Here is a 242,678-nt window from a genome sequence, read left to right as displayed (position 1 = left end):
TTAGGGCTCTTTCACACGGGCGGAGCATTCAGATCCACCTGTAAGTTTTTTAGACGGACCTGAACGGACAGTCCATACAGTTCTATGGAGCGACAGATGTCAGCAGTGACATGTCCACTGACATCCGATCCGCTAAATCCAGGCGGATGGAAACCCCATTTTCCATCCACGTGGCGGATCAGATGAGAACGGACAGGCGGATCTGTTTTCATCCGATCCCCAATAGAGGAGAGCGGAGCTCTGACTGGTCCATCCCTGCACAGTGAGCGGAGACGGACCTGTCATCCACCGGCTCAGCGGGGATCAATGGACAGCCCCGTGTGAAAGAGCCCTAACAAGCCAGGACAGTACAAATACCCCCCAAATGATACCTATTTAGAAAGTAGACAGTCCAAGGTATTTAGTAAGAGGCATAGTGAGTTTTTTGAAGTTGTAATTTTTTACCATAATTCTTTGCAAAATGAAGATATTCTTTTTCTTTTTTCACAAACTTGTCATATTAACAAGTTATTTCTCCCACACAGCATATGCATATCACAAATTACACCCCAAAACACATTCTGCTACTCCTCCTGAGTATGGCAATACCACAAATGTGAGCTTTTTACACAGCCTGGCCACATACAGAGGCCCAGCATGCAGGGAGCACCGTCAGGCGTTCTAGGAGCATAAATTACACATATAATTTTTAGATTACCTCTTACAATTTTGAAGGCCCTGGAGCACCAGGACAATGAAAACGCCTAAAAAAATACCCCATTTTGCAAAGTAAACACCCCAACGTATATTCTATGAGGCATGATGAGTCTTCTGAACATGTCATTTTTTTCCACAAGTTTTTGGAAAATGTGGAAAGAAAATGAAAACGCTTTTTTTTTTTTTTTTTTTTACACAAAGTTGTCAATTTATAAGATATTTCTAACACAGCATGTACATAGCAAAAATTACACCCCAAAACATATTCTGCTACTTCTCCTGAGTATGGCGATACCATGTGTGAGACTTTTACACAGCCTGGCCAAATACAGAGGCCCAACATGCAGGGAGCACAGTCAGGTATTCTAGGAGCATAAATTACACATCTAATTTTACCCATTGCCAGGCACTGATGGGCACTGTAGTGGCATTGATGCGGTACGGATGAGCAATGATGTGGCATGGATGTGGCACAGATGAGCCATGGATGGATGAGCCATGGCTGGGCACAGATTAGCACTGTAGTAACTTTAGATACAGCCCACAGCGCTGCTGCACCCGGCTCCCCCCACTCTCACACGCTGTACCGATCAGCGGGAGGAGCTGAACCGGACATGCTCCGGTTTGTTTACAAGTGATCACCTCGTCATTGAACGGCATGATCACGTGGTAAAGGGCCGCTGTCATTGGCCCTTTACCCCGATCCGTGATATGCCAGGTCTGGGAGACCCGACGGTCATAGACATTCCAAGGGGGCGCGTGATTCTGGGAGGCCATCATATGACGGCCTCCCAGAGTTATCTGACCACGTTGTAGCTGTCATTTGGCTATGGCCCAGTCGGCAACTGGTTAAGGGGGTGCACCCTTATGCAACCATATTATTTTAGTTTTTTATTTTTACTTATCTCCACCTAAAAGATTTCAGTTTGCTGTTCAACTGAGTTGTACAGTTTATAGGTCACATTAAAAGGTGGAAAAATTTCTTAAATGATCGATCTTTGTCTCATTTTTTTTTACACCACAGAAACCAGACATTTTACCAGGGATATGTAGACTTTTTATATCCACTGTATGTGTAAGGTGCCCTTTATAGGCAGCTATTGCTGTCCAGGCCTTTAGCTATAGGATGCTGTGCATATGAATGAAGATGTTAGACATTCTGGATATTTGTTTCATGACGTGTTCAGGGCATCTACACAAAAAAGCAGAGCAGGAGGCAATTGTTGAAATTGCACTGCAACAGGATGATCCAAAAATACTGGGCCAGTTAGCTGAAGTTTGACAGAAAAGGCTGCAAGATTTGGTTACAAGGCTGAGGCTAAAGAGAGCATTTAACATCTCAAATTTTCTTTGAGCAAATGTGCAGAAAATGTTCAGCAGAATGAAACGAGGAACATCTTCAATAGGTACAGAGATGTTTGTTTAGAGCAGAGACAGCAGAATCAACCACAGAAATAGCCCATTTTTTTTTACAAACTCTTTTACCACTGGATACATTTTACCAAAGATTGTTGGGGGAGTGAAAGTCCTTTCAGTAGGGCCTTAGTTACCATAGATGGAATATTCTGTTTATGAACAGGGAATGTTTTGCACATTTTTGTAGGTCTCTTGTTCCCCAAAGAGGCATGGAGAGACAGTGGAGAGCCAATTTTCACAATGCCAAGGCTTTTGCAGACAGAGGTAATAAGCTTTTCAATACGAGCAAGTGGGCCTTGTTAAGTTATGCTTTAGAGATTCCATTTCTCTTTGGATATACACGTAGGGTTCTCCCTTAGGGCCAGTTCACACCATAGAAACGCAGTCCAGATGCGTTCCGGATGCTTTTCTGCATGTGTGTTCCAGTGCATTTTTGATGTAGTCCAGTAAATCACCCCCCCCCCCCTTTTTTTTAACCTAAAATAAGGATATGTGCGTTCCAGTGCATTTTACTGCATTCCAGTACAGTTCAGTTCAGTGCAGAAAAAATGCAGCATGTTCTACTTTTTTTTTCTGGAACTGGACCTGCAAGCACTGGTGTGAACTATGCCACTGAAAACCATATAACCTACTTTCTATGCATTTTTGATGCAGAAAAAAAAACACACTGGCCTGCATGTGGTGTGAACTGGCCCTTAAAGTTTCTATTCTTCAGCTGCATTCTCATGAAAAAAAAATAGGATTTTTTCGTCATACTTACCTGTAAAATCCTTTACTTTAAATACATCATGGTACAGAGAGTGAGGCTGTTATACCTTACTTACTGGGGCATCCCAGAGCAATAGCCTTGAGGGGAAGACACCCTGCCAAAACCAAAGCCATCAAACCTATACAGCAGCCTGCAGTACACTGCGGCCAAAAGCAGAATCCTCGGCTGCTCGAATGTCCACTTGATAAAATTTTGTGAACGTATGCACTGAAGACCAGGTGGCGGCCTTACAAATCTAAGCCACAGATACCCGATGGCAAAAAGCTCAAGAGGTTCCTACACCCCTGGTACAATGAGCTCTCACCCTGAAGGGAGGAGCCTTATGTTTCAGACCGTAGGCCTGAATGACCAATGGGCAATGGAAGCCTTGGAAGTTGCCTACCCCTTCTGGTAAAACAAAAAACGAGTCTGATCCTCGGATCACTGCAGATCTAGACAAATAAACTGACTGCTCGCACTACATCCAAGGAGTGCAGTCGTTTCTCTTCCGCCAAACGAGGCTGAGAGAAAAAAAGGAAGGCAAAACAATGTTCCGATTCAAATGAAAGGCCGGTTCGGGTGTAGGGACCATTCCCCCGTGCAGATCTGCTGATGACTGAGATAATCTGCCTTCCAGTTCTCTACTCCCAGGATATGGACTGCCAATAGAACCGGCACATTTACCTCTGCCCAGGGTAATATGTGGTTCACCTTCTCCTGAGTTGAACAGCTCCTGGTACCACCCTGGTGGTTGATACAGGCAACTGCAGTGGCATTGTCTGACTGAACCCTGATGGGGCAGTCCTGAAGCTACATTTTCCAGGACCGTAGGGCCAGACGTACCGCCCGTAACTTCAGGATGTTGATGGCCAGGCTCTGCTCTGCCCTTGACCATCTCCCCTGAGCTGTGAGCCCCTCTAGGGTCGCTCCCTAGCCCGAGAGACTAGCGTCTGTGGTCAGGACTCTCCAAGGCACTGGGAGGATCTTCCCTTTTGCAGGTTCTGATCCTGCAACCACCAGCTTAGGCGTTCCTGGAGAGATAAGGACATGGGGTAATCCAGGGCTTCTGCTCTCCTGTTCCAAGCCGACAAGATGTTTTGTTGTATTGGCCTGGAATGGAACTGGGCTTAGGGAACTGCCTCGAAGGAGGACATCATCTTTCCCAGAAGACTCATACAGACCCAAATAGAGGGTTGCCTGGTGCCCCTTACCTGACGCACCTGATCCTTCAGGGCACAGATCTTTACGGGTGGCAGAAATACCTTTGCCTGGACCGTATCCAGGATCAGACCTAGATACTTGAGACTCTGAGCTGGTCTCAAGGCTGAATTTTTGGTATTTATGATAGAGCCCTGGTTTTCTAAATACTGCACTGTGCAGGCTACACTGTGTTCCAGGGCCTGTAGTGAGTGATCTCTGAGCAAGAGGTTGTCCAAGTATCCAAGCACCAAGATCCCCTGGGCCCTTAAAAGACCCAGTACAGGGCGTGGCCTGGACATGGCTGAGTGAAGCTGCTTTTTCTTGGAGCTCCCGGCCTGTCCCGAAAACCCCGGCTACATACGCTTTATCAGAGGCATGATACCGTCCAAAAGGCACAGGACAAGAGCATCTACCCGTTGGCAGGAGCCCTGGAGAGATCCGCCACTATTTCCAGCAGCTACAAGGTTCATCTCCGGGAGCCACAGTAGCGGCGCCGCGAGGCCTTCCACGTGGTGAGAGACACAGAGCCTCCGTACAGAGCGATACTCCCGTTTCACTCTGCCCCAGCGGGGTCAATAACAACTCCCTAGGAACCAACGGAAGTCCAAAGAGGGTCACAATGGCATCCCCGCAACCACCTGTACCCCTTATGCTCGACCAGGACATTCGGGCCCTACTCCAGGCCCTCCCCACCTGATCAGACATCGAAGCGCTCATCCTCAGGCTGGAGGAGACGCATCGACGAGACATGCAAGAGATACGCGGGGAAGTAGCCACTCTAGCGGATCGCATGGACACGGGTGAAGCATCGGTCACCTCTCTGGAGGGAAGAGTAGCAGCACTTGAACAAGCTAGGGACCTACACAGAGATTCCACCATTGCCTTACAATTACACCTGGAAGATATCGAAGACCGGAGTCGCAGGAACAATCTGCGGCTCCGAGGAATTCCGGAGGACACAGCAGTGGAGAACCTGGGGGAGACGGTGAAAGCAATGTTCCGCACTGTGCTTGAAGACCCAGACCTTAACATTGAACTAGACAGAGTTCATAGAGCTCTTGGCCCCCGATCTGAAGATCCGAGCAGACCACGGGACGTAGTATGCAGACTACATCGATACACCCAGAAGGAAAGCATCCTGCGCCGAGCCTGGGAATATGGTGATGTGGAAGTAGGAGGCAAGCAAGCTAAAATACTACCAGACCTATCGAGAGCAACGCTGAGGCGCAGAGCCCTACTGCGTCCTCTCCTAGAACTTGCCAAGCAAAAAGGATTAACATACAGGTGGGGATACCCACTCTCTGTGTTGTTCCGTAAAGATACAAGCTCCTTCTCCTTGCAAAGAACAGAAGACCTCCCGGCGCTATTCAGGTTCATGGATACGGAACCAATACAGGTACCTGACTGGCTGCAGTTCCTACCGCGACCACAAGGAAGATCGGGCCCCCAGAGGATGCATGGACCCCTTCCTCCTCGTCACTTCAGGAACAGAAGGAGACGCAGGACGGCCTCGGAGGGAGAGCCACGTGAGTAGGCCTTGGGCCATCCATCCCCATTCATTATCACACGCCCAGGATAGAACGAGAGGTTGCCAACCCCCGTACACAGGGAAATGTAACAGGGCCATCATTGCATGCCAGCGGGGAGGATGTTCGGATAAACTCTGGCTCCACTCCCTCCCGCCCAACCTCCCCCCCCCCCCTTTCCCTCCACTCCTCGGGACATTTGCTGGGCACACTTTCAGACAGCACTGAGAACTGGAGGCCTCTGGAGAGCTGGAGAAAACCCATAGACCAAATACCTAACAATACCCGCCCCAATACCGGACATAAGTCATACCAGACTTCACAGAATCAGGGGCTCGGAACCTGCAATTTCCCATTCATCAGTTAATACACAATTAAGAGGCCCAGAGCCATCTCCTCCGTAATGGCCCGGAATCATACATGCAATGCGGATGCAGGAGGCCGAGTGGCTTAAAAACAAGGGGGGACGAGACTCGAAAGACACTCAATATCCCTGGCCCTGCACGTCAAGGAAAACTCGCCACGGACCCAAGAATGCAACAGGAACCATGACAAGTGTTACGAACAGGTCACCATAGATGGTTAAAGATACTTACCATACCGCATATGTACCAGCGGGGAACTATACGCAAGCGCTCTGGGAGGGGGGGGGGGGTGGAAGGGACTCCCCGTTTGCTGGTGTAAAGTGTTTAATGTCCAGGTCCACGATAGATCTTGATCACTTCCACACAGCTTGAGGCGGGACTGAACACTGTTGGACCTGAGGCTGGGCCCTGTGCAGAGACCAGCTAGGTCAGGGGTTGGCTATGAGCCTCATCTTACAGTCCATTTTCAGGCCACTTTAATGGGCTTATCTGATGGGTATGTCGATGGATGGGGAGGGAAATGAGATCTACTTTATTGCAATCGCTGTGTTCCTCTGCTTACGCAGATGGGTTCCTTGGGTTCTAGTTATGAGAACTCTATTTCAGTTTATCGCATTACATGTTATGTTAATTTATGCCTTTTATTTTTTGTTGGTCATGTCTTAGGCCGCTAATACATCTGTAACGTTGCAACCCACGAGTCTGCTATATTACTGCTTTAGACACACCGCATGCACAAACAGAAGCCATAGATGGCCGGGGGTGGAGGGAGAGGCTCGGGAGCTCACTTCCTGGCCCTGTCTATCCACAATCCCACATAGGACAGCGCTCCATTCCCAGTATAGTGACTGGGGAGCGTAATAGCCTATTTGGCTAACTTAGCACTTACATTTAGCTGCACTATCTAGTGGCAGCTTCTATTATATCTCTCTTTCTCTGTTCTGATCTTGCTCTCCTCTCCCCTACTGATCTTGTCTGACACCCCCTCTCCCCCCCCACTTCTCCCTTACCTTCCCTCCCCCCTTCCTCGGCTCCCTTCCCTTCCCCCCTCTCTTACCCACCTACCGATTATTAATACACCCACCATTCCAGACCATGGCTCCCTTAAACATAGTTTCTCTTAACGTGAGAGGCCTAAACACACCAGAAAAAAGACGTATGCTGACTAATGACATGAGACGCATGGGAGCAGACATTGTTTTCCTGCAGGAAACCCATTTTAGGGAAGGCTCTTTGCCGACACTTCAGAACAGATTTTTCCCATTGGTTTACCACTCCAGATACACAGAAGCCAAATCCAGGGGAGTCTCCATCTTAATTTCGTCCAAAATCTCATGGACACTCACAGACGTAAAGTATGATAAGGAAGGCAGATTCCTTTTTCTAAAGGGGATGATTGGGAACTCCAAAGTAACCTTAGCTAACCTGTACGCTCCCAATACACATCAAGACATATTCCTCAAACGTCATCTAGACCTACTATCACACTTCACCGACGGAAACTTGATCGTGGGAGGTGACCTTAATGTCCCCCTTGCACCTACGGAGGATACTTCCACTGGAAGTTCCTCAACCTCACGAGACTTGCGTAAACGCATCGGAACAACACTACACAATTTCCAACTGATCGATGCGTGGTGTCTCCTCCACCCAGGGGAAAGAGATTATACCTTCTTCTCTAAACCACACCAGACGTACTCCAGAATCGATTATTTCCTGATCCCCCACAGAGACTTGCATGCGATTAAAGAGACTAACATAGGTTCAATTACATGGTCGGACCATGCCCCGATTACACTACGATACACCCTTCCAGACCTACGGTCGACACAGAAACCACCGTGGAGACTAAACGAGGGACTTCTGAAAGACCCAGAAATTTTAGCTGAGGTAACCAAGGAAATCGGCCACTATTTCACCTCCAACACCACCCCTGACTGTGACACTGGGCTAGTATGGGAAGCACACAAAACCGTAATTAGGGGAATACTGATCAAGCACGGCTCACGACTCAAACAGCAAAGAACTGCACAACTGAACACCTTGCTGAAGAAATTAGACACATTAGAAGAGAGACATAAACAGACACCCACCAAACAACTAGAAGCAGAGCTAAACTTGGTCCGGACACAGATCAATGACCTTTTACGATATAAAGCGAAAGCGGCCATACAAATTTGCAAAAGGAAAAATTATGAATCTGGTAACAAATGCGGAAGACTATTAGCCCAATCACTACGAGAACAAAAAATGGCTTCATACATACCCCACATTATGACCCCTACGGGCCGGAAAGCCTCTTTGCCCCAGCACATTGTGCAGGAGTTTAGTTCATTTTACTCCTCTCTATACAACTTAAAAGAGACACAAGTTCCCACTGAAAACACGGCAGAATACATAACATCCTCCCTCATGCCGACCCTCCCAGACGATGCAAAATCCATATTAGAAGAACCCATCACGTTGACCGAACTGCAAATCGCACTAAAACATACTAAATCAGGGAAAGCACTAGGTCCGGACGGGCTTACAATCCCCTATTATAAGACCCTACTCCCCTCCCTAGGCCAGCACCTGGTTGAACTTTATAATACTCTAGGCTCAGGGGGAAAGTTTCATAAGTCCACGCTACAGGCACAAATTTCTGTTATACCAAAAGAAGGTAAAGACCCGGGCCAATGTGGGTCCTACCGCCCGATTTCCCTGTTAAACACAGACCTCAAACTTTTCACAAAGATCATTGCCACCAGATTACAACAACACCTCACCTCACTTATACACCTCGACCAAGTGGGTTTCGTCCCAACGAGGGAAGCTAGGGATAATACGATTAAAGTTCTAAACCTACTGCATATCGCTAATAGCACCAAATCCCCATGCATCCTACTTGGAACTGATGCAGAAAAAGCGTTTGATCGAGTAAGCTGGAGGTTTATGTTCGCGACGCTGAAACACATAGGTTTGGGAGACAAAATGATACATTGGATTTCCGCAATATACTCAGACCCAACAGCCAGGGTAAGGGCAAATGGGGTATTCTCAGAAGCTTTCCCAATTACTAATGGAACCCGTCAAGGGTGTCCCCTATCACCCCTGCTCTTTGCACTGTCCCTGGAACCTTTCCTATGTCACATTAGACAGAACCCAGACATTACAGGGATAGAAATAAACAACAAACAATTTAAAGTTTCTGCATACGCCGACGACTTAATGTTTTCACTCACAAACCCAACCATTTCTCTCCCCAACCTCATGAAAGAATTTCACACATATGGTAAATTGGCTAATCTGAAAATCAACTTCAGCAAATCTGAAGCGATGGGTCTGGGAATTCCACAACCACAACTCACACAACTTCAAAATAGTTTCCACCTGAAATGGACTACTACAGCTCTGAAGTATTTAGGCACATTTATACCCCCAACATTTCCCCATCTGTTCAAACTAAACTTTCCTCCCCTTTTAAAAAAAGTCCAACAAATGCTAGATAAATGGAACGTAGGACTCCACTCATGGTTTGGACGTTGCAATATCCTCAACATGACAATCCTACCCAAATTCCTGTATCTCCTACAGACCATCCCCATACATATACCAGCAAGCTTCTTCAACCAAATACGCTCACTATTCAACAAATTCCTTTGGGCAGGGAAAAAACCGCGACTAAATAGGAAAACCCTTTCTCTACCCAAACGTTACGGAGGACTGGCAATGCCTGAACTCCAGACCTACTACAGGGCAACACATCTAGGCAGGCTCATCGACTGGTGCCGGCACACAGCCACCAAACTATGGACGCAACTCGAACAAGCACAAAGCGTGACTCCTATACACAGAATCCCCTGGTGCTACGCTAATCTCCCAACAGATCTCAAACATCATCCGTTAATAGGTAACACAGCTCGTGTGTGCGCTCATCTGGTTGACTCATCTCCCCTCTTTTCTCGCGAGTCACCACTTAAGCCCATACTAGGAAACCCTGCATTTGAGCCGGGAGTGGGAGACGGGAGGTTTAGGGAGCTGAGGGAAGAGGGAATATACCAAGCCTCACATTTCAGCAACAGGGGTAGGTGGAAGACTATCACAGAGTTGTCTGACCCGGAGGGTTGTTTCCGCCTGGACTTCTTGAGAGCACTACAACTTCACCACTTCCTCAGCAGCATGACACCACCTAGCACTACCGAACAAACCCTCACATCAATGGAGGAACTGTGCTCGGGAACGGGGCCCATACTACACGCTCTCTCTCTAACCTATAGTATGCTAATCACCCCATCAGAGGATCATAAGATACAGGGCCTCACCAAATGGGAAAAAGAACTAAAAAGTACATTTACCACCAAGAAAAAACAACACATTCTGCAGTTCACTCACAAGTCTTCTTTATGCACCAAGATCCAAGAAACAAACTATAAAATCCTTACTCATTGGTACAGAACCCCAGCATTGCTTAACACGATATTCCCCGCGTCTTCAGAGTTATGCTGGAGATGTCAAGAAGGGAAAGGCACACTCCTCCATATTTTCTGGACCTGTTCTCGGATCCAGACCTTTTGGAGAGAAGTCCGCCAGTTAACGCAAAAATTCACAGACCGGGCTGTACCAGATGACCCGGCATACTTCCTTCTTCACGCTAACGACATCCCCCAAAAGATTTACAAAAAATCAGTTATACGGCATTTATTAGATGCAGCAAAAACCTGCATTCCACTCTTGTGGAAGTCCACTCAAACACCAACCATAGCTCTTTGGCTCCAAAAGGTAGAAGAAATAAACCAAATGGAGGACTTAATCCTCACAAGCCAAAACAGACAAGAAACATACACCAAGACTTGGCAATTATGGAAAATGTTCAAGTATTCAGAGGAGGGACAGGCACTCCAAGGTTGTTGAGGTTAGAATATAACCTATGTCTAGAAATATTCGCAGACAGACGTACGTAAACGCACGTACCCGTGCACCACTAGCTGTACCCCCAACCCCCCCCCCCCCATACCCATCCCTTCCTTTTTCTCTAACTCTGTCTATATCTATCCCACCTACCATTCTGTACTTTCTCTCGCTAGATTTCCTTCTTCTCTCTTAAAATGATAAAATAAATAGGGAACCGTTCAAACTGGGTTTATGTTCCCCTCCAATTCTGCATTCACATACAAAGCACACTGACAACACAAGCATACAGAAAATTAGACGCCATGCTCCTCATATTATATCTGAGTGCAACACATATATTGTCACTATAACCTATGTATGTACTGTTATTGAATGCAATTACATTATTGATGTATGTCCCGGTGAACCGGTTTTCTGATATAAATAAATAATTAAAAAAAAAAAAAAAAAAAAAAAAAAGACCCAGTACAGGTGCTAGGATCTTTATAAACATCTGAGGTGCTGTGGCAAGCCCGAATGGCAGTGCCACAAACTGGAAATTACGTTCCTCCACTGCAAATCGCAGGAACCTCTGATGAGACTGAAAGATAGGTACGTGTAAATATGCGTCCTTGATATCGATGGAGGCTAAAAATGGGATTTTTATAACAGCTTACCTGAAAAATCCTTTTCTTTGTAGTACATCACAGGACACAGAGCCAAAGTAGTTACTATGTGGGTTATAGGTCACCTTCAGGTGATGGACACTGGCACGCCCTAAGACAAAAAGTGCACTCCCTATATAACCCCTCCCACTACTGGGAGTACCTCAGTTTTGTGGCAAAGCAATACACGTGTATACCAAAGAAGGGAGGGACCTCTGTGTCTTGTGATGTACTTCAAAGAAAAGGATTTTACAGGTAAGCTGTTATAAAAATCCCATTTTCTTATCGTACATCACGGGACACAGAGTCATAGTAGTTACTATGTGGTCCCATAGCAATGCCAACTGAAGGGAGGGAGACACAACAAAAGTAGGGCACCAAGAGACTAGAGGACTTATACTGCAGCCTGCAGTACACTGTGCCCAAAGGCGATATCCTCATGACCTTTTACATCTACTTGATAGAATCTGGTAAAATGTATGGACTGAAGACCAAGTTGCGGCCTTGCAGATCTGAGCCATGGAGGCTTGGTGATGCACTGCCCAAGAAGCACTAACAGCCCTGGTGGAGTGCGCTTTAATATGTAAAGGAGGAATTTTCTTCTTTAAACCATAAGCTTGAACAATCACTTGACGAATCCATGTAGAAATAGTAGATTTCAACGCTGCCTGTCCTGTTTTAGAGAAAGAATAGGCCCCAAGGATAATATGGACACAGAGGAAACGCAAATTAGGGTACACTCAAATTGTATATAAAAAAATATGTTCACTTTATTAATACAAAGTAGAAAAATATGACAATGGAAATATACAAAAAATATAAAAACAATAAGACATCTCAATTGGAGATAGGAGTAGCTGCTAGACTTAAATCACCGACATGTTTCGGAAGCCAAAAAGAAATGTTTTTGACATATGTATATCCTTCTTCAAGGTTAATAGAAAAGCAGACTATTCCATATTCTATCGAGAGAAAAGGAAAAAGGGAGGGAGTATTATATCAGTATTGTAAGTAAGTAATTTACAAACAATTGGTTTAAGCAATTATGGCACATGTAAAACTTAAACAAAAAATGTCTATTCGTACTTACAGATGTATGTTCAAATCTTAGAAACATGCACACCAGTAGATGAAACGTCAGGCCAAGGGTGTTCATTCAGCTGTACCTCAAAGCTCAATTCATATGATTTAAAATAAACTAAGAGATAGATCCCATGTATAGTGGAGTAGATCCCATGTGTCAGATACAAGCTTAGATAGACTATGGCTGAGATAAATGGGGGCAGGTATAATGCTTGTCCTGAAGCAGTCCAACAATGCTCGCAAGGATACCCCAGAAAGGAGGGGGGAGACGGGTGTCTAAAAGTGTAATAGGATATAGGTATAAGAACAACAAGCATAATAGTATATAGAGCGGCAAAAAATTGCCAAAAAACATGGCAAAAGTTAAAAATTTGTACCATGTTTGTATTACCTGGGATGCAGTGATCCAAGCTTGCTCACAAGAGTCTCTGGCGTTTCCTGGCTGTGCAGCAATAGGTGCTGTTCCCAGTCGGATTATATACGTCCAGAGGCCAGGTGAATACAATCAAAGCAATTGGTAGTGTGTATTGTTCAATGGGAAGGGGCGGAGACAGGTGCTGTGGAGCGTCAGCTGACCGCTCCCTCGAACACCCGTCACATCATCCCGGTCTCTGCATCCATCTCTTATAGGCATCCCCCGGCCGATGCAGCGTCCGGCGTCACCGCGGTCACATCAGACGTCGACACGGCCGCCGCCACGGAGGTGGGCGGATATAATGGGCGATGGAGGTGCCCGGTGCGCATGTGAAGGAGACTACTGTCCGCACAGAGGCGTACGCCGATGCAACCCTGAATAGGGAGCTGCCCCAAGGGTGGCAGAAGTTGCCACCAAAGGGGCCCTACATGTCGGGGAGCCTCGGTGGACCACCAAGGACAGTCAAGCCTGCCCAAATTACCTAAGAAGTAACAAAAATATAGGCACAGCTTAGATGTTGACCCAGGCCATTGGTTACCATCCATACAAATAGGTTTGTTGTTTGTACAGTATCTGTAACAGAAAAAAATAATGATATGCAATTAGTACAGTATAACATTTGCTTATAGCAATGATGGGTAGAAGAACTTTTTAACAATAAAAAACAAAAAAAAGGTTCATGTGCTCATTAATCAACAAACGCATACTGTCAAGATAAACAGAAAAGGGGGGAAAACAAAGGAAAAAAAAAAGGAACCAAAAATAGGGTTACATGTCTTTATCAAACAAGCCTGAAGTAAAGCCTGGTAAAAAAGACCTAAAGCTAGAGGCCTCGTTGAGGCCAGGGGACGAGGTGGCATTAAGATGGAATATCCACCTGAGCTCCCGTTGGAGGAGGAGTTTATCAAGATCTCCTCCACGGGTGCCCGGGTGTACTCGATCCAATACCAATACTCTGATAGTGGGGCAAATGCCGTTGTGGATTTGTGACACGTCTTTCTAGAGGTACATCAGGGTTGCTGGTTTGCATAGCCCTGATGTGACGATACAATCTTTGCCACAACTTCTGTATAGTCTTGCCCAAGTAGAAACAATTGCAACTGCACATCAAAAGATAAACAACTGCAGTTGTTTGGTAGTTGGAAAAGTGTCTGGGCATATAGCGCATTCCATTAGGTAAGTATATATTCCTTCTAGAGTCCATATATTTACAATATGCACATGAGCCGCAAGGAAAAGTTCCCCACGTCTTACATGGGTCTCCTCTCCCCGAACCCTGAAACTCACTTTTAACTAAAAGGTCACCCAAAGATGGCACGTCTGTATGTTAAGTTGGGAGCCGGAGGTACATATGGTCCCACAGTGGGATCCGACGTGAGGAGATGCCAGTATTTACTGCAAATTTGTCTGATAGATGAATGGTCATTGGAATAAGTAGTAATGATGCGGCTATGGGTTTCAGGTGTTTTGTTTTTGGCACTTAATAATTTGTGTCTATTGATGTTCTCTGCCCGCTTAAAGGCCCTCTTGAGATTTTTATGGCTGTATCCTCTGTCTAAGAGGCGCCTTTTAAGGTTGTTGGCTTCTCGTTTGAAATCTGAGTAATTGGAGCAATTGCACTTAATCCTAAATAATTGTCCATAAGGAACGGATTGGATCTCTCTATGTACCTGTGCCACATTGTTATCTATCGGGGGAGAAGAGCCTTGGTGAGAGAGGTAAAGAAGAACCCAAAGATCACTGTGGCTGAGCTCCAAAGATGCAGTCGGGAGGTGGGAGAAAGTTGTACAAAGTCAACCATCACTCCACCTCCACCAGTTCGGACTTTATGGCAGAGTGGCCTGACGGAAGCCTCTCCTCAGTGCAAGACACATGAGAGCCCGCATGGAGTTTGCTAAAAAAAAACACCTGAAGGACTCCAAGATGGTGAGAAATAAGATTCTCTGGTCTGTTGAGACCAAGATAGAACTTTTTGGCCTTAATTCTAAGCGGTATGTGTGGAGAAAACCAGGCACTGCTCATCACCTGTCCAATACAGTCCCAACAGTGAAGCATGGTGGTGGCAACATCATGCTGTGGGGGTGTTTTTCAGCTGCAGGGACAGGACGACTGGTTGCAATCGAGGAAAAGATGAATGCGGCCAAGTACAGGGATATCCTGGATGAAAACCTTCTCCAGAGTGCTCAGGACCTCAGACTGGGCCAAAGGTTTACCTTCCAACAAGACAATGACCCTAAGCACACAGCTAAAATAATGAAGGAGTGGCTTCACAACAATTCTGTGACTGTTCTTGAATGGCCCAGCCAGAGCCCTGACTTAAACCCAACTGAGCATCTCTGGAGAGATCTAAAAATGGCTGTCCGGGGGTGTGACCAAGATGGCGCTGTGAGCGGCGGCTTTTTTAGAGAGCTCCGCTCATTCGAACTCTAAATCCGGATCCATCGACACTAATTACCTTCAAACTTCACCCCAGTTGATTGGGGGGGACCCAGGCACTCCCTGTCAAGTGAGGAGCGAGGAGGATTTTTGTTCCCGGGCTGTGATCGGCACCGCTGTGCGCTCCCGCTCGACTAGGCTGAAGCCGCGGCCTTTCCTGACGGGCCGCGCGGCGAGCCGGGAGTCCCCTGGCGCAATCGCCCCTGCTGTTGCATGTAACCGGCTGCCGTGGACTGCGGATGGGGGCGGGTGAGCTGACCCTGGACTGCAAATAGGCCGTGCTCTGGGCCTGGTCTCTCCTTCCCCCCCACGTGTAACTAGGCCGCAATCACGGCCTTCCCATAAGGTCCGGACCCGTCGGACTGACTGGGGGAGACCCTGATCCTGGTGGCCTGGAGGAAGAGGCCCTGAGACGGTTGGGGACATCTGCCTGTGCAGAGGAACAATTTCTGGAGCACCTTCACCCCCTGTCCTCCCGATTGTGGGGGGAACCAGCTGGGCTGAATACTCTGATAAGCCTGTGGAGGCCTGAAGTGGACAGCTTCTACATTATATAACTGCAGGTGAGAGGAAAGACTGTTAAAGGGACACACACTGCACCATACCTACTGCTTGACTACCCCTGACCCTGCAGACAGGCTCCCACAGTCAGTTGCTGACTACTGCCCGGCTTGGGCCCCCTAACACCTGAATGAGATGCAGGAACTCCAGCGCAAAATATAGTAAAGGGGGTAAGAGGTTGACTTTTCCACCACAGTTGGACTCCCCTCAGACGTCCGCCTGCCCCTCTCCGGAGGATCTTACTACGCGCAGTGCCCACAGAGCCTCGCAGACGACCACTATGGAGTCGGACGACTCTCGGCACCCCTGGCTGGCGGACGTCATGGTGGCCATCGCCACTTGCCAATCCACGTTAACAACAAAAATTGAAGCTGTCCAGCTGGATATGGGTTTAATCCGCCAAGATATAGATAAAATCAGATCGCAAGTCACTGAGACAGAGCAAAGACTGAGTACCACCGAAGACAACATTGCGGAACATGGGGTATCACTCCGTACGCTTCAAACCAAAGTAAAGGCCCTTGAAAACAGAGCCGAGGACGCGGAGAACAGGAACCAGCGTAATAATCTTCGCATTGTTGGTTTACCAGAGGGGGTGGAGGGGAATAATCCTACCTCCTTCATAGAGGGCCTGTTGCGTGACCTGTTACCTGAGGCCCGCTGGTTAACTTATTACACGGTGGAGAGGGCGCACCGCATCCCGCCTAAGCCGGGGCCTCCTGGATCCCCTCCCCGCACCTTCATTCTCCGTCTCCTCAACTTCAGAGACAGAGACGAAGTTCTCCGCGCTTCTAGAAATGTCGGAGACCTCAGATTCCAGAACACCAAGCTGATGATCTTCCCGGACTATTCGGTAGAGACCCAGAAACTCAGGAAATCTTTTGACCAAGTTAAAGCGGCTTTGCGATCACGCAGTATTCGCTACAGTGTACTCTTCCCTGCTCGCCTCAGAGTCCAGGACGGCGAGACAACTCGTTTCTTTACTGCACCGAGAGAGGCCTCTGCCTGGCTGGACTCCCTACCACAGATTCGATGAGGGTCTATCTGGTATGTGTTGTATGACCCTTTTCACCATTTACCCACCATAACCTGGGCCCAGGTCTGAGTTACCACACGAACTACCACATTGATGATTTAGTTTTGTTGCACAGGTTATGCCCAGTTCAATCTATGCTGTGTGCGGATTTGAGGGGGGATGCTCACTATCCCTACCAGGGAAACTTTAAGTTAATGCCCCTGCCAAAGAACTTGGTCAGGAGACCGTTAAGATATGCAGTTCCTGTACACTTGCTGGTTCCATTGAGGACTGTTGGAGTTTTTGTTCTGTATATCCTCTTAAAGACGGATCGACTTTACTGTGAGGCCGCATTATGGGCTAATCCCCTTCGTCTAACTTTCTAGGTCCTCACAGCCTGCTGTATCACAAGCGGAGATCTCATGTGTGGAAAGCCGCTTGAACTGCTGCTTCCTCCCCCCGTGTGAAGCCTGGGGGGGGGTGGGCTCGCCTCTTCCACAGACCCCCTGTTGCAGCTGGCGAGCTGAATAAGTTTGGGGTTGAAACCCGCCCCAGTTTTGGGGGGTTGGGTGGGGTGGGGGGTGGGGAAAGTTCCCCTAATGGGGCAAGTTTTATCTACTTTAGATATTGGTATCCTCTTCCTGTTTTTTTTAGTTTGGTTTTGTTTTTGTTTGATAATTGTACCAAAATACTTGACTTATCAGCATTGCACTGTTTCCAGATGTGTCCGTTTCGGGTCCCGGGGTCCAGTTCAGGAGCCGTGACCAGCATTACTCCTATCACTCTTATTATTCTTGGTAGACATGTCCTCCCTTAACATCATCTCCTGGAACACCAGGGGACTGAACTCCCCGGTCAAGCGTTCCCTGGTGTTTCAATTCATTAAAACTTATAACCCACATATATGTGTGCTCCAAGAGACACACCTAACAGGACGTAGGGTTCTGGCCCTAAAAAAAACCATGGGTGGGCCACCATTACCACTCTACGCACTCCACTTTCTCTAGGGGTGTTACTATTCTGGTATTGAAATCACTTCCTTTTCGGCTTCTGGACTTGGCCCTGGACCCTGGCGGTCGGTATGTTATTATTCATGCTAAAATATATTCTCTAACGTGGACTATTGTGGGCTTATATTTGCCTCCTCCGGCTTCCTTGCTGGTGCTCAGATCACCGGCAAGATTGCTGAATTTGCATCTGACAATAATGTTATATTGGGTGATTTTAATCTGGTCCCTGACCCGGACTTTGACAGGCTAACTCCTGCGGGACATCATTGCCCTGGGTTGGCTGAGTGGGCGGATACCTATGGCCTGACGGATGCCTTTAATGAGGAAAAAAATGAACTCAAATGATTTTAGCAAATGGCTGCAATATAACAAAGCGTGAAAACCTACCTAATGGAATGCGCTATATGCCCAGACACTTTTCCAACTGCCAAACAACTGCAGTTGTTTATCTTTTGATGCGCAGTTGCAATTGTTTCTACATGGGCAAGACTATACAGAAGTTGTGGCAAAGATTGTATCGTCACATCAGGGCTATGCAAACCAGCAACCCTTATGTACCTCTAGGAAGACATGTGTCACAAATCCACAACGGCATTTGCCCCACTATCAGAGTATTGGTATTGGATCGAGTACACCCGGGCACCCGTGGAGGAGATCTTGATAAACTCCTCCTCCAACGGGAGCTCAGGTGGATATTCCATCTTAATGCCACCTCGCCCCCTGGCCTCAACGAGGCCTTTAGCTTTAGGTCTTTTTTTACCAGGCTTTACTTCAGGCTCGTTTGATAAAGACATGTAACCCTATTTTTGGTTCCTTTTTTTTTTTTTTTTTCCCCTTTGTTTTCCCCCCTTTTCTGTTTATCTTGACAGTATGCGTTTGTTGATTAATGAGCACATGAACCTTTTTTTTGTTTTTTATTGTTAAAAAGTTCTTCTACCCATCATTGCTATAAGCAAATGTTATACTGTACTAAGTGCAAATCATTATTTTTTTCTGTTACAGATACTGTACAAGCAACAAACCTATTTGTGCGGATGGTAACCAATGGCCTGGGTCAACACTAAGCTGTGCCTATATTTTTGTTACTTCTTAGGTAATTTGGGCAGGCTTGACTGTCCTTGGTGGTCCACCGAGGCTCCCCGACATGTGGGGCCCCTTTGGTGGCAACTTCTGCCACCCTTGGGGCAGCTCCCTATTCAGGGTTGCATCGGCAGACGCCTCTGTGCGGACAGTAGCCTCTTGCACATGCGCACTGGGCACCTCCATCGCCCATTATATCCGCCCACCTCCGTGTCGGCGGCCGTGTCGACACATCACGTCACCGCGCTAGACGAGGTGACGCCACATCGGCCGGGGAATGCCTATGGGAGATGGATGCAGAGACCGGGACGATGTGACGAGCGTTCGAGGGAGCGGTCAGCTGACGCGCCACAGCACCTGTCTTCGCCCCTTCCTCCCCCTTCCCATTGAACAATACACACCACCAATTGCTTTTATTGTATTCACCTGGCCTCTGGGCGTATATATATTCCGGCTGGGAACAGCACCTATTGCTGCACAGCCAGAAAACACCAGAGACTCTTGTGAGCAAGCTTGGATCACTGCATCCCAGGTAATACAAACATGGTACAAATGTTTAACTTTGCCATGTTTTTTGGCAATTTTTTGCCGCTCTATATACTATTATGCTTGTTGTTCTTATACCTATATCCTATTACACTTTTAGGCACCCGTCTCCCCCTCCTTTCTGGGGCATCCTTGCGAGCATTGTTGGACTGCTTCAGGACAAGCATTATACCTGCCCCCATTGATTTCAGCCATAGTCTATCTAAGCTTGTATCTGACACATGGGATCTACTCCACTATACATGAGATCTATCTCTTAGTTCATTTTAAATCATATGAATTGAGCTTTGAGGTACAGCTGAATGAACACCCTTGGCCTGACGTTTCATCTACTGGTGTGCATGTTTCTAAGATTTGAACATACATCTGTAAGTACGAATAGACATTTTTTGTTTAAGTTTTACATGTGCCATAACTGCTTAAACCAATTGTTTGTAAATTACTTACTTACAATACTGATATAATACTCCCTCCCCTTTTCCTTTTCTCTCGATAGAATATGGAATAGTCTGCTTTTCTATTAACCTTGAAGAAGGATATACATATGTCAAAAACATTTCTTTTTGGCTTCCGAAACATGTCGGTGATTTAAGTCTAGCAGCTACTCCTATCTCCAATTGAGATGTCTTATTGTTTTTATATTTTTTGTATATTTCCATTGTCATATTTTTCTACTTTGTATTAATAAAGTGAATATTTTTTTTATATACAATTTGGGTGTACCCTAATTTGCATTTCATCTGTGTCTGTACTATCCTTGGGGCCAATCTTTCTCTATTTATATTTTTGGGATGTGACACAGAGTCTGGGGTTCCCCTATCACTGGTTGGCTTTCATATCTCTCTTCTTCATTTTCCTGTCCTGTTTTAGGACCGTTTGGCAACACAAACAAAACAGCTGTTTTACGAATCTGAGCGGTCACTTTCAAATAGACCTTGACCGCTTTCACCACATCAAGAGAATGTAGTGACCTCTCTTCCACAGAACGAGGTTCTGGAAAAAATGAAGGCAGAACAATATCCTGGTTTAAATGAAAACCTGACACTACCTTTGGTAGGAATTTAGGATGAGGCCGCAATACAACCTTATCCTTATTAATAATCAAATATGGCTCTTTACAGGAAAGAGTAGCCAATTCTGATACTCTTTTTGCAGAAGATATGGCAACCAAGAAAATTATTTTCCTCGTCAAGAGGACTAAGGGAATATCTCGTATTGGCTCAAAAGGCTGTTTTTGTAATGCCGACAGGACTAAACCTAAGTCCCAAGGGCTCAGGGGTGACCTAACTGGAGGATTAATTCATGTTATCCCCTGAATATCAGAGAGTGTGAAGCAAGTGGTCGTTGAAAAAACACAGATAAGGCCGAAACCTGGCCTTTGATAGTACCCAAGGCCAGCTTCATTTCTAATCCCATCTGTAGGAATTCAAGGATCCTACCTATGACATATTTCCTGGGGTGCAAACCCCTGGATTCGCACCAGGAGACATATGCCTTCCAGACTCTATAGTATGACTCTGGAGGCTGGCTTCCTAGTAGAAACTACTGAAGCTGACAGCCCATGGTGTTTCAGAATGTTGGTCTCAATAGCCAACCCATTCAATTTAGCATTTGTAAGGTAGGATGAAATACCGGACCTTATGAGAGAAGGTCTGGCCACAGTGGTAGGGTCCAAGGGTCCCCTACTGCCATCTTTATGATCTTGGCAAACCAAGATCTCCTGGGCCACAGGCTGGGGCCACAAGAAGCACCTCCTTCCCTTCTTGCTTGATCCTGCGAAGAAGGCGCAGAAGCAGCAGAACAGGAGGGAATGCATAGATCAGTGAAAACTGATCCCATGGAAAAACCAAGGCATCTGTTCCGTATGCCAACGGATCCCTTGTCCTTGACACAAAGTTGTTGATCTTGTCGAACCTGGATGCAAACAGATCCACGTTCGGAACTCCTCATCTTTGACATATTGACAGAAAAATGTCGGGGTGAAGGGACCATTCTCCTGGGAACAATTGTTGGCGACTTAAGTAGTCCGCCTGCCAATTCTCTATTCCTGGAATGAAAATTGCTGATAGGCAAGGAATATTGTTTTCTGCCCAAGATCAAATATGATTCACCTCTCTCTGGGCCGCACGACTTCTCGTGCCCCCTTGGTGATTGTTATAGGCCACTGCTGTGGCACTGTCGGATTGGATCCTGACAGGACAATTCCGTAGTCTGCGCGTCCAGGCCTCTAGGGCCAGGCGTACTGCCCGAATCTCTAGAATATTGATGGGCAAGGTCCTCTCTGATTTGGACCATTTCCCTTGGACAGACGCTTTTTCCAGGACTGCTCCCCAGCCCAGAAGGCTGGCATCTGTTGTTACCACCTTCCAAGTGACTGGTAGAAAGGATTTTTCTTTTTGAAGATTACTGGTTATCAACCACCAATTGAGGCTCTGACGCACTTCAGGGGATAAACGCATTGGGAAGTCCAGAGCTTGGACCTTCTTGTTCCAAGTTGACAGGATACTGTTTTGCAGACGTCTTGAATGAAACTGCGCATAAGGAACGGCCACGAAAGAAGCCACCATCTTTCCCAATAACTTCATGCAAAGTCGAATAGAAGGATTCTTCTATGTTTTGACCAACTGCGTCAGTTCCTTTATGGAACCGATCCTTTCCTGGGGCAAAAACACCTTCTTCTGAACTGTATCTATGATCAGCCCCAAGTACTGCAATCTCCTTGATGGTTTTAAGGAGGATTTCTCTAGATTGGGAATCCAACCTAGGTATTCCTGGTAGCTGACTGCGGTGACCAAACTTTGGTTTAAGCATGCTACCGACAGATCTATCAAGAGTAGATCATCTAAGTAGGCTAGTATTGTTATACCTTGAGCCTTTAACCTGGCTAAAGGAGGAGCCAGGACCTTTGTAAACACTTGAGGGTGCAGTAGCTAGACCGAAAGGCAGAGCTGAAAATGAAGATTTACAAAAAGATTACAAACTGAAAATGAAGATTTTCTACCTCTAAGCGTAGAAATTTCTGGTGAGCGGGGAAAATTGGCACATGGAGATAAGCATCCTTGATGTCGATTGACGCCAGAAATTCTCCCCCTTGTAGGATGGAAACTACTGATTGGATTGACTCTATGCGAAAGGAACGGATATTCAAAAACTGGTTTAGATCTTTGAGATCTAAAATGGGTCTGACATCCCCATTTGGTTTTGGAACCGTGAAAAGGTTTGAATAAAAAAGCTAATCCTTGCTCTTCCAAGGGGACCACCGATATCACTCTTTGAGACAAGAGATGATCCAAAGCTAGAAAGAGACTTCTTTTTCACTGGATCTCTGGGAACGTTTGATCTGAGAAAATGAGGAGAGGGGAACTCTCAGAACTCTAGTTTGTAACCTAGAGAAATTGAGAAAGCCACCCATCTGTCTTGACATTGTTCCTGAAAGGACTCTTGAAAACTGTAGAAGCCTTCCCCCCACTCGAGCGAGCGGGAGTGTCCCCTCATAAGGAGGCTTTAGTATTATGTTTTGTGGGTTTCCTCCCTCCAGGTCCTCTTTTGGCCCTGGAACTGACAATGAGGTTTACCTCTTGATCCTGATGGTGGAGGCCGTCGTGACTGCCTGGAGGCTGATGCCCCTGGCACTGGAGATGAAGCACGTTTAAAAGAAAAATGCTTAAACTTCTTCTTAACCAATAAAAGAGAACTTTTCCCATTAGAAATTCTTTGGATATACTTATCCAGATCGTCTCCAAATAACCATTCACCATGAAATGGGAAACTGGCCAAGAGTTTTTTGCATGGCACTTCGGCTGACCAATTTTTCAACCATAGGATTCTACGCACATGTACCAGCCCTAGCATGAGCCGTGGGGCCTGGAGAATAGAATCTTTCATAGCGTCTACTGTAAAACACAACACTTCTGATATCCCGGCCAAATCCTGAGCCTGCTGAACCTTCTTGTTCCAAGTTGACAGGATACTGTTTTGCAGACGTCTTGAATGAAACTGCGCATAAGGAACGGCTACGAAAGAAGCCACCATCTTTCCCAATAACTTCATGCAAAGTCGAATAGAAGGATTCTTCTATGTTTTGACCAACTGAGTCAGTTCCTTTATGGAACCGATCCTTTCCTGGGGCAAAAACACCTTCTTCTGAACTGTATCTATGATCAGCCCCAAGTACTGCAATCTCCTTGATGGTTTTAAGGAGGATTTCTCTAGATTGAGAATCCAACCTAGGTATTCCTGGTAGCTGACTGCGGTGACCAAACTTTGGTTTAAGCATGCTACCGACAGATCTATCAAGAGTAGATCATCTAAGTAGGCTAGTATTGTTATACCTTGAGCCTTTAACCTGGCTAAAGGAGGAGCCAGGACCTTTGTAAACACTCGAGGGTGCAGTAGCTAGACCGAAAGGCAGAGCTGAAAGGCACACCTCTATAAACTGGTCCTTTAAGGACTGAGATACACTGATCGCTGCCAGCACAGGCTGAACGACTGAACCTGCGAGCAAAATATAGTTTTTAAAAAGGAATTCCATCTTCTTATCTGTTGGATCCTTTAGCATTGTCTACTGGACAAGTCAGGTTTTCGTTTACAGAGGATATAACAGCGTCAATTTCTGGAATTTCCCATTACTTACAGAACTCTTCCTCCATAGGATAAAGTATTGAAAACGTTTTCGGAGGAAAAAACTGTTCATCTGGGGGCTCCTATTCAGAATATATAAGCTTTTTTAGCCATGAATGGATGGGAAAAGCATGAACAGATTGGTGAGGCTTTAGTGAACCCAAACTAGAAGTGGGCTGATCGACTGCGTTATTGGCAGTAAAAATGTGGAGCGGACCAATTCAGTGAGAGACCGTACCAACAACCTTTCCTGCATACCTGATCCTTCCGTATTAGGTCATCAGCCTCTTCCTGGTCCCTTGAGAGAAATTCGTCATCTCTTGCCCCTTGTTCCTCAGCATGAGGGTCCTGAGCAATGGACGGGGACCTGCTACGCTTAGTCACACTCTGGGATGCAATTAAAGCATCAATTTTTTGCTCCAAACTTAAAATGGTTGAAGAAAAAAACCTCCTTAGTAATATACACAGGGGCTGCAGTGTTAAGAGCAGCTGCAACACTTGCCCCTCCTGATGGCTCACTCTGACCTGCCATATTACTCTTAGGGGAGGATGCCATCCTTTTTGAGATGGTTCTAGACTTCTGTGTGACTATAGTTTTTCTGGAGCCCTTTTTTGAGGTGTTTTTAACCCCCCTTCCGACCATAGCCCGATGCACAAAGCAGAGGTACTACCAGAAGGAATGCATCCACTGCTTGAGCAATAGTCCAGCTCTGCTGCGGCTATTAATGCTCAGCTTGATGCAGTAGTAAATGTGTCAAAAGGTATGCCTGTGTCACCAAACCTTTTATATGCCACCTTTGCTCTTGTGTCCCTCCGCAGAACGCAACAGCAATAATGGTGCCTTTTAAAACACTCCTTCCCGCGCTGCACGTTGGAGGAAGCCAACACCGCGCTAAGCCCTGCCCCCCCCCCCATCGTCTACAGCCCTTACTCTTTCCTTCAAAAAAGAGCTTTTCCTGCGCGAGCTCCAATCCTATGGGATTGCAGAGAGTGGGGAAGACATGGCGAAGGGGGGCCTGGAAGCTGCTGAGCGGCATGCCGTTTGTGCCCCCTTTTTTTTTTTTTTTGAAGCGCTCCTTCCTCAAGAAGAGGGGAAGAAAAAGAAGCACAGGGGGGGCGTCTGGTGGGGTGGAACCCCCCCCCCCAGACTTACCGGACTTCTGCTGCCGGCGGAAGAAAAACTGCAATTTCACAGTGTTTGCTTGCACAGATAGATGAATTTATAGAAGTTTTTTTATATATTTCTTGGTTTATACATCAGCACTATAGCACTTTAAGTTTTTGCACATGCTGCTATGCATGCATGAAGATTGACTGCGTGTGTTCCCTGCATGCTTAGTATTGCCACAGTTGATACATGTTGATGAGTAGAGCATGGGTTAGTGTTTTATAGATTACACACTGTGTGTATTTTTTTAAATAGATACGACGTATGAGTTTTTACTATTGTTTATTCACACATAACCCCTCAGTTCCTATATATTGACATTACACTGTTATTATATCAGGTCAGCGCAGCACCCACTTCTTATACTTTTACCGCCTATGGGCTTTGTTTGATCCCATTCGGTGTCTGCAGTTGTCCATGTGTATACCTTTTTCCAAGGTAGCGCAGGAATAATTTACACTTTTTGATTCCACTATATAGGGGATCACTTACTTTGGTATACCAGTGTCCATTCACCTGGAGATGGAGTATAATCCAGTAAAGAATAATGGCTTCACCGTTTCCCGTGTTGTATGATAAAGAAACAGAAGATAACATTTTGTATTTCTAGGCATAATTTAATTTAAAAGTATACTAAGGCATAAAACTGTATTGTTCCATGCAACTGACACCAGATTTAACCTAATCTCTTAACTGTACTAAAGCTGTTGTAAGTTATTGAATAGACAAGAGAACTTTCTTGCAACCATTTTGGAAGCGTGTTTTCTGTTCCTGTGTACACAGTACAGGCTTCTTTATATTTTGGGTATATTTTTAAGTCAGTATACAGCAGACAACTTCTGACTTTAACAAATGTTAGCAAGTTGCATGAAGTTCCCTCTTCAATATAGTGACCATGTGGGGAAGAGAAATCTTCTTCAGCTTCCTCCAACACTATCCACAACAGCCTCTTCATTCCCTTCTGATTCTGCATCCTCTAGGACCAGCATATCTGGGTATGTTGTATTAAGGACAATCCAATCTGTCCAATAAATTGTGACAGATGCAGAAAATGTTGCTTCTGTCAAGGAGGTGGCTTCTTGCTTGCCTGAAATAAAGCTAGAATTGTATGCTGGGACCAGTGTTAAAACTGGGTCCTGCTCCACTGCGAGGGATCCATCATCACTCTGATGAGAGTTGTAGAGGCCTTTGGCAAAGCGAATATTCACCTGCTATCTTGAACGGGCTCTCTTTTGCCTGGTTTCCCACATAGCTACAAGTGAGGAAATTACTCTATGGCAGGGGTAGGCAACCTTAAAGAGGTGGAGATCTACCTGAACAACATGGGAGAAGTCAAAGATCACCGGGCACAGAGTCGCCTCCTCACACCTGATTTACACCATAGCTGCTGACTTTTAATAAACAGACACTCACCTGTCCCACGGTCCAGTGATGCGGGTGCCCGGAGCCTCACTCCTCTCCCCCTGATCTCAGCGGCGCTGTCATTGCAACTGTGGGCACCCAGCCGTGAGAGCTCATGGCTTCACGGCCGGGCGCGGGTTGCACTGCGCTCTGCTATTAGCCAGGAAATCTTCTGGGACCTGTGACGTGTACCACAAAATTGCTGGCAGGGAGGGGCCACCTAGGGAGAGAGGAGGAGTTGCCTAGGCGGCCAAGAAGGGGAAGGAGGAAGTGGGACAAGAAGTCCCAGTAAAAAGGTGGTACACCCCCCTCAAAAAAAATTACATGCCAATTGTGGCATGTCAGGGGGCGAAAAGTGCTTAAAGCGGAAGTGCCACTTTTGGGTGGAACTCCACTTTAAATCAGGTGGTGAGGAGGCAACATATTACGTCCTCACCACCTGTCAAACACACTTTGATCACTTTTCAGGGGAGCAGCGCCTGCTGAACTTGTGAATGAGCCTTTAGTTGCATTTGGCAGCAACAGCCTTAGTGCTCGTTCTCACGTATAGTTGGGGGTGGTAAAACCCCCTATAAGACTGCTTTCACACTGATGTGCTGCAGTTGACCTGCACCGTGGGTGCAGCGCAGTGCATCTGCGACCTTCCTGGGTTAGCTGCGCTTTGCCATAGACTTCTATGTCCTGCAGGTGTAGTGCTCTTTCAGAGATTGCACCAAACCCACAGAATATAATAGAAGACCTTGGCTAAGTACAGCAAGCCCACAGGAAAGCTGCAGGTACACTGCACCCGCCGTATGAAAGCAGCCCTATACTATTATGCGTCACACTGACCTGAAGATCTCTTCTTCCTGCTGCTGGCACCACTCTGGAGACTGCTAGCTAGAATAAGAGGTGGAGTGCAGTTGGTATCACTCCACATGGGACAGGAGCCAGCAATACAGATGAGGCATCAGCTTATGCGGTTCTTGCTCCCTGCAACAGTTCCAACTTGATAAGTAGTTTCTCTGCATTGCATATTGTTTGATGCTCTAGGATGGCAGGTAAGCCCAGACCATGATCTACCAGTCACCTGACTGATCTACTACTGGTTGCTGACCCCCGCTCTACTTGTGAATGGGAGATAGGGTAAACATGTATGGAAGTCATACGCAATATCACAAGTGTATAATCCTGTGACGAATCCTTGTGGGGCAAGGGCGGGAGGAAGAACCTATTTTATAAGGGCTCTAAGTGGAAGTCTTGTTAAAGTGCGCAACCAGTGATGTGATGTAACACTTGGTCATCCACCTGAGACTGGGTTGTTGAATTTTAGTGCCAAGTTTGAAAAGTTTGCACTGTGAAGTGAATACATTCCAAACATAGCCCTGTTTATACCAGAGATATGAAGTGACCCTGACTTATGCTAGACTGCACAGAAAGCCCAGGCTTTGCTCATCAAAGTGGGCATACCCCTGAAGGGGTTTTCAGGAACTGAATTTCCTAGCAATGGACCACAGCCCTGGACGTGTATAGGACCCTGCGGCTAACTCAACATGTTGCACCAAGTGCCAAGGTGAGCACTCCACACAGTATCCAATGCAAGAGCATTCACAAGGTTTTTACAGAGGATGCATTGATCTAGATCAGTGTTTCTCAACTCCAGTCCTCAAGGCGCACCAACAGGTCATGTTTTCAGGATTTCCCTCAGATGAAACAGCTGTGGTAATTACTAAGGCAGTGAAACTGATCAAATCACCTGTGCAAAATAATGGTAAGCCTAAAAACATGACCTGTTGGGGCGCCTTGAGGACTGGAGTTGAGAAACACTGATCTAGATACACTACTGTGTAGGAATGAGAAGACAGTGAGGGTTGATTGAAGAATTCTAAAAAAAATACAAGGAAATAAAAATAGTAAACTAGTACCGCTAATTTACCCACCTTCAGACACTAGCAAAAAACGTATCTCACAGAACGGGGTAGGGATATAGAGGAGCACTGTGCAGGGTGAGTGTCAGTTTACTGGAGACCTGGACTGCTGTGCAGGCTGAGATAAGCGATCTGGATCTCCACTGCGCTGCATACACAAGTTAGCTTTTACAGTTCATAATCCATATCTGGAGCTTCATCTGGGCTTTAAGTAAAATTGTAAGTCAAATAGAATTTTAATACTTGAGCACAAATTTTATCACCTGTACCCACAACTCAGTGCTGTCATACAAATTGGCTAACAATGAAACAACCATGACCTAGTAGAATGGCAGTGATTTGTTCTGAATGCTCAAAAGCAGTTTAGTGTCACTGCATTGCTCTTCACGACAGCCAAAATCCTTAAAGCAGCCCTCAAACTTTACACCCGAATGCTCGCCATTTGGCGATGGGAAATAAGCTAAGGGCGAGTGGAGCTGCATCGGAGGGGGGACCTGGCACACCTGCCAGGAAGAAAGATGGAGGTGGATACCAGTTTCTAGAGCCGACCCCGGGATACTGAGCTGATCCCAAAGAAACGTCACTTCCGGGAGAGGGATGAGGAGATTTCCATTTGGGGTCAAAGCGGAGGAGGAGGCGGTGAGTGCACTGCTGTCCCCCCAACTAATCAAGAGAAGGGAACACATAATAGGACACTAGAGGGGGAGGAGGGCAAGTCACTGGATTAAAGAGCGCTGGAGAATGGACAGTATATTGCGGGGGAGAGAGGACGCAACACTGGGGGGACAAAATACTGGAGTGGAGAAAAGGGTGCAGGATACTTGGGAGAGATTACAGGACACTGGAGGGTGGTGGGACACTGGAGGAGAGGGGATGACAGCACACTAGGGGGTGAGCATGGAGGGTACAACAGGAAACAAGGGTGGAATAGGACATTATGGGGGGAAGGGGTTACAGCATAATGAAAGGGGTTGGAGTGCAGGGTACTGCAGTGAGGATGTGAGGGGTCCATGAGGGACAGCATGGAGTGTACAGAACACTGACAAGGGGATGGGGACATAATGGGCAATATGTGAAGGGGGCAATACTGAAGAACCAGGAGATTGAAAGGGTACACGGGAGGGTATTGTTTGGAGGGGAGAATGACTGACTGCAGGGAGGAGGGCATTGCTGGAGAAGATGGGAGGAGGGGGGCCAAGTATGGAGGACGGAGGAGGGGGCCAAGTATGGAGGACGGCCCCAAGTATGGAGGACGATGGAGTGGGGGGTCAGTATGGAGGATGGTGAAGAGGGGGCCATTATGGAGGATGGTGGAGAGGGGGCCATTATGGAGGACGGTTGAGGGGGAGGCAGTATGGAGGACAGTTGGGGGTGGCAGTATGGAGGACGGTTGAGGGGGGGCAGGATGGAGGACGGTTGAGGGGGGGCAGGATGGAGGACGGTTGAGGGGGGGCAGGATGGAGGACGGTTGAGGGGGGGCAGGATGGAGGACGGTTGAGGGGGGGCAGGATGGAGGACGGTTGAGGGGGGGCAGGATGGAGGACGGTTGAGGGGGGGCAGGATGGAGGACGGTTGAGGGGGGGCAGGATGGAGGACGGTTGAGGGGGGCAGGATGGAGGACGGTTGAGGGGGGGCAGGATGGAGGACGGTTGAGAGGGGGCAGGATGGAGGTCGGTTGAGAGGGGGCAGGATGGAGGTCGGTTGAGAGGGGGCAGGATGGAGGTCGGTTGAGAGGGGGCAGGATGGAGGTCGGTTGAGGGGGGGCAGGATGGAGGTCAGTCGAGGGGGGGCAGTATGGAGGACGGTCGAGGGGGAGGCAGTATGGAGGACGGTCGAGGGGGGGGGGGGGGGGCAGTATGGAGGATGGTGCCTAAGTAGCCAATCATATTTTATCCTCATTTTATCACAGTCAGAACAATGAATTATTTGCTGGTATTGGTTATTTTTTTTTTTTTCCTTATTCGTAATCATTATATGGAATAAGGGAAAAAAAACAACCACCAATATCAGCAATCAGCTGGTATTTGTATATAAAATATGATAATTAATGAGGGCATGTTTAGTGCGGAATTAGGGGCAGGGTAGGGGTTGGGTGGGCAATTGGTGGCAAGTAACTCTTAAGGCCTGGTTAGTAGCTCAGGACTTGAAATTTTGAGCCCTGCTTAAGGGGGGGTAGTTTAAAAGCAAAAAAAAAAAAAAAAACCCAAAACAGCTACGACTAAAGGTAAATAATGCCCTTGCCATAGGTATAGGCCCTTATACGTAACTCCCAAAACGTGATCGAAAAAAGCTCCCAGAGATGGCATCATCCTGTCCTGCCTTGTTGCAAGGGTGTTGCTAAGATACAAGATAATTATTAAAAAAAACTGAACTTGCACACTGATCCATTTGCAAATATTTTTTAATAAACAAAATAATGAAAAAAAAAAAAACACACTGGAATTGGCGCATGTAATACAAATAACACTAACTGAAATGTAACAATCAAATCACGTTTAACAAAAATACATAATGTGTACACATACAATAGAATACAGGACATAGTATTAAAGAGATCAAATAAACATACAAAAATACTGACAATCTAAAGAACCAGTGAATTTGCTTTCACAAACATGACTTAACATATTCAGAATGTTATTTCCAAAATGTGGATTACTTAGCTGCTGTAAAATTTAAACAGTACATCAAACAGCTCAGATACCCCAAATTGCTATAAATGTAAGTTCAGTTTCTTAAGAAATACAAAAAAAAAAAAAAAAAGAGAGAGAGAAGACAGCAGTTCACAATCCTTTTAAATCAGTATAAAAATCACTGCCTTGAAAACGTAATTAGAAAGAGAAAAAAAAAAAAAAAGACTCTCTTCATTAAAGACCAAGAGATGCTTTTAGTAAAGTCGCCATATCTAGAGGAATGGATCCTTCATCTCCTGAAACAAAGACAAAAGGATTATCATCTATGAATGGTTGGAAGTACACAAGTTGAGTGTATATTTATCATGAACTGGAAGCATATTGACAGTACCGAGTACTCATCTACACTTCAGATATTGACAATGCAGACTAACTAAAGCCCCATACACACTATAAGATTTTCTGCAGATTTTCGTCTTCCGAATTAACAAAACCATGTAGTACAAGGGCCTGCCTGATTGCATACAAATGGAAACTCTTAAGGTTAGACCTCATATTATATGGTTTTGGTAAATCTGAAGACAAAAATCTGCAGAAAATCTAATAGCGTGTATGGGGTCTTAAGGCCCGTACACACGATCAGAAAATCTGAAGATAAATTTTGTCTGATGAATGATCTGCCGATTTTCTGATCGTTATTATGCTGTTTTTGACAGCAGATTATTGCCCCGTACACAGGGTCGGATTTTCCGATGGAAAATGTCCGATCGGAGCGTGTTGTCGGAAATTCCAACCGTGTGTGGGCTCCATCGGATTTTCCAACACACAAAGTTGGAGAGCAGGAGATAAAATTTTCCGACAACAAAATCCGTTGTCGGAAATTCCGATCGTGTGTACACAAATCCGACGGACAAAGTGCCACGCATGCTCAGAATAAATAAAGAGATGAAAGCTATTGGCCACTGCCCCGTTTATAGTCCCGACGTACGTGTTTTACGTCACCGCGTTTTAAACGATCAGGTTTTCCGACAACTTTGTGTGACTGTGTGTATGCAAGACAAGTTTGAGCCAACATCCGTCGGAAAAAATCCTAGGATTTTGTTGTCGGAATGTCCGAACAAAGTCCGACCGTGTGTACGGGGCATTAGAATTTTCAGCAGACAAAAACTGGATGTGCAGGCTTGAGAATTTTTGTCTGATGTGACCACAATGTCCGATTTTCTTTTCATTAGTACGGTTTTCTGACAAAAAGAATCTGAAGAGCAAGATTAGACATGCCCAGAAATGAAAGAACACATACAAAACTATTCAACACATTACGTCACTTCTGACGTTGAATTCTGTCGTCACAAAATTTTCTGATGGTGAGTACGCTTCTTCACTTTCGATTTGAGACTAGCATCCAACAAAAAACTGACAAAAATTTGTCCAATAATCTGACCCTGTGTACAAGGCTTTAGGCTGAACTGATCTTAGGGTTCCTGTGAGGAGGGTGTGGGAGTGTGGCTTACTGGTGCTGTGGGTCTATAGACACGCATAGCCAAGCTCAGGAGCACGCGTCCACTGGTGTTACCTAGGCACCTGGCTTGCTAAGGAAGCACTCGGAGCAGGGGGAAGCAGACAGCACTGGCAGAGGACTGCCAGAGAGTTAGTAAGGGACCGCACAATAGCATTTCATAGAGAAGGCATGTGTAGTATCTTTTTTTATTTTAAGACAAAAAAAAAAAAAAAAAATCCTTTAACTACTTGCTGACCGCCGCACGTTGATGTACGTTCCTTTTTTGGGGACGGATATCGTTGTTATGGCAGTAGCTAGCTGCCATAACCCCAGTATCACCGTGTTCGGCCGGCTACAAGATAAAAGTGGTCTCTGTGGCGGATTCGCCGCGAGATCACTTTTATCGGTGGCGGGAGAGGCCCCCCCCCCCCCCCTGTGGTCTGGTGTCCACTGATTACCGGAGCCGTCGGTGAGGCGATCGCATCTGTCCCCTTGCTGGGTATGGAGATGGGTGAGGGGAAGATGGCCCCCACCCGTCTCCATACCATAGCAGGGCAGAAGCGACGTCAAAACGTCAATTCCGTCCATACGTCTTAAAGGCACATTTTTTCAAATTACAAATTTTTTTTTTTATTGCATTTAAGTCCAAATATGAGATCTGAGGACTTTTTGACCCCAGATCTCATATTTAAGAGGACCTGTCACACTTTTTTCTATTACAAGGTTTACATTCCTTTCATTCCTTGTAATAGGAAAAAAAGTGACCCAATTTTTTTTTAAAATGGTGTAAAAATAAATAAAATCAAGTAAAATAAATAAGAAAAAAAAAAAAAAAAAAAAAGCCCCGACGAGCTCGCGCGCAGAAGCGAATGCATACGCGAGTAGCGCCCGTATATGAAAACAGTGGTCAAACCACACATGTGAGGTATCGCCGAGATCGGTAGAGCGAGAGCAATAATTCTAGCCCTAGACCTCCTCTGTAACGCAAAACATGCAACCTGTAGAATTTTTTATGTAAACGTCGTCTATGAGGGTAAAAGTTTGACGCCATTCCACGACCGGGCGCAATTTTGAAGTGTGGCATGTTGGGTATCAATTTACTTGGCGTAACATTATCTTTCACAATATAAGAAAAAAATTGGGCTAACTTTACTGTTGTCTTATTTTTTTATTCAAAAAAGTTAATTTTTTTCCGAAAAAATTGCGCTTGTAAAACCACTGCGCAAATACGGTGTGAAAAAAGCATTGCAATGACCGCCATTTTATTTTCTAGGGTGTTAGAAAAAAACAATATATAATGTTTGGGGGTTCTAAGTAATTTTCTATAAAAAAAAAAAAAAAAAAAAAAAAAAAAAAAAAAACAGTTTTAAACATGTAAACACCAAAATCTCAAAACGAGACTGGTCTTTAAGTGGTTAATACCGCTTTAAGTCTGTGTCCAATGCTGTGGTAGCAGACATTAGACATATAGGCATTGATTTACTAAAACTGGAGTGTGCAAAATCTGGTGCAGTTCTGCATAGAAACTAATCAGCTTCCATTTTTATTCCCCGTCAAAGCTCAACTAAACAAGCTGAAGTTAGAAGCTGATTGGCTACCATGCACAGCTGCACCAGATTTTGCACTCTCCAGTTTTAGTAAATAAACCCAATAGACTCATACAGGAACCATTCTGTCCAATCTAAGTGATGGAGGGACTTGATGTACTAAGCGCGTACAGCATATTCACTTTCAAAGTGAATGAGATTTAACAAACTGAGAAATAAAAAATAAAAACACAATTTCTTGCACAGTATTGGAAGATTAAAGCAGAACTTCACCCAAAAGGGAAAGTTTCAATTATCCTCCCATTGCATAATTGAAATATATTTAACTTTTTTTTGGGGGGGTGGGGGTTGGGGGGTACCTTCTTCCCTTGCGGTCTCTCTTCGGACATGTCACAGGTCCCAGGAAACCTGGGACAAGTTGTCCGATTATTGTTTTGATTACCGGACAATAACCTTAGCAAAAGTGTGGTGTATAATTTAGTTAATATGTAAAGTTTAAAATAAAAGGCAATTTATTCTTAAATATCTATATGCAGTGGTAAATATAAATAACCAACTATATGGTTAGGGAGCAAGATCTCGAATCCACTCTGAGAATAACGGACAGAAGAAATAAAATCTATCAGAAATGCCTAAACTGTCCAGGTGTCAAGAGGTGCCACATCCCAATGACAAATTGAAAAAAAAAAAAAAAACAGAGTTGAGAAGGGACTTTAAAGGCACCAATATGAACACAAGATTATATCAAATGTAGAAAAGTTTATTTATACATAAAGTTAAAATCAAACAAGGAATATACATGTTACATATGAAGAACAAGGAATTATAAAAGGATTCCATTCTCTAAAAGAGCATTGCAACCCAAAGGGACCCCTACGTGTTTCAACTCGCTGAGTCTTCTTCAGGGGGTTCTTTATTTTGGAGTGTAGTGAATGAACTCTTTTAGTATATAGATCGAAAGATAAGTATATGCAGACACCGAGTAGGTTCCAAAAAGTCCACGAGCCAATTCAAGAGAAAAAGCCTTAGTGATTCAGATAGCTCTTATATATCCAAATGTTTTGGACCATATGTTGCCAGTGAGTGAAGGATCCAGATAATAAAAAGAAACTGGGGCAGAAGACTCAAAAACGCTCCACTGCCTATGGTTGTTGGATTGATGGATTAGAAGGAAGTGCAGCGTGACATTGTGGGCACCTCTCCCGCCACCGATAAGTGATCTCATGGTGAATCCCCCACGGAGACCACTTATCTTAAAGAGAAACACACGGCGTTCCCGTAAATACCAGGGTTATGGCAGCTAGCTAGCCTCAGCTTTTTAAGCAAGCAATATTGCAGTGACATAAATGGAGAAGGATCTGTGTCCTGTGATGTACTCCAGGAAAGGTATTTTTACAGGCAAGTCGAAAATCCTTTTCCCTTAATTGTACGCCACACGACAAAGGAGAGTGAATTCTTTGCCCACTAAGATGTCTAAAAGCAATCTCATGAGGGGCAAGCAAAACAAAGGAAATCCCCCAAACGAAAAGAGGAACAAAGAAGGCCCCTAGTGGGTTACTTGGAGGAATTTCCAACCAAGGTCAGCATCCGCCAAGGCTTTAACAACCACCTGGTAAAACTTGGGAAAAATGCACAGACCAAGTGACAGCCTTACAAGCCTGGGAAACCAAAGCCTGATGCTGAAAAGCCCACAAAGTATCAACACTTCTGGTGGAGTGAGCTTTTACAGGAAAGGGGAGAACCTTCAGATTGGCATCGGTCATCAGTACCTTTTACACCATTGAAAAAAGGATTCCCCAAATTACAGTGCCAGGCAGGATAACTACCAGTGCAAGACTAACTAGGTTTTGTTGCTCAGACATATGCAGTGATCCAGGGACAGAGTCCGCTTGTCCCATGCTATCAGGATGTTTAGTTTCAGTGTTTATTGAAACTGATGTTACAGGATTGCCTCAAGTGGTCTACCATCAACCCCAGCATCCTAATTCAAAAAATGATAGAGGGTTGTTCCAGGGAATCTATCTTGGACAGGAGGGTCCAAAGTTTTTCCTGAGGAAAAAAAAAAAAAAGTGTGTCAGGGCCATGCCCAGGATGAGGCCTAGATATTTCAGCAGGTGCAACAGCTCCAGGGTTGACTTTTTTGAGATTATGGACCCAGCCAATGTCTTGTAGGACTTGCACCATTTGTTACATATTAACCTTGAGGGCGTTCACCAATTTCTCCCACAGAAGAGGTCCAAAATACCCCCATAATAGGGATACCTGGGCCCGCACCTTTGCAAACAGTTGTGGTGCTGTGGCCAGGACAAAGGGCAAAGCCACAACTACAGTTGTTCCCACATCACAAAACGCATATAGCGCTTATGAAGCAGAAAAAATGGGGATGTGGAGGTAGGTATCTGAATTTCACTGAGACCAGAAAGTCCCCTTGATGTTAGAAAGCAATCATTGATCTTACAGATTCCATACAGAACTTCAGAACCTAAAGCGCTTGAACAAGTTTTAGTATGTTCAGAACGGGCTGCACATTGCCATTTGGCAAAGGCACTGTCAAAAGTTAGGAATAGCAACCGTCTAGCCTTACTGGTTCTGGAACAGGAACAATAACCCCTTGAAAGCACAGCAGTTCCAGTGCAGCAAATAGGGTTGTACATTTGTTGAGTGAAGCAAGTACATTTGGCAGCATAAAACATGGGGGTAGCCAGATGCAAAACTCTGGTTTAAAGCCATTGGACAAAATGATTTGAACACAGGCATTGGCGATATCCAGGGTCCAAAGACTGCGAGCCAGGCCCTCACTTGGTGGCGACCCTTCATTGGAAAGGTTTGTTGACAGTCTTGGCAGGCTCAGGGTACCAGATTTTCTTTAAGAAAGGAAGCCTTCTGCATAGTCTGAGTTCTGATAGGAACCTTTATTGCATTGGTCCCAGGCACAGATAGTTTCTCCTCCAAAAGGCTTCTGCCACCTCATCAAGGTAAGAGTGCTCTTTCTTCCTGTGATCTTATGGATTAATGTAAATAGGATATTACCAAAAAAAGGCATTCACCCTCAAATGGCATATAACAGTTTCTTTCAGGGAGTTCTGCTAACCAGTCTTTCAGCCAGAGAACTCACCTCATGTTAAACATAAGTCCCAGGAGAGAGATTTGTTGGAGAGAATCTCCCAGCTCATCCACATAGAACTAACTGTTCCAGAAAGAGCTCCAAGTGCTGTCTACCTGAGAAATTGGTCTTTAATGCCCCAGATTCTTTTGTCATGTGCTGTGCCCAAACCAACGAACCCCCATAGAAGCAATGGTGGATCACACAGACGAAGTTGCCAAGGAAAAGAACACCGTAAAAGAGGGACTTAAATTCCTTGTCCGCAGTGGCCTTAAAAGGGGTTGTAAAGGTTTGTTTTTTCACCTTAATGCATCCTATGCATTAAGGTGAAAAAACATCTGTCAGTGACCCCTCAGCCCCCCATTTTACTTACCTGAACCCTCAAACTTGTCCCATGGGGACACACCGTCTCTCTGCTAGGGGATTCTCAGCTGTTGATTGGATAGATTGATAGCAGGGCAGCCATCGGCTCCCACTGCTGTCAATCAAATCCAATGACGCAGCCCCCGGGGCCGAGTCCTGCATTCGGCATCTATGGACGTCGAATGCTGGACTTGTTAGCGAGCCCGCAAGGTAACCACCCGGGAGAGCGCTTCTCCCAGGGGGTTATCTGATGCAGGGAGGAGCCGAGAGAGCTGTCGAGGGACCCCAGAAGAGCAGGTTTGGGGCCACTCTGTGCAAAAAGAGCTGCACAGTGGAGGTATGTTTGTTATTTAAAAAAAAAAAAATGAACCTTTAGTGTCACTTTAACCACATCAGCCCCAGAAGAATTTCCCCCCTTCCTGACCAGAATTTTTTTTGCGATTCGGCACTGCGTCGCTTTAACTGACAATTGCGTGGTCGTGTGACGTTGTACCCAAACAAAATTGACGTCCTTTTTTCCCCACATTTAGTGCTTTCTTTTGGTGGTATTTGATCGCCTCAGCGGTTTTTATTTTTTGCGCTATAAAACAAAAAATTTTGAAAAAAAGCAATATTTTTTACTTTTTGCTATATTAAATATCCCCAACCACTGTGGTCGAAAATGAACATCGATTTGACCCCACTAACGATTAGAAAATCAAACGAATGTTTTTAAAACAAAATTTTTTAAACTAAAATCTATACACGTATGACCAGCATAAGTCCGTATGACTACAGACTGATTTATTCTGAGTGAAAGTCAAGTGCCTGGGAAGCAGTAGGCTGTTCCAGGACAAGTAGTTAGGTTCCTGTGTAAGCAGTTAGATGCCCAACATGGCAAGGATATATTTTTTGTTTTTGTTTTATTTTGCGGTTTTGATACGTGCACTTTGTGAACACAGACTTGGTAAAACACAAGTGTATTTTTTTTACAAAGTCTTGCTGTGCCTTTTTCAATGTGCTGCGACACATCCAGGGAGTCATGCACAACCCACTACTGAGCTAATTCCTCACACTTATTACAACCAGCAAACAAAGGTTGATCATTACTAGACAGTACACACATGAGAAGACTATTCCTTACTAGTTACAGGCCACAGACTTTAGGCAGAAAAGGGAAGCACCGCTTGCTTGTAACTGTATTGCCGTGCCCTCATGGTATAGAGCGTTGCGCAAACTGTTGGCACTAAGTAAATCCTGTATAACATAATACGTTTGCCTGCAATCTTGTAAGCTGATAAATTCCTGTGCTCTCTGCGTATAATAAAGGGATATGGAGATGGGGAGGAGGGGATGGAGGATGTGGAGAGGTCTGTGTGCTTTGTAATACATCAGAGATGAAGTAGGCAGGGCTGACATTACAGGTAATTCAGAGCTGTGTTGGCATGCCAAAGAAGGCGGTAGGGGCATCAATAGTTTTTTTTTCTTTTATTCCTGTGCTTGCAGCTTGTTTAAAAGATAAGACGTGGGGAAAAGTGCATGTATTCCAGAGATGTAAAACTTTTTATTTTTTGCCTTGACCTAAATTTAACAGAAGATGAACCAGGCTTACATGTCCCACTGTTCTAGGGTATTTGCTATGAATGACTGGTGATTCCAGAAAAAAATACAATGCAGTGTGAGAGAACTGAACCATAGTAACTGTCTGGTTCGATTCAATGATCTTCAGTTTAATTTTTAAGGCCAGGAGGTGAATGGTCAAAAAAGATAGTGTCCTGTTTATTAACATTGGCTGTGTTAACAGAATTTGCAAGCCTTATAATTCAAACATATATATTTTTTTGGGGGGGGCTGGCAACTATGATTGCTTATTTACTAGGTTTCCCAAGCAGACATACCTGTATCTGTGGTCGTCATATCTTGTTCTAATCTTAATTTTTGTTGACTGATTTTTAACATTGACTCTTCGATTGTTTCTTTACCAATTAACTTGATAACATTCACTTCCCTTAGAAAAAAAACAAACAAAAATAAACACGAGTTATTATTCTCCTACCAAATTTGACCATCATGAAGGATGCGGCATCTTCATATAGAAAAAAAAAAAAAGCCAGTGCTCTTACTACACCTTAAACCAGTGTTTCTCAACTCCAGTTCTCAAGGCGCCCCAACAGGTCATGTTTTCAGGCTTTCCATTATTTTGCACAGGTGATTTGATTAGTTTCGCTGCCTTCACAATTACCACAGCTGTTTCAGGGAGATCCTGAAAACCTGTTGGGGCACCTTGAGGACTGGAGTTAAGAAACATCGCCTTAAACAACAGAGGATCTATTTTGGGATGGAGGTTCTATCTTTCAGAGGGCAGAAGAGATTTATTTACTTTTTTTTTTTTAGTCAAACATGGGCATGTTCTTGAGAAACAGACTGTATTTTCTCAATACTCCTATTTCTCTGCTGAGCTGCATGCCACTTAGGAGTCCTCTATTTCAGGCCACTTATAGTACTATGATACATTTTTACTCTGGATCTCGAGGTAGTGTTACAATGTGATCTAAATTCTAAGTGTTTATAATTATAAATTATAAAGTGTTTTCAACTGAATATGGTTTTACCAATAACCAATAAAGCTGGCCATATACAGTTTTGCGCCTCTTTAAGAATTAATAGCACTTGTGCGTTTGCTAAATAGCAGTATGCTTTGGAAAGAGATGACAGGCAGGGAGGGGAGGGGGGAGGACGACAGAGGTGACAGAGCAGGGCTGCAGCTGACGGAGACACGTAAACTGACCACGGTATCAGGGCTCAGCAGCCATGATATGCCGGAGTAAGTTTACAGGGGAGAGGGCAGAAACTGGCAGGAAACTGGCAGGATCGGCCAGGTATTACAGGTGATACAGGGGGTCAAATTACACAGCACAAGCACTGTGCTGTATAACATGCTCTAAAGGAGCAGGATCTTTTTTTTTTTTTTTTTTTTTTAGGGTAACAAATGCTTTAAGTTTAAATCTATGGGTAGGCATAGCCAGCCAGGTATGTTTTTTTTTTGCTTGTCTACAAGCTAAACTTTTTTACAATAGGGCAATATTTAGCCAGGAGATTTGCTTAGGGGTTATTACTTAAGCCTGGAAATTGGAATGTTTTATGATGGTTACTAAAACACCAGATATTCCCTTAATTGCATCGGGCCTGTAATTGGGCTGTTATGATGGGCTAAATCAAAAGGCTATTTGCTGAGTAATGTTACAGCAAAATGGTTAATGACCATTCCTAAGTTGAAATAGCAGGTTTAAGTTTCCAGATTTGAGAAACGTTTATTCAAGTTAAATTGATCCAGTGTCTAAAGCAAAAATTACAGGCCGGCCCCACTATTGTGGGGTCCGAGTACAGATCCCAAGATGTACACAAAGGGTAACTGATCCAGAAATTGCTAGTGAATCATGAGGTAACAAGCAGTCTTCCCCAGCATAAGAAGGGGTCCATCACATATGGATGTACTGACCCAGCAAAGCTTTTGTAAGTTTAATCACCTAAAGGTAGCACATAATAAAAATGGTATAAGAATCAATTCCTGTGTCCCGTACAGAATGTATACGGTAGATCAATTACCCCTAGTTTTAAAAACGGCCCATATTTTCCTGCATTTAGAGTCTGCCAGCAAGTCAAATAAAAGTAAAAAGGTAAATGGAAATCATTCTGGAGTGACACAGGCTGTCTATTTTACTCAGATTAGGAAATCATATTACAATAGTATAATGCATCATATCATTAAAAGCACAAGAAAACCACAATGTTGAATATAAAACTTAACCGTCTTTTTTTTTTTTCTTCCAAAAATGACAAATGTAAGACTATTGCCATATTTCCTACTACAGCTAACCATTAATGATGGATGTTTGTATACCTTGCACTTGTACTTTGGAATAAAAGCTTGCATAGAACTTGTACTTTGGAATAAAAGCTTGCATAGAGTTAACCATTGGCATACGTATTCTGATATCTTAGGAATTGGCTTGTGTAAACATATTACTTAAACTGTGAATAAGCAATTGTTCTTTAGCCCTACAATTACTAAGCATCTAGAATAAAGTGGGTGTATTTGGAATTGCTGCAATCAAGGCTACTTGAAAGCTAGGGTGGTGAACTAAATTAATAAAACAAACATTGTCAAGAAGTGAAAAGGGGTTTTCATTTACAGACATATCCAAGATTAAAATTTAGGCTTGCAACAGAGTCAAATTACTCTCAAGTCAAGCAGAGAAAATAATTGCACATCATTTCAGCCTAAACAGTAAATGGTGCTTGGTTTACACTGCTTTTCTGCTGATAAAGTAGGGAACTGGACATCTTTTTACTGCTATCTGGGAAATTCATCTTCTCTCCATTAGTTCTGTAAATGGCTGTGACCAGGAAAGTAAAGAAGGTGAAGTTTATAGTAACTTTTTTCTCCTGGGAAAGGATAGCAGGGTGAAATCTCTTACAGGCAGCACAAAAAAGCCGACATGAAATTCTCCCCCATAGCGAGCCTATTAAAACCAGAAGAGAAAAAAAAAAAAGTGTTTGACTAAAGATGCACGCTTTTTATAGCAAAATTAAAACTTTACTTGGTTTGGCCCACTCTATGGCAGCGATCTTCAGCTTGCTTGTCATTGTAAGGATTACAGTCTATATCATGGAGGATTACAACATTTGCTGAGGTAAGATTTATCCCAAGTCCACCTGCTTTAGTAGATAGAAGGAATATAAATATATCCATGTCGCTATTGAATTCATCTATAAGATGTATCCTACAAAAAAATAAGCAAAAATAAAAAGTAAATATGGACAGGTACTTCAGCAAACTCACAAGTTATGAAATAATGCACACTCTCAACCAAGACAACCAGAGCACGTAGAAGCAAATTAGTTTCTATTCACGTTATAAGCTAGGCAGTCACATTTCTATCTTTGTAAACCATTGTTATTACAAATCTGGTGTCGCATAAAACACTTTACAAGGATGCAGAACAGGGATGGGCAGATCTCAAGAGCAAGGCAAGCAATGCACCTAAGGCCTCATGCACACTGGACATTTTCTCATCTCTTCTGAAATGCCTTTCCTCCTGGCAACAGTGTTTTGGCAGAAAAAACACTTGACGCCTGTAAACGCATTTCGGCGCATCAAGTGCTTGGATGTTAATTCATTTCATTGACCAGAATAATTTTTTCTGGCCACAGAAGTAAATTAATGCTCAAGTACTAAATGTGCCTAGCGCTTAGGTGCATTCCGGCGCATTTACATGCATAAATCGTTTTTTCTGGACGCGCTGGCAGTGGGTTTCTTTTTCTGCCTCTAAACGCATATATGTGCATGGACACAGGCTAACATGCAGGGGCGTTTAGAGGGGAAAAACAAAAAAAAAAAAAGCAGATTCATCTAGGAGCCGCAGAAAAACCGTAGTGTGCGTGCATGAGGCCTACAATTACAGCTGTGTTTTTTTTTTTGTCTTTTGCTGCCAAAGAAGGTGGCCCTTGAATTGTGCATAAGGTGTCCATTCCTGAAGTGGAATACCATACCCAGTGACCCAGCTTTACAAGATAGCATTTGCTAAGAATGGATATAAAGAAAAATAACAGGTAGGCAAACATTCATAAACAGACTTTAATATGCAAACTAGCATGAACACATTGCATGTTCTACTTTCAAAGACACACCTGTCTGATATCTGCGTCTTCCCATCTAGTCGGAGATAACGATGCTGGTGGTGCTGAAGAAAGACCTCTAATACGTCTAACATCATAGTGAACTGGCTGAAAAGTACAACTCTGTCACCCTGCACAGAAATAAATGCAAAATCATCATAAAAAGAGTTTGTGGTCGATTTTGTGCCGTTTTTGTTACATGTCAATGTCTATTATTAAGTTTCTCCTTCTTGGTTTTAAAGGAAATCAACTTTTAGCAAAGAAAAATAATCAGGTGTTATACATTATAATACCGGGGGGGTATCACCTTGTTCAATTAACCTTTGACATGAAAACATAGAAGCTGATTGGTTTCTAAGCAGAGCGGCACCAGATTTTGTACATCCCAGTTTTAGTAAATCAACCCCCACGGTGTCATAGAGGCTACTATTCAATTAGTGTGGCTGCTAAGGAAAGTTTTCTCTAGCAGGTCACCCTAAGCTCAAATCATATGAAGAATAATAAAAAATAAATAAATACATTTAATTAGCTTATCAATTCATTCAAAATCATAAGATTTACTGCAGTGTCATAGAATTGTAAAAGGAGTTTAGCCTTTTGATTAAGAAGCAAGTCTATATTTCTGAAAATCTCACAATGATGTCTTAATTGTAGAGACCAATCAAGCAATAACTGCTTTTCATTTTTGCCACACCATTTAACTGATAATATAGTTGTTTTCTCACATTTTTTTAAAGACTAAGTTCACCTGTTCAGGCAGAATGTCACTTTTCACACTAAATAGAAGCCTTTTCTAATGTCTTTTCTGCCCTAGCCATCCCAATATGTGGTCCAAATACATAAGCGGTCCATATAGTGAACTTGGTGTTGAGTTATTCACTTTAAAGTCATTACAGAGGACAAGGGGGCACTCTTTACGTCTAGAGGAAAAAAAAGATTTAATCTCCAAATACGGAAAGGTTTCTTCACAGTAAGAGCTGTGAATATGTGGTATAGACTCCCTTCCAGGTGGTTCTAGCAAGCTCAGTAGATTGCTTTAAAAAAGGCCTGGATTCTTTTCTAAAATGTACACAATATAACTGGGTACTAACATTTATAGGTAGAGTTGATCCAGGGAAAATCCAGTTGCCTCTCGGGGGATCAGGAAGAATTTTTTTTCCCCCTGCTGTAGCATATTGGAGTATGCTTTGCTGGGTTTTTCACCTTCCTCTGGATCAACTGTGGGTGAAGGATTGTGTATATGAGATTGTATTTTTTTTTTTTTTTTGGTTGAACTAGATGTCTTTTTTTTCAACCAACTATGTAAACATGTAATATGATTTGTCTATTTCAATTTGTATATGAAGTAAAGCATGCTTGTTATACTCACTGTGGAAACTAAGGGGTTAATCCTGTCTTCTCTGTCCACAGTCCACAATCCCTCTCATGAAAAGAGCTTTTGGAAGCACTCTGTACATGTTCAGTTTGGTGTGTATTGCTAGAGTGTGTTTTCTTTTCTTAGAAGGGTGCATGTGATTAGCACAGGGCCAATCAGCACTGTCCAGAGGATCAGGGGTCCTGCAGTCTCATAGGACAGTCAGAGGAGAATAAAAACTCCTTCTATAAGCTTTAACCAGACACTGATAGAAGTCACAAGACTGCTCTAATTGCTGATGAGAAAAGGTATTTAGAAGTTTATATTTACTATTCCATGCTCGGTGTACTGTGGGAGACCAGATATAGTGAATGAAGGGTCCTGGGTTTAGTAACACTTTAAGGTGGCCATACACTGTACAATTTGATTGTACCATCTCCTTTGGATCTACCATCAACTATGTAGTGCAAGGGCCTGCCTGATAGGATACAAATTAAATGGATTGTTCAGGTAGATTATTCTATTCCATAGTTCTGGTAGATCTTAAGTAAATTGGAACAGAGATTGTACAATCAGACTGCATAGTGTATGGCCACCTTTATACAAGTACACAGGAGGGAGCCATTCAGCTGTCAAATGTTCTTATGATCCAGCTCAGGGAGGGGGCAGGGTGTTAACACACTAATTTCACTTTCAGGCCCCATTAACACTGCGTAGTGGAAGCATGTTTTTGACACACTTTTTGCATGACATGCATAGGGTTGCCCATTGATTTCAATAAGCTGCTCTATATGTGACAAACGCAGAAAAGTAGCTTATGGGGCATTTTAGTGCGTTGCGGTTTGCACAATTTGTTACCGCGTTTGTCGCACATTATTGCATTCAATAATACAGGTTTGCTTCAGCGTTTAGGGTGCCGTTAACGGTACCCAAAGTGCAACTAGTTCATTTTAGGCGTATATACTGTAGGTGGCCATACACTGTAAAATCCGATTGTACAATCTCCCTAAATTCACCAAAACTATACAATAGGAGGACACACCTATCTATCCAATCACTCTGTATCCAATCAGGTAGGCCATTACATTACATAGCTGATGGTAGATCTAAAAAGGAGGTTGCACAGATTGTATAATTTATGGTGAGTTTTACAGACTTCCAGGGACACACTTCTGCTGTTTTCAGTGCTACAGCTTGGCTTCACGTAGGCTTTTATGTGATCGCTCAGCTCCCCTACACTCTGCCAAATGAACAATCTATGCAAGAAGGTGGTAAGCTACAAAACAATTGAACGCAGAGAAAGACAATGGCTGGGTATTTAGTGAGAATGGTGCTCACTGACAGTGTCTGCATGTAACTACAGAGGTGGTTGGGAGCAATCTCCTGGAGTGGGAGAGCAAGTACAAGGTGTGTGTTAATTAGGTCAGCTGCTGAACTACTTCCTTCTAACGGTTTTCCTGTCCCAAATAACAGGACGAATACCAGGAAGTAATCGAGGAGTTTTCTATAGGAGACACTGGAGGCTGAGGTATTGACTGTCCTAGAATATGCAGAAATATTTTTTCTTCTGTAGCAGAGGTACATTAATGGTATATAAATATACATAGGGAAGCTGGAATTTAGAAAGAAAAAAAGTGAACTTAGCCTTTAATTCTTGTCTGAATTCTTGTCACTCAGTCTATATCTTGGAGCTTCAGAAAACTGGTTCTTTCTATAAATCACCGGAAACATCTGATCTGGATCCAGTTGGGACAATGCAACAGTGCTTGGGGGGGGGGGGCTCACCCATCAAGAAGGAACAGGAGTTTTTGAGATGGTGAGAGGTAATTCAGATCCTGACCTGAATGGAACGTCATGTTCTAGTCCTGTTTGCTGTGTTTTTCTGAGGGTAATGGAGGCCAGACTTCCCCCAAGTGGTTACATCTGGACTTGGAGAAGCGGTCCATAAACTCAAATGTGCCTCTGGTGGGAGCAGGGAATGCTCTGGGAAGTTACCATTTACTATACCCTATTTGTCCCTTGTAATTCTGCGGGATCTAAACTTTCTTTGTTTTTTTCAAGAACCACCGTTTTAACTCCTTGGAGGTAATTCTACTCTATTTCATCCTCAGGGAACACATGCCCATTAAATGCCTCTGAGTGTCTACCTTGACAGTGTATCACAACATGGAACCCCAAGTTTTTTTGGAACTGGGATCAGGTTAAGTTGACCACTTTCTGACCTAGTTCAGTTCTGATCTTCCTCCAACCAGGACGTTGCTTTTATATTGTTAATTTCGAGCCTGACAGAGATCCCTTGCTCTCTTGCCCACCCATCAGTTAAACTGCATTTGAAAGTCTTGAAGGTGAAAGACTGTGTGTGTTAACCAATAGACTAGAATAAAAAATAAATAGTTTTTTTGTATTTATCGTGAAATCCTTTTCTTGCAGTCAACTCTCTCTTGGTACTGTTTTTATACAAAACTGAGAAATACTGATAGTAGGATTGGGTTATTCTGGCTGTCCTACAGTTTACCAATGCTCAATCATCCTGTTGGCAGCAGTATACCCCAAAGGTTAAAGATTTTCAGTGTTTCTCAGTGGACTTCAAGAAAATAATTATATGGGAAGTACAAAATTCCTACTTGTAAAAAAATGGAAAAGAAAATTACCTTCTTCTTCAGGTCAGATAGTAAGTTCTCCAGCACCTCAAATTTCCCAGAATCTAAAAGGAGCTGCTTTTCAAGTGTAAATGTGGATAGGCTTGAGAATTCATTGCAAAGCCTGTGCAGTTCAAAATCTGTCATAACCTCCATATCTTCAAAGATGAGATCAGGATTGGCTTCACAATGTGTAGGTTCCTTTAAAAATATATTACAAAAAAATGCATAGTTCATCAAACCTTTTACTTTAATTCATAAATAATATATTGACACTTTAAACAGTTATATGGGAATAGATCAAAGACTTCAGAGACTATAAGAGACAACCTGATATGTTGTTCTCCATCTAACTATTACATTTATACCCACCCAACACCCCTTTTAAACTGGAAATGTAATTTAAATGTCAACATCAGGAATAATGCATTGATAAAGCCACCACTAATGCAATTTTTGAAATCACATGTTCAGGTTATGAAAAAGTGCTCACATACCTGCCAGGCTAACTAGAGAAAACACTGTTAAGATGATTTCTATTATCATTGCCCTTGACATGAAAGCAGAAACTACTGAGTCATGAAAGGCTAGGACATTTACAGGTGCCATTATGTAAATGATTCACCTAGAAAGCTGCAGACAAGGAGCAACTACTTGCTAAACAGCAAAGGTAATAGACCACATAGTACATAGAGTGACAGTGACATTTATATGAGTGAGGGAGGTGTCCTAAATGATACCCGATAAGAAAATATGGAGCGCCACAACATATTGTATACTTTTATCCTCATGTATAACTTTCACTGTCTAGTGTCAAATTCTTCATAAATCCAGCAGTGTTGTAGTGAACGATATGGAGAACATTGGAGCTTGTGAATATATCAATAAGGCAATGAATTTTATAAGGATTTGTGTAATTATTGTTAAATCACTCCTACCAAGCCAGAAAGATTTGACTACAGTTATAATGTGCCAGAAGTCTGCTACTTTAGGAATTACATTTCCTTAGAAATAAAGTGAACATAGAATACGCGCAGCCCTGGATAAAGCTCTGCACTTAGGAAATATATAAAATGGTACACTAAATAAATATACGTTTAGGATGAAAGAAAATCCGACGCATTCTGCTATTTTCTTAGAATTTAGCAAAGAAGCCTCATCCTTCAACTAATGCGATCATCACAGATCTCCCTTAGCTGTATGCAAACCAGCAGTTTAACAAGAAAAAGGTGATCCTCACAAAAAAAAAACCTCTCAGATCAGCTGTATGATCTACTTTGTTAGGGTTCATTCACACTTGTGCAGCGGTTTTCTGCACTTGAAAAATGTTAGTCTGCACAAGGTCACACAGAATTGTTTTTTTATGTTCCCTGTTCACACTGGAGCGCATGCAGTCTCTATGCATTGTAGCTGAGAAGTGGGGCATAGAAATAAATTAAATATCATTTTGTGACATTTTTAATAAAGTGAACAAAAAATAAAAAAAGGGAAACGGTGCCTTGCATTGCACTACCCCCCAAAGCCCATCCACCATGGACACCGTTCACACAGAAAAACAATTGATATCGCAAAAAATAATGGTACCCAAAAATCTCCATAGACAACACTTTTAAAGCCTTTACTCATCAGTTTAAAGTTAACTGGGAGCTCTGACGCTAGAACTATTGTTCTCATGCTGGTGCTCGAGGCGATACCTCACATGTGTGGTGCAGTCATCGTTTATATGCACACCTACCTTGGGCACACCTTTGCATTTGCAGGTGTGTAAAGGGGCAGCAAGGACTTTATTTTTTTTAAACACATTGTATTATGATTTTTTTTTTAATTTCAACTTCATTAGGTCTCATGTACACTGCTGCTGCTAAACGTATGTCAAGGCTTAACGTACACGTGACGTTTTTACAACCTCTCCTTAACGATTTAACTTAACAGATAGTAACCCACGTTTAAACCGTCTATTTTGCTGCGTTTACATGCCGCGTTTACGTTTAGAAGCGTTTGGAAAAAAAAAAAATTTTTTTTCTCAAAATAGCCAAAAATGAAAAACGTCTGTAAACGAAACGTGGCTAAATGTGAGTTACTGCTTTTGGCTCTTGAAATGCCTCTAAACTCAGTGTCTGAACTCATTTTTTTGCTTTCCAAAAAAAGGCCTCTAAACTCAACTGCCTAAAAACGACATTAAATGAACCTGTGTACATGTACTGATAAGATAACATTGAATGAGTTCAGGGGCAGCTGAAAAAAGCAGTCAACTGCCTCAGAACGTCCCGTTTATCAGCAGCAGTGTACATGAAGCCTTAGCCCTCGGTTCACACAGGGGCGAGGCGACCTGCACACGACTTCCACGGCGACTTGCAAAACGACTTGGGGATGAGGCCCAGGTCGCCTCAACATGGTGACAAATTCTCTCTTCTTGTCAGTGGCCTGGTCTGGTTCACGGAGGGGAAATTAGGGGTTCACAAGCTGGCTGCTCTTTCCTTCCTGGCCACTCAGGATGCATGCCTGAATATGGCTCTGAAATGAATTGTAAGGGGGCCACAGGCTGTTTTATTTTTTCTAACACTAGCTGGCCAGGGATCTGTCATTTTGTGGCAGTAGTGCTACCACTGCAAAATGACAGGTCCCCAACTGATATTTGTTTGCAATCATCAGCTGGCGTTCAAACAGACTAAATATATGTTTACCCATTTGCCTAAATGTGAACAGGTTGGTTTTCAAGTGGAACTCCCGCTCAACCTGAGCCTCATCCATATTTTCCAGATTCTCTCAAACTCTAAAAGTGTACGTTTTGGGTGTAACGACCCTTTAGGTTCTTCAAAATAAATACACTACACTACACTGTTTGTACACTACACAAATCGAAAAGGTGTCAGCTCCCTCTAGTGGCTATACCCCGACACCGGCTCAGGAGTTCAGATGTAGCAGAAAGTGAAATCCATATAAGGCAAAAATTTAAATAACATACATTTAACTATGGCAACAGACCAACAACAAAAGGACTAAAAACAGTCGCAAGGACAGCAGAATAAAATAATTTTAGGTGAGTACAAAATAAAGAAATCTCTTTACATGTGGGGTGTCCAAATCAGTCCCAAAGTCAGTCAGAGATTCAACAAGGCCAATTTTTATTTTTTTTACCAGATTCTCTATGTGCTTTTTTTGCCATCCCCTCTCTCCTTTCTAGTATTACAGACCTGATCTTGTGAAACCTATCCAAGTCAATAAAAACTCATTGCTGCACTTAGAGCAAAATTGCAAAACTCTGCACCTTGGCAAGATTTAAAGAAAAGAAAAGTATGTAAAAAGAAGAAACCAGATAGCAATGAATACTAATAACGCTAACAAACAATATACTAATTACTTTGCTAACACACTATGTTGTCATTCCTTTTCCTTATTCACATACTCATTTACTCACTCATTGAACAAAAAAAATAAATTGTACACGATCAAGTCCTCCCATTGGATGCTATAGTTTCCTGCTATTTTCAGTTTGAAAATAGATTGAAAAGACTGGCAAGATTATAGGGAGGGCAAATTAGGGTAAGTATGGTGAAGAGGCAATTTGATACAGATTTTAGTCACTGCAGAAAGCAGCTGTCATCTACAGTGATGTAGACTTGGACTTGTGGCTGTACAATTTGGCTACATTATGTAAAATTCAATCTTGTATCCCATACACTCAAAAGATTTTGTTGATTATATTTTGAGGTTAATGCCAGGGGTTGTACTAATTACTTTTTCACAGAACAAGGGAGAAAAGCTGTGGTCCTCAAATAGTTAAAAAGAAACTATATAGCTGAAAATAAAGTACCGACAACAAACCATTTTTTTTTTTGTTTTTGTTTTTTTAAGGTAGAGTGGGAATGCTCAGTACCACTCAGGTTTATCTGCTGTCTGTGGTCAATGGTTAGATTTTCTGGTGACAATTCTGTGACTTGAGACAGGGAGTAATAGGGAATCTCAAGACCACAACATAAAGCTGAAGAACATTCCAAAAAGTGTATTTGAATGCCGTTTTGTCTAGAAGATATTTCCTACTGCACATCCTGAATCATTAACCGTTAAAGAGACAGGAAGAAAGAAGGAAATAGACCAAAAATCCCAATTTCCGAACTGTCACAAGACACAGAGGACTTCATATTAATGACTACTTGGCATGTCTCAAAGCACTGAATATGAGGGGTGGCCAACAAAGCAATAACCCCAAACCCAATGGGCTGATGAATGCACCAAGAAATAGTGGCTTAAGAGGCAGCCTCTCTCTTGCGAGGACCCTCAGGCAAAACAAACAGGGAATCAGATTGTTGAAAAGAAGCGGCTGACTTCAGATAAATTTTATCATCCAAAGAGTAAAGCATCTTCTCCTTAGGACATTTTGTTACTATCCTTTTGTCCCAATCCTGTGTCCCAAACCACCTTGCTTTAAAAAAACAAAAACGACCGAAATTTCAACACCATCTTAACTGGTGAAGACTACTTGCAGGAGAGCAGAGCCAACTTCGAGATCCTAAGATCTAAGATAAGGCCAATCAAAATGACAACCTTGTCTGTAACAAGCAACAAGAACATCTCTTGAAGAGGCTCAAATGAAATCTGCAAAACAAAACCAAGTTAAGGTTCCCACAGAGTCAAAGGGGGATGCACAATGAAAACAATCTGTTTGACACCCTGTACAAAATCTTTTACCAAGGAAAATGGTGACTAACAGTCACTGCTTTCTGTTTCAAGCAGACCGAGAGCTGAGTGATCAGTCATTTGATCGCTCAGTTCTTGGTCTTAGAGCCAAGATGGGACATCACCGTTTTCCATCCCATGCAGACAGAGAGCCGAGGGATCAGTGGTCATTTAAACTTTCAGTTCTTTGTATTAGAGCCGATGTGGGACAGCTGCAGCATCACACAGGTAAGTATATATCTTTGTTTTTTTCATATCCCATACTCCTTCATTCTAGACAGCCTCCTCCTCTTCCTCATTTTGAGGATGTTCCTCCAACACATCATCCTCCCAGAAGAATGTCTACGTTTGCATTCCAGGTGTTTCAACACATTGAAAACCCCTGGGAGCTGATCTTAGACCATAATGGCTACTCCCTTGATACAAAGGAAGCAGGGGATTGTGCCCCTGAGACAGTAGACATACCAGATAAGGGCAGAGCTAATCTGACCTTTTCGGGAGCCATTGCAAGGAAAACTGTGCAGGTGGGCCTTTCTCCCCAGTAGGGATTTGGGAGTCTACCTCATCATCCTTCCCCTCCACCTCTCTGCCTGCCCATGGCACGCTGAGAGCTTGTAGGTCTTTTATACCCTGAGGGGAGCAGTCTCCCAGCTGAGAGAAGTGTGAGCAGGAGCCAAAACACCTAAGTGGTAGTCACTCCCTGTGAACAAGTCCCCAGATACTTGCCGTGCCCTTGTGCTGAAGTTGCTGTGTCAGATGAACCACTGGGCATACTAATCAGCAGTATCCTGTAAAACACGTGTTGCTGCACCCAAGAGTACCAGAAAAACTGTGCCTGTGCATATGCTCACAATGACGCCATCATGCGTGGCGCTGGTCTGCCTCTTCTGTACAGCGCTAATATTTTGTAGAGCTCTGCCTGAAAAAAACAGCCCACATACACACTTTAGGGGAATGTTGCCACCTGCTCCACTTGGACCCAAGGCGCTCACCAGTCCCAACTGCAGGTCCAATCTTCACTCATTATGGCAGGACCTTCAGGGACTCGTTAAACCCCCCACCCATCATCCCCTGGGGGATCATTGGCCTGCCAGGTCCTGCAGAGCACCCTACTAGCAAAGTCTCATGGTAAAGCGCACGCTGGAGTTCACCACAATTGTGGACCTTCTCTACTCTTGCAAGCGGGATTCAGATACAGTCATACTTGGCCTACTGGCCACAGCAATGTAGCTGGATGAAACCCTCCCCTGCCCCCTAAAGGTTGTTAGGAAAATGCCAGAAAGTATAGCACTAAAGCTCACACATTAAAATCCTCAGAGGCATAAACTAAAAATAATTGGTGCACTAATATCACACTATGATGAAGCATTGTGCCACCTAATTACACGTGAAAATTGTGACAATGTGTCAAAAAGTAAAAAACCAAACTGTCAGTCACATATAAATTCAGTGCAAAAATATAAATGCAATACAAAATACAATGTGGATCTTCTGTAACAGAAGCTAAAAATCCAATAGTAATAATCTCCTGTGCACTACCCATTCACCCAAACTAGGCATAAAAAGTCTCCGGCAGATGTATGCAAGAAATCCAGACACTTTTTGTGCCTAGTTTGTTGGGTGAATGGGTGTCACAATTTTCACGTGTAATTAGGTGGCACTGTGCTTCATCATAGTGTGATATTAGCGCACCAATTATTTTTAGTTTATGTACTGTATTAGTGTGAGATCACTTTATTGGTTGCAGCTGTTATCTTTTTAAAAAATTTTTTTCACTTTTCAGTTTTAAATCATACCAGCGCTTTAGTACTTATTATCACATATGTAGGCATATCCATTACCTAAGAACATTAGCTAAAAAGTTAGCTGAGCTGGGGAGGATTATGCCTGAGCGAGAATCCCTGCCTTTTAGTGGCAAATGTCCATTCAAAGTTCTTTGTGTCTTGTAAAGTACAATTATGAAGCTTTTTTATATTATTCAAATAAAACATCTTTGTTCTACATCATTTTACTGAGAAAAGGCATCTAACAACTGCATTGGTGATTTCAAAAGAATTATTGTCATCTTCATGGTAGGGCTGACTGATGCAAACTGTGTACAAAATAAATCTATAGTGAAGCTGAACATCATATCATTGGTGGCTAGAGGGCCAGTTCACACCCATGCGATGAGTTTTGACAGCCCATTCATTGGAAAAGGCACTGAACGGCACAAAAAGTAGTACTTACCCCACTTTTAAAAATGCACCACACCAAAACACATGGCACTACAGTATCAGGCAAATTGATCTGAATTTGATTTACGGTGCGCTGTTAATACACTGGCATTTGCATGCAGATCGCAAGAGCAGCGCGTCAACCTGAGGTACGGGAAATATGCACGGAGCGCTCCTTTCCCCAACTTCGTTTCCTTTGAATTATCAGATGACCACAGCATTTATTATAAGCCATAAATAATTGTTAAGGTCATTAGGGGGAATTTACTTAAACTGGAGCAGACAGCATCTGGAGCAGCAGTGCATGGCAAACAATCACCTTCTAACCTCAGCTTGTTCAGTTAGTCTTTGGACATAAAAGCTTAAAGCTGATTGGTTGCCATGCACAGCTGCTCAAGTGTTAATTGCTCTCACTGTATTTTCCTACAAATGGCACAGACTATCAAAACATACTATTCTACCATCTAGTGGACATCAGGTAGTACTACTACTCTGCATTGTCATGTTTCATTCATTCGTTTATAAGTGGCTACTGTACAGTAATCATCAAATACCCCCCCAGGGGTAAATATGTGCTAATGCGTGAGAACAAGTACACTAGACTGTGAATTCACATAATACAGTTTAGTTATGTGAAAACCATGGGTCTGTGTAGTCAGGCTTTGAGGGGAAATGCAATTTGTTTTTTACATCAATTTGAGACTCTTCTGAGATCATTAAGACCTTATTGCAGGCGCAATTGACCTGTGCAATTGACCTGTGTCTGCATTCTCATAGACTTGTATGTAGAGAGAAGTTCTGAAGTGAACTTTTTAGACTGTCAACACTGTCCCCTTCACAACAGCTGTAAAAGTCTATACTAACTTATTCCAATAACATTTAGTATAGATGAAAGCCATGTTGAGATCGCATAGCATAGCAATATTCTGTTAAACTAATCAACAAGAGCATGTCAAGCACACAACAGATTATCAACCCAGCATAAAACACGGCAACAGAAAATGATACCACTTAGTAAGAGCATAATGAACCATAATATTTCTCCTTCTGAAAAAATTTTTTTAGTATGCAGTCTAAGGCAGGCAATACACGGAGCGAATTTCTTTCCTGCAGGAGAAGATAATTAATCATAAGAAAATCCGGCAGGCTGGTCGTACCCGAGCTGAACGATGAATCAACTAGGTACATTCACCCTGCCCATTAACCACTTCAGCCCCAGAAGGATTTACCCCCTTCCTGACCAGAGCACTTTTTACAATTTGGCACTGCGTCGCTTTAACTGCTAATTGCGCGGCCATGCAATGCTGTACCCAAACGAAATTTGCATCCTTTTCTTCCCACAAATAGAGCTTTCTTTTGATGGTATTTGATCACCTCTGCCGTTTTTATTTTTTGCGCTATAAAACGGAAAAAGACAGATAATTTTGAAAAAAAATGATATTTTCTACTTTTTGTTATAAAAAAAATCCAATAAACTCAATTTTAGTCATACATTTAGGCCAAAATGTATCCGGCCACATGTCTTTGGTAAAAAAAAAAGTCAATAAGTGTATATTTATTGGTTTGCGCAAAAGTTATAGCGTCTACAAGCTAGGGTACATTTTCTGGAATTGACACAGCTATTAGTTTATGACTGCCTATGTCATTTCTTGAGGTGCTAAAATGGCAGGGCAGTACAAAACCCCCCCAAATGACCCCATTTTGGAAAGTAGACACCCCAAGGAAATTGCTGAGAGGCATGTTGAGCCCATTGAATATTATTTTTTTTTTGTCCAAAATGATTGAATAATGACAAAAAAAAAAAAATTACAAAAAGTTTTCACTAAATGATATATTGCTCACACAGGCCATGGGCATATGTGGAATTGCATCCCAAAATACATTCAGCTGCTTCTCTTGAGTACGGGGATACCACATGTGTGGGAATTTTTGGGAGCCTAGCCGCGTACGGGACCCCGAAAACCAATCACCGCCTTCAGGATTTCTAAGGGCGTAAATTTTTGATTTCACTCCTCACTACCTATCACAGTTTTGAAGGCCATAAAATGCCCAGATGGCACAACCCCCCCACCCCCAAATGACCCCATTTTGGAAAGTAGACACCCCAAGCTATTTGCTGAGAGGCATGTTGAGTCCATGGAATATTTTATATTTTGACACAAGTTGTGGGAAAGTGACAAATTTTTTTTTTTTTGCACAAAGTTGTCACTAAATGATATATTGCTCACATAGGCCATGGGCTATGTGGAATTGCACCCCAAAATACATTTAGCTGCTTCTCCCGAGTATGGGGATACCACATGTGTGGGACTTTTTGGGAGCCTAGCCGCGTACAGGGCCCCGAAAACCAATCTCTGCCTTCAGGATTTCTAAGGGTGTAAATTTTTTATTTCACTCTTCACTGCCTCTATCACAGTTTCAGAGGCCATGGAATGCCCAGGTGGCACAACGCCCCCCCCAATGACCCGATTTTGGAAAGTAGACACCCCAAGCTATTTGCTGAGAGGCATGGTGAGTATTTTGCAGCTCTCATTTGTTTTTGAAAATGAAGACAGACAAGAAAAAACATTTTTTTTTCTTTTTTCAATTTTCAAAACTTTGTGACAAAAAGTGAGGTTTGCAAAATACTTACTATACCTCTCAGCAAATAGATTGGGGTGTCTACTTTCCAAAATAGGGTCATTTGGGGGGGGGGGGCTGTGCCACCTGGGCATTCCATGGCCTCCGAAACTGTGATAGGCAGTGAAGAGTGAAATAAAAAATTTACGCCCTTAGAAAGCCTGAAGGCGGTGCTTAGTTTTCGGGGTCCCGTACGCGGCTAGGCTCCCAAAAAGTCTCACACATGTGGTATCCCCGTACTCAGGAGAAGCAACAGAATGTATTTTGGGGTGTAATTTCACATATTCCCATGGCATGTTTGAGCAATATATCATTTAGTGACAACTTTGTGCAAAAAAAAAAATAAAAAAATAAATTGTCTCTTTCCCGCAACTTGTGTCACAATATAAAATATTCCAAGGACTCGACATGCCTCTCAGCAAATAGCTTGGCGTGTCTACTTTCCAAAATGGGGTCATTTGGGGGGGTTTTGAACTGTCCTGGCATTTTATGCACAACATTTAGAAGCTTATGTCACACATCACTCATTCTTCTAACCACTTGAAGACAAAGCCCTTTCTGACACTTTTTGTTTACATGAAAAAATTATTTTTTTTTGCAAGAAAATTACTTTGAACCCCCAAACATTATATATTTTTTTTAAAGCAAATGCCCTACAGATTAAAATGGTGGGTGTTTCATTTTTTTTTTTTTCCACACAGTATTTGCGCAGCGCATTTTTTGGGGAAAAAACACACTTTTTAAAATTTTAATGCACTAAAACACACTATATTGCCCAAAGGTTTGATAAAATAAAAAAGATGATCTTAGGCCGAGTACATGGATACCAAACATGACATGCTTTAAAATTGTGCACAAACGTGCAGTGGCAACAAAATAAATACATTTTTAAAAGCCTTTACAGGTTACCACTTTAGATTTACAGAGGAGGTCTACTGCTAAAATTACTGCCCTCGATCTGACCTTCGTGGTGATACCTCACATGCATGGTGCAATTGCTGTTTACATTTGACGCCAAACCAAAGCTTGCCTTAGTGCAAGAGCAGGGGGGGACAGGGGTGCTTTTTTTTTTTTTTCTTTATTATTTTTTTTGCTTTTTTATCTTATTTTTAAACTGTTCCTTTCATTTTTTTTTAATCATTTTTATTGTTATCTCAGGGAATGTAAATATCCCCTATGATAGCAATAGGTAGTGACAGGTACTCTTTTTTTTTTGAAAAAATTGGGGTCTATTAGACCTTAGATCTCTCCTCTGCCCTCAAAGCACCTGACCACACCAAGATCGGTGTGATAAAATGTTTTCCCAATTTCCCAATGGCGCTGTTTACATCCGGCGAAATCTAAGTCATGAAATGCTAGTAGCTTCCGGTTTCTTAGGCCATAGAGATGTTTGGGGCCACTCTGGTCTCTGATCAGCTCTATGGTCAGCTGGTTGAATAACCGGCTGCATTCTCAGGTTCCCTGTTGAGACAGGAGAGCCAGAGAAAAACACAGAAGACGGTGGGGGGGGGGGGGGGGGGGGGGGGGTGGCATTCCCTCCCACTGCATGTAAAAGCAGTCTAGAGGCTAATTAGCCGCTAGGATTACTTTTACATGAAAGCCGACCGCTGGCTGAAAAGAATGATACCAAGATGATACCTAAACCTGCAGGCATCATTCTGGTATAACCACTCAAAGTCGTGAATGGCGTACCTGAAGGCATAAACATGGTTAACAATAAAACACAGTAAACGGTAAAGTATAAAAAATTGCATACCTGAAAAGCAAACATGATAAAACATAATAACAATAAAACATTGCAGAATAGAATACAGTAAAAAAGAGCAGAACGATAGAGAGAGAATAGAGAGAGAACAATAAAACGACAACTATTTTTTTTTTTATTTTATATATATATATATTTTTTTTTACACTTTTTTTTTGTAACTAACTTTTATAAAACTGTAACCGGTTCCAGGTTCGGGTCTCTCAAAATGCGATGGCATCTTGGGAGACCCTGTGAAAGTGTGCCTAGTCTGTGCAATGCTGTACCCTACGCTAATACTCAACTAGTGCATGGTAGCGTTCAAAACATTCACCAATGCAAAGACCAGGATTGTCAGGACAGGAGGGACAATAATAGCGGGTGTCACGCCTATATCCGCGCTTGCTGCAAACACAACATCTTTTTTGGGGGGTTCGTTGGGTAGGGGTACTCGGGAGGACATAAAGAAAATGCCTCTCATGCAGCCGACTGCATTTGGTTGGGGATGTGAATGGGGGAAGTACGGGCGCTGCAGAAGTGGTGGGTTGGCGAATGCTGCAGGAAGGGCACTATGGGCACGACGGGCCTGTGTTTGTCTTCTTCTTGGTGGCAGCGGGAAACTACTTGTGCTTGCCACCTCACCAGCTTGAACTGCACTTATGGGACCCGCCACGTCACCAAGTGTTACTGCAGTGCTGGTTTGACTACGACCGGGGTGTACTAGGCCACTGGTGCTTGCCAGTTCACCAAAATGCTACCAAAAAAACTGTTAGCGATCGCAGGGATCAGGCCTGACTCTTTGCGAATGCTGCAGTTATGCATTTAGTGTTTTGTAAGTGACAGTGATTGATCGATACTGCACTTGGGTGGGCTGGGCCGGGTGGAGGGGCAAAACGCAGGTGCTAGCAGGTATCTGGGCTGATCCCGCTAACACTGCGTTTTTGGGAACCCTATACTGCTGGGGACGCTAGTACAGATCTGATCGGATCAGATATTGATCAGATACTATACCACTAAGGGAGGCGTATGCTGCGTGCGTGGGTGTTAGCGGTACTGGCGCTAATCTGACGCTGACTGGGGCGACGCATATCACCGCCGGGCGATCAGGGGGCTAAACCTTTATTCGGTAATAAACGGCGGGTGCCCTGACACTATAAAAAAAATAAACGAACTAACCAGCGTCACCTGTAACAGTTATACGGTGATCAGTGGTGAAAGGGTTAACTAGGGGGCAATCAAGGGGTTAAAACCTTTATTAGGTAGTATATGGGGGTCCCTGACGCTATAAAACGCTGACGGCGAACCTAAATATTTACCTCCCTAACTAGCGTAACCAGTGACACTAATACAGAGATCAGAAAAATTATTGCTTAGCGACACTGGTGATGGGGGGTGATCAAGGGGTTAAAACTTTATTAGGGGGGGTTAGGGTGGTACCCTAGACCTAAAGGGGGCTAACCCTAACTGCCCTAAACACACTGTCACAAACTGACACCATGCAGTAATCAGAAAAAATGGATGGCCTCCCCATCACCACCGATCGCGCCGAGGATTTGCCGGGGGGGGGGGGGGGGGGGGGGGGCGGGGGAGGTCCGATCGGACCAGGCAAGGATGTACCTGTAAGTCCTTTTTCCTGCCCGTGCCATTCTGCCGACGTACATCGTCGTGCGGTGGTCGGCAACTGGTTAAAGGTTCGAATCTCGGCCGGTTCTTGGTGAACCGACCGAGATATGAACTGTGTATGGCTGGTCTAAGTTCCCCAGTATGATACAAAACGCGTCTGTTGCCGTGACGACACATTTCGCATGCATGCGCTTTGTCATAGTCCTATGACTTACACCTCCCATCATCCAGACCCGCCCGCCCCTCTTACGACTTGGCTCTCCTGGTTCCGGCTCTGGTTGTTTGGCCGTCTGATCTTTCCCATCACAATGGGCACGTAACAAGGCCGCATTTCTAGCCTCCTGCAGGGCTCCTGGTGACAACATACCATTCCACGGTATCGTCCCCCTCCACACCAGCCCGTACCTCTGCCTCTGGCCCGTGGGCCCCTTCTTTCTGGACCAGGACTCCATTCTAAACAGCATGAATATTGGCACCCCCCCTGCTCCACAGTCTGGTATTCTAGATGATGTTAAGGCCTCAACGCCCTTGGGGCCTTTAGCGGTATTGTAGGCTCAACTCATTATTTTATCTTTTTAGTCAACAATTTGTTTATTGAAAAAATAAAAACATTGTTTTTATTTTATGGCTACATCTCATTGTCCTGATATCCAACCCATTGAGCGCTGTCCACCAATATCTCTTTTCCATACCACATCTCCATATGTTCAGGTCAGCTGCACTGGGTTTGGTTATATTATTACACATCAAGCTTTGATGGTATATGACCCAGTTTTTGCAGTTTAATTTGAATGCCATTCCTGTAGGCATTTTGTGGCACTCCTTAAGCCTGTCTGAAAAACTTCCATAAAAAGGATGCAAAATATAGAGCAAATTGCATGTTGTGTCAAAAGCTGGAATTTTGACACAGTTGCCATGGATTCCAAAACTAAGGCAGAGACAACTATCCAGGTGTCAAGAGGATAAATCCAGATGTATAGGTAGTTGGACAAATGTATTCATCATTTAACATTTGTTGCAAACTTTTTGGAGGATCCAGTAAAGTATTGGTAATTTCATAAAGGTCTTTAGTTTCCATTGTTGCTCTCAATAGTCCTAGGGGCCAGGGAAAAGAAAGGTTTTCTTCTTTGCAGCATTTTTCTTTCACCATATGGAGCAAACTTATTGTTTATTTTAGGATGACATTGCCTCCATAAAAATATCTTCATACCTCACAGAACTGCAGGCTTTCCTTCTTAAAGAACAATGCCAAGTTCAAATCCAACATGGGATGAGGCACCACAAAAAAAACTTTGTTTTATATAAACAGTATCTCACAATAATAAGTACACCCCTCACATTTTTTGTAAATATTTTATTACATCTTTTCATGTGACAAAGAAATTACACTTTGCTACAATGTAAAGTAGTGAGTGTACAGCTCGTATAACAGTGTCAATTTGCTGTCCCCTCAAAATAACTCAACACAGCCATTAATGTCCAAACAGCTAGCAACAAAAGTGAGTACACCCTTAAGTGAAAATGTCCAAATTGGGCCCAATTAGCGATTTTCCCTCCCTTGTGTTATGTGACACGTTAGTGTGACAAGATCTCAGGTGTGAATGGGGAGCAGGTGTGTTAAATTTGGTGTTATTGCTCTCACTCGTCACTGGAAGTTCAACATGGCACCTCATGGCAAAGAACTCTCTGAAGATCTAAAAAAAAAAAATGAATTGTTGCTCTAAATAAGGATGACCTAGGCTATAAGAAGATTGCCAAGACCCTGAAACGGAGCTGGAGCATGGTGGCCAAGACCATACAGTGGTTTAATCGGACAGGTTCCACTCAGAACAGGCCTCGCCATGGTCAACCAAAGAAGTTGAGCGCACATGCTCAGCGTCATATCCAGAGGTTGTCTTTGGGAAATAGATGTATGAGTGCTGCCAGCATTGCTGCAGAGGTTGAAGGGGTGGGGGGGTCAGCCTGTCAATGCTCAAACCATATGCTGCACTAAGGATGAGCTCCGGCGTGTTTGCATGCTGCACGTGCCGAGCCCGCCAGGCACGGCGCAGCGCAGATCACAAGCAGTGAGACATTTCCCGATGTCCCGATGCACACTGCATCAAATTGGTCTGCATAGCTGTTATCCCAGAAGGAAGCCCCTTTTAAAGATGATGCACAAGAAATCCCACAAATCGCTTGCTGAAGACAAGCAGACTAAGGACATGGATTACTGGAACCATGTCCTGTGGTCTGATGAGAATTAGATAAACTTATTTGGTTCAGATGGTGTCAATCGTGTGTAGCGGCAACCAGGTGAGGAGTACAAAGACAAGTGTGTCTTCCCTGCAGTCAAACATGGTGGTGGGAGTGTCATGGTCTGGGGCTGCATGAGTGCTGCCGGCACTGGGGAGCTACAGTTCATTGAGGGAACCATGAATGCCAACATGTACTGTGACATACTGAAGCAGAGCATGATCCCCTCCCTTTGGAGAATGGGCCGCAGGGCAGTATTCCAACATGATAACGACCCCAAACACACCTCCACGAAGACCACTGTCTTGCTAAAGAAGCTGAGGGTAAAGGTGATGGACAGGTTAAGCATGTCCCCAGACATTGAGCATCTGTGGGGCATCCTTAAATGGAAGATGGAGGAGCGCAAGGTCTCGAACATCCACCAGCTCTGTGATGTCATCATGGAGGAGTGGAAGAGGGCTGCAGTGGCAACCTGTGAAGCTCTGGTGAACTCCATGCCAAAGAGGGTTAAGGCAGTGCTGGAAAATAATGGTGGCCACACAAAATATTGACACTTTTGGACCAATTTGGACATTTTTACTTAGGGGTGTACTTACTTTTGTTGCCAGTGGTTTAGACATTATTGGCTGTGTGTTGAGTTATTTTGAGGGGACAGCAAATTTACACTGTTATACAAGCTGTACACTCACTGTAGCAGTGTCACTTCTTCAGTGTTGTCACATGAAAAGATATATTCAAACATTTACAAAAATGTGAGGGGTGTACTCACTTTTGTGAGCTACTGTAGATTCCTTCAAGACATACACGAATCAATTTAAACAACCGTTCTGGGGGGCGTGGCCAGGCAGCGCATGTAGCAGGACGCACTTCTCCTCAGCTCCGCCGAAAATCCTGGTAATCATCCTTTGGATCACCCATCCAGCCCGCTGATACTTCCGATCGGAACCGCACGCTATCTGGGCCTCAGCAGACCAGTTCACCCGACCGATTTGCGGCCACAAAACATGCCAAAACGGGGCAAGGATGGTGGCGGCCCGCCCGCAGCACAGGCCCAAGATGGCGCTCTGCCACAGCGATCACAAAAGGAAAAATATAAAGGAGGCTGCCCAGAAACTCCTGTTTGGCAATAAATCATCAAAAGAACCACCATCACCCACATCTGACCTCAGTGAAGAAGAAGGAAGCCAGCTGGAGATGGATAATACTATTCCACTGGAGGATGGCGCTGGATCCCCTGCTGACTGGGCCGCAGTGAGTACAGTATCACATTCCTATCAGGGCACTCAGACACCAATCATGCCCCTGGATAATGCTGAACCCACTCTCAGAGACATTCTCTCTGCAGTGACTATATGTAACAGATCCATCTCAACCCTGACTGATGAAGTGAAAGGTGTTAAGGCTGAGATATCCTTTGTGAGACAGGATATGCAAAAGCTAAGAGAGCGCACAGCTGCAGTGGAGAGCAGGGTCAGTGTAATTGAAGATGATTTAGTACCCATGCAGAGAGATTTAAAAGTATAACTGCCATCTTGCAGATCAGCATGCAGCGCGCTTAGATGATTTGGAAAATCGCATGCGCCGCAACAATGTACGCGCCTTAGGATTCCCAGAAAGGATAGAGGGTAAAGACCCGGTCACTTTCATCGAACAATGGCTCCTCACTACATTTGGAAAAGAAGCTTTCTCTCCACTATTTGCTGTGGAGAGAGCGCATAGAGTGCCATCTCGTCCACTACCCCCTCGCAATCACCCTCGTGCTTTTCTGTTTAAGCTCTTAAACTACAAAGACAGAGATGCCATCCTTGCTAAAGCCAGAACCATGGGAGGTAAGCTGAATATTGAAAACTCCAAAATTTCCCTGTTTCCGGATTTTTCGGCTGAACTCCAGAAGCAGCGAGCAAAGTTTATGGATGTCAAACGAAGATTAAGAGACCTTAACTTGCCATATGCGATGCTATATCCTGCCCGCCTTCGTGTGGTCGCACTCGGAGAAACCCGCTTTTTTGAACGCCCGGACGTGGCGGCTCAATGGCTAGATCGTGAGGATAGGGCCCTTAAAGCTGCCAGACCACAAAGAGATGTCCCTGCTTAAGCGATAAGTACTAGACATGCAATAACCTGGCAAGACCCGGTCTATTTTTGCTGGGATAGATTCCTGGGCCATGAGGAGGCCTCAAGATTCAAGATTGTTGTTTAAGGAGGACAGTTCCTACTCTCATATCCGATGTTCAGGCGGTCGAGGAGAACTATTTGTTTGTTTCACCCTCCCCCCCACTTTTTTTTTTGTTTCTTCTGCCCCCTTTTTTTTCCCACATTTTTGTCTGCAACTAATGAAGTAATACGTGCCTACCGTAGCTGTGAAACCCCTACGGGAACTAACCTACTGGTTAACTAGGAGTTTTCAAGGCTTCTACCCCCCCCCCCCCCCACACCTGTTGTGTGGGAAAAGTTAACACTGCAGCCATGTGGCTGTGCGAACTGCTGACCTTTAGATTCTTGCCATACAGAGGAACATGCATTAAGTCAACAATTTACGTCTTCTGTACTTATACACTAACCTGCTAGTATATTTCTCTTTGCCTTGCAACATGATTCCATGTCTACAGATACCTAAATGTTCTCTGAAAGGAGAAACCAAGCATGATTTGGGGAGTGGGGGCTCACCCCCCCTTCCAGATAATATGTTATTGTATAACCTAGGAGGTCTGATAAGAGTTATGCTGGCCTGGTCAGTGCTCTTGAAACAAGATGGGGATGGCTAAATTGACCATTGTGACTTGGAATGTCAGAGGACTGGGAAATCCAGTTAAAAGAGTGGCGGACCTTAGACATCTCAAGTCGCTGAATGCGGGGGTGGTTTGCCTACAGGAGACCCATTTCTCTGCGGACCCTCCCCCCAGCCTTAGTCCACGATTGTATACTAACCAGTTTCATGCGACCCACTCCACTTACTCAAGGGGAGCAAGTATACTGTTCAGAAAAGATATTCAATTCAATTGCATTAGAAAACGCATTGACCCGGCTGGCAGATATGTCTTTCTTCTATGCTCAATTACAGGCCTCAGATGTATTCTTGCTAGCATCTATATACCCCCACCGTATAACTCAGAGGTTATCAGACACCTGGCAGGTTTTATGGCCCAATACCCAGAAGTACCCTTACTGGCAATGGGGGACTACAATAATTTTTTAAATCCTCTCAAGGATAAATTTCCTGTACCTACTGCTAACACATCTCAGGTGAAAGGTAGTACCCCCTTTGCCAGAATACTTGAAGAAGCGGGGCTGATAGATGTCTGGAGATCCAGACATCCAAACGATAAAAAATACTCCTGCCACTCAGCCTCACATGACGGGTTATCCAGAATAGATTTGGGCCTTGGGAATGACAAGATGCTACACTTAATAGAGGAATCTGGTTATGCAGACAGGCATATATCTGACCACTCGGCACTTTGGGTGACCATTTCATTACCAAGTAGATACAAACGGCCAATATGGAAACTTAATCCCTTCTGGCTCTCGCTGTTTGCCGAACCAGACCCCATAGGCAGAGCACTTACACTGTTTCTACAGGATAATATTGGTACGGCTAAGCTGGGGGTGGTCTGGGATGCAGCGAAGGCCTTTTTGAGAGGACAACTTATCAAAACAATATCACGGATTAAAACTGACACCAAGGCTTGGGAACTATTGGTACGAAATAGAGTCACCGAGACTGAAAACGATTATATTAATGACCCCACAGGAGACATTAAGAGGGCATGGTTGAGTGCACAGACAATGTCTGGGCAACTGGCGTTGCAGCTGGCGGAGAACAAATGTTTTTTCCTGCAACAATCACATTTTGAGGAGGGGGAGACGACTGGTCATATGCTTGCAGTAATGGCACGGTCTCAACAATCGTCCTCTCTCATCTCCGCCATCTGCGTCGCACAGGGCGCTCTGAAGTGCTCTACTCCTGACATCCTGACGGTCTTTGGTGATTTCTATGCTGATCTCTATACTTCTAAAGTTACACCCACTGACAGTGCAATAACAGACTTCTTAGGTAGCTGTGAACTCCCCAGTCTGCCAATAGAAGATAGGATCATGCTTAATGCCCCTTTAACTGCAGAAGAACTAGATATCGCCCTATCTCAAACTAAAAACAATAAAGCACCAGGTATAGACGGTCTCCCATCAGAGATATACAAACGCTATGCTGACTCCATGCTCCCCACACTACTGAAAGTTTACAATGAGGTATTAAAGGAGGGTTCACTGCCAAGCTCGATGAATGAGGCGATCATTATTGTTATATTAAAACCGGGTAAAGATGCGAATTCCCCTGGATCCTATAGACCCATATCATTGCTCACATCCGATATCAAGTTGCTGGCTCGGATGTTAGCAAACAGATTGGCCAAAGTAATTAATAAAATAGTACATAGAGACCAATCCGGGTTCATCCCCACGAGATCCACGGCCCAAAATATAAGACGATTATTCCTGAACTTACAGCTCCCAGTGGACAATACAGGCAATAGAGCAATTTTCTCACTGGACGCAGCTAAGGCCTTCGACAGTGTCGAGTGGCCTTACCTGTGGAAAACGCTGCAGAACATGGGACTGGGAGATACATTTATTCGATGGGTACAGCTTTTGTATGCTGCGCCCACAGCCAGGATACGGATTAATGGGGAACTTTCAGAACCTTTTCCTTTATTTAGAGGCACCAGACAGGGGTGCCCATTGTCACCCCTGCTGTTTGCCTTGGCTCTGGAACCTCTGGGAGCAAAAATTAGAGGTGACTCTGGAATAGCGGGATTCCAAAGAGGTATGAATAAAGACGTAGTGTCCATGTACGCAGATGATACCCTGCTCTATTTAGGAGACAGAAAAGATACACTACAAACAGTCATGTCCCTCATTAAGGACTTTGGGGAATTATCGGGCTTCTCCATTAACTGGGATAAGTCAGTGCTGATGTCGCTCGACCCCCTGAACACCCCATTACCACCAGGTGCAGAGATGATACAACAAGTAAGCTCATTCCGCTACCTAGGGATCCAGGTGACCCCTAACCCAGCCACTTATGTTGAACAGAACCTAACACCCTTGTTAGCTAAATTCCGTGAAAAAAGCAGGGCCTGGTGTAAACTACCCCTGTCTGTTGTTGGTAGAATTAACCTTATTAAAATGGTCTGGGCACCACAACTGCTCTATATTTTTAACAATTCCCCGGTATGGATATCTAAAAAATGGTTCGATAGAATAGAGACCCAATTCACAGAACTCATATGGAGAAAAAAAATAGCGAGGATAAAACTATCAACATTACAATATGGCAAAGAGGAGGGGGGACTTGCAGTCCCTCATCCCAGGATGTATTATCTCGCCTCCCAGCTACAACAACTAGGAGGATGGGGCTTGCTGGATCCGAAAGACCCGATTCGTAGACTTGTAATACTAAAAGACAATAACTATTCAGCACTGGCAAATTTGGAGGCGGGATTCCTGCACTTAGACCCGGAAGCTCCTACGGTTAAATTATTGATTTCACTTTGGGCCTATGTCAAAAAACTAATAGGCATCACGGGCTTTCTGTCCAGCACGCCTCTCTGGCGAAATAGACAACTGAAAGAAATACAAAAACTAAAAGGCTTCAAGAGCTGGGAGGACGCAGGCATCAAATATATCTCACAATTATACCAAGATAACACTCTTAAATCATTCCAGCAGATTCAAACAGAGTTTGGGATCCCACGCAATAATTTTTATAAATACCTCTAACTGCGACATGCCTTACAAACCCAGAATAGAACTGTCAGGACCCAACAAACAGAACATCCGATTATACAGGATGTATTTATGGATGAAGTTAAAAAGGGCATGATATCTAGATGCTATAATACACTTATAGCACGAATACAAGATCCCTCTAGACTACCATGCAGGCAGCGGTGGGAGGAGGATATAGGAGAAATGGATGGAGACAGTTGGGATGTATGCCTTATGAATGCCCCCCTGGTATCAATTTCTGCATCCCAGAAACTTTCACACCTCTACCTACTACATAGGGCGTATAGAACCCCCCTTCAACTTTATAAGTGGGGAATTAGGGACTCACCCCTGTGCCCAAAATGTGAACAGGATCATGGAGACTTACTCCACATGATCTGGAAATGCCCCAAGCTATTCAGATATTGGAAGGAAGTACTGGACACGATTTCAGAAGTATATATGATACCTCTTGAGAGAACTCCAGTGGTCTGTGTACTGGGAGGAATAGATGAAGAGCTAGCACCTCCATCTACACGTATAGCGCTTATTAGTTTACTATACATAGCGATGAAACTAATTGCACAGTGGTGGATTACCCCGCGAGTTCCCACCAGAAGGCAATGGATAGACAGCGTGAACAGGCTCCTAACCTTACCAACATAGGAAGGCTCCACAAAAATTCCTCTCCATATGGCAAGCGTGGTTAGACGTTCCTGCTTTGGCCCCGCACCAATTAATTAAAGATAGGTTACTCTTGGGTTGAGGTAGACTTGACTACTGTATAGAAACTGTACGCATGCAAGGAAGTGTGAATTATAAAAAGAGACAGCCCCTATGAGATATATTACAGTATATATGATGAGGCACTGTATGGCAAGGTTTTGCTCTGCTTTGTTCCCATCTTTCTTTTTCTTTCTCTCCTTTTCTCTAATTCTTCTTTCTTTCTCTTCTATTTTATTCTTCTTTGCACCGATGAATATTATATTGAACTAAACATAACGAATTTAGACAAGGTTGTCGGAATTAAAATGTAGTAGAGTTGATTTTGATACTACTGTTAAATGAACAACGGGTTCTCTATTTTTATACTCTAAGATGATCAGAGTTCACTAGAGCTTTCAGCATATAAGGGTAACATTATTATAGCTGGTACTTGCTTAAATTGTACTTTATTTGCAGTCATATTCCTTGCGAATTATATTACATGTTAGATCTATTATAATTAAAAGATAAGGGTACGATAGGTGATATTCCTGATAGGATATAATCGAAACTGTCTTACAATAATCTTAAGTAGCTGATAAATGTTCCCATAAAATGCTCTGAGAGAATTCCGAAATATGTATATGTTATGCACATTTATCTGTATGCTATATGTATTTGTTTTTTATGCAAAATAAAAACTTTTCTAATTCAAAAAAAAAACAACCGTTCTGGACATCCATGCCTTTTCTCAAGTTGTCACATTTTGATTAAACAGTCCAGAGGGGTTGCATTGGGTTCCAATATTGGTACGTCATTTGCAGGGGCATTTATGGATCATCTTGAGACGAGATTCACATATTCCATTGACACATTCACCAGACATTGTTGCAACTGGTGGCATTTTATTGATGACTTTGCATTGTGGTGCCGTGACATTGGACCCTAATGTCCTTCAATGATAAAATTAAGTTTTCATATGTGTAAAAAATTTTATGTGGATTATGACAAGAATACATTTCTAGACGCATATTGACATTTGCACCAAACCAACTGATAAGAATCAACTACTACTATTTGATAGTTTTCACCCGACACACACATTTCGGTCTATCACGTCAATTGATGACAGCACACTGAATTGTGAGCGAGGAGACAGGTATATGTTTTTTCTTTGTAGATTATGAAGAATTGCTCATGCCTTGTGTATTCGGCAAGCCCATTCATACCGGAAGTAGATGGAAGTGATTACGATGTAGCTTGTTTCGGCAGTAAGATTTTGTTATCAGTTAATTGGTAACAGGGTGGTTACATGTTTACTCTTCTAAACTTATTTTTAATGATGGTTTAGGCCTGTTGGTACACATTTTTCAAAGTGCTTGTGAACTCGAGGACAGGGACGAATGAAACGGTAATTCAAATTGTTCCATAAATGTCTTGAAGGAATTGAGATTCAAATGAGGTTTATTTGTGGTACCTCATCTACTTTGGATTTGATATGATAGGAGTGATGTTGGAAAGCATGCGGAACGAATGTGTATAGATTTAAAAGAAAAGGGTAGACGTGCAGCTCACTATTTTGATTATATATCTTAGACACACACACACACACACAGTATATACAAACAGCAATTTCTCTCAAAAATAATTAGACGCTGTGTAAAATCTACATAAAAACAGAAAACATCAAATTTTTAAAGTTGGGGCAGGGCAACAAAAAGCTGGCAAACTATTATATAGCTGTAATGTAGTAGTTTAATATGGTTCATCCAGATACCACATAGTACTTACCTTAAGCATCAGTTTGGACATACTTCTCAACTTCTCTGCAGTATAGTACTGCCTGTGTAGTAAAGGGTGATTGGCCATTTTTCTTAAGTGCATCATTACATTGCATAGTTCAGTATTTTTCTCTAGAATACAAAAGAAAATTCAGCAAGATCTACTAGCATGGTCTTTTCTGGTAAATCACTCTAGTGCTCCTGACAGAAGACCTTTTCACCAGGAATTGACAGGAAGCTAGCAAAAATCAATACAATCCGTAAAACAAATTAGGTAGGAGCAGTAACCTGAAGGACTTTTTTTTTTTTTTTTTTTTTTTTTTTTTTTAAGAAAAGCATTTAGTGGATAAAACATTGCATCAATAATAAAAAAGACCTATATAATAATTTACTTTTTGCGAAAACTAGAGTGGTGGGGAGGGGGGAGGGTGTGTTTCCTTAAGGTTTTTTAAATAAATGGAAATACAAATTGAAATAAAGTCATGAGTGTAGGATGGCCAGAATACAAGGCACAGAAGAGCCTGTGTTCACACAGGCAAAAAAAAATGGGACAGCCTCAAAGGAGGCCACTTAGAGACCCCAAAGTTGATCTCCAGTCACAAATGTGAGTTCTGAGTGCGCAGTTTTTGCGCTGGAAGAAAGGCTTTTTGCTTGGGCTGTGTCTAGAATCAGGCCTAAGTATTCCAGGCAAAGAGAAGGTTGGAAACCAGATTTTTGGATCATTCAACTGAAAGTCCAAAGCATCTGAATTGTCCTGTGGACATTTGCAGATAGCTAGAAGGGAGAAGAGTTCTTTCGACGGTAATCTAGATAACCTGTGACCAGGATGCCCTCAGTTCTAAGAAGGGCAATGAGAGGTGCAAGAAGCTTTATGAGTAATTTGGGAGCAGAGGATAGCTTAAATGGCAGTGCAGCAAACTGGAAGTTTTACCCTACTGCAGTGTAGAAAGCGCTGATAAGCTGGATAAATGGGAATATGCAGGTAGGCATCTTGGATGCCAAGTATCCCCTTGTCTCAGAGAGGCAATAACTGACTTTGCATATTTCATGCAAAATTTGGGAAGCTGTAGGCATTTGTTTAGAGATGGGACATACAGGACAGGATGAGCATCATAAACAGGTTTAAAGTGAATCCTTTTAAATTGTTCTCTAGAGGTACTGGCAAAACTACTCCCTGGGAGAACAGATGGTTTAGGGCATTTTGCAAATCTGACTGTCCTTAAAAAACAGATTTAGGCTAATTTGAGAGAAGAAAGCAGCGAGGGGTAGAATTTTGAAATACGGAAATTAGTCTGTTTTGATGCTTGTATTAAAGTATAACTAAAAACAAAACTTTTTTCTAGGTTTTGGATAGAGTTGAGAACTAGAACGCTTGTGAAGAACAATCTTTCTTCCTGATAGAAAGCAGACCCTCTTGTTTAGCCTTCAGAGCTAAAGTCCTTAGATGTGTATAAAATTGCCCTATGTTTCTGCTGTACTTTTCAACCTGTGGGCATATAGTCGCTGAAAAGTGTGGTAGGTTTCTTTTTCTTTCGTGAAAAGTGTGGTAGAAGTGTACTTTTTGCCCTGTCAAGTCCAAGGGGGTCATTTCACAGAGATGCTGTTCTGGAAAGCTAGAAAATGGATTTCACCTACTCATACTAAGCTAAGGAGTACTCTCTACATCTTAAGCTGAGCACAGACTATTTTTTTTTTTTCTTCACCTAGTGGGCTGAAGAAAAAAGAATTAGCGGATTAGTCCATTCACACAAATGAGGTGGATGAAGAAATCTCATCCTTGGGACATTGTATCCTGACAGCAGGACTCTCGCCTGTCAGAATACATTGATTAGTGGAAACAGCCGACTGATCGAAACTTGGCCTATTGCTGCTGAACCGGTCGAAGTTTGATCCATCTATGGCCAGTTTTATCTGATATAGATTACCTGTGCCTTCAACGGAGCGCTTTAGTTTATTCATTAGATCATTGTACATCTGCTGTTGCTTCTTGGACAATGGGCAAAACTTAATATGATCTTGCTTTGGAGGTAGTTGCTTGAGGACCTGAAAAAAACATGATATGTTAATACTATCAGTAAACAGAAGAAGAAAGACTTCCGCAACTGTTTGCAAGTAATATGTACAGATTGGTCAAATTTTACCATACTGTATTTGTAAAAAACATACCTCACTTTTAACTCTTCTGAGAATAAATGGCCTCATGATTCGTTTAGCATGAGCAATTCTTCCTTTTTCAAAAATGCTTTGTTCATCAGTAGATTTCTAAAAAAAAACAAATCAGCATTAAAATGTAATCAGGACACTACTATTGTAAAGCAAAAAAAGAGGAATTTTTATTTACAGTTGTGCTCATAAGTGTACATACCCTGGCAGAATTTATGATTTCTTGCCCCTTTTTTCAGAGAATATGAATGATAACACAAACACTTTTCTTCCACTCATGGTTAGTGTTTGGCTGAAGCCATTTATTATCAAATCAACTGAATTTACCCTTTTTAAATCATAATGGCAACACAAAACTACCTAAATGACCCTGAAAAAAGTTTACATACCCCAGTTCTTAATATCGTGTATTGCCCCCTTTAACATCAATGACAGCTTGAAGTCTTTTGTGGTATTTGTGGATAAGGCTCTTCATCTTCTCAGATGGTAAAGCTGCCCATTCCTCTTGGCAAAAAGCCTCCAGTTCCTGTAAATTCTTGGGCTGTCTTGCATTAACAGCATGTCTGAGATCTCCCCAGAGCGGCTCAATGATATTGAGGTCAGGAGACAGATGGCCACTCCAGAACCTTAACTTTAGTCTGCTGTAGCCAATGACAGGTCGAATTGGCCTTGTGTTTTGGATCCTTATGTTGGAATGTCCAAGTACAGCCCATGCACAGCTTCCTGACTGACAAATTCAAATGTTCCTCCAGTATTTTTTGATAACATACTGCATTCATCTTGCCAATTTTGACCAAATTTCCTGTGGCTTTGTAGATCACACAACCCCAAAACATCAGCGACCTACCTCCTTACCGTTCGTCATAGGCCTTGTTGACTCCTCTCCATGTAGAGTATATGGTTGTGGCCAAAAAGCTCAATTTTGGTCTCATCACTGCAAATGACTTTGTGCTAGAAGGTTCAAGGCTTGTCTCTGTGCTGTTTGTCGTATTGTAAGCAGAATACTTTGTGACATTTGCGAAGTAATGGCTTTCTTCTGGCGACTTGACCATGCAGCCCATTTTCTTCAAGTGCCTCCTTATTGTGCATCTTGAAACAGCCACACCACATGTTTTCAGAGAGTCCTGTATTTCACCTGAAGTTATTTGTGTATTTTTTTTTTTTTTTACATCCCGAACTATTTTCCTGGCAGTTGTGGCTGAAATTTTAGTTGGTCTACCTGACCGTGGTTTGGTTTCAACAGAACCCCTCATTTTCCACTTCTTGATTAGGGTTTAAAGACTGCTGATTGCCATTCTCAATTCCTTGGATATCTTTTTATATCCCTTTCCTGTTTTATACAGTTCAACTACCTTTTCCCGCTGATCCTTTAACAGTTCTTTTACTTTCCCCATGACTCAGAATCCAAAAACGTCAGTGCAGCAGGAGTCCAGAAATGCATTGACCTTTTATACACACACACACTAATTACAAGCAAACAGATTATGGGTGAGGATGGTTACCTTTAATAGCCATTCAAACCCCTTTGTGTCAACTTGTATGCATGTTATATTATCAGGCCAAAATCGACAGGGTATGTAAACTTTTGATCAGGGTCATTTGGGTAGTTTCTGTTGCCATTATGATTTAAAAAGAGTAAACACAGTTGACTGATAATAAATGGCTTCAGCCAAACACTAACCATGAGTGAAAAATGTTTGTGTTATCATTCATATTCTCTGAAAAATGGCCAAGAAATTATAAATTATGCCCGGGTATGTAAACTTATGAGCACAACTGTAACTGTAAACTCCACATCTTGGAGTACAGCACATAAATTGTAGACCATGGATTATTTGCAGCCACCTTCATCTGATTGGACCTTGGCAAAAGCTTTGTTGAGTCCGCCCCCAGGGTATAATCCTGACCACACTGTAAGACTCCAATCAGACCAGCAATAAAAGATAAAAAGGAGTGACTTGTGTCCTGTACTGTACTTCAAGGTACAGAATTTACAGGTACGTCAAAATTCTTCATCTTTATCATGCAGTGCAGGACACAATTTATAGACCAAGGGATGTTCCCAAGCAATAATCGAGGGGTGGGCAACAAAACAGCTAAGCAGCAGCAAGAGACCTATTCCCAGAAGGCAGAAACCCTTAAAAAAAAGTCGGTCAAAAGCGACCACATAGGTCGGCTGGAAATGGAGAGAGGAAGCCCCAGGGAACTTCCCTGAAAAGAACGAATGAATACTAAATAATTAAAAAAATAAATAAAAGTACCACTGCTGGTGGAAATAAGACACAGGAGAAGGACCCACAGAAGGGGAAATCCTTTACTTCCAAAGGGTAGAGCTTGGCTAGGTTACAAGGGCTTGCAGGAATCCCTACATGAAACCTGGAAGAATAAATTATCAGTATAAAGTGCCCTGATGGTGCATGCGCTTAAGAGAGGAGGAGAGAATCTATTAGGCTGGACCTACGGGTACAAGTTGGCACATAGTAAGCTGGATCAGGCAGATAATTTGAATAATATAATGAAAAATTTAAATTTTGGATCACTAGGTGAAAATAGCTTAGCAGGAACTACAGAGCAGGAAAACATAACCTGCATGAAAGAGGGCCTTTGGGAGGGGTGGGTGGTTTACAGTAGAGGAAGAGGTAGGAAAAGGCACAACAGACTGAGACAGTCTTGAGGGCTGATACTAAGGGAGGATATGCTCAATTTCAATCTAACAGTAGGGGCTATGTCAGAGGCGACCTCTTCTGAGGCCAGATGCTGAAAGAGATGCAGGAAGAGAACCTTGGCTTGAAGACACATGCAGCTTCAAGAGGGTTTCCTACGTGGGAGATAAAAATCCTTTTACTCCCTTCAAGAAAGGAGATAAACACCATGGGATTAGGGAAATATTGTTCTTACCTAGCATAGAGTAGGAAAGGATAGAAGCAAGAGAGCGGTGGTGGACAACAAATGAATATTATCATGTATCTACACCAGAAAACAGAATGAAAGAAAAGTTTCAGACTTCTTGTTTTAAAATTACTGGCAAGTGTCAGACGGCTATCCCTTCACCTCAGACATGGCGGGGCAATCTTTTTAATGTAAGGAAGACTTTTTGGAAGGTGGGTTTATGGGGAAGAAGGTTTACCGCGATCGTAAGGGCTCGCAGTAGCTCATGGTGCCGAACGGATCTAATCCAGAAGGTAGGGAAGATCCATTTCAAAGGTAATTGTGATCTTGGATAATGGGGTCTGAAACTGCTATGGTCAGTAGTTATCTTGATGCATTTATTACGACCATTACCAAAGAGAAGTTTGCCATCAAAGGGCATGCTTTAAAAGGCATCTTTCTCATGTCCGATTCAGTTTCCCTGACTTTGAGCCAAAAAGTTCTGTGTATGTATGCAGAAAGTAAAGATGTTCAAGAGGTCCGACAGATCATATTCCCCAAGGCATCTACACAAGACAGTAGGGCTAAGGGCACAAGCTGCATCTTGGAAGAAAGTTAATGATCATCTATAGTAGGAGAGAGTACAGCATGGGTTTCTCCAGCCCATTTAGCCAAAGCTTTGCTAATAGCTAAGGAGGCTATGGATGGCTGTAGAATATGGCCTATCAGCCAAAGGAGGTTCTCAGAAGTAGCCCGTTGCTAATGTTTAGCTGTTTTGTTGCCCAATCCTTGATTATTCATTTGGGACATCCCTTGGTCTATGAATGGAGTCCTGTACTGTACAAAAAAGACAAGAGGACTTTTGACATGTGTAAATTCCGTATCTTGAAGTACAGTACAGGACAGTGGTCCATTTCCTTTATCATCTCTTCATTGCTTTCTAACAAAACTGGAGTCTCACAGCATATGGATACACTGGAGTGGACCCTGTCTTACCTTGGGCATATTGACAGTCCCATTCAGGGGTCCAGGCTTTGACCTTCATGATGGGCATCAGTGGTCTGGGTGCCAAAATAGTGGACTATAGCCCTGCACCTGTACAGCACCCTGCAGCTAACTACACACATTGCATAATGTGCTGAGGTGAGCACCCATTCAGGATTCAGTGCCTGAAGCAAACAATACAAGCCAGCCCCAGCTGCCAAGGGATCCACGTATGGTTGCTAAGGTCAGTGCCGGGACAAGGTCATTCAGTGCCCAGGGCGAAGATGACAAACTGCACCCCCCCATCACTGAAGCACTGAGTTCTGGAGGAGGCAGAGCGGGCATCTTAGGCGCTCAATGGCTGAGCCGGGTGTCAGTCCAGCCACCTGCCGGATCCAGGCTCCCATTGTCAGGGTGGCGCGGTGCCTGGACTGACATCTGTGAGGTCAGCAGAGAGTGGGCTTCAGCCCGCTCGCTGGTGAAAACGGGTCACAGGAGTGCAAAACTAATTGCACTCCTGTGATCCATAGAAGTACAGTCAAACGAGCTTTGGCTGCACTTCTCCTTTAAATAACATTGGTCCTTAAACCTCCCCTCAGCCTCCTCCCCTCCCCCAATCAAGCCAGCTCATTTATTAATCTGAGATGCAATCAAAAATATCTGCTATTCTGCTTATTTGCAAAGTATACACATTGTGTACACTCCAGCTAGAGCCAGGTTATAGCGCTGGAAGCAGCTCCTCCCACCCCGCCTTCAGCCGTGACGTCATGCCCCTGGACTACGATGAGCCTACATAGGGGTAGTGAAGCGCAGCACACTGACCAGGGGCATATCATGAAATGAGTGGGCCTGTGTGCAAGATAAAAAGTGGGCACCAGGCATTGATTAAAAAAAAAAAGTGGGTATGCCTTAAATTGCATGAAATATTGGGCATGGCTTAAAGTGGTGTGGTTTAATAAAGTCTGAGATGACTTACATAGTGCAGAATGTTGTAATGTTAAACAGGGAATGTACAGTGCAGAGTGCACAGCAGTGGATAGTATGTGCAGGAGAGGGGTGTGGAGTGTATGGACTGTGGGGCAATTGGGACTGTGGAGAGTGTCGGTAGGGCGGGGGGTAATGTCAGTTTTTCATTTTATTAAATTTTTTTTACCCAATTTTATTTTTTTATCACTTTTTAACAATTTAATTTTGTAATATTGCTTTTTTTTATCAGCCCTGTTGGTGGGCTTTGGTGAGATATCAGGGGTCTAAACGGACCTCTGACATTTCCCCTTTGAGACAGAGACAGACTGAGGACACAGATTCCCCAGTCCAGTTCTCAGCAGCTTCAGCATTGAAAAGTAATGGACAGGAGACAGAGGCTCCTGTTCATTCATAAACTGAAGCAGAGCAAACAGTTTACTCTGCTCAGTTATTACAGAACACAGGAGTGATCACTCACTGTATCCAATTCAGAAAAGGAAGACGACGGTAAATTGCATATTTACCGCCACCTTCCTCCGATTTCCATCCTGACATATTCCCCCCAGCAGCCAGCGGGAGAGGAAGGAAGCTGGCTGTGGTGGGACAAGGAGGAGCACACAGAGGGCTGGAGGAGGACATGGCGGGAGGATTGGTGCGGTGGGGGAAAAGGTGCAAGCACCGATCTCCCTGTATGGCATTTTAGCTGACAGTCGCAGAAGGGAGAGGAGGAGAAGCGTCTGTCTGAAAAGCCATGCAGGGAGATTGGTGCTTGCAACTGTCTCCCTGCTGCACCGATCATCCCTGGCTGTCAAGGGACAATCTTCCATGTGTGCAGGGTGGGTCACAGTGCACCCATGGATGATACGCCACTGGCGCTGACAGAGAAGGAAGGTGAAGGGCTTGTGCTGGGTTTTACAGGTACAGCAGCGCCGGCTAGTGTGTATAGTGACACAGAGTTGTGACGCACACTGCCGGCACTTCACCTGCTCCCTCTTCCTCCAGCAAATTGTACTGCCTAGGGAGTCTCGAAGGCAGTTAGATATAGACAACATACATTAAATAGGTAGGAAAATCTTCTCCAAGGGCAGAAGGCATCCGCCATCTACGAACACTAGTATAAAAAAAAAAAAAAAAAGTCGAGTCGTTGCATTGACGGGGTTATATAGATACACTAGGAGATAGACCCAATAAAGCTTTTGCCAGCGTCCAATCACCTGAAGGTAACATATAACCCATGGTTTATGAATCGGTTCCTGTGTCCTGTACCATATGATAAAGTTATATGATTTAAAACTAAAAACACATGCAGAGGTTTGATTTCACAGTTGTGTTCGTGCAGTGAAAATCTGTTAACCAAACAAACTTTAATAAAATTTACTGCTTTCTGACTTGTACATTACAAATTGTATTACAGAATTACCACCTATATACACAGACTTCAGTCACATACGGTCCTGTATGTTAGTGCAGCAGGTTCTCCCAAAAAATTCTTCTGCTTTAAAAAAAATAAATACAAAACTTTCATTTACATTCAGAGCGTACCACTGTCAACTGGGATTTAGACAAAGGTTTCAAATAGACAGCTGTAAGGCTCCAAAACTAGCCTTATAACATTAAAGTGGCTAATCTGACTTTACCGCTTTGGACGAGAACATTCTTTTGAGTTCACTGGTGCTGCTGCTGAACATGTGTGGCATGACGAAATTCAGGAGTGACATCAGCTCTAGTAAGTTATTCTGAACTGGAGTTCCAGTCAGTAGGAGGCGATGTTTGGCCTGTAAGTACAAAGTAAGGAAAGTAATGTTGACAGTTCTTAATACCTAGCACCAAAGAGCTTCTCAAATGATGTGAAGCCTCAGCTTTCTGTAAACAGTAAAGAGAGACATGAAGTGGGGGTTAAGAGTACAGAAATGTCCTTAAATGATAATGAGGCATAACTATTGTGATGTAGAAGTATTTAACATAAACTTTCATTCAATCCAGGTGTCCACCAAAAAAGGAGTCAAAAAGTAAAACTGACAAAATGAAGTTCATAATACCGACTCGAGTGTTAGCCTAGGGTGACAAATGCGCAGCTACTGTAAGAGGAAAAGAGGGTCAACAATGCCCATTTGCAGCCACACTGTGCCCATTTGCATGCCTCACTGTGCCCACTTGCAGCCATAGGTCCCCCAAACTTCAAACTCTGTAGTTAAGGGTTCCTACATGCCTCCTAGCTGCAGCCAAAATTTGGGGTCTCTGGACTCAAAGGGTCCCGAAATGACATTGCTGCAGATGGACACAATTGACTGAGCTTGGGGCCCCGTATCTCGGGGTCACTTAGTGCTAGCAACCCCAAATTTGGTGTGCAAACCCAGTGGAGTGCACCGCAATATATCCAAAGCTGGGGTTCCTAGCACCAAGTGGCCCCGACATACAGGGCCCCTAACACCGGTTCAGAAAATGTCAAGCACTTCTGCAGCAGAGAATGACATTTTCCGAACCAACTTTGGGGCCCCATATCTCAGGGCCACTTGGTGCTAGGAACCCTTCGTTTGGTGTGCAAACCCAGTGGATCTAGCACTATAACATATCCAAAGCTGAGGTTCCTAAAACCAAGTGGCTCCGAGATACGGGGCCCTAAAGTCGGTTCAGAAAATGTCAAGCACTTTTCTGCAGCAGAGAATGACATTTTCCGAACCGACTTTGGAGCCCGTATCTCGGGGCTACTTGGTGCTAGGAACCCCAGCTTTGGATATGTTGTGGTACTAGTTCTACTGGGTTTGCACACTAAATTTGGGGTTCCTAGCACCAAGTGGCCCCGAGATACGGGGCCCCAAATCAGTTCGGAAAATGAAATTTTTTGCTGCAGAAAAGTGCTTGACTCGAGTATAAGCCAAGGGGGGTACTATCAGCACAAAAACACTTACATTTAAAATTAGCACTTGGACTATTTTTTTCACTTGGATTTCATCTGTGATTTTTTGGATTCACTATGTTTTGCAATTTGTGTTTATATTTATGATATCATGTTTTTATCAAATTTTAGTTAATTGAGCAAGTGTACCATTTCTTTTATATTACCAATAAACTTACATTTAAAGTCATAAGGTGCTGATAGCGAATGGCACTCATGTTCTTCAGCATGTGTCCTTCATCAAACACAGCATAATCTAGCTTCAAGCGTCGGAACAAACTGCGATCCTCAGCGTTGCTAATTGCACAGTTGTATCTGCCATATGTATGAAAGAAATGATCAGTAATATAAAAGATCTCATAGAAATTTAATTTGTGAAACCATACATAAGTTTTCTTGCAACATAAACAAAGAATTACTGGTTTTCTGCCAACATTCAAAGACTGAAGCAAAAGTTTTGTTTGTTTTTTCTTATTGTGAATATGCATAGCAATTATTGTGGATATGCAATTTCCAATGATCCCACAAGATGTCATCAGAGTCTGCTTTTACAGTAACTAAACTTTACTCCAGCAATTTAAAGCCAAACTTCCACTTCTCAGGTATAGGAGATATGTAAAGTTTTACTGTATAAAATTTTTTGCATTTCTGATCTATGATTTTAGGGCTGATAAGGCTTTATAGTTGCAACACATTTGGATATAAGCACTTTGCAGGTTTTAAGAAATCATTTAGGCTGCACTATCACTTTATTTATGCAATAACACAACTTGGTAAAGGCCAGAATCAATGCTTCCCTCTCAATTGAGAGATTTTTTTTCACCTTTTACAATATTGCTGCATACACACACGTGCACAGTGCAGCACTAAGAAGGAGTTTCGGATCTGAACCCAACGGCACTGGTACAGCAAGAACATTGCACAGCTCTGCATAACTGACATTTCACATAGAAAAAAAGTATGCTTTCTGGGGACCTGAGACTTAATGGAAGACAGGGCATATTTTTTTGTTTCCTTTTTCAATTCAGTTGTATGCACTACACTAGCATTGTGTGAGTGTATGTAGTTTTATCCACTTTAGTTTACAGTTTATGTAGATTTTTAATTTGTTTTCTGTGTTGAAAGCCACTGCATTTAGCATTGTAAAGCGACCCCTCCTAATTACGTGTCATATATTCATATCACCACATTATGTCAAATTGCTGATAGAAGACCACATGTAGATCCCAATACGTTTCAATTATAATAATCTTCCTCAGGGGTAGAGCACTAAGAATGTATCATATTATGTGTGAGCAAATACGTACATATAGCATCAGCCTATATTTAAAAACAAATGGTCTAGAGGTGAACGCTGACCCCACCAAGTCACCCAGAGGGAGAACATACAAGGATCACCAGAACTTCCCCACGAGACCAAAACACAGGATTATGGGATCACCATCACAGTTAATCTGTAGCAAAGTATTTTCATTACTAGTCAAGGAAAATCGGGGGGGGGGGGGGGGGGGGAGAAAAAAAAAGAAGGAATGGACAGAATTTAAAACTTTTTATCTTTATTATTATAGCAAAAAATCTACAAGCAGCGGCCACCAGGGCCTGACAAGAATATGGTAACATATGGATAGGATGTGAACAGGGTACACTTATAAGAGCAACCTAATATACATAGGTAGAGGGGGCACCTACATACAATGTGAAAATGTATACACATTGTAAGTAGGTGCCCCCCACTAACTATATACATTATTAAGTTCATCTCATAGGTGTAGCCTGTTCACTTCCTATCCACGTTACCATATCCTTGTAGATTGCACCCCCATATCTGCCTTATATGACCTGCATGGCTCCTTGATATCTCCACATCCGTTCAACTGCTCTGCTTTACTGGCACTATGCATTATTGCTACTACTATTGTAAGAAAATGAATTGAGCATACTCGTATACACCTCTATGTATATTCTTCTTCTTCGTTCTGTATTTTTATTTATTAGATGTGATTATCTCCTGAAGAAGCACGTTATTGCGTGAAACTTGTCAAGCATAGACTGAACAATTAAATAGAATGTGGTGCTGCGCTAATCCTATTGAGATAGGCGTGTAATGACTCTGTGATGGTGAGTATCTCCCAGTACAACTCAAATGAATATTTACAACTGTAAAAGAACAGTGGAAAGGTAACCTAATGTGACAGTTGTGTAGTTGTGTACTGGTGGTATGTATGACCAAATACTAATAATACAGGTACTCAACTGGTGCTAATATATAAAGCATGCAAAGTGATCAGTGCTTAAACATCATGATTACAAAACATAAGTATATATAAATGGATAAATAAAGAGTATATAGCAGCTGGCTTATACCATCGCCAGTCACCGGCTGGCTTAACATATATCTGATATAAATCAACGCGCTCTCAGGTGCATGTATAAACAAAGTAGAGAGTGCTTAAAGTGCATACAGTGACAATTAAATGTGGCTAGGTGCTAGAAAGTTCATTTATATGCATGCAAATCATGCGTGCAAAATAGTATAAGGTGTAATGCTCCGTTCGGCAATAAACAGTTAATCAAAGTCCATAAAAAATAAGTGATCCCTTCAGTGCTAAAAAATGGGTGACAATGGTGATCAATCTTCATGCAGCAACGTGCACACTGGTGGGCAGTGGCCCCTTACCTGAAGGTAATGGGGTAATCGCATTTAGCCACTTTGAGGCATGGCAGCCTTTGTAGAGATCGTGGATGTAACCAGTAGAGATATGGTCCTATCCTGGTGATCCCCTGAAGAAGTCACGTGACCGTGACGTCACGCGCAGGGACGGGACAGGCACTCTATGACAGCTATTGTATTACGAGCTCGCCGCTCGTCGGATCTCCACCCGGTTTTAACGTTTTTATGTGAGTACATATGTTTATGCTTTAATAAAAGTGGTACGTTTTCCATACAATACTACACTATTGTGGGCTTCCTTTTTAATTTATCTGGGTGACCCCGGGACACTACTTGAAAGGACCAGACGCCCCCACAAGAGAAGTGACCAGGATAGGACCATATCTCTACTATCCCTCACAGTTGGTTGGTCCACGATCTCTACAAAGGCTGCCATGCCTCAAAGTGGCTAAATGCGATTACCCCATTACCTTCAGGTAAGGGGCCACTGCCCACCAGTGTGCACGTTGCTGCATGAAGATTGATCACCATTGTCACCCATTTTTTAGCACTGAAGGGATCACTTATTTTTTATGGACTTTGATTAACTGTTTATTGCCGAACGGAGCATTACACCTTATACTATTTTGCACGCATGATTTGCATGCATATAAATGAACTTTCTAGCACCTAGCCACATTTAATTGTCACTGTATGCACTTTAAGCACTCTCTACTTTGTTTATACATGCACCTGAGAGCGCGTTGATTTATATCAGATATATGTTAAGCCAGCCGGTGACTGGCGATGGTATAAGCCAGCTGCTATATACTCTTTATTTATCCATTTATATATACTTATGTTTTGTAATCATGATGTTTAAGCACTGATCACTTTGCATGCTTTATATATTAGCACCAGTTGAGTACCTGTATTATTAGTATTTGGTCATACATACCACCAGTACACAACTACACAACTGTCACATTAGGTTACCTTTCCACTGTTCTTTTACAGTTGTAAATATTCATTTGAGTTGTACTGGGAGATACTCACCATCACAGAGTCATTACACGCCTATCTCAATAGGATTAGCGCAGCACCACATTCTATTTAATTTCTCTTTAGCCGGGGACAGGCTGTACCCCATTCGATGTAGGCTGCTTTTCCTATCTCAATAGGATTAGCGCAGCACCACATTCTATTTAATTTCTCTTTAGCCGGGGACAGGCTGTACCCCATTCGGTGTAGGCTGCTTTTCCTTGTTTCACTGAGATTTGGTTCCCCTCCTCCTTTCTCCCTTACCCCGTTTACGATAGCACAGGAATACCCCATAACCATTTGATAGACTGAACAATACTGAGCAGAATCGACATACCCCGAGTTGGCTTTGTTGACCCCCACAAACACTTTCCAGTATAGTCTCAGTTCAGGTCTACTGTGTTACTATATTGGGGTACTTACAAGTCTTAGGAATGTTATGACCTTATATAGCTCAGTTATATTTTCACTGAGGATTGACCACCAGATGGTCAGCAACATTTTTAGCTCACAATTTATGGTGTATGTTTTTAGTTTTTTTTTTAATTTATCAATATTTTTTGCCATAATAAAGTTTATATATAAAGCGTTTTTAATTATGCCTAAAAAGTCAATTTCTTCTTTATTTCCAAATTTCCTTGACAAATACTAGGACTTGGCATAGTGCATTTGTATGTTGTCCACAGTACCACCCTCTGAGGACATCATTATTTTGTCCATTTATTACTAGTCCTCAACAACATGACTCGCCCCAGATGGAAAGGCTTGAGAAGACCTAAAGATGACCATACACTCCCCCTTCAGCAAAAGTATAGGTGTTGCCATGTCATGTTATAATGGAGCACCATAGGGGTCAAGTAAGTCAAGTTCTATTTAAAGGTTTTTGGATTTGCTATATTTTTGAGGGATGTGACACCTTATATATATGAAGCACAAATGGACCAATATCTTAGTTCTCGCATCTAGTTGTAATCAGGTGCATTTGAAAGTGTGAATGTACCCTTAGGCAGAAGGAATTATGTGGCTTCAAAACCACCTTGCTGTTGTGAAGCACAAGAAAAGGCTCCTTACAGGAGAAAGTCACAGATGGCCCAATTGAGGTGACAGCTATAAGAAAGGCAATTGTGCATGATAGAGAGCAAAATATCCCAAATAGGTTCAATCTGTGGTCTCTATAGGACCAACCGCATCATGGCGTTAGCGGGGAGTGTACCACTGGAACAATGTGGGACACCCCTTAAAAAAGATTCTGATTAAAAAATGGGAAGCCTGCAGTGTCTGGAGGGGTACCACCACCTTATATTATTCTTAGGACTAAGAACTAGTCCAGTTATGACTGAAGGAAAGGATTTGACGTGGGAACACATTGGATGCCTTCAGCTGTCACTGTGCTCTTGCTCAGCGTCTAATGTGTCCCTGTACCTTTAAGGATGAGTGGGATTCTTCCAGGCAAAATGCCCTTAATTTATCCACTGCTATACTCTGAGCTTTGGGACATTTATTGGCCTCCAAGCTTGATTTGAAGACCATGTCCTTTGGGCTGACAGAATCCAGTATTGCCCCTTAGCCTGACAGGCTGCCATCAGGACTTTCCCCACCTAGGGGGAGGAAAGGATTTCACCAGCTCTAGTTCTGTGTGCGTTTCGTTTGTTAAGAGACCAAAGTAATCCTGGTTAACTGTTATAGGACCATATACACCGTATATAGTGACATAATTTGAAGGAGTTTGGCTATGTTAGCCCATCTGATTTTTGTGAGGTCACACTCCTTAGGTAGCACTTGACAGCATAATTCTTTTATAAATCAATAGAAGGACATCGGTTTAATGACCTTTTGCATGCCCAGCCAACATAGAAACAAAGTCCTCCTGATATAGGCAAGTCTCTTGAAGGAAAGCAATGTTCATGCATATGCTTTTTTAGGTAACTAATGACTTTCATTTGTTAGGCAAGCGTAGTCCTTTGACATGCCAAGTCACCATTTTCATGAAAGGTCATATGTATGTCGAGGCTCCAGATATATGAGAAAAGTCTATGGTGGGGATGAGGATGGGTGTACAGGCAAAGTTTCTCCTCCCCAAATCTCGAACTAGTAGGTCCCATAGTAGTGTTGAGTAAGCATCAAATGCATATCCATATACACAATTATTCACTTAAAGTCCCATTGTATACTTTTTTTCTGATGTGGCTGGAAGAGTGATGCATTAGTTAAATGCAAGGGATGCATAAAATGTAGCCTGTTGTAGATGTAAGATAAATGAGCCATGTTCTATAGAGCCTGGGCCAGTCAGTATCTTGTGGGGTGGCGTGGTTACGCTTATTCATCTTGGTTGTGCGTGCTTCTGCTTCTCCATAGCTGGGTAAATGGAAATCCACTGACTGCTGGTCTGTTATTGGCACACCAGATCTAGGTGAACAGTTGGCTGGCCAGAGCTCATCTATTTAGCTTCTAGTAACATTAGGTGCACGAACCTGAACTATGCTTTTATATAATTAAAAATACTAAGCTCTCTTATGTGAGGTATTGGAATAACGTTAAGCTCTTATCACAAATTAACCATAAAAAGCAGGAGAACACCTTGCGTAAAGCATACCCAGGCAGGTTCAGACACACAGCCATTTACCACAGTAGTATAATTCTTTTATTTTTAATGGAACCTGTCAGGACAGAAAAAGAACTGCCATTGCCAACTTGTTTTTAAAGCAGCAGGTTCCATGAATGCATCCAGGAAAAATTCAGTGCATGCCAGGTCTCCTAATAATTGCTACAAATTATTTCGTAAAGGAAGGATAAAAAATGAAAGCTCTGGAAAATATGCTGCAAAAAAGAAAAGAAAAAAATCTGAAAAGGCAACTTTTCTATCCTGGCAGCTTCCTTTTAAATGTACACTCTAGTGCTTGAGTGAGAACAACATGCTGAACCATATCTAGTGATTTTACCATAGGGCATCATTAGCCTGTCGGCATTTCTGCTGCAGTATAGTAGTCAATTCTCTTTCACTAAACAATGGAGAGAATCCGTGGCCTCTAAACAGTAGCCTCCTTCTCACAGTGCCCATTTGCTACCTTTTAGCAGGTTACTCTACAAATTCTTCTCTATGACACACATCAAATTTAAAAACAGTTATCAAAGACCTTACTGGCAAACGACAAAACAGATAGGCCACTTACCGGCCCAAATACCCAAACTTTGTATGCGCCTGCCGCATAGCCTGCATGTTTACTGTATTAAAAGCCTGTGTGCTTTAAGTACTAGCATTCTGGGTTTTCACTCCGTCAGAAACTGAACTGAGCAACTGGCCTATGGAAATGCACATGGCCCAAATCCAGTGGTGATCGGCGAATGTATGCCATCTCAAGCCCTGAGTGTTGGATAACCAGGTAAACTTTGCATTGTGTCATACTGGGAAATGGGTGGACAGGGTCGTATGGAACTGGAAGAGATGGGTTCTATCTGTAGAGAAATTCTAAGTATAACATGTGTACCTATCCTTCTAGAATACTCACGTTGTGACAATTACATTCAATTCTATCACTTTATTAAGTATGTCATAGCGTAAGTGCTTTCGATCTTCCTGAGAACCTGAAAAGAGAGAAGTATATTTGTGCTTGAAAGACATATACACGTTTTAATGCAGAAACAAAAAAACATACTGTGTTCTTACCATAGTATAGTAAGATATTCATGTCTGGACACCACTGATTAAATTCTCGTATCCAGTTATCTGTGGAATCATATCAATATTTTAAAAAGGTCAATTAAAAGACATCTGCTATATTATTCAAGCTGAATAAATAACATTATGAACATGCAGAAGTCATGTTTTCATTAAATATTACTAAAGCTGGCCATAAAGGGGTTGTTTTTTTTCGTTCAGCAAGTGAACTGAAGAAACGGATTCCTCCACCCACACAAGCAAGGTGGATGGAAGAATCCCCCAGCTGAGGCATTGTATTCTGACTGCAGGACTCTTTTTTTTTTTAACAGTAAGACTGCAGGACTCCTTAACTGTCAAAACACACTAATAAGCGACTGCAGCTGATGATTGACAAAAGTGTTTTTAAAATTCCCATTCAACAGAAGTCGATCTAATGATAGACTTCTGTCGAACAACAAATGCTACATTATAAAATAAATGCAGTGCTAAATAATCCAAACTAATGAGTGAAAAAATATATATAAAGCATATGCAAAAAAGAAGAAAAAAAAAGTCCAGTAAGAAAAATATCCGTGCAATCATAAAATCAATGTGATCCAAATTCGTATGTGATCCGATTTCACTATAATAAGATGCACTCTTACCAGGATGATAGGACTCTATTACAGAGCCATAAACACCCAGTGTAATGTTTGTATAAGCCAGCCCATATCATCCAAACACAGGAATCAAGGATTCGGCAGATTCAATGACAGCTTGGAAAGTATACAAGGATGTATTTCCATCATGGATATGCAATAAAATAAAGCATCCACATAGCGTGAATTCGTGTAAAACACTTGAACACTGGGATTAATTTACTAAATGCAAATCCCCTCTGCACTCCAAGTGCACTTTTAAGTGCAGTCGCTGTAAATCTGAGGGGAAGCCCTGCTGATTTTATCATCCAATCATGTACAGCAAAAATGCTGTTTATTTTCGTTGCATGTTCCCCTTGGATCTACAGTGCCTGCACTTCCAAGTGCACTTGTAGTGCAAAGTGGATTTGCCTTAAGTAAATAAACCCCTTTAATTAGAAAAGGGGTTAAAAGTACTCACAATGTCACTGAATTAACAGGCATGTCAAATCAATCCAAAGCAACGAAAACCATGTAAGTAAAACAGCTCATGTACACAGCAGGACAAGCGTTGCGATGGCACATATGAAGACTCCGCCCTACATGCTTCGTCGCAGCTGATGTCATCGGGGGCATGCAACAACTGCTACACATGGATTGAAATCCAGCTGATCCCTGCTGAACCCAGACAAAATTTAATCTATCCATGGCCAGCTTTAGCCTACTAGAAAGTCTTGCTTCGCACATAGCCCCCAGTGAAGATTTCTACAGGTATATTATACTTCGTATAAACCACTAACCTAAAGTTGAAGCAGGTACTACCACAAGGTGCGGGCCCTTATTTTCCGACATGTAAAGATGCGCAAGGAATGCTATAGCTTGAACAGTTTTGCCCAAACCCTGTAAAAAAAAACACAAAATAAATAATTTCATTATGCTCAATGGTTTTCCATGGAAGCAAAGAACTTTTCCAACGCACACTTTAATCCTATTAGTATCTCACTGGATATATAGTGATTTGAACAGGCAATGGGCAGAGATTCGCTCTCAGCCAGAAAATGACCCTCAGAACAGAGCAAAAACAAAACTTGCAGCTGAAATTCCACAATGTGCGGAATCAAAAGGTGAATATTTATGCAACCAAAAATGTCTGTTTTGTTTAACTACTGGGTCACAATATATTTTGCACCCTAATATAATAGTTATGTTGTCAAACTCAAACTGTTAAAATCGCAAATCTCAATGTCCAAAGGGGTGAATACTTAAGCAAGACACATTAATTTTTTCTGGGTTACATCTGCCAAAAGCAAAGTCTTTTTTTTTTTTTTTTCTTTTACATGTTTTAAATGGCAATTCAGGAAGTATAGTAAAAGATTCAGGTACAGAACAACTCACCATCTCATCTGCCAAAATTCCATTGACATTATGTTTGTGAAGCAAAGCTAGCCAATTCAAACCAATCTTCTGGTAAGGCTTGAGCTCTAGACTTTAAAAATAAAAGCATTGTCAACAAACACTTGTGATGGCAGGAACTAGAGGGTGTTTAAGACAAAGGATGATTAAATCGGAAAAAGAATAAATGAATGCCAACAATATAAGGCTAAAAATAATAAAAAAGTATAAGTAGATTTAAAAGAGTACATTTGTTTTGACATTATAATCTGCTTGTTAGCGGTGTCATTTTTCTCACATCATTTACAACCAACTGCCACAACTGTAAGCAGAGATAACCAAAAGGATCACAGTAAGTAGCGGCACATGGGCTTATACCTCTCAAAACACCAACATCAGAATCACTCAAGCTACCCCGACGCTACGCTGGGCTTTCACGCCTGCTGACATTATATACATTTTCTTTACTATCACAACAGCAACAGTTGGAATCAAACCACCTTAGACTTAACAGTGTCTACAGTGGGAGCATAAAGAGCTTGCCACTGCAGCTGGATCCAGATGGATGATAAAATAAAGTTTTTATATTATCCTTAAAATAAATTAACATTACAAGACACATGATGGTATTTCAGAGACGCAGGGTTATACTGCCTTTAGGAGATTTTGACATTGGCAAGACAGAAATTCTACTTTTTTGTTTTTTTTAACACAACCAGGGGGTAGTTGGGGATGCTAAATACGTATGTTATATTCATTATTCCGGAAATGGACCATGAGCTTATAATTCCACCTTGCATACAGTGAAGCACGTATCACATACTTTCCCCTTCCCTCAGCCATTCACAAAAAGCCTTGTATAATTTTCACTGAATACAAGGCTTAATGTAAATATGTAGGGATATTTCGTGGTTTACCTGCCCCTCCCACAGAAAGCTTGTATTCAGTTGAAAGAATACAAAGCTTTTGTGAATGGCTGGATAAACTTGTTCAGAACTGTACCAAAGAGGTATTCCCCCATCACAGGGCATACTTAACCACTTAAGGACCGCCTAACGCCGATTTACGTCGGCAAGGCGGCACGGGCAGGCAAAATCACGTACATGTACGTGATTTGCCTCTCGCGGGTGGGGGGTCCGATCGGACCCCCCCCCGGTGCCCGAAGCGGTCCCGTTCTGTTCCCCGGCGATCCGAGATGAGGGGGAGGCCATCCGTTCGTGGCCCCCCCCTCGCGATCGCCGCCGGCCAATGGGAACACTCCTTTGCTGCTGTATGCTAAACAGCAGCAAAGGAAATGATGTCATCTCCCCTCGGCTCGGTAGTTTCCGTTCCAGCGCCGAGGGGAGAAGACATCAATGTGAGTGAAAACACACTACACAACACAGTAGAACATGCCAGGCATACAAAACACCCCGATCCCCCCCCCGATCGCCCCCCGATCCCCCCCCAATCACCCCCCCCCCCCCTGTCACAAACTGACACCAGCAGGTTTTTTTTTTTTTTTCTGATTACTGCATAGTGTCAGTTTGTGACAGTTACAGTGTTGGGACAGTGAGTATTACCCCCCTTTAGGTCTAGGGTACCCCCCTAACCCCCCCTAATAAAGTTTTAACCCCTTGATCACCCCCTGTCACCAGTGTTGCTAAGCGATCATTTTTCTGATCGCTGTATTAGTGTCGCTGGTGACGCTAGTTAGTGAGGTAAATATTTAGGTTCGCCGTCAGCGTTTTATAGTGACAGGGACCCCCATATACTACCTAATAAATGTTTTAACCCCTTGATTGCCCCCTAGTTAACCCTTTCACCACTGATCACCGTATAACCGTTACGGGTGACGCAGGTTAGTTCGTTTATTTTTTATAGTGTCAGGGCACCCGCCGTTTATTACCTAATAAAGGTTTAGCCCCCTGATCGCCCGGCGGTGATATGCGTCGCCCCAGGCAGCGTCAGATTAGCGCCAGTACCGCTAACACCCACGCACGCAGCATGCGCCTCCCTTAGTGGTATAGTATCTGATCGGATCAATATCTGATCTGATCAGATCTATACTAGCGTCCCCAGCAGTTTAGGGTTCCCAAAAACACAGTGTTAGCGGGATCAGCCCAGATACCCGCTAGCACCTGCGTTTTGCCCCTCCGCCCAGCCCACCCAAGTGCAGTATCGATCGATCACTGTCACTTACAAAACACTAAACGCATAACTGCAGCGTTCGCAGAGTCAGGCCTGATCCCTGCGATCGCTAACAGTTTTTTTGGTAGCATTTTGGTGAACTGGCAAGCAAGCACCAGGCAGCGTCAGGTTAGCGCCAGTACCGCTAACACCCACGCACGCACCGTACACCTCCCTTAGTGGTATAGTATCTGATCGGATCAATATCTGATCCGATCAGATCTATACTAGCGTCCCCAGCAGTTTAGGGTTCCCAAAAACGCAGTGTTAGCGGGATCAGCCCAGATACCTGCTAGCACCTGCGTTGTGCCCCTCCGCCCGGCCCAGCCCAGCCCACCCAAGTGCAGTATCGATCGATCACTGACACTTACAAGGCACTAAACGCATAACTGCAGCGTTCGCAGAGTCAGGCCTGATCCCTGCGATCGCTAACAGTTTTTTTGGAAGCTTTTTATTGAACTGGCAAGCACCAGCGGCCTAGTACACCCCGGTCGTAGTCAAACCAGCACTGCAGTAACACTTGGTGACGTGGCGAGTCCCATAAGTGCAGTTCAAGCTGGTGAGGTGGCAAGCACAAGTAGTGTCCCGCTGCCACCAAAAAGACAAACACAGGCCCGTCGTGCCCATAGTGCCCTTCCTGCTGCATTCGCCAATCCTAATTGGGAACCCACCACTTCTGCAGCGCCCGTACTTCCCCCATTCACATCCCCCAACGAAATGCAGTCGGCTGCATGAGAGGCATTTTTATGTGCTCCCGAGTACCCCTACCCAACGAACCCCCCCCAAAAAGATGTTGTGTCTGCAGCAAACGCGGATATAGGCGTGACACCCGCTATTATTGTCCCTCCTGTCCTGACAATCCTGGTCTTTGCATTGGTGAATGTTTTGAACGCTACCATACACTAGTTGAGTATTAGCGTAGGGTACAGCATTGCACAGACTAGGCACACTTTCACAGGGTCTCCCAAGATGCCATCGCATTTTGAGAGACCCGAACCTGGAACCGGTTACAGTTATAAAAGTTAGTTACAAAAAAAGTGTAAAAAAAAAAAAAAATATATATAAAATAAAAAAAAATAGTTGTCGTTTTATTGTTCTCTCTCTCTATTCTCTCTCTCTATTGTTCTGCTCTTTTTTTACTGTATTCTATTCTGCAGTGTTTTATTGTTATTGTTATTGTTATTATGTTTTATCATGTTTGTTTTTCAGGTATGTAATTATTTATACTTTATTGTTTACTGTGCTTTATTGTTAACCATTTTTTTGTCTTCAGGTACGCCATTCACAACTTTGAGTGGTTATACCAGAATGATGCCTGCAGGTTTAGGTATCATCTTGGTATCATTCTTTTCAGCCAGCGGTCGGCTTTCATGTAAAAGCAATCCTAGCGGCTAATTAGCCTCTAGACTGCCTTTACAAGCCGTGGGAGGGAATGCCCCCCCCCCCCCCCCACCGTCTTCCGTGTTTTTCTCTGGCTCTCCTGTCTCAACAGGGAACCTGAGAATGCAGCCGGTGATTCAGCCAGCTGACCATAGAGCTGATCAGAGACCAGAGTGGCTCCAAACATCTCTATGGCCTAAGAAACCGGAAGCTACGAGCATTTTATGACTTAGATTTCGCCGGATGTAAATAGCGCCATTGGGAAATTGGGGAAGCATTTTATCACACCGATCTTGGTGTGGTCAGATGCTTTGAGGGCAGAGGAGAGATCTAGGGTCTAATAGACCCCAATTTTTTCAAAAAAGAGTACCTGTCACTACCTATTGCTATCATAGGGGATATTTACATTCCCCGAGATAACAATAAAAATGATTTAAAAAAAAAAAAAATGAAAGGAACAGTTTAAAAATAAGATAAAAAAGCAAAAAAATAATAAAGAAAAAAAAAAAAAAAAAAAAAAGCACCCCTGTCGCCCCCTGCTCTTGCGCTAAGGCGAACGCAAGCGGCGGTCTGTCGTCAAACGTAAACAGCAATTGCACCATGCATGTGAGGTATCGCCGCGAAGGTCAGATCGAGGGCAGTAATTTTTGCAGTAGACCTCCTCTGTAGATCTAAAGTGGTAACCTGTAAAGGCTTTTAAAGGCTTTTAAAAATGTATTTATTTTGTTGCCACTGCACGTTTGTGCGCAATTGTAAAGCATGTCATGTTTGGTATCCATGTACTCGGTCTAAGATCATCTTTTTTATTTCATCAAACATTTGGGCAATATAGTGTGTTTTAGTGCATTAAAATTTAAAAAAGTGTGTTTTTTCCCCAAAAAATGCGTTTGAAAAATCGCTGCGCAAATACTGTGTGAAAAAAAAAAATGAAACACCCACCATTTTAATCTGTAGGGCATTTGCTTTAAAAAAATATATAATGTTTGGGGGTTCAAAGTAATTTTCTTGCAAAAAAAAAAAACTTTTTCATGTAAAAAATAAGTGTCAGAAAGGGCTTTGTCTTCAAGTGGTTAGAAGAGTGGGTGATGTGTGACATAAGCTTCTAAATGTTGTGCATAAAATGCCAGGACAGTTCAAAACCCCCCCAAATGACCCCATTTTGGAAAGTAGACATCCCAAGCTATTTGCTGAGAGGCATGTCGAGTCCATGGAATATTTTATATTGCGACACAAGTTGCGGGAAAGAGACAAATTTTTTTTTTTTTTTTTTTTTTTTTTGCACAAAGTTGTCACTAAATGATATATTGCTCAAACATGCCATGGGAATATGTGAAATTACACCCCAAAATACATTCTGCTGCTTCTCCTGAGTACGGGGATACCATATGTGTGAGACTTTTTGGGAGCCTAGCCGTGTACGGGACCCCGAAAACCAAGCACCGCCTTCAGGCTTTCTAAGGGGCGTGAATTTTTGATTTCACTCTTCACTGCCTATCACAGTTTCGGAGGCCATGGAATGCCCAGGTGGCACAAAACCCCCCCAAATGACCCCATTTTGGAAAGTAGACACCCCAAGCTATTTGCTGAGAGGTATAGTGAGTATTTTGCAGACCTCACTTTTTGTCACAAAGTTTTGAAATTTGAAAAAAGAAAAAAAAAAAAAGTTTTTTCTTGTCTTTCTTCATTTTCAAAAACAAATGAGAGCTGCAAAATACTCACCATGCCTCTCAGCAAATAGCTTGGGGTGTCTACTTTCCAAAATGGGGTCATTTGGGGGGGTTTTGTGCCACCTGGGCATTCCATGGCCTCCGAAACGGTGTTAGGCAGTGAAGAGTAAAATCAAAAATTCACGCCCTTAAAAACGCTGAAGGCGGTGATTGGTTTTCGGGGCCCCGTACGCGGCTAGGCTCCCAAAAAGTCCCACACATGTGGTATCCCTATACTCAGGAGAAGCAGCTAAATGTATTTTGGGGTGCAATTCCACATAGGCCCATGGCCTGTGTGAGCAATATATCATTTAGTGACAACTTTGTGCAAAAAAAAAAAAAAAAAAAAAAAAAGTGTCACTTTCCCGCAACTTGTGTCAAAATATAAAATATTCCATGGACTCAATATGCCTCTCAGCAAATAGCTTGGGGTGTCTACTTTCCAAAATGGGGTCATTTGGGGGGGGTTGTGCCACCTGGGCATTCCATGGCCTCCGAAACTGTGATAGGCAGTGAAGAGTGAAATCAAAAAGTTACACCCTTAGAAATCCTGAAGGCGGTGATTGGTTTTCGGGGTCCCATACGCGGCTAGGCTCCCAAAAAGTCCCACACATGTGGTATCCCCGTACTCAGGAGAAGTAGCTGAATATATTTTGGGGTGCAATTCCACATAGGCCCATGGCCTGTGTGAGCAATATATCATTTAGTGACAACTTTTTGTAAATATTTTTTTTTTTTTTTGTCATTATTCAATCACTTGGGACAAAAAAAATAAATATTCAATGGGTTCAACATGCCTATCAGCAATTTCCTTGGGGTGTCTACTTTCCAAAATGGGGTCATTTGGGGGGGTTTTGTACTGCCCTGCCATTTTAGCACCTCAAGAAATGACATAGGCAGTCATAAACTAAAAGCTGTGTAAATTCCAGAAAATGTACCCTAGTTTGTAGACGCTATAACTTTTGCGCAAACCAATAAATATACGCTTATTGACATTTTTTTTACCAAAGACATGTGGCCGAATACATTTTGGCCTAAATGTATGACTAAAATTGAGTTTATTGGATTTTTTTTATAACAAAAAGTAGAAAATATCATTTTTTTTCAAAATTTTCGGTCTTTTTCCGTTTATAGCGCAAAAAATAAAAACTGCAGAAGTGATCAAATACCATCAAAAGAAAGCTCTATTTGTGGGAAGAAAAGGACGCAAATTTCGTTTGGGTACAGCATTGCATAACCGCGCAATTAGCAGTTAAAGCGACGCAGTGCAAAAATTGGAAAAAGACCTCTGGTCCTTAGGCAGCATAATGGTCCGGGGCTCAAGTGGTTATCTGGTATTTTTTTGCAATGATTTTCTGCAGACCAACACACATAGCAATAGCGGGTTGCATGCAGGTCCTAGAAAGGAAAAGGGGTTTGGAAAAGTATCTGATTGCATACAAATTGAAACTCTTAAGGTTTGACCTCATATTATATGGTTTTGGTAAATCTAAAGGAAAACAATCTACAGAAAATTGTATAGTGTGTATCCAGCTTTAGTTCCGCACTGGGACGAAAGTCTTGTTAAGACAAGCAAATGCTGGATTTACCGAGGGGGCAGTCCATTATGTTAGGAACGCGCACAGGGTATTGGGAAAAACGTGGAGGAAAGACTTTGTTCAGCTTAAGTAAATTACTATATAAAACATGCCATATTTTAAGTGAACCCAGACCAGCAACTGTAGGCAAAACTGACGCTGGTCGTTCCAGGTCTACATATGTGCAAACTCTGTCAATTAAACTGGTCCTACATGATTTTTTTTTTTTTTTTGCTCAACAAGCAGGTTTAACTAAAAAAAACAAAACAGATTTCCCCATCCACACAATCTAGGTGGATGGGAGAATCACTCCCGCTGTGGTATTGTATTCCGTCAGTGGGGAACCTACCCTGCCATCAGAATACAATGATTAGGGGTGCAGTCTATAGCCGGTGGCACTGATTGTTTGGTAAAAACCCAATAAGCTAGTTGTACACAAGTCGATCGTGGTCTGCTAGACCAGCCAAATTTGGATCCATGTATGGCCGGCTTACGAGTTGCAATAGGGTCCACAATCTGTGGCTACAATATATGCTTTTATTTTATATTATTTCAATATTTCTTTATTAGTATTTTCAGTAAAATGAAAGGAAAGTCAATTCCATTGAGATGTAACCAAACTTATAAAATGTAGATTAAACAGAGGTAATATATGCAAACCTTGTTGACTCCAGATGGGGGGGGGGGGGGGGGGTTGGACCAGCTAGGTAAGCAGTAGTGCTGTATAATAGTAGGAGGGAGGATTGGAAGAGAGGAGATATGGAAACAGGAAGAATTTGTGGCATAAGGAGAGCTTCGGGTAGTTACAGTACATTTTGGGGCGTAAGAACCAAGATGACCATTGGTACAGAAACTTTTCCATACTTACGTTTTTTTCTAGCAACTAGTCTCACCATTTCATACTGAAGGTTCAGATCTGCAATTGTACTGGCGATGGATTGGGGGGGCTCTGTCGTTTTACAGAGTTTGGTGATATTTAATTTTGCCTCAAGTAGTAGGTGTATCACCACCACCCGTGATCTGGGGAGGAATGTCTCTATCCCAAAATGTAGCATTGCTAGCGAAGGGTTAGGGACAGTTGCAGACTGATATTGTAGAGATCAGAGCAAATGTTTGTTTCCAGTATGAAATTCTTGGATTTACAAAACCACAGGCTATGTGCTATGGTACTAGTACTTCCACAGGACCTCCAACAAGTAGTGGGATGTCTTGGGAAGAATTTGGAGAGCCAGTAGGGTGTCAGATACCACCTGTGTATTGTTTTTTGGTATGATTCCCAGTGGTTGGAGCAGTGGGAAGCTATAAAAGGTGAGTTTGAAGGTTCGTAACCACGTCACGGGTGCCACTAATATTTAGCTCCTCGACCCATTTTGAGAAGGTGGTGAGTTGGGAGTAGGGACAACTGTCCCTACTGAGTACATTGTGAAGATACCCTGTTTTGGGTACAAAGTACGGGTGTGGAAGTTGTAAAGTAGTTCAGGTATCTTGGCCACAGCAGGAATTTTAGATGTTTTAAGAAAGTGGGATATGCTTATAAATGTAAAGGCATCGGTTTGAGGCAGGCTGTATTCAGTTTGGAAAGCTGCAAAGATTTTTAGATTGCATTTATTGTAGAGGTCTGATATGCTACTAAAGCTTGTGTTTCTGCCAGTGTTGTACTTTAAGATTTGACAAGTGTATTGTTAGCATTTTGAGAGGGAACTGTAGAGTATGAGATGGGTGAGCTATTGCTGTTGCCTGGGTGAATTTCTTCCAGGCTGTCAGTGAGGCTGCAATTGGTGGGGAAGTAGTCACTGTTTTGGGGGAAGAACTCGCAGAAGTAAGCAGGAGGCTGTCACGCATGTTGTTAGGTAGGTTGGACGATTCCATGATAGACCAGGTTTTATTTGGATAATTAAATACATGCGTTTGAGCTAGAAAAATTATGATAATAAAAGTGAGAATCTGTATGTGAAAAATCAAAATACCAATATATCTAAAACAATATTCGTAAATAACAATCTGTGATAAATGAATTAGTGATAAAATAATTAAAGTGCAGCGTGCATATATAATGTTGAGAATCCAAGTGCAAACTTAGGTAAAAAAAAGTGCTCACCCTTTCCATAGAGTAATTAATAAAGTTCATAAATGATGAATACAAAGTGCACAAATACAGTGTCTATCAATAGTGACATCCATCATGCTCATCCAAGGAGTGTGAAAAAAATCATGCTCCTGTGTGCTGTGAACAAGGCTTATCGCTGAAAAGCGGCTGCCGCTGACAGTACTCACTGTGAAGGCTTTACAATAAATACGCTTGATGCTATGGAGCTGCTGGCTGCTTCTTTTTCCTGATGACTACATTGTCTATTGGTGTATGGGAGGACACCTCAGCTTGGGCACCCTGACTGCAACTTCCAAATTGGAGGTCAGCACCTGCATACCATTTAGAGCCCAGGAGTGGCTCCAAAGCGTGATTTGACAGTTTGGTTACCGTGTCACACGCTCTGAGGTGAGCGTATATGCTTTTGGGGGTCACTGGAGAGCACTGGAGCGTGATTTTTTTCACACTCCTTGTATGAGCATGATGGATGTCACTATTGATGGACACTGTATTTGTGCACTTTGTATTCATCATTTATGAACTTTATTAATCACTCTATGGAAAGAGTGAGCACTTTTTTTTACCTAAGTTTGCACTTGGATTTTCAACATTATATATACACGCTGCACTTTGTTAATTATTTTATCACTAATTTATCACAGATTGTTATTTACAAAATATTGTTTTAGATATATTGGTATTTAGATTTTTCACATACAGATTCTCACTTTTATTATCATAATTTTTCTAGCGCAAACGCATTTATTTAATTATCTTGCTATTTACACGGTTATGAAACGTGATTAGTGTTTGCAGCTGGCTATTACCATCGATTTATTTTGTAGGCATTAACCCATCTGTGGCTCACAAGACCTTTCTATATTTCTAGGTTTTATTTGGAGTTGGATGCTACCAGTAGTATAACTGGTCATGGATATAAGCGTAATAGTAGGTTTGGATGTGAAGGAGACTCATTCACTCCTTGTTTATGGTGCCTAGTTAAGATGTGGTGGGCACATCTAGGTAGTTTAGTGTCCCAGACATATCTTTAAATTTGCTTTTGTATTGAGGTAAAGAATGAATGGGATAACGGGATCTTTACTGTGCAAAATAAGTAGAGGAGTTTGGGAAGGATCAGCATCTTAAAAGGAGACAATCTTTCCTATTTTAGATAGGCCAGTTGTGCACATTTGACTTAGTAGTTGGGGGGGGGGGTATTTTTTGGAAGGCACAGTAGTTAAGGTCATAGAGGTATTGCAGTTAGGGGGTCAATTTTATCCCTAGGTATGGGATAGATTGACTCGTCCAAGTATAGGGAAGAGACCCTTCCAGGAGGGACTTTTGCCTATTTGTGAGATTTAGTGGAAGACCAGGGAAGGATTTAGATGAATTGAGTTTATAAAAGGAGGCTAAGCTAAATTGGTTGAGTATGTTCTGGATCGCTGGCATAAAATGGACTGGATTAGTGATCAAAAGTATGACATCAGCAAAGAGACTTATTTTATGCTCCATGTAGTTGTGCACAATGCCTGAGATGCGCTTATCCACCCTGATCCTTGCTGCTAGGGGTTCCATTAGTAGAGCAAAAATGAGGGGAGAGCGGGCATCCTTGGTACCATTTGAGATCCCAAAAGGTTTTGCTAGGGTTCCATCAGTCAACACTCTAGCTGAGGGGGATTCAGTATATAGAGTATTACAGATTGAAACCAGCCTGTGATTGCAAATTTAGAGAGTACAGCTTTCAGGAATCCCCAGTGCACCCTGTCAAACTGCTTCTCTGCATCAAGGGATAAACGCAAAGTAGGCGTTCGTGACTGGCTGACTTGATGAATTAAATTGATGACTCTCCCCTAGTTGCATCCAGTGCTTGTCTGGCAAAAAAACAGACTTGGTTCGGGTGCACTAACGAGGGGAGACATTTCAGCAATCTAGATGCAATGACTGTAGCAAATATTTTTACATCCGTGTTAAGAAGCGATATGGGCCTATAATAAGTCAGAGGTAGGATCTCTCTCTGGTTTAGGGATGGTAGTGATAATCGATCATAGCATGTCAAATCAGCAGAGAACCAGAGGTGGCAGCAGAATTGAAGCGTGTAGTGAGGTGGGGGGGTGACTAGGTTGGCAAATTTCTTGTAGAATTCGATGGTGTAGCCATTTTCTCCAGGTGATTTTTAGAGAGGGAGAGTTTTGATGGTTTTTGGAATTTCATCGTCTGAGAATGGTTGGGAGATTTAAGCCGATTGGATAAGGGTAATAGTTGGGAGGTCAATTGAGGATAGGAAGTTTTGTATACTTGGGTCTGTTGGTTGAAGAGTAGCTTTGTCGCTAGTGAGGTTGTAGAGAGGAATAGTAATCGTTAAATACAACTCTGTGGATTAGTGAGGATTTGTTTTGTGGTAGGGTGACCTGTCAGATAATAAGGTTGGAGGCCTATTAGCCCAAGGCATAGTATTTGGCTTTAGTAAATTTAAGGTTGTTTTCAAAGTTGTAGAGTAAAAGTGAGCAGAGATTTTGCCTCCGGTCAAGGAGCTTGGTGGCTAGTTTGTGGGAAGAGGCCTGTTTGTTTTGGTTTCCCAGCAATCTGGGAAAGGACCTCTTCAACGTACCCAGACCTCTGGTTCTTAGCGTTATTGTGGAGTTTAATTAGGATACCATGCATGTAGGCTTTATATGCCGACCAAAGTACAAACCTATCGGTACCTGGGTTGTCATTCAATTCAAAATAGGAGTGATGTTCAGTGGTGAGTTTTTGAATGTTATTAGGGTCTGTGATGAGAGAAGTGTTGAGTCTCCATAGACTAGGTATTCTTGGTCCAAAATTCCCCACAGTTGTGGAGACAGGTGCGTGGTCAAACCATGTGATGGATCCGATCTCGGAATCAGTCACGTCCTGAAGGGTGATTTTGTCAACAAGGAAGAAGTCAATACGGAATATGAAAGTATAAAGGAGGAGAACTAGGAGAAATCTCGTTAATTTCCGTGTTGGCATCTCCAGGGGTCGATGAGATCATTTGTTTATAGAAAGGGATTTAGGGCATGTCGATGGTGTCCATAGCTGGGTCTCCAATTATGTTGAAGTCACCTCCAAGGAGAACTGTACCTTTTTAGATGCGCTTTATCTTTTTGTAGTCGTTTATAGAATTGTAATAGTTGCTTGTTTGGACCATATATGTTAACCAATATGTAAGTGACTTGGTTAATGTCGCATATGAGGATTAGGTAGCGGCCTTGAGGGTTTGTAATGGATTGGTGAAGCTTGAATTGCAAAGAGGTATATAGCAGTGAGGATTAAGGTTTTTTTATTTAGGCCTGATGCTAAGAAGATCTGGTTGTAGTTTTTCAAGGTGAACTTGGGAGTTTTAGCAATTGCAAAGTGGGTTTCTTGCACTAAGAGGACATCAGCTTTTTGGCTGTTGGCTTCTCTGACTAGTGTGGATCTTTTCTGTGGAGAGTTTAAGCCCCTGGCATTTAATGAGACTATTTTGAAGGCCATTTTGAGGAAGGAGAGATTGTCTCCAGGTAAGAGTGGTATTTGATAGGTGTAGGTATGCGGTTTGTTAGCTCTTCTCTATATAATCTGGGGTATGTGGTTAGTCACTTGTGAAATGCGTTTGAGATCAATCAGGAAGCGGTTCGGTGGTAGGAGGTTAGCTGGTGCTGGGTTTAGATGGGGAGTCTTATTTTTTTTTTTAATTAAAAAGAGCCCTGGAACAAAGGAGATACCTGCTTAATGTGCAGAAACTGCTGCAAACAAGCGGGGGGGAAGCAGTTCATTGGGTGGATCAGGAACAACTTAAAGGCAGGCAGGTTCTGAATAATAGTGCTGCAGGTTTCCAGCTTTTTGGTGGGGGTGAGTGCAGAGAAGGTTTTTCTATGATTCTTCAGGGATCTTGATAAGCCCCTCCGGTTACCATGACAGTTGGTCAGAAGAAGCTTCGTCTAGAATGATGCGCCAGGTCCTCGGAAATTTAAGTCCCGCAAGGAGTGTCCTCACTGCATGAGTTTTGTTTATCGAGCAGTTTGGTGGGGAAGCCCCATTTATAGGGAGTTTTATGATTTTGAAGAGCTTTGGTTATAGTCGCCAGCTGTCTGCGATTTTCCATGGTTGCCTTGGATAAATCAGCATAAAGAGCAACCGTAGCGAAAGGATCAGGTAGTCTCGCTGTATGTTTTGCTGCGTACATGACCCTCTCTAACTGTGAAAAAAGTGGATACAGGCCAGTACATCCCTAGGTGTGAAAGCTGGGAAGAACGAAAAGTTTATGGAGCCTGTGTGCCTTGTCGATTTCCATGTCATGGTTTGTTAAGTCAGGCAGCAATGTGCACATAAGGGACTGTAGGTACTGTTCTGCTTGTTAGATCGATTCTGGGACATTACGGAACTTGATATTGTTTTGCCTGGAGCGATCCTCCAGGTCTGGCAGCTTAAGGTTAATGCGTTGGAGTTCATCTTCATGATCTGCAAATCCATCAACCAGCTCATTATGTGCAGAGAATAGATCTGCCATTTTAGTTTCTATAAACCTAATTCTTTGGTCATGCTAAGTAACAGTTGTAGATAGTGATGAGAATACAGTAGATAGGTCAGTGTATAATGTCTGCCTCAGTGAGAGCAGCATGCTCTTCATTGTATTTTCAGACAGAGGCTGATCTGAGGCAGGAAATGCATCCAGCACTGAGGACTGCTGTGGCGGAGGGAGAGAGAACAGACAGGGGGCTGTGACAGACTGTGTCTGCTCAAGCTCTTCCGTTTTGAGCCTGGATTTGGCAGGGCTGGAGGTGGTGGGTGAGTTGGGTAGAGAACACTCACCAGTCGGTTCAAGAGACACATCTCATCCCTGTTGATGTGTGAGGCTCTGACTAGAGGGAGCTGAGGAGAGCCGCGCTGACATTCCACGGCCACCGCCATCTTAGCTGCTTACCAAACCTGACGGGGTGAAGAAAGCAGTAAGCTTTTTCGGGGGCTGTTTTTTCCTCTGTTTGAACATGGTGGTCCCGGGCTTTTGGGTTGTCTGAGCTACTCGGTGGGCAGGTAATACCTTTTCTGGAGCCACTGTGGTGTTGCTGAAGCTGGGTTTACTGCGGAGCTGTGGATCTAAGCAGCCATCTGCTCGAGCCGTCAAGCCACTCCCCCCTATACACTTTCACTTTAAGACATCAGCACCGTAACCGCAATACATACAATTGTTGTTTTGATAATTCAACATAAGAATATGGCTGGCCATCTCTCTCAGCTTCCTAGATTCTCTTAATGCTTTGCAGCTTTCAAAGTGTAAAGACTACATATCCAATGGTACCTTGCTGCCTGAAAGATGCGATTACTGTACAGGCCCACCTATGTAGTTCAGAAGGCAGACAAATTCTGACACACCAATGCCTATCAACACGGCATAGTGAACATGTGTCACAGAATTCAAGAAATTATGTGGGCATCTTCACAAACTAAACTTACAAACTTCAAAATCATTCAGAGTAATAGGAGTAGGTTAGAAATAAATTCTGTATACGGTTTTAAATTTTGATCATAGATATGCTTTAGGCAAATTAGACAATTTTCCCACCAACTAAAAAATGGTTTTGCACTACACTGTTGTACTGCGACAAAAAGTGTTGCAGCCAGTCAATCTTTGTTAACCCCTTGGGGGAAAAAAGGAGAGGATAGGCACGCACCCATGGCTTCCCAATATTATTATACACGATTTTTACAGCACCAACAGTTTACGCAGTGCTTTACAATGTAGATGGGGACAGCTCAATACAGAAGGAACAGAAGGGCCCTGCTCGTAGAGTTTACATTCTAAAGGGAGGGGGTGGTGGTACAAAAGGTAATAGATGCGGGGAAAGATTTGATGGGGTTGTTGTGGGTGTGGGATAAGCTTCCCTGAATAAGTGAGTTTTCAGGGATCTCCTAAAGGTGGACAGGTTAGGGGCTGATTGGATATACCAGGGCAGGGAGTTCCAGAGGATGGGAGAGGGTCTGGAGAAGTCCTGAAGGCGAGCATGAGAGGAGGTAACAAGTGAGCTAGAGAGCAGGAGACACTGGGAGGAGCGGAGGAGATGATTTGGGCGATATCTGCAGATGAGGTTGGTGATGTAGCTGGGGGCGATGTTGTGGATGGCCTTGTATGTTGTGGTTAGCATTTTGAATTTCATATGGTGGGGTAGGGGGAAGCCAGTGAAGGGATTGGCAGAGAGGGGACAGCAGTCATGGATCGATTAGTGAGGTGTATTAGTCTAGCAGCAGCATTTATAATAGACTGAAGGGGGGATAGCCTGCATAAGGGTAGGCCATTAAGGAGAGCGTTGCAGTAGTCAAGGTGGGAAATAATCAAGGAGTGAATAAGTTGCTTTGTGGTGTCATTAGTCAGGAAGGGTCGAATTCTGGAGATGTTGCAGAGGTTAAGGTGGCAGGATTTAACCAGTTATTGGATGTGGGGGTTGAAGGAGAGGTCAGAGTCAAGGATGACACCCAGCACCCTGGCATGTGTGGAGGGACAAATGGTTGTGCTGTTGATCTTAATGGCAAAGTCAGCGGAGCCTTGGGGTACCCCAACAGAGAGAGGAAGAGGAGCGTAGGAGATGGAGTTGTGACACTGGAAGTACGCTGAGATAGGTAGGAGGAGAACCAGGATAAAGCAAAATCACAGAGGCCAAGGCAGTGTAGTTTGCGGAGAAGGAGCAGGTGGTCAAATGTGTCAAAGGCAGCAGAGAGTTCTAAGAGTATGAGTATGGAGTAATGGCCATTGGTTTTAGCAGTTAGTAGGTCATTGGTGAGTTTTAGTAGGGCAGTTTCAGTGGAATGTTGTGGACAGAAGCCGGACTGTAGGGGGTTGAGAAGGTTGTTGTCCGTGAGGTAGCGATGCATTCGGTCATGGACAAGGCGTTCAATGAGCTTGGAGGCAAAGGGGAGCAGGGAGATGGGTCAATAAGTGGAGTCTAGTAAGGGTTTTTTTTTTTTTTTTTTTTTTTTTTTTTAAGTATGAGGGTAACCAGTGCATGTTTGAGGGGAGAGGTGGTGAGGTGGGCCATGTACAAGCACTCGGCAGCTTTCACATGTGTTTTACCCAAGTCTCCATTCACACCAATGTGTTTTTCCCTTTTGCAGAAATGCAGGACATTGTTTTTAACATAGTATCCTATGGAACATGTTCACATCAATGCAGTTTTGTGCCTTAGCATTTTTGGAAAGGGTCAGGGTCTTTTTTAAAACACAAAAACGTTGATTTTTTTTTAAAAAGTTTTAACTTCTGGAATTCTGCATCAATAGCGTCTGGAATTCTGTATCGACATTTATTGCTTCCCCAACGGGTAACCTACTCAAACTCACTCCAGCAATAGCCCTTCTAAATATTAAATTTAGACACCTTCCCCACCACAATACAAAATAATAATAGCCAACATCCTCATAGCCGCAAGACTTACAATAAACAAATTGTGGAAATCAATAGAAGCTCCCAATCTCGCCGACGTTTTTGCGAGACTGAATAAACAAGCTCATTACAAATTAACACTAGCCATTAAAAAATATAATACAAATGTGTAAGAAATATTATTGGATCATCCATCCAAAAGCTTCTAATCTACTATAAAAAAAACTTATCTACACTCTTAGGTACTAGTAATATCCTCTTTCCTCTTCTTTCCAAAAATGTTACTATAAACTAACTTCTTCCTATACACAGGTTATTCACTTCCTAAGTAGGAATGATATGATACATGTTCTCTACTTCTATAGGCCTTGTTTACAGTTTGATCCCATTGGGGTAAATAGGGCACTATTAGTCATATGTCACACCAAATCGAGAAACATGACTAAACCTCGCTGGTCTTTATCGGTTATTTGCTATTATAACCATAATACAAATACTGTATGTGCATTAAGTGTGACATCTATTATGAGAGCATGTGGTGTGTTTTTTTTTCTTTATTATATTCTGTATCCTCTTTAAACCAATAAAAAATTTTGAAAGAAAAAAAAAATGCTGATTTTTTTGGTTCAATATACTTCAATTGAGAAGCAGCAGAAAAGCATGTGGTGTGTTTTTGCTGCGATTTGTGTTTTTAAATCTGCCCAACGACAAATTTCTAAAACAAAAAAAAAGGCATAAAAAAAAACCAATGTTCAGTGTGCAAAGACTCATTACAGGAGGCCCAACCTGCTTCTTCCTCCCAGTGGGGAATGGGGATGGCCTCCAAGGTTATGCCAAGGATCAACCGATTCAGAAAGCTTGCTAAAAGAAATATAATCTTGATAAAAAACGGTCTGCTTCTCTCAGAGTAGAGCAAAGACATCCATCTCCTAAGGACACCAGCAAAAAGGTAGGCATGCTGGATGTGGGTGGGTTATACTGGGCTGTTTTACAGCTATTGTGCTAGTATCCAAATCTCCTAAAGATGGCCGCATAACCCCAGGTCTCTGGATAGCGCCTTGCATTGTACAATTAACAAACCATTCAAAACGAAAGCATTAGCTCTATATGAACTTATCACCTAAATGGGCCTGAATGCAAGGGGAAAAAGTGAAAAATTATCATCTTACAGGAAACACAGAGCAAAGTTATTAATAAGTACCCTGAAAAAAGCAAACTTTTGTCTTGTATTCCATTCTTGTACTTTAAAGCCCCATAGCTGTATGCAGTGGGAGGTTAATAATAGCACCGACCACTGATCTCATGAAATGTGGTGCTGTCACTGCTGTGCTGCTCACTGTTCATTTGCTGAAGAGAAAGCTGCAGTACAAGCATCTCCCTGCTTCATTCTTTCTGTGGATATGTGATTTGTGCAACTCCCCTGCTGCTTATTGACTATACCCTTGATCTGGGGTGCAGCTTTGATATAAAACAATAGCTTACCTTCACCAAGATGGTTGCCACTACACGGATAACCGTGCAAAACAAGGTATAGCAAGTCAGTAACAGGGTTAAGATAAGCTGCAGCGACCCAAGAGGCAATACTGGTGACCAATCTTTTGTTTGCCTTTTTCATACACAGCTTCCACAGAAAAATGACCATCATAGATTTGTTTTGGAATCCGTTTGCCTAGAAATGCTTAGTTATTGATCAAGTGATAAAAAAAAAAAAAAAAAAAACATATCACATTAGCCATGCTCATCTCACTTTCGAGATGAACAAAAGTACTTAACACCATCTCACTTGCATTCTGATTTTAAGATGGCTATCAATTTCTTTATTTACTCATGGTCCGGTGGGTCCCCACTTAACTAAGATAAAACCTACACCTAACTTAAAGTGGTGGAATGTTACTGACATTGCTAAAATAAAAACCCTGTCAAGTCTCAACATACCTCTTAGACAGCATAGATGGTTGCTTCACATTCCACCCACTTTCTCCATCTTCAGTGATATGTGTCACCTGCTTCACCAATTTCTGGGAAATCTCCTCACATCTGTTCATAAGTTTTAAAACCACTTCTCTTTCCTTGATCAGTATTTTACAGTTCCAAACAATGTCTAACGAAAGAGTATTCACTTTGTTTATTTTGTTAAGCTGCAAAGAGAAAAAAAAAATGTTATAGCTGCCGCACAAGAAGAAGTCACACAATTGTATTTCCATGAACAAAGCAGGCAACTTCTTCCTTTAAAAAAAAAAAAAAAAAAGATATTTATTTGAACCATTACCCTATTGCACATTTTCATACACGGATAAGTTTACTGTCTAGATCAGGGGTCTCCAAACAAAGGGCCAGCTTACTGTCCTTTCAGCTTTAGGAGGGCCAGATTGGCCAGTGTGAGTAGAAAATGTCCAGTCAGTGGGAAGAATAGTGCCCTTTCATTGGTGGCAGTGGGAGGAATAATGCCCCATCATTGGTGTCAATGGAAAGAATGGTGCCCCATCATTGGTGTCAGGAGGAATAGTGCCCTATTGATGGTATCAGTGGGAGGAATAGTGCCCCATCATTGGTGTCAATGGGAGGAATAGTGCTTCATTATTGGTGTCAATGTGAGGAAGAGTGCCTCAAGGGCCAGAAATAGAAAAGCAAAAGGTCCACATACGGCCCCGGGCCATAGTTTGAAGACCAGTGTCTAGATTAAAGTTTACAAAATGGGGTTCAGAATTACTTCTACTATCTCAAATTTTGTTTTTGAATCCTGAGTCACAATGAGCCTTGAAGCTGTCTTAGAATTACTCCCAAATCAAGAGTCTTGAGAAATCAGTTTAAAATTACTTTCAGCCCTGGTTAACGCTGCAAGCAATTCGCACAGGAATCACACCACTTTCCTGTGCAAATCACATGCAATTCTGTGCGGTGTGATTTGCACTGGAAGAGGATGTAAACACCCATGCGTTCCGGTTCAGGCAAACACAATGCATTTTGCGCACTGCTTGACATCCTGCAGCAGATCGCATAAACACACATGCAATTGCTATGAATTATGGGAAACGCACAGGAATCGCTGCGTTTCCTGCACCTCATTAGTGTGAACCAGGGTTCAGACTTCTCAGGTTATAGTCCTGCTGTTGCTGCTTTACAGTTTTTATGCAAATATCCAAATGCAACAGACTATCTGCTAAATAATTCGGCAATTCCTTCCACACAGCAATATAGTTTAGAACAGCCGATTGCAACCAGGGTACTGCGGCACCCTTGGGTGCGGTGGCAAAATGCCTAAATGTTGCCTCAAATTAGCCTACAAATTGTGGATTGTGCCTTATTTTTTGTTTTGGTTTTTATTGGGCAGAACTATATTCGTGGGCCAGCCACCGGCATGCTAACGACTCAGGAGGTCATCAATAGATAAGGAGCACATCTAGTTCCTGCACAGTGTCCTAGTTTGTTTAGGTGGAAAAAAAAAGCTGGTCCAAACAAACTATTTCCTTCACTAACATGTGCAGTGGCTGTCAGCGCTGTATGTAACCTCAGACAGAGTATACAGCGATGACTTACCATGCTGCTCCTGGAACAAAATCGAGTTTGCTCAGCCATTCACAGGAAGCTTTGAATTTTCTGAATACAAGGCTGCCTATGAGTGACTGATGAAGGGAAGCAGGCAGATGATATCACAATCTCACAGAATTGAGGCTAAATACAGTTCATAAAGTGCTAACAGCCACTGCATGTCCTAGTGAAGGAAAAAGCTTTAATGACTGTTTAATGATTGTACGATGCACCTGCACTGCCTGGATGGAGGAAACAACTGAAATGTCTCAGGCAGCCCATGAGCAATAGCCTGTAATCTTTAATAAATGTATGACCTAATTGATAAAAGCTTTTTGATTTTACTGCCATCACCTTATTTCCTCCTGTAAAGGAGTCAGTGTTTAGGGAGATTACAGGTAGGTATACTACATTTATGGACCTTGCTCGATTGACAGGATGCTTAAAGGATTTAGGGAACAGCTAAGCTAACTCAAATGAAAATGTTTGACGTTATTTGCTCCAAGCCGTAATTTTCTCAGACTTATTTCTTACTTATTTAACTTAATACCAGCACAAAAGTAAAACTAGAAATAGATATAGATCTGGTTACAAAACAATTAAAATAAAGCCTACTCCTCCTCAGTTTATACATACACACATTTTTATGATATACAGTATCTCACAAAAGTGAGTACACCCCTCACATTTTTGTAAATATTTTATTCTATCTTTTCATGTGACAACACTGAAGAAATTACACTTTGCTACAATGTAAAGTAGTGAGTGTACAGCTTGTATAACAGTGTAAATTTGCTTTCCTCTCAAAATAACCTAACACACAGCCATTAATGTCTAAACTGCTGGCAACAAAGGTGAGTACACTCCTAAGTGGAAATGTCCAAATTGGGCCCAATTAGCCATTTTCCCTCTCCGATGTCATGTGACTCGTTTGTGTCTCAGGTGTGAATGGGGAGCAGGTGTGTTAAATTTGGTGTTATCACTCTCACTCTTTCATACTGGTCCCTGGAAGTTCAACATGGCAAAGAACTCTCTGAGGATCGGAAAAAAAAAGAATCGTTGCTCTACATAAAGATGGCCTAAGCTATAGGAAGATTACCATGACCCTGACACTGAGCTGCACAAAGGTGGCCAAAATCACACAGCGGTTTACCAGGACAGGTTCCACTCAGAACATGCCTCGCCATGGTCGACCAAAGAAGTTTAGTGCACGTGCTCGGCATCATATCCAGAGGTTGTCTTTGGGAAATGGACGTATGAGTGCTGCCAGCATTGCTGCAGAGGTTGAAGGGGTGGAGGGCCAGCCTGTCAATGCTCAGATCATGCGCCGCACACTGCATCAAATTGGTCTGCATGGCTGTCCTCCCAGAAGGAAACCTCTTCTAAAGATGATGCACAAAAAAGCCTGCAAACAGTTTGCTGAAGACAAGCAGACTAAGGACACGGATTACTGGGAACCATGTCCCTGTAGTCTGATGAGACCAAGATAAACTTATTTGGTTCAGATGGTGTCAAGCCTGTGTGGCGGCAACCAGGTGAGGTGTACAAAGACAAGTGCGTCTTGCCTACAGTCAAGCATGGTGGTGGGAGTGTCATGGTCTGGGGCTGCATGAGTAGTGCCGGCACTGGGGAGCTACAGTTCATTGAGGGAACCATGAATGCCAACATGTACTGTGACATACTGAAGCAGAGCATGATCCGCTCCCTTCGGCGACTGGGCCACAGGACAGTATTCCAACATGATAACGACCCCAAACACACCTCCAAGACGACCACTGCCTTGCTAAAGAAGCTAAGGGTAAAGGTGATGGACTAGCCAAGCATGTCTCCAAATCTAACCCCTATTGAGCATCTGTGGGGCATCCTCAAATGGAAGGTGGAGGAGCGTAAGGTCTCTAACATCCACCAGCTCTGTGATGTTGTCATGGAGGAGTTAAAGAGGACTCCAGTGGCAACCTGTGAAGCTCTGGTGAACTCCACGCCCAAGAGGGTTAAGGCAGTGCTGGAAAATAATGGTGGCCACACAAAATAGACACTTTGGGCCCAATTTGGACATTAATCTGCGAGAGCTTTTATTAAAAAAAGTTTAATACATGCATATCAAATTTCGAGGTAAATTCCTATTTTACTGTTTGACTCCAGTAACTACTGTAGAAAGCAGAAAAGAATTATAGCTTAGGAGAAAAATGCAGCTGAAAGATAGTTAAAGGAACTAAAATGTGTATAATTTCACAGGCGAGGTAAAAACATATGTAACACTCAACTGATAAATGCACACAAAGTTATAAACCTCTCAAAAAAGAAAAAGTGGTTAAGTTTCACTAGGTACTTCAAGGTAATCAAGACAAAATGTATTTTCACCTTAAGAGTTATAATTTGAACATTGTTGAAACTTGCAAAATGCATATTTATCCAGCACAAACAGATGGCACATAATAACATGGGTTTAACATCAATCACTTCCACAAAAATCATCGTTATCAAGCCCAGTTACTTGGAAGAGCTGTACTTTTGCAATAAGAACCATTATGAATCAGAGGATCACATATGTCCCCCTACAGGTACAAACAAGCAGCTGTACAATATGCACAAACCTGTTTTACATTGTAATATGCCACTATACTACATACCACTTCACACTGCCAGAGAAAAACAATTCGTAGTTTATAAGCAGATTGTTATAAAATGACCCAAACTCCAAATGGGTCATGTCTTATAAGCTGGCCACAAATGGCTCTGTTTTTTGTTTTTTCTTCTTCTTCTTCATTCAGTCAGTGAGCGAATCGAAAAAAAAAAAAAAAACTGAACCGATACTTACATACACGAGTTTAAGGTGGATGGGGGAATCCTCCCTGCTGCACTACTGTATTCTGACAGCGGGGAGATCTCCTCCTCCCAGATTAATACAGATCAGCCCTGCAGCCATTGGCGGCAGCCACTGAGCGGCTTTTATCCTGCAGGGTGGCTGAATAAAAGTCAGTAAGTGGAAGGACTGCAGTGGCCACACATGGATTGAAATTTTCGCTTCATGTATGGGCAGCTTTAGACAAGCATGAAGAGACCCCGCAGGCATATTTATAAAGAAGTGACACGTGACATTCACCAAATATTTACTGCAAGTGAATGATGGTAAAAATTGACGGTAAAGCTCCGCTAAAAATAGCGGCGCTTTACCGCCGATGCCGCCCCAGTGTGAAAGGGGCCTAACTACTTAAGGACAGGCCTATTTTTCAAACTTGTTGTTTACAAGTTAAAATCATTTTTTTTTTGCTAGAAAATTACTTGGAAAAAAATCTATAATGTTGGGAGGTTCCAACATCCTAGAGAATAAAATGGCGGCCGTTGCAATACTTTGTCACACCGTATTTGCGCAGCGGTCTTACAAGCGCACTTTTTTTTGGTAAAAATACACTTTTTTGAATTCAAAAATAAAACAGTAAAGTTAGCCCATTTTTTTTTTTATATTGTGAAAGATGTTATGTCGAGTAAACCGATAACCAACATGTCACGCTTCAAAATTGTGCCCACTCGTGGAATGACAAACTTTTACCTTTAAAAATCTCCATAGGCTACGTTTTAATGTAGCCAACGATAGTCCACTTCAAAGAGCAGCCGTATAAGGACGTCGGGACGTCCGGAAGTGGTTAAGACCTGAAATTAACGCAACTTAAAGCAACGCCTGTGAAATCTTGACGTCTATGGGCCTCAAGTCGCATTAAAGTCATACCAAATTAGTGTAGGGAAGTCGCTACGACTTGTAGTCGCAGAGATATGAATGGTACTCATTGGAAATCATATGGTACAACTTGTTGTGCGACATTTGCAGTCCCAAGCCGCAGGACAAGTCGCACAAGTGTGAAAGGGGCCTAACTTCTTTATAACGAAAGGACCAGAATTTCAGTGCAAAGCAACAGGACTGTTTTAATTCCACTCTCCCCAGCTACACATACCTTTTACTTCACTCCCCCCAATGATCCATTTAGCCACACAAAGCAAAGAAAATACAAGCATGTTACTCAGTCTAATATCTCTCTCGTGTGACAGCTGTGGTTCCTGGTCAAGCTCTATCATATGAAGAGGCTCTGACTAGTGAAACTTGGGGCTTACGCAGAGCTGTTCTTGCTGGCTTGTGGAGGATGCTGGGGAGGTCAGCACAAGAGGGAGCCTGTTTACCCTGCATGGGGACAAAAGTGAATATTATTATAAATAAAAACTTCTGCAATAAAAAAAAAAGTCTGTGCTCTAATCATGTGCCTGCATAGTTTATGTTCATGTATACCGCAGGGATAGTAGCCCTATAATGAGAGAAATAATGTTGCCACCACTGCTGACTATCTAAAATTGCTGGTTGCCAGGCTGTTATACTGCAAGGGCTTCAATCTTTTCTATGTAGCCAACCAGGAACAAGCTTGCAGATCAAGAAAGTTTGGAAAGTAGTTGGGCATTGTTTCTTTCAAGTCAGCACCTAAAAAAATGAAACCAAGGGGGTAAGACAGGCAGGGAAGTAGCATTATCGAAAATGGAGGCAACAGCGGCAGCCCCCACAATTCTCTTATATTAAGTTTGCTTTAACTAAGCTTTTTTTTTACTGAAAACAACTGTAAAAGGATGCCTAGCTATACAGATCCAATCAATAGGACAAATCCTTTAGTGTTTTTGCACACTAGGGCAATTTTTGATGCGACTTGAGTCTCCTAGAATTGCACAAGAAGATAAACTACATTATATTCACGCAGCATGGTGCGATTTTGGAAAAGGTTCCTGTGCTACTTTGGTGCTATTTAAAGTGCCACTTGGCTCAATAGAATTGCAAAAGTGCAGCCAAGTTACATCAACGTTGCACTACATAATTGCATCGTGGCAATAATGCCAAAATCGCATTTCACAGTACTGTGACCCAAGAATTAGGGTCAGTTCACACCATGAATCGCACAGGAACGCGATGCGAGTCACATGCGATCCGGATGCAGTCCAATTTTAGCCAATTTTTTTGAATGGGCTGAAATCATGTTGGACCGCACCAAAAAGTAGTACATGCACTACTTTAGAAAATGCACCACCACTGGATCACACGGTACTGCATGTGCAACCTGCGTTTGGGGTGTCATTAGGTCAACACTCACAACTGCTGCAGATCCCAAGTGCAGTGCATTTTTAACATGGTGCGGAACTAAACTTTTTTTTTATTTAATGGGCTTCCAGGAAGTTTAAGCCATAATTTATGCACCCCATATTAACACATTATGACAGACTTACATGTGAAAAAGCTATCCAGAGCTGCACTATCACTGCTCCAGCAGGTCCCGGATGCTTCCATCTTCACCCAGCCTTCCTTCCCGAGTTTGCGCTCTCAAGCCATTTGATGGCTGGGTTGTGATGACGTAACTGCTATGATGAAGTGACTCCTGTGCATGCAATGCATCACAGAGTCGCAAATGTCATCTGAGCAAGCCGAGCTCAGATTACATTACTGCTGACAGGCCGGGAGAGGCATTTATGAAAGAAGAGACCATTAGGCTCTCTTTGGTTATAAAAACCTTGCCTGTCAGTGGTTTTCCATTTTTTTACTTTAATACTGCTTTAAGGTGGTCAGCATTGGCATATTTTCCTTGTGACAGATTTATTACAAAAAAGGTTCTATAGCAGCATTCGAGAAAGTACAATCCCAAAAGGGAAAAGCAACAAGTGCAAAAAATAGTGCCAACCATAACACTCTAATATGCAAATGTGATTAGTCCTTTGCACTGGAGCTCTTTTGTTTTCTATGAAGCACTTTATGTTGAAGAAATAGCACCAATGATGAACTACTTAAGAATGTGGGACTAATCACATTTGCATGTTATTAGTTTGTATATATTTATGCTTTTGGTTACTTAGAGATATATGCACTGATTGTGAATGTCTTGTAATGGTCCAGAATAGCGCTGTGGATTAACTATTTCATGTGTGACAAGCACCCGATTTATGGTTATTTGGTGAACAGCAGCAGTCCTACACAAAACATTAGCATAGTTGACGTCCGCTTAATAGTTTGGATTATTCATTCTGGTTTATTTTTGAGTGACAGTGCTGTGTGCAAAATACTACAATCTATAACACTGCAAACATTTTAAATCACTTTAAAGACAATCTTTACCGTCTATAAACAGTAAAAAAGAGAAGGCATGGGCCCAGAACATCACATGACCACAGATTTAGAGGAGTATAAGACTCATTAGGGTAGCCCCCCATCCTAAGTTAGATGAGTGTGTGGGGGATCCGGAGATCATCTTTAATATTTAACGCATATAATTAAATGTCAGAGACTCCCCATAATACCGACTATAATTCAGCAGCATTTCACTGCAAAGCAATATATATATATATATATATATATATATATATATATATATATATATATATATATATATATATATATATATATATTCAAACTGAAACTGCACTTAGAGTATCCTGTGAAGATAGAGGGCTTCTTTATGAAAACTATGGTCAAGGTAATCAGCTGGCAAAGCAACCGTGCTCTTTTTCCAACAGCTTACAAAGTTAATGGCCCTCAGCAATCTGCCACAAGCAAACTCATGACCACAACAGCATCGGAAAACAAGCAGTGTCATTTAAAAAGGCACTTCTTCTAGTTGCCCGAAACATGAAAAAGACTGGAAACGTAGGTGCAGACTGCTGTAGACCCAACATATATATGTGATGATGTACAAGTCTATTATGTATGCATTCAATCAAAGCCAGAAGAAAAGCTTCCAAAATTGCCTGAGGTTCACTAGGTATATGGACAGCAAATGCACATTTATCACATTGTAAAAAAGCATACTAACACATGATTGATTATTAGCTACAAGTGATAGGTTTCTGCTGCTTCCAGAGAACTTGAAAAAAAAAAAATAAAATCAAACTCATCTTTGTCTAGCACAATTGTATCACATTGCAATTTTAACAACCATAATGGGCTCTTTTAGGCTCCATTCACACTTGCGTGACTACAAAGTCATGCAATTTCCGTTGCGCCTTGGATGTGACTTTTGCACAACTGTCACATTGATAACATTAAGATACAACTTTCATGCAACGTTTCATCACAGTCTATGGCACATCAAAGTAGTGCAGGAACCTTTTTAAAGTCGCTGCAGTTCACGGCGCTCAAGTCACATCAAAGTAGTGCAGGAACCCATGTTAAGTCGCATAAATTTGAATGGCTTCCATTGAAGTACATGGTCTGCAACTTGTCATGTGACTTTATGTGCCCAAAGTCCCATGACGAGTTGCGCAAGCGTGAATGGAGCCTCAATATTTGGGCAATAAAATAAACGTATATACTAGGATTTAAACGTGACATGCTGTAGGAAAAATTAGGGCTTGCAATATGTAAACATCTAGAGAAACTCAACCACACTGTAAAATTGTGTTCTGTAGCAAACAAATCAATTTACCAAGTTAATGTGTACATCTGCACAGGAAATAAGTTGCGAACATCAAATGTTAAAAGAAAATTTAGACAGAATTAAGTAAACGTTATTCACATTTTGGCAACATGAAGCCATTAGAAGGAATAAGAATTCTGTGTGCATTAGCAACATCTCTGGGCATGTAGTTACAACAGCCAAATAACATAAGGGCGTTGGTTCTTTGAAAGACATGTTTAATCAAATAAAAGGAAAGAAAAAAAAAGCCTTTCAATTCACTGCAGGTCAGTACAGCGTTTACAACATTATCTTTTTTTTCTTTCACTTTTGCCAAAGGGGGTAAAAACTGAAGAGACATCTGAAGCAAAGACAGCCCTTTAGCAAATAGTTTTACAAAGAATTAGCGAAGGCGAAGCCCGACAAGTTCAGCTGCAAGATGCCTATCAGACAGATGTTGTCAGGCCAGCCAAAAGCTCCAGGCAAAACGATCTTTCCCTGTGCAAAGTGCGGCTTGTGAATCTGCACTGCAGCTTTAGCAATTACCTTTCTCCGTCCTCTTTTGTAAAACAAAGGAGGAAAAAGAAAAAAAAAAAAAGTTTCTGTTTTTGTGAAGGAATAGCTAAAAAGTGGCCCTGATAACCATTATACCTAGAAACCATACCCACTTTAGTACATCACATGGTGAGCCATCAAAATACAAGCACCTTCTGAAATTACGCTACGTTTTAAGAGAGATTTGCAAGTCACAACGCATTATACCCACCGAGGCCTGCAAATGTGCACTTTAATAATTAGTACTTGCACAAAAGGAAAAAAAAACAAAAAAAACAAAAAAAAAAAAAAAAAACACAAGATATATGGAGAAAAAATATTATAAAAAATCTTACCGGCACAGAGAAATGACATGAATTACTAAAAACAAAGAAACGTGCAGAAAAATTGTTCGATGTACTTACCAAGTCAGTGTGACACATTTCCCTTTTCCAAAATCCCTCATTTTATAGCCCTCTTCTATGTAAACGCCTGTTAACATTCACTCAGAAAATGGCAGGGTTGTGCAAGCACAAGAAACAAGTGAGAAAATCCCTTGCACAGCAGAGGTGATAGACATGCAGTACAATGGTGAAAAGATGCTGTTTTAAATAGAAATTTGAAAAAGAATGCTGGCATTCTGAAACATGGAGCAGTTCCTGCAGCTGTTTCCCTAGACAGACGCAGTTGAGATAAAAATCCTGCAGCATTCTTGCTTTCTGCAAAAGTTTCCTGTAAAACAGCTCAGAACAGACTGGCAAAGTTCTTCTCCCCATATGAAAGCTCTTATGTCTGCTTCTGCAAAGCACTGAACCAAGTTCCTAGGTTGCTGAATGAGTGACAGCATTGCCAGCCAATCAGAAAGGGTTTTTCAGGAAAATCACCCCTTAATTTATTCAAAATTAGGTCATATGAACTGCTATTGGCTTACAAGGAATATAGTGTTAGCTTACTCAGGGAAAAGGCCACCCATCTATGCCTCCTTAAGGTTGTAGACACCTCTTGCCTAGGAGCATAAAAGGAATATATATATATATAAAAAAAAAGTACTGTACACTGAAAACTTACCAGAGAATCCCAAGAATTGAAGGGCCGGAGCTCAGTGATCCTCTGAGCTTTTTTTAGAGAGCACTGAGGGATCAGAGAGAGCTCATCCAAAGAAGCATCTTGAAGGAATCTAACTATTTTAGTTTTGTGTTCTTCCTCCATTATCTCATCACTACTGCTGTAGTCTTCATCCAGAACACTGCCTGCATCCGAAGCAGACTCATCGCTTTCTGAGTCTCGTTTAAAGCTGATCATTTTTTTTTTGCCTTTTGATTTTTTCTTTAAACCATTCTGTATCAGTGCATTAGATTTGTGATCTGGCTTGGCTTTGGTGCTGTTTTTAGGATTGGTTTTGTCACTTTCTGATGTTCCATTGCACGCAGCGCTTTTGGAAGTGCTCTGCAACTCATCTGTTTAAGTAATGAAGACAAAACAGTTTTAATACAAATTTTGCATACAAGCATTTGCGACTAATTGCACTGTCTGGCACTTTTGAAGCCCATAGATTAATTGCTTTAGGAATACAGAGTTACGTTATTTTGGCTTTTTTAAAAAAATAAACAGGTCTGTGGAATATTCCAAACAGGTTATGGGTCAATTAAAACCATCTTCATATTATTAAGATAATTTATCTACACTTGACCAACCCATTAGGTCTAGGTTTTTAAAAATGGCACTGAGGAAGCAAAAATTAAATGCTGCAAATGGGATAGGACTTGGTTAAAATGTAACGATGCTAACGTCCCAAAAAAAAAAAAAAAAAAAAAAAAAAACACATGCTGGGTAATGCATTATTCCCTCTCTTTCTCTGTCACCTGGGTGGGACTACACAGGGTGCTTAGACCTTTGTCCAATCACAGCAGAGATTCCTTATGCCCTACTTGTAATATTTTCCACAAAGATAGCTGCTGCAGAGGTTAGAAGATATAGTGTGTGCAATGAAATACCTACACATACAGCAAGTCTCAGAATTAAGTTGCCAACCCCTTTACAATTTTACACTTGTGTTTTAAAGGGTGAACTCCACACACAGATCTTGGACCTGAAAAATAACAAATTAATGCTACACAGGATATTACAGTACTTCAATGCACACACAATACTGCTATATGTCGATATACTGTATAGTATCTACTGCGACTTTCGGTGTCTGAAAATGTATAAACACAAAATACAATAGTAAAAAAATAAACAGAGAAACAGCTCTCAAAATCTTTTCAAGTTTTATGGACAAGAGAGTTTGTGACGAAAATATATTTATCAATTTTCCCTACAAAGTCTTCTGTACACTTAAAAGGACATCAGGGGGTGCAGATTTTCTTATTACAATGGATATGGTGATAATACTATTCCTATGAGATGTTCTAGCAAAGTTCAGAATAGAAATACTAAGGTTTCCTACAATATCTGCAATGTATAAAATTTATAGTGTTTTTTCTTCATCAACAAAACAGGGGGTAGTTTCACATGAAGGGCCCCCTGCACACCATTTTGTTGCAGTAACATATTACACCCAAATTGTGTGGCATTCATATTGCAATGCAACAAACTTCAATGCACAGTAATATTCTTAAGTGCTTTCCCAGCTGGTGCTGGGGGAAAGAACATTGTTCGGGAAAAGGCAATTCCACTGACTAACACACATCCCGCTGTAAATTTTGTATACAGTAAGGACTGTTGACCAAAATGACCACATGTGAACAGAGAACTAAATAAACTGACCCAATTAAGGAAAGCTGTACAGAGTCAGTAATCTTGCTGTTTTAGCACTGTCTGTGATATTACAGTGAAAATCCATTTTCAGCATGCTGGAAAATCTGTTTACGGACTGCTCTTTTTTTTTTTTTATACAGTACACTGTGTATCCAGTGTAACAACAGCAAAGTAAAAGATAAAAACATGAATGCATCACTTACCCATTGTTCTCTGCTTGTGTATTGTGCTTAAAGCATATCTGAACCCAAGAAATAAAACAAAATATATTGCAGCATACCAGTTCTTAAACTGGCCATAGACGGTTCAAATCTTGGCAGACTCAGCAGGTACCCACCGAGATTAGAACCATGTATGGGCAGGCTGAATGTACCCGATCAACCAACTTGGGTACAACCAGCCTGTCTGATTTTACATGAGACTATTGTTAGAGGCTATTATAGCCACTAGCAGTAATCAATGTGTCCTCCGGGCAGGGACAGCTCCTCGACCCGTCTGTGTTGATGAGGGAATGGAATGAAAAATCGCTCCATCTATGGTCAGCTTTAGGTGTGGTGGCTGAATTCACTTTCTTTTTTTGCCCTTCACTTTGTTTTGACCTGGTGGTCCTGCCAATAACAAACATCCTGTTCAAGGGTAAAAATGCTCGGTCACTGTACCTTGTCTATAAAAGGAGTAGCATTGTTACCTTAGGAATGCAAGTGTTTTAAGACTACAGAACACCTTCAAAGCCCTTTCTTGTTCTCTTAAAAATTAGGCAGAGGTGTTCTGTAGTTCACAGAACTGTAAATGTGTTTAACTCTTTCCTGTCAGACCTTGCGCTCCAATTTTAATCTCAAGTGGCCAGACCATTTTTGCATTTTTTCACTTTTTGATCATTTTTCACATACAGCTTTCATTGTAAAAAAAATAAACAAAAAAACACATTTTTGAAAACACCGAACTGATAGAATAAAAGACAATGCAGCTGATTGTACTAGTCCTATAGTATAGCTATCAAAACAATATTTTCTTCAACATTAAAATCATTATTAGTACAAACACAACATAACTTACAAAAACTAAAACGATAAAACTGTACTGAGTTAACATATTAATGAATTTTAAATTGTGCCTTTTTGCAAAAACTGTGAAAATCAAAGGTTGGCCCCACGCTAAATACTGTGGCAATGCCCCAATCTGCAGTGCTGTGTGTGCAATGTGATAAAATGATGCAGGCATATATTTTATTGCAATGAAGCATGCCACAATGCACTGCAACACATCACAACGTGGACAGAGTAGAATAAACTTTTTTTTTTTTTTTTTTTTTTTTTTAAATCAAGCACTACTGTGCTTTTGCACAACATCCACCAGCATGCACACAATATTACACACACATCGTGGTAATAATAGGTGTTAGACATGTTGGTACTCTGTGAATGGGTACATTCACACCAGCATTTATGCATTATAGGGCTATAATGCATAAATGCTGGTGTGAATGTACCTATTCACAGAGTACCAACACGTCTAACACCCATTACCACAATGTGTGTGTAATATGTGTGGGCTGTGTTGGGCCTTTTTCACATGGTCACAAAAAGGCCTACCTGACTGAGCCAGGACCTGAGCGTGACCACTGTTTCACTGAGTCCAATGGAGGAGGCGGCGTGTGCTGTGGAGAAATCTGTGTGTGGCAAAACTGCCCCTAACAATCGGAGGGGTTTAAAAGCTGTACAGCGGTCAAAAGTATGTAACAAAGACTGCCAGTATCAGGTGTATATAATGTTGAAAATGCAAGCGTCAGGAGTGGGTAACGTACAACATCCACGGGTCAGACGTGTGTAGCACATAGTGCAGAGGACAGGATTGTGTAATGTGGTAACGTACAAAGTGCAAGGGTTAGGAAGAGATAATGCGCAGGCAGCAGATGAAGCAAAAGCTACAAAAGGCAGTGGATGGGGGTGAATGGCGGCATGACAAAAATGTTGCGTTCAGCCACCAAGCATGACCCACTCCACTAAATAGGGCTGCCATGCAACCGCATACAATGCATACAGTTTCAGCACAGTGATGCTAAATGTTAAACCAGAAGGTGAGTAAGCAATATAAAGCTCTCTCAATGCCTGTCAGACCATCTCTGAAAAGCGATCCACCACAGATCGCTCTTCAGAGTGTGACAAGCGTACACTAATCTAAAGCAATAGTGCCCCTTGTAGGGTCTGTTTCCAGGGAAGTAAACATCACCCAGGCTAAAACTGCAGCATACTCATCCTACACTGACCTGCAGGCTCTGAAATGGTGGTGGGCTCCCTGCAGTCAAGAGGAGGCAGAAAGGGGACTCTACTTCTGAAAGGGTAATCCTGCAATCTGCAGTAATTACAAAAGAACTTCCCCTGGCCCGATTTGTTCAGAAAAGGGACTATTTAATGATTTTCAGTTGCAGGCGGGGTATTCTTCAGCACCACGTTTCCTGACAAAGTTCCAGCCTGCCCCAGGAGGCTGACATAGAAGGCGCCAGGATTTAATTATTGGGAACCCCAGTGCAAAAGAATACTCCGCCTGCACCTGAAAGTCATTAAATAGTCCACTTTCTGCCCCCGACACTCTATTAAACAAATGAGGCATGGGGAAGTTTTTTAAATTGCTAAAGAGAGGTGCCCAGATGTTGGGAGTCCCACTATAGAACAGTGACTTCTTTACCTGCCCGATATGAGACAGCAGGGCCAATCTCGAGGTACAATCACATACTAATCCATACTTAAAATGATCAGGTAGTTTACTTTGTTCCCAGTAGCTGAATGGAGCAATAGAGGAGTGAAGGAAAGACTCAAGGAAAGAAAAGATTCACTTTAATGTTGTGGTGTCCTAGTTTTGTAAAAGTTAGCGGATCTGGCACAAGATATTTTATATTATGTGCATTTTCAAGAGTAATGTGTAACACTTCTACTCCTTACAATGTTTCAGACAGAGTTCTGTAGTCCTGCAGGCAGTGCTAACATCGCTGTTTGATATTCCAGTGCAGCGTCGTCAGTACAAACAGGAGCTTAGGAGAATGCTATTTTTCTGGCTGACGAACAGGTATTTTTTTTTCTTCTTCCAGCTTTGCCCTGACAAACCTATAAAGTGAACCTGTTACTTTGTTCACAGTGATTAGACATGGCAAGAACCCTTTAACTACCTGCCACATGCTCTCATGCCAATAAAAACTCACCCCTGCCTTTCACAGCATGGCACTCAGTGCCTGAATGGTCAGTTGCCATGCTTGAATGCTAGAATGTGAGGGTAGTGTGGAGGCACCTCAGCCCAGTGTAATCCCTAGCCTTGCATAGGATTTTTAACAGGGGCTGCGCTGGGCATTATAGGTACCTTTATACACTATAGAAAATTACCAATAATATTTATAAAAGTCAAGAGCTTGCAGGAATACATTTACTACCAATTTCATCTTTGGTTTCCAAGGAACTGGACAAACTGTATAAAAACATACATTTTGTGCAGAGTTCACTCAAGTTCAGGATATTATTTTATTTTTTTTAATGGCACATTTTTTTTTAATCAAAAATGAAGGTTTATTGAGCATAAAGTAAAAAAGAAGCCACAAAAATATAAAGTGCAACAAGCACTATTCATAAAAGCAAGTACATTGACTTACATACTGGATGTGAAACATTGAGGGACAAATTAGCAAGAAGTACTGGTGTGAACATACAAAGCTGTAGAAGACGTAGGGGGGATATCGAGTACCCAGAGCATACGTAGTGAGAGCATTTTGAGGTAGAGTGGAGATCATTCCTCAGCGGTGCAAGTGAAAGCATCTTCTAACCACCTGGTCCAAATTTTGTGATATCAGCCCCTGTGTGAGTAAAGTACTTTTTTTTATAGGGAAGGGTGGTAATAGCCCTGATCCACTGTTGTGGGGGCGATTTTCTCAACCAGGTCCTGGCTATTTGCATTCTGGCTAAGAATAGTGACTCTTGAAGGAATATATTAAAGGTATTTGTCCTCCTCAGAGATAGAGAGGAGGCCCAACACACACTGGTGGGGACATAGGGTGAGAGGGGAGCCCATGCGATCGTGAAGGAATTTGACCACCTGTGACCAGTAACCTTGAATGGATGCACAGGACCATAGCAACTGATGGAAGGTGCCCCTGGGGTCTCCACACCGAGGACATGCTGAACCGTGTTCCGGTGTGTATGTGGGGAGGCGAATGGGTGTCAAATAGGACACATCACCCAGGTCCGTCTCCCACTGATATTTCAATTGGTAGGCCAAGGCAGTGGCAAGCAGGTAGCATGAGGTGGTTGTAGAACAAGGAAATACGTTTTTTGGAGTTTGATCCTGTAATTAAGTCCACTGGATATAGTAATTCGAGGCTGGGCAAGGAGTCTCGGAATTGAAAGTTAAGCGAATGTCGAAGTTGGAGGCAACGAAAAAAAACATGTGATTAGGTACACCAAAACCATCTTTCAATGCTTGAAATAATATAACCAAACCATTGGCTATGACGTGTGAAAGATATATGACCCCTTTGTCAAACCATAGATTGTGGTCTGGGACAGATGTCAATTCAGGCAGAAGCAGGTGGCGTACCACGTTGGCGTGTGGGTATGAAATATAGGTGCCTTGGTAAGGTTTATGGTCAATTGCCATATTTTGCCATGATAGAATACCATGCGGCTCCTATTGCCCATGTGGGATACCTCACGAGTGCCACACAGTAGAATTTGGAAGGGGTGAGTGACAGGGCGGGAGGCCGGGGAGCACACCAAGGTGAAGTACCTAATCTTGTCTACTTGGTTAAAGTAAAAGAAATGGAAGAGTTGGGAAGCAAAATAATAGGAGGACAGGTCTGGGAGAGCGGTGCCACCGAGGTTGACAGGACATTTCAGAGCTCGCCATGATAGTTTGTAAAGGGAGGGACCCCAAATGAATGTGTTGAGGATAGACTCATGGATTTGAATATACATGGTGGTATGTATAGAGGCGCATGCCAAAAAATATAAAGTAATTTGTGGAGGAGTACCATTTTAACTAGATTGGTGCATCCCATAACCCCAAGGGGGAGACGAGACCATGTCTGCGTTTTGGTTTTTAGAATGTCATACAAGGGTTCACGGTTAAGGCTTATGTAATCCGTTAGCGAACAATACTTGAATGCCCAGGTATTTGATCCTGCTAGCCCCTAACCAGGAGAAGAGTGGCCTGATTAGAGCCCCTATATATAATGGTAGGATTTGTGACTTGGCCGAATTAATCTGGAGGCAGGAAAATACCCCAAATTGTTTAATAAGCTGCAAGGCATCCTGGAGTGATGGACCAGCATCATTCAGCTACAGGAGCATGTCATCCGCGTATAGACTAAAGGACTTCAGTCACCTGTCGGAAACGAAGGCCAGTGATATCAGGGTGTGCCTCGACAGCATTAGCAAGGGGTTCTATTGCCAGTGGGGATATAGAGCAGCCTTGGCGTGTGCCACGGGAGCGAGAGAATGGATCCGAGACCCTGCCATTAACTTGAATGTGGGCCGTAGGGGCCTGGTATAGGAGATGGAGCCATTTAACAAATTTTTGGGCCAAAGCTGAATCTGCAGAGACATTCCCATAGGTAGTTCCACTCTACAGAATCAAACGCCTTAGCAGCATCAAGACTGACCACTACTTTGGAGCTGGGATTGTCATGGGTGGATTGGAGATTCATGAATAGCCTGAGGTTAAATTCCGTGTTCTAATTGGACATGAACTTATCTGGTCTGGGTGTATAAGATCCAAGATTACCTTTTTGAGACGCAGGGCAAGAATTTTAGCAAGTATACTGACATCCAATTGCAGGAGAGATATGGGGCAGTATGATTCAGGGAACAGCGGGTCCTTTCCTGGTTTGGATATCAAAACTATGAGAGCTTCACTCATGGTGGTAGGGAGTGTGTAAGAATGCAGACAACCCATCCCGAGTAGTTGGCAGTGGAGGTGTTTAGGTCAGAATAGAAATTCCTGAACTCTGCAGCCACTAGATCATGGTCCGTAATCCTAGTCCCCAAGGCAGTTTGGAGTGTAACCGCTACCGGGGTTCATATTCAAGGTGTGCCATATAGGCAAGCAATTTGCCATCTCACTCGCCGAGTTCAGGGCCAAGCCCCGGTTGGTGTGGACATAGAGAGCCAGAAAGGATTCAGCTTCCAGATGCAGACCGCAGGGGGAACAGGCAAGTGTAGCGTAGCCCAATATGGGGAGTGGTCGGAGATCACCCTGACCCCAAATCCCACATCGAGTAGGCTAGGCAGGAGAGGGGGCGTAACCAGGATTAGATCGATGCGGGACAAGGCAAGATGGGAAGGGGTAAAACATGAGAAATCTGTAGATGTCTGGTATTTATATCTCCATGTGTCTATCATGGTGAATTCTGAAAGGAACCTCCCAAATCTGGTGATTAGAGATGGAGTGGGTGTAGGGACATTAGGGCTTAGTTTATCAAGACTAGGATTAATTGTCATGTTAAAATCCCCCAGCCATATTGCAGGCACCATAGAGTGCTGGGCCATAAAGGCCACCCCTTCCTGTAGTACAGTGAACTGAAACGGAGGGGGAATATAAGATGCCATAAGGAGAATTTCCAAACCATTAACAGTAACATGTAGAAATAGCGAACGACCCTGGGTGTCTGACTGCAGGGTGTGAAGCTGGAACTGTACCGATTTGGCTATCAGGATGGCCACTGCGAAAAATTAGAAATGAATGGGGTTTGATATAACCAGCCGACCCATGTTTTTTTTAGGTCCATTTGCATTTGACCTGTGACAAGAGAGTCTCCACAAGGACGGATATATCCGCCCTTAGAGATTTGAGAGGGGATAGGATGGCAGTATGCTCAACCCTGGTGCATAATCCCCGGATGTTCCAGGTCACAAGTTTAAAGGGAAGCCATTAAAACTGTGGGAGCAGGGGAGCATGCAGTCAGACCCACAGGGCGCAACCAACAAGATAGTACAAAAACATAGAAATGGATAAACATTGCACAGGTGTAACGATATATACATATAAGACATTACAAATATAAAATTAAAGGTACAGTGGTGATATTCTGGGAGGGGTATCCATCCGTAGATAGGGTTGTACATGTGTCAGGGGGAGGTTGTAAATGGCCCATTGCTAAAAAGGGGAGGTTGTTGATGGCCCATTGCTTAAAAAAAAAAAAAAAAAGGCAAGATAAGATGTCAAAAGTACATAAAAAGAAAAAAAAACAAAACAAAAAACAAATAGGCTATAACAGCAAAAGACCAACGTAGCCGAACAAACAGGCTGCTACACGCCGCAACTGAGGGGGCAGGGACTTGCCAGGAAAACTAGGCTTGAAAAGTCAAAATTAAACTAAAAGCGGCATATGGTCAGGGCGACCGTTGAGGTCTAGGGGACATTCAATAACTGAAGAGCGCACAGCAGTGCAGGGGTGACAAGTCTCTGACAGTGAGAAAACAGCAGGTGGGACACTTGAGTATATTGGGATATAACAGTAGAGATTGGGGGGGGGGCACATTAAGGGCCACAGTGGAGAAGAGGGGATATGTAATAGGGGAAACCCCTAATATAACAGGGTAAGATCAGCGAGGGGAGGCAGGGGTGCAGGCGGGCAATGCCCAACTCACGGTTCAAAGAGTAAAGAGTGATTCAGAGACATATCTTGATGGGCAGCGGGCCCAGATAAGCAAACATAACACTCGTGTGGGCGGCAACAGAGGATTGGTCAACAGGGATTCAGGCAGGTGCAGGGCCGGCAGCATCACGGTGTTCCAGCCATGAGAGGACCGCATCTGGATCTTGTGGAAAATAAATGTGAAAATTGTGGCATGCAATTGTATTCGGCCCCCGAGTCAATACTTTGTAGAACCACCTTTCACTGCTATTACTGCTGCAAGTTTTTTATGGGAAGGTCTCTACCAGCTGTGCAGCTCTAGAGAGTGAAATGTTTGCCAATTCTTCTTTGCAAAATAGCTCAAGCTCTGTCAGAGTGGATCGAGAGCGTCTGAACAGCAATTTACAAGTCTTGCCACAGATTATCAATTGGATTTAGGTCTGGATTTTGACTGGGCCATTCTAAAACATGAAAATGGTTGATCAAAACCATTCCATTGTAGCTCTGGCTGTATGTTTAGGGTCATTGTACTGCTGGAAGGTGAACCTCCACCCCAGTCTCAAGTTTTTTGCAGACTCCAACAGGGTTTCTTCTAGGATTGTGCTGTATTTGGCTCCATCCATGTTCCCATTAACGATGACCAGCTTCCCTGTCCCTGCTAAAGAAAAGCATCCCAAAACATGATGCTGCCACTGCCATGTTTCACGGTGGGGATGGTGTGTTTCTGCCACACAAAGCGTTTTGTTTTGAGGGCCAAAACTGTAAATTTGGGTCTCAGTTGACTAGAGCACCTTCTTCCACATGATTGTTTTGTCCCCCACATAGTTTCTCTGAAACTGCAAATGGGACTTATTATGGCTTTCTTCTTTGCCACTCTTCCATAAAGGCCAGATTTGTGGAGTGCACGACTAATAGTTGTCCTGTGGACAGATTCTCCCACCTAAGCTGTGGATCTCTGCAGCCCTTCCAGAATTACCATGGGCCTCTTGGCTGCTTCTCTGATTAACGATCTCCTTGCTCGGCCTGTCAGTTTAGGTGGACAGCCATGTCCTGGTAGGTTTGCAGTTGTGTGATACTCTTTCCATTTTTGGATGATGGATTGAACAGTGCTCCATGAGCAGTTCAAAGCTTGGGATATTTTTTTTCTAACCTAACCCTGCTTTAAACTTCTCCACAACTTTATCCCTGACCTAGCTGGTGTGTTCCTTGGCCTTCGTGATGCTGTTTGTTCACTTAGGTTCTCTAACAAACCTCTGAGGGCTTCACAGAACAGCTGTATTTATACTGAGATTAAATTACACACAGGTGGACACTATTTACTAATTAGGTGACTTCTGAAGGCAATTGGTTCCACTAGATTTTAGTTAGGGGTACCAAGGAAAAGGGGGCTTTATACAAACGCATGCCACACTTTTCAGATGTTTGTAAAACATTTTGAAAACCATTTATCATTTTCCTTCCACTTCACAATTACGTGCCACTTTGTGTTGGTCTATCACATAAAATCACAATAAAATAAATTTATGTTTTTGGTTGTAACATGACAAAATGTGGAAAATTTCAAGGGGTATGAATAGTTTTTCAAGGCACTGTATGTGACTTTGTATGTGGCATGGTTGTTGATGCCAGACGGGCTGGCCTGAGTATTTTGAAAACTGCTGATCTACTGGGATTTTCACGCACAACCATTTCTAGGATTTACAGAGAATGGTCCAAAAAAATATACAGTGAGCGGCAGTTGTGTGGACGAAAATGCCATGTCAATGTCAGATGAGAACGGGCAGACTGGTTCGAGATGATGGTTGTTACGAGTGGTTGAGTTACTGTTGCCTTTCTAAAGGTATGCAGAATACCATCTCTGAATGCACAACACAGCGAACCTTGAAACAGATGGGCTACAGCGGCAGAAGACCACACTGGGTGCCAGTCCTGTCAGCGAACATGAAACTGAGGCTACAATTCACACAGGCTCACCAAAATTGGACAATGGAAGATTAGAAAAACTTTGGCTGGTCTGATGAGTCTCGATTTTAGCTGCAACATTCAGATGGTAGGGTCAGAATTTGGCGTGAACATGAAAGCATGGGTCCATCCTGCCTTGTATCAACGGTTTGGGCTGGTGGTGGTGTAATGGTGTGGGGGATATTTTCTTGGCACACTCTGGACCCCTTAGCAAATTAAATGTAGCGGCCTACCTGAGTATTGTTGTTGACCATGTCCATCCCTTTATGACAAAAGTGTACCCATCTTCTGATGGCTACTTCCAGCAGGATAATGCACCATGTCACAAAGCTCAAATCATCTCAAACTGGTTTCTTGAACATGAGAATGAGTTCACTCTACTCCAATGGCCTCTACAGTCACCAGATCTAAATCCGATAGAGCACCTTTGGGATGTGGTGGAACAGGCGATTCACATTATGGCAGCAACTGTGTGATGCGATCATGTCAATATGGACCAAAATCTCTGAGGAATGTTTCCAACACCTTGCTGAATCTATGCCATGGGGAATTAAGGCAGTTCTGAAGGCAAAAGGGGGTCCAACCCGGTACTAGCTATGTGTACCTAATAAAGTGGCCAGCAAGTGTATAAGGAATATCTTTACCACCTGCATATAAAACTTAAAATTTAGAAGAGAAGGAATTCTTCATTAAAGGCGGCCATAGGCAGCAGGAACCAGATGAGACTCGAACCATGTATGGGTAAGCCTGAATGTAGCAAGATGATCAAACAATGGAACATGCATTAAAAACACCCCAATGGGTACCTGTTTTTTTGTGTCAGGCACAATTTGACAATCTCTAACTGAAAAAAAAACAAAAAAAAAAAAAACCATCATCCAAATTGGTACCAGAACAAAATTTTTTTTTTTTTAAATTACAACTACATGTTTTCCTCTTCTGTGCAACAGCATTATATTTGTATAAAAATATGGGGCAAATGGTTCATTTCTATTTACTTCGCTTTATCCCAGTGAAACAAGCATCAAGTAATGCCTCAATTCTGTCATTGACGCCACTCTGAAGGAGGTAGTAACAGGAATGTAGCCTCCTTCTCTTGCGCACAAAAAAAAAATAAAAAGTCTAATTTTGCAAGATAAAAAGCGTTAGAGCTTTGTGAATTAACTACCCATTCAATCTTGCCTGCGCACCAAAATGGAGCGGTATAGTGTGCAATCAGCAGCCGTTTTAAGCTCCAGTTCTGTGTGGAGGAGTGTAGTGTGATGCATGTTCTATCATATCACACTTCTTTATGTGAAGTGCACAAAGTAACACTGAACTAAAAAAGTGACTATTCTAGGAAGAGTCAATTTCCCAGCACAGCCCCCTCCCTCCTTGCACATCATAGTCCTCGCTTCTCAGAATTTCTAATTACTCCCTGTGCTAGCCAACTCCTCCCCTGTCCCCTCACCTTCCTACATTTAATGTAGCAGCTGGGGGGGAGAAGCAAATGATGATGCTGGAGAGATAAACTCTGAGTTTGCTGACAACGCATCCAAGATGGCAGCACCCAGCAGCAGTCTGAGCTTTTGGATGACTAAAAAGAAGGCTTTTACAGGTAAATAAGTAAGCACAGTAGGGGTCAGGGGAGAGACCAGATATCTGACACCAAAAATATTAGTTTCTAAACTAGTTTCTTTGAATGACAATTTCCTGTCCTTACCTCTGTCCCCTTTACAGAGAACACTTATTGGTTGTTTTCTTTTAGCAACTGTCACTTTAACATACAGCAATTTTAATTAGTGTTGCTCAAAAGTATAATTTGTATTAGTATAAGTGAATTACTAACTCTACCCAGAGAAAAAGATCCCCTATTGCTGATCACAAATGAAAGCCTGGGCATCTCAGGATTTCTGGTGCAGGGAATTAATCAGACTGGCTGCTCCTTTGCATCAGCATGTTACAAGACTAAAAACTCCTGAACTTTTGGTCCATCTAACTCATGGCTCCTCAACCTGTGGCCCTCCAGCTGTTGCGGAACTTCAACTACAAGCATGACTCCCAAAGGCAGAAGCATGACGGGACTTGTAGTTCCGCAACACCTGGAGGGCTATAGGTTGAGCACCTATGGTCTAACTGAACTAAAGGAAAAGTAAGTATTGCTGTCCTATTCATTTTTATTTCTTCTTTTCAAAGACTGTCAACATGGATAGGTGTAGATATGCTTTTAGGGTAAAAAGAAAAGCTAAACCAATGGTCATCAACAAGTGGAATCCTGCACTAAAAGCTTTAATGGGTTCTCTTGTTTGTTAAATGAAATTTAGAAAATGCATACAATTTATTCACATACCAGGAAGTATTTTAGAAAGAAAAAGTTAGGAAAATTAACACACACCATAGTACATTTGATAAATATTAGTTTTGATGAAGAGTTGCATCATTTTTCTTGACATTTTTCAATTATGCTAACATAGACAACTCTGCAATCTCACTTTGCTCTCCATCAGCTAATTGGTAGTTTCATAAGATGGTGTAAGTTACCCCAACATTTTATATTTCTGATATGTGTGTTACCATGTACTTGTATGAAAAAATATCCTGCATCCTTGTGTGAAATATTTGGTGATCCTAGCAGTCCCCCTGATCTGATTTCAAACTGACCATGTCAGGAATGGAAGGACATCCATCCCGGCTTGGTCAGGTTGCTTCTTCACATTCTACTTGCCTGTCCTCCTGTTGTCAGACTTTTGCAGACACCGCCCCCTTCCCCCTTGCACAGCTCTTCCTTCACTGGAAAGATCAGTGTACTGCTCTTCCTCTGCCTTCTGCTCACATGCCCCCCTGCACAGCTCTTTACTGGGAAGATTTGTGTATTGCTGTTTCTCTGCCTCTGATGCCATGACCCCCTGCACAGCTTGGTATATTTGAATACGCATTTTACACAAGACTGTGCCTGAGCTCTGATTGCCCCCATTGTCACAAGGAGTCCCCATCTTTCTAAGCTCCTTCTGCAGCTTAGAAAAGTGGTCATGTAGGAAAAAAAAAAGGGGGGGGGGGGGCTTTTTTTTTACATACACACAATGGGGAAAATTATTTGAGCCCCTGCAGATTTTGTAAGTTTACCCACTTGCAAATGCAGAGTCTATAATTTTTATCATTGGTGTACTTTACATGATAGAGACAGAATATCAACCAGAAATCCAGAAAAAAAAAAAAAAAAAAACATGATACAAATGTCAAACTGAGTTGCAGTTGAGTGATTAAAATAAATATTTGAACCCCAAGCAAAACATGACTTAGAACTTGGTGGAGAAACCTTTGTTGGCAAGCACAGAGGTAAGACGTTTCTTGTAGTTGGTTACCAGGCTTGCACACATCTCAGGAGGGATTTAGGTTTACTCTTCTTGTTCAAATATTTTATTGACCAAAAGGAAATGTACAGACAAAAGGCAGAAAGATCTTGTACATAAACATGACAAATTAAAACTTAGAGAACCGGGACCATGAAATTGACCATACAAAATCAAGAAGAGAATAGAACATTTGGTATAGGGGGGCTATCCACCTACCAGGCAAAAAAGGGTAGGCAAATGCCAGAGCATATTGAACAAAACAACAAAAGTGCTAAAAAGGGGTAAAAAGTTCAGTGAGAGAGCGATCCCTTGGTGGGGGGGTGAAAGAATGGTGACAGACCCAAGAGTAGAGTAGGTAATAAATGATTTGGGGAGTTATGGGCGTAGTAGGGTTTTATCAAAACCAGGAGGTAGGTGGGTAAGTAATGAGTCACCCATGCGTTCCAAAGCTTCTCCAATTTGTGTACTTTGTCCGTTGAATCAGCTTCCAATTTAGCATGTATCATTGCTTGGGTAATTCTATGTTTGGTCTTGATTACACACAAGGAAATAGATTTACAAGACTTAGCAATAGTCTGCTTGGCTGCAGTAAAAGCAGAAGCTCAAATTTACGGCATGTCAAGGACAAAGGTTTGCTATTCAGAAGAGCGATAGCAGGTTCTGACAATAGGGGGGTAGAAAAAGGTTTGAAAGGATCGAGAAGACATCTAACCAAAAAGACTGCACTATGGGGCAATCCCACCAAATGTGAAGGTGTGTGCCCCGCTCGGGACAGCCATGGAAGCAGTGAGGTGGGTACTGTGGTAGAAATTTGTGGATCCTGGCGAGGACCAGGTACCACCTGGTAAGCACTTTGTAATTAGTTTCTTTGGCAGCGTTGTTAGGGGAGGAAGATTTCGTCACTTGCCAGATTAGTGACCAATCGGCATGGTCAAGAGCAAGGTAAAGGTCTCTCTCCCATTTGCTAACATAAGCCAGAGGTTTTGCCGTGTCAGGGGTAAGAAGGGCATATAGTTCAGAGACAAGCCCACATCTATGGGGGTCAGATTTGCACTCCCGTTCAAAAAATGTGAAACCTGGGTCTGAAGCGTCGGAAGGGGTATATGGCTTAAGAAAGTGTTTGATTTACAGGTATCTGAAGAGTTCAGAGGATGGGTCTCGCAGAGTGATGGGAAGGATTTGAAAGTGTTGCACGTGAAGAATTTATAGGCCAGGAACAGGCCTTCTGATGACCACGCAGAGAACGAGGTAGGGGAGGACCAAGCTAGATTAAAAAGACGGGTTGTAGGTCCACTCTTCTTTACAGATCTTCTCTAAATCCTTAAGGTTTGGCTGTTGCTTGGCAACTCCAAGTTTCAGCCCCTCCGTAAATTTTATTTAGGATTAAAATCTGGAGACTGGCTAGGCTACTCCATGACCTTAATATGCTTCTTGAGCCACGCCTTTGTTGCCTTGGCGCCAAGTTTTGGGTCACTGTCATGCTGGAGGACCCATCCACTACCCATCTTCAGTGTTCTGGGAAGAAGGTTCTCATCCAAGATTTTTCAATACATGGCCCCATCCATTGCTCCCTCCATGCGGCAAAGTCCGCCTGTACCTTTAGCAAAGAAACAGCCCCAAAGCATAATGTTTCCACCTCTGTGCTTGACTGCAGGGATGGTGTTCTTAGGGTCATAGACAGCATTTTTCTTCCTCCAAACATGCGAATTGAGTGAATACCAAAGGGCTCAATTTTGGTCTTAAATGACCGCAGCACTTTCTTCCTATCCGTCTCCGAATAATTTGAAGTTCATTGGCAAACTTCAGGCAGGACTGTATTTGTGCCTTTTTGAGGAGGGGGATCTTGCGAGTGCTGCAGGATTTCAATCCATGGCAGCGTATTGTGCTACCAATGGTTTGTTTGGTGACTGTGGTCCCAACTGCCTTGAGATCATTCACAAGCTCCTCCCGTGTAGTACTGTGCTGATCCCTCACTTTTCTCATGATCATCCTTATCCCAGGAGGCGAAATCTCACATGGAGCTCCAGACCAAGGGCGATTGATGGTTATTTTGTATTTCTTCTATTTGCGAATAATCGATCCAACAGTGGTCTCCTTCGCATCAAGCTTCTTGATGGTCTTGTAGCCCATTCCAGCCTTGTGCAGTTCTACAATCTTGTCCCTGACTTCCTTTGACAGCTCTTTGGTCTTGCCCATGATGGCGAGGTTTGAAAGGAAGAACGAGATTCTGTGGACAGGTGTCTTTTTATGCACATAACAAGTTGTCGTTAGTAGCACCTTTTTAAATTGACAGGACTAATTAAAGTCCACTTTGATTTTTTAAACAGTAAAGGCAAAACCTGTCTGCTATTCCAGGGCCGTCCCATAACTCGCTAGTAAAATACATGCATGATGACGCACATGCATAACAATGGGTGTTAAGGTGCATTTTCATGTAATTGTTGCTGGTTTCTCATTAGTTAATTATCAACCAGCTGTTGCATTTTTTTGTTGAAAAGCATTCTCACAAGTACAATGTATCTGTGACACAAAGTAAAGTTACTGCCGTAGTTGTCACTGGGAGGAATAGCACCTCGTCGCTGGTGTCAGCAGAAGGAATACACTTTCTGCCACTGAAGAACAATGCTCCATGGTTTGAATGAGCATGAAGAAAAGTCCCTCATTGTTTGTGTCAGTGGAAGGAATAGTGCCCCATCATTGGTGTCAGTGTAAAGCAAGGTATACACGCAGAGGTTTTTTTCATTCAACCAGAGAGTTGAAAAATGAAAAAAAAAAAAAAAAAATCTCAGATCCCTGCATCCACACAAACAATGTGAATGCAGGGATCTTCACCACTGTGCTATGTCAAATACACTGATTAGTGTTTCAGCCATTGGCTGCATGCGATCGAAAGCTGGTTTTCTAGCAGGACTGTTCGACAGAACAGCTTCTGTTGAAAAGAGGGATACACACATACCACAATTTGCACGTGAACTGGCCAATTTTTGAAACATGTATACCCAACTTAAGAAAAAGTGCCCCATTAATGGTGACAATGGGAGGAAATACTGCTGTATTTATCTCTGGAACTTCAAGGGTTAAGCCCTAACCTGACAAGAAACTCAGCATATTTAGTAATATTTTTCAAATATCAAAAATATATAAAAACATAGTACATTATAGAAAATCTTAAAGAAAAATATCAGTTTGCAATATTGAAAATGTTTTAGTAGACAGCATACTCCACATTAGTGTATGTATTTTATTGTTTCATTAAAAAGAAAAAAAAAAAAAAAAGTTTTTTTTTTTTTTTTTAAGTGATTTGGGAAAGCTGTGAATGTGGCAGACTTTACCTTGTTCATCTTCAGCAAACAACTTCAATGCCTCGAGTGCTTCATGAAAAGACCAGTCATGTTCTTGAAGAACCTCTCTAAGCTCCTATGCAAAAACAAATATTGCATAATTACAGAACGTCTTTATCACATTAATTACAGATCAAGAAATCAAACACTACCATGTCAAACAAAACTCATAACATTGAACACATGCTGCCAGCAAAAAGGCAATTAAAGCTATAAAGAGACTCAAGCATTCAACTTATCAAGAGGAGGCGATCTGAAATAAAAGACTACCAAGTGTGTCTGCATAGGAGATCGGGATTATGTAAACAATTTGGTGACTGTTAAACCAGAGTAGGAAGACAGATACAGAATGGTGAATGGAAACAGGCCAGGGGTGGCGTTTTGCGGATTTAGATACATATGTCACAACTAAACACATTTTTGATGAATGTTGTGAGTTTTCAGTGATTTCAGCAGGTATCCTGTTAGATGGAATGTGTGCTTTAGGATATAAGACCTAAGACCTGTGTCCATGGGCAAATGCAGTGTGCTGTTGACATCAGTTTGAGTCACTTCTGAGATTATTCAGAATTCATTGACAGATACATTTTGACTTGCTTCAAGCTCCTTTTGAATTCCCATGGCCTTAAATTAGGACAGAAACAGTTGTAACATGAACAGAAGCCTGTTGACACAGGCCCTTAATATAAATCTGGGGGAGGGTCCTTGGTGGAAATAGTAAGGGCACAGTGAAGGATTAATTTATAGCAAAATGTAATGGTATCGTTATAGGTTAATATACAGTGACTGGCAAGGGAGTAGTATAAGGTTTTAAGTGAAACTTAAAAGGTTTAAAAGGTGAGGTCTACTTCAGATAAATACATTGACATGTTGCATCTGTCCAAAATCTACTGATGACATGGCCACAATGCAGAGAAATGCCCCAGAAGAATATCATAGGACTTGCTGCACTCCATTTACATTGCCAGTATATGTGACAATCCTATTCTACCCATCTATGCTAATTTTCATGAAATATTACTAAACTTTGTTTAGGTCGTCTGATGTACAATAAATAGGAAGGTAACTAAAAAAAGTTAATAAACAGTAAATGGGACGTTCATATTGGACATTAAACATAGGAATTTTGACTTACCTGTAAATTCTTTATCTTAAAGTACAGTACAGCAGTGGTCATCAACCCTGTCCTCAGGGCCCACTAACAGGCCAGGTTTTACCTGGTATTACCTTGGGGAGATGAAGGCTAGAATACTGCAATTACTAAGCAGCAAATGATATCACCTGTGATGAATTTCAGTTATCTTGCAAACCTGGCCTGTTAGTGGGCCCTGAGGACAGGGTTGATGACCAATGCAGTACAGGACTAGTATTCATAGACCAAAAGTTATATGCAAGGTTACCTTCAGGTGATTGGACACTGGCAAAAAAATATTTAAGGGTGACAGTAAAAGGGCTCTATATAACCTATCCACTTTAAGACTCCAGTTTAAGCAAGCAATAAGGAGTGATCAAGACACAGAGGGGAGGGGCATGTGATCTGTACTGCACTCCAAAATAATGAATTTACAGGCAAGGAAAAATTGTTATCTTGAAGTGGAGTTCCACCCAAAAGTGAAACTTCCACTTTAAGCACTCCTCACCCCCTGACATGCCACAATTGGCATGTTTTTTTTGGGGGGGGGTTGTACCCTTTTTTTCTTTTCCTGTCCCACTTCCCATCTTCATCCGCCTAGGCGGCTCCTCCCTGCCAGCAATCTTCTGGGAGACAACTCAGGTCCCAGAAGATCGGCTGGCCAATAGGAGAGCGCAGCGCGACTCGTAAATGCGCAGTGCGTGCCCGGCCGTGAAGCCGTAAGCTGTCGCGGCCGGGTGCCCAGAGTTACCATGACGGCGCCGAGCAGGAGGGGGAGAGGAGCTAGCATCTGGGCGGCCACATCGCTGGACCATGGGGTAGCTAAGTGTCGGTTTATTAAAAAAGTCAGCAGCTATGCTTTTTGTAGCTGCTGACTTTTAATAAACTAAAAAAACGGGTGGAACTCTGCTTTATAATCGTATAGTAAAGGGATTGTATTAACAGACTCTGGAACAAACCCAAGCAATAAACTGGAGGGGTGGGCAAAAACATAGCAAACAGATCTACCAACAGGCTCACAAGAAAAAAGGGTTAGAAAAGCTAAACAAAAAAAAAAAAAAAACCTCAGATAACAGCTGAGGCCTGAAAATCCACCTAGTATCGCTCGCATCAGTCGAGGCCTGAACACCCACCCAGTATCACTCACATCAGTTGAGGCCTGAACATCCACCTAGTAGAACATGTGAACAGAGGACCAGGTGGTAGCCTTGCAAATCTGGGAAGCAGATGCTTGATGCTCAAGAGACACCAACAGCCTTGGTAGAATGGGCGCTGATAGGTAAAAGGAGGAACTCTGTCCCTATGGGTGTGAGAGCTGGATATAAGTTATCTGATCCACTTCGTGGAGGAGGAAACAGAATGCCATCTACGAGGGCTTACAAGCAGGACTTAGTCTTGCAAATAGAGGCTCAGGCTGTCTGGTAGACCCTCATCCATGCAATTTAGGGCAATTTTCTTGTCATGTTTTAAAGCAGGACAAAGGGAAGGAAGAACAATGTTTTCATTAAGGTGAAATGAAGAAATCACCTTCGGTAGGAAGAAAGTATTTTGTCTTAAAATCAATTTGTCCTTGTGCAAAACAAAAAGGGGTTATTTACAGGAAAGAGCTACCAACTTATAAGCATTGCTAACAGATGTAGTGGCTAACAGGAAAGCAACCTTTAACTAATGAATTATCTCAAATTGGTTTAAAGAGAGGTCTCTGAGTACAGAGAGCACAAGGTTAAGATCTGAAAGCGACAATGGAGGTCCAATTGGGTGATTTAGGTGAGCAAACCCTTCCTCCCCTCAGGGACTTGATAAGGGGGGATTGAAAGACAATAGGTTTCTGGAATAAAATGGATAAAGCAAAGACCTCCCTTTAAGGTTACTTAGAGTCATATGCTGGTCAAGATCAGACTGAAGAAATGGCAAAATAAAAGAGTATTATCACTCAACTTATTATTCTCACACCAGGTAAAGTATGCCTTCCATGTGCGATGCTGTTAAAGCCACTGAGAAGCAGAATGGATTAGGGGGCCTTTGGTGTGTTTGGAAGAGGCCAGGGCTTACCTGCCAGAAGTCCAAGTACGTCGGTGTACTACATTCTTCTGTGCCAATTTGATGCAGTGAAAATTATTCGAAACCTTTTCTTCTCCATCATGTGCAGAATTTAAGGGAAGATTTTCACCAGAGGAAAGGCATTAACCAACTTGAATGGAGTGCAAGGAATCACCGTAGTATCTACTGCTGTGTCTTGGATATGGCTTTGTCCTGCTTGTTATTGAACTTGGAGGCCAGATGTCCACATCTGGTTACGCCCACCTTTGACAGATTTTGAAAGATCTCTGGGTGCAGAGATCACTCCCCTGGGACTAGATGTTGACGGCTCTGGGAATCCGCCTGGCAATCATCCACCTCAGGGATGTGGATGGTTGAGAGAGTTGAAATGTGAGTTTTTGCCCTTTTGTTTTATTTAGGGCAGTTTGACATCTGGTGCCCCTCCAATGATTTATGGAGGCCTCTGCAGTGGCTTTGTCTGACTGTACCCTGACTGGGTAACTTTGCAGAAGGGAGGTCTGTTGTTGAGCAGATAATCTGATGACTCTTAGTCCCAGAATGTTGATGGAAAGTTTTGACTCCTGTAGGGACCAAGTCCCCTGATCAGTCAGGGAACTGTAAACTCTGCCCCAGTCTGTATGACTGGCATCAATTGTCACCATTTCCCAAGGTATGTGAAGAACGGCTTTCCCAATTCTAGGGCTGGATTGGAGAGCCACCATGTCAGGAAGAGCTTTTTCGGGTTTTATAGAAGCACTGGGTAGATCCAAGGATTGTATTTGCTTGTTCCATGTGGAGAGTATGCTGGATTGAAGAAGTCTAGAGTGAAACTGGGCAAAAGGACCTCAGAGGCTACCATCAAGCCCAGAACCTTCATAGAAGCAAACTGAAGGTTGCCAGTTTGACCTGAAGGTCCTGATGTGGGACCTTAGGAAGGCAACCTTCTATGGAAGAAAATTTCTGGGTTGGCTGTGTCCAAAATTATCCCCAAGTACTCCGGACAGCATGAGGCTTGGAGAGCAGATTTAGAAAAATTGATTATCCAGCCAAAGGTTGGAGAAGTTGGCAGACAAGTTTGTGGCTGAGTTCTTCAGTAACAACTTTTTCAGGAAACCTGTGAATTCCCTGGTTTTGTAGAAGAACTTGGGGTGCAGAGGGCAGCCTACATGGTAATGCTACAAACTAGAAGTGTTGGTCTCCCACAACAAAACCAGAAAGTGTTGGTGTGAGGGATTTGGGTCTCTCTTTTGAACTGAAGCTGGCAGATTGGAAGACAAAAAGTAGGGAGCTTCTACAGAAACTATTTTGAGCCCCTTTGAAATGACACACTGGCATCTTAAATCAACACTAGTGCAAAGGCCAACAGATTTCCTCTCCCCTCCTAAAAGTGGGGATGCCCCTTTATAATGAGGACGAATTCTGGACAAGTTTGGTATACTCGGGAGTCCAGATGCCTAGAAATGAAACTTTTTCAATGAGAAGTAGTAGTAGTAAAAAGAGTAGCAGACAGAACTATATGGGGCACTCTATGGGGCAGCCCTAGCAAGTTTTTTTTTTGCCAGTGTCAAATCACCTCAAAGTTTTCTGAAAAAAAAACATGATCTATGAATACAAGCTGTGTGTCTTGTACTATACGATTAACATAAAAATTTTTGCCTGCACCGTAAAATCCTTTTCTTCAAGTCCATTAACCCTTTCATTGCTACCGCCGTATAAAACTGGCAAGCCAAATCAGATGTCAGATGAAAGCTATGTACTGGATTGCTTCCACACACTCCAGGAACACTGCCCTCACAACAAGCTGCCACTTTGTTTGCCAGGCTCCGCGCTCCTATTAGCGGACTTAGGACCAGCATGGTGGGTGCCACTTGGTAAAGGGTAAGGAGATAAGTGAACATCCGTTCACTGACCCACCCTTCCTACTAAAAACTCTGCAGACCATTAGCTTCACTAGAGGGCAGGTGAGACATCAGGAGGTTTTTATAAAGAGAACTTGTCATCCAAGGAAAAAAAAAAGCAATCCAACTCAGGGATAGTCAACAACAAATAAGTGCTCATTTGTGAGCTCGTTTAGTGCTGGGCTTTATTATAATTTATAGTAGAACTGGGCACTGCATGTAGGGGAAAAGAGTTGCCTGAGGGACTTATGTCAAACTGGCATCAGAGGGCGCTGAAACATCTATATCGTAGAACTTGAGAACGGGTGAACAAAAAACCAGGTGGCAGCAAATACAGGAAATAGCTGCTTGATGCCAAGAAGGATGAGCAGATTTGGTGCAGTGCACCTTGAAAAGAAAAAAGGTGGAATCTGATCTTTGAGACCATAAAACTGGATGATGGTCAGTCTAAGCCACTTAGAGATGGTGGAATAAGAAGCCAGTGCACCCTTATTGGGACCATACATTAAAACAAAAAGGGAATCTGTCTTTCTGAAAGAAGCAGTGGTTAAGCAGGCTCTCACAGTCTGCATCACATCCAGACAAAAATATATATTTTCTTCTTTTGGTGAACTGGAGACAGAGGGATGAAAGCGATTTGCTGCTTGAGATGAAGGCAGAAACTACCTCAGGCAAGAAGGAAGTTCTTTGCCTCAATACCACCTTGTCCCCATGATAACCAGCAGGGGTTTCTTGAAGAATAAAGCCTCTACTTCACACTCTCGACTCACAGGAGGTGATGGCTACAGGGAATACTACCTGACGCGTGGGATCAAAAAGGAATGTCTCTAATGGGTTCATATGTCAGTTCTGAAGTCCAAAAAAAAATAGGTTTAGATCCCACAAAGTCAAAAGGGAATAAACAGGGGGAGCTGTATGGAAGACTCTCTGTACAAGTTGTTAATCAAGAAGTCAGAGGCCAACAGTCTCTAAACAAAATATAAAGGGCACGTAGCTATTGACAGCGCTGAAAGCCAAACAATTGTCCAGACCCATCTTCAGAAAGGAGAGGATTTGTTCCATGAGCTCCAAGACTCACACCATGTGAAGTACTGTAAATCTTCCATGTCCAAAGATAGAGCTTGCATAAAGGAGCCTTATTAACTTTTAGTAGCATAGGAATCAGAGATCCAGAAATAACTCTCTCTCAAATTCTGGGTTTTAACAGCCATACTGTTAAAGCCAGCCTATATGAGGCAGATTTGTAAGTTGGTCTTTGAGATAGAAAATCTTAATGATCTAGCAGAAGTCACAGAGTGTCCACCAGGGGTCTTTAGCAGGTTGGCCTGGGCCTGTTCAAAGCACTGAGGATCACTGGAATGCCCTACATCTCGATCCTTCAAAGTTTCAGGGGAGGAAAGGCACGGGATTAGGATATACTGATCCCTCAGAGTCACCAGAGCACCCATTAGTGGATCCCTGTACCTAGAGATGAACCTATCCAATGTGTTGTTGAACTTGCAGGCCAACAGGTTCACATTCTATGTCACCCACCTGTGACATGGGTCTTGAAACACTTCTGGGTGTAGGGACTAGTCCCTTGGGTTATGGCGCCAAAAAAGTCTAGCTGCCAATTGTCTATAGATGGGATGTACACAGCGGACAAGACTGGAACACAAAGTTCTGCCTAGGACGGGATCCAATCTATCTCTCTTGTTGCAGCAATACTTCTGGTCCCTCCCTGATGGTTGATGTACGCCACTGATGTCATGTTGTCTGACTGAATCTGGATCAGATGACCTTCCAGCAGGACGGTCCAATGCTGCAGAGTCAAACTGCCAAAAGCTCTGAGATGTTCAGAAGATGAGACTAGACTGACGGGGTGTCAAGGATTCTTTCCCAGCCTGACAGGCTGGCTTCCATCGTTAGGATTTTGTAAAATTGGAAGAAAAGACTCCCCCCCACCCCCCCAGAAGGATTCCTGAACCACCAAGCCAGAGACAAACGTGTCCTCCGTGCCAAATTAATCGTTTTTTCTAGAGTCCTGGCTGATTTGTTCCAAGACAACAGAATGTTGCATTGTAGAGGTGTAGCATGAAACTTTTCAAATGGGACTGTCTTGAAACACTCTGGTCTGAGATGTCTTTAGGACTAGATCCAGGCACTCTAAACAATTAGTTAATTCTAGTGAAGATTTCTAAAGGTTCAGGATCCACCCTAACAGCTGAAATGTCTGCTGACGTGACAGTAAAGGCAAATCATCCAACAAAGTCCACGCCAACTGTTCCATAAGAAGGATGTCGTCTAAGTATCCAACAAAGGGAATGCAACTAGGTCTAATACAGTGCCAGCACCTTGATGAACAACGGAGTGCAAATGAGAAGCTGAAGGGCAGGGCCACAAAACCGCAGTGTTGAGGGACCCACAGCAAGACATAGGAAACAATGTGCTAGAAAGACATGCAGGTATGCATCCTTGATGTCCACAGAAATCTGAAAGTCTCCCTGGTGAAGTGAGGCCGTCACAGACCTGGTAGCTTCCATGTGAACGTTCTTGGCTGAAATGAAGACATTCAGAGCTTACAGATCCAAGATTAAGTGGGTGCCCCCTTTAGCCCCATACACACTATTAGATTTTTTGCAGACTTTTGTCTTAAGATTTACCAAAACCATGTAGTGCAAGGGCCTGCCTGATTGCATATAAATTGAAACTCTTAAGGTTTGACCTCATATTATATGGGTTTTGGTAAATCCGAAGACAGAAATCTGCAGAAAATCTAATAGTGTTTATGGGGTCTTCGAGTTTGAGCCCTAGAGGTTACAGTAAAATCCGTGTAACTGTTCTGCCACAATAACTTGGACAATGACACCCTAGACCAGAAGAATCATTGAAAGTATAAAAATATCCAAAATTTGGGGCTGACATCAGAACATTAATAGAGGGGAAATCTTCCAATAGGGACACCACAGGATTCCCTCAAAAAAGAAAAAAAAAAAAAAAAAAAAAACGTTATAATCCTCCCTTACTCCAAAAATTGTCTTTAGTGACACTTTAATGTACAGTGAATAAAAGGGGACACAATGTGTTAAAGCATAGTACAAGCAAGCTACACTGTTCAAGGTTAGCATACAATAAATGCCTACAATTTAGTAAGGGGTTAACGTATACAGGCAGGTAAAAATGTGGCCTAATCGTGTACAGAAAAGTGACTGAAAATAGCATATTAAAGGTTAAGATAGGCCAAAATATTAATGCTGTGGAGTGGCTGCAATGAACTGAGGCCCCCCTTAATCTGCAGGTTCAGGTTTCATACCAAACCTTCACCTGTCATCTCCCTCAAGTCAAGATAAAACAAAGTGTGAGAACACAACTGTACGAATGGTGTGGCCTTCCTGTTTCGTCAGAAGAAAAGATATACTAAGCAGTGCCTCTAGGGAATGAATAAGATGGAAAAGAATGCAGCAGTGGTGACATGTGCTCCTTTTTGCAGCTTACTGGTGAAGCTCACCATCACTTTACTTTAAAGAGCTGAAAGGGAGAAACACGGAAGTGTGCTAGGTTTTCAGACAAACCTTTTAACAATTTTTAACAATGTGACAGTGTGTCAGCAGTCTGCTGACAGAGAAAGAGTTCAATCACCATGCGGAGGAAGAAGTTGGGCAGAATAAAGAACTATTGCAGGCTCTGTAAAGAGTCAAAGGAAGACTTGTGGACAAGCCACAGCAGATTGAAAGGAAGCAGGGCAAAACATTGGCATTATGGGATGCTTTTTTGCTTAGGGCACAAACAAGTGTACATGTGGTAGCTCTAGAAAACTCAGTGATGACAAATCTACAAACAAACATAGATGTATTCATTAGACATGATTAAATATGTACAGTATATAAACATAATAAAAACAGATGTGTTATAGTGAAAGCAACCTCAAACATCACCATGTATGAAGCCTTATAATGTATATGTGCAAACAACTGGAAACCCTTAACTGTCACCATTCCATACTGTCCAGATAATGTTTCTTTGCACAGAAAATGTTGATTTCCAGTTGAGCAATAGCAGAGCTGCAGCTGACAGCAATCACCAACAAAGTGGGTTTTGTACAGTGTGACCTGGTCAGAAATATCCCATGACAAAATCTTAAAACTATGGCAGCCTAATATTTACTGTGCCTTGCAAAAGTATTCACCCCCTTGGCTTTTTAACCATTTTGTTACATTACAGGCTTTAGTTTATTTATTTCAGGTACTTATATAGCGCCGTGAACCGTACCAGGCCACATGCCCTCAACATTCGGAGGGTGCTTTGGGGTAGCCCCCCAAAACACCTTGTCCCCATGTTGAGGAAAAGGGCCTCATCCCCACAACCCTTGCCCGGTGGTTGTGGGGGTCTGCGGGCGGGGGGCTTATCGGAATCTGGAAGCCCCCTTTAACAAGGGGACCCCCAGATCCCGGCCCTCCCCCCTATGTGAAATGGTAAGTACCCCTACCATGTCACAAAAAAAACTGTCAAAAACGTTAAAAATGACAAGAGACAGTTTTTGACAATTCCTTTATTTAAATGCTTCTTCTTTCTCCTATCTTCTTTCGGTTTCTTCCTCCGGTGTTCTTGTCCGGTATCTTCCTTCTCGGCGTCGGTGTCTTCTTCCCTTCTTCTCCTGGGGCCGCTCCGCATCCATGATGGCATGGAGGGAGGCTCCCGCTGTGTGGCGCTTCTCCTCTTCTGACGGTTCTTAACCGGTTCAATACAGGGCATTTTCACCCCCTTCCTTCCCAGGCCAATCTTTAGTTTTCAGCGCTGTTGCACTTTAAACGACAATTGCGCAGTCGTGCGACGTTGTACCCAAAAAAAATTGACGTCTTTTTTCCCCACAAATAGAGCTTTCTTTTGGTGGTATTTGATCACCTCTGCGGTTTTTATTTTTTGCGCTATAAACAAAAGAAGAGCGACAATTTTGAAAAAAAAAAACACAATATTTTTTACTTTTTGCTATAATAAATATCCCAATTTTTTTTTAAAAAAACAAATTTTTTCCTCAGTTTCGGCCAATACGTATTCTTCTACATATTTTTGGTAAAAAAAATTGCAATAAGCGTATATTGATTGGATTGCGCAAAAGTTATAGCGTCTACAAAATACGGGATAGATTTATGGCATTTTAAAAAAAAAAAAATTTATTTTTTACTAGTAATAGCGGCGATCGTGATTTTTTTTCGTGACTGCGACATTATGGCGGACACATCGGACACTTTTGACACATTTTTGGGACCATTCACATTTATACAGCGATCAATGCTATAAAATTGCATTGATTACTGTGTAAATGTGACAGGCAGTGAAGGGGTTAAACACTAGGGGGACACAAGGGGTTAAATATGTTTCCTAGGGAATGATTCTAACTGTAGGGGGCGGGGACGTACAAGGGGAGGAGACCGATCAGTGTTCCGCTGTACTGGGAACACAGATCGCTCTCCTCACAACTGACAGGACGTGGTTCTGTGTGTCTACACACACAGATCCACGGTCCGGCCCGGTTAACGGGCAATCGTGGGTGGCCGGCGGACATCGCGGCAGCCGGGCACACGCACCGGGTCCCGAGCAACGCGGCGGGCATGCGCGTGCCCCCTAAACAGCCGGGAATCCCAGGCCGTCATATAACGTCCACCCAGGATGGGAGATCCCATCTGTGGACGTCATATGTCTATGGCCCGGTGCTGAAGTGGTTAAATAACGGAGTGGTTTGACGCAAGGGGACTTGATGGGGACTTCCCTGTGGCATCCCCTGTGACGTCGGAGGGGGCGGGGTCACCTGTTACATAACCCCGCCCCCTTCTGACGTCACGGGGAATGCCACAGGGTAGTGCGTCAAGTCCGGTGCGTCAGCAGGGGCGGGGTCACCGGGTGGCCCTGCCCCCCCATTATTTAAGAACCGTCAGAAGAGGAGAAGCGTCACACAGCGGGAACCTCCCTCCATGCCATCATGGATGCGGAGCGGCCCGAGGAGAAGAAGATAAGCAGACGCCGCGGAGGAAGATGCCGGACGAGAACACCGGAGGAAGAACCAGAAGAAGAAGATGGAGTAAGAAACCAAAGGAAGATAGAAGATAGAAGAAAGAAGACGCATTTAAATAAAGGAATTGTCAAAAACTGTCTTTTGTCATTTTTAACATTTTTGACACTTTTTTTGTGAAATGGTGTACCCCCTTACCATTTCACACAGGGGGAGGGCCGGGATCTGGGGATCCCCTTGTTAACCACTTGCCGACCGCCGCACGACTATATACGTCAGCAGAATGGCACGGGTAGGCAAAAGGACTTACAGGTACGTCCTTGCCTGCCCGCGGGTGGGCGGTCGGCAAATCTCCCACGGCGATCGGTGGTGAGGGGGAGGCCATCCATTCGTGGCCCCCCCCTCGCGATCGCTCCCAGCCAATGGGATCATTTCCCTGCCTCTGTATTGTACACAGAGGCAGAGGAAATGATGTCATCTCTCCTCGGCTCGGTATTTTCCGTTCCGGGCCAAGGAGAGAAAACTGCAATGTGAGTGCACCAACACACTACACACACAGTAGAACATGCCAGGCACACAAAACACCCCGATCCCCCCCCCGATCGCCCCCCAATCACCCCCCCCCTGTCACAAACTGACACCAAGCAGGTTTTTTTTTTTTTTTTTCTGATTACTGTATTGGTGTCAGTTTGTGACAGTTACAGTGTTAGGGCAGTGAGTGTTAGGCCCCCTTTAGGTCTAGGATACCCCCCTAACCCCCCCTAATAAAGTTTTAACCCCTTGATCACCCCCTGTCACCAGTGTCGCTAAGCGATCATTTTTCTGATCGCTGTATTAGTGTCGCTGGTGTCGCTAGTTAGTAAGGTAAATATTTAGGTTCGCCGTCAGCGTTTTATAGCGACAGGGACCCCCATATACTACCGAATAAATGTTTTAACCCCTTGATTGCCCCCTAGTTAACCCTTTCACCACTGATCACTGTATAACCGTTACGGGTGACGCTGGTTAGTTTGTTTATTTTTTATAGTGTCAGGGCACCCGCCGTTTATTACCGAATAAAGATTTAGCCCCCTGATCGCCCGGCGGTGATATGCGTCGCCCCAGGCAGCGTCAGATTAGCGCCAGTACCGCTAACACTCACGCACGCAGCATACGCCTCCCTTAGCGGTATAGTATCTGTACAGATCAATATCTGATCCGATCAGATCTATACTAGCGTCCCCAGCAGTTTAGGGTTCCCAAAAACACAGTGTTAGCGGGATCAGCCCAGATACCTGCTAGCACCTGCATTTTGCCCCTCCGCCCGGCTCGGCCCAGCCCACCCAAGTGCAGTATCCATCGATCACTGTCACTTACAAAACACTAAACGCATAACTGCAGCGTTCGCAGAGTCAGGCCTGATCCCTGCGATCGCTAACAGTTTTTTTTGGTAGCGTTTTGGTGAAATGGCAAGCACCAGCCCCAGGCAGCGTCAGGTTAGTGCCAGTAGCGCTAACACCCACGCACCGTACACCTCCCTTAGTGGTATAGTATCTGAACGCATCAATATCTGATCCGATCAGATCTATACTAGCGTCCCCAGCAGTTTAGGATTCCCAAAAACGCAGTGTTAGCGGGATCAGCCCAGATACCTGCTAGCACCTGCGTTTTGCCCCTCCGCCCGGCCCAGCCCAGCCCAGCCCACCCAAGTGCAGTATCGATCGATCACTGTCACTTACAAAACACTAAACGCATAACTGCAGCGTTCGCAGAGTCAGGCCTGATCCCTGCGATCGCTAACAGTTTTTTTGGTAGCGTTTTGGTGAAATGGCAAGCACCAGCCCCAGGCAGCGTCAGGTTAGTGCCAGTAGCGCTAACACCCACGCACCGTACACTTCCCTTAGTGGTATAGTATCTGAACGCATCAATATCTGATCCGATCAGATCTATACTAGCGTCCCCAGCAGTTTAGGATTCCAAAAAACGCAGTGTTAGCGGGATCAGCCCAGATACCTGCTAGCACCTGCGTTTTGTCCCTCCGCCCGGCCCACCCAAGTGCAGTATCGATTGATCACTGTCACTTACAAAACACTAAACGCATAACTGCAGCGTTCGCAGAGTCAGGCCTGATCCCTGCGATCGTTAACAGTTTTTTTGGTAGCGTTTTGGTGAACTGGCAAGCGCCAGCCCCAGGCAGCGTCAGGTTAGTGCCAGTAGCGCTAACACCCACGCACCGTACACCTCCCTTAGTGGTATAGTATCTGAACTGATCAATATCTGATCTGATCCGATCAGATCTATACTGGCGTCCCCAGCAGTTTAGGGTTCCCAAAAACGCAGTGTTAGTGGGATCAGCCCAGATACCTGCTAGCACCTGCGTTTTGCCCCTCCGCCCGGCCCAGCCCAGTCCACCCAAGTGCAGTATCGATCGATCACTGTCACTTACAAAACACTAAACGCATAACTGCAGCGTTCGCAGAGTCAGGCCTGATCCCTGCGATCGTTAACAGTTTTTTTGGTAGCGTTTTGGTGAACTGGCAAGCGCCAGCGGCCTAGTACACCCCGGTCGTAGTCAAACCAGCACTGCAGTAACACTTGGTGACGTGGCGAGTCCCATAAGTGCAGTTCAAGCTGGTGAGGTGGCAAGCACAAATAGTGTCCCGCTGCCACCAAGAAGACAAACACAGGCCCGTTGTGCCCATAGTGCCCTTCCTGCTGCATTCGCCAATCCTAATTGGGAACCCACCACTTCTGCAGCGCCCGTACTTCCCCCATTCACATCCCCAACCAAATGCAGTCGGCTGCATGAGAGGCATTTTTATGTCCTCCCGAGTACCCCTACCCAACGAACCCCCCAAAAAAGATGTGTCTGCAGCAAACGCGGATATAGGCGTGACACCCGCTATTATTGTCCCTCCTGTCCTGACAATCCTGGTCTTTGCATTGGTGAATGTTTTGAACGCTACCATTCACTAGTTGAGTATTAGCGTAGGGTACAGCATTGCACAGACTAGGCACACTTTCACAGGGTCTCCCAAGATGCCATCGCATTTTGAGAGACCCGAACCTGGAACCGGTTACAGTTATAAAAGTTACAGTTACAAAAAAAGTGTAAAAAAAAAAAAAAAAAACACAAACAAAAATATAAAATAAAAAATAATAGTTGTCGTTTTATTGTTCTCTCTCTATTCTCTCTCTCTCTATTCTTCTGCTCTTTTTTACTGTATTCTATTCTGCAATGTTTTATTGTTATTATGTTTTATCATGTTTGCTTTTCAGGTATGCAATTTTTTATACTTTACCGTTTACTGTGCTTTATTGTTAACCATTTTTTTGTCTTCAGGTACAGCATTCACGACTTTGAGTGGTTATACCAGAATGATGCTTGCAGGTTTAGGTATCATCTTGGTATCATTCTTTTCAGCCAGCGGTCGGCTTTCATGTAAAAGTAATCCTAGCGGCTAATTAGCCTCTAGACTGCTTACAAGCAGTGGGAGAGAGTGCGCCCCCCCACCGTCTTCCGTGTTTTTCTCTGGCTCTCCTGTCTCAACAGGGAACCTGAGAATGCAGCCAGCTGACCATAGAGCTGATCAGAGACCAGAGTGGCTCCAAACATCTCTATGGCCTAAGAAACCGGAAGCTACGAGCATTTTATGACTTAGATTTCGCCGGATGTAAATAGCGCCATTGGGAAATTGGGGAAGCATTTTATCACACCGATCTTGGTGTGGTCAGATGCTTTGAGGGCAGAGGAGAAATCTAGGGTCTAATAGACCCCAATTTTTTCAAAAAAGAGTACCTGTCACTACCTATTGCTATCATAGGGGATATTTACATTCCCTGAGATAACAATAAAAATTATTAAAAAAAAAAAAAAAAAATGAAAGGAACAGTTTTAAAATAAGATAAAAATGCAAAAAAATAATAAAGGAAAAAAAAAAAAAAAAGCACCCCTGTCCCCCCTGCTCTCGCGCTAAGGCGAACGCAAGCGTCGGTCTGGCGTCAAATGTAAACAGCAATTGCACCATGCATGTGAGGTATCACCGCGACGGTCAGATCGAGGGCAGTAATTTTAGCAGTAGACCTCCTCTGTAAATCTAAAGTGGTAACCTGTAAAGGCTTTTAAAGGCTTTTAAAAATGTATTTATTTTGTTGCCACTGCACGTTTGTGCGCAATTGTAAAGCATGTCATGTTTGGTATCCATGTACTCGGCCTAAGATCATCTTTTTTATTTCATCAAACATTTGGGCAATATAGTGTGTTTTAGTGCATTAAAATGTAAAAAAGTGTGTTTTTTCCCCAAAAAATGCGTTTGAAAAATCGCTGGGCAAATACTGTGTGAAAAAAAAAAATTAAACACCCACCATTTTAATCTGTAGGGCATTTGCTTTAAAAATATATATAATGTGTGGGGGTTCAAAGTAATTTTCTTGCAAAAAAAAATAATTTTTTCATGTAATCAAAAAGTGTCAGAAAGGGCTTTGTCTTCAAGTGGTTAGAAGAGTGAGTGATGTGTGACATAAGCTTCTAAATGTTGTGCATAAAATGCCAGGACAGTTCAAACCCCCCCCAAATGACCCCATTTTGGAAAGTAGACACCCCAAGCTATTTGCTGAGAGGCATGTTGAGTCCATGGAATATTTTATATTGTGACACAAGTTGCGGGAAAGAGACAAATTTTTTTTTTTTTTTTTTTGCACAAAGTTGTCACTAAATGATATATTGCTCAAACATGCCATGGGAATATGTGAAATTACACCCCAAAATACATTCTGTTGCTTCTCCTGAGTATGGGGATACCACATGTGTGAGACTTTTTGGGAGCCTAGCCGCGTATGGGACCCCGAAAACCAAGCACCGCCTTCAGGCTTTCTAAGGGCGTAAATTTTTGATTTCACTCTTCACTGCCTATCACAGTCTCGGAGGCCATGGAATGCCCAGGTGGCACAAAACCCCCCCAAATGACCCCATTTTGGAAAGTAGACACCCAAAGCTATTTGCTGAGCGGTATAGTGAGTATTTTGCAGACCTCACTTTTTGTCACAAAGTTTTGAAAATTAAAAAAAAGAAAAAAAAAATTTTTTTTTTTGTCTTTCTTCATTTTCAAAAACAAATGAGAGCTGCAAAATACTCACCATGCCTCTCAGCAAATAGCTTGGGGTGTCTACTTTCCAAAATGGGGTCATTTGGGGGGGGTTTGTGCCACCTGGGCATTCCATGACCTCCGAAACTGTGATAGGCAGTGAAGAGTGAAATCAAAAATGTACACCCTTAGAAATCCTGAAGGCGGTGATTGGTTTTCGGGGTCCCGTACGCGGCTAGGCTCCTAAAAAGTCCCACACATGTGGTATCCCCGTACTCAAGAGAAGCAGCAGAATGTATTTTGGGGTGCAATTCCACATATGCCCATGACCTGTGTGAGCAATATATAATTTAGTGACAACTTTGTGCAAAAAAAATAAAAAATAAAAAATAAATTGTCACTTTCCCGCAACTTGTGTCAAAATATAAAATATTCCATGGACTCAACATGCCTCTCAGCAAATAGCTTGGGGTGTCTACTTTCCAAAATGGGGTCATTTGGGGGGGGGTTTGTGCCATCTGGGCATTTTATGGCCTTCAAAACTGTGATAGGTAGTGAGGAGTAAAATCAAAAATGTACGCCCTTAGAAATCCTGAAGGCAGTGATTGGTTTTCGGGGCCCCGTATGCGGCTAGGCTCCCAAAAAGTCCCACACATGTGGTATCCCCATACTCAGGAGAAGCAGCTAAATGTATTTTGGGGTGCAATTCCACATATGCCCATGGCCTGTGTGAGCAATATATCATTTAGTGACAACTTTTTGTAATTTTTTTTTTTTTTTTGTCATTATTCAATCACTTGGGACAAAAAAAATGAATATTCAATGGGCTCAAAATGCCTCTCAGCAATTTCCTTGGGGTGTCTACTTTCCAAAATGGGGTCATTTGTGGGGGTTTTGTACTGCCCTGCCATTTTAGCACCTCAAGAAACGACATAGGCAGTCATAAATTAAAGGCTGTGTAAATTCCAGAAAATGTACCCTAGTTTGTAGGCGCTATAACTTTTGCGCAAACCAATAAATTATTGACATTTTTTTTACCAAAGACATGTGGCCAAATACATTTTGGCCTAAATGTATGACTAAAATTGAGTTTATTGGATTTTTTTTAGAACAAAAAGTAGAAAATATCATTTTTTTTCAAAATTTTCGGTCTTTTTCCGTGTATAGCGCAAAAAATAAAAACGGCAGAGGTGATCAAATACCATCAAAAGAAAGCTCTATTTGTGGGAAGAAAAGGACGCAAATTTCGTTTGGTTACAGCATTGCATGACCGCGCAATTAGCAGTTAAAGCGACGCAGTGCCAAATTGTAAAAAGTGCTCTGGTCAGGAAGGGGGTAAATCCTTCCGGGGCTGAAGTGGTTAAAGGGAGCTTCCAGATTCCGATAAGCCCCCCGCCAGCAGACCCCCACAACCACAGGGCAAGGGTTGTGGGGATAAGGCCCTTGTCCCCATCAACATGGGGACAAGGTGTTTTGGGGGGCTACCCCAAAGCACCCTCCCAATGTTGAGGGCATGTGGCCTGGTACGGATCGGGGGGGGGGGGGGTGCTCTCTCGTCCCTCCCTCTTTTCCTGCGTGCACGGATAAGGGTCTGGTATGGATTTTTGGGGGGACTCCACGCCATTTTTTTAAAATTTTGGTGCGGGGTTCCCTTAAAATTCATACCAGACCTGAAGGGTCTGGTATAGCTTTTGAGGGGGACCCCACACCATTTTTTTTTTTTTTAATTTTGTCCGGGGTTCCCCTTAATATCCATACCAGACCTGAAGGGGCTGGTATGGAATTTAGGGGGACCACCCACGTCATTTTTTTTTTTTGAAATTTTGGTTCGGGGTTCCCCTGTGGGGAATTGCCATGCCGTTTTTATCAATGAACTTTTATGTGTATTGTCGGACCGGCAATTCATTAAATAACCGCGAGTATTTTTAAATGACTTTTTTCCCCCTTTGAAATTTAATTTTGCTGTCAGACTGTTCTAAACACGGGAAACATGCGCCCCTTTACAGGCATACTATAGACACCCCCCAGGTACGAAATTTAAAGGGATGTTACACTTTTATTGTTTCACTTTAAGCATTATTAACCACTCCTGACTGGGCGTCATATACAGCGCGCATCAAGTCGATCGGTGGAGCGGTGTGTCAGCCTGACACACCGCTCCACCGATCTTGGTAAAGAGCCTCCGGCGGAGGCTCTTTACCACGTGATCAGCCGTGTCCAATCACGGCTGATCACGCTGTCAATAGGAAGAGCCGTTGATCGGCTTTTCCTCACTCGCGTCTGACAGACGGGGGGTCTGCGCCGATTGTTTATCAGCGCAGCCCCCCCTCAGATCACCACACTGGACCACCAGGGATCACCACTAGGACCACCAGGGAAGGGGCAACATGTGGATGGCCAGGTATGTACCCCATGGCCGTCCACATGTGCCCAATCTGTGCCAATCAGTGCCCACAAATGGACACTGACTGGCACCATTATGTTTCAGATCTGCCCAGCAATGCCACCAATAAGTTTTATCAGTGCCACCAATCAGTGTGTTCAGTGCCACCTGTCATTGCCCATCGGTGCCACCTGTCAGTGCCACCCATAAATACCCATCGGTGCCGCCTACGAGTGCCCATCGGTGCCGCCTACGAGTGCCCATCGGTGCCACCTACGAGTGCCACCCATCAGTGCCACCTATAAGTGCCGCTTATCAGTGCCACCTATAAGTGCCGCTTATCAGTGCCCATGAGCGCCACCTCATCGGTGCCCATCAGTGCCGCCGTATCAATGCCCGTCATTGAAGAAGAAAACGTACTTATTTACAAAAAATTTTAACAGAAACAAAGAAAAACTTGTTTTTTTTCGAAATTTTCGGTCTTTTTTTATTTGTTGCGCAAAAAATAAAAACCGCAGAGGTGATCAAATACCAACAAAAGAAAACTATTTGTGGGAACAAAATGATAAAAAAAATTTGTTTGGGTACAGTGTAGCATTACTGCGCAATTGTCATTCAAATTGCGACAGCGCTGAAAGCTGAAAATTGGCCTGGGCGGGAAGGTGTGTAAAGCAGGGTTCCACTCAAATTTTTAACCTAATCTTACCCCCTTCAGTTAATTGCACAGATGTTTAAATGCCGCACAAATTTTTTTTTTAGCACTGTAATTACCTTTTTATTGTACTTTATTGTGGTACTTCCTGTCTCTCCTCCCATGGGCGTAGGCATGTTTATTGCCTTTCCCCAGAGCCGCACTGTCTCCTGGGTTCTTAGTGTCAGGCTTCCCAAGATTCAGTGCGAGACGATGATCATGCGTGTGAACAAGCTGTGAATGAACAGCATTCACCGCATCCAGGAAATCAATGCTTGTGGACTTCACATGCCCACAAGCAAGATAGAAACAAACCGCCAGCATCACATTTTTTAAGTTATTCTTCAGTACGAAAACAGACAGAAGAAGAAATATTACACCCAAACTGTGAGTATTATTTTGGGGTTAGCAAAGTGTCTCAATGACCTAAAAAAAAAAAAAAAAAAGATTGGTCGCCGGACTCACGCTTTAAGTGCCTGGTATTGAAGTGGTTAAAATCACTGCTCCCGAAAAAACGGCCGTTTTTAAAACTTTTTTTTGCATTGATCCATGTCCCCTGGGGCAGGAACCCGGGTCCCCAAACACTTTTTATGACAATAACTTGCATATAAGCCTTTAAAATTAGCACTTTTGATTATTCATGTTCGTGTCCCATAGACTTTAACGGTGTTCGCATGTTCAAACTAATTTTTGCCTGTTCGCAAGTTCTGGTGTGAACCGAACAGGGGGTGTTCGGCTCATCCCTATGCGTATGTATTCAGCCCCTTTGTTATGAAGCCCATAAAAAAGCTCTGGTGCAAACAATTACCTTCAGAAGTCACATAATTAGTGAAATGATGTCCACCTGTGTGCAATCTAAGTGTATTGATGCCTAAGAGGGCAGTAATCAGAGAGGCAGCATAGAGAGCTAAGGTAACCGTGGAGGAGCTGCAGAGTTCCACAGCAGAGACTGGAGTACCTGTACATACAGTGGGGACGGAAAGTATTCAGACCCCCTTATATTTTTCACTCTTTGTTATATTGCAGCCATTTGCTAAAATCATTTAAGTTCATTTTTTTTCATCATTAATGTACACACAGCACCCCATATTGACAGAAAAACACAAAATTGTTGACTTTTTGCAGATTTATTTAAGAAGAAAAACTGAAATATCACATGGTCTTAAGTATTCAGACCCTTTGCTCAGTATTTAGTAGAAGCACTCTTTTGATCTAATACAGCCGTGAGTCTTTTTGGGAAAGATGCAACAAGTTTTTCACACCTGGATTTGGGGATCCTCTGCCATTCCTCATTGCAGATCCTCTCCAGTTCTGTCAGGTTGGATGGTATACGTTGGTGGACAGCTATTTTTAGGTCTCTCCAGAGATGCTCAATTGGGTTTAAGTCAGGGCTCTGGCTGGGCCATTCAAGAACAGTCGTGGAGTTGTTGTGAAGCCACTCCTTCATTATTTTAGCTGTGTGCTTAGGGTCATTGTCTTGTTGGAGGTTAAACCTTCGGCCCAGTCTGAGGTCCTGAGCACTCTGGAGAAGGTTTTCATCCAGGATATCCCTGTACTTGGCTGCATTCATCTTTCCCTCGATTGCAACCAGTCATCCTGTCCCTGCAGCTGAAAAATACCCCCACAGCATGATGCTGCCACTACCATGCTTCACTGTTAGGACTGTATTGGACAGGTGATGAGCACTGCTTAGTTTTCTCCAAACATACCGCTTATAATCAATGCCAAAAAGTTCTATCTTGGTCTCATCAGACCAAAGAATCTTATTTCTCACCATCTTGGAGTCCTTCAGGTGTTTTTTAGCAAACGCCATGCGGGCTTTCATCTGTCTTGCATTGAGGATAGGTTTCCGTCGGGTAACTCTGCCATAAAGCCCCGACTGGTGGAGGGCTGCAGTGATGGTTGACTTTCTACAACTTTCTCCCATCTCCCGACTGCATCTCTGGAGCTCAGCCACATTGATCTTTGGGTTCTTCTTTACCTCTCTCACCAAGGCTCTTCTCCCCCGATAACTAAGGTTGGCCGGACGGCCAGCTCTAGGAAGGGTTCTGGTCGTCCCAAACGTCTTCCATTTAAGGATTATGGAGGCCACTGTGCTCTTAGGAACCTTAAGTGCAGCAGAAATTTTTTTGTAACCTTGGCCAGATCTGTGCTTTGCCACATTTCTGTCTTTGTGCTCTTCAGGCAGTTCCTTTGACCTCATGATTCTCATTTGCTCTGACATGCACTGTTTGCTGTAAGGTCTTATATAGACAGGTGTGTGGCTTTCCTAATCAAGTCCAATCAGTATAATCAAACACAGCTGGACTCAAATGAAGGTGTAGAACCATCTTAAGGAAGATCAGAAGAAATGGATAGCACCTGAGTTAAATATAGGAGTGTCATAACAAAGGGTCTGAATACTTAGGACCATGTGATATTTCAGTTTTTCTTTTTTAATAAATCTGCAAAAATGTCAACAATTAGGTGTTTTTCTGTCAATATGGGGTGCTGTGTGTACATTGAGGAAAAAAATGATTTTAGAAAATGGCTGCAATATAACAAAGAGTGAAAATTTTAAGGGGGTCTGAATACTTTCCGTCCCCACTGAAGGACGACAATAAGCCGTACGCTCCATAGAGTTCGGCTTTATGGCAGAGTGGTCAGAAGAAAGCCATTACTTTCAGTAAAACACAAAATGGCACGTTTTGAGTTTGCGAAAAGGCATGTGGGAGACTCCCAAAATGTATGGAGGAAGGTGCTCTGGTCTGATGAGACTAAAATTGAACTTTTTGGCCAAAGAAAACGCTATGTCTGGCGCAAACCCAACACATCACATCTCCCAAAGAACACTATCCCCACACAGTGAAACATGGTGGTGGAAGCATCATGCTGTGGGGATGTTTTTCAGCAGTCGGGACCGGGAAACTGGTCAGAGTTGAGGGAAAGATGGATGGTGCTAAATACAGGGATATTCTTAAGCAAAACCTGTACCACTCTGTGTGTGATTTGAGGCTAGGACGGAGGTTCACCTTCCAGCAGGACAATGACCCCAAACCCACTGCTAAAGCAACACTTGAGTGGTTTAAAGGGAAGCATATAAATGTGTGTGAATGGCCTAGTCAAAGCCCAGACCTCAATTCAATAGGAAATCTGTGGTCAGACTTAAAGATTGCTGTTCACAAGCGCAAACCATCCAACTTGAAGGAGCTGGAGCAGTTTTTCAAGGAGGAATAGGCAAAAATCACAGTGGTAAGATGTGGCAAGCTCATAGAGAGAGACTTATCCAAAGCGACTTGGAGCTGTGATAGCCACTAAAGGTGGCTCTACAAAGTATTGACTTTACGGGGTGAACTGTTATGCACATTGACTTTGACTGTTATTTTGTCCTATTTGTTGTTTTTCCCGCGATCACGGGAAAGAGCCAGAACTGGGATCTATCAATGTGAACAGACAGATCTCCGTTCTGACAGGGGAGGAGAGAGAGATCAGCTGTTCCTAGTGATTAGGAACAGCGATCTCTCTCCTCCTCCAATCAGTCCCACCCCCCCAGTTAGAAACACCTCCCAGGGAACACATTTAACCCCTTGATTGCTCCCTAGTGTTAACCCCTTCCCTGCCAGTGACATTTACACAGTAATAAGTCGCAGTGCCGCTAAAAATCGCAGATCGCCGCCATTACTAGTAAAAAAATATATATTTATCCCCTATTTTGTAGACGTGAAAACTTTTGTGCAAACCAATCAATACACGCTTACTAGAATACATATTTGCCTAAACTGATGAAATTCGTTTTTTTACATTTTTATGGGGATATTATAGCAAAAAGTAAAAAATATTGTTTGTCAAAATTGGTGCTCTTTGTTTTTAGTGCAAAAAATAAAAACCGCAGAGATGATCAAATACCACGAAAAGAAATCTCTATTTGTGGGGAAAAAAGGACGTCAATTTTGTTTGGGTACAGTGTTGCATGACCTCACAATTGTCAGTTAAAGCTACGCAGTGCCGTATCTCAAAAAATGACCTGGTCATTAAGTGGTAGTTTTCTCCTTCTCACGCTAGCTTACGTTCCAGACACAAAGTACTGTGAATAAGACTTTTCACTTGTTGAATGCCTAAGAAATTGCGCACTTCTCATCTGCACTAAAAAGAGAATCCATGCAAAGCACAACCGAAAACAAAGCAACTGTGCTCTGACCTCCTTATCCAAATCAGGAAAATGCTTCTGCAGCTTTTTTACACTGGCCTCTTGTTTTTCCCATTCTTCTTCAGAGCCCGAGCTGTCACTGTCCACACCAAACTGCAAAAGATCAAAAAGCATGTTTTAGAATGAGACAATTCAGAAATGCATTGACCGAACAAAATCGAATAGATGTAAACATAAAACAATAAGACTCATACTAAAATAAACTAATATATATTTTATTGACCACTGTGGAAGAGAGAAGTTCTCATGCTGTAGAATTTGGAGCACCAGAAGAAAGAAAAAAAAAGTCTTACTCTTGCACCTAAAGAACTAGTCACGAAATGGGAGAGGCTTGCTAGATCCGTGGATCAGGGTGCTAAAAATGATCCATGTGCTAACAACTTTTTAGTTTTTTTTTTTCCCCTCTAACATTTGTATGTGCTTTAGATTTGAAGTAAGCGCATCACTCCCGACCTAAGTTTGAAATATCACAGGGTGAAGGGTCTCAAATTATTTGTACATTTATACTACAGATAACAAGCTTGTCAGAACTTAACTTTAAAGAAAAGGGGCTGGGCTCCATTATATTGTTTCTTATCACTGGTGCAGATTTATCTAAGTTGCTCTAAGAGGTTTTCTGGGCACTTTAATAGGAGACCTACCAACACTTTCCAAATTCCTTCAATCCCCAATCACTGTGTTCAGCCACAGGGAGTGAAAAACAGCTGGTACTTTGGGTATGATGAGTATGTGACTAGGTCTTCATCCTTCGGGACAGAAATGGTGTTTGGCGATTGCTTGCACATCAATTACTGTCAAATGGGAGTGAGGAGTAGGTTTCAAGATAATACTTGGAACTTACACACTTCTGCCTTTTGCATTCATTAGACTCTCTACACCAGCCTTTTTCTACCAGGGTGCCTTGGGAAAAATACCAAATTGCCCCAAACGGCACCAAATATTGTTAACAAGCCTGAGAGAGGATCAAACCTGTCTTATTACACAAAGCCACAGGTTTTGATTGTGTAGCATTAGAACATTGGGCACTGTGTGGACCAGTCACTGGTATCCCAACAACCAATGATGTCATTGATTGATGAGAAGGATGTTGAGCGTCTGCACAGCATCCTTGTGTGCTCCTCCCCTGCCTCACTGTCAGCACTGGTGTTACTTTAGCCAAAATAGAGAGAAACAAAGAGGAGCAACTCTGGAATACTAGCCCATACCAATGTGCAAAGGTGTATTTGCTTTGTAAGAATAAGGGCACATTCACACTTCAGATGTGGTGGACTGCATTGGGTGGCTATTCCAGCACAGCCCTATTGCATGACAAGGCAAATCGCCTTGTCTCTGGTGTGCCTGGTTCCAACCACTGTGTTATGGTGGTGTGTGGGCAATGTGTGCTGAGAAAAGTACCAAGTACAGTACTTTATCCCAGCACAGTACGAGGCGACGGACTGCGGCCAGCAATTGAGCTTATCGAAACGTCTGACATTTTAATAAAGAAAAAAAAAAGAGAAAAAGTGAACAGTGCAAAGGAAAAAGATCAATGCATCAGCGCTGTGGCAATCACACCGGACAACACAACAGCCGTTGTGTTGTAACGGAGCGGCTGCTGTGAATTAGCTCTAAATGACCTTTAATTTTGGATGTCCTATGTGTGTGGATGATGCTGCATTATGTAACACTATTACTTTTCTACACTATTCAATTGTGTACCTTGGGATTGTACAGAATTTTAAACGGTGCTTTGACTGAAAAGAGGTTGAGAAACACTGCTCTACATGCACAAAAACAAACAAACAAAAAAAAAAAAAAAACATGCAACATTTTTCTGAATGTCCTGGGCAAAGCCACTACTCACCATGACCATGCATGGAGTTGAAAATAACATCTAAAACTTGCACTCCACAGTGATGAGTACAGAGAAAGAAAACCTTTCTACAGTGAATTAGCATGTTAATTCTAATTCACTGTAGATCTGAGGCAATACATGCACCTAAGATGTTACATGAAGCCTCCGAGGCGTACACAATTTTATTAGTATAGAGATTTGCATCCACCAGATTCCCTTATGGTCTCCTTTGAAAGAGGCATTTACAAGCTGCATCTAGGACAGAAGCATGCACACAAAGGTAACCAATGCCAAAAGGAAAGGAGTGCAAGACTGAACGTGGATGTAAAATACATTAGAAGGTAAAAACATCCCTAACCTCAGGAAGTAGACAGGCTGTCTCCAAAATAAATTTGACTACTTTTTTTCCAGATAATATAAAGAAAGTCTGGACATGTCCAATACAATTATAGCTGAGCTAAAAACTTTTCAAATTTTATTACCTTAAAAGCGTGTCCATAATTCATAGCTTTCCTGAATCATAAGTACTATAAAACAATGTTTCACATAAAAACAGATTTGAGCATAAATTAACTTTGGGATGGGAAGTTGCTCCAGTAAACACTTAAAGCTCAACTCCTGGCACACATCTCCTCTTGAATAATTGTAGGTGTGTATATACATCTTTAAAGAATATGTGAACCCTTACTTTGTAAAATAACCCATTCAATTTAAAAAAAATGAAGGCAAAATGTGTGTATAAATAAAACAGTGCAGCGCTAAATTCATGCATAAATTCAATCAAGATATATGCAGAAGTTCATAAGTGAAAAAATTAATGTATGAGTTCCCAAATATATATCCAGAAACAGTTCATGTATATAGACGAACACTCAGGAAGGGAAAGGAATCCCTCCAACCATGAGAGTGATGAAAGTAGGAATAGGTGTCACCCAACAAGGTAAATGAAGCCACACTTACCAGACATTATGTGACCTCCTGACACGCACACACTTTACTACGCATGCGTGATTGATGGTCGGCCATCTTGCTTTCTGGAACTACCATTACATTACCACACGCTTGTTTTCAGCTACTCAAATGTGAGCGTTATTCTGTTTTAGCATGATATAATTTAAAACCAGTTTAATGTTATGTGGATTATTCCTTCGTTACATGGTCTGAGCCGTAACCACCCTGGAGGGTGTGTTATTGTGAGATTACTTCCTGGTTTGACTCGTTTTTGTATGGCGCGTATCCGTTGACGGGTGCGGATGTTTGGGCTATCCCGAGCCTTTTGGCTTGGATACTGTAATAAGCGCAATTGACTGCTCTTATCAGGAGGTCACATATTGTCTGGTAAGCGTGGCTGCATTTACCTTGTTTGGTGACACCTATTCCTACATTCATCACTCTCATGGTTGGAGGGATTCCTTTCTCATCCTGACTGTTCGTCTATATACATGAACTGTTTCTGGATAGCCATTTGGGAACTCATACATGAATTTTTTTACTTATGAACTTCTGCATACATCTTGATTGAATTTACGCATGAATTTAGCTCTGCAAGTTTTTTATATATATTTACTTTATGTCAGGTGTTTGGATATTGTGCACAGCTGCTTTTTATTTCAAATTCACAACTACTATTTTTCACCATTGGCGCAGATATAAATGTGTGTATTTATATACACACACACACACACACACTACTGTAAACACTTTAATAAGTAATTACATGATCTCGGTTCTCAGCTGCACAAGGGGCTTACGGAGGGGTGGATGGAGACTGCAGGGTGAACCATGCAGCAGAAGGCAGAGAAACAACAGTACACTGGTATTCCCAGGTTAGAGCTGTGCAGGGAAGGTGTCAGCAGAAGGCTGTGCTCCCAAGGAAATGCAAAGAAGAAAACTGACCACGCTGGGCTAGAGGTTCTTCCATGCAAAGAACAATGCATAGAAAACAGGATACTTTTAAATACAAGTACATGGTAAAACAGGCACATATGGGAAATAAGAAATGTCGGGGTAACATACTTTGGGTTTTCAAACATCCTGCTCCTGCTGTCACAGAAGCCAGGTGTGCTTTTTGGTGCACAAAGACATCTACTTCCTCCTCAGGAGACCAGTTACTCCTGCCTGCTTTTTATCTTCTAAAATACTATCCCCCGTCAGTGAGTTGCAAAGTAAGGCCCTTGCTCTCTGGAAAAAAAGAATTGATCTTTTGGCAAAAATCCAAAACACCTGCCGAGTCTGAATCAGAGCTCTCAAATCAGCAGGGAGCATAAGCTTTGCTGATTGTAGAGCTATAGGTCTGACTCAGTAGGGTGCATGTCAGATCTCTGCAGAGAGACCACTATTACCACACAGAAAGCAATAGTCCCACTTTGTAGCTGCTCGTAGGGAACAGACTTTTCTACTCAGAAGGAATATCACCTGCAAGACATTGAACAACTTTTATTTTGATATACCTGTAATACATTCTTAGGGGGTTTAAACAGAGGGTTCAATTGTGTTTTAAAGGAAACCTGTACTGAAAGAAAGACCTGCTACAACTGATCTTAGCTACTGAAAACCCCAGTTATTGTCAGATCTGACTTCAATAGTTGCTTTTCTGTTAATAACTGCTATGTAGCAACTGGCATGCTGAAAGCATGGCACAAAAATTCTTTTCAGCGTGAACAATACAAAAGCCAACACCTCCAAAGACACTCTGGCAGCACCCTTATTGACACAGAAATCTCTATTTTGCAACACACAACACAAAACGCACAAGACAATCAGAGGTGACCAATTGTTATCAAATACATTCAATTAGAAAGTAGAGGGGGATTCTTACTGCAGGAGTCTATCCTATACTGTTTGAATATCAATAGAATGGTACAAATCCCTAACGTGATATTGCTAGATTTCAGAGTTGTATGGTAGCCAAGTATTTTCCACAACTTCCTACAAAGCAAAGGCACAAGGTTCAAGGTTATTGTTTTGATGCAAGTGGGTACATTTTTCCTATGATTTCCTCCAGTTGAGCATCAACTTAAAAACATGAAAAGGTTCTAGAATGTAGACATATAAACTTGTTTGATACTGGTAAAGTCAGTAGATTGTAAACTCCTCCAGGGCAATGACTGATATACAAAGAATACTTGGATCTAAAGTATTTTGATGCTATGTGTAGTGAAAATGAAAACAAGCAAAATGGAACAAATAAACTGGCAAGTCTTGGAAGAAGCAACTGACAGTGTCGCACAAAAACTTACAGAATCAGATTTCTTCTTTTTTGCAACCTTTTCCTCGACTCCATCCTGGGGACGGTCATCTGCCTTTCTTTTCCGAGATGAATTTTTTTCTAAATATGTTAAACAGGTATATTATAAACATTACTGTGCTGACACATGCTTACAATGCAAATACATTAGTCCACAACAGTGTCACGAGATCTAGAAAAGACAGCAAAAAAAAAACAAAAAAAACACAAAACGGACTCCTTTTAAAAAGGTACACAGAATGACAGATACACATTTGAGCTGACTGATGCTTAGGGCTCTCTATAGTGGAAGCCTGCTGCTGTGTGAAAAGGCCGATTTGTGTTGGGGGAAACCTATGGGGGGGGGGCACCCTGTTAGTAACTGACATGACACTAGTTTAGTGGCTTGGGCGAACACATTTTGTTTAATGTTAGTTTAAATAGTATCTCATAAAAGGGAGTACACCCCTCACATTTTTGTAAATATTTTATTATATCTTTTCATGTGACAACACTGGAGAAATGACACTTTGTTACAATGAAAATTAGTGCGTGTACAGCTTGTATAACAGTGCAAATTTGCTGTACCCTCAAATTGACTCAACACACAGCCAATAATGTCTAAACCGCTGGCAACAAAAGTGAGTACACCCCTAAGTTAAAAAGGCCAAATTGGGCCCAAAGTGTGAATATTTTGTGTGGCCACCATTATTTTCCAGCACTGCCTTAACCCTCGTGGGCATGGAGTTCACCAGAGCTTCACGAGTTGCCACTGAAGTCCTCTTCCACTCCTCCATGATGACATCACAGAGCTGGTGGATGTTGGAGACCTTGCACTCCTCCACCTTCCATTTGAAGATGCCCCACAGATGCTCAATAGGGTTTGGGTCTGGAGACATGTTTGGCTAGTCCATCGCCTTTATCTTCAGCTTTTTTAGCAAAGGCAGTGGTCGTCTTGGAGGTGTGTTTGGGGTTATGTTGGAATACTGCCTTGCGGCCCACTCTTCGAAGGGAGGGGATCATGCGCTGCTTCAATATGTCACAGTACATGTTGGCATTCATGGTTCCCTCAATGTACTGTAGTGCCGGCAGCACTCATACAGCCCCAGACCATGACACTCCCACCACCATGCTTGACTGTAGACAAGACACACTTGTCTTTGTACTCCTCACCTGGCTGCCGCCACACACACTTGATACCATCAGAACCAAATAAATGTATTTTGGTCTCATCAGACCACAGGACATGGTTTCAATAGCTCATATCCTTCGTCTGTTTGTCTTCAGCAAACTGTTTGTGGGCCTTCTTATGCATCATCTTTAGAAGAGGCTTACTTCTGGGAAGACAGCCATGCAGGCTGTCTGACAGGCTGACCCCCCACCCCTTCAAACTCTGCAGTAATGCTGGCAGCACTCATACGTCTATTTCCCAAAGACAACCTCTGGATATGACACTGAGCATGCGCACTCAACTCCTTTGGTTGACCATGGCGAAGCCTGTTCTGAGCAGAACCTGTCCTGTTAAACCGCTGTATGGTCTTGGCCACCGTGCTACAGCTTAGTTTCAGGGTATTGGCAATCACCTTTTAGCCTAGGTCATCTTTATATAGAGCAACAATTCTTTTTTTCAGATCCTCAGAGTTCTTTGCCATGAGGTGCCATGTTGAACTTCCAGTGACCAGTATGAGAGAGTGAGAGCGATAACACCAAATTTAACACACCTGCTCCCCATTCACACCTGAGACCTTGTAACACTAAGGAGTCACATGACACCGGAGAGGGAAAATGGCTGATTGGACATTTTCATTTAGGGTTGTACTCACTTTTGTTGCCAGCAGTTTAGACATTAATGGCTGTGTGTTGAGTTATTTTGAGGGGACAGCAAATTTACACTGTTATACAATCTGTACACTCACTACTTTACATTGTAGCAAAGTAATTTCTTCAGTGTTGTCACATGAAAAGATATAATAAAATATTTACAAAAATGTGAGGGGTGTGCTCACTTTTGTGAGAATATAAAGTGTGTGTGTGTGGATATATAGATATATCTATATATCTATATCCACACACACTATATTACTAAAAGTATTGGGACGCCTGTCATTACACGCACATGAACTTTAATGGCATCCCAGTCTTAGTCCATAGGGTTCAATACTGGGCTGGCCCACCCTTTGCAGCTATAACAGCTTCAACTCTTATGGGAACTTGCTCTTCCATGTCTTTATGGACCTTGCTTTGTTCACTGGTGCGTAGTCATGTTGGAACAGGACGGGGTCATCCCCAAACTGTTCAAAAAAGTTGGGTGCATGAAATTGTCCAAAATGTCTTGGTATGCTGAAACCTTAAGAATTCCCATCACTGGAATTAAGGAGCCAAGCCCAACCCCTGAAAACCCCCCCCACACCATAATCCCCCTCCACCAAATGATTTGGACCAGTGCACAAAGCAAGGTCCATAAAGACATGGATGAGCGAGTTTGTGGTTGAGAAACTTGACTGGCCTGCACAGAGTCCGGACCTCAACCCGATAAAACACCTTTGGGATGAATTAGAATGGAGACTGCGAGGCAGACCTTCTCATCCAGCATCAGTGTCGGATCTCACAAATGCGCTGCAGGTGGAATGGTCAAACATTCCCATAGATACACTCCAAAACCTTGTGGACAGCCTTCCCAGAAGAGTTGAAGCTGTTATAGCTGCAAAGGGTGGGCCAACTTAATATTGAACCCTACAGACTAAGACGGGGATGCCATTAAAGTTCATGTGTAAAGGCAGGCATACTTTTGGCAAGATAGCAAGTATATACATTTTTTTTTGATTCTTCATTGCTTTTTGCAAATCAGTCGCCTGCATTCGTACGACCTATGTATTCACATAGTTGGCAGAGAACAAGGATTTCTCCCAAACACTGGGTTGGTTTACCAAAACCAGTTCTGCATAGACATCAATAAGCTTCCAGATTTTTTTTTTTTTTTTTTTTTTGTCAAAGCTAAAAACTGAACAAGCTAAAGTTAGAAGCCGATTGGTTACCATGCACAGCTGAACCAGATTTGTACTCTACAGTTTAGTAAAACAACCCCACCATTTCCTCAGGGAAAGCACCACTTTGGTTGGGACTCCGGAATGAGATATAGCTCCTTTCCATATTACAAATATTTCACATTTGGCAGACTATTTTTTAAAACACTTTTACAACATTAAACATTTAAACAATAAAATGCATGCAAAACATTATTTAATCTGTGACATCTCTTAAAAGCACTTTCACCTTTTCCATTCAAGACAAAGCGACACACTCAGCAGTTAGCTCCTCCAAAGCAAGGTATACTCACTGATCCATACTCCACCACCTACCCACTTCTATTGTTACAAAAAAATGAGGCTTCTAGGTATGAGGGGCATGTGGTTTTCACTATATAAGCATGCTTGGGCCCGAGTGGCCAATCAGGTCCAATTCATTACTACATTGGTGGGAGTTGGACAATCCAGAGGGCCGAAGAGTCATTCAAGCAAGCTCTACCACCCTTAAACCCTGAATCTTACCCAGAGTGGACTAGAACAGTGGGGAGGCAGCAAAGGGGCATGGAACAGTGAGAATACTTTGCTGTGGGTGAGCTATCGGGAGACACTAAAACAAAAAATAGTGCAGCGCTCCAAAAAAAAATCAGCTTAGTGTTTAAATACAGCAAACATAAGGTATATGATAATATATCATAAAATTATGTGCATGTGTGTACAAAATGACAAAAGATATACAAATAAATATAAAGTGTACAAAAGTTCATAGAGCAATCAGGAGACACTGTCACGTTGCCATAAATGAGCAAAGTTGCTATGTCTTTTCAAAGTAAACTGGGGCACAGTTTAGAACTAAATTTAAAGCTCTGGTAATAGTACCAGATTTCATTTGCTACACTATTGGCCCCATCAATATCATGGTTGGCCTCACTGATCAATATATAGAACCATAGCTCAAAACTCGAAACTGAAATTGGCCAAGAAAAACAGAGGTTGTCATTATTGATTTTATTCGGCAAATGTTAGTTACCTGCCTACAATGCGGGTTCTCTGTTCAAAACTTCTCTTCTTAACTAACCCAGGATCTTGTGAAAGAATAATAAATGCACTTTTTTTTCCTACAAAAATATGTGCAATTTTTATTTTTATCACAAAGTTGAACTTAGCCTTTAACCATTTACATAACTATTTACTGTAACAACCAGACAACTAGCCACTTTACAAAGTTAGTAATGACACTCCCATATTTACGCTTAAAGTGTTATTAACTTATTATTAACTCCAAGCTAAGCTGCAATATATTACATTTTTGGCTTAATGCCGCTTTAATTCAGTGCTTCTGGCATGAATATAAAGGCATTAAAAGCTAAGTACTTGAATCTATGGTTGTCCACTGTGCAGTCATTCTACCAGTTTAATACTTTAAAGCAGCACAAGAAGCCAAAAACTTCATGCGCTCCTTGTCAGTATGCAGTGTGACAGATCCGCTTATTACTGTGCTACTCATCCTTTCACCTTCCAGCCACAGCCACAGGCTGGAGGCAGCTACAATACAGCCTGGGCTCAGAGAAGGTAGGATAAATGATGCTGGTAGTCAAGTCATTCAGGCCTCTTTCCCACTGGCAGAGTCCGCCAGTGAATCTGCCCGTTCAGCGTGGGATCTCTCTACTGATCCCCACTGAGCAGGTAGATGACAGTTCCGTGTACGCTCCACTGATGTAGAATGAACATGGACATAGCCCGCTGTCCTCTATGAACTGTCAGATGTAAACGGACTGCCTGTCCGTTTCCGTCCAACTGTCAACCGATCCGATGCCGGTGGGTGTCAACAGACACATGTCCGTTGACATTCGCCGCTCCACAGAGAGCATTGGATTGTCTGATAGGGTCTACCTGGAAAACTGACAGGCGAACCCATTGGGCCTTCACTGTGAAAAGGGTCTTAATCTGTAAGATTGTGAACATATAGTGGCAGAAAATAATTACTGCAGAGGATGACTCTGGATTGAGTGTTGCAGTAAAGGCAATGTTTTTTTTTTAATTTTACTTTATTATTTTAATTTTTTTCTTTGCTTGTAGTTCAGAAGTCCTGAGTTGTACCCCACTGTGCAGTAACTTGGAGTGCCATTAACAATGATTGGCTCTTTAATGCACCTTACATACAGCAGTGGAAATGGGTCCTAAAGAGTTAATACAATTCATAAACACAGATTTTGCTTTTATACAACAGAGAGAAAACAGACCTAAAAACATTCAGAGAGACCCATTCATTTTACTAAGAAAAATGCTTATGTCAGATCATTTCTTGTCTACATGGGGATTTTGGATGTGACAAGATAATGAGCCACTCACATGATAGAAAGTGCTGACATTTTTATTTTGATTAGCAGCTGAATTCTTTCACTGCTTTGATCCGTCTATGAAACTTAAGGACACACCTCAGGCAGAATACTACTATAGCTAGCAAGCAGAAAATGTGCATTCATTTGTTGGTCAGTCAGTCACAGACCAGACCACACTAGGAAACACACCTTAAAAAGTAAGGTGCACTAAACGTGTATACCGTATTTAAAAAAAATCCTTACCTCTAAGCTTATTTCTGAACATTAATTATGCATATCTGCAAATTAATCATTTAATACCCCCCATTAAACCTTATGTGACCTCTCATTGCATTTATAATGCAAACTATCCATAACGCAGATGTTGAATAAGGTTTCAGCAACTCACAGAACCAGAAGAAGTGCCTCAAGTTAAAGCAGACGCTATTAAAAACGGAAACATGTCTTTACCTGCTGAAAACATTAACATGGACAGCAGCTGTGATCTGCCCCGAATGCCAGAATGGCAGACTGCCCCACAGTGTGTGTGCTGCTGGGAGTGTGTACAGGAACCAAATCTACAAAATTGTTCCTTATTACAGCAAATATTTGAGAAAATTAGTATGAAAGAGAAAAAGTGTGCTATCGAGTCATAATTCAAGAGATACAGATAAAGATAAAAAGTGTAATGATTTTATTTGTAAGATATTAAAGAGAACAGAGTTGGGCATTAATAAAAATCTGAATCTCTACATAAAATGTAAGAGTGCAGCTTTATCGTTCCTACATAGATGTGTGCTGATATTCACTTCTGTTCTCCTGTCAGGAACAAATGGTCAGCCAACTGTTAGGTTATGTGGCCACTCCGCAGGCTGGTCTGTCCTCACATACCAGCCAACCTGGAACGCACTTGAAAGCGAGCCCTTCTATGCGCTCCTTGCTGTAAAGGCCAGTTATAGGTTGAGGTGGTTGCCATTTGTTTGTCTGTCTTCCAGCCTGACCTCAAGACAAACATTTTCTTTGCTGCAGAAAGACTTTAAAACTGCCATTAACAAATTATTTAGCTTTTTTTATGTAATCCTGCCTTTGTTATACAACAGTTTTTAGCATCTATGTCTTCAGAACTGAGCTCAGATATCTAGGACAATTTTGCAGCCTGATCATTCTACACTGTCAGTGACAGAAAAAGATTATAAAAAAATCCACAGAATGAAGGTTGCAGTGTGGATAATTAGAGCAGACTGAAATATCTGTTGTTCTTTATAGATGGGCCCTATAGTATAAAGGCATTATAAACCTTCCAATTTTACACCCATTGTCACCGGCATGTAACATGTACAATGACCCTGTAATAGCATGGTGTAATTTGTTGCCCTGGCTGTTCAGCATACAGTAGATTAACTGTTCGCATTTCTGAGTAAGATGTTACTTTTTGTGTTTAACCAATTGCCTACTAGACACTTTCACCCTCTTCCTGCCAAGGCTAATTTTCAGCACTGTCACACTTCGAATGACAATTGCTCGGTCATGCAAAACTGTAACCAAATTAAATTTTTATCATTTTTTTTCACACAAATAGCTTTCTCTTGGTGGTATTTAATCACCACTGGGTTTTTTATTTTTTGCTAAATAAAAGAGAAAAAGACTGAAGATAAAAAAAATGTTTTTCATAGTTTGCTATAAAATTTTGCAAACAGGTAATATTTTTCCTTCATTGGTGTGCGCTGATGAGAGTAGCCTGAGTGTAGACTAATAGGTGACACTTATGAGAAGGCACTGGTGGGCACTGCATTGATATTCAGTGCCCCGATTATCAGTGTAGATGTCCCTTTTACACAAGCCAGTTATTGGCTCTTCTCTCCTCACGTCGGCATTCCTTCACGCTGTTAACGTGAGGAGAGAAGAGCCGATAACCAGCTTGTGTCTACATCGTGATCAGCTGTGATTTCACAGAGCTGATCACGTAGTAAACAGCCGCTGATTGGCTCTTTACCCCAATCTGTGATCAGCAGTTTCCTGAGAACACAGTGATCACTGAGTGCGCTGCCCGCATGCTGCAAGGGGTTACAGGAGGATGTCATATGACACCCTCCCAGAACTGGCCGGCCGTGCTGTAGCAGCCATTCAGCTATAGCATGGTCAGCGAGTTGTTAAACATGAGGCCTGGCACTGTGCAGGTTAATACATGACCTCCATCTGATGGCTAATAACTGACACTTCCTGTGCAAAAGTATCTGTGTGACATATCCCACAATCCCTGGGTCTCTCAATTTACTGATGTAGGTGAGCACTAAATACTAAATATGACACAGATACAAACTAGCAGAGGAATAAACAGAGATCACAATGTTGGAAGAGATGTCTTTTTACCACATTAGTATTCGCACATTTATGATGCAACAGAGGAAATGGTGAGGCATGGATTGGAAGAGGAGTAACAAGAAGTTGCCTATCCTCAATAATGACAAGCTAGGTGAGTGAATACATGGACATACAGTGGATATAAAAAGTCTACGCACCCCTGTTAAATGACAGGTTTCTGTGATGTAAAAAAATGACACAAAGATAAATTTCAGAACTTTTCCCACCTTTAATGTGACCTATAAACAATACAACTCAGTTGAAAAACAAACTGAAATCTTTTAGGTGGCTAGAAGTAAAAAATAAAAAAAGTAAAATATGGGTTGCATAAGTGTGCACACCCTTAACCACTTCAGCCCCGCAAGAATTTACCCCCTTCCTGACCAGGCCATTTTTTGCAATACGGCACTGCATCGCTTTAACTGACAATTGCGCGGTCCTGCGACGTTGTACCCAAACAAAATTTATTTCCCTTTTCCCCTACAAATTGAGCTTTCTTTTGGTGGTATTTGATCACCTCTGTGGTTTTTATTTTTTGCGCTATAAACAAAAAAGAGCGACAATCTTGGGAAAAAAACAAACAAACAAAAAACACACAATATTTTGCACTTTTTGCTATAATAAATATTCAAAAACACATTTCTTCATCAGTTTAGGCGATATGTATTCTTCTACATATTTTTGGGGAAAAAAAAAAAATCGCAATAAGTGTATATTGATTAGTTTGCGCACAAGTTATCGCGTCTACAAAATAGGAAATAGATTTATGGTATTTTTATTTATTTTATTTATTTATTTATTTATTTTTTTACTAGTAATGGCGGTGATCTGTTATTTTTATCGGGACTGCAACATTGCGACGGACACTTGACACTTTTTTGGGACCAGTGACATTTATACAGAGTCTGATTACTGAATAAATGTCACTGGCAGGGAAGGGGTTAACACTAGGGAGAGATCAAGGGGTTAAATGTGTTCTAACTGTGGGGGGAGTGTGGCTGACTAGAGGAGGAGAGAGATTGTTGTTTGTACTTAGTAGGAACATACGATCTGTCTCCTCTCCCCTGACAGAACCAGGATTTGTGTGTTTAAAAACACACAGATCCTGGTTCTTGCTCTGTCACGAGCGATCGCGGGTGCCCAGCGGTCATCGCGCACCTGCTACAGTGTCTTAGAGAGCCAACGTACAGCTACTATGGCTCATGCAGGGGAGAAATACTGCCGCAGTGTAACTGCGGCGGCTGGTCTGGAAAGGGGTTAGCTAATACTTTGTTGAAGCCCCGTTTTGATTCTATTACAGCACTCAGTCTTTTTGGATACGAGTCTATCAGCATGGCACATTTTGACTTGGCAATATTTATCCACTCTTCTTTGAAAAAGCACTCCAAATCTGTCAGATTGCGAGGGCATCTCCTGTGCACAGCCCTCCTCAGATCACCCCACAGATTTAAAATCGGATTCAGGTCTGGGCTCTGGCTGGGCCATTCCTAAACTTTAATATTCTTCTGGTGAAGCCACTCCTTTGTTAATTTGGATGTGTGCTTTGGGTCGTTGACATGCTAAAAGATGAAGTTCCTCTTCATGTTCGGCTTCCTAGCAGAAGCCTGAAGGTTTTGTGCCAATATTGACTGGTATTTGGAACTGTTCATAATTCCCTCTACCTTGACTAAGACCCCTGTTCTAGCTGAAGAAAAAACAGCCCCAAAGCATGATGCCGCCACCAGCGGCAAAAGCTCACAATGCTCTAGGAAGGCTCAAGGACAAGGATAGTAAGTGAAGCATCTAGGAGCTAGTGCTGTAGAGATACCATTTTCTATGTCCTGTATCACATTTAGGGTCCATTCACACCATCGGCACACACTACTGCTGGTGAGCGCCAAAGGGCAGCAGTGCTGATGTACTGAAAAGGGTGCATTGCACGGTTTACTTTTTTTGTGCAACTTTACTGAAATGTCACATTTCAGTAATTTCTATTGCCTGCAGTAGGGTGCAATACAGTGGATTTAGTTGCCTGCTATAGTGTGGTGGTGTGAACTGAAATGATTGGGAACACTGCTTTCTGGCAACTGCATTGGGCAAGGATGCCCAGTACAGCCCAATGCATCTGATGTGAATGAGCCTTTAAACTTGCAAGTCAGATCTCTAAGAAACTTAGAACTGGCTTTTTTTATATCAGGCTTTTTGAATGAGAAAAGCAGTAAAGAACCTGCAGTAGGATGGAGACTTAGACTCCATTACATGCTAATTTAAGTAAGCCTCTCAAGTTTAAACTTCTCAAATGCTTGGCTTTATTTATTTGAAAATTATTTGCCCAGGCTGTGCTGAAAACAGACCACTTCTTTTTGATCACCTCTGACACTATAGAGTCTGTGTTCAGCTGTTTCCATTGCCAGCCCAGGCGTCAGCCGAGGTCCTAGCAAGGGCTAGGAAGCTGACGGCAGGGTTAAAAAGCTGCAGGCAGCAGCTACGTATATCAGGATTGTGTTTGAAGTGAATCCAAATTTAGACAACTGACGTACTTTAACTAGTTTTATGTATCTTATTAGGCATAGGTGGGCAACAGGGTCTCGCTAAGGATCACAAACACGCACATTCCATAATCGACTCACTACCAATGAAATGGGGGGGTGGAGGGTGTTGAAATAGTACAGTACAGGAGCATGCACGGCTTCCAAATATGGCGGACGTGTGATCCCTCAGCTCCGGTCCCCGCCCTTTTTCTGGGACTCCCACTGCAAGCTCCACAAGCCTCATGAGTCACCTCACCGAATTCCAGCTACCACATCGCATCTCATGGTGAAAATTGTGGATCAAAAACTCATCTACTCTTCCTTCCCCAAGTCGCGCCTAAACTCACCATGGACCGCCTCCTGCTTAGGCCTGCATCCCAGCCTCGAGTGTACAGGATAACCCGTCAGACACCACGGACCCACTCACGACTGGAGGAGGTAACCCTTTTCATGTACCATACTCCCAACCTCCAGGGTCGCTCACCCCACTAACTGCAGAGGTCCTGGATGTCAAATTGAACTCCCTGCTCAAAAATATCACCCACAACATTTCACTAAGAGACACACTAGAAACTAAATTTGACACAATATGTTCACGTTCTGAAGGAGGACAATGCTTATTTAAAAAAATACTTTTACCCAGATCCAGACACAGCAAGAAGACCCGGAGAACAGGGAACATAGAAAAAAAATCTATGATTTAGGAGGGGTGCCTGAATCAGTGGGAGACCAGGACCTGCGCTCTTATCCCCTAAGCCTGTTTTAACACTGTAGCCCCTCACATCCTGGATATTGACTGTCGCCTGGATAGAGCACACAGATCTTTAGCGCCCAAACCCCCAGCTGGGGAGAACCCCAGGATATCTTCGTCCGCTTTCATCACTTTGATAGTAAGGAAGCCCTTACCATAGCTACCCTCAACAAAACCAGGCTGGATTTCAAGAGGGCCAAGATAAAGATCTTTAGTGATCTGTCACCTATTACCCTTGCCAAACTTCAGAGCTTTCGACCTATAACCAGCCACCTACAAAATCATGAAATTATGTACCACTGGGGCTTCCCATTCCGCCTCTCTGCCTCCTGGGAGGGAGTACAGCACTCTATGCGTGATCTCCAAGAGTGAAGCCTTCCTCCGCAACCTGGGCATACCACACCTTCCTGGAGAGGATCTCCTGCCCTTGCCTGCAACACCAAACCTACCACTTGCTCCAAGCAGGATCTGGACCCCGGTTTGACAGAAACAACCCAAGTCCATCTCCGCTCCTGTGGCGTCCTTCCTCCAGACTCCCAACACGATGGATCTATCCACACCCTCGGTCCTATTTTTTCTCGTTTCTGGCTGTGCGCTCCTCGCCTTTTAGCCAGAGTTCCTGAGTTGGAAACACTTCCCCGTATCCGTGAGATGACTCTTGATTCTGGTATTTTATTTTGTGTCTTAGTATTATCTGTTCAAATGTTTACTTCCCTACGTTCTTATACCGGAATATGGTGGGGACCCCCACCCCTGCTTGGAGGTCCTCATGTGCCCTCGTTTAGTCCAGAGCCACAGCCCTGACTTCCTGACAGGTTTTCTTTGCATTTTATTATTTATCCTTTTTTCAGGTACCTGTGGTCAGTCCACCATATGGACTATTTGCAAGTCTCTTGTATTGTTTCTGTTTATACAATTTTAATCACATCTTTTTATGCTATTTCCCTACCTCATACATACCCTTTCTATTTCTACTTCTGTTGTACAGCATCTTAAGATTTCCTACTTATAATGTCAAGGGCTAAAACTCAGTTCAAAAGAGATGGATGGCGTTGGAGTTTAGGTCCGCAGCCGCTGATGTGATCATGATCCAGGAAACCCACTTCCGCCCAGGAGGGTCCTTTAAACTTGCCAGTAAAACTATTCCCAACTGCTTACATGGCCTCCGACCCTTCGGAGAAGGCAGGTGTAGCAATTTTAATCCAACATTCATGCCCCCTACGAATTAAATCTTCCTACTTGGACCCTGGATTGTGATTACCTCACACATTCCCTTACGTTGGTCAATGTCTAGGCTCCTAATACTGTTCAAATTCTTTTTCTCACTGATATGTTTGAGCAACTGGAGAAGTTTTCCCAACCCCTTATGATTATAGGGGGAGATTTTAATCTGACTATGTCACCTGGGAAAGATAGACTAGTACTATTCCCAACTACTACAGATGCCAAAGTGAGTCGCCTATCCACCTCCTTCCGCAGACTTATTAGAGCACATAACAACCTTGATATTTGGAGAATTAAACACCCTATACATAGGCAATACACATTTTACTCTCCTCCCCCCAAATTGTACTCTAGATTGAACCATTTCTTCATAACCTTCATTTTGCTGTCAACCACTGCGGCCGCAGAAATTAACCCCATAACATGGTCAGATCGCTCGTCTGTACACTATGACATTGACCTTCATTCTGTCTCTCCTAGGACATGTCATTGGCACCTAAATGAAACATTTCTTCGTGTCCCAGAAATCAGGGATCAATTGTCCAGGGACATGATTGAGTTTTTTCAACTTAATGGGGGTACTGTGTCGGAGGCTTCCACCTTGTGGGAAACACACAAAGCGTATTTTTGAGGCCAATGTTTCTCAGCTGGTGCACGTCTGACAAGAGAGACTGCTCTTCAACGGTCCTCCACGGTGGCCTGCCTCCGCACTGTTACTTTCCTTTGCAATCAGCTCAGGTCTTTGGACATGAAAACAATTGCTAAATCTCTTTTGTGGTCAAAGCAGAAATTCTATGAATATTCCAACAAACCTCACAGGATGCTTGTGAATAGATTGAAACTCCGCCCTTTACACTCCTTCCCGGATTTTCTTAAAAAAAGCTAAAGGGTCCCCTACCTACTACCCCCATATTATGTCAAAAGTTTTTGGGGAAACAGCCTTTTTACACAATGCAGAGGATTAACCCCTTAGGTTCCACTGAGTATAACAAGCATGCTTTAGTGCATATACAGACTGATTTTACTGTTGTAAGGCTTAGTAACACTAATTCTCTGACCATCACCTGCAGCATATCAACAGTGTCTAACCATCTACTATATGTCCAGTTGTCCGTTTTTTTGTAGCATTGCATACACAGAGTATTATTTTACAGCCTTTTGGTGATTTTGGTGCTTGCACTGGTTTACCACAACTAATTTCTGTTGAGTGCATTCAAGCACAAAAGTGAAAACTCTAATGCAATACAATAAACAAGACATACCCTTATCATCAAAGCGAGCTATACCAGCAGCTACAGCATCTTCCAATGTGTCCGTGGATTGAATTAGCTGTAATAAGAAAAACATCATTAATCTTAAAAATTCATTATAGGTTACACCCAACCCCAGCAGTACAGCTACCTAAAAAAGCCTGGTCATTTTGGTCCTCGGACTCTCCCAAGATGAAAGGTATTATGCTCTTTTACAATATGCTGCATGCTAAAGACTACTTTTCGAAGTCTCCAGCCATCAAACAATGGGAACGAGATCTGAAAATATCATTTTCAGACGCTCAATGGCAACAGGCTATCCACTATAACCAGAGTACATCTAAAATGTGTGAACTACTGGGAATAGTCCCAAAAACTCCAACATAGATGGTACTCAACACCAGTCCAAATGTATAAATTTGCCAACCTGGACGATGATAAATGCTGGCGCGGATGCTCTGACAGGATCTTTACCCAACATAGTGTGGGACTGTCCTCACCTAAGAAGCTTCTGGAACCAAATATTCACTCTTATAGCAAGGTTCATGAGCTGCTTAACTTAGCATGGGTATAGGTGGAAAGATTCCTGGCTCTGCAGTCTAACTCCCTTGGGAAATTTTACAAGACATGGGACCCTTGGCTTACAACCGGAGTGAATGTATATTGTGTGACATATGTATAAACGCACCAGTACTGAAAAATCTGCACCATTTAGGGGAGCCCCTAGCAGCTCATCTGACCTCTGTATGCTTAGCTATACGTTGATTTGACTAACACGACTTGTTCTGAATTGTGACCTTTATCACAAATCCAATGCATGTTAATATAAATGCCTCGGATACTCAACGTATACTCTTCATACTATTTGTTAATGTTAAAAAACCCAATAAACATATTAAAAAAAAATCATTATAGTTTAAAACATTACATTAATGATTTTTTTTTTTTTTAAGTAAAAATAAAACAGCTAGCTGTTACTGTTCACACCCACCATCACAGAAGCAAGCTCCTGATGATACCAACTCTGGGGGGGGGGGGGTTTCAGTCAGACTTAAGGAAGAATGAAAAAATGACCTACACTTACATCAAGAGCATTATTCAACTTTGGTCAAAGCTGCACAGTTTGTTTTTACCTGCAACGGGGCAGCTTTTTGGTAAAGGTGAACTATGGCTACGTAACTTACTAGATAAACCAAGAATGTTAAAAGTAGAGTTACTAAAATCATGAACCATTATATATATATATATATATATATATATATATATATATATATATATATATATACACAGTGGGGATGGAAAGTATTCAGACCCCCTTAAATTTTTCACTCTTTGTTATATTGCAGCCATTTGCTAAAATCATTTAACCACTTAAGGACCGCCTCACGCCGATGTACGTTGGCAAGGTGGCATAGGCAGGCAGAATCACGTACATGTACGTGATCTGCCTCCCGCGGGCGATCGGACCCCCCCCCCCGGTGCCCGAAGCGGTCCGCTTTTGTCCAGCGGCGATCGGAGGTGAGGGGGAGACCATCCATTCGTGGCCCTCCCCCTTGCGATCGCCGCCGGCCAATCAGATCATTCCTCTGCTGCTGTATGCTAAACAGCAGCAAAGGAAATGATGTCATCTCTCCTCGGCTCGGTATTTTCCGTTCCAGCGCCGAGGAGAGAAGACTGCCCTCTGAGTGAAAACACTACACACACACACACACACACACACACACACACACACACACACACTAGAACATGCCAGGCACACAATACACCCCCCTTTACCCCCGATCCCCCCCAATCACCCCTCACCCCTTGTGACAGTTAGTGTGGTGGAACAGTTAATGTTAGCCCCCTTTAGGTCTAGGGTACCCCCCTAACCCCCCCTAATAAAGTTTTAACCCCTTGATCACCCCCCGTTGCCAGTGTCGCTAAGCGATTATTTTTCTGATCGCTGTATTAGTGTCACTGGTGACGCTAGTTAGGGAGGTAAATATTTAGGTTCGCCGTCAGCGTTTTATAGCGCCAGGTACCCCCATATACTACCTAATAAATGTTTTAACCCCTTGATTGCCCCCTAGTTAACCCTTTCACCACTGATCACCGTATAACTGTTACGGGTGACGCTGGTTAGTTCGTTTATTTTTTATAGTGTCAGGGCACCCGCCGTTTATTACCGAATAAAGGTTTAGCCCCCTGATCGCCCGGCGGTGATATGCGTCGCCCCAGGCAGCGTCAGATTAGCGCCAGTACCGCTAACACCCACGCACGCAGCATACGCCTCCCTTAGTGGTAAGTATCTGTACGGATCAATATCTGATCCGATCAGATCTATACTAGCGTCCCCAGCCGTTTAGGGTTCCCAAAAAACGCAGTGTTAGCGGGATCAGCCCAGATACCTGCTAGCACCTGCGTTTTGCCCCTCTGCCCGCCCAGCCCAGCCCACCCAAGTGCAGTATCGATCGATCACTGTCACTTACAAAACACTAAACGCATAACTGCAGCGTTCGCAGAGTCAGGCCTGATCCCTGCGATCGCTAACAGTTTTTTTGGTAGCGTTTTGGTGAACTGGCAAGCACCAGCGGCCTAGTACACCCCGGTCGTAGTCAAACCAGCACTGCAGTAACACTTGGTGACGTGGCGAGTCCCATAAGTGCAGTTCAAGCTGGTGAGGTGGCAAGCACAAGTAGTGTCCCGCTGCCACCAAGAAGAAGACAAACACAGGCCTGTCGTGCCCATAATGCCCTTCCTGCTGCATTTGCCAATCCTAACTTCTGCAGCGCCCGTACTTCCCCCATTCACATCCCCAACCAAATGCAGTCGGCTGCATGAGAGGCATTTTTATGTCCTCCCGAGTACCCCTACCCAACGAACCCCCCCAAACAAGATGTGGTGTCTGCAGCAAGCGCGGATATAGGCGTGACACCCGCTATTATTGTCCCTCCTGTCCTGACAATCCTGGTCTTTGCATTGGTGAATGTTTTGAACGCTACCATTCACTAGTTGAGTATTGGGTAGGGTACAGCATTGCACAGACTAGGCACACTTTCACAGGGTCTCCCAAGATGCCATCGCATTTTGAGAGACCCGAACCTAGAACCGGTTACAGTTATAAAAGTTAGTTACAAAAAAAAAAAGTGTAAAAAAAAAAAAAATAGTTGTCGTTTTATTGTTCTCTCTCTCTATTCTCTCTCTATTGTTCTGATCTTTTTTACTGTATTCTATTCTGCAATGTTTTATTGTTATGTTTTATCATGTTTACTTTTCTGTGTTTTATTGTTAACCATTTTTTTGTCTTCAGGTACGCCATTCACGACTTTGAGTGGTTATACCAGAATGATGCCTGCAGGTTTAGGTATCATCTTGGTATCATTCTTTTCAGCCAGTGGTCGGCTTTCATGTAAAAGCAATCCTAGCGGCTAATTAGCCTCTAGACTGCTTTTACAAGCAGTGGGAGGGAATGCCCCCCACCCCCACCGTCTTCCGTGTTTTTCTCTGGCTCTCCTGTCTCAACAGGGAACCTGAGAATGCAGCCGGTGATTCAGCCAGCTGACCATAGAGCTGATCAGAGACCAGAGTGGCTCCAAACATCTCTATGGCCTAAGAAACTGGAAGCTATGAACATTTCATGACTTAGATTTCGCCGGATGTAAACAGCGCCATTGGGAAAGCATTTTATCACACTGATCTTGGTGTGGTCAGATGCTTTGAGGGCAGAGGAGAGATCTAGGGTCTAATAGACCCCATTTTTTGCAAAAAAGAGTACCTGTCACTACCTATTGCTATCATAGGGGATATTTACATTCCCTGAGATAACAATAAAAATGATTAAAAAAAAAATAAAAAAAATGAAAGGAACAGTTTAAAAATAAGATAAAAAAGCAAAAAAATAATTAAAAAAAAAAAAAAAGCACCCTTGTCCCCCCTCTGCTCTCGCGCAAAGGCGAACGCAAGCGTCGGTCTGGCGTCAAATGTAAACAGCAATTACACCATTCATGTGAGGTGTCACCGCGAACATCAGATCGTGGACAGTAATTTTAGCAGTAGACCTACTCTGTAAATCTAAAGTGGTAACCTGTAAAGGCTTTTAAAAATATATTTATTTTGTCACCACTGCACGTTTGTGTGCAATTTTAAAGCATGTCATGTTTGGTATCCATGTACTCGGCCTAAGATCATCTTTTTTATTTCATCAAACATTTGGGCAATATAGTGTGTTTTAGTGCATTAAAATTTAAAAAAGTGTGTTTTTTCCCCAAAAAATGCTTTTGAAAAATCGCTGCGCAAATACTGTGTGAAAAAAAAAATGAAACACCCACCATTTTAATCTGTAGGGCATTTGCTTTAAAAAAAATATATAATGTTTGGGGGTTCAAAGTAATTTTCTTGCAAAAAAAATAATTTTTTCATGTAAACAAAAAGTGTCAGAAAGGGCTGTCTCTTCAAGTGGTTAGAAGAGTGGGTGATGTGTGACATAAGCTTCTAAATGTTGTGCATAAAATGCCAGGACAGTTCAAAACCCCCCCAAATGACCCCATTTTGGAAAGTAGACACCCCAAGCTATTTGCTGAGAGTCATGTCGAATCCATGGAATATTTTATATTGTGACACAAGTTGCGGGAAAGAGACAATTTTTTTTTTTTTTTTTGCATAAAGTTGTCACTAAATGATATATTGCTCAAACATGCCATGGGAATATGTGAAATTACACCCCAAAATACCTTCTGTTGCTTCTCCTGAGTACGGGGATACCACATGTGAGACTTTTTGGGAGCCTAGCCGTGTACGGGACTCTGAAAACAAAGCACTGCCTTCAGGCTTTCTAAGGGCGTAAATTTTTGATTTCACTCTTCACTGCCTATCACAGTTTCGGAGGCCATGGAATGCCCAGGTGGCACAAACCCCCCCAAATGACCCAATTTTGGAAAGTAGACACCCAAAGCTATTTGCTGAGAGGTATAGTGAGTATTTTGCAGACCTCACTTTTTGTCACAAAGTTTTGAAAATTGAAAAAAGAAAAAAAAATGTTTTTTCTTGTCTTTCTTCATTTTCAAAAACAAATGAGAGCTGCAAAATACTCACCATGCCTCTCAGCAAATAGCTTGGGGTGTCTACTTTCCAAAATGGGGTCATTTGGGGGGGTTTATGCCACCTGGGAATTCAATGGCCTCCGAAACTGTGATAGGCAGTGAAGAGTGAAATCAAAAATTTACACCCTGAGAAATCCTGAAGGCGGCGATTGGTTTTCGGGGCCCCGTACGCAGTTAGGCTCCCAAAAAGTCCCACACATGTGGTATCCCCATACTCAAGAGAAGCAGCTAAATGTATTTTGGGGTGCAATTCCACATATGCCCATGGCCTGTGTGAGCAATATATCATTTAGTGACAACTTTGTGCAAAAAAAAAAAAAAAAAAAAATTGTCACTTTCCCGCAACTTGTGTCAAAATATAAAATATTCCATGGACTCAACATGCCTCTCAGCAAATAGCTTGGGGTGTCTACTTTCCAAAATGGGGGGGGGGTTTGTGCCATCTGGGCATTTTATGGCCTTCAAAACTGTGATAGGTAGTGAGGAGTGAAATCAAAAATTTACGCCCTTAGAAATCCTGAAGGCGGTGATTGGTTTTCGGGGCCCCGTACGCGGCTAGGCTCCCAAAAAGTCCCACACATGTGGTATCCCTGTACTCAGGAGAAGCAGCTGAATGTATTTTGAGGTGCAATTCCACATATGCCCATGGCCTGTGTGAGCAATATATCATTTAGTGACAACTTTTTTTAATTTTTTTTTTTTTTTGTCATTATTCAATCACTTGGGGCAAAAAAAATGAATATTCAATGGGCTCAACATGCCTCTCAGCAATTTCCTTGGGGTGTCTACTTTCCAAAATGGGGTCATTTGGGGGGGGTTTGTACTGCCCTGCCATTTTAGCACCTCAAGAAATGACATATGCAGTCATAAACTAAAAGCTGTGTAAATTCCAGAAAATGTACCCTAGCTTGTAGACGCTATAACTTTTGCGCAAACCAATAAATATACACTTATTGACATTTTTTTTACCAAAGACATGTGGCCGAATACATTTTGGCCTAAATGTATGACTAAAATTGAGTTTATTGGATTTTTTTTATAACAAAAAGTAAAAAATATCATTTTTTTTCAAAATTTTCGGTCTTTTTCCGTTTATAGCGCAAAAAATAAAAACCGCAGAGGTGACCAAATACCATCAAAAGAAAGCTCTATTTGTGAGAAGAAAAGGACACAAATTTCGTTTGGGTACAGCATTGCATGACCGCGCAATTAGCAGTTAAAGCGACGCAGTGTCAAATTGCAAAAAGTCCTCTGGTCTTTAGGCAGCCAAATGGTCCGGGGCTGAAGTAGTTAAGTTCATTTTTTTCCTCATGTACACACAGCACCCCATATTGACAGAAAAGCACAGAATTGTTAACATTTTTGCAGATTTATTAAAAAAGAAAAACTGAAATATCACATGGTCCTAAGTATTCAGACCCTTTGCTGTGACACTCATATTTAATGGTGATGGTTCTACACCTTCATTTGAGTCTAGCTGTGTTTGATTATACTGATTGGACTAGATTAGGAAAGCCATACACCTGTCTATATAAGACCCTACAGCTCACAGTGCATGTCAGAGCAAATGAGAATCATGAGGTCAAAAGGAACTGCCTGAAGAGCTCAGAGACAGAATTGTGGCAAGGCACAGATTTGGTCAAGGTTAAAAAAAAAATTCTGCTGCACTTAAGGTTCCTAGGAGCACAGTGGCCTCCATAATCCTTAAATGGAAGAATTTTGGGACGACCAGAACCCTTCCTAGAGCTGGCCGTCCAGGCCAAACTGAGCTATCAGGGGAGAAGAGCCTTGGTGAGAAAGGTAAAGAAGAACCCAAAGATCACGGTGGCTGAGCTCCAGAGATGCAGTCGGGAGATGGGAGAAAGTTGTAGACGAGGGAAAGATGAATGCAGCCAAGTACAGGGATATCCTGGATGAAAACCTTCTCCAGAGTGCTCAGGACCTCAGACTGGGCCGAAGGTTTACCTTTCAACAAGACAATGACCCCAAGCACACAGCTAAAATAATGAAGGAGTGGCTTCACAACAACTCTGTGACTGTTCTTGAATGGCCCAGCCAGAGCCCTGACTTAAACCCAATTGAGCATCTCTGGAGAGACCTAAAAATGGCTGTCCACCAACGTTTACCATCCAACCTGACAGAACTGGAGAGGATCTGCAAGGAGGAATGGCAGAGGATCCCCAAATCCAGGTGTGAAAAACTTATTGCATCTTTCCCAAAAAGACTAATGGCTGTATTAGATCAAAAGGGTGCTTCTACTAAATCCTGAGCAAAGGGTCTGAATACTTAGGAGCATGTGATATTTCAGTTTTTCTTTTTTAATAAATCTGCAAAAATGTCATCAATTCTGTTTTTCTGTCAATATGGGGTGCTGTGTGTAAATTAATGAGGAACTGGGCACTTTTACCCCCTTCCTGCCCAGGCCAATTCGTACTTTGAATGACTATTGTGCCATTTTTCACACAAATTGAGCTTTCTTTTGGTGGCATTTAATTATCACTGTTTATTTTTTTTGCTAAATAAAAAAAGACCAAAAATTTAGGAAAAAAAGTTTTTAAAGTTCTGAGCTTTTGCAAATAAGTAATTTTTCATCTTCACTGCTGTGTGCTGATGAGGCTGCACCGATGGGCTCTGATGGGGTTTCAGTTATAACCGGGGCCCTGATGATCAGTGTAAACAATGTGCCAACAGGCTTGCCGGTTAACAGCTCTCTTTTCCTCCCAAAGACACAGCGTGGGAGGAAAGGACTGCCTATAACCGTCTAGTCTGTTTACAGTGGGGAAAATTATTATTTGATCCCCTGCACATTTTGTAAGTTTGCCCACTTACAAAGAAATGAAGGGTCTAGAATGTTTATCATAGGTGTATTTTAAATGATAGAAACAGAATATCAACCAAAAATCCAGAAAAAACACATGATGCAAATGTTAATTATGCTGCAGTTCAGAGAGTAAAATAAATATTTGATCCCCAAGCAAAACAAGACTTAGTATTTGGTGGAGAAACCCTTGTTGGCAAGCACAGAGGTAAGACATTTCTTGAAGTTGGTTACCAGGTTTGCATACATCTCAGGAGGGATTTTGGTCCACTCTTCTTTACAGATTTTCTCTAAATCCTTAAAGTTTCTTGGCAACTCAAAGTTTCAGCTCCCTTCATACATTTTCTATAGGATTAAGGTCTGGAGACTGGCTAGGCCACTTCATGACCTTAATGTGCTTCTTCTTGAGCACCACCCCCATGCTTGCCTGTAGGTTATAGTCAACATTTTTACTTCCTGCAAACACGGCGAGTCGAGTTAAAGCCAAAGAGCTCACCAATTTTGGTCTCATCTGACCACAGCACTTTCTCCCAATCTTTCTCTAAATCATTTAGATGTTAATTGGCAAACTCCAGATGGGCCTGTACATGTGCCATTTTGAGGGGGGCTTTACGGGCGCTGCAGGATTTCAATCTATGGCTGCGTACTGTTACCAATGGTTTGTTTAGTGACTGTGGTCCCTACTGCCTTGAGATCATTCACAAGCTCCTCCTGCCGATTCCTCACTTTTCTCATGATCATCCTTACCCAATGAGGCGAAATCTTGCATGGAGCTCCAGACCAAAGGCAATTGATGGTTATTTTGTATTACTTCTATTTTCGAATAATCGCTCCAACAGTTGTCTCCTTCTCACAAAGCTTCTTGCTAATGGTCTGGTAGCCCATTTCAGCCTTGTGCAGGTCTACAATCTGGTCCCTATCTTTTGACAGCCCTTTGGTCTTGCCCATGATGATGAGGTTTGAATGAAAAAGATACTGTAGACAGGTGTCTTTTATACACATAACGAGTTGTCATTAGGCGCACCTCCTTAAGTTTACAGGACTAATCTGTGTATCTCATGAGCACACACTGTAGCCAGTCTGTGGGAGCCACAATTATTGTTGGTTGGTAGAGGATCAAATTTGTATTTTACTCACTGAACTGCAACTCCAAAACATTTGTATCATTTTTTTTCTTCTATATTTTAGGTTGATATTCTGTGTCCATCATTTAAAATACACCTATGATAAAAATTATAGACCCTTCATTCTTTTGAAAGCAGGCAAACTTACAAAATCTGCAGGGGATCACATTATTATTATTTTCCCCACTGTACATGTGATCAGCTGTGACTGGACACAGCTGATCACATGGTAAAGGACCACTGTGATTTGCCCTTTAACCCGATCTGTGATCAGCTGTGTCCAAAACCCACGCAGTGGCCAGGGTTATGGAAGGACATCTACCGACGCCCTCACAGAACTGGAAGACGTTGTAGGTGTTTTTTGCCTATAGTGCGGCTGGCAAGTGGTTAATTATTTTAAATTCCTTTAGTCCCAGCATAGAAACATTAATGCTAGGTTCACATCAGTGCAGATGGTTCCCGCAGCCGCAACCACTTGCACAAAAAAATATATAACTCACTATATGCAAGTGGGTGCCATTAATCTTAATGGCACGCCCTGGAAATTGCACTTGCATTGGGAACTGCACTGCACTTACGGTTCCCATGCAGGGTGCAGTTTCTAAACTGCTGCAGGGACCTTTTCCCTGGGTTTTGAGGTGCGCTTGCTAAATGTGTCTACGCAAAATGTGCAGTGCAGAGTCGCATATGTGTGAACCGAGCCTTGGGTCAGCGGGTGAACCCAATTATGATAGTTTATCATGCGATAGTGCTGTCAGTCACTGCAAACAAGCTTACAAAAGGAGAGAAAACTGACCTGGTCAATGTGCAGCTTCTACTTTAATGTCCAATTTCAAAAGGCTAGGGTGGGTCAGTGATTAATTTGTATTGTTTAACTGTAGTAAAAAACAGTGAAGTAATTGACATAACTATGCTAGCTGGCAGGGATTCCTGGATCACAAAATGAACATAACAGAATTAAAAAGGTTTTGGCAAACACAGTTCACATTTAATTTGTTTCACTGTGTATTTATTAACTGCCTGTCTGGAGTTCAGCATTAAAAAAAATTAAAAAAGGATATATCTCTATATCTATAATGCATGCAGTTCCATGCACCCGTCCCTGCATGACTGTCCGACTCTGTGCGATCGCTGTCCGATCAGTCCATTCAGTCAATGAGTTCCCATTCACCTTTTAAGGACATTCTGCATGCAGCTCATCGGTTAAAAAAAAAAAAAAAAGTAGTGAACGCGTCCAAGTGAATGACAGCTGAAATCTGATTATTGTAGAACACTTTTTAATTTTTTATTTACATATAGTAGTTTTCCTAAGCATCTTCGGGTGACATTGCAAAGACTGACTTTTTTTTCCTTTTTTGCTGAATAGAATACCCCTTTAAATATGAACAAAAAAAGAAAATTAAACTTATTAGGTTTTAACTGCACCACATTACTTGCAATAGCTCTTCACTGGTCCTTTGAGGGAAGATTTCTTTAAGTTTTTCGAGTTTTTCATCTTTGGTCCCATCGTTAACCTGAGATATATTTGTTGCAGTAGTCGTCTTGGGAGGAGGGCATTCATCTGCTGAATCATCTGTGGCAGATTCCGAAACCCCGTTCCTTTAACAAAAAGGACACAATGCTTTAGATGAGTGTGCTCATATCAAAACCACAGCTACCTAACAGGTTAAGGATTTTTTGTCAATACCCTCTTCCTTATACTTGGAAAAAGAACCCAGTCCTGAGAAAAGCAGAATTTTTGTACATAATGGAAAATCCTTTTCCTAGAGTTGAGACACAGTCTCTCACCTGCTACCTACAGGAGGATTGGACATTGGCAAACAAAATAAAACTGTAGGTCAGCCCAGGAAAACCCTCTAACACTACCAGCATGCCTCAGGTTTGTAGCAAAACAGTACTGACGGCATGATCAGAAAGATGGGTGGGACCTGTGTCCCTCAATGGACTCCAAGAAAATTATATTTCAGTGAGTACAAAAACCCAATTTTCTTCCTCATCCTTTGAGGGACATGACATTTTTCACTTTTAGAATATTCAAAAGCATTTCAACAGAGGGGTGGGAACATAGCAAACAATTGCAAACAGGCCCAATGTGAACAGTAACAACTGGGGGCTGCCTGCAGCTCAAGAGACACCTGAATTCCTTTACACTCAATGCTGGCATCGGAAGAGAATGCAGCCCCACCTGGTAGAAAAAGAAAACCCAGGTGACATCCTTGCATAGTGAAAACAGTGCTAGATGCCAGAAAGATCAAAACACTAGCAAGCCGCTGACAGCCATAGCCAACCGCTTCTGAATCCCTCGCTAGCCCAGTGCTACAGTGAGTGCTGACAGTCACTGCTCTCTGCTCAGAGAGGACTGAGAACTGAGCCCATATTACCATCATGACACCTAGGATGCAGTGAGAGAAATCTTTTCTATAGCAACTTATGAATACATAATGTTATGAGCCTGAGGAATTGTGTAGCAGGATGTAGGTGTGACTGAAAGGAATAAACTTGATTGGGTCATGGTGTGAATGGTCTGGACAACAGAGGATGTTCTTTGGCAACAATGCTGTCAATTTTATCTTAGTGAAGGGTTTTGGAATGTTTTATTGATTGTGTTCAAATATTCTTCTGTATTTGTTATACTAATGAAATAACTATTAGTATTTTGAGGTTCCAACGGAGGCAGAGGTTCCCTTTGGAACATCTGCCACAAGAACTAGGACAAAGACAACCTGGTCCCTTAGATCCCAAATAACTAAATGTACAGTATCTCACAAAAATGAGTACTCCCCTCACATTTTTGTAAATATTTTATTATATCTTCATATGACAACACTGAAGAAATTACACTTTGCTACAATGTAAAGTAGTGAGTTTACAGCTTGTATAACAGTGTAAATTTGCTGTCCCCTCAGAAGAACTCAACACAGCCATTAATGTCTAAACTGCTGGCAACAAAAGTGAGTACACCCCTAAGTGAAAATGTCCAAATTGGGCCCAATTAGCCATTTTCCCTCCCCAATGTCATGTGACTCCTTCGTGTTACAAGGTCTCCGGTGCCAATGGGGAGCAGGCATGTTAAATTGTGTTATCACTCTCACTGTCTCATACAGGTCACTGGAAGTTCAACATGGCACCTCATGGCAAAGAACTCTCTGAGGATCTGAAAAAAAAGAATTGTTGCTCTACATAAGGATGGCCTAGGCTATAAGAAGATTCCCAAGACCCTGAAACGGAGCTGCAGCATGGTGGCCAAGACCATACAGTAGATTTAACAGGACAGGTCCCACTCAGAACATGCCTTGTCATGGTCGACCAGAGAAGGTGAGTGAACGTGCTCAGAGTCATATCCAGAGGTTGTCTTTAGGAAATAGACTTATTAGTGCTGCCAGCATTGCTGCAAAAGGTTGAAGGGGTGGGGGGGGGGGGTCAGCCTGTCAGTGCTCAGACCATACTCCGCATAGTGCATCAAATTGGTCTGCATTGCTGTCGTCCCAGAAGGAAGCCTCTTCTAAAGATGATGCACAAGAAAGCCCTCAAACAGTTTGCGGAAGACAAGCAGACTAAGGACATGGATTATTGGAACAATGTCCTGTGGTCTGATGAGACCAAGATAAACTAATTTGGTTCAGATGGTGTCAAGTGTGTGTGGTGGCAACCAGGTGAGGAATACAAAAGACAAGTGTGTCTTGCCTACAGTCAAGCATGGTGGTGGGAGTGTCATGGTCTGGGGCTGCATGAGTGCTGCCAGCACTGGGGAGCTACAGTTCATTGAGGGAACCATTAATGCCAACATGTACTGTGACATACTGAAGCAGAGCATGATCCCCTCCCTTCAGAGACTGGGCTGCAAGGCAGTATTCAAACACACCTCCAAGACGACCACTACCTTGCTAAAGAAGCTGAGTGTAAAGGTGATGGACTTGGCCAAACATGTCTCCAGACCCAAACCCTATTGAGCATCTGTGGGGCATCCTCAAATGGAAGGTGGAGGAGCGCAAGGTCTCTAACATCCACCAGCTCCGTGATATCGTCATGGAGGAGTGGATGAGAACTCCAGTGGCAACCTGTGAAGCTCTAGTGAAATCCATGCCCAAGAGGGTTAAGGCAGTGCTGGAAAATAATGGTGGCCACACAAAATATTGACACTTTGGGCACAATCTGGACATTTTCACATAGGGGTGTACTCACTTTTGTTGCCAGCGGTTTAGACATTAATGGCTGTGTTGAGTTATTTTGAGGGGACTGCAAATTTACACTGTTATACACGCTGTACATTCACTAATTTATATTGTAGCAAAGTGTAATTTCTTCAGTGTTGTCACATGAAAAGACAATAAAATATTTACAAAAAATGTGAGGGGTGTACTCACTTTTGTGAGATACTGTAGATATGCCATCTGTGCAGAAACACAGGAAGGTAGTAACTGAAGAGCAAAAGGAGGGAGCGGAAAGCAAAGATTTAGTTTGTATCTTTAGAATATCACTTCTTTCTTCTAAGCACCTGAGAGGCAAAAGCGATGCCATGCCATGGTTTAACAAAGTAAATTCACTGCAAGAATTAGGCCAAAAAGAACAGTTCTAAAGAGGGTTTCCAACTGCTCATTGGTAGGGTCTTTGAACACAGGAAGGTCCCCTACTATCATAGTTGTTTCCTTAATAAAAGTAAGCCACCAATATATTCCCAGTTGGAAACGAGAACAAGTCTAGTAAGCATTTGGAAGGAGTCAAAAGGCGTGCCTGGGCGTTTCAAACCCCTACAGAGAAAGACCTCAAAAAGAGGGTGCAATGGAATGGCATTTGCTGCTTCAAGGGCTCTAAAAGACCAAAAAAAAAAAATAAATAAATATAAAAATTTTTCCTATGAGGAAATCACGAGGTCACAACGGAGGCAGAGCTTATGACGTCCTCACGCCCTGTAGTCTGGTAGCAGCCCTTTTAATTAAATCTTTTTATTTATTTTCCTAATAAACAGAACAAAACATCATACATATTGGAGCAAAAAGTTAAAGCAAGTTCAAGATCCAATCACATTACATATCAGCCATCAATTCAAAAATAGAAAATAAAAAGAGAAAGATAATTAATGAAGGGGTATTTTAACTTGGCTAGGATCTAAACCATCCCATTCAACAAATGAAATATCAATCCACATCTAATCTAGCAAAAATAGACTTTAGTCCCTTCTAACCACAGTGGCCCAAGGCATCATCTAGATCTATATTAAATCCATGGCTCAATAACCCTTGTGAGCATACGATGCCGCATATGGCTTAACCAGCCACTCTGCCAAAACTTTGTCAAACTTACTAGGGCAACCCCTATTTGTGTAGGTGTCTCTGTACAGTGGGAGATTTACCAATTGTTTCAGTATACAAGCGTAGGAGAAGAGGGTTTCTTACAATGTAAATCATTGGCTTTTCTTGCATAAAATAATGTAATGTTAGCGAACACTCACTCTGGCACTGTAGGAAGAGTAGCCTCCACCAGACCCAGCAAGCATACAGACATTGAGAGCTGTAAAGGAGCGGAAGAAATAGAATGCAAAAAATCCACCACATCCACCCAAAAAGTAACTATATATGGGCAAGTCCAGAAGATGTGTGTGAAATCCGAGCCGCACCACACCGCCAACACTCAGATGAGCATGCGGGATTTATGTTTTGAAGTCTGCGTGATGTGATATATGCTCTATGTACCAATTTAAATTGAATCATACAGTCTCTCAAGAATACCAAAGATCGCAGAGGGAAATCCCACACACTCTTCCAGGCTTCAAAGTCAAAATCCGGTATGTCTCGCGTCCACCTAGCTCTAAGACCCTCCAATGGCAGGAGAGAAATTATGGTAAAATGAGAATATAATCTGGGAGGTGGACCTCTCCAAACATTCAGACCTAAGTACTGATTCTAGAGAGTGGATTGTATAACTATTAAACTATCTTGTGGAAATTGGGCATGAAATGTATGGGGAAGCTGAAAATATCTAAATAAATGAGAACTAGGCAGGTTAAAAGTTGAAGCAAGTATAGAAAAAGTAGACAGTTTCTGATCAGTGACCACCTGAGAGAGTAATTTGATATTATGCTTGGTCCATGCAATAGGCTCAGGTAATTTATAAAATTGAAAAAGGGTGGGATTAAACCATAAAGATAAATCCTGCATGCTCCTTTGAGTGTTGGCGCTGTGATGTGCGGCTCAGGGATTTCAAACACATCTTCTGCACTTGCCCATATAGTTACTTTTTGGTGAAATTGCATCTTTTAAGATAATGCTCACATCTAAGGCCGGCCTCCCAAGCTTGAATAGTGTTGAGCATTGAAGCAGCCAACTGGAAGGGTGCCCTACGGCCCCTGAATACAAAGTACCTTAAGAGCCACTTCCAGCCAAGTAGAGGAGTTAGATAAATCTGGACTTAGCCACCATGCGACCGTAACCAAGTGGCTAAAAAATATTTATAGAAATCTGGAAAAGCTAGACCACACCTTGGGCTTTTAATTAATAATTGTCTTTTTTAGGAGGTTAATACGTCCCATGAAAGGACAATGGTAGAGACTTCCACATTTTCAACTTAAACCCAATATCTCCTAGGATCGGAGTCAAATTCAAGGATATAAATTCAGAAGCTTGGCGAGAGATTACAACTCCTAAATACTTGAAAGTTCTCTACCCGCTTCAATGGAATATCACTCAAAGCCATGCTACAAGCCTCGGTATCTACTAGGAACAAGAACTTTGTCAAATTTATCTTCAGCCCAGTAACTGTTAAAATAGAGTCCAATATCTTTAAAGTCCCTTGGAGAGAGGGTCCAGTGTAATTCAGAAATAATAAAAGATCATCTGCATACAAGGCTACCTTCTCCTCCAACCAACCCACAGCCCCTTAACATTAGGGGAAGTACGGAGGGCCCCCGCCACAGGCTTCATTGCAAAAGTGAAGCGGGTCGGAGACAGAGGGCAGCCCTGTCGAGTTCCCCTAAATAATGAGAAGGAAGCCGACAACCCTCCCCCCATTTTCACTGCAGCTGTGGGATGTCTATATAGGACCTGCAACCATTTTATAAATACCATTGGAAAGCCCATTCTACGGAGTACCTCCCATAGAAATGGCCATTCAAGGAGTATCAAAAGCCTTCTCTTTATCTAGAGAGGCAACAACCCTAGATCCTAGTTTAAGATGTGAAACATGAATATTGGTAAAAAATCTCGTCAAATTCACATCGGTGGCCATAAACCCCATCTGGTCTGGATCAATAATGTTAGGCATCATCGGTTGTAGTCATTGGGAGAGAAGTTTTGTCAAAATCGTAAAGTCCACATTCAAAACTGTAGCGGCCCTTTTACATGCTGTTTCCATAGACCTTTATCCTTAAGGAGGTTATCTGCTTTTATATTCAAAGTGGCGATCTATCTTGTGGTCTGAATAAAGCATTGGGTGTTTACCTACTACACCATGAGTTTTTTTTTAGGTTTCCTCCCACTTGCTACATGGGTGGAGTCCCAAGATGGATGGATGATCTGCCAGAGGCTGCACAATATATATCCAGTATCCGGGAAAGCGCGATGATAGACCTCAACTTAGTGTAGGTCGATTTGGGAGGTAAGAGGCTGCAGTGATAGGTGGTGGGCACTGCGATGGAGCACTTTCATTTTTATGCCAAGTGGATCACATATGATATATATGAATATCGAGGAATTAACAGTATTGAGCACATTTGATTTAAATTTTAGATGGACTTTATTGATGGACTTTTTATTGTTTTGATATTTCTGTATTTTTTTCTCTTTTTTTATAGTTATTCTTACTGTGGCTCTGCACTTTTTTTGCGACAACGCGGCGAGATTTTGCTGCATTTCACGTTTTCATACGATAACCGGCAGCCAAGTGTACATGAAGCCTAAGAGTTGAAGACATAGGTGAGGATGTGATCTGATCATCTCATGATATAAATGGACCAATATAAAGCTGACATCAGTGTACAGTAACTGCTTTTATATTCCCAATTTTTTTGTGGACTGATATATAAATAGGACTTCCACTATACCACACCTGTAATTGTTGCAGCACACCAAAACAGAGTAACATTTCAGTCACTTTACAATATTGTATATTAAGTTACATCATGAGAAGGCCAAAGTTTCATAAAAACATCTAGTTTATTTACAATTGTTTAAAACATTCAATCGGATACTTGATGATCTAGAACATACAAAACTTCTTTAAAAACACATATGAATACTACTTTATGACAATGTTGCTACATAGGGAACGGACACCTCAATGGAGCAATGAAACAAATAATCATTCATGAGTCAATCGATGTAAAGATACATAAGGCGTCTTCCCTGTATAAAGTAAACACATTTTGCAGCAAAAGGCCACTTTCTCAGGACGGAAGACTTCTATTATAATGCACTAGATATAATAAAAAAATAAATAAATAAATCTTATTAAAAGTACATATATAGCACATATAATCAGTTATACATACAAAATAGACAGTCTCTCATGTTAAGGGGGTGCACAATAGTCTCCCAGGCGAACATAGCAGCACAGGGCATAACACTCATGGAGGAGAGACAGGCCCCTAGGACAACAGCACCCTAATGAAATTAATATCCACTTAATTAGCACAATTTCTCTCACAACATAACCAGATCTGGCATCTAAATACTTACTCTCAGCTTCCAGGGGAAGGGAGAGAATGTAGCCACACAGGTTGAAGTTTTATCCCTTCTGAAACTGCAGTACAAAACTATTACTACCATTCTTAGAGTAAACAACCAAAAAAAAAAAAAAAAAAGAAGTTTAACCAACTTGAGAATTAAAACTAAATATATCCAAAATACCCCCCTTACATGTATACAAAATTTGGTGAAGGCAAATCCCCTTATCCCTCTGATGTCATTTGTACAGAAGCATACAGAAAGGAAGTATAAAACATGCCACTATTACCTGGAAAATGCTATATAGCCAGCACTCGTACAATCTGTAGATGAGGGCAGTTTAACCACTTAAAGAATAAACCTTTTTCTCACACTTGTTGCTTACAAGTTAAAATCAGTATTATTTTGCTAGAAAATTACTTAGAACTCCCAAACATTATATATATTTTTTTTTAGCAGAGACCCTGGAGAAAAAAAATGGCTGTTACAATAATTTATGTAACACTATTTGCACAGCGATCTCTCAAACGCAATTTTTTTTGGAAAAAATATCCTTTAATGACTTTAGCAAAAAAAAAAAAACCCAAAAAACTAAACAGTAAAAGATAGCCCAATTTTTTGTATAATGTGAAAGATGTTACGCCACGAGAATCGTGATCTTTATTCTAAGCAGAAAAACAGTGATTCTCATTTTTGCCAGAATCGTGCAGCTCTAAAAGTAATGTTTTTTGTATGTTATGTCAGCGGTTACCATACTTTTTGGCACCAGGGACTCCTTTCACAGCAGCCAACTTTCCCAGGGACCAGGGGTTGGGGCTATTCACGGAGTCTGTCCTCAGAGGAAGCACAGACTGATCACAGCCTCTGCCCTGGGAGGTACGAGTTCTTTGCAGGGGAGGCAGACATTAGAATAGGGAAGTGTCATGTTAGAGAGGAAAGGGGGGGGGGGGGGGGCGGGGGAACTGTGATGGAGGAGGCGGTGATTGCTAGGGGCAAGATAATCATTCAAATCATCATGCCCCTTTACAGTACAGTGCCCCCTTTACAGCACAGTTCCCCGTCACATCACAGCCCCACTTTAGATTACATTGCCCCTTTACATCACAGTGCGCCTTTACATTAATGCAACAGGGACTACTGTAATGTAAACAGGGCACAGTACTGTAAAGGGGCATGATGATTTGAATGATTATTGTGCCCCTGTACAGCGCAAGCTCCTTTATATTACAGTACCCCTAGCAATCACCGCCTCCTCCATCACAGTACCCCTGCCCCCCCGCTCCTCTCTAACATGACACTTCCTTATTCTAATGTCTGCCTCCCCTGCAAAGGGCTCGTACCATTAGCAGGGCAGAGGCTGTGATCAGTCTGTGCTTCCTCTCCTGGCTCCCCCACCCACTCGATGATGTTAACCAATCAGGGGGTGGGAGGAGCTCTACATTCTGTGCTGCAGCTCCTCCTGCCCCGCTGATTGGATTACATAGTCAGTGGGTTGGTAGAGGAGCCAGAAGAGGACAAACAGCAGGAGGTGAGCAGTGACTGTGGTCTGTGATAGCCCTGTGCAGCCGGTCAGCAATGGACCGGCACCGGTCCATGGCCCAGGGGTTGGAGACCCCTGTATTATGTATTTTTCAATAAGTTTTGTTTGTTCTGGTTCCTCAAGGATCATATTGAATGTTTTAAATATTTGTAAAACTATATTTTTGAAAATTTGGCCTTCTCATGGTGTACCTTAAAAATCAGATATTGTAGAGCAGTAGTTCTTAACTCCTGTCCTCAGGACCCACTAACAGGCCAGGTTTGCAAGATAACTGAATTACATCACAGGTGATATAATTTGCTGCTCAGTGATTGCAGTATTTGCATCTAGTTTGCATCTCCTAAAGGCAATACTTAAAATATGGTCTGGTGGGTCCTGAAGAAGGGAGTTAAGAACCACTGTTGTAGAGGGACTGGGATGTTTCTTTATTTTGGTGTGTTGTGGGCTGATAACACAGTGCGTTCTGCGCCCACTTTGCTCATCTTCACAACAAAGAGGGGTTTTTTTTTGTAGTCCACGAAATGGACTGGGAGAGTCTGTATATGACTTTTTGAGATAACATAGGCAGAGTGAAGGCATAAAATAAAGAGATTTTTCACTTTGTAAACTAAAATTTAAAAGTCAGCAGCTACAATTACTACAGCTGCTGACTTAAAGAAAAAAAAAAAAAAAAAAAAAACACACAACACGAACACACGCTTACCTGTCCCAGGATCCAGCGATGTCCTCACCCGACCCAACTTTTTGCCAGTCTTCAGGTGCAGGGCCAGTATCTTAACTGTGGGCAGTCGACTGACTCCTTGCGGCTTCACAGTCAGCTGCCCATGCTTGAGCAACGCTGCACCCCATGAATGGTCCTGCAGTCTCCTGGGACCTGTGACGCAAGAGCCTGCGGGGGAGGGAACTTCTGCTGAGATGGCCATGGCGATCTGACTGGAAGTGGGAGCAAGTATCTGTCAAAACCTGATTTTGATAGACTATAAGGCTTTCCTGGACGTTACTTCAAAGCTTCAGTAATTTACAGAGATACAGTACAGATTACAAATTCAAAAGAAAAAAAATTTCACTGGCTGCTTTAAAAGAACAAAAACTCAAAATCAAACTTCGCTATACAAATTAACAAGAATCCATTTACAATTCTGGCTATAAAAAAAGTAAAGAATTATGTGTCTAGGACCCATTTGTTACTTACTCTTCCCTTGGGTGGGCTTTTCTGTGTGTGGAACTCATACTTGGTTGACTTTCTTGGTCCTCGATTTCAGACTCAGAGTCCAGAAAACGTACACCTTTATCCTTCTTAAAAAGGGATACATTGTTCAGTCTCTTATTTTCTGGAGTTTCTGGGATGCTGGTCACTACAATAAAAAAAAGAAAAAAAAAAAAAAAAAAAAACACAATGCATTGGTTTTAAAAATTCTTTTACATATACACATACGCTCGTGCTCAAAATTCGCATACCCTGGCAGAAATCGTGAAATTGTCATTAATATAGAAAATATGACTGATCATGCCAAAAATCAACTGTCTTATTTAACCTCCCTGACGGTATTCCTAAGTGTGGCTCAGGGTTAAATTTCAGCACCATTAGCGGTAACCCCGAGCCACACTCGGGATTACATCTCAGGATCCTGGAGCGGTATACTTACCTTGTCCCCAGGATCCTGCGATGTCCCCCCGCGCTGTCTGCGGGCTCCGTCCTTTGCCCGAAGCCTCTCCGTGCCAGGCTCCGTTCCCTGTGAGCATCGCGACGCATGGGGGCGGAGCCTGGTGGCAAATTCAAAAAAATGTCAAAATCATAACACATACAGTACTGTAATCTTACAGATTACAGTACTGTATGAAATCACTTCCCTTCTGCCCCTAGTGCTTTGGCCCATGCCCTGCATGCACTTTTATATTATATATACTGTTCTTTCTGCCTGGAAACTTGAGATTGTCCATGGCAACCAAAAAGTGTCCCTTTACGTCAAAAGTGGCTTTAGACCAGCTAGAAAAGAGCGATAATAAATTAGAACACTTGAAGAATTGAGCGATAGTGAATTGTGGGGAAATTTTATTATTATTTTTTTTTTTTTATTTATATTTATTTATTATATTATATTTTATGATTTTGTGTTTCAAACTTCATCATACCCGGGATATCTACTAGACTCTTGGTGGACAGATCTAAGTGTGTTATTGCTAAGAATTACAATAAAAAGGTTAATTTCCCACATCTGTGGCTTTTTAAATCACAATTAGTGTCTGTGTATAAATAATATAAATGAGTTTGTTAGCTCTCACATGGATGCACTAAGCAGGCTAGACACTGAGCCATGAGGAAACTTTACAAAGATGGAAAAGGATATAAAAAAAGATATCCAAAGCCTTGAATATGCCAGTCAGTACTGTTTAATTGCTTAAGAAGTGGAAAATTAGGGGCTTTTTTGATACCAAGCCAAGGTCAGGTAGTATATCCTTTTCCATCTTTGTAAAGTTTGATTACCTTGTTACGCAGGTCTTTTGACTGTTCTTCTCTACCTCCTCAGGGCTCAGTGTCTAGCCTGCTTAGTGCATCCATTCGAGAGCTAACAAACTCATTGACTATTTATACACAGACACTAATTGTGATTTAAAAAGCCACAAATGTGGGAAATTAACCTTTAATTGCCATTTTAACCTGTGTGTGCCACCTTCTGTGTCTGTACCAAGGCCAAACATTCCAGGGTATGTAAACTGTTCATCAGGGCCATTTGGGCGATTTGTTATTATGCTTTAAAAAGGATTCAAAAAACCAAATGTCATAATAAAACGGCTTCAAGTGATTGCTATCCTCAAGACATTTTTTTGACATGATCAGTCATATTTTCAATATTAATGCCAAAATTCCACAATTTCTGCTAGGGTATGCAAACTTTTGAGCACAAGTGTAAGTTTGTATACATATCATGTATGTGATATGACATACATCACATTATATATATATATATATATATATATATATATATATATATATATATATATATATATATATTTTTTTTTTTTTTTTTTTTAACAAATGTGTATGTATATGTATTACACAGACACGCATGTGTGTAGCCGAGGAGAGGGGGGCGGATAGATAAAACTAAAGCTTCCATAATTGAGATTGCAGTTCTCATTTTCCGAGCAGGCCAAAACTACTGCTGGAGCTGTGCAGCGATCTGGACATTTAGTGTTAGAGCAAAGGTAACTTTTTGTACATAGAAGGTGATAAATGTCTGTGCCTGGAGTTCCGCTTTAAAGTCCATCTATAGCACAATCTTTTTTTCTCCCCAGTTGTTGAGTGTGGAAGGACTAGCTCTCCTGACAGGTTTTCAGCTGCCAGAGGCTTCATTGGAGATATTCCTTCACTTTGTTTATTATTGTCTAATTTTCTGGTTGTATATTGTTCCAGAAATTGAAAGAAAACCTTTCTAGCAGAGCCCAAGATAGTAGTAAAACCTGGTAGGGGTTCTAACCTCCCCCTAGTCTATCCAACAATGCTAACATTTGCATTTTTTTCTGGAAACTACTTTAAACTCCCAAACAATTATATATTTTCTGAAAGCAGAGACCCAGGTGAATAAAATGGCAGTTGTGAATTTCTATGGTGCACAATATTTGCGCAGCCATTTATCCAATGCATAATTCTCCATAGGTGACATTTTAAAAGTATTTACAGGTGATCAGTTAAGAGTTAACCATGAATTATGGCCCCAGAAGTATTGCTCCCACTCTGACAATCGGGACAACTCACCTGTAGAGCCATTTATGTTTACACATGCGCGTGTGCTCTTTGCCACACAATTGCACTATGGTATGTACAGGGATGCCTTTAACCACTTAAGGACGAGCCTCGTTTTGGATTTTAGGTTTTTACATGTTTAAAACAGGTTTTTCTGCTAGAAAATTACTTAGAACCCCCAAACATTATATATGGTTTTTCTTCTAACACCCTAGAGAATAAAATGGCGGTCGTTGCAATACTTTTTTTTGCACCGTATTTGCGCAGCGGTCTTAAAAGTGCACTTTTTTGGAAAAAATTCACTTTTTTGAAGAAAAAAATAAGACAACAGTAAAGTTAGCCCAATTTTTTTTTATATTGTGAAATATAATGTTACGCCAAGTAAATTGATACCCAACATGTCACGCTTGAAAATTGCGCCCGCTCGTGGAATGGCGTCAAACTTTTACCCTCAAAAATCTCCATAGGCGACGTTTAAAAAATTCTACAGGTTGCATATTTTGCGGTACAGAGGAGGTCTAGGGCTAGAATTATTGCTCTCGCTCTACCGGTCGCTGCGATACCTCACATGTGTGGTTTGACCACCGTTTTCATATGCAGGCGCTACTCGCGTATGCGTTCTCTTCTGCGCGCGAGCTCGTTGGGACGGGGGGGGTTAAAATTTTTTTTTTTATTTTTATTTATTTTACAATATTTTATTTTTACACTGTTTTTAAAAAAAAAAAAAAAAAAAAATGGTGTCACTTTTATTCCTATTACAAGGAATGTAAACATCCCTTGTAATAGAAAAAAGCATTGCAGGACCTCTTAAATATGAGATCTGGGGTCAAAAAGACCTCAGATCTCATATTTACACTAAAATGCAATTAAAAAAAAAAAAAAAAAAAGTCATTTAGAAAAATGACATTTGAAAAAATATGACTTTAAGAGGCGTGGATGGAAGTGACGTATTGACGTCGCTTCCGCCCAGCAGTGTCATGGAGACGAGTGGGCTCCATCTTAGCCTCACTCGTGTCCAGACACACCACGGGTAAGGACGCGATCGCCTCCGCCGCTACCGACGGCTCCGGTAAGCGGCGGAGGGCACCGGATCGTGTCGGGAGGGGGGGCCCTCTCCCGCCACCGATAAAAGTGATCTCGCGGCGAATCCGCCGCAGGGACCACTTTTATCTGAAAGCCGGCCGCCGCACGAAAACGGGGATACCGGGGTTATGGCAGCTAGCTGCTGCCATAACAACGATATCCCTGTTCAAAGTTTGGACGTACATAGTCATGCGGCGGTCCTTAAGTGGTTAAAAAATATAAATATATATGACTTTTCAAAAGAAAAAGTTTTTTCTCTTTACCTTTACGGTGCGATGTAAAATGGACAGATAAAGTCCTCCTTATGAAGATATCAGGGCAGGGATCTATTATGCCTCGTTTCCACTGAGCAGATCGGTTCGGGTCGGTACAGTTTGGAAGGCCTAGAATGGTCCGGCCTATTCAGGTGAGCGTTTCCACTGTAAGTCGGATCGCCAGGGGCCATACGTGGGTTTAGAAAAAATGCCTAGCATGGCGTCACATGTCTGCCAATCAGTGGAATGTATCGTAGCTCCGCCCTAACCGAACTGTACCATTTTCTATGGCCCCACATCTGAAGCAGGACCCTGAATGGTGCGGTTCGGTTGTATGGGCCGCTTTCATAATGGAAACACTCAAAATAGCGTACCGTACCGATCCACTCAGTGGAAACAAGGCGTAAGATGCCCCATTGTCTCCCCTGCAGCTAATCAAACAGAGATCTGCTAATCACCACTGAAATCCAGCCAGTGCTCCACATACCACACTTGACTGTACAGATAAAATTAATTTATTCAGCACTGCACCACCCAAAAGACAAAACTATTCTATATAACAAAAAAATCAAACACAAAAAGGTCCAAATGTACAGGAATTACAAATGCTGCATATTGTCACAGTGATGAATAGTTCAGGGACCTTATATAAACATCTTCTGTGCATCAAGGATCATAACTGTTACCTTCCAACCATGATCATGTGATCACTTCCTACGCCACCGACTCCACCCCTTACGCCACGAACGTGGCTTCATCAGAGGGATTGAAATCCTCTGCGCAATATCCTCCGTGGTGAAGGGGACAGTGGCATGAGATTGTACTAAACCACAACCATACTGTATGTCCACACATGTTGGGGCCTCCATTAGAACACCATTCAGGGCATGTGAGGACATGATTATTTAATTTCATTTTGGGCATTATTGTCTGGAACTCTGTATTTGGATGGGAGATCCAATGATTTTATGAGAGAACTCCAACTGCATGATACAGCAAAATATTTCCTTAAAGGGACAGGCTCATTTTTGACCGTATACTTAGGTCACAATTATAGGGCAAGTTGCTTATGGTGGTGGTGAGTGCTTTCAAGTGTTGAAGTGTAATACATAGAAGAGGTTTGTGGAAGATTCATGAACTGTTCAGTACTGTGACAATATACATCATTTGGAATCACTGTACACGTGGACTTTTTTCGTATGAAATTTTGCCATACAGATTATTTTCGGGTTCATTAGTTCACGGATTGCTTTAAAGAGTATTTATGGTCAAAATGGAATGTATTCATTTTCGCTATGCCCTGTAAATAGGCACTGTCCTAGCACAGAATTCATCAAGGCTGCCTTCAAAACTAAAGAGGTGGTAAGAATGGGAGTTTCAGGAGGTAGAGTCCGTAAAAGAATCAGTGCTTGCAGGCAGCAAGGTACCATGGGATATGTAGTCCTTAGAATGTTTTTTTAAATTTCAAAGAGGACAAAATGCAAAGCATGCAGGGAATCCAGGAAGCTGTGAAAAGATATGGCCAGCAAACAGCCAGCACTCACAACATGAAAGGAGATTTTTCAAGTAAGTTATATTGGACTGTCAAATATAACCATTGTTTGGATTATTTTTACAATGCTGAGGTTATAAAACGAAAGAGCAAACTGTGACCATAGAATTCTTAAGCAAATATTTTCCATCAGCAGTATACTGTAAAAGTGCATCACACTAAACAACCAAAGAAAAAAAATGTAAACTGCTTACTAGGTTTTTCATCAAGTTCATTTTTTGGAGTTCCAGGTCTGCTTGATCCTTCCTTGTCAGTGGAAGCTGGGTCCCCCTTCTTATCAAAGCGGAAGCGGTCAAGATTAAACAAACTCATATCTTTCTACCTTGTTCACCACAAAAGAGTCTGGAAACAGAAAATAAAACAAATCAAACTTCAAAATACAAAAAGGAAAAACAGTGTTATTACCTGTGAACTACTTTTTCCAGGAATTTCTAGGATGGCTTACAGAGAGATAGGCTCCTCCCACCTAGCACAGGCAACACATGATCCAATTATAAAAGTACAACACATGCAATTGCCCCCTCAGTATTAACAAATAACCGAAGGCTTCAGAATAAGCAATCATTAAACCCTCTCATTAGCATAGCTTTATTTTATGCTTTACATTGCTAATCCACCAACAAAGAAGGGAGGGAACTGACTCCCTCCTGGAAGAAGTAGTTAACAGGTCGTAACACTGTTTTTCCAAGTCATCTTCCAAGACGGCTTAAAGAGAGGACAAAACGGGACTACCTGATCAGGGCGGGACCACAGCCTGCAGCACTTTCCTGCCGAAAGACTGGTTTTGGCTGGCAAGCAGGTCCAGTCTGTAATGCTTTACGAATGTCTGGAACCTGGACCGGGTTGCAGCCTTGCAAATCTGGAGGAGAGACGCTCCTGCCCTTTCAGCCCAAGAAGTGGAAATCGCTTGTGGTATGAGCATTTATTCCCAATGGTGGTGTCAAGGATGCTGCTTTGTATGCCTGTGCGATGGCTGACTTTATCCACCTTGCAATGGTATTTTTAAATGCCCTTTTACCCTTGTTTGAACCCACAAACAAGCTGGTGGAACATTGCCATTCCTTGGTGCGCTCTATATAAGTGATCAAGCATCTCCTGACATCTATTTTAATAAATCCAGCCTCCTTGTCATTTTTAGGATCTCCGCAAAATGAGGGTATCATGATCTCTTCCGATCTATGGAAGTTAGACGGTACTTTGGGGAGAAATGCCGGGTCCAGAGAGGATAAAAAAAAAGGAGGTGGAAAAAAAAAAATATGCAATAAAGCGTAAATTGATTGGTTTGCGCAAAAGTTTTAGAATCTAAAAAATAGGGGAAAGATTTAGGCATTTTTTTTTTTTTTTTACTAGTAATGGTGGTGATCAGCGATTTTTAATCGGGACTGCAAGATTATGGCGAACAGATCGGACACTTTTTATTTATGGGACTATTGGCATTTATACAGGGATCAGAGCTATGAAAATGCACTGATTACTGTGTAAATGTCACCGGCAGGGAAGGGGTTAACAGTAGGGAGCAGTTCTAACTGTGGGGGGATGGGACTGCCTGGGTGAGGAGACCGATCGTTGTTCATACTTAGTATGAACAGATCGCTCTCCTCACCCCTGACAGCATGGAGATCTGTCTCCGTTCTGTCTGTGTGGAGCGATTGCGGGTGCCCGGCACATGTGCATCGCGCGCCCCCTAGTGGTCCGAAGGCAAGCTGACGTATAGCTACGATTGTTCGCCCAGGGGAGCCAACCTGTCGCTGTATAACTGCGGCGGCAGGTCGGGAAGGGGTTAAATACCCTTCCGCCTTTCTATCCATTGGCTCCTTTAGGGTGCCTGTGTCCTCAAAGGAGAGCTCTGAAACTTTGGATAGGGAAGCGTCTAGCCTGGGACACTTTTCCCACAACTTTGTATCCTCCTCCTTGAAGGGAAACCTTCTCTTCAGATTCTTAGGGAAGAAGACTCTCTTCGGATTCTTCCATTCCTGAAGTACTGTCGTTTAGGGACGTATGCACCGGAAAGGTTCTGGTCTGCTTAGGTTGAAGGCCTGCATGTAAAAAGGTCATGTACAGACAACTCCTGGTTTTCTGGTTCTTCCAGCTACAGGGTGTCTATATAGCCTTTAACAATGCATCTGTTTCCTCTGAAAGAAAAAGAAATCTTTGGACCTTGCTGGGTTTTTCCTCATTAAGCTCCCCTTCCTCAGAATCTGAGGCTGACTCTGAGCTCTCCTCCAGTACTCCCTGCTGGTGGGCTGCCCATGCCTGGGCCAGGACATTGGCCTAGCACCGGTACCGGAAGTACAGGGGATAGGTTGAGCAAGAGCTTCCTGCTCTCTGGGTTTAAAGGACTGTAAAGTCTGTTTTATCTCCTTCTTCACCGAGTCCATAAAACCCTTGAGGGCAGGTCCTGTCTCTCCCTTGATGAGTTTATATATACAGTCCTGACATGCAATTTTCTTCCAAGCATAAGGCATTTTCTTGGTGCATACATTGGACACCTTTTTCTGGGTGTCTCTATTTTCCAATTTTTTGTTCATGGGCTTTGTCCTGCAATGAATTAGATGACAAACGCCAGCACATTACTTCCACTGAAGTAAATACCAATTATCAAAACACTCGGTGGAAAACACAATTCTAATCAAAGAATCTTAAAAGTACCCACCGCCAGAGCCTATGCTAGTATGTGCGACACCTGTCCACCATAAGCATAAACAAAATAGGCTCTGGAAAAAAAAGCCCCCTGTGCCCCACCACAGGAGGATAAGAAAAGGAAAGGAGCAGCCTGCCCCCTATTTTCTTACCTTAGGGCCCGATTCAACCAACGACGCCTCCAGACCTGCTTCCATGGATCCTGGAAGCCTTCAGCGCCATCTTCTTAGCCAGGCCCCTATTTAAGGAGGTGTGGAGAATCCGGGGCGGCGCTGGGGATCGGGCACCACCCTCCAGTAAGCACACCTGTTATCTTTTAATTACCCTTGCTAGGGCTTAATTTCCCAGTGTTTGGTTGTACCAAGATGGCCGCCGGACTTCCGGCGGCCGCCGCATCACTTCCTGCCGCAATCGCGGGAAGTGATATTCTGCACCCCCAGCGTGGCTCATGCGCTGAGGATAGAGGAGCCCTGAAACACGGGGATCTCTGAAAACGAGCAGCCGAAAAGAGCATCTGGAACCACGCGGCGGGCCACACCTTCAGCAGGAGAATACCCTGCTGTGCTTCCGGATGGACCCCACTGGGCCACCTCCTCCACTCCTAACAGATACCTCACTGAGGCTACAACCACAAAGCAGGAGGGGGGTCCCTTACCTTCACCCCTGACCGCTTTTCCAGGTCTATGGGAAGCCCAAGCTGACTCATACCCCAGGAATACTGCCCGTTACACTGGGTATGGACACAGGGAGGCCCCTGCCACCTAGCATGAAGGCCAGACAAAAAAAATAAATAAACATTGTTTGGAGCTCCTGTCTGGCCAGAGGAAACAAATACTGGAGGGGCTATTGCATGTGTTGTACCTATATAATGTTGATGTGTTTCTTGTGCTAGGTGGGAGGAGCCTATCTCTCTGTAAGCCATCCTGAAAGATGGATTGGAAAAAGCATCTAGAAAAATTTGAGCTCCAGAAGGTTGTACCCCCTTCATGACCAGGGCATTTTTTTGCTATTCAGTACTGTGCTACTTTAACTGCCAATTGCACGGTCATGCAACACTGTACCCAAATGAAACTTCTATACATTTCTCACACAAATAGAGCCTTTTTCACATATCACATGATCCCGGGTCGCTCAAAGCTCCTGGGTACCGGAAGCCACAATCCGATGTGTTCCATGGAAACAGCAATCACAGTGGCGTTGCACTGCTCACCCCAGGCTGGATGACGTACATGTACATCACCCAGCCTGCCTGTGGCGCACCCCTGCAGGCAGTCAGCAAGTGGTTAAACTACAATGACGATACTGATCATACACGTGGCATGCAGATGACATGGACTTTCACTGCACAAGGACACCTTTGGACTGCAGCATTGTCAAGTTTGTGGGGAGGGGAGTGTTAGATGTACTAGCACATTTAGATACACTACAGTTACACATGCAGTTACAGCAACAGTTTTTTTTTTCTTTTGGGATAAAGGTTTTACATGAATAAACGCTGATAATTGTAAGTACCTCTGTCAGTGGTAAACAATTTGTCTTAATACGCTAACTGACCAATTTGTAGGAGAGCTTTTTCTGTTGAAATACACTAAGTTGAAATTAAAGGAGGGAAAGCCTGAAAAAAAAAAAAAAAAAAAAAAAAAAAAAAGGGGGAGAGAAAGGAGACTAATGCAGCCAACACATCTAAGAATTAGAAAGCTGCTATAAAATAAATGTTTGCTTTTGGGTTCAATACTGCTTTCCAACTCAAAAAAGTACCTTCTATTGCGCTCAGCCTCCTCCACATCTCCAAATTGTTTTTTTGCTGCTAGAGGGTGACTGCATTCGTTCTACATGGTCCTACTGTATGTAGAATGTAGCCATCCTCTCCTGCTCAGGTCCGACATGGACTATGGTAGTGTGCATAGAGCAATGAACATGACCACAACGAACGTGCGCTGCTCGTTCCAAACAAACATAAGGGAGAGGGAAAAAAAAAAAAAAAGAAGAGGGGTTTGAAAGCTCATGAAAGACTGTACCTGAAAAGTACATGAAGCACTAACACAGGGGTGAGCAACCGCTGGCGCCCTCTAATGTGGCCTGTGACCTCCTGCTCTGGGATGGCGGGTCGGCAAGTCCAGATCACGACCAGTCATCCCAGAGCATCAGCGGTAAAAATGGAGCCGGCGGTAAAGGAAGCATGTGGCTACGGGTAGAGAGCAGAGTCGATGCTTCCTGTATAGCACTGGCTCTTTTTACAGGCAGAGTGATACCAAATGCACTTCGCCTGGGACAGCAGCAGCCAACAGATTGCTAGGTGTGAGAGCGGCGGTGGAGTTTTTGTATCAGGATATGTCTGTGGAGTCCCGGGCCGGGGAGCACGTGCACAGGGGATGGCCTACCAATATGTGGGGTACACACTATAAGAAAACTGGGCAATCGTTCGTCCAATTTTTTACAGGAAATCGGAACCAATAAACAACAATTCGTATGAAAATGATCAAACAAAGGTTTTTTGCTGTTTATTGTTTCTGGTCATGCACAGTCTTTTTCTGAGTTTTCTTTTACGAAAACGGTACACATAAACCACTTGCTGACTGCCTTCCACAGATATACAGCAGCAAGGCGGCTCGGCTGCGTAAACCGACGTAACCGTACGCCGCTCGTGCCCCGGGATTTCTTTCAGAAACGATCAGTCTACAGAAATTATTGGCCTGGACCTGCTGATCGGTTCTGGCGAATGAAAAGCCTCCTTTGCCTGTGTAATGTAAACACAGGCAGAGGAAGTGATGTCATCTGCCCTAGTGGAGCCCTTTTCGGTTCCAGCGAGTGAGAAGACATCTACTGTGAGTACACCAAGCATTACACCGACACCAGGACACACTTTTCACCCCCTTATCAGGCCCCCCCCCCCCCAACCAACACAGTTAACCCTTTCATTCCCTGTCACAGTGTCACCAAGTGCAGTTCTCAGATTTTTCACTGATCACTGCATTGGTGTCACCTGTGACACTATAGAGAGCTAGGGCAGTTAGTGGTTTGCCCAGGTAGGTTGAGGGTACCCCCCATATATTTCTCAAAGGTTTGTCGCTGCACAAATACTGTGTGAAAAAAATTGCAACACCCACCATTTTAATCTTTCAGTTTCAGGAAAATTACATTTTTTTTTATACAAAGTTGTCACTAAATGATATATTGCTCACATATGCCATGGGTATATGTGGAATTACACCCCATAATACATTCTGTTGCTTCTCCTGAGTACGGGGATACCACATGTGATACTTATTGGGAGCCTAGCCGCGTACAGGACCCCGAAAACCAATCACTGCCTTTAGGCTTTCTAAGGGTGTACATTTTTTATTTCACTCCTCACTACCTATCACAGTTTGAGGCATTGAAATGTCAAGATAGCACAAACCCCCACAAATGACCCCATTTTGGAAAGTAGACACCCCAAGCTAATTGCCAAGAGGTATGGCGAGTATTTTGCAGCTCTTTTGGAAAATGAAGAAAGAAAAAAGGAAATTTTTTTTTACTTTTTTCAATTTTTAAAACTGCCAAAAAGCGAGATCTGCAAAATACTCAACATGCCTCTCAGCAAATAGCTTGGGGTGTCTACTTTCCAAAATGGGGTCATTTGGGGGGTTTTGTGCTATCTTGGCATTTCACAGCCTCCGAAACTGTGATGGGTGGTGAGGAGTGAAATAAAAAATGTACGCCCTTAGAAAGCCTGAAGGCGGTGCTTGGTTTTCGGGGTCCCGTACGCGGCTAGGCTCCCAAAAAGTCTCACACAAGTGGTATCTCTGTACTCAAGAGAAGCACATATATTATAAAAATTGGGGGTTTTTTGGCAATTTTTTATCACTTGACAAAAAATAAAGTATTCAATGGGCTCAACGTGCCTCTCAGCAAATTCCTTGGAGTGTCTACTTTTGGAATTTGGAGGGGTTTTGTACTGCCCTGCCACTTTAGCACCTCAAGAAATGATAAGCAGCCATAAACTAAAAGCTGCTTAAATTCCAGAAAATGTACCCTAGTTTGTAGACGCTATAACTTTTGAGCAAACCAATATAAGCTTATTGAAATTTTTTTTACCCAAGACATGTGGCTGAATACATTTTGGCTTAAACGTATGACTAAAATTGAGATTCTTGGATTGTTTTTATAACAAAAAGTTGAAAATATAATTTATCTTCAAAAATTTCGGCCTTTTTTCATTTAGATCGCAAATAAAAATCCCAGGAGGTGATCAAATACCACCAAAAGAAAGCTCTATTTGTGGGGAAAAAAGGACGCAAATTTTGTTTGTGTACAGCATTGCATGAACCGCGCAATTACCAGTTACATCAACACAGTGCCAAATTCAAAAAGTGCTCTGGTCATGAAGGGGGTAAAATCTTCCAGGGATGAAGTGGTTAAACGAAAATCATTCGTTCTGTTCCCGTACTAGAAAAATGTTGAAGTCTGTCACTTTGGACGAAAATTCAAAATTGTTTGTCAAAAGTTGTGTACACACTATACGAAAACTCTTTGGACGAAAATGTTGGCCCGATTTTCTTATAGTAACGCAGGGCCGGTGCAGCAGAGGTTCAGCCCCTACCCTACACCTTCGATGTACTGTATTGACTCTTGCTGGGGAAGATTTTGCACTTGTTGCTTCGGATACACAAGTGTGGATTATTCAATCCACAGCAGGGATAAATTAAAATGCTACAAACTGACAGATGGAAGAAAAAAAAAAAAAAAAAACAGTTCTTGGATGTAGTGGATTCCATGGGGACTGCCTCACCAAAACAATTGACCCATGCTCCAGCCTCTTCTGTACAATCGGATTGGCTACAAGATCATGGAGAATGTAGAGCACCTTCCTTTGACACTGGAGAAGGCTCTGCAGCTTGTCAAAAGCCCCATACACACACTATCAGATTTTCTGCTGACTTTTGTCTTCAGATTTACAGAAAACCATGTAGTGCAAGGGCCTGCCTGATTGCATACTAATTGAAACTCCTAAGGTTTGACCTCATATTATATGTTTTTGGTCAATCTAAAGGAAAAAAAAAATCAGCAAAAAAAAAACTGATAGTGTATATGGGGCTTTAGATGTATTTATTTCTGCAGCTGAGAGAGATGTGTACACAGAAGATGCACTGAAAGTTTCCATGGTCACCAAGGATGGCATAAAAGAGGAGCCGATTCCTCTAAGAAAAGATTAGATTGTGTCTTTTTAAATAAAAACATTTAAACTTGTAAGCTTGTTTATTTCCATTGAATAATGAAAAAAAAAGCTGGCGATATCCGCCTGGGACAGCAACAGCCAGCGACACTGGTTGCTCTGGCCTGTTTTACAACTGATCCGCAAGTGCAGTGCAGTGCACCCGCAGGTTACATGCACTGAGCCATAGACTTCCTGAATGCAGGAGTATTGGTGCGCTTTCAGGAAACAATAGAATTCTATGGCAAAGTGCAGGTAACCTGAAGCAAAGCCACAGGTGCACTGCGATGCACCTGCGGTGGGGGTAAACCGCAGCACATCAGAGTGAAAGCCACCTTACACCCTTTTCACACAATAGGTTTGATTGGGTCCGCCTTAACAATTAGACCCTCCATTCATCCCTATGGAGCGGCAGATGTAAAAAACGAACTTCTGTCTGTTTACACCCGCCTACCTCCAAACCGCTTAAAAAAGAAAAAAAAAAAAAGAAAAAAAAAAAACACGCAAACAAACAAAACACAAAAAACACACAAACACACAGAAGGGGCTCCGTTGGGAGGGCCCACAGAGTAGAGCAGGCTGTGTCCATGTCTGCTCTACATATTCGGCGTGGACAAGGACCTGTCATCCACCCACTCATGGTGGCCCACGACCAGTTACCAAGTCGCTTAAGTGGCCCTCGCTCTTCAAAAGGTTGGGCACCCCTGCATTAACAGAACCAGTAGACTGTGCCATAACAGGGTAGAGAACCGCCCTATCGTTCAGGTCATAGGTTTAAATGAAAATGAACACATGAGATGGTCCAAGGACCAAGTCTTCTTGTCCTGTGCTGCCAGAATGTTTAGTTGCAACAGCCTGGAGCGAATGGGCATACAGCACTGCCTTGAAGAAGGCTACCATCAGGCCCAAGACTTATGCAGGCATGAAATGAGAGTTGACCCTGGGACTGAAGGGCCCAAGCATGAGTGTGGGGGAACAAAAGTTTATCCTGGAATAGGAAGATCCACATCTAAAGCCAGGCCCAAGTACTGTAATTGGTGAGTCGCACCCCACAATGACATCCAAATTTGAGAACCCAACCTAATCTAAGCATCATTCACCCTTATCTAAAGCCAGCTTCTCATATAAGTATTATTGGGAAAGCTCTTTGAGCTGCAGGAAGTTCACAGCCTTGCTGTCATGGCATCAAGAGCCTGTGGGCATTTGCTTGCCTATTCCATAGTGAGATGTCAGCCAACATGGCAGGCAGGAGAGCCAATCCGGTTCTATTATGGCGCATTCCAATTGAGCACTACTGGTGGGCTTAGTAGTTCTCACTACACCTGTCTTTGGCAGGAAGCCAGTAGCTTACTCGCTTTATTATGCTCTAATTTGCTGAAGCTTCCCACCCAGATAGCTAGTTATTGATCTACCATACGTATGCTGCCACGGAGGCACCAGGAAAACAGAAAATTGTATCCTACTTATTGTAATTTTCTTTTCCTGGTGCCCATCTATGGCAGCATACTGAACCCACCCAGTTTGTTCCTAGCGATGTACAGGGAATGGGCTGTTGTGTGGGTGTTAACTTTTTATAGCTATGCACTGGTCCTGTGAGTGGAAGTAGGTGGGGCTACTATCATACATATGCTGCCATAGATAGGCACCAGAAAAATAAAAATGATAGTAAGTAGGATACAATTTTCTGTTTTACTTGTAAACAAAGTATCAGAAAAAGCTCTGGTCAGCGTGTGGCTATTGTATAGTTATTCCTTAACCTCTTGCCGACCGCCGATTTATGTCGGCACAATGGCACAGCTGGGCAAATGGGCGTACCCGTACATCACTCCGTTGAAGCTGGCTAGCGGGCGCGCGAGCATGCCCGCGGGTCCCACTGACTCGATGTCCGCGGTTACGGCGAGGAGAGGCAGAACGGGGAAATGCCTACGTAAACAAGGCATTTCCCTGTTCTGCCTAGAGACATGACAGGGATCTACTGCTCCAGTGATCTGTCATGTTCTAGTGAGCCCATCCCCCCTACAGGTTAGAACACACTGAGGGAAAACACCGTTAACCCCTTGATTGACCCCTAGTGTTAACCCCTTCCCTGCCAGTGACATTTATACAGTAATCAGTGGCTATTTTTAGCTCTGATTGCTGTATAAAGGTCAATGGCCCCAAAATAGTGTCAAAAGTGTCCGATCTGCCGCCGCATTGTCGCAGTCCCGCTAAAAATTGCTGATCACCGACATTACTAGTAAAACAAAAAAAATAAAAAAATATTTTTGGGGGATATTATAGCAAAAAGTAAAAAATATTGCTTTTTTCCCCCAAAATTGTCGGTCTTTTTTTGTTTATAGCGCAAAAAATAAAAACCGCAGAGGTGATCAAACACCACCAAAAGAAAGCTCCATTTATTTTGTTTGGGTATGTCGCACGACCGCGCAATTGTCAGTTAAACCGATTCAGTGCTGTATCGCAAAAAATGCTCTGGTCATTAAGGGGGTAAAATCGTCTGGGGCTGAAGTGGTTAAAGAATCAGATTAAGTGCACTCATTCGTTTTATCCCTTCGCCCTTAGCTAACCAATCCCATTCTTCCCCTCCACAGATGTATGTTTACCAAGAACCACCAGGCAGCTGCATCAATTGTTGATTTACATCCAAAAGTCTTGGGCAGCCCATACATTGAGTTTTATTTGTTCATCCAGTGGGTTGAATGAAGAATGAACCGATTCCCCCGTCCACACATTCGATGTAGCTGGGGAATTCCTCCCACAGGGATGAAATGTATTTTTCTATGCATCTGAAGAAGCAGCCTGGGGCCACCTAGGCTGCAGAGTGTATATCTTGCAGGGGTGTGGACTAATGAGTACAAGTCTTTGGTGAGATGCTAGAAAAGTAACAAAAGTATATCTAAGCCCAAGAACAGAAATGTAATATATTGCAACCTACCAGTTCAAAGATGTGAAGACTGCATTTGTTTTAGCTTTTAAAGCCAAGTACATTTCTGTAAGCATAAAAAAATATCTGCTGGTCCTGCCCAAATCTGGTGTGCTTTAAACTTCCTGTGCACATTATTCTCACATCATTATGTTATTAGCTCTTTTGTGAACTCCTGAACACCTCGCCCATGGTATGATGAGAAGAGGTGGTGGTCTGCAGTTCTCATACACTTCTTGTTACATAGTTAAAGCATTTAATACCATAAATAAAATAAAGAATCCTATTCCTTTAACCACTTCAGCCCCGGAGGGTAATACCCCCTTAAAGACCGGGCCATTACTTGCGATAAAAACTGTGCAAATGTAGCGCTAACGAGTATACACAAATATCGGAATATATGTGAAAAAATAAAGAATACAAAAAACCATCTGCAAACAAGGGTGATAGGGGCCGGTTTATCACTCTCCACATTGCCCTTCATTTTATCTTTTTGTGATAACTTTTTATCTGTATGGCGGTTTTTAGAAATAAATAACCTTTTTGACCTGCACTATGTGGAAGTATATTTTTTCTCCACATACCATCCGGATGTGAGGGGATGTGCTGTTCTTTGAACCCGCCACTAAGATCCAGCTCTGACGGTCCTTGGATTGGAGGTCGATTTGGAAGCTGCCCTCGGTTCCCCTGGATCCCATCCCGGAGGTCTTAACCATCTGGATACCCATACATCTGCTGAGTGCGGCATACTGCCTGTAGGTCACTGACATTAGAGTCCACCCTTTCCGGTAAGAGCATCCACATTTCATTCAGTTATTGATGACCTTCCATCTTGATGTCTCTTCAATGGACAGAGTTGTGTTTCCACTTCACCACTTTTGAATTTATATCATCTGATGTTGGACGTTTTTTTGTTTTTTTTTTTTTTTTTACACAGGTTGGACATTATCTTTCCCACATTATTAACATTAGGGGTCCACTTTTTTGGTTAATCACCCTTGTTTGCAGATGGTTTTTTGTATTCTTTATTTTTTCACATATATTCCGATAGGTGTATGCTCGTTAGCGCTACATTTGCACCATTTTTGTTTTCCATATGTTTGTCACATTTGTATGTAGCTGCTTTTTCCTTCTTTTTTTGGGGGGGTTGGCGCAGTAACCATTTCCACTTGCACATTATTGGCAATACGGCACTGCGTTACTTTAACTGACAATTGCGTGGTCGTGTAAAGATCATGATTAACATCTTTCACACAAAAAAAATAAAAAAATAAATATCGGGCCAACTTTACTGTTGCTTTTTTTTTTTTTTTTTTTTTTAATTCATTAAAGTGTATTTTTTCTGAAAAAAAATGTGCTTGAAAGACCGCTGCGCAAATACAGTGTGACAAAATATTGCAATAACCGCCATTTTATTCTCTAGGTAGAAGAAATGGTTAATTGGGTATCTGGTGGCGCTCCAGGAGGTAATGCCCTTGAAAAAGGATAATGTACAATTAGTTGGACAGTCATAAAAATGATCATAAGTTGGACTGAAGGGAAAAAGGGGTCGTTTAAAAACAGGCACCCATTCTCAGAGTGTGTCCAGCAACTCTGTAAAACATGTAAAAGAAACAGGGGGGGGGGGGGGGGGTTCACCCCCCCTCGGTTATTTTATTCTCTGGGGTCTCTGCTTAAAAAAAATTTAAAAAACTTATAAATATGTTCTAAGTAATTTTTCAGCTACATAGGCAGATCGCCGTTCTGCCTCTCCTGGGAACAAATGTGGGTAGCCGGTGGACATCAGGTCCGCCAGACCTGCTGATTGTATTGCCTCCAGCAGCACACGCCCAGTGGCTATTGCACGAAATGACGTACAGGTACGTCATTTTGCGCAATAGAGCTGACCGGCAGCAGTACATGTGGGTAGGCGGTCGGCAAGTGGTTAACGTATGTTATACAGCAAAGCTTTAAAAAGTTGCTTTAAGAAATGATGAGCCTTATGCCGCGTACACACGGTCGGACTTTCTATCCTACTTGGTCCGGCACACTTTCCGACGGACTTTGTCCGCCAGGTGCGCCGGACTTTAAAACGGACGGACTTGCCCACACACACCCGGACTTTCCGGCGGGCTAAGTCCGCCCGTCTTTCCGACGGACTTTCGCCGGAGTTCCGGCGGACTTTCAGAATGAACGGACTTGCCCACACACGGACAAGTCCGTTCATTTTGAACGTGACTCAGGTGCGACGGGACTAGAAAAGGATGTCAATCTTGCCGCTTTTATCGGCGAGATTGACACCTTGCGAGCCCCGTCGCGGGGCATACCAGGCCCTTAGGTCTGGTATGGATTATAAAGGGAACCCCCTACGCCGAAAAAACGGCGTGGGGTCCCCCCTAAAATCCATACCAGACCCCGATCCGAGCACGCAGCCTGGCCGGTCAGGAAAGGGGGTGGGGACGAGCGAGCGCCCCCCCCCTCCTGAACCGTACCAGGCCGCATGCCCTCAACATGGGGGGTGGGTGCTTTGGGGGAGGGGGGCGCCCTGCGGGGGCCCCCCCACCCCAAAGCACCTTGTCCCCATGTTGATGAGGACAAGGGCCTCTTCCCGACAACCCTGGCCGTTGGTTGTCGGGGTCTGCGGGCGGGGGGCTTATCGGAATCTGGGAGCCCCCTTTGATAAGGGGGCCCCCAGATCCCGGCCCCCCACCCTATGTGAATGAGTATAGTTTTTTCGGCGTAGGGGGTTCCCTTTATAATCCATACCAGACCTAAGGGCCTGGCATGCATTTGTTTTTCCTATTGCAGAGAGCGCGAGATGCAATACCCTGCCCTCGCGTCGTATCTGGTCCGTCGGACCAGCCTACACACGAGCGGGCTTTCCGTCGGACCAGCACACACACGAGCGGACTTTCCGCCCGAAACTGAGTCCTACGGAAAGATTTAAAACTTGTTTCAAATCTAGGTCCGGCGGGCTTTTGGGAAGAAGTCCGCCGGAAAAGTCCGCCGCCGCCCACACACGGGCGGATTGTCCGGCACACTCTGGTCCGCCGGACCAAGTATGCCGGAAAGTCCGACCGTGTGTACGCGGCATTAGATGACTGAGCAGTTTCTGTCTGCCCATATATCTGGAAAATTGAAGTCCTCCAAGAAAAAAAAAAAAAAAAAACACATTTCCCTGCCTCGCCGCCATTTCTAACTGTAAGAGGAGAACGAATGAAAGAACGAACAATCTCTTCATCCTTCGGGGTAGGGTCCCTGAAGCATATGACCACTATTGATTTCCAGTTTGTTTCTTCCCTTTGAAACTCCATGCACAAGGATTCCACCTCCTCCCTTGCCTGTTAGCAACGTTATCCCACGTATTCACTATAAAATCACTCTTGACATATAGACATACTCCTCCCCTCTTCTACTTACCCTGTCCCTCCAATATAGGGGGTCCCTATGGACAGTGGCAAGCCAGACATGTGAGCTGTCAAACCAGGTTTCAGATATTCCCACAAATTTGAAATCCCCATGTATTAGTAGTTCCAGTTCTTCAATGTTATTAGCCAAAAACTTTTAGCCTTGAGAACATTTACGAGCATGACTTTTAATTTTGTACAAACACATTTTCTTAATGCTTGTTCTGAGGCCCAACTCCCCTAGCCTACACTTATTGGTCTTAGGTCCTCTAGTTATACTTCAAACATTGGCTACAGTAGGACCCTCTCTCACTGCCTGGTACAGCTACTTCGTATCTCTTCGCCACACCACCTAGTTTAAAAGTTCCTCCCATCTTTGGGCCATCTTCTCCCCATCGGAGCTGCACCCTCCCCATTTAGGGGCAGTTTGCAACTGCTATACATCCAGTAATTGACTGAGAAGTCAGCCCAGCTCACCATGAACTCAAAACCATCCTTCCTGTACCAGTTCCTCTGGCACTTGTTAACCACTTAAACCCCGGAAGGATTTGCCCCCTTAACCACTTCCCGCTCGGCCTATAGTAAAATAACGGCCGGGCGGTGGTTCCGTTATCCTGATTGGGTATCATATGACGTCCATCAGAATGGGGTGCGCAGCACGTCGCTGACACACCGCTACACCAATCTCGGTAAAGAGCCTCTAACGGAGGCTCTTTATCACGTGATCAGCTGTGTAAACAGGAAGAGCCATTTATCGGCATTTCCTCACTCGCGTCTAACAGACGCTAGTAGAGGAGAGCTGATCAGAGGCTCTCCTGACGGAGGGGTCTGCGCTGATTGTTTATCAGCGCAGCCCCCCCACGGATGCCCACACTGGACCACCAGGGATGCCGCCAGAAATAACCACAACAGATGGATGACCAGGGATGCCACCCATTGCCAACAGGGATGCCAGTAAGTGCCCAAATTATGCCAGTAATTGCCAGCACATCTTGCCAGTCAGTGCCAACTATTATTGCCTGCCAGATGTCTCATCAGTGAGGCCCATCAGTGCCACCCATAGGTACCCATCAGTGCAGCCTGTCGGTGCACCCTCATCAGTGCCCATCAGTGAGGGAGAAAACGTACTTATTTTACAAAATTTTAGAAGAGAAACAAGGAAAACTTTTTTTTTTTTTTCAAAATGTTCAGTCTTTATTTGTTGCACAAAAAATTAAAACCCAACAGTGATCAAATACGACAAAAAGAAAGCTCTCTTTGTAGGAACAAGATGATAAAAAATGTGTTTGGGTACAGTGTAGCATGACCGCGCAATTGTCATTCAAAGTGCGACAGCGCTAAAAATTGGCCTGGGCACAAAGGGGGTGTAAGTACCTGGTATTGAAGTGTTTAATGACAAGGCCACTTTTTGAGGTATGGCACTGCATCGCTTTAACTGACAATTGCGCAGCCGTGCGACGTTGTACCCAAACAAAATTTATGTCCCAATTTTTCCCTACAAATAGAGCTTTCTTTTGGTGGCATTTGATCACCTCTGCTGTTTTTATTTTTTGCACTATAAACAAAAAAATAAATAAGAGAGACAATTTTGAAAAAAATAGCATATTTTGTACTTTTTGCTATAATAAATATCCAAAAAAATAAATAAAAATTTCTTCATCAGTTTAGGCTGATATGTATTCTTCTACACATTTTTGGTAAAATCTCAATAAGCATATATTGATTGGTTTGTGCAAAAGTTATAACGTCTACAAAATAGGGTATATATTTATGGCATTTTTATATTTTTTTGCTAGTAATGGTGGCGATCTGCGATTTTTGTCGGGACTGCAACATTGCGGCAAACAGATCGGACACTTGACACTTTTTTGGGACCATTGACATTTGTACAGTGATCAGAGCTAAAAATAGCCACTGATTACTGTATAAATGTCACTGGCAGGAAAGGGGTTAACACTAGGGGGCTGTGTGTTCTAACTGTGGGAGGATAGGACTGCCTGGGGGAGGAGACATATCGCTGTTCCTATTTAGTAGGAACAGTCTCTACTACCCTGACAGAACTGGGATTTGTGTGTTTACACACACACAGATCCCCGTTCTGGCTCTGTCAGGAGTGATTACGGGTGCCCAGCGGACATCACGCCCGGCGGCCACGTGCATCGGCTCCGGGGACAGATCTGCCATATCAATTTAAAGAGCCGACGTACAATGATGGCGATTTCCACAGCCGTGCCAACCTGCCGCAGTACAGCTGTTCCCTAAAGCCCTGATGGTGTTGCTCAAGGTACAGGCAGCATGTTCTGTCCTCGGTTGACAATGCTCCAAACCCTAAATACAGGAGTGTGTAAGTGTTATCACCCTAGAACAGGAAGTGTGTTAGGACATGTTCACAGGATGTCTGCTGAGTTGTGTTACTCTGCATAGATCAATGCAGGCTCAAACCAGAATGCTGTATTGAGACGGGTAGCGATACGTAAAAATGCAGACATTCTGCATTATTATGCATAGCGACTCACAGCATGTCCCTGCAACATGCTACGATGCATAGAGTTGAAGTAATTTTAAAAAAGGTACACAGTGTGATGTGTAGTAATAACAATGTTTTACAGTTTTGATACAATCAAGGTAGATGAATAAAGTACTCGCAACACTTTTCTAGCGGTGTCTTTTAAATGACCTGTGCCAGATTCAAGTAGTTCTGAAAAGCACTATTTTTACAAAGCAGCGCTATGGCTGCACCAAATTTAAGAATTACCTTCTGTTCATAGATACCAAAACTGGAGGTAATTAAGACCAACTCTAAGCCGGCATACAGGGACAGGCAAAGTGCCTGTCTCTGTACACTGCTGTGTAGCAGAGCGGCATGTCTTCCACCGCTAGCCCTTCATCTGTCACTAGTTGTCAAGGATGCTGTCAGCTTCACAGCCAATAGTCTTCTAGTAACCAAAGACAATGACAGTAGGCCTGATTGAAGAAGCTGAGGGACTGGTCTAACATCAGGTCTACTCTCTCCTTATGATTGACAGCAGGAAGTAGGTGAATTCTATAGCCATTAGCAGGCTGTCTATTGGCTGTGGACCTGTGGGGGGTTGGTAGGAGTAAAACAATCACGTGGGGGGGCTTATCAGCACTGACATCAATGCTAGGCATCACTGTGGTGTCCACTGGCGGCAATGCTGGGGGGGGGGGGGGGGGCCACTGTCGCTCCCACCGGCGCCAATGCTGGGGGGCCACTGTGGCGCCCACCGGCGGCAATGCTGGGGGGGCCACTGTCGCATCCGCTGAGGCCAATGCTGGAGGTTAAATGTGCATCCACTGCCACCACTGCTGGGCACAATTATCACGTCCATTGACACCATTGCTGGGCACGATTATCACGTCCATTGACACCATTGCTGGGCACGATTATCACGTCCATTGACACCATTGCTGGGCACGATTATCACGTCCATTGACACCATTGCTGGGCACGATTATCACGTCCATTGACACCATTGTTGGGCACGATTATCACGTCCATTGACACCATTGTTGGGCACGATTATCACGTCCATTGACACCATTGTTGGGCACGATTATCATGTCCATTGACACCATTGCTGGGCACGATTATCATGTCCATTGACACCACTGTTGGGCACGATTATCACGTCCATTGACACCACTGCTGGGCACGATTATCACGTCCATTGACACCATTGCTGGGCACGATTATCACGTCCATTGACACCATTGCTGGGCACGATTATCACGTCCATTGACACCATTGCTGGGCACGATTATCACGTCCATTGACACCATTGCTGGGCACGATTATCACGTCCATTGACACCATTGCTGGGCACGATTATCACGTCCATTGACACCATTGCTGGGCACGATTATCACGTCCATTGACACCATTGTTGGGCACGATTATCACGTCCATTGACACCATTGTTGGGCACGATTATCATGTCCATTGACACCATTGCTGGGCACGATTATCATGTCCATTGACACCACTGCTGGGCACGATTATCATGTCCATTGACACCACTGCTGGGCACAATTATGTCCATTGACACCATTGCTGGGTACGATTATCATGTCCATTGACACCATTACTGGGAGTTCTTGTTGCATCCACTGCCACCAATGCTGGGCATCATTATCGCATCCACTGTCACCAATGCTAGGGGTTAATTTTGCCTCCACTGACACCAATGCTAGGGGTTAATTTTGCCTCCACTGACACCAATGCTAGGGGTTAATTTTGCCTCCACTGACACCAATTCTAGGGGTTAATTTTGCATCCACTAACACCAACGGGGGGTTGGTTGATTGCAACCATTGACATCAATGAAGGGGCTTATTTTACTTCCGCTTCTTTCAGCATGCAAATATATGCAGCAGAACCAAAATTTTGGGGTGCTGAGGTGTCACTGCTTTTTCATTTTGAATGCGCTACCTAACTTGACATAATACATGAGCAGCACCGCATAATCACGAATTTCCAAGTGTGGAGACACACTTGAAAGTCAGTACCTCTACGGATCGGGAAATGTCTCACTGCCAGTTATTAGCTCCACGCAGTGTAAGCTTCCTGGCGAGCTCGGGCACATGGAGCTGTGAACATGCCTGAGCCCATCCTTATTGACCACCACTGATCTAGATCAATGGTTTCTGAATCCCCATCAGCCTAGGTTCATCACTCCTTGGCCGCTGAGATATCCGTGTGGCGGCTGAAGCGGTGGGGAGGCAGCTCAGCTGCACGGAGGATGGAGTGTCTGCATGGATGCCCTGGGCTCAATGTGCCTTCACACATGGTGCTTACCACTAATTCATGATCCTGTTTCCAGTGTGAACATGAATCTGTGACCCGCACCCACATTTGTCATGCAGGGGTGATTTGTGAAGAGTCTAGACACTGTGATTGAATCTCCCTCTACTATTGGGCCTGTGAAGAATGCACGGTACTGGTTACATAATTCTCTATGACAGAGAGCTGGCTGGGCCTTGACTTCTCCAGCACACACGCACGCTATGGCGATTACATGACTCGGTCACCAGCAGAAGCTCCCATTACAAACAACCAATGAGTTTATTCCCATTCCAGAGCCCACACAAGACCTATGCTGCCCATAGACAGTCCCCCCCGGTGGTATTGCTGTGTCAGCTCTTCTCACCCACACACAAAGAGCTACCGGCGCCTTGTCACATTCATAGTCCGTGTGAGCGGCGGGACTCGGAGCACCGAGCTGTTCTCCGTTCACACACAGCCATCACCACACAATCCGCTCTCTTCTCACCTCCTTCTACCTTCCCGCGGCTTCCAGGGTCTCCGCAAACCTGCGCAGCCTGATGACGACACCGTCCAGGCCGGGGACTGGGACAGGCGCCTGAATGACGTCAGCACGCTGAGCTGTTTCGCTACGTTCCCATCTATTGGCGTCTTAGCGTGCAAATTGCTGTTCCTCGGTGATAGAGGAAGGAAGGGACCGCGTGTGGAGAATGGACCTTGGAGGGGAGCTGGCCTGTCATTGTGCTTAGGCTCGTCACACTGGATATTTATTTGCAGCAAAGTCATCTGACCATGGCTGTGAAATGAAATGCATAGCAATAGCAACATTCACTTCAGCCCTGGAAGATTTACCCCCTTTATGACCAAATAACCGCAGAGGTGATTGAATACCACCAAAAGAAAGCCATATTTGTGGGGGAAAAAAATGACATCAATTTTATTTGGGTACAGCGTCACACGACCGCACACTTGTCAGTTAAAATAGTGCAGTGCCATATCGCAAAAAATGGCATGGTTAGATTACTTTAAAGTGACACTAAAGGTACTTTTTTTTTAAAACAACGAACATGTCATACTTACCTCCACTGTGCAGTTCATTTTGCGCAGAGTGGCCCCCGATCCACCTGTTCTGGGGTCCCTCGGCGGCTTTCGCGGCTCCTCCCCACAATAGAAAACCCCCGCTGGGAAGCGCTCTCCCAAGGGGGTTACCTTGCGGGCGCGCTCCTGTGTCATATACTCGGCGTCCATAGCTGCCGAGTGTATGACCCGCTGCCCACGTCATTGGATTTGATTGACAGCAGCGGGAGCCAATGGCTGCGCTGTTATCAATCTATCCAATGAAGAGCCGTGGAGAGAGCGACGCGGGATCTCGTCCACAGAAATTCGGGGCTCAGGTAAGTAAAACGGGGGGGCTGGGGGGTCGGACACTGCAAGGTGTTTTTTCACCTTAATGCATAGGATGCATTAAGGTGAAAAAACACGAACCTTTACAACCCCTTTAACTGACAATTGCGCAGTTGTGCGATGCTGTAGGCAGATTGGACACTTTTGACACTATTTTGTGACCATTGACATTTATACAGCGATCAGAGCTAAAAATAGCCACTGATTACTGTGTAAATGTCACTGGCAGGGAAGGGGTTAACACTAGGGGGCGATCAAGGGGTTACATGTGTGTCCCAAGGAGTGTTTCTAACTGGGGGGATGGGACTACCTGGAGGAGGAGACATATCGCTGTTTATAACCAGTATAAACAGCAGATCTGTCTCCTCTCCCCTGACAGAACGGAGATCTGTCTGTTTACATTGACAGATCTCTGTTCTGTCTCTCTCAGGAGCAATCGCGGGTGCCCGGCAGGCATCGGCTCTGTCGCTGCACGCCCCCTAGTGGTCTTAAAGCAGCTGACCTGCAGCTATGGCGATTTGTCCAGGAGAGCCAACTTGCCGCAGTATAACGACGGCGGCTGGTCAGCTACTGGCTAACATGATAAACAATGTGATCACAGTTATTTTGAATCTGTTTTCCAATCATGGTAAAATTAATGTACTTCTACAGGCGACTTCCATAGTGCTTATCTATAAGGATATACATGACTCCTGCATGTATCCTTACCTGTCAAAAATCACCCCTTTAGCTGTTTGGAGCCCTGCAATACTCCGGATTCTGTGGGCAGGTCTGTTGTCTGGTGCTCGGTGGGTGGAGTCTTGATGTCAGTAGACTCCCCGCCCACCTCTACACTCCCCTTGGCCAGGCATCAATATTTCTTACACTGAACTTCTGCTGGTCTTGTGGATTATGCCCCATGATCACTAACATCCAGTCAAAACCCAGGAAAGGCACCACATGACTTCAGCATGTCCAATCATGCTGAGGTGTGGAGTAGCCAATCCTGGGAGAGCTGGAGAAAAAAGGAGGGGAGATGTGAAGTACACAGAATACCTCTCACACTGTGCATGAGATAAGGAAATCGCCTGTCAGTCACAGCAAGGGAGAAGAAATGGACACCTATTTCTCTGTGTGTCAGTTTTAAAAGAAGAAAGATAGGGGATTGCTCACAGCTGGATTAACTCTTTGTGGCAAGACTGAGCACAGAAATTACATCCTATACTGTACAAGGTACAAGCCTTAATTAAGCCTTAATTAAATATTTCTTTGGGGGGTTTACATCCACTTTAATATTAATACCATTTTACATTTAAGTGAAGAGTTCACGGGGCACTAAATCTGATCCCTCACCGATCGCTCAGTTCTCTCCTCTGCTCTGAGCAGAAAGCAATGACTGTCAGTCAGTGGCACTCTGGTCTGCCCCTCCAACCATCAATGAAGTGCTGGGCTGTGGAGAGGGCGGGTTCGGCTGGCTCAACCTTTCAGTGAAACACTCAGAGGCTGAGCCAGGTGCCGATTCAGGCTTCTGGTGGATCCCGACCATATGGTTGGGACCTTTTCAGCCCCTGGACAGATTTTTGGACTCCTGTTGGTTAAAAACAGGTCAGAGGAGTGCAGAACTAACTGCACTTCTGTGATCCATAGGAGAAGTATAGCCAAAAAAGCTTTGGCTATACTTCTCTTTTAAAGAGATGGTACTTGTGTATTTGAAATTAGAGCATGACATAGAAACTGTCACTCAAGTTTTAGTTTCTGTGTCCATCTGTGATCCTGTGTGGAGTTCCTGCTTCTCACTGGAGGCTTCATCAGTTCCCCATAGTGGCGGTGTGTGTTTCCCCCGCATAGCAACTGTGCCAGTCCTGCCAAACCACCTACAGCTTAAAGCGGAGGTCCACACAATTTTTTAACTTCTCCTTATCCCCATCAGCGCTATGAACAGATGCTCAAATGAAAAGAAAAAAAAAATGTTGGTGCTGTATTTACTGTAGAATCTGTCTGTATTGTGGCACTTCCTGTTCGTCATTCCTGCGGGAGTAGGCGTGTATATTTGTTTTCCCCTGAGGTGCACTGTCTCCTGGGAGCTAAGTGTCATGCTTCTCATGAGTCAGTGCGGAACGCCGCCGCAAAATCCAGTTGCTCTGATGATATGGGTCCCCCGTCGGATAATGCCCGGGCTGGACTGCTCATGCGCAGCCGAAAATTGCAGAGGATGAACCGCTGCTTATCATCCTCTGAGATTTTCGGCGGTACCGTTTGCGCATGCGCCTGCGCAGTCCAGCCCGGGCATTATCCGACGGGGACCTATATCGACAAGACAGTGAACATGCGTGGGAATGAGCAGCATTCACCGTATCCTGGAAATCAATACTTGTGGGCTTCATATGCCCACAAACAAAATGGAATCGGCCATCATAAGATTTTATAAGTTAATTTTATAATCGAAAATGGACATCGGGGGAATAAATACACCAAACAAGTGAGTGTTATATACAGTGCCGATCCTGACCTTCCTGGGGCCCTAAGCAAAATTCTGCTAAGGGGCCCTCTACCTGACCCATGATGCCGTGAGCTATGTAAACCATTTGCCATTGCCGCACAGTCACACCTGACAGAGTCTCCCCTACATCAGGGTCCCCAGAGAGCCTCCCCCTACATTAGGGTCCCCAGAGAGCCTCCCCTTACATCAGGGTCCCCAGAGAGCCTCCCCCTACATTAGGGTCCCCAGAGAGCCTCCCCTTACATCAGGGTTCCCAGAGAGCCTCCCCTTACATCAGGGTCCCCAGAAAGCCCCTCCTTACATCAGGGTCCCCAGAGAGCCCCCCTTACATCAATGTCCTCAGAGAGCCCCTCCTTACATCAGGGTCCCCAGAGAGCCTCCCTACTTACATCAGGGTCCCCAGAGATTCTCCCCTTATATCAGGGTCCCTAGAGAGCCTCCCCTTACATCAGGGTCCCCAGAGAGCCCCTCCTTACATCAGGATCCTCAGAGAGCCCACCCCTTACACCAGGGTCCCCAGAGAGCCTCCCCTACATTAGGTTCCCCAGAAAGCCTCCCCTTACATCAGGGTCCCCAGAGAGCCTCCCCTTACATCAGGGTCCCCAGAAAGCCCCTCCTTACATCAGGGTCCCCAGAGAGCCCCTCCTTACATCAGGATCCTCAGAGAGCCCACCCCTTACACCAGGGTCCCCAGAGAGCCTCCCCTACATTAGGTTCCCCAGAAAGCCTCCCCTTACATCAGGGTCCCCAGAGAGCCTCCCCTTACATCAGGGTCCCCAGAAAGCCCCTCCTTACATCAGGGTCCCCAGAGAGCCCCCCTTACATCAGGGTCCCCAGAGAGCCTCCCTACTTACATCAGGGTCCCCAGAGATTCTCCCCTTATATCAGGGTCCCTAGAGAGCCTCCCCTTACATCAGGGTCCCCAGAGAGCCCCTCCTTACATCAGGATCCTCAGAGAGCCCCCCTTACACCAGGGTCCCCAGAGAGCCCCCCCCCCTACATTAGGGTCCCCAGAAAGCCTCCCCTTACATCAGGGTCCCCAGAGAGCCCCCCTTACATCAGTGTCCTCAGAGACCCCCTCCTTACATCAGGGTCCCCAGAGAGCCTCCCTACTTACATCAGGGTCCCCAGAGATTCTCCCCTTATATCAGGGTCCCTAGACAGCCCCTCCTTACATCAGGATCCTCAGAGGCCCCCCCCTTACACCAGGGTCCCCAGAGAGCCCCCCCTTACACTAGGGTCCCAAGAGAGCTTCCCCTTACATTAGTGTCCCCAGAGAGCCTTCCCTCTTACATTAGTGTCCTCAGAGAGCCCCTCCTTACACAGGGTCCCCAGAGAGCCCCCCCTCTTACATTAGTGTCCCCAGAGGACCCCCTCTTACATCAGTGTCCCCAGAGGGCCCCGTCCTTATATTAGTGTCCCCAGAGGCCCCCCTCTTACATCAGTGTCCCCACAGGGCCCCATCCTTACATTAGTGTCCCTAGAGGCCCCCCTCTTACATCAGTGTCCCCAGAGGGCCCCTTCCTTACATTAGTGTCCCCAGAAAGCCCCCCCTCTTACATCAGGGTCCCCAAACAGCTCACTCCCCCCCCCCTTGCAGAGGTTCCCCTGTACCTGGCTGGTGGAGGTGGGAGGTGGCGATTGGCAGCTCTATGGTGTCCACAGGCAGGGGGATCTCCCTGGGGCTTGTAGTTCTATCTCCGAATGTATACAGCGGAGAGAGGAGGGGCCTCTGACCCGGGCATCAGCAACAGTGTTCAAGCAGAGTGAAAGTGAAACTGATACCTGCCCGGGTCAGAGTCCCCTCCCTTTTTCTCTCCACTGTATACACTGACACTCGAGAGAGTACTACAAGCCCCAGGGAGATCCCGCCACCCACACAGGCACCAAAGAGCTGCCGTTCGCTGCCTTCCACCTCTCCCCACTGCACTTTGCACTATGCGCTATGATACGAGGGGGGGCGGGGCCTCGAGTAATTTGCGGGGCCCTAAGCAGCTTGCGTAGTGAGCGGATAGGGCGGATCGGCTCTGGTTATATAGTGTTTAGCAAAGTGTCAGAATGGCTAAAAAAAAAAAAAAAAAAGAATGGTCAGCGGACCTCCGCTTTAACTTTCTTCCCTCAGTTACATGCCCCAAATTCTCCTGTGCTTGTGAGTGCATAAATGATTGTTTTAACATGTTTATTTAATAAAATGGACCTACTACACTATACGGCAACAAAGAATAGCGCCGGTGGGACTTTAAGGCCCCTTTCACACTGGGGCGGTGTCGGCGGTAAAGCGGCGCTATATTTAGCGCCGCTTTACCGTCCTTTTAGTGGCAGTATTCGGCCACTAGCGGGGTGGTTTTAACCCCCGCTAGCGGCCGAAAAAGGGTTAAAACCGCCCGCAAAGCGTCGCTGCAGCAGCGCTATGCCGGTGGTATAGCCGCTCCATAGATGCCGCTAGCAGGACTTTTTTCAGCGTCCTGCCAGCGCACTGCTCCAGTGTGGAAGCCCTGGGGGGGGGGGGGGCTTTCACATTGGAGAGACTGCAGCGGCTGTTTTAGGGCGCTTTTCAGGCGCTATTTTAAGCGCTGTAGCGCCTGCAAAGCGCCCCAGTGTGAAAGGGGTCTAAATGAGGTGAGCACAAAAAGGTCACTGGCAACACCAGACCATTTTCTCTTTGTAGACTACACTATACGGCTGCTTGGCACCCCTCTCCTTTTTTTGTGTTTTTGTAGATAGTGGTTCCCCAGCCTGATGTGAAGAGGCAGCTTAGATTCAGCCCTCACTAGTGTCTTATGTCTGGTTATGGACACCTCTAGGATTTGATCTATTTTGTTTTCATTTACTATGATACGTTTTTACTCTTTATCTCATCTGCAGAGTGTTTGTGGTACTTTTAGACTAACCTGCAACATATAATTATCTACAATAATCACCACACTCAGCGTGTTTCACGGATCCCATTAATTTATTTTGGGTTACATTCCCCTGGGGTTTGTGATCCCTTGGTGGTGGAGGCAATTTTCTTTTGTCTTTTTTTGTATAGAACAATAATATTGTGAAACTGTGAAAACATTCTAGTGTGCTTTCATTCACAGAACAATCTTCTTCTGGTAAAATTTTACAATTTGTTTTCATTCCTGAGCTCAGAGTAAAACATTTTCACACTGATACATTGTGTACTTTTACCTTACTGGCCAGTGCACAGTTCTCTGCATTATTATTTCGTGCATTATTAAAATACCAGCTGCTCACACCAGGTGATAAATAACAAATGTATGTGTTTTTTGGTGAATTGATGTCACGATAGCCTGGAGTTTTCCTGCTTGTGTAATGCTTACTTCCTTACTGCAGTGGTTCCCCTAGACCTGTGATTCCTTTCACATGTGGTGTTTGGCTTTTGTGCTCAGTTATGGGCTTGATCTGCTAATCTGTGGGTTTTCTATTTCTTTTCCCTTCTATCATTTCCTAGCCTGCTTCCCTGTTTGCTTCCCTATATAAGACATGCTCAGTGCAGCCCGTGTTGCCTGAGCAACTTCCTAGTTCTCAGAGCTCCTGTACGCCCACTATTATGTGTATTCAGTGTCTGACTTCCCGTGTACCGACCCCCAGATCATTTTGCCTGGCTGCTGCCCACCCTGTCCTCTTGTTTCCTGGATTTCCTTCTGTCTCCTTCCATTTGTGTTCTTCACACACAAGTGATCTCCGCATTTTCAGCTGGCATATGAGTGCGCAGGGCAGTGGCGAAATTATAGGGGTCACTGAGGTTGCCATGGCGACCGTGCCCCTTGCTGCAGGGGGCCCTTGAGGGCCCCCTGTATACGGTACTTTGATAGGAGGAGCGGAGGAGGAGCTCCCCGATCCTAAGCCGAACTGTAATCGGCACTGTGCGGGGAGCTCGTCACATTGATTACAAAGTGAAAGCACAGTGTGTGCTCCCCCTACAGTGCAGTACCCGGCAGGAAGAGCTAAGGTAAAGAAAGGACTGCCGTTTTTTTATCTACTGTATGTGTGTTTATATGTATGTGCATGTATGTATGTGTGTGTGTGTGCATGTGTTGTTTGTGTGCACGTATGTGTGTTTATATGTGTGTGTGCATGTATGTATATGTGCATGTATGTATATGTGTACGTGTGCTCATGTGCATGTATGTATATGCGCATGTATGTATGTGTGTGCATATATGTGTATGTGTTTATATCAGTGGCGGTGCGTCCATAAGTCCATCTCTCCAGCCACCTCTCTATCACAAATAGATAGATTCATGCATTGCATGAATCTATCCATGGCCGCCACTTCCCCCCCTATTCAGGCGCCCGGCCCCTTTTCGGACGCCGGGCACCTGAATTACACTGGCAGGGGTGTCTTTGAAGCACTAATAGGCTTCAAAATAGGTGAACTGCAAGTGCCATGCTTGGCGCTCACAGTCCATCCAGGTGTGTTAGAAAAGCGAATAAATATTCGCTTTCCTAACACTGAACCGCCTCTCCACCAATCAATTGGGTCTGTTACCCGTCACCTGAGTGGCTGAAAGGACAGGCGCCGCTATTGGATGCCTATCAGGAGGAGAGGATGGGAGGAGATGCATGGAGTATCCTGCTCTTCGCTGTCACCCGCTGCCCCACCGAGACAGGGTAAGTGCCGGGCAGACTGCGAGCGGGCAGGGGGGTCACAGTGGCAGCATTTGATGGGCACAGTGGCTGCGTTTGATGGGCACAGTGGCTGCGTCTGATAGGCACAGTGGTCGCAATTGATGGGCACAGTGGCTGCGTTTGATGGGCACAGTGGCTGCGTTTGAGGGCAGAGTGGTGGCAATTGATGGGCACAGTGGCTGCGTTTGATGGGCACAGTGGCTGCGTTTGATGGGCACAGTGAGGCTGCAATTGATGCGTTTTTTTTTAAGAATTTTTCAGTTTGCTCACTGTTCCCTCAGGCGCTTACGTATTAAGTTTTTTATTTCCCGTGACCGACCTATGTTCTACCTGCCCTGAGAATACAACCCAGTTAGCGGACTCTTTGATAATGACTTCGTGTATGATCTCGTTGTCATTTTGGCGTTTCTCATTATTCATATTTTCGCGAGCACTTTATTCCTATGTATCTTCTATTTTCAAATTGTGCTCTGGGTTCCTGGGCCCCTGGTCCATCGGTACAGCTAGATCCCAGAAGGGGTGCTGGTGGTGGGGGGCCCGGTGACCTTAGAGTATCCTTTTTTTTTATATATAGAGGAATATTTGACTATCACTGTATTTACTACTCATATCCTTTGTACACATATTCTTCCATGTATCCGATGAGCATTTTGTTCCATTTTTTTTTTTTGTCGTTTGTATTGTGATATTACTTCAATCAATTTACTTTTAAACTTTAAAAAAAAAAAATAAATAATTTTTCAGTTTGCTTACGGCCCCCCAAAAATCTTGAGCACCAGCTGCCACTGGTTTATGTGTGTGTGCATTTGTGCAAATGCTTTTGACAGCCAGTAAAGAGGCAATATGTTGCCCCCTGACTGCCTGTTTTAACCCCTTAAATGCATCATCACTATGTTGCAACTGCATGCAATGCACACAGTTACAGGGTGGTTGCAGTGCAGCCCCATTCACCTAGGGGTGTACTTCAAGGGTGCCCTGACTGGAAAAAAATTGAGAAACACCGACATAGAGGAACCGATCTCTCCATTTTCCTCCTGCAGCCACTGAATGCCTGTGGGAGGGAGAGGAGGAGAAGCTGGTCGAAATAGAGAAATCGGTTCCTTTATATGCAGCCACCCACTTGCAACCGGGCCCTGATGTTCCGCCATCGGGCTCGGAGAAAAGAGCCCTGTCCGGGGGTCAGGGGGGCCCTCCATGGTTTCTTGCATCGGGGCCCTGAAGGTTCTAGTTACGCCTCTGGTGCAGGGGGTGTGCCAGGTGTGTCTGAGCACACCCTAATCACTATGTGTAGTGCCGATTCCCCCTACTGCGTGTGCTTCCTCCATGTTGGCCCCCCGCCCCGCAGTGCTGCTGCCTTTCCTCTCCCCCAGCTGCTGCGGGGGATGTTTCAGCATGTAGAGTGGGGGAAGGGGCTAGTAAATATGTAATTTGTCAGCGCCTTCATTTTCTAAATGAACACAGTGAACACACCGACTCGCTGTGTTCAATCTTAACTGACGCATAGTAAACTGTGTTTACTATGCTTCAATTTGTGAATGAACAGAAGGCTGCTCAGCACAGAGCACTTCCCTTTCATTCACTCTCCGGTGCAGCTGAGGCTGCAAAGAAAGACATGTGTGTTTGAGTTTTGGGGTACACACCCTAATGCAATATGTCAGCTGGGCATACCTGGGGGCTGCGACCTGGTTCCAGCTTGCTGCAAGTCCATCCTCACCATCAGGTACCCCGATGAAGAAGCAGGCTGGGGCTTAGACTGCGCTGGGGAACCTAGAGTTAGCATTCTACAAATACTCACTACAATGAAAGCCTGACGGATGACTTTAGTGAGTTTGTGCGGTATTTACATCACATTTTTAACAAATGTACGGTACTTACCTAACATTCAATATTTTACTTTTATGAGTTGACTCTTTTATTTTCTCATGTGATATTTCTGAAAAATGAGTCATGTGACATTCATAACGAAATGCAGAATCCTTTAGTGAATGGACTCCTTTGAGTGCTTTGGAATTACAGCCCTTTATACACCCTACTGTCTATAATGTAGTGGAAAAGTAGAAAGACCTAATGGAATTCTGTAAAATAGAGTAGCTATATTGATGTCAGAAACAGAAAACTATGGCCTGAATGCCCCCTAATATTTTTATATTACATTAGAGTGACACCTAATGGAAATACTGGACTTTCTCCCTGTAAGATTTTGTTTGGCAGTTTCAATCTAATCTGTAGTCAAAAGTCAGGTAGGGTTCAGAGAATAGTGCAATTTCCGATCCAAGGTTGTCAACAAGGGAATCCAAACAGCAGAACAGGACAAACAAATGGGCAGCTTGAGCACATGTAACCAGCGCTATTACAGGCATTAGACTGCAGGCTTGGCTGGTTTAAATCAGGTTTGGTCTCCACCCAGAAACTGGCCACATCAATCACCTTGCAGGTGGAAAAACAGACAGAGATGCATCATAGACAAAACTAGGATGCTGGAATAAGACCAGCAGCTGTTAAAGAACAGGAGTGTTTACACGCTCCTGACAACTTGCTTATATTTTTCTTAGCAGTTGAAGTCCTCCACTTAAAGATCGTAAACACTAAAGCCAGGTGACTAGCTGGTTGTTAAAAAGATATATAAATCAGTGGCGGCCGCTCCCTTAGGGGCACAGGGGCGCCACCCCCCACCCACTTGTGTGACAATAGCAAATGAATATTCAATCTTGTCTTCCTCATTCTCCTCCCGGCCAATCAGGAAGCCCCTATTGGCCAGAGAGTCTTAGGACTCCCTGGCCAATCGTGTCTCAGGACACACTTCCGGTTCCTGTGCGGCCGGGAGGAGAATGTCTCTCTGTGTGCTCGCCGGGAGAATCGGTCCGAGTGGCCCCAGCTCTTCCTTCCCCCTGCCTCCATAAGGTAAGGCATCCACTGTCTGTCTCCTGTGCGGGGGGGGGTTGTGCTGAGGGATCTCTGCCGTCTGTCTCCCGCGGGGGTGTGCCGGGTGATCTCCACCATTCGTCTCCTGGGAGGGGGGAGGGAAAATGGTGGGAGATCGCCACTGTCAGCCTCCCTTGGGATGGGAGGGGTGGTGATGTTCGCCGTCTGTCTCCCGAGAGGGGTGGGGGGGGGTTTGATGTTAGTTTGTGCCCCCGCCCCCCCCCATTGTGAGGACCAGCCGCCACTGTATATGATGAAATGTTTGGAGTCACAATACAAAGCGTGTACAACTGAAAAAACTTGAAGGGAAAGTCACCTGGACCTACGCCAGACTCTGCAAGAAGTTTGTAACGTAAAATATCTCTATGTTTTATTTAGTTTTCTCTAGGAAACAAAGCCTGCGATACTAATCAATTTATTCAAGTACTTTAATTGTAGGGGATGTACCACCAATTAGGTGGTACCTTACCCCTTCAAAACTCCACACTTACTACCCATCCATCTCTCCAAATTGTTTTAGGGGATGCCCAGATTCTGGTACCCTCTTACACATATTTTGGAGTTGCAATCATATTAATCATATATGGCACAAAGCAATTGGATTAATAGAACAATCTTCTAAACAAAAAATTACCCTCTCTCCTCAGATATGCTTGCTATATGCCAATATACCAGGCATACCCTCCCCCTGTATGAGACTATTCCACTCCCTGTGCAGTTCAATACACTGGATGACAGCCTATAATTGGAAATCTAATAATCTATCATGGTAACAAGTAATAAACAGAATGGAACTTCTCAAACTTTCTGAGTGGATTTATCACACCCTTAATGATACTATCCATATTCACAAAAAGAAATGGTCTTATTGGAACCCAACCTAATCATCATTAATATAATATTATCATATTTACCTATAACCTTATGCTAATGCTATAATATGCTATATATTGTTCTTGTATAAGCTTATTTTCATTGTCCACTACTATACTCGTTACACATTGTTAAATAACCTTTTTCCTAAGATACATTTTATTGTACCAATGTTATACATTACTTATAACTATACCTATTGTCTGTTTACCTAAACTTCCAAATAAAACTGTTGTAAACATAATTGTAGGGGATGAAAAAGAGTATATTTAATACAATCTAAATAGTAATTTAGCCATGTTAAAGTCAATTTGTCTTTTTTTGGCTTCCATTTTACGTTGTATGTAGAATTGCCTGTTTCAACTATGTAGGGTAGGTTCTAATAAGAACTTGTTATTTTTTTGTATAGATGAGTCTAAGTTAAGTTAAGTTTGTTCTCCTACAAATAATCTACAAGGCCATTCTGGCCACAGTATTTGGGTGTACAGCCAAATATTCTGTAAATATTATTTTCTCTCTTCTTTGTTTTTATGTACGGTGCATCCGGAAAGTATTTACATCGCTTTACTTTTTCCACATTTTATGTTACAGCCTTATTCCAAAATGGATAAAATTCATTATTTTTCTCAAAATTCTACAAACAATACCCCATAATGACAATGTGAAAGAAGTTTGTTTGAAATCTTTGCAAATTTATTAAAAGTAAACAACTAAAAAAAATCACGTGTACATAAGTATTCACAGCCTTTGCTTAATACTTTGTTGAAGCACCTTTTGCACCAATTACAGCCTCAAGTCTTTTTGTGTATGATGCTACAAGCTTGGCACACCTATTTTTGGGCAGTTTCTCCCATTCTTTGCAGGACCTCTCAAGCTCCATCAGGTTGAATGGGGAGCGTTGGTGCACAACCATTTTCAGATATCTCCAGAGATGTTCAATCGGGTTTAAGTCTGGGCTCTGGCTGGGACTCCAGCACATTCACAGAGTTGTGCCGTAGACACTTCTTTGTTATCTTGGCTGTGTGCTTAGCGTTGTTGTCCTGTTGGAAGAACCTTCACCCCAGTCTGAGGTCCAGAGCGCTTTGGAGCAGGTTTTTATCAAGGATGTCTTTGAACATTGCTGCATTCATCTTCCCCTCAATCTTGACTAGTCTATCAGTTCCTGCTGCTGAAAAACATCCCTACAGTATGACACCGCCACCACCATGCTTCACTGTAGGGATGGTATTGGCCAGGTGATGAGCGGTGCTTGGTTTCCTCCAGACATGACTCTTGCCATTCAGGCCAAAGAGTTCAATCTTTGTTTCATTAGGCCAGAGAATTTTATTTCTAGTAGTCTGAGAGTCCTTCAGGTGCCTTTTGGCGAACTCCAGGTGGGCTGTCATGTGCCTTTTACTGAGGAGTGGCTTCTGTCTGACCACTCTACCATACAGGCCTGATTGGTGGAGTGCTGCAGAGACGGTTATTCTTCTGGAAGGTTCTCCTCTCTCCACAGAGAAATGCTGGAGCTCTGTCAGAGTGACCATCTTGGTCACCTCCCTGACTAAGGCCCTTCTCCCCCGATCGCTCAGCTTGGCCAGGAGGCCCGCTCTACAAAGAGTCCTGGTGGTTTCAAACTTCTTTCATTTACAGATAATGGAGGCCACTGTGCTCATTGGGACCTTCAACTTTTCTGTACCCTTCCTCAAGTCTGTTCCACTATACAGTCCTGCCTCTGAAATCTACAGACAATTCCTTGGACTTCATGGCTTGGTTTGTGCTCTGACATGCACTGTTAAGTGTGGGACCTTATATAGACAGGTGTGTGCCTTTCCGAATCATGTCCAATCAACTGAATTTACCACAGATGGACAATCAAGTTGTAGAAACATTTCAAGGATGATCGGTGGAAACAGGATGCACCTAAGATCAATTTTGAGTGTCATGGCAAAGGCTGTGAATATATTTGTACATGTGATTGTTTTCTTTTTTCTTTTTTTAATAAATTCGCAAAGATTTCAAACAAACTTCTTTCACATTGTCATTATGGGGTATTGTTTGTAGAGTTTTAGGCTGTAACATAACAAAATGTGGAAAAAGTGAAGCGCTGTTAATACTTTCCAGATGCACTGTAAGTTTTAATCACAATAAAAGGTCATTTTATAGTGACGTAGCTGCTCTCATTATTTAGCTTCTCCCCAATTGAGTTTTCCAGCATTCGGGAGAAGATGGCAGGGTTAAAAGTTATAGCAGGTATTGTCAGTGATTAAAGGTAAAATATTGATCAAAAGGGGAAAAGATGTGAAATACATTTTCAAATCTTTATATACATGCATTTAATTTTGTATGCTTTGTCGACTGCAGCTAATGTCCTTAGCAGCATACTATCTCTTCAGGCACATTCCTTAGCCCTTGATAAATAACTATCCTGCCTATTTACTGCTTGAAATTGTAATAATAATGTGATACTTATGTAAGCATGGTTATAAAAAAAAAACAAAAAACTCAAATGCACCAAATAAGCTGGACAGTTATGTGGAAATATGCTGGGTGTATTGTTTTTGTGTCTGTTCTGTACTGCAAAAGGTATTATTAGTTTGTAACCACTGATTAATATTAGGATAGGAGTTGCCTATCTATAAAATTTCCAAGACAGTTCTCATGATGGATGCCAGCCTCTCATGCTGGAAAGGAGTCTTTGGGATGGAAAAGGTCGAATAGACTTGGTCATGAAAGAAGTCCAAACTTCCCATCAAGGTTTTGGAACTAAGAGCAATTGGCCTGTCCCTTCATTACTGGACCAACCAGTTTTAGGGACCACCAATGCAGGTACAGTTGGACAACATCACATCCGTGGCTTACATCAGCCATCAGAACAGCACAAGTAGTAGCACAGCCCTAAGTGAGTCAGATTTAGTTCTGGCCTGTGCTGAAAGGCTTGTTCTGGGCTTGTACACTGTTCATTTTTTAAGTAGACTATCAGCAGGTGGACTTCTTCAGTCGTAAATGCCAGGATGCAGGGGAATGGTACAAACTAAATAAATAAATGGCAGCACTCCAGACAGCTAGCTTTTAAAGTGTTATATGTTTGTGAAAGAAAGCATCATATAAAAACATAACAATACATTTTTGTACATAAACAAGATCCCCCCACAGTTCCTCTACCTAGACAAGAAGAAGACTCTCAGCTACAAGCATCATATACATTTATTTGTCTTGGAACAGAGAGGAGATTCAGGCTAAAACTGCAGCAATTAACAACAACAGTTTTACTAATTTTGCAGGGGAACAGTCCCTGCTCATGAATTGTTTTGGAACGTCACCATTGGGGAATGAGAATCATGAATCTCCTGACATCCCACTTAAGCCACAAGCTGGACACGTTTGTGGCTAAGACAGGAAGTCCTTTAGCCCTTGCGGTGGATGAACTGGTGACCCAGTGGGATCAGTTGCACTTTATTTTTGCCTTCCTTCAAGGAGAAATTCTTCTTTGGCTGCTTCGCAGAATCAAGGTATGCAGCCAGCCAGTGTCCCTGGTCACTAACACAGCAGTACAATGTCACCAGACCAGTTCAGCCAGCTACAGTATCCCTGATCACTGCTACACCAGTCTTAGTGTCCCCATACCAGTGCAGCTAGCAACAGTGTTCCTGATTGTCAGCACACCAGTCCCAGTGTCACCAGACCAGTATTAACCAGCAACAGTGTTCCTGAGTGCTGCCACACCAGTTATAGAGTCTCAAGAACAGTGTAAGTAAGCAAAAATGTTCCTGAACACCGCCACACCAGTGTAAGCCAGCATGTGTTCCTGATCGGTGTCAAACCAGTACAGTGTTACTAGACCAGTGAAAGTCAGTAACAGTGTTCTTGATTGCCGCCATGAGTCCCAGTGTCACCAGACAGTAACAGTAAGGTCAATCCACAAAAGTATTTTGCATGTGATATTTGGGCCATGTGACACATTTAACCCAAATATTGCATGCGATATGGAAAATGTCAATTCACTGTAGGTTTATGTGGTATTTACTGCAAAAAATAAACCCTTGGTAAATACTGCATGGATCTAGGTAAAAATAAATTCACAAAAAAAAACATTCATTAAACAAATCGGGTTCTAGCCACATGCTAGTTAACTAGCTGGTGGTGTCCTTAACAACCAGTGAATAGCTGGTTGTTAAGGAAACGGCACCCACTGCCATTCTTATAAAGGAAGTAAAGATGGAAAGAGGAAAGATGGCCTCCGCACATCTATATGGCCTATGAGGCCCGGCGCGTCATGACATCACTTCCGGTTTATGGCCGATGTAAACAAGGCCAATTTTTTTTTTTAAAGCATCAGATCAATTTTTGGGGGGGGGGATTTGATGCTTTCCATTGTAGAGGAGAGATGTGGGGTTTTATAAACATTTTTTCGACCAGTTCTATATGTGTATAAGTGACATTAACACTTTATATGACATTTTCTCCACACCTCCTCTATATGACTTTTTTTTTGAGGTTGACAGTGGGGATAACAAATGTGTATGCAGAAAAGAGAGCGGTCAGAGTATAAGGGTGGGTTACAAAATCCTCACAGCAGCACTACCATTTCAGGTCCAGTTCACACTTGAGCGATTTGAAGCGCATTTCCAGAAGTGCTTCAACAATTTAACAATATTAAGATTCCGATTATATTTGATGGTGCTCATTCACAACTGTGCAATGTGTTTCTCAAAGCTTGTTGCTTGAAGCTCCTAAATGTACATGAGCTTCTTCGGGGCAGTCACACATTTTTGGATTCTTTAGACTTCAATGGGAGTCCCTGAAAAAGCATATAACCACATTTTTTGCCCAATTTCTTGCACCTTTGCAAAAAGCTGTTACTTTTTAATTACCAGGGAGTTGGGTTATACTTTTTAATTACCACTGGCTGGGTTATACAGATGTATCTCTGTTTCCTTCTTTTCTCACATGCACTATATAAGATATCTAAGTCTATGATATGGTGCGCTTGTGTAGTGGTCACCTTGCTGTGTGTTACTAAGTGAACCTGTTTATTGCAATATAGTTTATATACAGTACAGCTCCTGTTATTTTAGCTAACCCTGTCCCTTCTGGTCTTGGCTTCTTTAGCTAGTTTTAGCTCAGGGCTCAATAACCAGCATAGGCTGGATTCAGATTAGGCATCCGATGGCCACTTTTAGTAGTTAGAGCTCCGGTTGCATGACAGATTAGAAGCTACTAGGGACTAAGACCCAGAGTAGATAGTCTGACTCTGAGTTCCAGTGCCACACCACAGTTCCTGCTGGTGAGAAGCTGCATTCCAGGCTGGTTGGACAATGGCTGGAGGATCTCCCCATCACCGCTGATCATGTCTTCAGGTCTCTGACACCATAACAGATGCCACATTATGATTATCCTCAAACCAGGGCAATGAGAGACCACTCATGTGCCCCAAATCCCATAATAATGACAGCAGCATAATGGCATAATGGTTTGTGTTATTGTTTCAGAGATATGTTGCCGCCATTATTATGGGATTTAAGTGTGTTCACGACCGGGGTGTTGCTGAATTGGCGGCGTAGAGGCTAATTGGTTCGGCTTCCAGCCACTCACTCCCGATTGGCTGATTTTAAAGCCAGAAGGCACTATTTATAGTTTGGGAGCTGGCTCGCTTTTTGCGTTGCCTGCCAGACATATGTGATGGATATCTCCTTGCTGAGTAGATAGCTAATTAGATGCGGCCTCATCATTCGTCCACTCTTTTCTCAGCATTTTTTTAAATGGGTCTTTTTGACATTGCCCTTTTTTGTCTTCCCCTCCCACTTTTTGTTCCTTTTTTAGATCTTTAGCCACTCTTCCATGGCAATGGCTACTTTGTAAAAACAAAAATTTTGTCACCTGTGTAAGCTTCCATCAGTCCACTTTTGGTCTGGACATACTTTGTAAGTTATTATTTTTTTGTCCTGTTACTCTCAATGATATTCTTATCTAAGTTATTTAGGAATATATTACTCAGTACTATCACTGTTATTTATCTCCCGCCTACAGTATTTTTTATTACATCTGACGGGTCCATATCTCTTATTGGCAACTCTGGTGCTCATAGAACCCCAGGCCTTGTGACAGCCCCGTGAAGTGACATTCTTTGGCAGCAACATCTTTCTATATTGATAGTTTTACTTTTGGCGACTGTTTGTACTCGTTCGACATACTGTTCTAGGTCAGTTATTCTTGTATAATTACATACCACTGCTTTGATTTTACAATATCTGTACACAGTTATATGATATGCATCATTCGAACCTGCATGCTTGCACCCCTGAAGAAGAGATTTCTGTCTCTAAATGCGTCAGGTGTCACCATATGCTGTATTGACTTTATGTTCTATAATATTGTCTAGAAGTTCCTCTTTTGAATTCAGTCACTACTTCGTGTGTCATGTTGCTGCACTAAAGTCCCCATATTTAGAGGGTTTTGCTTTGTTTACATTGATTAATTTACTGATTAATTTCCCAGGAAGGGTATCCCCTATGTTCACAGGCCCTGCCCTGGGTGGAGGCACTACCAACTTTATCATTAAACCAACTCTTCCACTTAGCAAAGGTTCTGGTTCTCTTCTTTACCCTGTTAGAGGAAGGTCGTTTCTCATAAATCACCCACAAAAGGCAGGAAAATGGCAGAATATTATTCACCAGAATTGTGTGTGCTTACCCTACAGCTGATTTTTTCCTTATTTCATGCATTGTTCTTCACTGTGTCTTGGTGAAAAGGCAGCCGTCTTGTTAGAGGCAGGGCTTTGCATCTTCCCATCAGACATTCCAGTTGGGAGAACAGTGAACAGCACA

General features: G+C 43.1%; 1 protein-coding gene across 3 annotated transcripts; it reads right to left on the bottom strand.

The window, feature by feature from the left end:
- Positions 1-31,113: 31,113 nt before the first annotated feature.
- On the bottom strand, positions 31,114-224,210 carry SMARCAD1 (SNF2 related chromatin remodeling ATPase with DExD box 1). 3 transcript variants are annotated; one of them, XM_073601046.1, is made up of 24 exons: positions 224,065-224,210; positions 204,828-204,975; positions 199,192-199,354; positions 189,236-189,401; positions 178,792-178,858; positions 165,353-165,441; positions 160,271-160,372; positions 136,892-136,976; positions 118,959-119,347; positions 108,352-108,554; positions 90,130-90,220; positions 89,535-89,634; positions 88,124-88,183; positions 87,966-88,041; positions 80,948-81,083; positions 79,510-79,647; positions 73,058-73,153; positions 72,817-72,934; positions 70,902-71,023; positions 47,538-47,726; positions 43,545-43,663; positions 42,455-42,637; positions 39,752-39,861; positions 31,114-31,659 (listed from the first exon to the last, which is right to left on the bottom strand). In XM_073601046.1, exons 2-24 carry the CDS (start codon positions 204,943-204,945, stop codon positions 31,598-31,600), a joined length of 2,982 nt encoding a protein of 993 aa, XP_073457147.1. In that variant the 5' UTR covers positions 204,946-204,975; positions 224,065-224,210; the 3' UTR covers positions 31,114-31,597. The 3 variants fall into 3 exon arrangements, with proteins under 3 accessions (XP_073457147.1, XP_073457148.1, XP_073457150.1); XM_073601047.1 differs by lacking the exons at positions 118,959-119,347; positions 136,892-136,976; positions 160,271-160,372; ... (4 more) ...; positions 204,828-204,975; positions 224,065-224,210 and adding exons at positions 114,052-114,118; positions 118,316-118,707; XM_073601049.1 differs by lacking the exons at positions 118,959-119,347; positions 136,892-136,976; positions 160,271-160,372; ... (4 more) ...; positions 204,828-204,975; positions 224,065-224,210 and adding an exon at positions 118,316-118,707.
- Between the last annotated feature and the right edge of the window lie 18,468 nt (positions 224,211-242,678).

This window comes from Aquarana catesbeiana, linkage group LG01 (assembly GCF_042186555.1).
Source record: "Aquarana catesbeiana isolate 2022-GZ linkage group LG01, ASM4218655v1, whole genome shotgun sequence".
Classification (NCBI taxonomy): Eukaryota; Metazoa; Chordata; class Amphibia; order Anura; family Ranidae; genus Aquarana; species Aquarana catesbeiana.
Note: the sequence above shows the minus strand (reverse complement) of the source record. Positions and strands in the feature narration are given on the sequence as shown.

Bases quoted from the DNA above. Each gene is read 5' to 3' on its own strand.
- SMARCAD1 (XM_073601046.1), bottom strand. From the start codon at position 204,945: ATGAGTTTGTTTAATCTTGACCGCTTCCGCTTTGATAAGAAGGGGGAC. The intron at 88,184-89,534 runs GTTAGTGGTTTA...ATGATTCCACAG, and splicing joins AGTACCTGCTTCAACTTTAG to ATAACTGGATACGAGAATTT. The intron at 43,664-47,537 runs GTAATTTTCTTT...ATTTCTGTGCAG, and splicing joins TATCTGACCTGAAGAAGAAG to GGTGACAGAGTTGTACTTTT.